The 242,167-nt window shown below is 38.1% G+C and overlaps 3 protein-coding genes, 1 long non-coding RNA gene and 1 pseudogene across 8 annotated transcripts; 3 read left to right on the top strand and 2 right to left on the bottom strand.

The window, feature by feature from the left end:
• Positions 1-2,718: 2,718 nt before the first annotated feature.
• Positions 2,719-56,575, bottom strand: AP4S1 (adaptor related protein complex 4 subunit sigma 1). Its single transcript, XM_027521404.1, has 6 exons — positions 56,287-56,575; positions 20,879-21,088; positions 18,119-18,205; positions 17,079-17,147; positions 13,377-13,388; positions 2,719-3,308 (listed from the first exon to the last, which is right to left on the bottom strand). Exons 2-6 carry the CDS (start codon positions 21,014-21,016, stop codon positions 3,180-3,182), a joined length of 435 nt encoding a protein of 144 aa, XP_027377205.1. The 5' UTR covers positions 21,017-21,088; positions 56,287-56,575; the 3' UTR covers positions 2,719-3,179.
• Positions 55,515-162,974, top strand: STRN3 (striatin 3). Of its 4 annotated transcripts, XM_027521396.1 has the most exons (18): positions 55,683-56,161; positions 102,456-102,559; positions 103,048-103,121; positions 110,434-110,515; positions 113,808-113,981; positions 123,957-124,086; positions 125,274-125,415; positions 130,757-130,867; positions 140,833-140,973; positions 145,016-145,149; positions 146,453-146,628; positions 146,810-146,857; positions 147,159-147,280; positions 150,454-150,621; positions 152,490-152,630; positions 155,553-155,660; positions 161,088-161,174; positions 161,257-162,974. In XM_027521396.1, the coding sequence occupies exons 1-18, from the start codon at positions 55,880-55,882 to the stop codon at positions 161,424-161,426; spliced, it is 2,394 nt and encodes a 797-aa protein (XP_027377197.1). In that variant the 5' UTR covers positions 55,683-55,879; the 3' UTR covers positions 161,427-162,974. The 4 variants fall into 4 exon arrangements, with proteins under 4 accessions (XP_027377201.1, XP_027377200.1, XP_027377199.1 ...); XM_027521399.1 differs by lacking the exon at positions 140,833-140,973 and having other exon boundaries at positions 55,669-56,161; positions 161,257-162,745; XM_027521398.1 differs by lacking the exon at positions 130,757-130,867 and having other exon boundaries at positions 55,674-56,161; positions 161,257-162,907.
• A 1,713-nt stretch (positions 162,975-164,687) lies between these two features.
• Positions 164,688-178,923, bottom strand: COCH (cochlin). Of its 2 annotated transcripts, none has more exons than XM_027521402.1 (12): positions 178,870-178,909; positions 178,449-178,509; positions 178,311-178,358; positions 176,009-176,165; positions 174,796-174,929; positions 174,233-174,295; positions 173,532-173,576; positions 173,286-173,433; positions 170,502-170,605; positions 169,567-169,793; positions 168,873-169,389; positions 164,688-166,136 (listed from the first exon to the last, which is right to left on the bottom strand). In XM_027521402.1, the coding sequence occupies exons 2-12, from the start codon at positions 178,480-178,482 to the stop codon at positions 165,961-165,963; spliced, it is 1,653 nt and encodes a 550-aa protein (XP_027377203.1). In that variant the 5' UTR covers positions 178,483-178,509; positions 178,870-178,909; the 3' UTR covers positions 164,688-165,960. The 2 variants fall into 2 exon arrangements, with proteins under 2 accessions (XP_027377203.1, XP_027377202.1); XM_027521401.1 differs by having other exon boundaries at positions 165,174-166,136; positions 178,817-178,923.
• A 2,775-nt stretch (positions 178,924-181,698) lies between these two features.
• LOC113879926 lies at positions 181,699-233,489 on the top strand. Its single transcript, XR_003507523.1, has 3 exons — positions 181,699-181,745; positions 182,514-182,642; positions 233,233-233,489. It is a non-coding gene; the product is annotated as an uncharacterized LOC113879926 (long non-coding RNA).
• A 6,410-nt stretch (positions 233,490-239,899) lies between these two features.
• Positions 239,900-240,820, top strand: LOC113879596 (annotated as a pseudogene).
• Positions 240,821-242,167: the final 1,347 nt, after the last annotated feature.

Genomic DNA, 242,167 nt, shown 5'->3' with positions numbered 1-242,167 from the left:
TAAAAGGGGGGCTCTATTTCCATTTTCCAAATTGTTTTGATTTATCATATCTATGCATTTAGTTAAAAGTACAGTCACTAGGCCTGATTTTTTAGCCAGATGGCTTTTATAGGAGTAAAAAGCATTTTGGGGAATCACCCACTATTTACCTGTTTAAAAGGTACACTGCCTTTCTACATTAGAGATTTCTCCCACTGAAGTCAATCATTTGAGTAGTGTTTCTATTCTCTGCATGAGAATATTGTGACTGTGTAATCAGAGGCAGCATCTAAATAATTCACCTTATTGTTAGCCTCACAGTTCTCTGTGAGAATAAAAGTTAATAAAGCATAACAGCAATATTTAAACATATGACCTAGGCTTTAATCCAAAAGCAGTAGTGGTGATGTCTCAAAAAAGTCATGGATGTGTGACTAGACCTTTACACTAGCAGTAGAATTAAAATCCAGTTTATGTGTGTAGTATTGCCATTATTTAAGTCTCTAAAACATCTGTCAGCCAACTTTTATCAAGACTAAGTCTAGTAAGTACATGCGTGCTCAGTGGCTCAGTCATATCTTAACTCTTTGCAACCCCATGGACTGTAGCCCCCCGCCCCCCCAACCTCCTCCCGCACTCCTGCTCCCCTGTCCATGGGATTCTCCAGGCAAGAATACTGGAGATGGCTGCCATTTCCTGCTTTAGGGGATCTTCCCAACCCAGGAATTGAGCCCGTGTCTCCTGTGGCTTCTGCGTTGGCAGGTAGATTCTTTACCACTAGCCACCTAGGAAGCCTCTAGTCTAGCACAGGGGTCAGCAAACTCTGGCCTGCCATTTGCTTTTGTGTGGGCCATGAACTAAATATGGTTTTGAATTTTTTTAAGTAGTTGAAAAAAATCAAAAGACTAAAAATATAATGTGAAAACTTTATGAAATTCAGATTTCAGTGTCCCTAAATAAATGGTTTTACTAGAACATAGCCATGCTGATTTATTTATGTATTATCTATGGATCTTTTTGCATTACAATGGCAGAACTGACTGGTTACAGCAGAGACCGTGTGGCCCACAAAGCCTTAAATACTTATTTGATCTGGCCCTTTGCAGAAAAGGTTTGCGAATCCTGGTCTAGCACATTGCTACAGCAGGTAAAATTGATGAGTCTTGTTATACAGAGAGTAACTCTGAAATGCCAGGAATCCTTCTGTAGAATGAAAAGTCCAAGGACAAGGTAAAGCTGCCCAATCTGAGACATAAATTTCATGAGTGTGGAAATCATTTAGCTGGCAGTCACAGTTGAACAAGAAACCTGAAATTAGATGACACAGGCTGTCACAGACGGAGAGTCACATTATAGTTCACTTTGTATGAGTCAAGTATTATGAGACATCTACTTGGGTCTCCACATGGAGTATTTTTTCCAGTGGTATCTACCTAGTATTTTTTTGTTGTTCTCTCAAGGTACTAAAATCTGTGCCAACATGTTATTTAAATGCTATTTTGGTATGACCCAAAAATTAATTTTATGCACTCCCTCGTTACTTCTGGTGTACCAGTTTCAGCAGTTACCTGAATGTGCTACTGATTAAGTGCCTATCAACTAGGACAGTGTTTTCCAACTAATGTCTCAGAAAGACCTCCAAAGCACTTTGATCTAGACTGGGCTTTCCCCAAACCTTGGTTTCTCGATGCATACCATTACTGTTCTGGCAGGTCAGAAGCCTTTCCTCTGCCTTCCTGAACTGAGTCCAGAACAAGATCTGGTTTTGGAATTCATTACTGACTGGTTGCCTTGGTCTTCATAGATGCAAACTTTTGAAGTATATAAGTGAACTTTTAGAAACAAAGAATTTTAACAAAACTTCTCCTACACATACATGAGAGAGTGAGAAATTAATAGTGAATGAGTTAGTACCTAGAATGTCCATTTATGTCCTCTTTTGGAGGGCAGAGTGTTGTAGGTAAGGTAACTTTTGGGATTCCATAGGACGGCACGATATCTTCATGTATCAAGACAATATATTTCTACTTCCTCCATTGTACCTGCCCTCCTATCCCTAACGTGAACATGCTGTTAGCTAAGGCAGTTCTGCATCTTCTACTGTTGATGAAGCAGCAAAAGCACAACTATAGAAAGGTTTGGGAGGATCAGGGCATTGCTCTTCTATAGTAGCTTAGCGGTCTTCTTTGCTTTAGGACATTCCAGGAGAAGAGGTTGAAGGAATAAGAGAGGGGTAGATGCATTTCACAGTAACCTGAACTGATATTCTCTTGTATTCCAGTTTTAGACTTTGAACTAAATTTCATTTACCAATAAATTTACTAATAAGATAAACCCTTTACAGTATGGCACACAGGATAGTCAGTTCTCTGCTCAGTCGCTCAGTTGTGTCTGACTCTTTGCAGCTCCAAGGACTGTAGCCCACGAGGTGGCTCTGTCCATGGAATTATCCAGGCAAGAATACTGGAGCAGGTTGCCATTTCCTCCTCCAGGGGATCTTCTGACCTAGGGATTGAACCTATGTCTTCCTGCATTGGCAGGATTCTTTACCAATGAATGACCTGGGAAGCCTTCAAGATAGCAGTAAGGGCTGTCTTAATGTTTGGCCACTCATTATAGTAACATTCTTTGTAGAGTTAATTACATTATGGCATTGTAATTGTTAAGTACCTATAAAATGTGTATCAGGTTTTTAGAAACTGGAAAGAATTTTTCATTAGGTGCACACATTTGGTAAACTTTTGACTTTTTAAAGAAAGACAGCATTCAGAAAACTTTTATTCAAAGTGCTATGCATGTTCACGTGAATTTTAACAGCTTATTGGCCAACGGAGAGCTCTCATTTTCTTCCCACCCGGTGGTGCTATTCCTGAATTTATCTCTTCACAAAGTCAAGCAGATTCCGAAAAGTTGCCCTTAGTACTACACAAAATCTAAACAAGTGAGGAAAAAAAAAATGCTATGGTCAGAAAATAAAACTTGTCTCTGTTTAGAGAAACTTTTTCTTTGTACATCATATTTTAAAGCACACTTTTGTTTTCCGTTGGGGACTGTGGAGAACACGTGTTTAAAGTCTTTGGAAGGATAGCCATTTTGCAGTGTTGGTCTTCCAGGTCCTTGTGGGCCAGCGATGTTGAGAGGCGCTCCATGGTATTCTCGTTTCCTTTGAGCCGACGTTGTCTGGCAGAGCCTCTCTGTTTTCAGCTGTCTGACATTTTATCAAGAATTAGTAGAGGGGCAAGAATTCTTGCCCTGTTCGTTTCCACAATGCAGCCATTTAATACCATCTCATCCAAAATGATGTGTACTTTATCCAAGTTAAACATGATCTAGGGTTATTATTAAGGAAATTAGTTATAGAAATGTTAACATTCAGTAAACAGTAACTTATGACTTGGAATTTTTCTAGTGTAAATTAGTCTAAACATGAAGTTTTTTTTTAAACAGATTTCCTAAAATTAAAATTGGTGTTTATACTAGAAATTATTACCTTCATGTACACAAATACACTTAGTTTCCCCCTGGTTAGGCTCACTGGACAATAGACATAGAAATGGAGCAGCTATATACCCTTTAGCCAGAGGGAGAGGGGATGTACTAAGAGCTGGAGAATAAAGCAAGTAAATTTTGGTAAGAGTGTATGTATGACCTGACCTCAAGAACAGTGTCTTCCCAGATAGCAATAACAACAGTAAATAGCCATGACTTACTGAATACTTATTATGTTCCAGGCATTGTGTTGAGCGTTTTACATATATTATTTCAGTCTTCTCTTTGTTTCTGTGATGTACGTGCTAACAGTATTCTCATTTTACACAGGAACAAAGAGGCTCAAAGCTATTGTCCATGGTCACATGGCTAGTAATTGTAACTTTGGAATTTACATCCAGAGTTTTGGCTCAGCTGCTCTGCTTCCAGACTTCTCAGGAGAGGCCCAAGGCTGCTGAGTATACACCCTCCCTCTACCCTCAAACTTCCACCCCAAAAAATGCCTTTTCAACACAGCACCCTTAGCATGAGACAGGCTAAAGGAAAAAACAGTCACTAGGAGAAATGAATGAAGAAAAGCAAGGCAATGTTGACTTAATTCCCAAGGAGATAAAAGTTCCAGTTTTCAAGGGAGTACTTATAAATGGAGCATTCTCAAAATACTCATTTGAGAATTATGGAGCCACTTTAGCTTCCTGATGTTCCTGGTGGAAAGTCAGGACAGGGCATAGGGGAAGAAAAAAATATTGTTAGACTATGATATCTAGCTAATTAGAAAGAGCCAAATTCTTCCCTCAGGAGCCCCTTCATTTGAGTACCTAACTTTTCCTTTGTGAAACTGAACTGGAAGAGAGAATTAAACTCTGAGGGCGATGACAACAATGGCTGAAGATTTCTAAAGTCTACACTTTACTGTCTTAGGTTTTCATTACCAAAGAGCAGGATCTTGGTCTGTTTAAAAAACAAAACAACAACTGATAGATTATTTCAAATAGACAAACTTCATTCAACAGGGAGTGATTAAATGTACAAGGAGAGTTCATAATTAGCAAATCTTTGTAAAATGAGTCACTAGTAATTCCAGATGTTCAAAGCTATTGTACTTGTTTGGTGAAGTACATCTGTAGAGAATGAGACAATCCTGTGAATGACTTTTAAGTTTCTATTAGGCTCTGTGTTAATACCTCATTAAGCTCTGTGAAAATAGTCCTTCCGCAGAATAAACTGTTTTTCAGGAGCCCATGGGAACTGTCCTTAAGTGACCCAGAAAAGAAAAAAGAAAAAAAAAAAAAAAAGCTTTATTACACCTATTAATAATATCTTCCAATTAGATGGATGATTGCTTTATCCATGGCCAACCTGGGACTGGAATATTAGGCCTTTGACTTAATCCTATTCACTGGACCCAGAAGCCAGAACTTAGAAGCCACAACAAGGCAGGAATGACAGTGAAGTATAAAAAAAGGCAGAAGCACAGCTGGCTGCATGAAAAAATGCCCTACAGAATCGCCCTGTTGTATTTTTTTGGTGGCAAGGTGGTGTTTTTTTAACTATAGTTGACTTACAATGTGTTAATTACTGCTGTACAGCAAAGTGATTCAGTTATCATACACATTCATATATACGTAACACTGATATTCTTTTTTAAATGTTCTTTTCCAAAAAAAAATATTCTTTTCCATGTTTTATCATAGCACACTCAATATTTCTCTGCTATACAGTAGGACCTTGTTGTTTTAAGGCCTAGTGCCTTTGAAAATGTCAGTCCATCCAGGGTGATGCTCAGATAGAAGGAGATCTCATTTTAATGTAGTCTATTTGAATTGATGCAAACTGCTCTGAAAGACTGCTCCATCTCTGGCAAGAAGATGATCAGCAATTCAGATATCCCCTTGAACAATCAGCCCAATGTTTTGAAATTCAGATTAAAATTTACTGCTGAATCTTATCGACCACTGACATCTTTATATTACAAGGTCAAGATCCTTCAGTAAGTTCTGAATTTCCCAACATCCTGGAAACATGAGTTGCTTAATGAGGTCATTCTGTACTGTGGGCATGTGACGGCCTGTCTATCTGACTATGTGGCTCAAACCCCTAATAATCATGCAAGTTTCTGGCACGCTACAGGGAAACCACAGACCAAATCCAATGTGAGGCAAAAGCCTGAAAGCTGATTTCCTCTTAGAATCATGTGACGCCTTTAAAATAAGAATCCAGCTGTTGTTCATATCTTGATTTGGTTCATAAGCAACTTGTACACAATGGCAAAGCCAAGAGTAATGGCATTTGTGCTACTAGCCAGGTGAGCAGGGACCAAGAAATGCCCTATATGCCAAGGCCCATGGCAATAAACAGGCAAACACACCTCAGCCCTGACATTTGGAATAGGAGGAAGCAAGAAAAGCATAGGCTGATGGTCTATTAATGTGATGAGCTATAATGACTATTTTAAGAGGATCCAACTGCAGATGGTGATTGCAGCCATGAAATTAAAAGACGCTTACTCCTTGGAAGAAAAGTTATGACCAACCTAGATAGCATATTCAAAAGCAGTGACGTTACTTTGCCAACAAAGGTCCGTCTAGTCAAGGCTATGGTTTTTCCAGTGGTCATGTATGGATGTGAGAGTTGGACTGTGAAGAAAGCTGAGCGCCGAAGAATTGATGCTTTTGAACTGTGGTGTTGGAGAAGACTCTTGAGAGTCCCTTGGACTGCAAGGAGATCCAACCAGTCCATCCTAAAGGAGATCAGTCCTGGGTGTTCTTTGGAAGGACTGATGCTAAAGCTGAAACTCCAGTACTTTGGCCACCTCATGTGAAGAGTTGACTCATTGGAAAAGACTCTGATCCTGGGAGGGATTGGGGGCAGGAGGAGGAGGGGACAACAGAGGATGAGATGGCTGGATGGCATCACTGACTCGATGGACGTGAGTCTGAGTGAACTCCGGGAGGTGGTGATGGACAGGGAGGCCTGGCGTGCTGCAATTCATGGGGTCGCAAAGAGTCGGACACAACTGAGCGACTGAACTAATTGAACTGAACCTTCAGGTTATACTGAACTCATCTGACTTAGAAATCCTTGAGGAAATTTGTTTCCTCTCATGGGCACCCTAAGGTTGGAGCTGACAAGAACTAAAAATAGCTTCTCAGAGAACAGATTCATAAAGCCCGATCTTTTCTCAACCCAGAAACCTAAGAGCCTTTCTGAATTCTGGGTAATGTGGATTGGAGTTAAATACTGTAGGGCCCCAGTAATATTTGTGCCACTTGAAATCAATTTTTTAATTAAAGTGATTGAAATGTTTCTGGCTTATATATTGGAATTTTGATCTCTGGATCATGAAACACTTCTTGAACATAGTATTTTAATACCAGTCTGGTGGTCTAGTCCTCCTTTAGGAAGAGAAAACTGAGGAGCATACATTCAAAGAGGACCTCAAAAGCAATTCCTGTCAAGAACCCTGCCTAGGAACTAAACTTTCTGATTCTGTATTTTGCTCTCAGGTCCCTTGTCTTCTTATTTTTCTTTCCTTTTTTTTTTTTTTTTTAAATAAGATCATAGCTAAGCAAAGTTCTTTAAGTAGGGTGGGGGGAAAACATATTCTCACTTTTATACTTTAACTCAATTTCTCATATAATTAGATTAAGTTGCAAAGAGCTAAGTTGTTCACATTTCCCACAGAAAATCAAATACTACTGTAAAGAAGATTATCATCTTGAGGATTCTGCATAGTTTTGGATATATTCTCCCTGTAATAGTCTTCTGTCCACTTTTACGCTTTGTATGGTCTCAGGTCACTGAAAAGGAGTGTTGTCTTTTTTTGTTAAATAGGTTTCCCATAAAGACCCACTCCCATTCTGAGAGCAACAAAGACATTTGTGTATTTTTGTTTGTTTTAGTTTACATAGGCTTATGTAAAATAACACATATATCAAAGTCAGAATTGGGGTCAACGAACCTGTCATTTCTTGTGGTCCGCCCCGCCCCCCTCGCCTCCACCCCCACACACACACACAACTCTGTTGCTTCTCATAACTTGCTTCCACTGTTCTTGAGTAAACAGAACCAGAAGCATGGAACCAAAGGAGTTGGGGTAAGACAGACAGACCTGGTGAGGAGGGAGAGGGGGGATAGGAATAGCAGGGGGTGAATATGCTATCTATAGGACTCAGAAACACATGTAAAGGAAACAGAGATGGCGAAGGCTAGGGAGAGCCAAAACAGTCTCGAAGGCAGAATTGTTTAATCTGGAACTTTCATATCCCTTTCCCAGGTGAATGGCTTGGAACAGTCCCTTGGGGACCGTTCCTAATTCTGCTAACTAACTGCTCCTAACCTGACTGGAACTCATGCTGGAGAGGCCCATGACCCTTACCCCTCCATGCCTGCTCTTCCCAAAGACTGAATTAGCTGCACAAATTCCCTTGGGCCCATGGGCCAGCTTTCTTCTCTTGCAGCCCTGACTCTAATGGATATAGTTTTAAAAGGGGGAAAAAAAAAAAGATGTTTAGAAATCTCTGAGGTGAACTTCACTTTTGGAAAGCAAGCTCTTATCAAGACATTCAGGTACTCTCTTCAAAATGTTTCGTGGTTTCCGACTCCTCCAAGCAAACAAAGCCCAGTGTTTCTCTAAAACTTCTCTAATTCAGAAAACACCAAGACAGCAAATGGTGACAGACACTTTATGCAAGTTTTCTTAGATCATTATGAATTTTCAAAAACTGTGTCAAATTTAACCTATCAAATGTATAGCCCTAGAATCAAAGGCCCTGGAAGCCCAGAGACCAACAGCAGCCCTGTCACAAAGCAGCACTATGGGTTAACAATCCACACAACAGCTTTGGGGCAGAGCAGGTACCATCCCTGAGCCTCAGCCTCCTCGTCTAAAAAGTAAGACTTTACCTCATTTTCTTCCAGCTTCAAAGTAGGCAAACCCTCTGACTCTAAAAGTAACCCTCAGGGAGAGGAAAGCTAGTTTACTCCTTTCTGATATTTTCAAACCATTCCTGATGTAATCACATGCTTCACCATACCTCAAAAGAAATTCTTTTGTAAGAACAATTACTGTAAATTTCTGAGAGAACATTTCAGTTCCTTACAAGCTGCCGCTTCAGTGTTGGATGACTTCCCTGGAGAATTTCTTTGGTCTTCTTGCCAATATTTCTGTAGCCCCAAGTTGAACAAGTACTTTTGTGATTTCTCATTAAGTCAGGCTCGAGTTATCTCCTATTTGGAGAAGCCCTATTCTGGTTTCTGGACCTCTAAAGGTATTTGGGATTTTAGGAAAGTAATGGAGGAACGGCAGACACGGGCCTGACAGGGCCTGACGGGAAATCTTGGCAGTACTGCTCACTGCTGACAGGGTCCCTTTGTTCCTCCTGGGGTACACCCTGCAACCAGCTGAGTCACAGTGCAGACAGGATGGAGGCCTTCCCTGCTCCCCACCCTAGCTACAGTAAAGAAGGCATGTTCCGCATCACCCATATGAGCTTTAAGGTTCTGGAATTAATTGCTCAGGCTTTGGGGCTTTAAGCACTTGTGAAATAAAAATATAAGTGTTCTAAAGATTTTTTTTTAAGATATTTTTGAATGAAGAAGACATTTCTGGATTCTAGACCTAGCCTGTATTTGTGGGCACAAGAATATAAATAGGGACCCCAGCCTATTCCTGACTTCTCTTCACATGCCTGTGTGTGGAATACCCCTGTTGCCATCCCAGCCTCTCCATCATTCCTGCCCTCAGTCCTGGGTTACGAATGGAGAGAGGCTGCAGAGGCCCTGGCGGAAGGCACTGGGATGTCCAGGTACCCACTAGATTTTGGGGATCCAGGTAGCTCAAGGGTGGTCAAGGAGTGGATGCGGGAGCCTGCAGGCTCTGGGTGAGCACCCTTATCCCACAGAGAGGGATGCTGCTGAAGGAGAGCTAGAGGGGGTCCTCTAAAGCACGGGGCCCTGGTTGTCCAGGTCTAAAGGCAGCACTACTGCATTCCACACGACCCCAGATAAACAAAGTTTTTAAGCCTCTTCAAAGGCACCAGATACCAAAAGGGGTCTCAAGGTTTCTGGTGCCTTCACACACAGCAGGTGTGCACCGAGCTGGGGAGGAACTGGGCTTTTCCCACACAGCGCTGTTCATTGGTGCCACCCTCTGACAGTTTAGCAGAAGGGGGCTCGAACTGCTCCTTCGAATTATGAATTGTCTGGAGAGTTCAGCAAACCCGGGGCTCTGGAGCTGAACACATTTTGAGAGGCTCATCAGTTGGTTTCTAAGAACTATCTTGATTCATGGAATTTGAAGTCTTTAATCAATCTACCAAATATCAGGTAGGGCAGACTTTCCTGAGAGCAGCCCTCAGGCACCAACCAGCCCCACAGGCGGGCGGAGTGGAATGCGAAGAGGGAACAGGAGCTGCTGCAGCGCAACACGAATGATTTAGGTCACCGTCTTGCCTGGTCCCTGGGGTGCAGGCTGCCCTACCCGACACTACTCTGCAACAGAGAGGTCCCACTCAGTAGAAGGGTTTTCAACAAGCCAGAATCTCTGTCCTGATTTCTGGAGCTTAGGTCGTTTCTTTTTAACATTCCATCTGCCTTGTTCTATGACGTTAGTCTTACCAGAAGTAGAACAAGCCCGTACTAGGGAGATATGTAAATGGTACTTTGAATTTCCTAGTGTCTAACCCTGCAGGCTCTAGAAAACCGCCCCTCCTTTAAAAGCTACAGGGTGGTAACGTCTCTGGAGTGAGACTGTGAGTAAAGAGCTTCTTGGGAATTCCGTGAGGTTAAATCATGTCTGTGCCTGTATGGACTGACACGGAGGGCTTTCCTAATCTAAGCAAACACAAAGGTCATGACCTGTTCCGGGTAGCTGGCTCCAGGTTGCAACTGGGTCAGCTGCTGGTTCAACGTTTTAAGGCCCAAGGAAGCTACTTTCTGGGCACAATGTTGGTTGCTCTGGCAGGTTCCCAGGTACAAGCTACCACAGCGCTGATGCAAGATGTCTATGGGTGGCACCTCTAAAGGGCTCCCTTGTCTTCCTGTTAAAACCTGGTGTGAAGAAGTCTTCCCTGGATATCTTTGATGCAACAGTTTAAACAGAACTATGTATGAGGCAGAATAGAGTTGTGGATTGGTAATGTGACTTTTTTTCAGATGGCTGAGGGTAGAAACCCTTTAAGAAGGTCAGTAGAAGACCGATGCCCCTGCCCTGCCAGCTGCTGTGCTTTTAGACCACGGGAGGGCCATGTGAATTTCACCTCAAGTTCAGACAGACACTTCCAGATCTGCAGACTTAGCTCCCTTCTCTAAGTGATGAAAAATTCCTCATCTGTCAAGTGGATGTGCCTAAGTAACTGCTGAGGGACAGTAAATAGGTTAAGTAGGTCAGAGAGGAAGAGAAGGCAAAAATGAAGCTAACTAAAATGATAGGAAGAGACAGAAATCGTGTGCTTTAGTGTGAAAATTAAATTCAAACAAGAATGCTGGAGCTCTATTACATTGACCGGAAGCTCAGATGGTAAAGTGTCTGCCTTCAACGTGGGAGACCTGGGTTCGATCCCTGGGTCAGGAAGATCCCCTGGAGAAGGAAATGGCAACCCACTCCAGTACTCTTGCCTGGAAAATCCCATGGACCGAGGAGCCTGGTAGGCTGCAGTCCATGGGGTTGCAAAGAGCTGGACACGACTGAGCGACTTCACTTCTTCACTTCAGACAGATACAAAGACAAACCCATCTCTACTTCTAATAAACACCTAGTCAGTATATAAGACACATCAACACAATGAATCCAAATATAATACATGCCCTACTACATGTGACTCACTTGAATTCTGCATATCTAGACTTGAAAGACTCTCCCATCCTGCTCTAGGTGTAAGGCAACTCAGCTCAGTTACCTAGAGTCATGGCAACATCAAACACTAAAGCTGAGAGGGTATTAAAGCTCTTCCAGTTTAATTCCATCATTCTGAGATGAGGAGTTTGTGTGTTTTGTCTGATACACACACCCAATTGGTGGCAGGACTGAAAGCAGAACCTGGGTGTATTTCTGGCAAAATATCTATTAAATGCTTTTGCTAACTTACTGTGCGTGCATGCTAAGTGGCTTCAGTCATGTCTAACTCTTTGTGACGCTATGGACTGTAGACCACTAGGCTCCTCTGTCCGTGGGATTCTCCAGGCAAGAATACTGGAGTGCACTGCCATGCCCTCCTCCAGGGGATCTTCCCAACCCAGGGATCAAACCTGTGTCTCTCAAGTCTCCTGCATTGGCAGGTGGATTCTTTATCATCAGTGCCATTACTTCTTAAATCAAAAGGCATTTTTATTATTCCCCTATATAAGGAGAAAGAGATTTATTTTGAATGGCTTTAAAAGATTTAGTTAAAATGGAATATTACATGCTGAATAAAAATACACCCAAATATGCAGCCTGGTCTTGGGTCTCCTAGGTCAAAAGGACCACAGATTTAGGTCACTCACCACTAGAGGGCACTCAGATTTCCCTGGTTAACTTACAGAGGCTTCCAAACACAGCCTGCAAATAAACTTTATCAACATGCCAATTTCTATCAAGAGTAAAAGGTAAATGGCCATTTCCCCAGAATATACTGGCATACTGGTGCTGGACATAGGTTTCTAATGTGTGTGTGTGTGTGTGTGTGTGTGTGTGTGTGTGTATCGGAGAAGGTGATGGCACCCCACTCCAGTACTCTTGCCTGGAAAATCCCATGGACGGAGGAGCCCGGTAGGCTGCAGTCCATGGGGTCGCAAAGAGTAGGACACGACTGAGTGACTTCACTTTCACGCATTGGAGAAGGAAATGGCAACCCACTCCAGTGTTCTTGCCTGGAGAATCCCAGGGAGGGGGGAGCCTGGTGGGCTGCCATCTATGGGATCGCACAGAGTTGGACACCACTGAAGCAACTTAGCAGCAGCAGCATATGTATATATGGGCTTCCCTGGTGGCTCAGAAGATAAAGAATCTACTTGCAATGGGGGAGACCTGAGTTCAATCCCTGAGTGGGGAAGATCCCCTGGAAGATGGCATGGCAACCCATTCCAGTATTCTTTCCTGGAAAATCCCCATGGACAGAGGAGCCTGGCGGGCTACAGTCTATGGGGTTGCAAAGAGTTGGACACAATTGAGCGACTAAGCACAGCACATATGTACATATACATACATAACTGCTATAATTAATATATATTTATTATAATTAATATTACTATTTTAGATTCAAGCCTAATGTTTTCTCAAAGAACTATTCCATTTATTGCTTTTAAGTGGTAAGCGGATTTCTTAAGTAAAAATTAAAAGACAACTTGCCTCCAGAGCACTCACACAAAGGTCGGTGGGCTCCTGCCAAAATCAGCAGTATTCTAAGCAAATCATGCTGTTCTTGGGCCCCTTGGATACTTTGATTTAAAAGGGAGAAGAGAAGAAAAGGAGAATTTCCTCTGCTATAAAAGGAAATGAACACAAGCCAGGCAATTTCTTTAACCTTCCAGTTTATCATCCCTGGAAGCCTTCTTGATCATGTGGGGAATTTCTGGAGATTTATACCTGGAGCCATGAAAATCCATTCTCTGTAGGCAGACCAAGCCCTTTCTGGCTGTTTTATTTGAATTCTGAAAAAGTCTATTCCATATATGTAAGTTAAATTAGTATATAACAGTGATCATTAAACACCATCATAGCATTGCCCTGTATGAAAAACACAAGAATTGTCGTGCAAAAGGGTAGAGGGTTTCTGCAAATAGCCCGTACCTCTATGTCCTGTCAGAGCTATTGATGGTGAGTCTTCCGGATACTGGATTCCCGGCCTTTGGCACTTACCTGATCAGGACTAGCCTGTCCTTTGCCAACTAGTGTGGAAAACTTGGCTCACAGCACTGAAAAAGGATACATCTAGTTCACTCTGGAAAAGAGAAAAGAGTCCAAGGATGAGAAGGAGACACTGGGCCACAATGCAGAGACCCTGTCGCTTAGCAGAGACAGCGCCTGCTCTGGCCACCAGCCTGGAAGCAGCGGGGAGAGGCTGCTCTATAAGCAGAAGCTGGAGCCCACAGAGGCCCTGAGTTTGGGATGGTGATTCAAAAAAAAAATAGGCTGCCGTTTGGAGGACATTTATAGGCCAGGACAATTCACTTTTAGAGTGTAGAGGGAATACACTAATTCAACCTTTAGAGAACACAGGTAATTTGATATGTATATCAAAAAATGTAATAATGTGCACAGTTTGAATCCATCAGTCTTACTTCTAGAAGTTTATCCTACGGAAACAATTAGATAATGGCACAGTGATGTGTGCTAGGATATCCAGGGTAATGTTATTTATAGTAGCAAATTACTGAAAACAAGCTAGGTGTCTATCAAAGGAAGGACTAGTTCACAAATTATGGCAAATCCACAAATGATGACACAGATACATTAAGTCCTGCCTCTTTTGAAGCTAACTGGGCTGGCTCTGTATTGAAACATGATGCTAAGATGCTTCTTTCAACCCAGACAGCATGAGACTGATCTCCAAATTTAAGATCTGGAAACTCCGAAGATTAAAAATAGACCAAAAAGAAAGTTTAAAACTCACAAACCTAAAAATAAATCTTAGATGACAAGGCATTCTCCAGGAGTGGTGTAGATTTTCTTTTATTTCCCATGGCACTCTTCTCTCTTCTCTTCTTTTTGCTACTGTCATCCTAAACCGGGTCATCCCTTAGTACTATCCAAGTCCTGTATAATCACCTGGCTTAAATTAAATTCTAACCTTCACTTCTGTGGTTTATGTGGTCACTGACTCTCTCCCAAAAATAAAAGCTATCATCCAGCAACCTGCTATTTATTCTCAGTTACTGAATATCATAATTTTACAAACCTTAGCAATGATAGTGCTTGGACCAACTCTTCATTCTCCCAGGTTTAAAATATTGCTATTTGGGGAAATTATATTCTACTTGATAGGTGTTCTCTCAAAGTGGCTAACCATGGCCAGCTCTGAATCACAGACCCTGACTTGCAACCAGTCTGTCTTAACAGAGTGGTTGTCAAGAGATAAGCATCTCTTTCAGCTCTGGAGGGCACCAGCGCCTTCCTAGCTGGATGCACTACCGTGTCACACGCCACTCAACCGCTTCCCAGCTCCAACCGTTGAATTAGGAAACGGCTGACAACAAGCCTCATGCATTAAGACAGTGGCTCTCAAACTGAAGCAGGCTTCAGAATCACCTGGAAGGCTTGTTAAAACACAGTTTGCAGCACCTCAACCCAGACTGATTCAATAGTCTGGGGTAGGCCAAGAGTTTATCTTTCTAAGAGATTCCCACATAATACCTATGTTACTGGTCTAGGAACCATATTTTTCAAACTGAGAACAAACTGCATAAAGGCAATGAAAACTGGCTAGGTGATTGCCCCACAAAGAAGGGGTTTGCCAAACTTTACTTGTGGCGTTAGGAGTTAGGCTGAAGATACAACTTTCAATGTTTTGCCCTATAGTGCACTCAAGATTACTAATTATGGAGCAGATTCCACTCACTGCCTCAAGAGGAAGCAGCTTGGAAACAGTTCCTTCCTAATCTCTTTATTTAACAGCAAAATGAAATAAACAAAAGAGTTTTGAAAAATTAGCCTGTGTCACTACTGCTTCTTAAAAATGTCTAAGCAAGTCTCAGGAAAGCCTATGGTAGCAGAATAAAACATTTTCACTGATTCTTTTTTAAAAGACTGTTGGATTTCAAACTAACCATGAAGCTATAGTCATCAAGATATAGTGGTCCTGGCAGAAGGATAAACATACAGATCTGTATACAGAAACATACAGAAGACCAGAACGGAAAATCCAGAAATAAAGCCTTACATTTATGGTCAATTGATTTTTTTGACAAGGGTGCCAAGACAATTAAATGGAGGTGGGGTGGGGAGAATAGTCTTATCAACAAATGGCACACAGACAACTGGATATAACATGAAGTGAGACCCCCCACTTCAAACCATATACACAAATTACTCAATATGGCTCAAAGACCTAAAAGTAGAAGCTAAAACTATTATATAAATGAAACAAATATAACATTGAAATCAATAAGGTATGAGTTGGGGAAAAAAGAAAAGAACCCATAAAGAATAAATCTTTATGACCTTAGGTCAGGCAAAAGCCTTTTTAGACATGACACCAAAACATAAGCAGCAGAATAATTTAACTTCTTCAAAATTAAGAACTATTGTGTTTCAAAAGACAGCATCAAGAAAGTGAAAAGAAAACCACTGAATGGAGACAGCATTTTCAAGTTATGTCTGATAAGAGATTTATACTCAGACTACATCAAGAACTTTCACAACTCAACAATAAAAAAGACAAATAATGACTGAAAAATGGGCAAAGGGTGTGAACAAACATTTCTCCAAAGAAGATACACAGATGGCCAATAAACACATGAAAAGATGCTCAACACTGTTATCCATTAGTGAAAAGCAAATAAAACTCACAATTTATTTATACCATTTCATACCCCCTGGGATGACTATAATCAAAACACAGATAATAACAAGGTTTGGTGAGGATGTGGAGAATTAGAACTCTCATATACTGCTGGTGAGAATTTAAATCATGGAACCATTTTTGAAAACAGTTTCATCAAAATGATAAACATGGCGTTACCATATCACCCCCCAATTCTACTCCTAGGTAGAGGCCCAAGAGACCTGAAAACATGATTCCACACAAGAATGCATATACAAGCGTTCATAGAGGTATTACTCATAATGGACAAAAAGCATAAATAACTAATGTCCATCAACTGAAGAATGAATTAACAAAATGTTGTATATCCATAGAATAGAATATTATTCAGCAATAAAAAGGAAAGGTGTACTGACAGACATTACAACGTGATCAATGTCTTGAAAACATTATGCTAAAGTAAAAAATTCAGTCATAAAAACCACATATTATTGAACTTCATATAATTCTATTTATATAAAATGTCTAGAATAGGCAAACCTATAGCGACAGAAAGTAGATTAGAGATTATCTGGGGCTTGGAGCAAGTGGAGTAGATAAGTGGGAGAGAAATGCTAATGGGTACGGTGTTTCTTTTTGGCGAAATATTTTAAAACTTTGTGGTGATGGTTTCACAACTCTGGGTACATACTAAAAAGGGGAATTTTGAAGGGGAATTGTGTATCATTGTGTATCATTAAGTTACATTTCAGTACAACTGTTAAAATAAGGGGCAGTTGGAAAGGAACTCATGTTTTCCTTAAGGGGAGCTGGTTCTGATGGAAATGAACCCTAAACTACAAGGGTCTTGGTGTCCTAGGAAGGGACGCAGAAGAAAGAAGAAGGGATCGATGTATATAGCAAAATATCTTAACAGAGAAAGACACAAGAGGTTCTTAGTCTTATACAACTGGCTCTGTATAGAGATCTAGACACAGCATAGTTTCTAACACTTTGGATGAGCCAGAAGGAAAGGTAAAGAAAATCTGGCATCATTTGATTTTTTAACTTTTACACATTAAAGCTCTATATTAACACATGTTTTTTATACAGGCCTATTTCTTGGAAATTGGGCAAAGGATGAAAACCGTTTTAAGTCATTAAACTTACCACTCGGCTGAAGTAGTCATCTAAAACTTCCACAAAGTTATGGATGAATTCATAAATTGCCATCTCGTTCTGAAATAGAAAAGGAATGGTGTAAATAATTTCACTGTGACGTATGGGAAAAAGAGACATGGAGCCGCCCTGTCAGCAGCCAGGTTTTAGAGCATTGGCTTGGTAAACAGACAATGTGAGCAAAGTAGCTTCCTATGGACAAATATTTAGAATAATTCTAGGACTTATTTGTTTAAAAGAAGCTTATCAACAAGGGAAATGTAGAAAACCTTAACCTCTAAGATTTTTTGAAAAGTCCGTGATGACTCTGGCTGCATTGAAACTAGATTGAGTCTAGTGATTAGAACTTGGAGGTTTACTCCCTGACTTCAAGACCAATGAATGGCTAAAGCCAGTTGGTTTTTTCCTTCAGGGTCTTCATGTTGTCACTTTTCTATCTGTAGAAGATGGGGAACTGTTTCGAAGTTTGGTGCGTGGGTGAAAAACAATCAACTGAGCTTTCCAAGTATTTTAGATCTTAAACACCCTTTTCAGGCATTCCATGGCCACAGGGGCTATTGATCTGAGACTGACATTTCTGAAAAGGCGAACTACATCTGATGAGACGTAATCGCAGCGTGTTCATGTTCACAGTCTGCTCTGGCTTCTGTCATGTCAGCCGAGGTTGAACACCACAACTGTCTGGCCTCTACCCTTGGCTTGGTGGCCCCCCTGTGCCACACGGAACGAGGGCAGGAAACTGGCACTGCTTACGGTCCAGGAAGGCATTCTGTGGTCTCATGCTTCTTCACAAGCTGCTCATCTAATCCAAGAAAAATCCTAGTTTCTCTCTTCCACATAGCTTTCCCAGCCTTGACAAAAACCCAATACCCTTAAAACAAAGAACAAACAAACAAAACAATATCCTTCCAGAGTCAAGATGATGCTCATGGAGGTAAGTGGGGCAGAACATGTCAATTTAAAGCAGAATAAAAAGCAGACTGTTATTCCTAATTTTCTTATATTTTCCATAAGCTCTTCTATTATCTTACCTCTGTGTCATTAACTCCAACCACAATGAAGAGAGCTGCATACTGCCGGTATATCAGCTTAAAGTCTTTATATTCAATGAAAGAACACTAGACAAAAACACAATTAGATATTAATTCCTAAGGTTGACAGGGATGTCTTCAAAATGGCGTGCATAATTCTAGGTTCTGATCTGAGTATCTGTCAACACATTCCTAGAAATATACAACACTGTGATGTTACACGGGGCTTCCAGGTAGCACCAGTGCTGAAGAACCTGCCTGCCGGTGCAGGAGACGTAAGTGACAGGAGTTAGGTCCCTGGGTTGGAAATAGCCCCTGGAGGAGGGCATGGCAACCCATTCTAGGAATCTTGTCTGGATAATCTCCATGGAGAGAGAAGCCTAGCGACCTACAGTCCATGGGTTTGCAAAGAGTCAGAACATGGCTGAGCGACTAAGCACAGCACAGCACAGGCTCTTTTTAAAAATTATTTAAAGGTGGTTTTTATGTGACAGATACGAAACAAAAATCATCCATTGTAAATAGTGCTTTGTAAGAATTAATAAATAACTTACCACTATTGACTAGTGGAGAAAACAACTCACTTCCCATTCATCTCTCCCCTCATGTCATTATATAAAGAGGGAGAGGAAGATGCTGGGTGGATAGGAATTCAACCAGCAGGATGAAGGTACAGTGTTGCCCTTCCTTTAGACTTTTGGGTTTGCTTGACCAAACGTGATTAAGAACTGTATCACTTTTTGCACTGGGATATGTTGCTCTATGACATTCAGATATACTTGGGAATGAAGCTTCAAGGTTTTTTTTTTTTTTGACCACACTGTGTGGCATGCAGGATCTTAGTTCCCTGACCATGGATCAAAACCATGGGCATGGCAATGAAAGGGAAGAGTACTAACCACTGCTGCTGCTGCTGCTAAGTCGCATCATTTGTGTCTGACTCTGTGTGACCCCATAAACGACAGCCTACCAGGCTCCGCCATCCCTGGGATTCTCCAGGCAAGAACACTGCAGTGGGGTGCCATTTCCTTCTCCAATGCATGAAAGTGAAAAGTGAAAGTGAAGTCGCTCAGTCATGTCTGACTCAGCGACCCCATGGACTGCAGCCTACCAGGCTCCTCCATCCATGGGATTTTCCAGGCAAGAGTACTGGAGTGGGGTGCCGTTACCTTCTCTGCCTAACCACCGCACTGCCAGGGAATTCCTGAAGCTGCAAGCTTTGATTATGGCGTTTTTTCCATGGGAAGCCATTCGACAATCTATATAATGGAAGGGTTTGAGGCTTTTATTTGCAATTAGGATAAAAACCATTAAATCCAGGACCATTCTACAGCTTTAGGTTCACTGCAGAGCCAGTATAATTCTGCTCAGACAGATCTTTCAAGGAATCACTTACTATTTGAAAGAACTGAGAAACATTTTTCAAAGCCTCTCAGGAGTTTCCGACATTCAAAAAAAAGTATCAAAGCACCTTTGTGGATAAAATAAAAATGAAGCTGAGACTGTGTTACTTTTGGGTTCCCTTTAAGATCTAAGATAATTTAGAATGCTTCAAAAGTATCTAACGGTATACTCATTCCAAAGCATATATTTCAGAGGGTAACCTATCAGTGAAAATGATGTTTGAAATTGTGGAGTGCCTGCATTGTATAGAAAGATTCAAACAGAAATGCTTCTTCAGTCTGTTTACCCTTACTTAAAGTCTATGGCTATTAACACAGTTCTTTAATAGTTTCAGTTTCCTTTTGACAACTACATAAAGCAGTGTGTGCCATGGCAGGCCAAAGCAGTAATTCAAAGAGGACTCTGAGATGTTCCAACTGGAAAATCAATTTAGAAGCCAAGGGAAACACAGTGTCTATGCGTCACTTTTAAGTACTGATGTACCTTAATATTTTATGACTTACCAGTGGTTCCTACAAGCAGCCTTTCTACATAGTCAGTGAAATGGAGAAATGGCAAATTAATGGGTGATTTATATAGGCTTTCTGATTTTGCCTTAGTTTGCTCCATGACTTCCAAAGGATTCCAAGTTTAGGGCATGGACTAAGTAATTCTCCAATTAAAATCCCTTGTAAAAGTAGGCTCTGTTTTTTAAATTTCCATTTAGTATTATTTTAATGATTCAATTTAACCTCAATTTTGGCAGAATGGATCGATTAGTTATTTTACATGCATTTGCCCACTTTCATTTCTCTCATCTATATAATAAGACAAGTTCAAATCAAGTTTGTTTTGTTTTTAAATTACTTGTTCCAGTTTTATGTTGGTGGTAAATTTATAAAAATGATAAGCAGAATAAAAAACACCCCACTCCACGCGAGAATCATGTTATTATCCTCTGGCACAAAGTGGGTCTTGAGTGTCTCCCTCTATCCTGGTCATTTGACATCATCTTTTGGCTTAAAGAAAGCCATCTGCTACAGGCACTCCTGAGAGTTCCAAGGGCTCAGTTCTCATGAACAAAAAAAGAAGGTATGTCTATTAGCAGGAGTAAATTTGCCACTTCCATAGTGCAATGAGACAAATATGCTGACCTAAATACGAACCCAAGACTTTCCCTGGTTTTCTTTGCTTTTATTTTCCTTAAGGGGATGTAAAGAGAGCTGTGCGCCAGTCTTCATTTCACTTCATTTGTTATTTTCTCTAATAGCTATTGAAAGAATGGGGTTCAAAGAAAACGATGGCCCTTGAGACTCAGTAATAACAAATCTGCCACACTGAGTTGGATGCAGAGATGAAAGAGAGAATCAGACTTACTTGTTCATTGGATCGAGAGAGACAGCTCTTGATGACTTCTGTTTCCAGAAGCGTACGCTTATTAATCTCCACATGTTCATAGTACTTAGAAAGTCGGGTCTGCCCTTGTTTATTCACCATGAGGAAAAACTTTATCATTTTTTTTCCTCTAGCCACTATTTTTCCAAGTATAATTCAAAAGATATGGCGAGGGGTGGCTGTAACCAGAACCTGAAGGACAAAAAGAACAACAGAAAGACAAGATCCAATTCCTCAAGAATAATATTAAATGTGTTCCACAGATAAACCAGAAGTAAAATGTCTTCTGATAACATTGGTCTTCACTCCTGTGAACTAAGTGAGGTTTTAATAAATAAATTTTCATTAGTTATCCTCCAAAAACATTTTTGAGTATCCACAGTGCTTCTACTCATATTCATTCCATTGTTTCACCAATCTTCTCGGGTGCCAACTACGTGTCAAACACCAGAAAGAGATTATGGAGATGAAGAAGTAATGATTTCTGATTCCGATCGTGACACCTAGCGAAGGTGCTGGGCAGGTAAGTAAGTAACAGCATCACAAAGTGGTAAGTTTTACTGGGACAGGCAAACTTCTCTGGTGCACAAAAGGGAGGGGCAAGGAGCATCACCGGAGAGTTGGGAACGGCTTCCCAGAGACGGGCATTTAAGCAAGACCTTGAAGAATGACCCAGAGGGAGTGACTCTGGGGCACAGAAATTAGGGGAATGAAAGCTCTGGGAAAGTTCACTTTGGTTGCAGGTCAAGGGGCAGGAAGAATGGTCATAGGAAGCTGAGCTGCTCACATAAGATAAAATTGGCTTTAGAAGTGATGCTAAGGAATATGAACTTTATTCTATGGACAGTGGAGATAGGATCTGTACTGAAGTTCTTCTTTTGTTAGTGCTGGGAGCCACAGTAACATCAATTATTTGTCAAAGTCCTCAAACAAGGTCCTACAACAAGTCCTACAAGGTCCTGTACTGAGCAGTTTACATACATTATTTAGTTCTCACAGTTTTCTGCAGCAGGGACTTCTGTCATTCCCATTTCAAAGACAAGCAAATTGAATTCTGTGGATGTTATGGCGCCCAGCGTCCCTGGATGACTGTGTGTCAGGGATGAGACACAGCTCAGAGGACAAGACAGACCCCTAACACTCCTACTCCTAGGGGTTCATGCTCGCGGTTTTATTTCCAACTCAGCTATAATGCAGCTCATGTTCATTGTTCTTATACTTAACTAGTTTTCCAAATAATCAGCGCAGAAGCACACAATATTGACCGATGGCCAGTTCCTTCATCACGAGCATCAGAGCTGTCTCATCTAAAGCCAATACCATAATATCATATTCACATTTTGCAATATCTTTGAAAATCAGTGCAAAAGACTAAGGTTAAGCATAGTTAGTACTTAAGTGAAATTTTAAAAACTGGAATAATTTTACAGAAGAGTTGCAACAGATTATAATACTTGAACTAAGTTTTATATTATATTTTTGCCCTCCCAGCTCATCTCTCGTATCCTGAACCCTGACACACAGGTGGTTATCTCAAAACAATTCCAAACATTAAGAGCAGGTTAGAACCGGATCCAGGTTGGCAAAGCTTGGGGCTGCTGCATTCACATAGAACAGGATGCCATCTAGACCGGCTCAGCTGGGGACTTGACAGCAGGGCCACGGCGGGTGGGGTGGGTGGGTGGGGGAGCGGGGGGGCCTGCGGTCATTCACTCTCTGTTCCAGGAAGATAAACTCACTATTGCAGGTGGGATTGCAACATCCTCTGTGTTATTTAATCATCTGGCAGTAAGTGCTGCTTTTATTCTCCTTACAAATGACTGCCAGTAAATTATGGCAGATGACTAATAAATTACGATTACCATCCTTTCTTTTACTCCCTTTCAGCAAAGTTATTTTAAAACCATCTTTAAAAAAGTTAGAAATATACCCTGGATTCCAACTGCTGGGTAAATGACAAAAAAAAAAAAAATATTGTCTCAAAGGTACTCATGACCAAACCTTTGACTTTAAATGCCCTAGCTGCATTAAGTGGTAAAATGAGATGTAAAATGACCCCACTAAGATGCTACACCAAAGGATCAAATTGGTTTCTACCTTGTAAGCACACCATTTCTTCCCACTGACTTCAAGAGAAAGGGTGACCAACAAGGACGCGCTGAACTGACACTCATTAGCACGCAAGATTTGAAAATAGTAGCCGAAGGCATCTAAAGACTGAAATACATCATTTTTTTTTTTGCATGCTCATAAACAATTACACAATTTACAACTGTAGGATTACACAGTGGTAATAAAGTAGACAAGCAAAACTGTAAACTATTTGTATTATAACACCAAATGTATACATTTGGTACAACACCAAAATATACATTGCAGAGACTCGGAGACAGGTACATGTTTGAGAACTTAAGATGAATGACTTAAGCACCTTCCCTGGTTACTGATTATGAGGGAGGAGGGAGATTAAATAACTATGAAACCAGGGTAGGGCAATAAGAAGGAATATGCTTAGACAAGTGCTGGGAGTGGTCAGGGGGCAGGGATGAACTTCCTCTCTTAATAATCTTTGCCTTCAACAACACACAGGCTGGGGAAGAGGTTCTGACTGCCAAGAAGTTACGAGATGCTACACCCAAGAACCTGTGTGAATGTACATGAAAAATCAAGGAAGAATAAAGAAAGGAAACTTTACTGGGAAAGACATTACCCAGAGGGTGCTAGCATGCCTACAGGCCAAGTTTAGGGGAGGCTGGTAGAGTCACAGCAGAATACGAGCCCCCTACATGACGTAAACAATGCTTAGAGAGAAGAGAGATTGGAAGGATGGAAGTAAATATTGAATTGAGCACAGTTTTTATATTTCTGATGATGTATTTCTGGGAGCTAGAACTGGAAGAATCTTTATAGTTGCCATCTCCAAAGACGATAAACACATTTCAACTTGGGTGCCAACTGTGATTAACTGTACTAAGTGCTTCGAGCACTGTGCTGGGAAGGATTCTGAAGCTGTTTTCAGGTTCTGAACAAAACGATGTCATGAATAATTAGTAATGTCAGCTTCGGGTTAGGAAGCAGGGTGTGGCAACATACGTACCTTGTATCTGTCATCTCTGATGTGCCCTCCCTTTATGGGAAAACCAGTAACCTGAGATGTAGAGTGAAGTCCTGAATTCTGCTCTCTTGACTCATAATATAATGCTGCCTTTAATTTATCATGTTGCCTCTATCTCACTTGGTGTATTAGTGTCATTAAATGTTCATTTAAGCTTAATAAGCATCAACTTCAGGTAGCTGTGGGAATGATCAACTCAACATTATCTTTTCTAAAGCTGCTGCACAATTAATTTGGAAAATACCAAACAATTCACTACTTGAAAACAGTAGAGCAGGAATTTTCTAGAAACAAAGATGATATTTGATGATGGCTCTCCTGGAGAAGGAAATGGCAACCCAGTCCAGTATTCTTACCTGGAGAACCCCATGGACAGAGGAGTCTGGCAGGCTACAGCCATGGGGTTGCAAAGAGTCAGACATGAAACTTCACAACTGAACAATAACATCCTTTCGAGCTCTAAATGCTTTCTATGTACCCCAGAATCACAATATTGTAAAACACACACATACACTCAGGTAATATCAGACAAAAACTTTTTTCTGGCCCCATGAAAGTGACTGAAATAAAATCTCTCAAGTTAAAAAGCCAATTTCCACCCCCCAAAATGATATAGTATTCACAGAGTGTAATAGTCAAAAGCATGAACTAACTAGACAGAACTTGACTGGCTCTACTACTTATTAGCCTTGTGATTCTGGGCAAATTACTTAATCTTCCCGTACTCAATCTGAAGTACAATGGGAATAATGTTAACACTATTAGACCTTCTAGGCTGTGAGCAGTAGTTAGTACATGTAACATTCTTGGAACAGTGTTTGGCAGTTGGCATCAAGTGAACGCTACGTAAGTTTGGGCCCACATCATTATGATAATATATCACCTTTTCCTGAGACAAGCCTTTCCTGGCTATCCCAATCTCTCTTGCTAACCACAAAATGTTGGCTATCTTTTCTTTTAAACCATCACTGCATTTTACAAAATCTGTCACCCTAAATAGTCACTATTCAATTACATTCTGAGTTCCCCTACCAGACCAATGAGTTTCACTTTCTTGTGATATATTTTACATTGTGACATATTTTACATATACGGGTACATACATATTCGAGCAGAAGTTCGTAAAACAATACTTGCTCACATTTTGTGGACTGTACTCTATCTTCCATGACATTTCATTGTGTAAAAAAAAAAAATGCAGTTGTGGGGAGTTTGGATTACACAGACATGGATTTTTTTCAAAACTCACCAAATGTAAAGATTTACTGTTTATTATATACAAATTTTACATAAAAAGAAACTAATACTCTAGTTAATGATACATATGCTGAGGTATTTGGGGGAAATGTATTGATGTCTATAATTTACTTTATTTGGGGGGGCATGCTGTGTGGCTTGAGGGATCTCAGTTCCCTGACCAGGGATTGAACCCGGAGCTACTGCAGAGAAAGCCCACAACCCTAACCACGAGGCCACCAGGAAACTCCCTATAATTTACACCAAAAAACTAAGATAAATTAATGGATAGGTAGATAGATAGATAGACAGTTAGGTGTATGATAAAGTAAGTATAGTTGGCCCTCTAGATCTGTGGTTTCTGTATCTACATATTCAACCAACCACAGATTGAAAGTATTTGGGAAAAAAATTCTAGTAAGTTACAAAAAACAAAACTTGAATATGCTGTGCAATGGCAACTATTTACGTAGCATTTACATTGTATCAGGTATTATAAGTAATTTAGAGCTATTTCTAGATTACTTTAAATTATTTTATTTTATTTTTTTTTTTTGGCCAAATAATATTCCCTTTATTTTTTTTTTCTCCAATTTTATTTTATTTTTGAACTTTACATAATTGTATTAGTTTTGCCAAATATCAAAATGAATCCGCCACAGGTATACATGTGTTCCCCATCCCGAACCCTCCTCCCTCCTCCCTCCCCATACCATCCCTCTGGGCCGTCCCAGTGCACCAGCCCCAAGCATCCAGCATCATGCATCGAACCTGGACTGGCAACTCGTTTCCCACATGATACTTTATATGTTTCATTGCCATTCTCCCAAATCTTCCCACCCTCTCCCTCTCCCACAGAATCCATAAGACCGTTCTATACATCAGTGTCTCTTTTGCTGTCTCGTACACCGGGTTATTGTTACCATCTTTCTAAATTCCATATATATGCGTTAGTATACTGTATTTATGTTTTTCCTTCTGGCTTACTTCACTCTGTATAATAGGCTCCAGTTTCATCCACCTCATTAGAACTGATTCAAATGTATTCTTTTTAATGGCTGAGTAATACTCCATTGTGTATATGTACCACAGCTTTCTTATCCATTCATCTGCTGATGGACATCTAGGTTGCTTCCATGTCTTGGCTATTATAAACAGTGCTGCGATGAACATTGGGGTACACATGTCTCTTTCCCTTCTGGTTTTCTCAGTGTGTATGCCCAGCAGTGGGGTTGCTGGATCATAAGGCAGTTCTATTTCCAGTTTTTTAAGGAATCTCCACACTGTTCTCCATAGTGGCTGTACTAGTTTGCATTCCCACCAACAGTGTAAGAGGGTTCCCTTTTCTCCACATCCTCTCCAGCATTTATTATTTGTAGACTTTTGGATCGCAGCCATTCTGACTGGTGTGAAATGGTACCTCATAGTGGTTTTGATTTGCATTTCTCTGATAATGAGTGATGTTGAGCATCTTTTCATGTGTTTGTTAGCCATCTGTATGTCTTTTTTGGAGAAATGTCTATTTAGTTCTTTGGCCCATTTTTTGATTGGGTCGTTTATTTTTCTGGAGTTGAGCTGTAGGAGTTGCTTGTATATTTTTGAGATTAGTTGTTTGTCGGTTGCTTCATTTGCTATTATTTTCTCCCATTCTGAAGGCTGTCTTTTCACCTTGCTAATAGTTTCCTTTGATGTGCAGAAGCTTTTAAGGTTAATTAGGTCCCATTTGTTTATTTTTGCTTTTATTTCCAATATTCTGGGAGGTGGGTCATAGAGGATCCTGCTGTGATGTATGTCGGAGAGTGTTTTGCCTATGTTCTCCTCTAGGAGTTTTATAGTTTCTGGTCTTACATTTAGATCTTTAATCCATTTTGAGTTTATTTTTGTGTATGGTGTTAGAAAGTGGTCCAGTTTCATTCTTTTACAAGTGGTTGACCAGATTTCCCAGCACCACTTGTTAAAGAGATTGTCTTTAATCCATTGTATATTCTTGCCTCCTTTGTCGAAGATAAGGTGTCCATATGTACGTGGATTTATCTCTGGGCTTTCTATTTTATTCCATTGATCAATATTTCTGTCTTTGTGCCAGTACCATACTGTCTTGATAACTGTGGCTTTGTAGTAGAGCCTGAAGTCAGGTAGGTTGATTCCTCCAGTTCCATTCTTCTTTCTCAAGATCGCTTTGGCTATTCGAGGTTTTTTGTATTTCCATACAAATTGTGAAATTATTTGTTCTAGCTCTGTGAAGAATACTGTTGGTAGCTTGATAGGGATTGCGTTGAATCTATAAATTGCTTTGGGTAGTATACTCATTTTCACTATATTGATTCTTCCAATCCATGAACATGGTATATTTCTCCATCTATTAGTGTCCTCTTTGATTTCTTTCACCAGAGTTTTATAGTTTTCTATATATAGGTCTTTAGTTTCTTTAGGTAGATATATTCCTAAGTATTTTATTCTTTTCGTTGCAATGGTGAATGGAATTGTTTCCTTAATTTCTCTTTCTGTTTTCTCATTATTAGTGTATAGGAATGCAAGGGATTTCTGTGTGTTGATTTTATATCCTGCAACTTTACTGTAGTCATTGATTATTTCTAGTAATTTTCTGGTGGACTCTTTAGGGTTTTCTATGTAGAGGATCATGTCATCTGCAAATAGTGAGAGTTTTACTTCTTCTTTTCCAATTTGGATTCCTTTTATTTCTTTTTCTGCTCTGATTGCTGTGGCCAAAACTTCCAAAACTATGTTGAATAGTAATGGTGAAAGTGGGCACCCTTGTCTTGTTCCTGACTTTAGAGGAAATGCTTTCAATTTTTCACCATTGAGGATAATGTTTGCTGTGGGTTTGTCATATATAGCTTTTATTATGTTGAGGTATGTTCCTTCTATTCCTGCTTTCTGGAGAGTTTTTATCATAAATGGATGTTGAATTTTGTCAAAGGCTTTCTCTGCATCTATTGAGATAATCATATGGTTTTTATTTTTCAATTTGTTAATGTGGTGTATTACATTGATTGATTTGCGGATATTGAAGAATCCTTGCATCCCTGGGATAAAGCCCACTTGATCATGGTGTATGATCTTTTTAATGTGTTGTTGGATTCTGATCGCTAGAATTTTGTTAAGGATTTTTGCATCTATGTTCATCAGTGATATTGGCCTGTAGTTTTCTTTTTTTGTGGGATCTTTGTCAGGTTTTGGTATTAGGGTGATGGTGGCCTCATAGAATGAGTTTGGAAGTTTACCTTCCTCTGCAATTTTCTGGAAGAGTTTGAGCAGGATAGGTGTTAGCTCTTCTCTAAATTTTTGGTAGAATTCAGCTGTGAAGCCGTCTGGACCGGGGCTTTTGTTTGCTGGAAGATTTTTGATTACAGTTTCAATTTCCATGCTTGTGATGGGTCTGTTAAGATTTTCTATTTCTTCCTGGTCCAGTTTTGGAAAGTTGTACTTTTCTAAGAATTTGTCCATTTCTTCCATGTTGTCCATTTTATTGGCATATAATTGTTGATAGTAGTCTCTTATGATCCTTTGTATTTCTGTGTTGTCTGTTGTGATCTCTCCATTTTCGTTTCTAATTTTGTTGATTTGATTTTTCTCCCTTTGTTTCTTGATGAGTCTGGCTAATGGTTTGTCAATTTTATTTATCCTTTCAAAGAACCAGCTTTTGGTTTTGTTGATTTTTGCTATGGTCTCTTTTGTTTCTTTTGCATTTATTTCTGCTCTAATTTTTAAGATTTCTTTCCTTCTACTAACCCTGGGGTTCTTCATTTCTTCCTTTTCTAGTTGCTTTAGGTGTAGAGTTAGGTTATTTATTTGACTTTTTTCTTGTTTCTTGAGGTGTGCCTGTATTGCTATGAACTTTCCCCTTAACACTGCTTTTACCGTGTCCCACAGGTTTTGGGTTGTTGTGTTTTCATTTTCATTCGTTTCTATGCAAATTTTGAGTTCTTTTTTGATTTCTTCTGTGATTTGTTGGTTATTCAGCAGCGTGTTGTTCAGCCTCCATATGTTGGAATTTTTAATAGTTTTTCTCCTGTAATTGAGATCTAATCTTACTGCATTGTGGTCAGAAAAAAAGCTTGGAATGATTTCTATTTTTTTGAATTTACCAAGGCTAGCTTTATGGCCCAGGATGTGATCTATCCTGGAGAAGGTTCCATGTGCGCTTGAGAAAAAGGTGAAATTCATTGTTTTGGGGTGAAATGACCTATAGATATCAATTAGGTCTAACTGGTCTATTGTATCGTTTAAAGTTTGTGTTTCCTTGTTAATTTTCTGTTTAGTTGATCTATCCATAGGTGTAAGTGGGGTATTAAAGTCTCCCACTATTATTGTGTTATTGTTAATTTCTCCTTTCATACTTGTTAGCATTTGTCTTACGTACTGTGGTGCTCCCGTGTTGGGTGCATATATATTTATAATTGTTATATCTTCTTCTTGGATTGATCCTTTGATCATTATGTAGTGACCTTCTTTGTCTCTTTTCACAGCCTTTGTTTTAAAGTCTATTTTATCTGATATGAGTATTGCTACTCCTGCTTTCTTTTGGTCCCTATTTGCATGGAAAATCTTTTTCCAGCCCTTCACTTTCAGTCTGTATGTGTCCCCTGTTTTGAGGTGGGTCTCTTGTAGACAACATATGTAGGGGTCTTGTTTTTGTATCCATTCAGCCAGTCTTTGTCTTTTGGTTGGGGCATTCAACCCATTTACATTTAAGGTAATTACTGATAAGTATGTTCCCGTTGCCATTTACTTTATTGTTTTGGGTTCGAGTTTATACACCGTTTTTGTGTTTCTTGTCTAGAGAATATCCTTTAGTATTTGTTGGAGAGCTGGTTTGGTGGTGCAGAATTCTCTCAGCTTTTGCTTGTCTGAAAAGCTTTTGATTTCTCCTTCATACTTGAATGAGATCCTTGCTGGGTACAATAATCTGGGCTGTAGGTTATTTTCTTTCATCATTTTAAGTATGTCTTGCCATTCCCTCCTGGCTTGAAGAGTTTCTATTGAAAGATCAGCTGTTATCCTTATGGGAATTCCCTTGTGTGTTATTTGTTGTTTTTCCCTTGCTGCTTTTAATATTTGTTCTTTGTGTTTGATCTTTGTTAATTTGATTAATATGTGTCTTGGGGTGTTTCTCCTTGGGTTTATCCTGTTTGGTACTCTCTGGGTTTCTTGGACTTGGGTGATTATTTCCTTCCCCATTTTAGGGAAGTTTTCCACTATTATCTCCTCAAGTATTTTCTCATGGTCTTTCTTTTTGTCTTCTTCTTCTGGAACCCCTATGATTCGAATGTTGTAGCGTTTAATATTGTCCTGGAGGTCTCTGAGATTGTCCTCATTTCTTTTAATTCGTTTTTCTTTTATCCTCTCTGATTCATTTATTTCTACCATTCTATCTTCTAATTCACTAATCCTGTCTTCTGCCTCTGTTATTCTACTATTTGTTGCCTCCAGAGTGTTTTTAATTTCACTTATTGCATTATTCATTATATATTGACTCTTTTTTATTTCTTCTAGGTCCTTGTTAAACCTTTCTTGCATCTTCTCAATCCTTGTCTCCAGGCTATTTATCTGTGATTCCATTTTAGTTTCAAGATTTTGGATCAATTTCACTATCATTATTCGGAATTCTTTATCAGGTAGATTCCCTATCTCTTCCTCTTTTGTTTGGTTTGGTGGGCATTTATCCTGTTCCTTTATCTGCTGAGTATTCCTCTGTCTCTTCATCTTGTTTAAATTGCTGAGTTTGGGGTGTCCTTTCTGTATTCTGGCAGTTTGTGGAGTTCTCTTTATTGTGGCGTTTCCTCACTGTGTGTGGGTTTGTACAGGTGGCTTGTCAAGGTTTCCTGCTTAGGGAAGCTTGTGTCGGTGTTCTGGTGGGTGGAGCTGTATTTCTTCTCTCTCCTTTCGAAGAGTTGGGTTGCTTTTCTGGGTGCCTGATGTCCTCTGCCGGCATTCAGAAGTTGTTTTGTGGAATTTACTCGACGTTTAAATGCTCTTTTGATGAATTTGTGGGGGAGAAAGTGTTCTCCCCGTCCTACTCCTCCGCCATCTTGGCTCCTCCTCCCTACTTTAAATTATTTTAAAGTATACGAAGGATGTGTGTAGGTTGTATGCAAACATGACACCATTTTACATAAGGAACCTGAGCATTCACAGATTTTGGTATGTGTGGGAGCCCTGGAACCAATCCCCCATAGATACTGAGGTATGAATGAAATAGTAAAAGATTAATGGTAGAATGGAGTGGCAAGTATATGAGAAATCACTGTGAAATTCTTTTCAACTTTGCAGTATATTTGAATATCATTATAATAAAATATTGAGGAAAAAATGCTAGCTGTGGCCCACTGATGTCTTTCAGTTAAATAGATTTTATTTTTTAGAACAGTTTTAGATTCGCACAAAAAATTTCAACATATAGAGTGTTCTCATATACTCCATAAAGAGTTTCCCCTATTATCAACATTTTAGTTAGTACGGTACATCAGTTCAGTTCAGTCGCTCAGTCGTGTCTGACTCTTTGCGACCCCATGGTCTTCAGCACGCCAAGCCTCTCTGTCCATCACCAACTCTCAGAGTCTACCCAAACTCATATCCATTGAGTCGGTGATGCCATCCAACCTTCTCATCCTTTGTCATCTCCTTCTCCTCCCGCCTTCAATCTTTGCTAGCATCAGGATCTTTTCAAATGAGTCAGCTCTTCACATCAAGTGGCCAAAGTATTGGAGTTTCAGCTTCAACATCAGTCCTTCCAATGAACACCCAGGACTGATCTTTAGGATGGACTGGTTGGATCTCCTTGCAGTCCAAGGGACTCTCAAGAGTCTTCTCCAACACCACAGTTCAAAAGCATCAATTCTTCGGCGCTCAGCTTTCTTTATAGTCCATCCATACATGACGGGGGAGTCTATTGGGCTGCCGTCTATGGGGTCGCACAGAGTCGGACACAACTGAAGTGTCTTAGCAGCAGCAGCAGCATACATGACTACTGGAAAAACCTTGATGAGACGGACCTTTGTTGGCAAAGTAATGTCTCTGCCTTTTAATATGCTGTCTAGATTGGTCGTAATTTTATGTTACAATTAATGAAATTGATACGTTATTATTAACTGAAGTTTATACTTCAGATTTCCCCATGGCGTGTGGGAAGTTCCTAGATCAGGGATTGAACCCGTGTCCCCTGCACTGGCAGGCAGACTCTTAACTACTGGACCGCAGGGAAGTCCAAGAGATGTATTTTTGAATGCATCAAAAGGACTTCCTGTTGAACTTTCCTGTAGGTACAGTGGATAAGAATCTGCCCGTCAATGCAAGGGACATGGGTTGGATCCCAGGTCCATGAAGATCCCACATGCCATGGAGCAACTAAGCCCTCGCGCCACAACTACTGAGTCCACGCTCCAGAGCCCACCAGCTGCGACTAGTGAAGCCCACGCATCTAGAGCTCATGCTCCACAAGAGAAGGCACTGTGATGAGAAACCGGTGCACTGCAACAAAGAGCAGCCCTCACTCACCGCAGTTAGAGCCTGTGCACAGCAAGGAAGACCCAGCACTGGCAAAAAAAGAGAGAGACCTCCTGTTGAACCAATCCAGCTTAGGCCTTCCTGGGTCTTTGTCCCATTGGCCCAGTGACTTGGCTCCCTTTCCCGCTCTGGGCTCAGTTCTTAATGAAATGGTTTGAATGTCTATAATCTTCTACCACTTGATCTCTGGTATCTGCCCTTTGGCTATAACTCCAAGGGCATTTGGCACTCAGTCCTTGCACTGTCAACTGAGAATAATAACTAACTTACAAATTGGTGGCAAGGATTAAATGAAGTAATAATACAGTTCTTGTAAAATATTTAGCACGCTGACTTCTTTTATTTCCTTCCTTTATGTGTGTTAAATTAGAAAAAAGTGCTGATAAGGTTATATAAGGAGACAGATATGTATGTGTGTGTGTGTGTGTGTGTGTGTGTGTATATATATATATATAATAAGTGATCTCTTAATTTGTTATTAATTGGAAAACACCCTGATGCTGGTAAAGATTACAGGAAGGAAGAGAAGGGGGCAGCAGAGGATGAGATGGTTGGATGGCATCACCGACTCAATGGACTACTCCGGGAGTAGTGAAGGACAAGGAAGCCTGGCCTGCTGCAGTCCATGGTGTCGCAAAGAGTTAGCCATGACTTGGCATAAACACCACCACAATTAACTTGTAAGTGTTCTATATTGTAACCTGGTAGAATGCAACAAAAAGAATCATGAAAATGATTCTACTTTTCAACTCAAGCATTTTAGTCTTAGGGATCTATCCTAAGGTATAATTAAAAATCCATATGCATGAAAAAGTTTAAAGCAATATCATTTACAGTAGTGAAAAATGAAACAAGCCCAGACACTACAAACTAAGAATCATGTTAAATGAATACTAACTAGGTGTCCTTTTACTATTAAAATATGCAGATTATGAGATGAGTGAGAAAATATGGACAACATAATGTTAAGTCACAAAAGCAGAACACCAAATTTATACCCATATGATTAAAAATATGTAGAAGGAACATTTGAATAAAGATTAAAAAGGCCAGACAGAAACCATGCAAAAACAAGAAATAAAACAAACAACAACAACAACAAAAAAAACAAAAATAAAAAGATACCAAACAGATGAACGTTAAAAACACCATGCTAAACTGAAAGAAGCTGTCACAAAGAGGACACAGTCTATTTATATGAAATGTCCAGAGCAGGCAAATCTACAGAGACAGAAAGTAGATAAAGGGTTGCCAGGGGATGCAGGCTTGAAGGGTGAGTTCTGAGAAATGTGGGGTCATGGTGATGGTTGCACAAATATATGAGTACACTAAAAGAATTGAATAATATACTGTAAATGGATGATCTTTATGCTATGTGAATTATATCACAATAAACGTGCTAAGAAGAGCCAGACTGATACATCAGACAATGTGGAAGAGCTTCCAATAGCCAAAACTAGAAAGATGTGACTAGCAAATAACAGTACTGGATTATAACTCAAAGTATAAAATAAGTATACACGAGTGCCTGCATGCGAGTTCAGTCACTTAGTCGTAGCCATCCAACTCTTTGTGACCCCATGGACTGTAGCCCGCCAGGCTCTCCTGTCTATGCAATTTTCCAGGCAAGAATACCGGAGTGGGTTGCCATTTCCTTCTTCAGGGGATCTTTCTGACCTAGGAACTGAACCCACATCTCCTGCATTGGCAGGAGCATTCTTTACCACTATGCCACCTAGGAAGCCCCATACATGAGTACAGACCGATTTAAATAAATAAATGGGACAGAAGAATCCCAAACATACATTTTGATACTGAGCTATGGAATGAGGTTCGTGACATTGTACAGGATACAGGGATCAAGACCATCCCCATGGAAAAGAAATGCAAAAAAGCAAAATGGCTATCTGGGGAGGCCTTACAAATAGCTGTGAAAAGAAGAGAAGTGAAAAGCAAAGGAGAAAAGGAAAGATATAAACATCTGAATGCAGAGTTTCAAAGAATAGCAAGAAGAGATTAAGAAAGCCTTCTTCAGCAATCAATGCAAAGAAATAGAGGAAAACAACAGAATGGGAAAGACTAGAGATCTCTTCAAGAAAATCAGAGATACCAAAGGAACATTTCATGCAAAGATGGGCTCGATAAAGGACAGAAATAGTATGGACCTAACAGAAGCAGAAGATATTAAGAAGAGATGGCAAGAATACACAGAAGAATTGTACAAAAAAGATCTTCATGACCCAGATAATCACGATGGTGTGATCACTGACCTAGAGCCAGGCAACCTGGAATGTGAAGTCAAGTGGGCCTTAGAAAGCATCACTATGAAGAAAGCTAGTGGAGGTGATGGAATTCCAGTTGAGCTATTCCAAATCCTGAACGATGATGCTGTGAAAGTGCTGCACTCAATATGCCAGCAAATTTGGAAAACTCAGCAGTGGCCACAGGACTGGAAAAGGGCAGTTTTCATTCCAATCCCAAAGAAAGGCAATGCCAAAGAATGCTCAAACTACTGCACAATTGCACTCATCTCACACGCTAGTAAAGTAATGCTCAAAATTCTCCAAGCCAGGCTTCAGCACTATGTGAACCGTGAACTTCCTGATGTTCAAGCTGGTTTTAGAAAAGGCAGAGGAACCAGAGATCAAATTGCCAACATCCGCTGGATCATGGAAAAAGCAAGAGAGTTCCAGAAAAACATCTATTTCTGCTTTATTGACTATGCCAAAGCCTTTGACTGTGTGGATCACAAGAAACTGTGGAAAATTCTGAAAGAGATGGGAATACCAGACCACCTGACCTGCCTCTTGAGAAATTTGTATGCAGGTCAGGAAGCAACAGTTAGAACTGGACATGGAACCACAGAGTGGTTCCAAATAGGAAAAGGAGTACATCAAGGCTGTATATTGTCACCCAGTTTATTTAACTTATATGCAGAGTACATCATGAGAAATGCTGGACTGGAAGAAACACAAGCTGGAATCAAGATTGCCAAGAGAAATATCAATAATCTCAGATATGCAGATGACACCACCCTTATGGCAGAAAGTGAAGAGGAACTAAAAAGCCTCTTGATGAAGGTGAAAGTCGAGAGTAAAAAAGTTGGCTTAAAGCTCAACATTCAGAAAACGAAGATCATGGCATCCGGTCCCATCACTTTATGGGAAATGGATGAGGAAACAGTGGAAACAGTGTCAGACTTTATTTTTCTGGGCTCCAAAATCACTGCAGATGGTGACTGCAGCCTGAAATTAAAAGACGCTTACTCCTTGGAAGGAAAGTTATGACCAACCTAGATAGCATATTCAAAAGCAGAGACATTACTTTGGCAACAAAGGTTCATCTAGTCAAGGCTATGGTTTTTCCTGTGGTCATGTATGGATGTGAGAGTTGGACTGTGAAGAAGGCTGAGCGCTGAAGAATGGATGCTTTTGAACTGTGGTGTTGGAGAAGACTCTTGAGAGTCCCTTGGACTGCGAGGAGATCCAACCAGTCCATTCTGAAGGAGATCAGCCCTGGGATTTCTTTGGAAGGAATGATGCTAAAGCTGAAACTCCAGTACTTTGGCCACCTCATGGGAAGAGTTGACTCATTGGAAAAGACTCTGATGCTGGGAGGGATTGGGAGCAGTAGGAGAAGGGGACAACAGAGGATGAGATGGCTGGATGGCATCACTGACTCGATGGACATGAGTCTGAGTGAACTCCGGGAGTTGGTGATGGACAGGGAGGCCTGGCGTGCTGCGGTTCATGGGGTCGCAAAGAGTCAGACAGGACTGAACGATTGATCTGATCTGATTGCAGGAGGTGGAGCTTAATTCCCCACCCCATCTCCCATCCATTTGAGTGAGCTGAACCCAGTGATTCACTTTCAAAAAACAGAAGATGGGAATGGAAACTAGTAACTTTAGGAACTTCCCTGGCCGTCCAGTGGTTAAGACTTCACCTTCTAATCCAGGGGGTGTGGGTTCAATCCCTGGTTGGGGAGCTAAGATCCCACATGCCTTGCAGTCAAAACACCAAAACATAAAATAGAAGCTATATTGTAACAAATTCACTAAAAGCCTTAAAAGAAAAAAAAGTATCTTTACAGTTGAAAACCTGGCACACACTGCAAGTAATGAAGGCTAAATCATCAATGATGGCATATCCCTCCACCATATGACATGGTGAGAATGCTTCATCTCTGTGATATTCTTTCCTAAACCCATAACCCATTCTAATGATGAGAAAATACAACAAATCCACATTAGAGGACGTTTTAAAAAATATCTGAGTTATACTCCTCCAAACAGTCAAGATCATGAAGGACAAAGAAGGCAGGAGGACCTGTCACAGGTCAGAGAAGATTAAGGAGATAATGACTACAATGCAATATGGTATCCTGCAGGGGCTCACAGAACAGAGAAGGACATTGATGAAAAACATTGATGAAAAAAGGACACTGATGAACAGCCTGAGTCTGGTTAATAATAATGCTACCTATGTTGTTTTTTTATGACAAATGTACCACAGTAACACAAGAATATAACACTGGGGAAGATAGGTGAGGCTATACAGAAATTCTCTGTAATATCTTTGCAACTCTCATAAATTAAAATTTATTGTAAATATAGGAGGTTCCCTTGTAGCCTAGTGGCTAGGCTATCCAGGATCTTCTGTGTTTCCATACACATTTTTAAATTATTTGTTCCAGTTCTGTGAAAAATGCCACAGGTATTTTGATAGGAATGGCACTGAATCAGTAGATTGCCTTGGGTAGTATGGTCATTTTAACAATATCGATTCCTCCCATCCAAGAACACAATGTATCTTTCTATCTCTTTGTGTCATCTTCAGTTCCTTTGGTCAGTGTCCCCTGGTTTTCCAAGTACAAGTCTTTTACCTCTTAGGTAGGTTTATGCCTACGTATTTTATTCTTTTTGTGCCTTGTGGCTTGTGGGATCTTAGTTCCCCAACCGAGGATGGAACCCACATTCACCCCCAGTGCAAGGGCAGTGGACTGACAGGGAATTTTCATGTGACGATTAATGGGACTGTTTCCTTAATTTCTCCTTCTTATAGTTCACTGTCAGTGTTTAGGAATGTAACCGATTTCTGTGTACTAATTTTGTATCATGCATAAATACTATAACTCCTATGGAAAACAACTTGGCAGTTTCTTTAAAAAAGTTAAACATGAACTTACCACATTATCCAGAAATTCTACTTCTCAATATATACTGAAGAGAAATGAAAACATATATCCATAAAAATTACTTGTACATGAATGTTCATAAAAGCATCACACTTAATAGACAAAAAATAGAAACAAACCAAATGTCCACCAGCTAATGAATGGATTAAAAGAAATGTGGTGTATCTACAGACAGGGGAAACCTATTCGATAACAATACTGCTGTGCTATTAATACAAAATGGATGAACCTTTAAAACATTACATTAAATGAAAGAAGCCAGATGCAAAATACTATTGCACAAAGTCTATTAATACTAAATGCCCAGAAAATGCTAATCTATAGAGATAGAAAGCATATTAGTAGTTACCTAGGGCCAGGAGAGAAAGTTTTGGGGGAAAACAAGGGTGGGGTTCCTTTTCAGGATGATGAAATCTTCAAAATCTGGATTTAATTGCATGGTAATATCTACACAGCTTTGTAAATTTACTAAACTTATATATGCACATGTATATTATACAAAGTTCAGGGCTACTATAATAAGCATGAAAGGAAGCAGTTAAATTAAATCTGGATGGTAGAATTAGGGGCAATTTTAGTTTTCCATCCTTACTTTGCTTTCTTCCCTAAGTTTTAAGACGTATCTTACTTAATGTGTTACACATAAAAAGAGTTTGTTTAAAAAATGTTGAGCTACATTATATATTTTTACAAAATTAGCCAACTCAAAACTAAAAGTTTAATAATGAAGCTATTGTTCCATTTACTGTGGCATTTCTAAATGCCATACTTCTTTAAAATACATACTGTTTTTCAAAATCGATGTGCTGACAGCATCTAATCAGTATGGCCTAACCCAGGAAAAACATACATAGAGAGTGCTCGATACTATTTGCCACACCATGTTTTTCATTCCATAGGCCTCCAAGTTATTTAGCTGTTGCTGAATTTCTCCATCCATAAATGAGAGGAAACAATACTGGTCAGTAGCAGATTTCCATCTAATTTGGAGCACCTCCCTTGGAATTCATATGTTATATATTCTTTTTTAATACACTGAAACAGCTTGTTTCTTTGCTTACTGGAATTTTATGATAATTCAGTTTTCTCATCTACCAACTGGGTAATAAAGACAGCTGCTTCAGAGGCTTTTCTGTAAGGACTTAAAGAGATGAAGGAAACGTAAAGCACAGAATCCCCCTTTTTCCTCCTCAAGACTTCTTCCCCAGTGTAGGTTGCATAGTCTTCCTCCTGAAGTTCTAAGACTATGGAAATCTGCCTTCAAGAAATCCATCACCATCTGCTTTTCTTTCCATCCATTCTCCTCCTTGTTCCCTATCTCTCTCTAAACCTCTCCTTTATGATTTAGAATGCATGTTCCAGCAGCTTCAGCTGAAACTTTCACTTTCTGCTAAATCCATGGGTCACTCAAGAAATATTTCAACCACATTTGACTTATTTTGCTTGCAGGCTGCTATTTTACTTAAGTAGTTTTAAAATTATTAAAATATTTTAAAGTGTTAAATTTCAATCAAATTCAGGATTTGTGGGAACCCTGAAGCTGACAATTTTGCAGAAAAATTATGAAAGTACTTTGAGAATAAACCTTAATAGTCTGGTCTACCATTTTCCTGGTAGTATATCTGAAAATTTTCTAAAGCTTCATGTGACTCTCAAATCTTGATCTAAAGCCATATTGGTAAATTGATCAAAAAGTCTTACCAGAATTTCCCTGGTGGTCCAGTGGTTAAGACTCTGCACTTCCACTGCAGTGGGCACAGGCTCAATCCCTATTAGGGGAACTAAGATCCTGCATGCCCTGGAGCATGGCCAAAAAAAAAAAAAAAGGTCTCACTGAATTCTGGTTTAAGAATTTAAAATCCAAATAAGCATGTTTTTTTGTACATAAACATGATTAATCCTTAGGAAAACGCAAATTAAAACCACAACAAGAGACCACTTCACACGCATTTAAAACACATACATAAATAAAAGCTGAGACAAGCTGAAAGTTTCACTAAAAAGGACAGATGTTGTATTTTTGGAGATGTTCAAGTATCAGACTTTCTATCCTAAATCAAGGGGTATCTGTACAGCAATGTGATTAAAGCAAGGGAGAAAAGCCATATTTCAAAAACTAAGGATGAAGACTTTATATACTATAAATAGACCATTACATTGTCCGTTTGAAAGTACTTGTTTTATTTTTATTCATTAGTCATGTGTGTGTGTGTGGAGTGGGGGATGGAGGAACTGAGAACAGACTGTTAGTCATTTGCCAGGGAGGTGCTATCGGATCTGGTGGTAGTGGGAGTTGCGAAGTTTAAGGAAACAAAATGTTAAAGGCTGGAGATCATAGTCTGTTCTTGTGGTTGTTATCTTACCTTCCACTCTTCTTAGAATAGAAAAGTTGCTTTCAGGTAAGTAACCGGACTCAACTTTCCCATTACTACACAAAATGGAGTAACAACAGGCATCCTTCAAAATCAAAATAAAAATTTTTCTTCTAAAATTATATTCTTTTTGGCTTTAATGTTAAGGGTAACTTATTCTGAAATTTAAAATAACTTTAAAAAAGGGAAATAGATGTTTACTTCGACAAAACATGGGCGTGGGCTAGAAATAGTGAAGAGGTACTTCTGGTAGTTAATCTTATTCCAAATTGTTTGGTTAAAATCAGCCACTCAAATTAAGTATTTGTGCTTAGCAACTAAAAATCTTCATAGAATTTTTTCATTAATAAATACATTTAATATCTTAATTTTAGAGAGGAGGCAAAGGTCTAGGGGTCTTACAGATAGGCTCCTTCCAGGATTTGATACTGTAATGTAACAACGTGTCAGTAAGGAGGAACTCCAGCAGGCTGAAGTAGGATTCAGATCAGATCAGATCAGATCAGTCGCGTCCAACTCTTTGCGACCCCATGAATCGCAGCACACCAGGCCTCCCTGTCCATCACCAACTCCCAGAATTCACTCAGACTCACATCCATCGAGTCAGTGATGCCATCCAGCCATCTCATCCTCTGTCGTCCCCTTCTCCTACTGCTCCCAATCCCTCCCAGCATCAGAGTCTTTTCCAATGAGTCAACTCTTCACATGAGGTGGCCAAAGTACTGGAGTTTCAGCTTTAGCATCATTTCTTCCAAAGAAATCCCAGGGCTGATCTCCTTCAGAATGGACTGGTTGGATCTCCTTGCAGCCCAAGGGACTCTCAAGAGTCTTCTCCAACACCACAGTTCAAAAGCATCAATTCTTCAGCGCTCAGCCTTCTTCACAGTCCAACTCTCACATCCACACATGACCACAGGAAAAACCATAGCCTTGACTAGACGAACCTTTGTTGGCAAAGGAATGTCTCTGCTTTTCAATATGCTATCTAGGTTGGTCATAACTTTTCTTCCAAGGAGTAAGCGTCTTTTAATTTCATGGCTGCAGTCGCCATCCGCAGTGATTTTGGAGCCCAGAAAAATAAAGTCTGACACTGTTTCCACTGTTTCCCCATCTATTTCCCATGAAGTGGTGGGACCGGATGCCATGATCTTCGTTTTCTGAATGTTGAGTTTTAAGCCAACTTTCTCACTCTCCACTTTCACTTTCATCAAGAGGCTTTTGAGTTCCTCTTCACTTTCTGCCATAAGGGTGGTGTCATCTGCATATCTGAGGTTATTGAGATTTCTCCCGGCAATCTTGATTCCAGCTTGTGCTTCTTCCAGTCCAGCGTTTCTCATGATGTACTCTGCATATAAGTTAAATAAACTGGGTGACAATATACAGCCTTGACGAACTCCTTTTCCTATTTGGAACCAGTCTGTTGTTCCATGTCCAGTTCTAACTGTTGCTTCCTGACCTGCATACAGATTTCTCAAGAGGCAGGTCAGGTGGTCTGGTATGCCCATCTCTTTCAGAATTGTCCACAGTTTATTGTGATCCACACAGTCAAAGGCTTTGGCATAGTCAATAAAGCAGAAATAGATGTTTTTCTGGAACTCTCTTGCTTTTTCCATGATCCAGCGGATGTTGGCAATTTGATCTCTGGTTCCTCTGCCTTTTCTGAAACCAGCTTGAACATCAGGAAGTTCATGGTTCACATATTGCTGAAGCCTGGCTTGGAGAATTTTGAGCATTACTTTACTAGGGTGTGAGATGAGTGCAATTGTGCGGTAGTTTGAGCATTCTTTGGCATTGCCTTTCTTTGGGATTGGAATGAAAACTGCCCTTTTCCAGTCCTGTGGCCACTGCTGAGTTTTCCAAATTTGCTGGCATATTGAGTGCAGCACTTTCACAGCATCATCTTTCAGGATTTGGAATACTATGTATTATTTTCCACTCCCATAAAATGGTGTATCAAGTTATTTCTCAGATTGGAAATACTTCTAACAAGATGTTCTGCATTTTGATAAACTTAACTCTGCATTTCTTAAATTAGGTTTGTTAAACCTTGTTAAACATCTGATTTCCAATGAAAACTGTGAAAGACATACGCAGATAGATTATTCTTGCACATTTTTCCCTCAAATATTCTGTGTTAGGGTTCAAGTGATAAGTGTGTAAGTACCCTTACAAGGTCAAATACAATGTTACATATTTTAAATTCAGATCAAACTAAAGGACTTGAGAATTAAATTTTGATTTGCTGATGGCTCCTACAGTTTTATGTCAAAAAAGAAACAAACAAATAAACAAAACCCCACTGGGACACCGAGGAATCTTACTTTATACAAATGTCTATCAACTTTCCTGGCAGTCATAAGTTCAATGTGCCCTACGGGGACCCAGGTTCAATTCCTGATTAGGGAAATAGGATCCTACATGCCATGCAGCCAAAAAAAAAAGGAAAGAAAAAGAAAAATGTCTATTAATAGTTCTTAATAGAACTTAATACAACTTATTAAGTCTATAGAAAAGACAATTATAAATTAAAGTGCAAAACTCAAATTATGGAAAATGTTTCTATAAAATCATCACTCCATTAATTTATCTGCAATTAATTTGTTTCAACATTATAAAGTCTTTTACTCTAATGTTCACATTACATGGGGGGAGCAAATTCGTAACGATGTGGATATTTTCCTTAAAAATATGTAAGAAAACAATACTATAAAACTACATTTGTACACTCACATTATTAAGATCTTAATTAAAGTGTGTCCTAAGTTAAAATGAAGCACTATTAAAAGTTACATGAACATTTTTTAGTCCTAAGGATATCGCTAGAGAATTATGGCTCCATTTTGCAGATAATCACTTTGAAAGAAACAATGAAACATAAAAATGGCTGTATTAAACTTAAATTTGGGGATCAGTTTACTCAACCAACAGAATCCATCTTTTTTGTTAGTTACATGGCCACAACTAACTCTAATTCAAGTAAGTAATTAATGATCCCAATATTTGATGGTGGTCATGAAAGAACTCCACTGCTATAACCTGAGAGGCATTATTCACCCTTTCTGATAAAATGTGCTAATAACCCAATAAAACTACTCTTGAAGACAGATAATAATAATAGAAAACACTTACACAGTGTTTACCAATCAGACAAGTGCTATTTTGAATACTTTACCTATATTCATTTAATGCGCATAATAGCTTTATGAGTTAGGGAATGTTTTTATCTCCACTTCACAGACGTGAAAACTTAGTCACTCGCCAAAGGTCACAAAGTAAAATGGCTGAGGAAGAACCCAATCATGTTAGCTGGGCTCCAGCATCTGTGTTCTCACTCACTGTTCTGTATCTCCAGGTTTGCCTCAAGACTCCAGTGATTCAGTGACAGCTATTATTGTGACCATGGACGCGCAATTTCACTCCCCATTCACCACCGTAAATCAAGTTCTACCCAGCTGTATCTTCTATTCAAAAGCTTTCACTTGTTAATATGCATATCTTGGCAGTTTTCATCTTGACTCCAGAGCATATCACAAAAGGTAATTGTAATTCTAACAGACAATTTGTTCTTAGTTGATCTCAACATGCAGCTTAAAGTCTGAGAAGTGGCTCAATCAGATAATGTACAACTTTAAGACAATAAAGCTCCTGCTGCTGCATTTGTAACAGTGTGTTTAACATTTGTGATTAGACCTCAACTTCCAAAATTCTTCTGACTTATTCTCCTAGTGAGTTCAGCTAACCTCCCTTTCTACTTCCAATAAATAAAATAAACCTCGCAAATGCTGTCCAGGATAAGTTTGCAGACATGTATTTGAATTTAGTATCATTCTTGTTCAGATCAGATGTCAGGGTAAACAGAGAGCCTTTCAGGTGGCCTGCCTGGTGGCCCTTTACCCAGCGTCACTTTTTGCTTTTCTGAACTTCACAACAAAGTAGAGCAACATGGTATACTCCTGGCCAAAAATGTAAACAAGAGATTAAAGCTGTCAGATGAGAGCCTCCCAACCGTTTCCAGTGGATATTCACACTTAAATTTATACTGGCTTATATCGCACATCTAAGACTTGGAAAAGTCACAGTTATTTTAACAGAAGTCAAATGAGCTATTTCAATAGCAGGAATCTGATAAATAAATGTAGGTCAACTAGAAGGCAACTTAAACTTTGAAACACCAAGAGTGCAGAGAAGTGAGGGAGAGCAAACAGTAGCAGAGCAGTTTTGGAAGTTCCTAGGATCTTCTCACAGAAAACAGTAAGAGCCAAGAAGAATGCAAAAAAAGAAAAACCTGTACAGCAATATCTTTACCAAAAACCAAGTGAAAAACATCCCCTGGACCTCTGGAACACTATCTACTCTTAACACTAGAATGAGGAGACCACAGCTGTGCTATTTTAATGGCAGAAGTGGAGGTCTGAAAATGTGGTCTTGTTAAGGGTCAAAAGAGGCTTCCCAGGTGGCTAAGTGGTAAAGAATCCATCTGCCAATGCAGGAGATGGGGTTTCAATTCCTGGGTGGGGAAGATCAAGGAAATGGCAACCCACTATAGTATTTTTGCCTGGACAGAGAAACCTGGACACTTTTTCCTTGGACAGAGGACCCTGGTGGGGCTACAAGTCCATGGGGTCACAAAGGAGTCAGACACAACTTAGCAACTAAACAATAACAACAGTCAAAATAGCCAAGGAGCCCAGTACCAAGTCACCATTGAAAGGAAGGGTGACCCCCTCCCCTGCTTGAAGTGAGAACCCCAGGAGAGAATCTGAGTACCACACTGAGAACTTGGAGGATCTCTCTTGCCAATGGTGGTGGTGGTGGTTTAGTGCTAAGTCAAGTCCAACTCTTTGCAACCCCATGGACTGTAGCCTGCCAGGCCCCTCTCTCTATGGGATTTCCCAGGAAAGAATACTGAAGTGGGCCGCGTTCCCTTTTCCAGGGGATCTTCCTGACCCAGGGATCAAACCTATACCTCCTGCATTGCAGGCAGACTATCACTGAGCCACCAGGGAAGCCCCTCTTTTGCCAATGAGTTCAAGGAAAGGTCCCATCCAGGATCCTGGAGGCTCAGCAACATCCAGGGGAAGCTCTTTTATAGAAAGACAGACACCATACTGAGCAGAAACCGTTGGAGTAGAACACGATAAAATGTTTCAAAAGACAGTTAGCTAGTTCAGCTAACACTGACAATAGCTAGATCAGGCTGATCAAGTTTAGTACATTACAGTAGTAAAATTGAGACAACTGGGCATTCTGTGCTGCCTGCTACGGTGCAACAGAAAGTACACTGCAGCCCCAGTAGAGAAGTACTTTCATCCCCAAATATTAAAACCTGAACCAAACCCAGTCTCTAGACCTAACTTCCAGCTTACGGACAATATGGAGGAGAAAGGAATATGCTAAATAATACAATAAAAATGCAATCAGCCAAATGTGGGAAATTCTACAGGATAAATAATCTCATCCCTTCAACAAATAAATGATACGATGATGTGGGGCTGAGAGGAAGACAAATCCAAAAAAAAAAAACAAAAAACCCCTAAAGATACAGTAAATAAAGGAAATATGTAGGTTTTGTTTGGATCCTAGTTTGAAACCACCAACTTAAAAAAAAATTTTTTTTAAGATAAAACGGGGAAACTATAGACTAGGGATTAGACTGTATAATGGAATCACAATTTTAAAGATGTGATAATGGTATTGTGGCATGTTGAAAAAAACAAAGGTCCTACTGTGTTAAAAATACTTGGAGAAATATATGCCAATGAAATAAAATGATGCTTGGCATTTACTTTAAAACATTCCCAGGGCTGGGCATGGGAAGGAGTGTGAGGGAGGCCGTGAATTCCGTTTCAGGGTATCTTTGAGCTTGCTGAGTATACACCATTAGCAAGGCTCACCCTCTTGAGTTGAAAAAAATTTATGGACAAGAAGTTATCACTGAAATTAAATGGTGATGGACATGTCCAAGAAGTCTTTGGGGATTTGATTCCTTTATGAATCATGCAATATATGCATGTGTGGAGATGGCAACTGGCAAGTGACAGAACCATAGTGGAATGGCAGTAATGTAAGAAACTTGTCTCATCATTTTTAGAAACCTTGGAATGAGTATAATTCACATATATAACACTGTATAACTCTGTATAACACACAGAGGTTGTGTGTATCAAGGAAATCAACTGCTTCCACATGTCCTGTCTCTAAAGGGCTGGACTTACTACCATATAAAAATCAAGCAGTGTATATTTTCACAGTAAACTTTTTTGTTAAACTTTTCTAATAGTCAAAAAAATTTCTCACTCAGAAAAAAAAAAGTGGAATAGGTGAAATACAAATGGCAAAATATTGCTAATTGTTGAAAATGGCATTTTATTAGACTTTTTTCTATTTTTGCATGACTGAATCCAAAATTAAAAAGTTAAATAAAAAAGTCTACACACAATACAATTTATAATATCCAATTACTATATTGAAAGCTGTAATACAAAAGGAGGAAGAGGAGTTATTTTAATATGCTCAAAGGAATTCTTGAATCTTTTTTTGTAGGATAATTGTCATGTACTTTAGGTTGGTCTATTAATAGACAAAACTAGAGGTTACCATCTTTTAAAATGTGTTGTTATAAAAAAAAACCAGTTTCTGTGAATGTTTGCCAAATTTAAAATATTTTCCAAAGAAAACACTATCTTCAGCAGAGATTGCCCAGGCAAGGTGTCCGTGTCTGGTACTATTCTTCTGAACCTTCTCCCCGCTGCCGCCACAGGAGACACACCACATTTCCAAGACTGTTAAATTATTACTGAGGAAAGTTTTGGCAATGTCCTATTGTCACATTTTCCTGTCATTTGGTTCTCATGTTTACAGACCTGGTCGTTCATTTTAAGCCAACGTTTAGGAGGAACTGGGTTCTTGGCAATCCTTTTTTTTCCCTGCAGTTTTGACATCTCTGTGAGTTAGCTATTATACAGTATTATCACAGCCTACTGCCTTCTGACTCATATTACCCGGGAGACAATTCAGGGATGAACCTGAATTGGAATTTTATATGGCATGCTGAATTTCCTCATTTTGATGCCTATCTTTCTATAATCTGCGAAGATGCTTTGCCTTTTCTTTTCCACACAATACACTATTTGAATAGTTCAAGTACTGTACATATATTTTTATACTTTTCCTAGCCACAGGCAGCAGCTTTAATGAGAAGTAGGTATCTGATCTTATTCTGCAGGTTAAACCACGGTGCAGGTCAAAGCTGCCTTCTTTTCTGTTACTTCTGCATTGCAGTTTGCTCTTTTGCTTTTGGAACACATGTCAACTTTTTTCTCAAAGATCTTTCTCTAGGCTCTAATACTAGTTTGTTGTCTATATTTATAGATGTAAATACTATACAATTTTCCCAAGTGACTGAATCACCCCCAAACTACCTTAAAAGTGATTTCAAAAGTGCAAATAATTTGTGAGCCAGAAATAGTAAATATTGAATCCACTGACAAGACAGGAGGAGGCAGAACTGTGAAAGAAAACTTTATTTTTTTCAAATAAACATGTACACTCACTGATCTAAGAGTAGAAACACTTCCTATTCTACCAAGAGCTGCGGAAGTGACCCAGAACTCTGATTTCCGCTTTCTCTCTTCATGGAGATAAGAATATTGTCACAATCTTTTCAGATGATGGAAAAAGATGACTAGACCAGTGACTGTGAACCAGTCTGAGCTCTTTGTTAGAGGGATGTCAGGTACATAGTCAGCAAGGCATGAAACTGGATGTTAAGGTCAGTAACTACAGGAGGTTATACAGTTCTCCAAGTCAGGGACAAAATACTTTGTATATCAGGTATTGCAGTAATTAGGGAGAAGGTATCTGAGTGTAAGCCACTATGACTTTTTTAAAAGCCAGAATTCCTTAACATACTTTTGCTGATATATGCACATGAAATATTAATATGACAAATCTCTTTTGGGTCAGATGTAATAAGCACACAGGTGTCTAAGATTAGCTAGTGGGGAAAAAAGACCCTTAAAATTCAAAATTGACTAAAGACATAAATAGGCAGCCATTCTTGAAAATCAGCAGCTGTATACTGAAACTGGGAGAATCAATGGGAGTGGAGGAGGGATGATCAAGACTGATGAAATGATACAACATATAGCAAGTTTCAAAGGTTGATACTGAAGACAGGAAATGACTCAGCCACAGTTTAGGGAGAACATTCCAGTCAGGTGAGTTGTAGGTGAATTTGGGAAAGCTTATTACCTACAGAGGCCAAGATTCTAGGAGCTTGCTGCAGTGTCAACAGGAGTCATGTACACAAAGCACAATCAGATCAGATCAGATCAGATCAGTCGCTCAGTCGTGTCCGACTCTTTGCAACCCCATGAATCGCAGCACGCCAGGCCTCCCTGTCCATCACCAACTCCCGGAGTTCACTCAGACTCACGTCCATCGAGTCAGTGATGCCATCCAGCCATCTCATCCTCTGTCGTCCCCTTCTCCTACTGCTCCCAATCCCTCCCAGCATCAGAGTCTTTACCAATGAGTCAACTCTTCCCATGAGGTGGCCAAAGTACTGGAGTTTCAGCTTTAGCATCATTCCTTCCAAAGAAATCCCAGGGCTGATCTCCTTCAGAATGGACTGGTTGGATCTCCTTGCAGTCCAAGGGACTCTCAAGAGTCTTCTCCAACACCACAGTTCAAAAGCATTAATTCTTCAGCGCTCAGCCTTCTTCACAGTCCAACTCTCACATCCACACATGACCACAGGAAAAACCATAGCCTTGACTAGACGGACCTTTGTTGGCAAAGTAATGTCTCTGCTTTTGAATATGCTATCTAGGTTGGTCATAACTTTCCTTCCAAGGAGCAAGCGTCTTTTAATTTCATGGCTGCAGTCGCCATCTGTAGTTTTTTTGGAGCCCAGAAAAATAAAGTCTGACACTGTTTCCACTGTTTCCTCATCCATTTCCCATGAAGTGGTGGGACCTGATGCCATGATCTTCGTTTTCTGAATGTTGAGCTTTAAGCCAACTTTCTCACTCTCCACTTTCACTTTCATCAAGAGGCTTTTGAGTTCCTCTTCACTTTCTGCCATAAGGGTGGTGTCATCTGCATATCTGAGGTTATCGAGATTTCTCCCGGCAATCTTGATTCCAGTTTGTGTTTCTTTCAGTCCAGCGTTTCTCATGATGTACTCTGCATATAAGTTAAATAAACTGGGTGACAATATACAGCCTTGACGAACTCCTTTTCCTATTTGGAACCAGTCTGTTGTTCCATGTCCAGTTCTAACTGTTGCTTCCTGACCTGCATACAGATTTCTCAAGAGGCAGGTCAGGTGGTCTGGTATTCCCACCTCTTTCAGAATTTTCCACAGTTTCTTGTGATCCACACAGTCAAAGGCTTTGGCATAGTCAATAAAGCAGAAATAGATGTTTTTCTGGAACTCTCTTGCTTTTTCCATGATCCAGCGGATGTTGGCAATTTGATCTCTGGTTCCTCTGCCTTTTCTAAAACCAGCTTGAACATCAGGAAGTTCACGGTTCACATATTGCTGAAGCCTGGCTTGGAGAATTTTGAGCATTACTTAATGGTGTAAAATATATTTTCCCAAAAGAGGAGATGATTTTGGTGCCTTTTACTACTAGTACTCAGGACGGTTCTGGTCATTGAACCTCAAGAGACAATTGGTAGAATGGTAGCAAAACTGATTAAAATGATTGAGGTGAAGAAAAAATATTTACATAAGTCCAGTCTGAATTTACGTTATTCGTCAAACATTTATTGGGGATTTCACTGTGCCAGGTACTGAGGGTACCATTATCAACAACCTAAAACTAGACTGGAAAGTCTGTGAAGGCAGAGATTATGTCTGTCTGATTCTCAGTGATCACCAAGGACTAACAAAAGTATCTAAAAAATAGCAGCCAATTCAGAAATTAAAAAAAAAAAAAATATATATATATATAAAAGTAAAGATTTATAGTACCTGGTATGTGCAGGTCTTCCTTTCACAGTGTTTAGTATGAGTGTTACTGAGGAATACATATATAGACAACTTAAACACAACGTACACTAACAAATTGAAGGATAAAAACCATATGATTATCTCAATAGATGCAGAGAAAGCCTTTGGCAAAATTCAACACCCATTTATGATAAAAACTCCCCAGAAAGCAGGCATAGAAGGAACATACCTCAACATAATAAAAGCCATATGTGATAAACCCACAGCAAACATTATCCTCAATTGCGAAAAATTGAAAGTATTTCCCCCAAAGTCAGGAACAAGACAAGGGTGCTCACTCTCACCACTACTATTCAACATATTTTTGGAAGTTCTAGCCACAGCAATCAGAGAAGAAAAAGAATAAAAGGAATCCAGATAGGAAAAGAAGAGTAAAACTCTCACTGTTTGCAGATGACATGATCCTCTACAAAGAAAACCCTAAAGATACCACCAGAAAATTACTAGAGATAGTCAATGAATATGGTAAAGTTGCAGGATATAAAATTAATACAGAAATTGCTTGCATTCCTATACACTAACAATGGGAAAATAGAAATTAAGGAAACAATCCCATTCACCATTGCAATGAAAAGAATAAAATACTTAGGAATAAATCTACCTAAAGACACAAAAGATCTATATATAGAAAACTATAAAACACTGATGAAAGAAATCAAAGATGACACAAATAGATGGAGAAATGTACCATGTTCATGGATTGGAAAAATCAATATAGTGAAAATGAATATACTACCCAAAGCAATCTATAGATTTAATGCAATCCCGATCAAGTTACCAATGGTATTTTTCACAGAACTAGAACAAATACCTTCACAATTTGTATGGAAATACAAACAACTTCAAATAGCCAAAGCAATCTTGAGAAAGAAGAATGGAACTGGAGGAATCAACCTGCCTGATTTCAGACTATACTACAAAGCTACAGTCATCAAGACAGTATGGTACTGGCACAAAGACAGAAATATAGATCAATGGAACAAACTAGAGAGCCCAGAGATAAATCCATGCACCTATGGACACCTTATCTTTGACAAAAGAGGCAAAAATATAAAATGGAGAAAAGACAATCTCTTTAACAAGTGGTGCTGGGAAAACTGGTCAACCATCTATAAAATAATAAAACTAGAACACTTTCTAACACAATACACAAAAATAAACTCAAAATGGATTAACAATTTAAATGCAAGACCAGAAACTATAAAACTCCTAGAGGAAAACATAGGCAAAACACTCTGTGACATAAATCACAGCAAGATCCTCTATGACCCATCTTCCAGAGTAATGGAAATAAAAGTAAAAATAAACAAATGGGATCTAATTAAACATAAAAGCTTTTGCACTACGAAGGAAACTATAAGCAAGGTGAAAAGACAGCCTTCAGAGTGGGAGAAAATAATAGCAAATGAAGCAACTGACAAAGAATTAATTTCAAAAATATACAAGCAGCTCATGCAACTCAATACCAGAAAAATAAACGATCTAGTCAAAAAATGGGCCAAAGAACTAAACAGACATTTCTCCAAAGAAGACATACAGATAGCTAACACATGAAAAGATGCTCAACATCACTCATTATCAGAGAAATGTAAATCAAAACCACAATGAGGTACCATCTCACACCAGTCAGAATGACTGCTATCAAAAAGTCTACAAACAATAAAGGCTGGAGAGGGTGTGGAGAAAAGGGAACCCTCTTACACTGTTGATGGGAATGCAAACTAGTACAGCCACTATGGAGAACAGTGTGGAGATTCCTTAAAAAACTGGAAATAGAACTGCCATATGACCCAGTAATCCCACTGCTGGGCATATACACTGAGGAAACCGGAATTGAAAGAGACACATGTACCCCAAGGTTCATCAAAGCACTGTTTACAATAGCTAGGACATGGAAGCAACTTAGATGTCCATCGGCAGACGAATGGGTAAGAAAGCTGTGGTACATATACACAATGGAATATTACTCAGCTATTTAAAAGAATGCATTTGAATCAGTTCTAATCAGGTGGATGAAACTGGAGCCTATTATACACAGTGAAGTAAAAATGAAAAACATCAATACAGTATATTAATGCATATATATATGGAATTTAGAAAGATGGTAACGACGACCCTATATGCAAGACTTCAAAAGAGACACAAAGAACAGACTTTTGGACTCTGAGGGAGAAGGCAAGGGTGGGATGATTTGAGAGAATAGCATTGAAACACGTATATTATAATATGTAAAACATATGACCAGTCCAACTTCCATGCTTGAAACAGGGGACTCAAAGCCAGTGCACTGGCACAACCCAGAGGAATGGGATGAGGAGGGAGATGGGAGGGATGTTCAGGATGGGGGACACATGTACACCCACGGCTGATTCACGTCAGTGTATAGCAAAAATCACCACAATATTGTAAAGTAATTAGCTTCCAATTAAAATAAATTAATTTAAAAAATAAAAAATAAATAAATGTAGTGAGTATTAGGAGTTCAGCATGGGATACTATTACTAAGATAGGGTCTCTAAATAATAAGCTTCTTGGAGGAGGAAATATTTGAGTTTTGAAGGAAGACAGGAAGGTAAGCCAGTTGGGTACAGCATGTATTAAATTCTTGGAAATGAAACAGTGTAATACATTTTCAGAACTCAAAATGGTGCAGTTTAGCTGGAGAGAAGAATGGGGTACCATGATGATGTGATGGTAGATTAGGCAATAAGATGGACTTTTATATGCTATGCTAAAATTTGGGCTTTATTCTAAATTTGGTCATCATTAATGCAGTGTAACCAGGGAATGACAGGATCAGACCTACCTTTTGAAGATCACTCAGACATCAGTGGTAGTGGAAAGCGGGTAAAGAGTAGAGGTGGAAAGGTTTAAATTAAGGCAATGTATGAAGATAATGGGAGAGATATAAGATAATACTGAGAAAGGGATTGGAAGGTACTAGAATGAAGGACTGCCAGGCCTCAGGTTTGAATGCAGTGCCACTTAACAGGATGGGTAATAGAAGTAAGTTTGTTGTTTTGAAGGTGGGTGAGGAGGAAAAATATAAACCCAGTCTTTATTTGAGCTTGATGTAAATCAGGAAATGTTAGTGGGTATATTCCTCGTTTTTTGATGCCAATGTAAGAGAGGTCAGCCACATCTTCTCACAAATTCCTTTTGTTGTATAATAGGTCTTGAGGCAGTATAATGTTTGTAAACTTTTTACCTTCTATGAGGCCCCTTGAAAAAGAACAAGATTGAATAAGCAGGTTGTATGTTAGTTGCTATAAAATGGAGAGATAGTTCTCAATACTGTGATCTCAGACCTTATTTCATATATAAATAAAATATGGCAGCAAGGGTAAGAAGTCCAATCTGCTTTCCATTAAACAATAATAGCAGTAAAGCAGACATGACAAAACAAGATGTATCACTTTATCTCTCTGAATTACACTCTAAATGGTCGTGAAAATTTTATTGACAGTAGAGAAGAAAAAAAATTAATGCAGTGAATTTTATACGTGATTTCCTGGCACAGCTGTAATTAATGAATCTTTTCTCTTAGATTGTTAAATATTTTTGTCCTATTTTTTAACCAAATGATTATTAGCTACATTAACTTTTAGAAGCTTACTAGTTCATTAAGAATGTTTCCTGGCAACCTAAGCACATAAAAACACATATTATGGTACTTAAAAAGATTAACCTTGTCTTTTATGTGTATATTATATTCACTCAAACAACCAAGAAAAACATTTTTAGCCACTCATCTAGGATTTTGTCTTCACAATGCTCTTATTTTCGATTTCCATCCAAAGATTCTGCTATGAACTGTTTATAATAGCCTGGACATGGAAGCAACCTAGATGTCCATCAGCAGAGGAATGGATAAGAAAGCCCTGGTACATATACACAATAGAATATTACTCAGCCATTAAAAAGAATACATTTGAATCAATTCTAATGAGGTGGATGAAACTGGAGCCTATTATACAGAGTGAAGTAAGCCAGAAAGAAAAACACCAATACAGTATACTAACGCATATATATGAAATTTAGAAAGATGGCAACGACAACCCTATATGCAAGACAGCAAAAGAGACACAGATGTATAGAACAGTCTTTTGGACTCTGTGGGAGAAGGCGAGGGTGGGATGATTTGAGAGAATAGCATTGAAACATCTATATTATCATATGTGAAACAGATCACCAGTCCAGGTTCAATGCATGAGACAGGGTGCTTGGGGCTGGTGAACTGGGATGACCCAGAGGGATGGGATGGGGAGGGTGGTGGGAAGGGGGCTCAGGATGGGGAACATATGTACACCCATGGCTGATTCATGTCAATGTATGGCAAAACCACTACAATATTGTAAAGTAATTAGCCTCCAATTAAAATAAATAAATAAATAAAAAGATTCTGCTATGTATGACAGTATTTGTGAGCCCATTCACTTCTAAAATGTCTGTTAATCAGCCTCCTTTAAGTTTTCTTTCTCCCTCTACCCATTATCAAGATCTAAAGTTTTTCACCTTCCCTTCTCCCAAGAGAAAAATGAAAACAATCGCTCCTGCTCCTCTCTCAAACGCCCCAAACGCAACCCACCCCAGAATTGGAAACCAGGGAGGCAAAGTGGTACATGTTGCAACTTGCGACTGGGAGCACAGACTTTGGAACCAGAGCCCGGAGACAGGGAATCAATCTTCACTTCCTGGAGGATCTGGGCTATTTGTCAAAAGAGAACGTTCCCAAAGCCCCAGGAACTGACTGGTGCTAGGAAACCAGAGAAAGAGCGGGTGACAAGCAGAGAAAGAGGCCCGATCCTCTGGGACTGCCAGAAACACGCAAGGAATGCAAAAGAAACGTCAAGAATCCGGGACCGGCTGCGGCCGGCTAGAAGGACCACTCAGGTTAAAACCCAACTCCGAAGGCAGGAGCGCCGCTGAGACTCGAGTGGGAAACGGCGCTGAGGGGGTTGACTGAACGAGGGAAACCCACTCCTGGGAAGGCAGAAACCGACTCCCTCCCAAATGTCTGAGTCGGTGACCCACAATCCGGTCCCGGCCACCAGACACCTCCGGCGAGCCTGGGGGCTGGCCTAGGGGCGGGGCCAAGCTCTTTCTCCGCCTCTAACGGCAGGCCGACTGCGTCCTCAGTACGCCTGCGTAGGGTGAGGCCGGACTCTATTTGGCTAGTAGGCGAGCGGCGGCATCGGCGTTCTCTACCCAGCATGCTGCGCGGGAGCGGCGGTCCTACGTCTATCCCCTTCCCAACCCTGCCCCCGCTTCCCACTCCCGTCGCGGCCCCCCCTTCCCCTAAAGTGAGTGAGTGAGACGGGCAGATGGAGGAGGGACTGTAATGGCGGCGGCCGGCAGCTCCCTGCTCTGACCCACGGCAGGCATACAGCAACGACCCCCTCCCTGCCCCTCTCTCTGCCGGCCTCCGCCCCGCCGCTAGCGCGGGGCCACCCTCTCCGGCCCTTCCCCCAGCCGTCGGCGTCTCGCCCTGCACCCCGGCCGGGGCCCCACACACAATGGACGAGCTCGCCGGAGGCGGTGGTGGCGGCCCGGCGATGGCGTCCCCTCCACGGCAGCAGCAAGGACCCGGGGGGAACATGAGCCTTTCGCCAGGGGGGAATGGAGCGGCGGGCGGCGGGGGTCCTCCGGCCACCGAGGGAGCGGGTCCCGCGGCAGGCCCCGAGCTGTCCCGGCCGCAGCAATACACTATCCCAGGGATCCTGCACTACATCCAGCACGAGTGGGCTCGGTTCGAGATGGAGCGGGCGCACTGGGAGGTGGAGCGGGCCGAACTACAGGTACCTCGCTGGGGTCGGTATGCGGGACGGCTGCGGCGGCTGGGTTCCCGGCCGGGGGTGGGGGGGTGGGGCCGGGACTCCCCTCATTCGGAACTCGAGGCCTTGGGAGACCGAGAGGAACCTACCTGTGCGGCTCGGGGGGCGATAGTCCTGGAGACGGCTCTTCCTAGAACCCCCCCTCCCCCTTTCCCGCAGAAGCTTGTTACCCAGACCTCACTGGCTGCGCGGTGCGGGCTTCCTTGGGGCAGCCATTTTGGCTTTTAGTATGGCGTCTGCGGGGGCTCCTCCGGAGGCGTTCTGCGCGGGCCTCCGGGGTTTGGGGCCGAGTTTCTCTCTGTGGGAGAATCCGGCGTGGGGCTGTCGGGCACTGCGCTGGCTCCTGTTTATGCCTCTTAAGATGGAGAACCCGAGGAGAGGGACTGGGTTGGGGATTTTACCACCTTTTCCCGAATCACCCCCCTGTTTCCGATTTGGCGTGACTGCCCCCCTCCCCCGGAGTTGGGAGCCCTTACTCTTTGACAGCCACGCTTCTTTCCAGGGCTGCTGCCGCTCACAATGGCTTGCGGCTGACCGATGAAGTTTTCATTTCCTACCGCCAACTTTTAAGTACCTTTTTACCTGGGATGCTGCCTTATTCACTTCGATTCTCTTTGAGTTCGTCCTTAGTGACTGACTCATCAACGCTGCTCTGTACTTTTAGAGTACTCTTCAGCAGGTCTTCCCCTCCTCAATTCCCGTCTTTACACACGAAAAGCCAAACCAGACTATCTGTGCCGTCTTCAGGAAACGATTGAGAAAAGATTTAATGTTAGTTTGGAGTAAAACGTTTTTGTTTCATATTACCAGCTCGCACAGGGGAAGCAGAGTTAAATATCCTTAGGAACCTTCATAATTGAGCCGGACCCGGTCTTAAGGTGAAACTTTTGAGATACTGGTTCACCTAACTTTTGGAAGATGTTGGTAGTTTAAGGGCTTATGTCTTGGATTTCAGAAGAGCTACATTTAAAAGGATTGTTCACCTCTTTCGCATGTTTGTGTTTATTTTAAAATCACTTTCCAAGGCAAATTTAGGCTTAGAAGGAAAAAAGCATGCATGTAAATAGTGCTGCACCTGTTCTTCAGACTGCTGTATATTTAGAGTGTATGTGGTATTGTTCGCTGATATACATGTCATATATGTCTGGGGTGAATGATTAGGGAAATGTAGTGTTGAAAGAAGATTGAATTAGCTTAAAAGGGTTGTCCTCAAACAAATACATCTTCAGTTTGATATTGAACCAGTCGACTTTTTGTCTCTACAAAGTGGGGAAAGTCAAACTTTTAAAAAGTAAAAAAGCAGATATTTTGACACTTATCAAAAAGTGAATTCACTTTATCAGGTTGGCAATTCAGTGTTTTAGTGCTTTGATATACTATTGGGCTTTTAAAAAATATTAACATGTCAAGTGTTGTTCCTTTTGTGTGTGCTCTGCTTTAAAATATCTGGGACATACAAAGTTCTCTTGATGAACAACTTTGTATTACACCATGTGCAAACTTAATATTCAGTGTGAGGCATTTATTTTTGAAAACTGCATTTACAAATGCATTGAAGCCTAGGCTCACTAAATAATACTTCACCAGTCCCTAATACAGTGTTTATAACCTTTGTACTGTTGTGGAAAAGGTTTAATTTAAACACTTTCTAAGTTAGTAAATGTATTAGTCATTGGTAAGCTTCACAAAATGTCTTACTTGTGTCTGAATTAGTAAAATCTATGCCACTTGAGATCTATATTGTTTACCTTAGCTTTTGGTTTGCCTTCTAATTCTCCTCTCGACAGAAGTCTTTTAAGGAAAATTTGTTTTGCTTGCTTGCTTTCAGCCTATCTACTGTTGTTGGCACATTAGTTCGGATATAGCCATTTTAAACTTTTTGTTTACTTACTTCGAAGAAGTTCTTCGGTGTTTATCTAGACTCTTTGTTTTTTTTTTCCCCTTTAGAAATTTTTATTATTTCACACTGATTCTTTTGGAACAAAATGTTCATGATTGTGTGTTTTTGTTCTATATATTTCTCTATGTTTTATTGGGCTACGTAGTTAATTTAGAATATTGAATTTGTTTTACATGTCTAAAGTCTTTAGTAAGAATGCTTGTGAGATGTCCATTTTAAAATGTATGAAAAATGTATTGGGAGAGTTTACGTGAAGCATGAATACATTTAAACTGTAAACTTAGACTTAATTTAAGAAAGATAACATAGAAGTAAAATAACTTGCATATCATTTGGTATACAGCCTTGAGTATACTGTTCATCTATACATTACTTAAAGTGTTTAGTACTAAAACTGTTCAATAATGACTACAAAGAGGCTAAGGTATACTTCCTTTTGATGTAAATTTTCAATGTGGATTTTATTTTTCCTGGCTTTGGAAAGGTTTTTAAACTAAAACTTTGCAGTATGGTTCTCTTTTCTGTAAAAGGAATTTTGGATAAAGTTCTTTCTTAGAAGATTGGAACTAAAGCAAAGAATGTCTTAAAACTCTTATTTTTGTGACGGTTCCTTACCTGGGACTCAGGTAAAAACTTTGTTACGTTAATAAGGCTCCAGGACAGTGATTTCTTTTCTTTTTTTTTTTAATTTTATTTTATTTAACTTTACAATATTGTATTTGTTTTGCCATATATCAAAATGAATCTGCCACAGGTATACATGTGTTCCCCATCCTGAACCCTCCTCCCTCCTCCCTTCCCATACCATCTCTCTGGGTCGTCCCAGTGCACCAGCCCCAAGCATCCAGTATCATGCATCGAACCTGGACTGGCAACTCGTTTCATATATGATATTATACATATTTCAATGCCATTCTCCCAAATCATCCCACCCTCTCCCTCTCCCAGAGTCCAAAAGACTGTTCTGCACATCAGTGTCTCTTTTGCTGTCTTGTATACAGGGTTATTGTTACCATCTTTCTAAATTCCATATATATGCGTTAGTATACTGTATTGGTATTTTTCTTTCTGGCTTACTTCACTCTGTATAATAGGCTCCAGTTATTTCTAAGTGAGAGTGCTACTGACAATCACTGGTAATCCCCCCTGCCCCAACCCCCCTAATATGCAGGGCTCTGTTTCATCTTCCAGAGATTTGGATTGAATTGGCCTAGGACTTGAAAAAAATGGACTGTTTTTAGGATTCAGCCAGTTCATATTATATAGAATGGAATTGCCCTTTCATCAGTATTTTAAACTGATGAGGTCGATATCATTCCTGTTTTACAGATTAGGAGACACACTTCAACAATGTAAGTAACTGTTTGCTAGCCGTAAGTATTGTAGCTCAGATTTGAATCTGGGTTCATCTGAATCCAAAGACTTTGGTCTTCTCACCACTCTTGAAACCGCTCTTATTGTCTTGGTATTTTTTGTAGAAATAGAATCTGACTTACAATTTACTATAGAGACGTGGGTTCAATCCCTGGGTGGGGAAGATCATCTGGAGAAGGAAATAGCAACTTACTCCAGTATTCTTGCCTGGGAAATCCCATGGACAGAGGAGCCTAGTGGGAAACTGTCCGCGGGGTTACAAAGAGTCACACGTGACTTAGCAACTAAACAACAACATACAGCACCACTGCAGTATGTTTCAAGAGTTTATTAAGCCCCCATGACATGGGTAGGTCTAGTTACGACACAAGTGATAGGTAGAAAATACAGTCCTGGTATTTGTCTTCTAAAATTACTAATTCTCTAGCAAATGTAAACTTTTAGCGTTTGTGTTTGCATACTCTGGCATACAGATTTGTGATAACTAGACAGATATTGCCACTTAAAGATCTTAATAGGAGATATTTCTCTCAGACATAACTTGATTTCTTCCTTTTGAATTGGGGGCAGTAGGTGTTTCTCTTCTAATCTATTATTGTCAGAGTTTCCTTTGGTTAGTCTATCCAAATCAAGTCTAGTCAAATCCTGTTCCTTTTTTATTACAAAATTTTTGTCAATCTATGAAATTACAAAAAAATAATATAGAGATTTTTCATTAAAGTACTCTTTTTATTGAGAGTTTCAGCCTTCATAAAGTCTTGCTGTTATGCACTTTTTCTATTTCAAATGATGGTGACAGTAAAAAAAAAATTATTTGGTAGAATTAAAAGTCCATAATCTTATGTCATATTCTCCCTGTTTTTTAAGTCTTGGAAACAAAAAGTTTGGGGACCATTAATATATAATTCTTTTTCTCTATTTACTTTTTAATCCTGTATAATCTTTTTGCTCTATTGTCTCATTACTCCAGACTGAGCTTAATAGGACACTTTTTTCTGTCGGTGGTTGACCTTCAAATTGCCAAATCTTTCTGCCTTCTCACAGATCATAAGTACTTAGCCAGCACTTTCTGCTGTTGACGGTTCTTCCTCAAAATCCTTTTCTTTGGCCACTACTCTGTAATCCCTTATTTTCCTTTTGATCTACTTATCATCTTCATATGTTTCTTCTACTTTGGTTTCAGTTATTGTTACCTGGGTTTCTGGTTCTTTTTACAGAAATACACAGTGGGTTTTTTTTTGTTTGTTTGCTTGCTTGCTTGCTTTTGCTAAGTGTTATTCCAGTGCTTTAGTATTTAGTCCTTAAATCCTAAAACCCAATGAGTTGGGCACAGTTGGTTTCTCTTGTTGTTATTTTGTTTAGTTTGATGCTAGGCTATTGGGCCCAGAGGTTAAGTAATCTAAGAGTAGCAGAGCTGGAATTTAAACCTAGGCAGGCTGCCTCTGGAAGCCATGTTGTTAGTTACTACTGTATCTTTGACTTTCAGATATCTCAAAAATATTTCTAACTTTCTCTGTAAATTTTCTGCTTCAGATTCAATACATCCATTATTTATTTCATCTCAAATGCCTGCCTCTTCCCCCCCACCGAGGCGCACTTAACTTGATCATTCTCCTTTATTCCCTGTTTTTGTTAATGTTTATTATCATCCTTCCCATTGGTAGATTCTAAAGAGATCAGTAGGTTCTTCTAAAAATGTTGAGTCTTTGGGTTTATTGATTCTAGTATGACTGTTCAGTGAATATATTTGAGTGTTACTTTGTGCTATATACTGGATATATAATGATGTATGAAGCAAGGAACTTGGCTGCTGTTGGAGATTGTACTCTAGATATAATAAAATGTGATAAATCAGAAATTAACAGGATGTTGAGAAAATAAATATAATGGGAAACCGTTGTAGATAGTGAGCTTTCACTAAGCAATTATTGAGCAGTTTTTATATGCCAGCCAAGAATTATTTTAAGTTAATGCATAGGTTGTTGTTTGTTTTCACTCACTAAGTTGTGTCCGACTCTGCAACCCCATGAACTGCAGCACGCCAGGCTTCTGTGTCCTTCACTATCTCCCAAGGTTTGCTCAAACTCATGTCCATTGAGTCAGTGATGCCATCCAGCCATTTCATCCTCTGTTACCTCCTTCTCTTGCCCTCAATCTTGCCCAGTATTAGGGTTTTTCCAGTGAGTCAGCTGTTTGTATTAGGTGGCTGAAGTATCGGAGCTTCAGCATTAGTCCTTACAGTGAATATTTCAGGGTTGATTTCCTTGCTGTCCTAGGGACTCCCAAGTTTTCTCCGGTACCACAGTTGGAAAGCATTAATTCTTTAGTGTTCAGCCTTCTTTATGGTCCAACTCTCACATCCATACATGACTACTGGAAAAACCAAAGCTTTCACTATATGGACCTTTGTTGGCAGAGTGATATCTCTGCTTTTTAATACACAGTCTAGGTTTGTCATAGGTTTTCTTCCAAGGAGCAAGTCTTTTAATTTTGTGGCTGCAGTCACTGTCCATGTTAATTTTGGAGCCCAGTAATATGAAATTTGTCACTGTTTCCAATTTTCCCCCATCTATTTGCCATGAAATGATATGACCAGATAACCATGATCTTCATTTTTTGAATGTTGAGTTTTAAGCCAAAATTTTCACTCTCCTCTTTCATTAAGAGACTCTTTAGTTCTTCACTTTCTGCCATTAAAGTGATATCATCTGTATATCTGAGATTGTTGATATTTTTCCCAACAATCTTGATTCCAGCTTGTGAGTCATCCAGCCCAGCATTTCGTATGATGTACCCATAACTCATTTAATTTTTGTGAAGCCTCTATGGGGATATGGATACTTTTACATCTCAAGTATGAGTACCTAACCATAGGTATTTCAGAGGAAAACAGCAGCATTAGAAGAAGTTCTGAAGCAGGAAAGGTCTTCACTGGACGTGTGAATTTTACTATAGTGATTCAAGGGACTATTTAATATAGATAGTCTCAGTAGCCTAATACATGTATTTTAATTTAGTGATTGTTAATTTTTTGGAAATAGTCTCCTTTGCATATAGACTGAAAGCTTTGGAGCTTTTTTCTAGTTAAAAAACAAATTTTTTTGGCTTTTAATGTCTTTGAAGCCTAGCTACTGACCTGAGGAAATAACCCTGATTTAATCCGTGCTTATAATTCCTTTACTACCATTGTTTTAGTTCAGAGTGTTTCTCCTGCGTGATTTCTCTGGAGAAATCTAGCACTTTTCCTCCATATATGCTCCTCTCTTAAAGAGTTTGTCCTTTATATTGTAAGTATGATTGGATTATATATACTCTTACTTTAATTTTTAAAGATGATGGAGAGTTTTAAACAAATTCAAAAATAACAGTTATCAGGACTTCCCTAGTGGTGCAGTGGATAAGACTCTGCCTGCCAATGCAGCGAACGTGGGTTCGATCCCTGGTCTGGGAAGATTCAGCCGTGCTGCAGAGCAGTTGAGCCTGTGCACCACAACTACTGAAGCCCTCGCTCCTGGAGACCGTGCTCTGGAACAAGAGAAACCACCGCAGTGAGAAGCCCAGAAGCTGGCAATGAAGAGGTGCCCCCGTTCACCACTAGAGAAAGTCAAAGCAAATCAGTGAAGACCCAGCATAGTGAAAAATAAATACCAAAAAACATATATATAGTTATCTGTGACCACCCATAAACTTGTCACTCATCACTCAGTAACAACTCAGGACTAGTTTTATTTTACTTATACTTCTGTCCACTACCCTATCCCAAATTATTTGGAAGCAAATCCCAGAAACATGCAATTTCATCTGTGCATATTTCAGTATATATCTAAAAGATAAGGACTTTAAAAGAGAATTGTAGTTGCATCACCAAATTATTAAGAAAAATAAGTAATTTCTTAATATTATCAAATACCTGCTGTTTGAATACTAGTTTTCACACGTCTTTGAACAGTTTGTTTGAATCAGGATCCAAATAACACATTGTGATTGGAACCACCCCCTCCATCTTTCTTCCTTTTCCTTGCTACTTTCTGTTGAAGAAATCAGTCTTTGGTCCTGTAAAGATTCCCAGAATCTGTGTTTTGCTGCATGCTTCCCTAATACAGTTTAACACATTCCATTGTCGTGTTTGTTTTCCCCTGTAATTCAGTTAGTTGGATATAGGGGCTTGATCCAAACTGGCTTATTTTCTTCTTCTTTGGTGGGGTGTTGGAGGATGAGGATATGTCACAGCTGGTGATGAGGTCTTCTGTCAGTAAAGCACAAAACATCTTTCCTGATGTTAGCTCTTGATGTTAAGTAACTTGGTAACATTCATCCATTAGGGCCACCCTAAGTTCTTAAAAAACGAATTTGCGATATAATTCACACTTGTCCCACAGTATCTATGAAGTGAGTGGTTCCAGGACTCCCACACCCACCTTGCCCCTCTATCTCTGGATTCTGAAGTCCTTTATAAAAAATAGTGTATTTGCATATTCTTCCTATAACTTTAAATTACTTCTAAATTACTTAGAATACCTAATACAATGTAAGTAGTTGTAAATACAATGTAAATAGTTGCCTGAAGTTGCAAATTTAAGTTTTGATTTTTGGAACTTTCTGAAGTTTTTTTTTTCTGACTATATTCCATGCACAATTGGTTGAATCGACTGGATGCAGAACCTGTGGATACAGAAGATTGACTACATTTCTGAGGTTTTTAGTATATGACTATGTTGTGTCCTCATCATCACTCTGTAACCTCAAAACATTTTTATCACATGCAAATGAACGCAGTTTAGCAGTTAGTCCCTATTAGCAATTAGTCCCAATTTCCCCTTTCCGTTGGCAATCACTAATTTCTGTCTCTATAAGAATGGTTTTTATATCTCAAGGATTTGCCTATTCTGGACACTGTATATAAAAGGGATCACAGTATATAGCTTGTGAATAGATTCTTTCACTTAAGGAAATGTTTTTAAGGTTCAACCACGTGTAGCAGATAACAGTACAGTATTTCTTATTATGGCTGAATAATATTCTATTGCATGGATATACTACATTATGTCTGTCAGTTGGTGGATATTTGAGTGTTTCTGTTACACTTTTTACTAATATATATGCACAAGTTTTTGTGTCAATGTATGTTTTCAGTCCTCCTATTATATACCTAGGAATGGAATTGCTAGGTCATGTTCAACTTTTTTGAGGAACCTGCCAAAATGTTTTCCAGTGTGACTGCCTCATTTACTTGCCCACCAGCAACACACGAGGATTCCAGGGCCTCTCTTACTTTTTTTCAACTTTAAATATATTTTTCTTATTAAAAAAGCATTTTTTTAAAAAATGCCTTTTAACTGTTTTTTTTTTTTTTTTTGCAAGTTGTGTTTTCTTTCTCTCTCATAGTTTTTAGATCAATTTTGTTTAGTTGTTTAGACTTTTTTTTTGTTTGTTTGTTTAGACTTTACTTTTTAGGGCAATTTTGGCTTTATAGCAAAATTTAGCTGAAAGTACAGTTTCCATATAACACCTTGCCCATCAAAACCTCTAATATTAGAAGCTTTACTGGTGTGGTGCATTTGTTAAAATTGATGAACCCAGCATTATCAACTAAAGTCCGTAGATTACATTAGGGTTTACTTTCTGTCCTGTGTGTTCTTTGGGATTTGACAAATATATAATCACATGCATCCATTTTTATGGTAAACAGTGATTTTTCACTGCCCTAGAAAAGGCAGAGGAATCAGAGATCAAATTGCCAATATCCGCTGGATCATGGAAAAAGCAAGAGAGTTCCAGAAAAACATCTATTTCTGCTTTATTGACTATGCCCAAAGCCTTTGACTGTGTGGATCACAATAAACTGTGGACAATTCTGAAAGAGTTGAGAATACCAGACCACCTGACCTGCCTCTTGAGAAATCTGTATGCAGGTCAGGAAGCAACAGTTAGAACTGGATATGGAACAACAGACTGGTTCCAAATAGGAAAAGGAGTTTGTCAAGGCTGTATGTTATCATCCTGCTTATTTAACTTATATGCAGAGTACATCATGAGAAACGCTGGACTGGAAGAAGCACAAGCTGGAATCAAGATTGCCGGGAGAAATCTCAATAACCTCAGATATGCAGATGACACCACCCTTATGGCAGAAAGTGAAGAGGAACTCAAAAGCCTCTTGATGAAAGTGAAAGTGGAGAGTGAGAAAGTTGGCTTAAAGCTCAACATTCAGAAAACGAAGATCATGGCATCCGGTCCCATCACTTCATGGGAAATAGATGGGGAAACAGTGTCAGACTTTATTTTTGGGGGCTCCAAAATCACTGCAGATGGTGATTGCAGCCATGAAATTAAAAGACGCTTACTCCTTGGAAGGAAAGTTATGTCCAACCTAGATAGTATATTCAAAAGCAGAGACATTACTTTGCCAACAAACGTCCAGCTAGTCCAGGCTATGGTTTTTCCAGTGTTTATGTATAGATGTGAGAGTTGGACTGTGAGGAAGGCTGAGCGCCGAAGAATGGATGCTTTTGAACTGTGGTGTTGGAGAGTCCCTTGGACTGCAAGGAGATCCAACCAGTCCATTCTGAAGGAGATCAGCCTTGGGATTTCTTTGGAGGGAATGATGCTGAAGCTGAAACTCCAGTACTTTGGCCACGTCATGTGTAGAGTTGACTCATTGGAAAAGACTCTGATGCTGGGAAGGATTGGGGGCAGGAAGAGAAGGGGACAACAGAGGATGAGATGGCTGGATGGCATCACTGACTCGATGAACGTGAGTCTGAGTGAACTCCGGGAGTTGGTGATGGACAAGGAGGCCTGGCGTGCTGCGATTCATGGGGTCGCAAAGAGTCGGACATGACTGAGCGGCTGAGCTGAGCTGAGCTAAAAAATCCCCTATAGTCCATCTATTCCTTCCTCCCTAACCCAAATGCATGACAAATACTGCTCTTTTTATTGTTGTTTTGTTGTTTGGTTTTGGTTGCACCAACCAAAATCACAGTTGTGACTTGCAACTCCCAGTTCCCCAAACAGGGATCGAACCTGTGCCCTCCTGCAGTAGAAGTGTGGAGTGTCAACCACTGAACTGCCAGGGAAATCACAACTAGTGCTCTTTTTAACTGTCTTCCATACTTCTGCTTTTTCCAAAAGATCACATAATCAGAATCATACAGTATGTAGTTTTTTCACATGGACTTCTTTGACTTGGTGGTGTGCATTTAAGGTTCCTCCTTAATTGTTTTTTTGTGGCCTGATCTTTATAGTCCTGAATTGATATTTCGTTGTACATTTGTACCACAGATTATCTCTCTCCTCACCTTATTGAAGGACATCTTCGTTGCTTCTAAGTTTTGGCAATTATGAGTAATTGCACATCAACATTTACTCGTAATTTAGGTATATAGCAAGGAGCTTGATTGCTCCAGTGTATGGTAAGAATATGTTTAGTTTTCTAAGAAACTGCCAAACAGTTTTCCAAAGTGGCTGTACCTGTTTTGTACCTTTTGTTGCTCCGTATTTCGTCAGCATTTGATGTCAGTATTTTGAATTTTAGCTATTCTAATAGGTGTGTAGTGATACCTTGTTTTAATTTGAAATTCCCCTAATGACATATGGTGTTGAGCACCTAATTTGCCATCTGTGTGTCGTCTTTGGTGAGGTATCTGTTCAGAGCTTTTGCCTTTTTAAAAATTGAATTGTCTGTATCTCCTCCTCTTGACATTCATGGGATGGAATGGTGTTGGGCATTGTTTCCAGTCATTGATGAGTAATTGTTCAGTAAGTGGTAGTCATTACTTATAACACCTATTAATCTTAAAAGGTGCTTTAATGACATAATTTAAAGGAACAAGTAATTATAATATCACCTTCCCTTTACTTCCTTCCAGTGAAGCTACCAAAGGCAATGATTAAATTTATTTTATCTGAAGATAAAATCAGATCAGATCAGTCGCTCAGTCGTGTCCGACTCTTTGCGACCCCATGAATCGCAGCACGCCAGGCCTCCCTGTCAATCACCAACTCCCAGAGTTCACTCAGACTCACGTCCATCGAGTCAGTGATGCCATCCAGCCATCTCATCCTCTGTCGTCCCCTTCTCCTGCCCCCAACCCCTCCCAGCATCAGAGTCTTTTCCAATGAGTCAACTCTTCGCATGAGGTGGTCAAAGTACTGGAGTTTCAGCTTCAGCATCATTCCTTCTAAAGAAATCCCAGGGCTGATCTCCTTCAGAATGGACTGGTTGGATCTTCTTGCAGTCCAGGGGACTCTCAAGAGTCTTCTCCAAGACCACAGTTCAAAAGCATCAATTCTTTGGCGCTCAGCCTTCCTCACAGTCCAACTCTCACATCCATACATGACCACTGGAAAAACCATAGCCTGGACTAGATGGACCTTTGTTGGCAAAGTAACGTCTCTGCTTTTCAATATACTATCTAGATTGGTCATAACTTTTCTTCCAAGGAGTAAGCGTCTTTTAATTTCATGGCGGCAGTCACCATCTATAGTGATTTTGGAGCCCAGAAAAATAAAGTCTGACACTGTTTCCACTGTTTCCCCATCTATTTCCCATGAAGTGGTGGGACCGGATGCCATGATCTTCATTTTCTGAATGTTGAGCTTTAAGCCAACTTTCTCACTCTCCACTTTCACTTTCATCAAGAGGCTTTTTAGTTCCTCTTCGCTTTCTGCCATAAGGGTGGTGTCATCTGCATATCTGAGGTTATTGAGATTTCTCCCGGCAATCTTGATTCCAGCTTATGCTTCTTCCAGCCCAGCGTTTCTCATGATGTACTCTGCATATAACTTAAATAGACAGGGTGACAATATACAGCCTTGATGAACTCCTTTTCCTATTTGGAACGAGTCTGTTTTTCCATATCCAGTTCTAACTGTTGCTTCCTGACCTGCATACAGATTTCTCAAGAGGCAGGTCAGGTGGTCTGGTATTCTCATCTCTTTCAGAATTTTCCACAGTTTCTTGTGATCCACACAGTCAAAGGCTTTGGCATAGTCAATAAAGCAGAAATAGATGTTTTTTTGGAATTCTCTTGCTTTTTCCATGATCCAGCGGATGTTGGCAATTTGATCTCTGGTTCCTCTGCTTTTCTAAAACCAGCTTGAACATCAGGAAGTTCACTGTTCACATACTCCTGAATAGTAGTCTCTAATTGTAAGTGAGTAAGATCTGTGGTGTTTCCAATACCTAGTTAATAATCATGATACAGATTCTCACAGTCGTTCACTGGTCTATGTGATTCAGTAGTCTGGAGGTGGAGTCTGTGTTTTTAAAACATATAGCTGGTGATTCTGATACTCAGCCACATCTGAGAACCTGCAAGATAAAAGTCACTTAAGGATTTTGGTAGAACCCAGTTCTCTAACCTTTTTCCCTGTTAGATTGTCATTGGTTCTACTGATAGGTTAAGTGAGCAGTATATCACCGCTTCTCTGCACTCACAGTGGCTTGCACTGTGTATGTTTACATTATTGTGCTTTTCTTTTTTTTGTTTTCACTTCCTGCTTTCTAGTACATTGAAACTACTTGTTAACAAGAACTTACTGGATTTTGAGTATGCTGCAAATTTTTGTTGGATTGATTTGAAACACTATGGTTTTGATTACATAGATGAAAGCAGTATGTGTCCATAAAAAGAACTGTTTAAGAATAACACTTGTTAATGTTTTTTAAACTATTTGTTTATTTTTATTTGGCTGCTCCAAGTCGTAGTTGTGAGTTGTGGGCTGCAAACTCTTAGTTTCAGCACGTGGGGTCTAGTTCCCTGACAGAGATAGAACTTGGGCTGTCTGCATTGGGAGGATGGAGTCTTAGCCACAGGACCACCAGCAAGTCCCACATCTGTTAACATTTAAAGAGTGTCTTCTGTACGTTGGGAATCATTCTAATTTTTATGCCCTCCCTAAGTCATAGGAACAAGTATTTCTGTTTTAGAAGGAAAAATGGGCAAGAGTTTAAATGACTTGTTCAACATAAAACAGTAAACAGGTAATGAATCCAGGTGCTGCTGAGTTGCTTTTGACCAGTATGTTTGCCATCTTAAGGTAATTCTGGGACTACCTCAGTAGTAAAGAATTGTAAACAAATGACTAAATGAATAGGCTCAGTGTCACAAGATTTAAAAGGCTGTATGTAACTGAGCAATTATAAATGTGTAGTGAAATTTTGGATCATCTTTAGATAGACTTTATAAAGGTTTTTAAAAACGTTTCAGACTCTTTATTTTTTGAATAGTTAATACATGGTTCAGAATTAAATCTGTGCGTACCATGAGCCTGTCCACCCTTAGTTCTGCATTAGTAACCACTTTCATTAGTACTAGATGTATCCTTCCAGCGTATTTTTTCTCTTAAAAAATATTTTTATTTATTTACTTATTTTTGGCTGTGCTGGGTCTTTGTTGCTGTGAGGGCTTTCTCTAGTTGTGGTGAGTGGGGGCTACTCTTCGATGTGGTACGCAGACTTCTTATTGCAGTGGCTTCTCTTGTTGCAGAGCACAGGTTCTAGACATATGGGCTTCAGTAGCTGCTGCTCCTGGTCTCAGTAGTTGTAGCTTGTGGGCTGTGGATGGAGGACTCAGTCGTGTTGAAAAGGCTTCGTTGCTCCACAGCATGTGGAATCTTCCCAGATCAGGAATCGAACTTGTGTCTCCTGCATTGGCAGGTGAATTCTTAACCACTAGCCCACCAGGGAAGTCCCGCCTCCAGTTTCTGTGTCAGATAGATGTGAACAAATAGGTATACTGATTTTCTTCTCTTTCTGATACAATAGTTCATAAACTATATACCTATTTTTCACTTTGCATTTTCATTTAACGTTTCCTGGAATTTGAAGTCTGTTACTGGTGGGCTGCCATCTGTGGGGTTGCACAGAGTCAGACATGACTGAAGTGACTTAGCAGCAGCAGCAGCAGTGGAGAATATTCTTGACTTTTTTTTTGTTTTGTTTTAATAGCAGCTGCATAGTAGTCTACTTTGTGTACATGCCATAGTTGATTTAATTACCCCACTATTGTTGAATGGTTGTGTTGGAAGTTTCAGAAAACATTTGTATCTGGTTGTTGTTGTTTTAGTATTTATTTATTTATTTGTCTGTGCTGGGTCTTAGTTGCGTTGTGTGGGATCTAGTTCCCTAAGGATTGAGCCCTGTCCCCCAGGCCACCAGGGAAGTCCCTGCACTGTGTTCTTAAATGTGTGAGCAACCAGCCTTCTGCCTCAAAATAAACTATTATATTGCTTTTTTGTTTTGTAATAGTTAAACTAAATTTTGTATGATCTTTGTTGGCTTGCATTTAAGTCTGAATTTTAAGTTAGGGATCACGAATGTTTTAGCTTTGAAAGCCATTAAATAACCAGTTCTATTTAAGTTGTAAGTCTGTTACTGAAGTCCTGAGGAAATAAGGAGTGAGAAAGACAAAACAAAGAAAGATGAAATAGGAAAAAAGGGGGTGGGTGGATGAGAAGAGGAATAAACACAGTGATAGAGAAACAATGGATGGGTGTGTATAACATGCCACCAACAGTTGTCTCAGACGGTAAAACTAGTTCAGTTCAGTTCAGTTGCTCAGTTGTGTCCAACTCTTTGCGACCCCATGAATCGCAGCACGCCAGGCCTCCCTGTCCATCACCAACTCCCGGAGTTCACTCAAACTCACGTCCATCGAGTCAGTGATGCCATCCAGCCATCTCATCCTCTGTCGTCCCCTTCTTCTCCTGCCCCCAATCCCTCCCAGCATCAGAGTCTTTTCCAATGAGTCCACTCTTCGCATGAGGTGGCTAAAGTACTGGAGTTTCAGCTTCAGCATCATTCCTTCCAAAGATCACCCAGGACCAGTCTCCTTTAGAATGGAATGTTTGGATCTCCTTGCAGTCCAAGGGACTCTCAAGAGTCTACTCCAACACCACAGTTCAAAAGCATCAATTCTTCGGCGCTCAGCTTTCTTCACAGTCCAACTCTCACATCCATACATGACCACAGGAAAAACCATAGCCTTGACTAGACGAACCTTTGTTGGCAAAGTAATGTCTCTGCTTTTGAATATGCTCTCTAGGTTGGTCATAACTTTCCTTCCAAGGAGTAAGCGTCTTTTAATTTCATGGCTGCAATCACCGTCTGCAGTGATTTTTGGAGCCCAAGAAAATAAAGTCTGACACTGTTTCCCCATCTATTTCCCATGAAGTGATGGGACCAGATGCCATGATCTTCGTTTTCTGAATGTTGAGCTTTAAGCCAACTTTTTCACTCTCCTCTTCCGCTTTCATCAAGAGGCTTTTTAGTTCCTCTTCACTTGCTTCCATGAGGGTGGTGTCATCTGCATATCTGAGGTTATTGATATTTCTCCCATGGCCTAAGTTAACCTTTGTTGGTTTTTTTCCCCAGAGTTTTAAGAAGTAGACCAGACTTTCATAAGCTTATATTAAAAAAGAGAGGGTGGGGTGCATTTGAGATTCTAAAAAGTATATAATTACACATCTTTATACTTTGCATATATCAGCATACCCTGGTCATTTTGTTCTTAATATTTACTGTAACTTGTAATTCTAAAAATACTCCCCTCCCTCTTTAAGACTGATTGTAAACTTTTTGAAAGGAGGGCTCTTATCTTTTTTTTTAGAAAAGTCAAGTATACCTAATGTGACAGTAAAGGGTCTGGCACATAATGGTGGTAGTGGTTGTGGTTTCGTTGCTAAGTTGTGTCTAACTCTTGCAACACCATGGACTATACCCCATCAGGCTCCTCTGTTCATGGGATTTCCCAGGCAAGAATACTCTCTCCAAGGGGTTGCCATTTCCTTCTCCAGGGGATCTTCCAGACCCAGGGATTGAACCTGTGTCTTCGGCATTGCAGAGGGATTCTTTACCACTGAGCCACCAGGGAAGCCTCATAATAGGTGTTTGCTAAATATTTGTTAAATGAGTGAAGTTGCTGAGGACATTCCACTTAAGTTGTTAGATACGAGAAACTGAATTGTAATTTTTGTAGTACGTAATAGGGAAAAAAGCTCACCAGATAGAGATAACACCAGTAGTAAATGACTACTCTTCCCTTTTCTTCTCATTTGATATTGGGATGAAACCAAACTTTGTTTTTTATTATAAGATATTCAAAATACTTTTTATTATAAGGTATTTAAAAAAAATTCTGTCTCCCCCTTGTGGGAGATAGAGTGTAAGAGAGATCACAACTTCAGTTAAAATGAATCTGTGCTTGGGATTAATGCATGGGAGTGGGGGTTACTATTTTCTCAAAAATAGTGATGATTTTTATGAACAATATTTAATGACTAGACAGTGCTTATGAAAGCTAAAAAGCAGAGGTTCATGTTACATGTCAAATCAGCTATGTTAAAAAATATATTGAACAACGCAGTACAAATGTTTTAAAATAACCTTTGTGATCTTTGGGTCGTAGGATTATTTTAAAAAAAAAAAAGGCCCAACAAACATTATAAGGTAGGTATTTTCTTTTATTGAAACAAATATTTCAGAAATGAATGGTTTCTTTATGCATATGTATAAAGAGAGGAGAGGAAGAGAGGGAGACACAGACACTGTTGAAGGATGCTTTATCATCAAACAGCAAGTTGAACTTGGTACTTATAATGAGTTATCTTTTCCCCATTTTCTTTTTTGATTGATTTCTTTGAAAGCTTAACAAATACCATTATTTATTCATGAAGATCTTATTTTATGATGTTTTGAATTTTTGTTGTGTGGTTGGACTTAGTTGGTTTTATTTATTTTGTACATTTTTTACATTAGTTTTTAATTTTTAGTTATTGTTAAAGTAATATATGAAAGTAAGGCTACAGAAATGTCAAATATAGTGACTTTTTTGATAATCTTAGTTTTCTACGAACAACACTGCTTTTGGGTGTATATCTTTTCAGAACTTTTTCTCTAAGTAGTCCCCTTTTATCAGCAAAAGGTATATTCCAAGACCCCCAGTGGATGCCTGACTCCATGGATAACGGACCTAACCCTGTATATGCTGTGAGGGTTTTTCACACTTCTCAAGTCTCCTTTTACCATATTTCAATATAGGTAATAAAGTTAGTTAAATCATTAGCTTTTATGTTATTATGACCATACAAATAATGAGTCTTGTATAATAATTTATATATAACTTGTGGGTCAAAAATTGTACTATGAATCCTGTTTCTTTTCTGTAAAGTTTTTGTTTTTCTTGGAGTTACTTGCCGCCCACCACCCCCACCCCACCCTCAGCTTTTTAAAAATTTGCTTAGTTTCCTGTGTACCTATTGCTGTTTTTCTAAAAGCTTTTACTAATCTGTCAGGGTTTTCAGACTCTAGTACATCACATTGTCTGTAAGTTCTGCCTCTTTTTTGTGGAGGAGTTGGAGTGGGGAGAACTTACTTCAGAACTGTTATTCTCCTTGCTCTGATCTAGACTTTTGTGTATAGTTTTGTGTATAGTTACTATTGTGTCTGCCCTCTTCTTAAAGGGGAATCCCCTGCACCACCACCACCCTTCCCACCCCTCCCCCCTACCTTTTTATGTTGGCTCCCTTTCTGCCTCCTGTTTGGCTTATTTAGTCCTTTATTTGGCTGAAATATGTTATCTGGTTGTTTCTTGAGAAAAGTTGCACAGGAGGTAAATTTTAGAGACTTGTATCTTTTTTAAGAAAAAAAAATGTTTTATTTTCATACTTGATTGGTAGTTTGACTGGAAATAAGTTTCCATCAACATTTCGAAGACATAAGAAATAAGTTTCGAAGACATAAGAAATAAGTTTCCATCAACATTTGGAAGACAAGAGAATGTCTTCGAAATTTCTCTTGTCTTTGAACTTTCAGTACAGCTTTTGAAAAGTCTGATGCTGTTCAGATTCTGGTTTTTCATTTGCTTGGTTGCTCCAGGCCTTGGCTGTGGCATGCAGAATCTTCGGTCTCCATTGGGGCATGAATGATCTTTTAGTTGGGCGCGTGGAATCTTCAGTTGCTGCCTGTGAACTCTTAGTTGCGTCCAGTGGGATCTAGTTTCCTGACCAGGGAGGGAGCCTGGGCCCTGTGCATTGGGAGTGTGGAGTCTAAGCCACTGGACACCAGAGAAGTCTCTGTTCAGATTCTTGATCCTTTTTTTTCTTGTATGTGTTATTTGGATTTTTCTAGGTATCTTTTGTTTGTACTGGTGGTGATAAATTTTATGAAAATACATACCGTGTCAGGCATTGAGAGAATTCTTTTTGTCCATCGTCCAATATTTCTCATGGGCGTTTAGGTAGTACCATTTTTATCTTGGGCTGTATTGAGTTGTGAGGGGGTTGAGTACTGTGGCTCCCAGGAACTAAATGCCAAAATAACTCACTAGAAATGTCCCCAGATGTTTCCAAACACCCCCTTTAGGGGAGGTAGTACTAATCTTTTTGAGAAGGGTTATTGCAGTTCAGTCCTTAGGATGATTTTTTGTTGTTGTTCAATTGATGATGGACCTACTGATTTCAGGTTTTTCTTCTGTTTTCCTGAATTTCTCATTTTGGTCTTTTTTCTGAGATACTTTCTTCAACTAATATTTTTCAGTCCTATTATCTTGAAATTGGAAAGGCATTTTCTTATTTTTGGCTGTGCTGGGTCTTCATTGTTGCACAGACTTTCTCTAGTTGTGGTGTGAGAACTTTCATAACGATGACTTCTTGTTGCAAAGAGTGTGCAGGCACAGTAGTTGTGGCTTATGGGCTCTAGGGAGCAGTCTCAATGTTTGTGGCCCATGGGCCTCGTTGCCCTGTGACATCATGTGGAATTTTCTCAAGCCAGGGATTAAATGTGTCCCGTACATTGACAGGAGAATTCTTATCCGTGGGATCGCCAGGGAAGTCCTGGCCCTTTTCTTAAAATTCATTTTCATTTCCATTTTTTCCCAGAACGGCCTTCCTAATACTGGTTTTTAAAAGTCATTGTAATTTTAATCTTTGGCCTTTCCATAAATTTGTTTTCTTAAATCTTTAACTGTTTGTAATTGGTCTCTCAGTTGTTCTTCTCTGAGTTATTCAGATAACTTCCTATATAGACTGCTGTCGGTCTCAAATGTCCGTCATTGTCATTTTTTCAAATTTCACGTGTATAGAAATAATTTACTGTATTTGTGTTGCATTTTGTTTAGAGCCTACCTGCAGGATAGTGTTCTATCTCTGCTGAACTTTTTGGACTCTAGTTTTCTTCAAGTCTTCTTGCTCCTTCCAGAATCTTACTTATTTCTTCTGTCTTCTGTTATGGTCATCCCTAGATTCTTTTTTTTCGCTGTGCTGAATCTTAGTTGAAGTGTGCAAGCTTCTCTTTAGTTGTGTTGCACACAGACTTAGTTGCTCTGTGATATGTGGGATCTTATTTCCCATAAAAGGGATTTAATCCACATCCCCTGCATTAGAAGGCAGATTCTTAATCCTGGACCACCAGAAAAGTCTCTCTCCCTAGATTCTTACCATTTTCCAGTTTGCCAGCCTTAAATAAACTTTAGGTACTTGACTGTTCTTTAGTTACTCCTGGAGCCATGCTGTATCTTTCTGGTTGTAGTGCCCTTGTGTTCTTTGCTGCTGTTTTCATTGTTTCTGGTGTTTGTAAATACTAGTTTTTCTAAACTAGGTGTTTTTGGTTTTTTTTTAAGTCCCCTTCTCTAAGTCGGTATCTCAAACCTTTAGTGTCTGTTGTGTTATCTGATATAAACAAATATATGACACGTGGTATAAATATGTTTTATTTACATCAGTCTCTAAAGAAATTTTTTTTTCTTTTAAAATAACTATGTTATTTATGCTGCCCTTTAATATATGGGCTTCCCTTGTGGCCCAACTGGTAAAGAACCCACCTGCAATGCGGGAGACCTCGGTTCGGTCCCTGGGTTGGGAGGATCCCCTGAAGAAGGAAAAGGCTACCCACTCCAATATTCTGGCCTGGAGAGTTCCATGGGCTGTATAGTCCATGGGGACACGAAGAGCTGGACACGACTGAGCAACTTTCACTTTAATACATATTCAAATAACTGACTTCCCCCCCAGTTTTTTATTGTGGTAAAATACACAACGTCACTTGGCTGACAAAGGTCCATATAGTCAAAGCTATGGTTTTTCCAGTAGTCATGTATGGATGTAGGAGTTGGACCGTAAAGAAGGCTGAACACCAAAGAACTGATGCTCTCAAACTGTGGTGCTACAGAAGGTTCTTGAGAGTCCCTTTAACAGCAGGGAGATCAAACCAGTCCATCCTAAGGAAATCAACCCTGAATATTCACTGGAAGGACTGATGGTGAAGCTGAAGCTCTAATACTTTGGCCACCTGTTGCGAAGAACCGACTCATTGGAAAAGACCCTGATGCTGGGAGAGATCTGAGGGCAAGAGGAGAAGGGGGCGACAGATGATAAGATGTCTGGATGGCATCACTGACACAATGTACATGATTTTGAGCAAAGTCAGGGAGATAGTGAAAGACAGGGAAGCCTGTTGGGCTGCAGTTCATGGGGTTTGCAAGGAGTCGGACATGGCTTAGTGACTGAGTAACACAACAAAAACACAACAGTTTACTGTCTTGATCATTTTTAAGTACATCAGTGGTATTAAGTACATTCATATTGTGCAACCGTCACCATAGTTCATCCCTGGAATCCTTGTAATCCTGTAAAACTGAAGTCCTATACCTGTTAAATGGTAACGATTCATTCCTCTGTCCCCCTACTCCTGGCAGCCATCATTCTATTTTCTGTCTATAAATTTAATTCTTCTAGATACATCATGTAAGTGGAATACATCAGTATTTGTCTTTTTCTGGCTGGTTTATTTCACTCACCGTTAGGTCCTCAAGGTTCATCCATATTGTAGCTTGTGTCAAAATTTCCTCCGTTTTTAAGGATGAATAATATTCTATTATATACATTACCACATTACCATAATTTGCTTATCCATTTGTCAGCTGGTGGAAATTTGGGTTGCTTCCACTTTTTCGCTGTTGTGATAACACTGCTAAAACATGGGTGTACAGATATCTCTTCAAGACTTTGCTTTCACATCTATGGATATAACTGACTTTTACTTAATAATAAAACTGGTACATTCAGTACCTAAAGGTTATAGACTGGTATGATGCTTTTTTCAAACTCTATTCAAGGCATTCATTTCTTTTTACTGATCCTTCTGATTCTTTTTACTGAGCACTTTTTAAGTTACAAGAATGCGTGAAATTTTGGTATACAGTTTACGTGAAATCACATGACTCTGTTTTAAGGCAGTAGTGCTCAGAATTCAGAATTTGAATCTGACTTATATATTAATTTCAATAGACATGAGCAAGGCAGGTAGCTACTCTCCATAAATTTTCAACCCTACTGTCTCCCCCTACGACTCACCAGTTGTTTTTACCTCCTACTTAACAGAGAGCATAGAAAACTTACAAAGTTCCTCCTTCTCAGTCTACAAATTGTACATGTGCACATATTTCCTTTCTCTTAGGCTACTCTTAATGGGAAACATTTCTTATAAGGCTTAGCTGTACTGACTGTTCATTTCTTTGTTTATTTTTGGGGTGTTTACCTTACTCAGTAGATGTGTGTGAGGCACTGAGGAGCCTGGCATGCTACAGTCCGTGGGGTTGTAAAGAGTTGGAGATGACTGAACGACTAAGCACAGATATCTTTTAGTGTACCACTGTAACTTCCTTGTTTTTTTTTTTACTGTATTGTTGTTGTTACTTTTTTAGTGGTTCTGGGACTTACAATTACCATTTTATCTAGTTGGAATGCTAGTTCAGTTACAAGAGCATATAAAGACTTTGTTTCTATAGAGCTCCATTCCCTTCTCCCTCTGTTGTGTTGTCATTATCCTACAAGTTACATCTTTGTCCATTTTATAGTCATAAACCATCCTTCTAATTATCACTTGATGTTTTTGTCTTTTAAGTTAGATAGGAAAAAAGGAGTTACTTATGAAGTTACTTGTACTAGTGCTTTGTATTTTCATAATGGATTTGAATTACTATTTAGTGTCATTTCATTTCAGCTAAAGTGCTTCTATTAGTATTTCTTTTAGGGCAAGTCTGCTGGTAACAGCTTATTCAGTTTTTATTGATTAGGAATGCCTTCTACGATTCTAAGGGAAGTCTTGTTGGATATAAAATAACTGATTGACTTTTTTCTACACCACTTTGAATTTATTGTGCCACTGTCTGACCCGTGATTTCTGATAAAGTAGCTGTTAGTCTTGGGAGGAGCCTTTATTTGTGATAAATTGCTTTCTTCTCTTTCAACAGTTTGATTATACATGTTGGTGTGGGTCTTTTTTGAGTTTATCCTGTTTGAAACTTTTTGAGCCTCTTGAATGTGTGGTGTTTTTTTTTTTTTCCAAATTTGAGAAATTTTTTGCCGTAATTTCTTCAGATACTCTGTCCTTTTGTTTGTCTCCTGTCTGTTATATGTAGGTCAGTATTCTTAATGGTGTCTCACAGGTTTCTGAGTCTCTGATCTGTTTTTTTTTTTTTTTCCTTTTCCATTCTGTTTCTCAAACTGACTGATGCCAGTTGATCTGTTTTCAAGTTTGCTGGTTTCTTTCTTCTGCCAGCTCATATCTACTATTGAGCTGCTGTGTCGACTTTTTCATTTGATTATATATTACTCAAACCTATAATTTCTATTTGATCTTTTTTAGAAAATATTTTTTGTATATTAAGATTGTCAATTTGGTTGAGACGTTGTTCTCATACTCTCCTTTAGTTGTTTTAACATATTTAAAATAAATGATTTAAAGTCTTACTCTAGTTAAGTTCAATGTCCGGGCTTCCTCAGGAATAGTGTATATTGCCACGTGTGTTCCCCCCCCCCCATTGTGTGTGTGTGTGTAGAATATACTTTCTTGTTTCTTTGCATGCTTTTAATTTTTTGTCAAAACTGGACATTTTAAATAATGAGGCAGCTGTAGAAATCATATTCTCTCCCCATGATTGATTGATTATTTATGCATGTATGTGAGTGACATACACTTTTTGGTATTAATACTATAAAGTCTGTTCTGTGTGGTCACTAAAGTGTCTGCATAGTTTGCTTAGTGGTTAAAGTAATGAACAGGCATAGGTTTCCTTGGATGCCTGTGTGATGTAAATCTTCTAGTCTTTGCTAAAGGCCTCAATGTGTATGTTGAGACATGCCTTCAACACTCAGCTAAGCAATTTATGGATTTGTTTTTTCTTGCTTTACAGAGCCTAAGTGTTCTCCGGCAGTGAGCGTTTAGGGCTTTCATAGCTCTTTCCTGAGAATGTGCACAGGTTATGTGTGAGTGTGGCCTTCTAGAGTCCCAAGAATATGCTGGAGCTTTCCGAAGCCCCCATGGATATCTCATTCCCCAGCTTTTTGATCATGCTGTTGTTTGCCTCAAAAATTGTCCATAATCTCAGCTGCAGTGTTTGATTGTTGCCTCTGATTGATTGTTTTTGACCGGAAAGAAGGTTGTTTACTACTCTGGATGAGCTCTGAGTCAGGTCACATAAAGACAGCTTTGATAGTAGTGTCTTCTAGGAACTATCAGACATGTCAAATAATGACAGGTCTCTGAGAGTAGGACTCCGTTTTGCTGCTTCTAGTGTTTGTTGATATTCAGTATGATTGCAGGTGTTCACGAAACTGTGAAGGGGTTAGAATGGAAACAGCCACAAAGGTTGCTCTTCTTACCAACATTCAGCCATACTGCTGAATACACATTCCCCAGATTTCTTCAGTTTTTTGTAATTTTCATAGTTTGAAAAAGATCATTCTTCCAGCTTTTGCCACTATTCTCACTGCTTTTATGAAGAAGATAATTTTATATGTCTTTACTTGGTAATTCTTGCTGATGGGAATATCACCTGCATTTAAGAATGTGTGGATTCCGTCTCCAAGTTCAGAGGACTCAAGGAACCTGAGGATTGAGAACTTTCAGGTTCATCAGTCCATGTCTCTGTATCATTTTTTCAGGGTTCCAATTTGTTCTTGTTTCGTATGCAGGCCTTAACCTTGGCATAGCAGACACAGAGTTTAACTTTCTTTGAAGCCCTGCTACTTTACAGTAAGTCTTGGCCCTTAGCCTTTTGTAGAGATTTTATGCTACCAAAGAACCTTCTGGCTTTTTGACATTTAGTTTTTAATTCCCTATTACTCATTTTTACCTCCCGCTATGTTTTTCTGAAGAGTCAGTTGCCTTTAGCAACAACAACCCATTTTCATGGTCTTGATATAATTACTGTTTTCTTTCTATTTCTCAAATATCTGATACATTGCACTTTCTAAGTTCAGGGATTGGCAAACTATGACTTGCAGGCCAGACCCACTCTGGGGCCTGCCTATTTTCGTCATGCCCTATTTTTAAAGAGTTGTAAAACAGGAACAACAAAGAAGAATATGAACTACTATCCAGTCCTATTTAAAAAAAAAAAAAGGAAAAGTTTGCCAAAATCTACATTCTCTCCACAGGAAAATGCCCAGTTTACCACCAGTTGAAGCTTCCCGGGAGGACGCTTTGCACTGCCACTTGGTGCTCGGGTTCTGTGTATTCATCACCAGTGATAGTGTCCTTTGCCAGCTGGGTGGCTGTGTGTATTGTGACCCAACACCAAGGCTTTATTTTAGCCTATTTTCTTCACCAGGCTTTATTTTAGCCTGTTTTCCTCACCAGTGGCTGCAAGTTGGGTTCCTAGGTATGTTAACTATGATAAACATACAGAAGTTTATTAAGGAATGTTCTTAGGATCAACATCTGTAGAAGGAATGGAAAGGAAGCAGAAAGGATAAATTGTGCTGAATTGTATTATCAACAAAAGTCACTGTTGCCCCCTTGAGAAACTCTGAAGCTGGGATAACCTGCTGAGTTGTCCAAAATTGTGACAAGGTGCTAGGCCCTTAAACCCCTGTTTTGATCAGCTGCTCCATGAAGGCCTCTCAGGCATGCAGCTGTCTTTAGCTGGGGCACTTCCTGAAAAGACCTGACAGGTGAAGGCTGTTTTCTAGCAGCTGGACAAGAAATCCTTCACTTGAAAGGAGATCTGCATAGCACTTCAGTATCTGTTCCATATAGCTTCATGTGAGTTCTTTTCATTATAATTTTTTTTATAAAATGTTTTAAAATTGTTTTCTTTAATAAGTTTTTTTTATGAGAGAGCTGTAAGATATAATTCAAGAACTATGTACATTTTTATTCATAATAGATGGACAGTTTTTCCTAAGGCATTTTTGAAAAACTGAGCTAGTTTACTTTTGATTTGTGTAATTAGTTACCATTTTAAATAACTAGAATGTCATTATAAAATCCTAAAATGCTAATATTGGAAATTGAAAGTTACAACTAGCTAGTCTTGGTTCAGTTCAGTCCAGTCAATCTGTCGTGTCTGACTGCAACCTCGTGGACTGCAGCACACCAGGCCTCCCTGTCCATCACCAACTCCCAGAGTTGACTCAAACTCATGTCCATTGAGTCATGATGCCATTGAACCATCTCATCCCCTGTTGTACCCTTCTCCTCCCGCCTTCCATCTTTCCCAGCATCAGGGTCTTCTCATATGAGTCAGCTCTTCGCATCAGGTGACCAGAGTATTGGAGTTTCAGCTTTAGCATCAGTCCTTCCAATGAATATTCAGGACTGATTTCCTTTAGGATGGACTGATTGGATCTCCTTGCAGTCCAAGGGACTCTCAAGAGTCTTCTCCAACAACACAGTTCAAAAGCATCAATTCTTCAGCGCTCAGCCTTCTTCACAGTCCAACTCTCACATCCATACACGACCACTGGAAAAACTGTAGCTTTGACTAGATGGACCTTTGTTGGCAGAGTAATGTCTCTGCTTTTTAATACGCTGTCTAGGTTGGTCATAAGTTTTCCAAGGAGCAAGCGTCTTTTAATTTCATATCTGCAGGTCAACATCTGCAGTGATTTTGGAGCCCAAGAAAATGAAGTCTGTCACTGTTTCCATTGTTTCCCCATCTATTTCCTATGAAGTGATGCGACCAGATGCCATGTTCTTCGTTTTCTGAATGTTGATTTTTAAGCCAACTTTTTCACTCTCCTCTTTCACTTCCTTCAAGAGACTTTTTAATTCCTCTTCACTTTCTGCCATAAGGGTGGTGTCATCTGCATATCTGAGGTTATTGATATTTCTCCCGGCAGTCTTGATTCCAGCTTGTGCTTCCAGTCCAGCGTTTCTCATGATGCACTCTGCATAGAAGTTAAGTAAGCAGGGTGACAATATACAGCCTTGACGTACTCCTTTCCCAATTTAGAGCCAGTCTGTTGTTACATGTTCAGTTCTAACTGTTGCTTCTTGACCTGCATACAGATTTCTCAAGAGGCAGGTCAAGTGGTCTGGTATGCCCATATCTTTCAGAATTGTCCACAGTTTGTTGTGATCACACAGTCAAAGGCTTTGGTGTAGTCAATAAAGCAGATATAGATATTTTTCTGGAACTCTTGCTTTTTCCATGATCCAAAGGATGTTGGCAATTTGATCTCTGGTTCCTGTGCCTTTTCTAAAACCAGCTTGAACATCTAGAAGTTGACGGTTCACGTATTGCTGAAGCCTGGCTTGAGAACTTTGAGCATGAGTTTACTAGTGTGTGAGATGAGTGCAATTGTGTGGTAGTTTGAGCATTCTTTTGGCATTGCCTTTCTTTGGGATTGGAATGAAAACTGCCCTTTTCCAGTCCTGTGGCCACTGCTGAGTTTTCCAAATTTGCTGGCATATTGAGTGCAGCACTTTCACAGCATCATCGTTCAGGATTTGGAATAGCTCAACTGGAATTCCATCACCTCCACTAGCTTTGTTCGTAGTGATGCTTCCTAAGGCCCACTTGACTTCACATTCCAGGATGTCTGGCTCTAGGTGAGTGATCACACCATCGTGATTGTCTAGGTTGTAAAGATCTTTTTTGTACAGTTCTTCTGTGTATTCTTGCCACCTCTTCTTAATATCTTCTGCTTCTGTTAGGTCCATACCATTTCTGTCTTAAGATATCTAATTCTGCCCTCTCGTTTGACAGATGAGGAAGCTGGGAATAAGTGAGCCTAAGGGGTTTTGAAGCTAGTTAGTGACAAGTAAGGATTAGAACATAAGTCTCCAAACTCCTAGACTAGTATCCTTTTATCAGTACTCCTTACCTTAATTAGTTTCGTATAGTAATTTCTAAGAAGAGACTATCAGGATTCTGAAACTGAGCAAGAGGTTTTTATGGCCTTTAAAAGTCATTTTGTTGCTCCTGGGAATAATGGCAAATAGTACGTAAATGCTTCAGTGACAACAGCATTAATAATAAAATCAGCTTTTAGAGTATATAGTTTTCATCAGTCTTGAATTCATTTTGGACAAATGAATCTGATTTATTTTTAAATTTTCTGGAAGATGATTCCACAGTTAGGTTTGGAAACTTCTTCATGATGGCTGTGGGTTACCAGATAGTGGAAACTCTTCACTTGATTTGCTGCTAGGATCATACAGTGAACATATGATTACCAAATGAAGTCTGAAAGTTCTATAGAATTTTTAAATTTACCAATTTTATTTTCTGTGGTGGATTGTCCTAAGCATGTTCTGGATCATCTGACTCACAATTAAATGCTTTCATTTGATGCTGTGGTTAGAATGTGCATTTGTATTTGTTTTTGGTGGTGCCAGGTGTTACTGTTTTGATTGTTAGTTGGTAATATTAAGGAAAAGAATAGAAGTACCAGCCTTAATGAGTAAGATGCCTTTGAGTTTTTAGTGGAGACCAAATGCTTTTTTAGCATGTTGAATTAATGTTTTATTATAATGTGAAATTGAGAAAATTTTACATGCCTTATTATCATGAGACATTTAGTACAAGCATTACACTCTAAAAGGAGGCTTATGGTAATGCATGCCATTTTTGTGTTATGAGCAGAGATTTATTCAGCAAAACCATGCCATTTATTTTTAAGTGTTTGTGTTCAGTTGAATTTTGTTAGACACTTTGTATTTAGTTTTTGGTTTATTTGGCTTTATATTTATGTAAGATTTGTATGTGTAAAGAGTTTACCTAAATATTTATGTTTATAAACTCTATTCCAATAAAACTTATTTTAAAAGGTTTATGTTTGTGTAGGTTTAAATAACAGTAGAACTATAATTTTTACAAACTGAAGAAACTTTTTTCCTTTTTTAAGAGGTCTGTATATTGCTGTAGTTTGAGAATCTCTCTCTTCAGAGTTGTAAGTTAAAGAGGTTGATGTTAGATTACTTAGAAGTACCTACTTAAACTTTATGAACGTTTTAATGAAGGTGCAGTTGTAGTGTGTGTGTGCACACGCAAGCAAGCGAGGAAGAAAGAGGAGATTTTGTGTAGAAGAAAAATATTATCAGTTATAATGGTAGGAATTACATTTCTTGTGAATAAAGTGTTTGATACCATCAACCCTTGGGAGGAAATTTTGATCACTTCAATCTTCAAAGATTCACTTTGCTTTTCATGTTATATTGAATTCCTGTGAATGCATTTATTAACTTAAAAAAAACAAGTTCCATAGTGAGTCTTGTAATGAAAAACCTCCTAATTTGTTTTGTAAGTTGCAGTTTTGACAGATTGCTGTTTAGTGTAAGTATTTGTGATGGACTAGTCATGATCTACCTGGTGAGATCTAGTCAGTGTAAATCTGTTAGTAGATAAATACTTGTTTTGGGGTCAGGCACAGCTTGTAGTTCACTCACATTATTGTATAATAGAGAAATACAAATGTGTATGAAGATAATTGTGATGAAAGCAGCTGAGTATAGAAGTTTTGAATCCTTACTTTTGAGAAGATATTTCAGTAATTTTATAATCTTAATAAGATGCTGTTCGTCACCATAATTTTCCTTCTAATTCTCATCCGTCTCTCTCTGTCATTGAACTTTGCACAGGCCTTTTTTTTTTTCTTTCCTTCTCTTCCACCTGTCCCATCCCCTTTCTTTCTGGCCTGCTAGTTGCCCCACACTTTCCTAATGCTTGGGATACAACCATGAACTAAGCAATCAAAGATTCCTGCTCTCATGGAACTAAAGGGAGGAGACAAGCAATAATATGTAAATAAATTAATTGAAAAACTGTATGAATAAATAAGAAATTATTGTTAGAAAGTGAATAAGTGTTGTGGTAAGGAAAAAAGTAGAGGAGGGTTAGAGCAATTGAGAATATATGGAAATGTGGGACAGTTTGTAATTTTTAAAGGATTAATTAGGCTAGGTCTCACTGACAAGGTGATATTTGAGCAGAGTTTTGGTAAGAGAGTTATTTATGTGAAGGACTGCTCACACTGTGTGTGTGTGTGTGTGGTGTATCTTGCATGCTTAGACAGGTGCATTCCACATACACCAGTGTATGGCATATAGTCTGCTACATATTATGCAAAATGCACATATAAACTCTATATCTCTGTTTAGCCAGAGAACAAAAGTTTGATTTTAATATTCATTTGTTTCAATTAGCAACAGAGCTATTCAAAACCTGAAATTCAGCAGGAGGACAAATTGTGTGGGAGGAAAAAATTATGTATATTTTTATCAGTGTGAGCAGAGAAAAGATAAATGAATGTTTAGAGAAAATGTTAAAATTGATGGCAGTTTTTTTTTTTTGGCTGCGCCAAGACTTACATGATCTTAGTTCCTGGAAAGGGATTGAACCCCAGGCCACCTCAGTGAAAGCCCCAAGTCCTAAGCACTATTGGAAGTTCCCCAAAGCAACATTCTTTGTGTGTGTGTGTGTGTGTGTGTGTGTGTGTGTGTGTGTGTGAAATATTACTTTGTCATTTATTTCGCAAGCCTTGGAGCGTGCTGGCTACTCAGGCTGGGTAGTTGCAGTGCACATGCTTAGTTGCTCTGTGGCATGTGGAATCTTCCCCGACCAGGCATCAAACCCATGTCCCCTGCAGAGGCAGGCATATTCTTACTCACTGTGCCACCAGGAAAGTCCTAGTGGCATTCTTGATTTTAAAATATTTTTCTTTTAATTGTGGAGGACTGACTATAGAAACGTCTAGAAAAGAAAACAAAAATTGCTTATCCAGGCACCCAGAGATAATATTTTGGCATTGAGGTATTTGTTGAGTGATATTTTTAACGTATTTCTGCCTGTACTTGTAAATTGAAGTATAAATAACATTCGTTTAGTAAAATACTTCCGTCTTAAACATACAAATTGATGAATTTTCACAAACTGTGCACCAGTGTAACTACCACTCAAGATAATATTGCCAGTGCCCTAGATGTGTCTCTCTCCTTTTCACTTAGTCAGTCTGCACCAGCATCCCCCCACCCACACTGGCCCCTAAAAGTAACTACTCTTCTGCCTTCTATCATCCCAAATTATTTTGTGTTTTTACGTTTTAACTTTGTAATTTTATAGTAAGTGTCTAGATTTTTTTTCACTCTGCATTGTATTTCTATTCCTGTGTTCCTTTTTTCACTTGAAAACAATTCTCCATGCTATTTAAGATTCCCCCTCCTTAAGACATAACAGATTACAACATGTGGACATGATCTGACCAAAAAAGCCTATAAAAATATATTTTTTTGTTTAGTCTCTTTCTTCCCCAAAGTATAGTTGATTTACAATGTGTTGATTTCAAGTGTACAACAAAAGATTCATTTTTAAGTATGTATATGCGTATACATGTATATATGTATATTCTTTTTCAGATTCTTTTCCATTATAGGTTATTGTAAGACATTGAATGTAGTTCCCTGTGCTCTACAGTAGGTCCTTCTTGTTTATATATTTTATATATAGTAGTTTGTATCTCTTAATCCTAAACTCCTGATTTATCCCCCCCACTTCCCACTTGGTAACCTTAAATTTGTTTTCTGTCTCTGAGTCTGTTTCTGTTTTGTAAATAAGTTTATTTGTATAATTTTTTAGATTCCACATATGAGTGATATGTAGTATTTATCTTTCTCTGAACTTAGTATGATATTCTCTAGGTCGATCCATGTTGTTGCAAATAGCGTATATATTTATGTAATATTTCAGTGTGTATTCACTATATATAAACACATACACACAATACATCTTAAATCAGTTGTCTGGTGATGGGCACTTAATTACTCTTAATAATGTTGCTGTGAACTTTGGGGTGCACGTATGTTTTCAAGTTAAGAGTTTTCATCTTTTCCAGATATATTACCGGGAGTGGGATTCCTGGATCATATGGTAATTCTGTTTTTAGACTTTTAAAAAATATAATTTAAATTAATTAATTAATTGTTGGCCGTGCGAGTCTTCTTTGCTTTGTGGGCTTTTCTCTAGTCCTGGTGAGCAGGGGCTAATCTCTAGTTACTGTGTTGGGCTTCTCATTGCCTTTACTTCTTTTGTTGCAGAGCATGGGCTCTATGCACAGACTTCAGCAGTTGCAGGGTCTTTTAATATGCTCAATTCATTACAGGGTTCTTCAATCCTTGTTACTACCCCTGACACAAACTCCTTACCTAAAAGAATACATGTACAAAATTTTTGTTTTTATTTTGGAAATTCTGTTCTTTAACGTTACCCACTGCCCAGTAAACAGTCCGGTTCATGTCATAATCAGCTGTGACAGAAACACCAATATGGGTCTACCTTCCATCTTCAAGGATGTGCCTTTTAAGCAAGTGAAAGTCGCTCAGTCGTGTCCGATTCTTTGCGACCCCATGTACTGTACAGTCCATGAAATTCTCTAGGCCAGAATACTGGACTGGGTAGCCTTCTTCTCCAGGGGATCTTCCCAACCCAGGGATCAAACCCAGGTCTCCTACACTGCAGGCAGATTCTTTGCCAGCTGAGCCACAAGGGAAGCCCGAGAACACTGAAGTGGGTACATATCCCTTCTCCAGCAGATCTTCCTGACCCAGGAATCGAACCAGGGACATGGCTCAGTAGTTGCGGATCCCAGGGCTCTCGACTGCAGGCTCTAGTAATTGTGGCACATGGGCTTAGTTGCTCCGTGGCATCATGTGGGATCTTCCCAGTTCTGGGATAAACCCGTGTCTCCTATATTGGCTGGTGGATTCTTTACCACTGAGTCATCAGGGAAGTCACTGTTTTTAGTTTTTTAAGGGACCTCCATACTGTTCTCCATGGTGGCTGTGCACAGTTTATATTCCCACCAACATGTTGGAGGGTTCCCTTTTCTTTGCACCCTCTCCAGCATTTATTATTTGTAGACTTTTTGATGGCCATTCTGACTGGTTATTGATTTGCATTCCTGATTAGTATAACCATAATTGATTATTAGAAGTAGTTTAAGAGGAAGGATAATAAATTAAGCTATTCTTGACAACTCACTTATAAAATTATTATTTGTAATTATTTTCATTAAAATGTTAGAAATATCTCTTAGGGGGTTAAAAAAATAATTTCAAGAAACATAACAGTCTTGAGAACAAAAGTTTGCCCTCCAGTAGTAACAAGAAAAATGTTCCCTTCCCAATTGTAGTCATGTAAAAGCCATTTTTTTCTTTTATAGTAGTACAGTAATCTTCCTTTTAAGTCAACATTCTTTTGTTACTGGTTTCCCCAAAGAATCAGTCTTGTCAGCACAGATATGAAGCAAATAATAAAATCTGGAAGTGGCTTATATAGAAGCTTTTCCCATTTCGTTTTTTAAAAATTTATACCAAGCCATATTCTTAAAAGAATTTCATTCTCTTTTCAAAGATACATAAGTAGCAATAAAGTATGTTAGACAAGTAGTGTACACTTATTCTTATCTCTTCCTAGCCTGGTACAAAATAGGATAAGCTGATACAGTTATAAGCTAATAAGGAATGGTTCTGTGCAGCTAAGGGGATGTGTCAGTGTATTGTTATTCTGCAGATTCTAAATCACTGCCATTTACGTTACTGGCTTTTGCAGTATTTTGCTGCTAAGTCACTTCAGTCGTGTCTGACTCTGTGCGACCCCATACACGGCAGCCCACCAGGCTTCCCCGTCCCTGGGATTCTCCAGACAAGAACACTGGAGTGGGTTGCCATTTGCAATATTTTAGTCTCTATGAATTTGTATTGATATCATTTGTAACATACCTGTTTTTGGAAAGGTAATACTAATTTTACTTTTTTTTTTTTTTCAATTAAACTATTTATTTTGTATTGGAGTATAGCCTATTAACAGTGTTGTGACAGTTTCAGGTGGACAGCAAAGGAATTCAGCCATACGTGTAGATGTATCCATTCTTTTAAATTTTTAAAGCTCTACCATGTTTGTTTCTAGTGGGTGCCAATGGTCACCTGCCAAACTCGCAACAGGTTTTACATTCAGCCTATGGGGTTGCACAGAGTCGGACACGACTGACGTGACTTGGCAGCAGCGAGTAGAATCTGGCCATCAGCATACCAGACCAGAGGTACACTGGGGAGGCTCTGCCTTGCTACTCGTATTGATAACTTCTTGCTTCAGTTCATCCAGAATGATTTTGCCCTCCAAGTCCCACTTGTTGATGCTAGGGCCAGTAGGAGTTGGGACTGAAGCACAGGGCATTCACTGATCATGTCACCACCATCTAGTGTGTAAAGGTGCTTGCCTTCATTGATGTCTCACAACATGGTTATCCATTTTAAATGCAGCATTGTATACGTGCCCATCCTAAACTCCCTAACTATTCCTTTCACCTGCCATTCCTCAACCCACCCCTCCAACCCCCAGCAGGCGTTAAGTTCATTCTCTAAAGTCTGTGAGTCTGTTTCTGGGTTTTGTTTATATTTTTTTGATATCGCTGTGAAGATTTTTTTTTTAATTTGATTTGTTTTTGTCTGTGCTGGGTCTCTTGTCTCTCTTGTTGTGGAGCATGGGCTCTAGAGCACATGGGGTTCAGTGGTTGTGATGCATGGGCTTAGTTGCCCATGGTATGTGGAGTCTTCCTGGACCATGGGCTGAACCCATGTCCCCTGCGTTGGCAGGTAGATGCTTAACCTCTGGACCACCAGGGAAGTCCCAGCTCTGTTTCTGTTTTGTGAATAAGTAAATTTGTACAGTGTCTTTGTAGATTCTGCATTTAAGGGATGTCATACGATGTTTTTGCTTCTCTGACTTACTTCACTCAGTATGACAATCTCTAGGTCCATCCATTGTTGCTGCAAATGGCATTATTTCATTCTTTTTAAAGTCTGAGAAATGCTTCATTGTAAGTATGTACCACATCTTTATCTATCCTCCGTCAGTGGACATTTAGGTTGCTTCCATGTCTTGGCTCAGAGAAGGCGATGGCACCCCACTCCAGTACTCTTGCCTGTAAAATCTTATGGACGGAGGAGCCTGGTGGGCTGCAGTCCATGGGGTCGCTGGGAGTCGGACACGACTGGGTGACTTCACTTTCACTTTTCACTTTCCTGCATTGGAGAAGGAAATGGCAACCCACTCCAGTGTTCCTGCCTGGAGAATCCCAGGGACGGGGGAGCCTGGTGGGCTGCCGTCTATGGGGTCGCACAGAGTTGGACACGACTGAAGCGACTTAGCAGCAGCAGCAGCATGTCTTGGCTGTTGTAAACAGTGCGTAATAGACAGTGGAGCGCATGTGTCCTTTCAGATCATGTTTTCCCTGAATGTATGCTCAGGAGTGGGCTTGCAGGCTCATATGGTAGCAGCTCTCTTTCTAGTTTTTTAAGGAACCTCCATACTGTTCTCCATAATTGTTGTACCAATTTATATTAGGAGGGTTCCCTTCTCTTCACACCCTGTAGCATTTATTGTTTGTGGATTTTTCTGCTGGTGTGAGAGGTAATATCTCATTGTAGTTTTGATTTGCATTTCTCTAATAGTGATGTTGAATATCTTTTTATGTGCATCTTGGCTATCCTTGGAGAAATGTCTTTTTAGGTCTTCTACCCATTTTTTGATTGAGTTGTTAGTTTTGATCATATTAAGCTTCATGAGCTATCTGTAGACTTCGGAGATTTATCCCTTGTCAGTTACATCATTTGCAAATATTTTCTCCCAGTCTGTGGTTTTCTGGTTTATTTCCTTTGCTGTGCAAAAGCTTTTGAGTTTAAGTAGATCCCATTTATTAAAAGTTTTTAAATTGGTCAAGATGTCACTAAACATGTGCTTTTATTTTTTCTATGTAAAAAAAAATTTTTTTTTAACTTTACTTATTTATGAATTTATTTATTTGTCCATGATGCACAGCTTGCAGGATCTTAGTTCCCAGACCAGGTATTGAACCTGGGCAATGACAGTGAAAATGCATAGCCTTTAACCATTGTACTGCCAGTATGGTGGTGGTTTAGTGGCTAAATCATACCCGACTCTTTGACCCCATGGGCTGTATGTAGCCTGCCAGGCTTCTCTGTCCGTGGGATTTTCCAGGCAAGGATACTGGAGTGGGTTGCTGTTTCCTACTCCAGAGGATCTTCCCGACCCAGGGATGAAACCCTGGTCTCCTACGCTGCAGGCAGATTCATTACTGACTGAGTGAGCCACCAGGGAAGCCCAAGGAGTTCTGTAAACATGTGTTTTTTTAAAAAAAAGTCCATTAAAATGGTTTATGGTTTTACACCTTGAAGGGGTAAATTCTTCTGCTTATAGAAAATCCGCTTATACCTGGAGCTTTATGCTTTCAGATGTCAGATAAATGAGAATTTAATGAAATACAGATTTGATTGTTTAAAATTTGAAGTCTCTTATGCTTTAAACCAACTATTACCGTGTAAAATTACTTTGGAATTTTAGAGGATGATTGTAGTATTTCTGTTAAATTTTGTATTAGGCTCATTTATAAATAGCAGAGATTAAAAAAGTACAAGTTTTATTTGCCCCTGGAAATCTTAGTATTTTGTGTTTCTCATTTCCTTGTAATTTTTAGCTATATATAAAATTGGAAAAGGTTATTTTTACAAAAAATCTTAGAGGCTATTGCAGGCACGCTTTTTTGTTCATTCTTTTTGAAAAGATAATATACTTTTTTAGTATCCTGTACAGTATACTTTTTGAGTGTACTGTACCTTGTTAAGTGGGGACTGAGTGCTTGAATTTCAAGATGGTTATACAAAAATTTCTGTGTAGTTCCATTTCCTCAACACACTGAATCATGAATCTAAGTGTGTTTGTGTGTGTAAAATCTAGCCTCCTTGATATTTCTAATTAGCTGGTTTTTGAAACTTCTGTAAATTACTAACTTTTCTGTTTTCTGCATTCATATAAAATTCCATGGGTCACCTGACTCTATACTTGTACCTTGAATTATTTACAGCTGAACACAGATTAACCCCAAATATTTAAGTGCTTAGAACAGAATCACCTGTATAATCTGAGGTGCCCCTTAAGGGAAGAAGGTACTAACATTTGTTGAGAGCATACTATTTTAAATATTAATATTATGAATTTATTAGTTGCTATAACCTGACTTTGTGTTCAGTTTTCTTCCATATCTAAGGTATTTAACACTTTTCAGTTCCTTATCTGTTAATTTGAGCTTAATGATGTTGTAGTTTCTAAATATTTCTGTTTTTTAATGAATTCTAAAGAATGTTTTTAAATCATTAGATAAAATCACCTATATCCAGTGTTTGCATTCAGTTTAAATATTGCTTAAAGTAAGAAAAATCTTACAATAAAATGTTTTGTCAAGTTTTTAAGTAAAACACTCTTATTTTAGAAATGTTGGAAACTACACTAACAAAAATACTTCAGGTTGATGGTATTTTAGCTGAGTCAGTGCTGGATGTTTTGCACTAGTGACCTCTAGCGGTCTTGTGCTGTCAGTGTCAAAAATTTTTTTAGATTGATATGTGATAATCATATACTGATTGTTGGATAGCTCAGATGATAACACATAGACCCAGTGAGTACCTTGGGATTTAATAAAGATTTCACTGAATCTGTAGATCAGTTGGGTAGTATTGACATTTTAGTAATAGTCTTCTAATTCACAAATGTGGAATGTGTTTACACTTATTTCCGTCTTTAATTTCATTCAGCGATACTTTTAGTTTTTATTTTAGCGGTCTTTCACCTTTTATAAGTGTTACATTAAGTGTTTTGTTCTTTTTGGTGCTTTTGTAAATGGAATTGTTTTCATAATTTTCTTTTCCTGTTGTTCATTGGTAGTGTATGGGAATGCTGTTGATTTTTGTGTGTTGACTGTGTCCTGATACTTTGCTTAATTTGTAGTAACAGACTTGTGGAATCTGTTGGATTTGTTTTACATATAACATCATCTGTACAGAGATAATTTTTCTTTTTCCTTTTTAACTTAGGTCCCTTTTATTTTCCTTGCTTCATTGTTCTGTGTATGACTTCTAGTACTAAGTTGAACAAGAGTGTTATAAGCAGACATCCTTGTTCTGATTTTTGAGTAGAGGCTACAATCTTGGTATGATGTTCATTGTAGTTTTTCATAAATGGCTTTTATTATGTTGTGAGAGTTTCCTTTTTGTTCCTAGTTTTATTGACATTTTTTTTTTTTAATCAAGAAAATGATGTTCATTTGCATCAAATTCTTTTTCTGTATCCGTTGAAATGGTCATTCTTTTTCCTCCTTTATTCTTTTCATGTAGTATTTTATATTCGTTGGTTTCCTTGTGTTGAACCATCCTTGCGTTCCAAGGATAAATGTCTCTTGGTCATGATTTATAATCTTTGTAATATGCTGCTGAATTTGATATACTGGTATTTTCTTGAGAATTTTTGCATCGGTATTTATACTGATCAGTATTTGTTGTTTTCTTGCAGTGTTTTTTAACTTTGCCTTTGGGGGCAATACTGGCCTCATTGAACTAAGGAATGCCCCTTTAAAATTTTTGGAAATGTTTTAAAGATTCATGTTAAATTTTCAAATGTTTTGTAGAATTCACTAGTAATGCAATCAGTCCAGAGACTTTCTTTGTAGGGAAATTTTTAATTATCAATTTAATCTTTTTATTATAGGCTTTTTCAGATTTTTTCTTTTTTTCATTATTCATTCTTGGTGGATTTTGTGTTTCTAGATTATCCAGTTTGTTGGTTGGTGTACAGTTGTTCGTGGTACTTGGATAGTCCGTTTTATTTCTGTAGAATTGGTTGTAATGTCCCCCCACCTTTCATTTCTGAGTTTAGTTGTGTGGGTGTGTGGTTTTTCCTTAGTCAACCCAGCTAATGGTTTGTGGATTTTGTTGACTTTTTTTTTCTATTTTTCTCTTCTCCATTTTCTTTCTATGCTTTAATCCTTATTTTTTCCTTCTGCTAGCTTTGGGTTTAGTACATTTTTTGATATTTCTTAAAGTTTTATAGTTAGTTGTTGATTTGAGTTCTTTTTTGCTTCTTAATGTAGGCCTTTAAGCTGTAAATTTTTCACTTAGCACTGCTTTTGCAGTGTCTCATAAGTTTTGGTAAGTTTTGTGTTTTTTATGTTCATTCTTAAGTATTTTTTAATTTTCCCGATGATTTCTTTGTTTTATTAGTTATTTAAGAGTGTGTTGTTTAGTTTCCAAGGGTTTGTGGCTTTTTCAAGTTTTTTTTTTCTGTTATTGATTTCTAGCTTCATCTACTGTGATCATAAGAATTTTAAAAACTATACTGATTTATTTGGCTCTGCTGGGTCTTCGTTGGTGCCTGAACTGTAGTTACGGCAGATGGGGGCTGCTTGCTAGTTGCGGTGTGCCGGCTTCTCATCGCAGTGGCCTCTGTTATTTTAGAGCACCGGCTCTAGGGCATGTGAGCTTCAGTAGATGGGGCACGTGGGCTTTAGTTGCCCTGTGACATGTGGAATCACCCTGGACCACGTATTGAAACTGTGTCCCTTGCAGTGGCAGGTGGATTCCTAACCACTGGGCCACCGAGGAAGTCCCACTGGAAATATTTTTAATGCTATTTGTGTTTTTAAATTGATTAGACTTGATTTGGTATTCTGTCTTTGAGAATATCCCATGTATATTTGAGAAGCATGTATTCTGCTGTTGTTGGATAGAGTATTTCCTATATATTTGTTAGATCTAGTTGGTTTATTGAGTTGTTCAGGTCCTCTATTTCCTTATTTTCGGTCTCATACTACTATATGTTACTGAAGTGGAATATTGAAGACTCCAGCTATTATTATCAAACTTTTTCTCCCTTTAATTCTGTCAGTTTTTGCATTATATATACTGATGGAATCATTGGGTATGTAAATATAATTGTGTATTTTCTTATTGTCAGTTTAGTCACTCAGTTATGTCTGACTCCTTGCAACCCTGTGGACTGCAGCACGCCAGGCCTCCCTGTCCCTCACCAACTCCTGGAGCTTCCTCAAACTCACATCCACCGTGTCGGTGATGCCATCCAACCATCTCATCCTCCATCTCCCCTTCTCCTCCCGCCTTCAATCTTTCCCAGCATCAGGGTCTTTTCAAATGAATCAGTTCTTTGCATCAGGTGGCCAGAGTATTGGAGTTTCAGCTTCAGCATCAGTCCTTCCAATGAGTATTGAGGACCGATTTCCTTTAGGATGGACTGGTTGGATATCCTTGCAGTCCAAGGGACTCTCAAGAGTCTTCTCCAACACCACAGTTCAAAAGCATCAATTCTTCGGCGCTCAGCTTTCTTTATAGTCCAACTCTCATTCATACATGACTACTGAAAAACCATAGCTTTGACTAGACGGACCTTTGTTGGCAAAGTATTTCTCGGCTTTGTAATATGTTGTCTGGTTTGTCATAGCTTTTCTTCCAAGGAGCAAGCATCTTTTAATTTCATGGCTGCAGTCACCATCTGCAGTGATTTTGGAGCCCAAGAAAATAAAGTCTGTCACTGTTTCCATTGTTTCCCCATCTATTTGCCATGAAGTGATGGGACCAGATGCCATGAACTTAGTTTTCTTGCTGTATTGAACCTCTTATTAGTATACAGTGTTCTCTGTCTTTTGCAGCCTTTTATCGTTTAAAGTCTGTTTTGTCTAATATCGGAAGGTTTGCAGACTTTAGTAGTAAATATACTAGGCTTTGCAAGTCACATTGGGTATGTGTTGCCTCTTGTAATTTTTTTTTTTTTAAATCATTTTTCACTTTGGATTGTCCAAAAGGTTGCCTGCCAGTCCCTGCTTTATCTGGAACAGAAGACCTTTAATTATAGTGGATTTATCTGTCCTTTTCTTTATTGTTTATGTTGGATCTTTGTTGTGGCAGACAGGGTCTTCATTGAGGCGTGTGGGATTTTTTAGTTGTGACATGTGGGATCTAGTTCTCTGACCAGAAGTTGAACCCAGGACCACCAGAGAAGGCCCTAGTGTCTTTATCTCATTCAAGAAATCTTTCCTTAATCTGAGATTATGAAGACATATATCATAAAACATTTGCTGGCACACCTCATTTTATTGCACTTTGCAGATATTGCATTTTTTACATACTGGAGATTTATGGCTACCCTTCTGTCAAGCAAATCTGTTGACACCGTTTTCCCAACTCATCGCTCCTTTTATGTTTCTGAATATCACATTTTGGTAATTCTTGCAACCTTTCAAAGACTTCATTATCAGCTTTTCTAGTTCTGCACACACACTTTGGGAGTATATTGGAATTACATTAATTGTTTTGAATTACGTTAATTGTTTTGGTTAATGTGTGTGTGAAAATTTATATTTTCCAGTAGTGAGTTTGCTAGTCCATTTATCTTTTATGTCTCCGTTAAAGTTTTAAACTTTTTGTGCAGAGATTTGTATATCTTTGGTTTATTAGTAGGAACTTTTGGTTTTTGATGCTATTGTAAAGATGGTTTTTGCTGTTAGTTTTTAAAAGGTTATTTGCAAAGATGATTCTATCAATGGTGCATCATGATATGTAAAAACAATTGAAAAATCTGTTGTCCTTGATCCTTTATTGCTGTTGTTATTGAGTTGCCAAGTCATGTCCCACTCTTCACAACCTCATGGACTCCAGCACACCAGGCTTCCCTGTCCCTCATAATCTCCTGGAGTTTGTCCAAGTTCATGTCCATTGAATCAGTGATGCTAATCCAACCATCTTATCCTCTGTTGCCCTCTTCTCCTTCTGCCTTCAATCTTTCCAGCATCAGAGTTTTTTCCAGTGAGTCAGCTAGCTATTTGTATCAGGTGGCCAAAGTATTGGAGCTTCAGCATCAGACCTTCCGATGAATATTCAGCACTGATCTCCTTTAGGATGGACTGGTTCAATCTCCTTGCAGTCCAAGGGACTCTCAAGAGTCTTCTCCAACACCACAGTACAAAAGCATCAATTCTTTGGCACTCTGCCTTCTTTATTGTCCAGCTCTCACATCCGTACGTGACTCTCACATCCATACATGACCACTGGAAAGACCATAGCATTGACTATACAGACCTTTGTTGGCAAAGTGATGTGTATGCTTTTAAACACACTGTCTAGGTTTTTCATAGCTTTCCATGATCCTCTCAGTTCATTTCAGTTGCTCAATCGTATCCAACTCTTGGCAACCCCATGAATTGCAGCACGCCAGGCTTCCCTGTCCATCACCAACTCCCGGAGTTCACTCAAATTCATGTCCATCGAGTCGGTGATGCCATCCATCTCATCCTCTGTCATCCCCTTCTCCTCTTGACCCCAGTCCCTCCCAGCATCAGAGTTTTTTCCAATGAGTCAACTCTTCGCATGAGGTGGCCAAAGTACTGGAGTTTCAGCTTTAGCATCAGTCCTTCCAATGAACACCCAGGACTGATCTCCTTTAGAATGAACTGGTTGGATCTCCTTGCAGTCCAAGGGACTCTCAAGAGTCTTCTCCAACACCAGAGTTCAAAAGCATCAATTCTTCGGCGCTCAGCTTTCTTCACAGTCCAACTCTCAGATCCATACATGACCACTGGAAAAACCACAGCCTTGAGTAGACTGGACCTTTGTTGACAAAGTAAATCTCTGCTTTTTAATATGTTATCTAAGTTGGTCATAACTTTCCTTCCAAGGAGTAAGGGTCTTTTAATTTCATGGCTGCAGTCACCATCTGCAGTGATTTTGGAGCCCCCAAAATAAAGTCTGCCATTGTTTCCACTGTTTCCCCATCTATTTGCCATGAAGTGATGGGACTGGATGCCATGATCTTCGTTTTCTGAATGTTGAGCTTTAAGCCAACTTTTTCACTCTCCTCTTTCACTTTCATCAGGAGGGTTTTTAGTTCCTCTTCACTTTGTGCCATAAGGGTGGTGTCATCTGCATATCTGAGGTTATTGAGATTTCTCCCGGCAGTCTTGATTCCAGCTTATGCTTCTTCCAGCCCAGCGTTTCTCATGATGTACTCTGCATAGAAGTTAAATAAGCAGGGTGACAATATGCTGCCTTGATGTACTCCTTTTCCTATTTGGAACCAGTCTGTTGTTCCATGTCCAGTTCTAACTGTTGCTTCCTGACCTGCATGTAGGTTTCTCAAGAGGCAGGTCAGGTGGTCTGGTATGCCCATCTCTTTCAGAATTTTCCACAGTTTCTTGTGATCCACACAGTCAAAGGCTTTGGCTAAGTCAGTAAAGCAGAAATAGATGTTTTTCTGGAACTCTCTTGCTTTTTCCATGATCCAGCGGATGTTGGCAATTTGATCTCTGGTTCCTCTGCCTTTTCTAAAACCAGCTTGAACATCTGGAAGTTCACGGTTCATGTACTGCTGAAGCCTGGCTTGGAGAATTTTGAGCATTACTTTACTAGCGTGTGAGATGAGTGCAATTGTGCAGTAGTTTGGGCATTCTTTTGGCATTGCCTTTCTTTGGGATTGGAATGAAAACTGCCCTTTTCCAGTCCTGTGGCCACTGCTGAGTTTTCCAAATTTGCTGGCATTTTGAGTGCAGCACTTTCACAGCATCATCTTTCAGGATTTGAAATAGCTCAACTGGAATTCCATCACCTCCACTAGCTTTGTTTGTAGTGATGCTGTCTAAGGCCCACTTGACTTCACATTCCAGGATGTCTGGCTGTAGGTGAGTGAGTGATGATCACACGATCGTGATTATCTTGGTTGTGAAGATTTTTTTTGTACAGTTTTTCTGTGTATTCTTGCCACCTCTTAATATCTTCTGCTTCTGTTAGGTCCATACCATTTCTGTCCTTTATCAAGCCCATCTTTGCATGAAATGTCCCCTTGGTATCTCTAATTTTCTTGAAGAGATCTCTAGCCTTTACCATTCTATTGTTTTCCTCTATTTCTTTGCATTGATCCTTTACCAAATGCCAAATCTGTTATTTAATTGGTCCTTATTATCACTATAAGACATAATATTTACCTTTTTAGTCTGTTAAAATTGTAAGGTCAGTTCCAATAGTGATGTCTTTTCCATTGTTAATCTGTTTTTTTACCCCCCTCTTCAGGTTTTTTGAATTAAACTGTGTCCTTTAAGGTTTCTAAATTTTAATGAATTCTTACCATTTTGTTGTCTTATGTCTTTGTAAATTATCCCCTTTTAGCTCCTGTCCAGAAACTGCTTCTGTGTTCCTGTTTTTTTACATAATTTGTGCTTCTTTGTTTCATTTATTAGATTCTCTAGGTTTGAATGTTTTTTTAATACCAAAATTCCAAAAAAGATTTTTTAAAGTTTGCAGTGCCTTTTTCAACCTGAAAATCTCCAGTAACTCCTTATTAAGAAGCAGAATAAATTTATTATGAACTCTTTCATCATCTTCTGGTGCTAACTGTAAAATACTTCTGAGATCTAGAATTTGGAGTCACGTATAGTACGTGATTCATGGTTTTGGTTTTTTTTTTTTGTCTTAAGCCAATTCAGAAGAAAACCCTCAATCAGAAATTCTTGATTCTGTATAATGAAATTGACATATTTTACCTTTGCTTCACAGCTTAAGAGAGTCAGAAGTTCTTCTTTTCTCTTATGGATCTTAGACTATTATTAGGTTTTGAATCTTTATCATTCTCCTAGATCTTTATTTTTGTTTTGAAACTTGCATTTAGACTATGTTATATAGCTGTGTATCATTTTCAGGTCTTCTGGAGTTGTGGATGATTTTACTTAATTTTCCCAAACTTAATGTGTTAAATCATCCAGATGAATTCATTTGTTCTGATTCCATGTTCACTGAAACTTAAAAAAAACTTTTTAAATTAACCATAATTTAGGTTATTGAGTAGCTTACTTTCTCTTAATGAAGAAATACATCTATGGGTCATCTCAGCAAAATGATGAAAATTAATTTTATTGCACACATGTTTATAACAGGAAATACCTCATTCAGATGCCAGTCTTCTAAAACATATCACTCTTTAACGTGGGTAAATAAAGGAGGTTGACATTCTGGGAACGGCCAGAAAAAGATGGAGATTTGTCTAAGGAAATAAGGCAATTAAAAGGAAAAAAAAATTCACTGTAGACAAATGACAGTAGAATGTAATGATGTTGTTGAACATATGACTTCAGTTGTTAGATTGGTGCGAGAAGTAATTGCAGAAAATAATTGCTGTTTTGCATTCTTGAACTATACCATTGATATTGGAATACATTCTTAAATGTGATTATATTAGACATCATTTTAATGCACATTTTTTTCTTATTAATGACTCATTACTTGTTATATGTATTTTAGACTAGGGAATTGATGTTAGACAAAAAGCAAATTTGAATAATTTTCTTATTCACGTTCACAATGAGTTGTAACGCAGTGGAGACAGCTCACATCATCATCATTGCATTTGGCCCAGAAACTGCTGATGAAGGTATAGTGCAGGGGTGGGACAAGAAGCTTTGCAAAGGAGACTAGAGCCTTGAAAATAAGGGGTGCAGTGGCTGGCCATTGAAAGTTGACAAGACCTACTGAGAGGATCATCAAAGCTGATTCTTTTACAACTACGCAAGATGTTGTTGAAGAACTCAGTGTCAACCATTCTACAGTCATTCAAAATTTGAAGCAAATTGGAAAAGTGAAAAACCTTGATAAATGGCTTCCTCATCTGTTAACCAGAAATTTTAAAAATTGTCCTTTTGAAGTGTTGTCTTCTCTTCTTCTACTCAACAACAGCAAACCATTTCTTAATTGGATTATGACCTGTGATGAAAAGTGATTTTGTACAACAGCTGCCAACAGTCACCTCAGTGGCTGAATCAAGAAGCAGCTCCAAAGCACTTCCCAGAGCCAAACTTGAACCAAAAAAAAGATCATGTCACTGTTGGTGGTCTGCTGACCGTCTGGTCCACAACAGCTTTCTGAATCCCAGTGAAACCATTACATTTGAGAAATACGCTCAGCAAATTGATGAGCTGCCTAGAAATCTGCATCACCTACAGCCAGCATTGGTCAGGAGAAAGGGCCCGGTTCTTCTCCACAACAATGCCTGATCACATGTCACACAGCCCACGCTTCAAAAGTTCAATGTGAAGTTTTGGCTCATTCACCTGATCTCTTGCCAACCAACTACCACTTCTTAAAGCATCTTGACAACTTTTTGTAGAAAAAATGCTTCTACAACCAGCAGGATGCAAATTGCTTTCCAAGAGTTTGTTGAATCTTGAAGCTCAGGATTTTATGGTACAGGAATAAACAAACATCTGTCATTTGCAAAAATGTGTTGATTGTAATGGTTCCTATTTTGGTTAATGAAGATGTGTTTGAGCCTAGTTGTAATGATTTTAAATTCTGGGTCCAAAGCTGCAATTACTTGTTCACCAACCTAATACTTGTGATACTTTGGATAATTGTTTCAAGAGTTGAAACCTTTTGAAGTGTGGTGGTCAGAAAGGGGAAGATTATAAATTTTTAAATGTTTCATGAAAGAAATGTTTTTGAGATAATATGACTTTTTAAAACAACCAATATATAATTTGAGGAAAAACGTGACTATGATAACTTTGTTCTTTGTAACTTGTTTGTTAGGAATTAGGTGTAATTTTTACATATAAAATTTCCTTTTAAAATTATGTGAAAATTGTTAGTAGTAGAGACCATAAGGATTATATGTAAATAGCTAATTTGTAGTTATCTTTATTTTAAAGTGACTATTTTCTAACACAGAAAGTTTGATCAACTACTATGAGTTTTAAGTCTTGCTATAATGAATAAAAGTGCAGAATTTTATGTTTATTGCTTTCCTTTTTTCAATTTCCTGTATAGTTAAAAAGTAAAAATAAATGAACTTTTTATATTTTTAGGCTCGGATAGCATTTTTGCAAGGAGAAAGAAAAGGTCAAGAAAACTTGAAGAAGGATTTAGTAAGAAGAATAAAGATGTTAGAGTATGCATTAAAACAAGAAAGGTAGGTGTCCCTTATTTTCTTGTATGAATAAAATAAAAGTAGAACAATATTATTCTCACATGTTATTGTACAGTGTATTTGAAAACTGTCTGAAAGACACAAAGATTTGCCCAAAATACAGGATGATATTTTGATTCGATCCTTATATGGCAAAAGAAAAAAGATTAAAATCTTTAAATTGAAGTAATATTTTTTATTGTAGAGTCTAAGTTTCGGGGGTTTTTTGCTTTTTTTGGTAAACAAATTAGGAAAAATTTATCTTTACTTGGGTGTGTATCTTATTTGGATAATTTATCTTTTTTTTTTTTCTTGTACATGCAGTATATTTTTTCCCTCTAACTTCTTTTGCAACTAAAGTTTAAAGAAACTGACATCCATATGCTTTTTTAAATTTGTCATTTAAGAAATATATACCAGTAGTTATTAAACTGTGTAGAAAGGAAAATAAAACTTTTTTTTCTTTAAATAATTTATTATTAAATTTTCAGGGCAAAATATCACAAATTAAAATATGGCACAGAACTGAACCAAGGTGACTTGAAAATGCCAACCTTTGAATCAGGTAAACTTGATTCTTCTGTTAATCTCTGCCCTTCATCCCCTCCATTCTAGAAAAACTGGTTTAAGCTCACTTTTGGTAACAGACATGTTCTCTTTACCTCCATTTTGCTTTGATAGCATTGGTTACTTAGATAACTATTATAATGCTTTCTAGAATTTGAGGGAAAATAATAGTAAAAGTTAGTTTCATCTACCTCCTCATCAATCCTGAGGTTGTCTTATTTTTCTTGTTTTGAAACCTGTGTAAAACTAGGTGTATTTTTGGTCACAATTAGAAGTGAAAGGGAATGCGTAACTCTCTGTACACCTATAGGCAATTTTTGTTTGATTCTACTTAAGCTTGTGTATGTTAGTTGCTCAGTTGTGTCCGACTCTTTGAGACCCCATGGACTGTGGCCCACCACATTCCTCTGTCCATAGAATTTTCTAGGCAAGAATACCGGAGTGGATTGCTCTTCCCTTCTCCAGGGGATGATCCCAACCCAGGAATCGAACTCTCATCTCCTGCATTGTAGGCAGATTCTTCACTGTCTGAGCCATCAGGAAACCCCTACATAAACTTAATTTTGTACTATTAAAAAGTTAACTTTTTTTTTCCTAGAGATGCTATGATTAACTCAGTTTAGTCCTAAAGAAATTGGAAATTTGAATTTGGGAACTATGGAGGCAGCCAGATAAAGATAACGGGAAGGAAAACGTTTTCTCCAGTTGACCTTGCTCTTTACTAAAATAGTGTAAGAGTAGAATGTGATGAACAATTATGCAGGGAAGAGAAAAGCTGGATATAAGAAAAGGCTAACAGTTCAGTGTTAATTTTAGGGTTCCCTATGATTACAATTTGAGTAGACTAAAAGTTTAATAAGGAACAAATATTTTGATTTATATAATATTGGGGAATACTTTCTGATATATATAGAGAGAGCCCATTTATATATGCATTTTGCTAGTGCAAGCAAACTGAATTCTATACTGTTCTTGGCTGCTGGTTACTAAGATAAGGAAAAAATATGTCTTCATTTGAATATACAAATTTTCTTCTTCTGTAGCTGCCTTGTTGTTGTTTAGTCACTCAGTCATATCCAAGTCTTTTGTGACACCGTGGATTGAGCCCACCAGGCTCTTCTGCCCGTGGGATTTCCCAGGCAAGAATATTGGAGTGGGTTGCCATTTCCTACTCCAGAGGATCTTCCTGACCCAGAGGTCAGACCTGCATATTCTGTAAGTCTCCTGCATTGTAGGTGGATTCTTTATCACTGAGCCACCAGGAAAATTATAGTTGCTTTCATACCTAATGAAGTTAAAGCATATTTAATAAGGAAAATAAGAAAAGTATGAATTTTTATTTTTACAGTTAAATGTTAGATTTGTAAAAATTTAGCTTATTATCTTTTACTTTAATATTAAGTACTTAAAAAAACTTGGCTGAAACACCCTATATGTATAATCTGTAGTTGATTTATTTTTAGGTCTTCTCCACTTACAAGTTTTAGCACCACACTGTATCTTCCTGTCTTCCCTGATGGCTCAGATAGTAAAGAACTTGCCTGCAGTGCAGTCAACCCAAGTTCAGTCCCTGGGTTGGGAAGATCCCCTGGAGAAGGGAATGGCAACCTAGTCCAGTACTGTTGGAGAATTCCATGGACAGAGGAGCCTGGCAGGCTATATATAGTTCATGGGGTCACAGAATCAGACACAATTGAGTGACTAACAGAGACACACACACTCATTTTCCTAGTTGTTGTCATATATAAAATTAAGAGAGCAAGATAGTAGTGGCATGGATTTCCTTTGATCTAGCTTTTAAGTGGTTATGAAGACTCACTGATGAGTCAGGGACAAGATTACGTCTTCCTTGGAAAAGCAACAGTAAGTGATATAAGATGTAAAACCTGTATATTTTCAGTAATACTTTCTTTACTATAGCAGTCCTCCATAGTTTGAGGGAGTATAGTGGTTCAGGACAGAGGAAACCTGATGCCTTCATAGCTTTCCTTTAATTCATTTTTTTTCTAATATGGCTAGAGTAGTCAGAAAATAAGCAGTCACTTTGTTTTGTTTTGCCTGTTCTGTGTTGTGTGGCTTGCAGGATTAGTTCCCCAACCAGGTATTGATCCTGGGCCCTGGCAGTGGAAGCGCTGAGTCCTAGCCAATTCCCTGGACTGCCAGGAAATCCCCTGCTTCCTATAACTTGGGGCCTGTTCTCCTCACTTGGTCTGTGTAAATGTGAAGAGGCTAGTTGCAGCCCCATTGTTCCTAGAGCTAGAATCACAGTTGGCTAACTGGTTTTGGTGCAAGTTTGTATGAAGTCAAGTCATTAGCAGATAATCTCTCCTGCCCACAGCAGATATAGGATAAAGACACATCTGTTTTTATCTGTATAAAGTGAAAGTGGCTCAGTCGTGTCTGACTCTCTGCAACCCCATGGACTATACAGTCCATAGAATTCTCCCGGCCAGAATACTAGAGTGGGTAGCCTTTCCCTTCTGTAGGGGACCTCCCAATGTAAACTTAACTATTAAAGCTTCCTTAAATTGAAGAATAAAATAGCATCCAAGTATTTTATTTATAGGAGCCACAATGATAACGAATTATTTTTACTGATGTAGAAAAGCTACTCGGGATGTTTAGTGGAAGACAGACAAAGGAATGGGCAAAAATACACCATGCCAACAACAGGACAAAATTCTTTATGTCAAAGTATATAGATAGAGATAAACATTGAATCAGTATTGCCTTTTTTATACTTAAAGTGTTAAAGGAAGATGTACAAAATATTGTTTTGAAAGAAGTACAAGATGTGTGTGTTTTTATACACTTGTCCAAGTAATACCAATACATATATCCTAAACTTAACCCTATAAAAGAATGTATCCAGTTCTGTAAAGAACTCCTATTTCCCTCCATTTTGGGGAAAAATCTACAACAGTAGAAATAGGGACAAAATACTTGAAAAGTCACTAGTAAAAGAAATGGCCAGTAAGTATATGAAATGATGCTCAAATGTATTAGTTATTGAGGAAATGCAACTTAAAACCACAATACATTACCTATCACAATGGTGAAAGGAGAAAAAATGTCTTTTTTTTTTTCAGTGTTGCTGAGGGTGTGGATCAGCCAGGAATTTTGCACCTACGGGTATTGGAATTCTAAATTGATAAAACTGCTCTGAAAGTGATGTCAATACAAATTGCCCCCACTATCCAAAAGTAGAACATTCCCATTCATAAGCCAAGGTGACACAAGGCAAAGGTGTAATTTGCCTTTGGACACATCTTGCTAATGGTGCACAAAATAAATGAAGATAAAGCACAGATGTGGGGCTCAATATGGAGCTTGGTGGTGCCTCTCTTGCTGCTTGGGTGCGTGCTGCCATTTTACAACAGCTCACTGCAAAACAAATGCTGAAGAGGCTGTTTTTCTTTCTAACCTTTTTTCATAAAAAGTGAAAAAGGTCTCTGAATTTTTTTTTTTTTTTTCAGTTAGGCTAGTGAAAACAGGTATTACATGCAGGTCTTTCAAAAAAGTGATGTGAGAGCTTTGCTGGTGGTCTAGTTGGTTGAGAATCTGCCTGCCAATGCGCAGGGGTCATGGGTTCCATCCCTGGTCTGGGAAATTAGCACGTGCTGCACAGCCACTGAGCCCGTGTGCCACAATTACTGAGCCCCCACACTGCAACTACTGAAACCCATGCGCCTGTGGCCTGTGTTCTGCAACAAGAGAAGCCCGAGCACCACAGTGAAGAGTAGCCCCCACTCGCTGCAACTGGAGAGAGCCTGTCCATGTACAGTGATGAAGACCCCCGCACAACCAGAAGTAAATCTTTAAACAAGAAAAAAGTGAAGTGACATAAAGCTTTGAAAAGTGGAAGATAAAACTATTGCTAAAGGGAACACAAGCATGTCCTGTGGTACAGTAATTCCACTCCTTGAAATATTCATCACAAGGCTTGTGTAAGAATGTTCGTAGTATTATTACTTTTAATAGTAAAAAGCTAGAAACAACTCATGTTCTCTATTGATAGGATAGATAAGTATATTGTGGTATTTTATTGTAAGAAAATGTTATTTAGCAAGAAAAGTAAATAAATTATAATCAAACTGATGGTTAAATAGTATCACTGACTCAGTGGACATGAATTTGAGCAAATTCCGGGAGATAATAAAGGATAGGGAAGCCTGCGGTGCTGCAGTCCTTGGAGTTGCAGAGTTGGCCACAACTTAGCTACTGAACAACAACAACAAACCTGACAGCTTCCGCTTTTTCCCCTTCTGTTGGCCATGAAGTGAAGGGACCAGATGCCATGATCTTAGTGTTTTAATGCTGAGTTTCAAGCCAGTTTTTTCACTCTGTTCTTTGACTCTTTAGACCATGTAGTCAAGGCTGTGGTTTTTCCAGTAGTCGTGTACGGATGTGAGAGTTGGACCATAAAGAAGGCTGAGTACTAAAGAATTGATGCTTTTGTGCTGGAGAAGACTCTTGGGCATCTCCCTTGGGTTGCAAGGAGATTAAACCAGTCAGTCCTTGAAGGAAATCAACCCTGAATATTCACTGGAAGAACTGATGCTAAAGCTATAATACTTCGGCCACCTGATGTGAAGAGCTGACTCATTGTAAAAGATCTGACTCATTGTAAAAGACCCTGATGCTAGGAAAGATTGAAGTTAAAAGACGAAAGGGGAGTATGAGATGGTTAGATAGCATCACTGACGCAGTGGACATGAATTTGAGCAAATTCTGGGAGATAGTGGAGAATGGAGGCGTGCTGCAGTCAATGGAGTTGCAAAGAGTTGGACAGGACTTAGCAAATGAACAGCAAACTTGACAACATGAGTGGGTCACATAAAATTTTGAAAATTGATATAAATGGTTTCATATATATCAAATTCAAAAGTTAACCTGTGCTGAGAAACCAGGGTAGTGTTGATACTTTCTAAGGAGTATATAGTGAGTTGGAAAAGGGCATGATGAAAGTTTTCTAGGGTGCTGAGGCTGTATATTGTCACCCTGCTTATTTAACTTATATGCAGAGTACATCATGAGAAACGCTGGACTGGAAGAAGCACAAGCTGGAATCAAGATTGCCAGGAGAAATATCAATAACCTCAGATATGCAGATGACACCACCCTTATGGCAGAAAGTGAAGAGGAACTCAAAAGCCTCTTGATGAAAGTGAAAGAGGACAGTGAAAAAGTTGGCTTAAAGCTCAACATTCAGAAAAGAAAGATCATGGCATCTGGTCCCATCACTTCATGGGAAATAGATGGGGAAACAGTGGAAACAGTGTCAGACTTTATTTTTCTGGGCTCCAAAATCACTGCAGATGGTGACTGCAGCCATGAAATTAAAAGACGCTTACTCCTTGGAAGGAAAGTTATGACCAACGTAGATGACATATTAAAAAGCAGAGACTTTACTTTGCCAACAAAGGTCCATCTAGTCAAGGCTATGGTTTTTCCAGTGGTCATGTATGGATGTGAGAACTCTTGAGAGTCCCTTGGACTGCAAGGAGATCCAACCAGTCCATTCTAAACGAGATCAGTCCTGGGATTTCTTTGGAAGGAGTGATGCTGAAGCTGAAACTCCAGTACTTTGGCCACCTCATGCAAAGAGTTGACTCATTGGAAAAGACTCTGATGCTGGGAGGGATTGGGGTCAGGAGGAGAAGAGGACACCAGAGGATGAGATGGCTGAATGGCATCACCGACTCGATGGACATGAGTTTGAGTGAACTCTGGGAGTTGGTGATGGACAGGGAGGCCTGGCGTGCTGTGATTCATGGGGTCACAAAGACATGACTGGACTGAACTGAACTGATGGTGTTTGTTTTTTAATCGCCATACTGGTTACATGGGTGTGTTCAAAATTCATTGAACTGTATATGCTTAAGTGTACTTCAAGAATATCCTTTAGCAACAGTGAAAACTGGAGCCAAATTTCAACATCAAGGGACTGGTTAAATAGGTATATACTTTCTATAGAATATTATATAATTATGTGGTGTTAATCTATATTTATTGGGATACAGTGTTGAAGTCTATTAAGTGTTAAAAGCAGCTTGTAGTGCAGTTCAGGTCACACTTTTTTTTTAATTTAAGGAGAGGAGAAGCTCACCTATGTTATCTTCAGATGGAAAATATGGAATAAGAAAATCTCAAATATTAACACTCTCAGTGCTGGGATTTGGGTCAATTACATTCTTTTTTAAAATGTATTCTTTTGGCCAATGATTTTATGTTATACGTGATTTAAAAATAAAATGGTATAAGTAGGAAAAAGTCATAAAAAATGGGGGCTATAATAAGGAGATAATTCTAGAAATTATAGATATTTCTGCATATAGGGGAAGAATGAGAAGATACTAATAATGAATTGTTAGGGCTAGAGAAGTTATGCCTTCAAAGAATATTTGAATTCCTGCCAATAGCTATTTGTTCACATGACTCTGAGGAGTCGAGGAGACTAATGACAGTAAGCCATGGTAAGATTTTTTAACATTCACTGTGAGTGCTTGTCGTGTATGGCCCTATTTTCTTGCTTTATCTTCATTTTTATAATGGGAAATTACAGGAAAATATTTCTATATCATTAGTGCCAATGAAGTTTTAAGAACCACTCTGGAGATACTTGTTGAGAAGTTAACTCATCTGAAGTTAAACTGTTCATTAAACTCTTTTTTAATGTATACACTTGGTTACCTGAGAATAAAATATGACTTTTTACATATAGTAAAAATGTTTTCTGGTTTAACTTTTAGTTCTAAAAATGAAATTGACTGTATTGAGTCTTGTATATAGACTTAGCATCTACTGATACAAACTCTAAGTTATTCATTTTATATATATATATGTATATACACACACACACACACACATATACATACACATATACACACACACACACACACACACACACGCCCCTAATTTCTTAACAGTGTTGATTTATGTAAATAGTAAATATTTTTAATTTCAGAAGCATTCAAATCAGAATTCTGGTAGTTAAAAAATTGATTTTAATAATATTTCAAATCCTGGGCTTTTGTTTTTTTAATTTCTTATAGTAATAGTTAATATACACTTGGCTTTTCCCAATTTTAAAACAACGAGAATGGTGCTTAAGTGTTTGGGCTGTCAGGATAAACACTTAAAACGAATAACCCACAGTAGACACTCAAGAAAAGTTAATTTTCTTATATCCTTTGTAAAATATTTTGCTATATTTTTGTGGGACTTTATGATAACTTCGGCAGCATTATCAGGAGTTGAAGTAACATGTATGAAACTTGTCTTGTTTTGTTGTTGTTATTAATTTTTAGAAGAAACCAAAGACACAGAGGCTCCCACAGCACCTCAAAATAGCCAGTTAACGTGGAAGCAAGGCAGACAACTGTTAAGACAGTGAGTAATGGTTCATTTTTAGCTTTAAGGATTTAGGTATGAAAGTGTTTACTTAGTCACTTGGCAAGTGAAAATTATTTAATGATAGTGAGACAATGTGTATAGCTCTCATATTTTTTCTTTTTTGTTTTGTTAGATTTTGAATCTTTTTTAAAGTTTGCATCCTCTGAATGTTTCTTTAAACAATTCTCAGAATGATCTTATTTTCTTATTTGTGGAATAGAATGTCAGAAACAATAGGGGATTCATACTCACACAACTCATTCCTGTCACTGCAAAATTCACATATTTGGTTTTAAGTGAGATTGTGACTGGTTTAGAGAAGGAATTTAACTTGTTGTCAGAAACTTTTCAGCACTGGCTTGCTTACTAAATTTACTTGAATTTTTGAGGAACATTATTGATGTTTTAATTCTTTGCTCTATTAGAAGTACTTCTGTGGCAAATCTTTTTACTATTTATTAATTAGAATAAATAAAACAAAGATTTATTTGATCTTTTCCCTTGTGTTTTGAAAACTTTGGTACTTGAATGCAACTGAAATCTTAGGTAATTTGTAATTATTCACCCTTCTCAACCCTAGGTATCTTTACCTTTGCTTCAGTAACCCAGTAAAGTGTGGTTAGACCCTTGGTCTTATTATAACCTATAACTGTTTTACCTCTGGAATGATCTGACAGTTCATATTCCACTTCTCTTAATCTGGTTCCCCTGTTATTTGCTCTCTGATCTGATCTTGACTGCTTCATTTTCCATATCTCCTCTACCAGTCGTTGGTTTGATTTTGTTTTTTTCTTGTGGTAGGGTTTTTTGTTTCTTTTTGTTACTTCGTTAGCTCCTACTTTGACCCCATGATCCTTTACCCTTTTGCCAGTACCCTTAGCTTTCTTGCTGTCCACTCATTACCCCTCTTCATCCCACCAGTCATTTTACTATACCTACCTGCAGGATTTCAGCCCTAGTTCAGTCATACTATCTGTTGGATCTGTTTCTAATTAATTCTTGGAGAAAAATCATAGAATTGTGTGAATGCCATTACACATGCATGGTTTTCTGTCCACACATTTCATAGAGCCTTTTTCCATATCCCTTGTCATCTCTTGCTCCTGTTGCCCTCAGTTTGCCCTCCTAAACTTGCACTGCATCTCAACCCATTGTTCCTTACTCTCATTAGAGCACCTTAGGTTCTACTTCATTGAAAGTATGAAGGCTATCAGGTGAGAACTCTTCACTTCTTGCTTTTCTTTCTGTAAATGTATTTAAATCTCATATTTATAATCTCAGTTTCTAATGTTCTATTCAAAGAAATTTTTATCAATCTGAACTCTTGGTGACTAAAATTCAAGTTTTAATAAAAACAGATTATTGCTTGGAAGGATGCTAGGATAAGCTAGCTGAGTTAATGGAAGTGCTGATTAACTAACTAAGAGTCAGGAACACAAGAGCTGGAGCATCACTTGAGGATTTCTCAGGGAGTAGGGCACCCAGGATACTTATCTTAAATTCTTTGGTGTTCTAAAGAATTTGATATCTTAAATTCTTTGGAGCACCCAGGATAATATATCTTAAATTCTTTGGTGTTCTACTCCTCTGTGTATTAGTTTTATTCTTTTCTCCTGAAAACCACTTCTCTCCAGATGACAGAGGATCCCTTGTTTTATTCAGAATACTTTCTGAGGATTAAATTTGTCTTCACTTGATTGAATAACTACCAAGTCAGTTGTTTTTACCTGGTTTGCTTAGGATTTTGATGGCCTCTTAAGACCACATGGTTAGCATGTGGAGGGTTTTTTTTCCCCCAAAGGTGATCACATTTTTTAGAAGAGTTTGACGGCTCTAGGGAAAACAGGTACACAGAATTTCTCTCATAAATGCCTAATCCCATTGTCTGGCTTTATAGTCTATCTCTTCTTAACCTTTCTCTAAAAATAGTTTATGTGAATAGTCTGCCTTGTTCATTTCTCAGCTAGTTTACCATTTTCGAATTTCCCTGAAGCTTCTATCACAAACATATTTATGAGACCCTTTTGTTCATTTGATCCTTTGGAAATACTTGACATAAACTCCTCATTTCTTTTTGAAACTTGGTTTTTCTTACTTTCATGAAATTACTCTTTGCTGTTTTTTTTTAACCCTAATTTCTCATATTCTTTGCTTTAATTTTTCTTTGTGGTTTTCTTACTTTTCCAGTACTTTAGCTGTTTTTGTCCCCAAGCTTTCTGTTTTTATTTGTGCTTTTTCTCTGGGTAACTTCATTTAAATTCATGGCTTCAAATATCACCAAACACTAATGACTCCCAAATCTTTACACCCAGTCCATTCTTTTCTGAGCTTTTGACCTTATCACGGTACCTAATAAATGTTATCACTTTGATAGATACTACATGATTATTTGATGGGTACCCTGTAAAACCAGATTCTGGCCCTTTATTATTCATTTTATTGAATAGAATCACCATTCAGTCATCTTAGCTAGAAACCTGAAAAATTTCCAAAATTCTCATCTTAATTTACTGCTATATTTACTTTTGTAGCAGGTTACTTGGATTTTATCTTATTTTTCTCACATTTTTTTCTCTCTCCAGTTTTAGTTCTTGCTCTGGTAGTGTCCTAACCAGTCTCCCTGTCTTTAACTTTAACTTAAAAATGTTTTGTTATTTTGTCAGTAATATATAAGGCTTCTTTTTAACATCTTCCTTTAGCCTGTCAAATATCAGTACTTTGGTAAGAAATTTTAAAATTTGTCACACAAGCTCATTCATTACCCATTATCTATATTTTAGGTCTCATAGTAGGTCCTTGTTAGGTAACCTGGTTTAGCTAAGAAGGAAAATTTGAAAACCACAGGTCTATAGGACTGCAATGAGATCTTAGATCTTAGAAGGAGAACTGAACCATCCATTAACCTCTCACTAAGAGCTGAGCTTTCAAGGTGGCCTATCATTGTTCAGAGGTTTAGTTCTATTCATCTTTTACAACTTTCTGGATTTTTTTTTTTCTTTTTGGAGTAATATATATAATCGGCTTCTAAAAGGTTTAGAGCTTTTTAGGCCTCAGGATGATTGGCTCTTAATTAGTATTAGCCATCTATATGCTTTCTCAATTAAATTTTGGTTTGTAATCAGCCCTTTTAGAAAAAAAAAAAAAATGAAACTAGCCTATAGAGAAGAAAGGAAAAGTATATTTTAGAGTATTATGGATTTTTCTAAAACCCTTTGATGTAATTTTCATTTAACAAGTTTGCAGGTATTAACAAATTATGGGATTTAATATTTTTATTTTTCTCTTACAGATATCTTCAGGAAGTAGGTTATACAGATACAATATTAGATGTACGATCTCAGCGGGTAAGATCATTACTTGGACTGTCCAATTCAGAACCAAATGGATCAGTAGAGACAAAGAATTTAGAACAGATCCTGAATGGAGGTGAATCTCCTAAGCAAAAAGGACAAGAAATCAAAAGGTATGAACTATACTTATTTGTTGTTGCTCAGTCGCTGAGTTGTGTCCAACTTTTTGCAACTCCATGGATTGCGCTACACCAGGCTTCCCTGTCCTTCACTGTCTCCTGGAGCTTGCTCAAACTCATGTTCTTTGTGTCATTGATGCCATCTGCATTCTCATCCTCTGTTGCCCCCTTCTCCTCCTGCCCTCAATCTTTCCCAGCATCAGAATGTTTTCCACTGAGTCGACTCTTGGCATCAGGTGGCCAAAGTATTGGAGCTTCAGCATCAGTTCTTCCATTGAATATGCAGGGTTGGTTTCCTTTAGGAAAGACTGTTTTGATCTCCTTGCTATCCAAGGGACTCTCAAGAGTCTTCTCCAGCACCGTAATTCGAAAGCATCAATTCTTCAGTGCATAGGTTAACATTATTTGTATAACAGGTATTATGAATCTCTTTAGCTTGTTGTTACTACTGTTAACAATTTTTAAAGCATGCAGAGGCTCATCCTTGGTGATCCAGTAGCTAAATCTCCATGATCCCAATGCAGGAAGCCTTGGGATTGATCCCTAGTCAGGGAACTAGATCCCACATGCCACAACAAAAAGTTTGCATGCTGCAACTAAGACCTGGCACAGCCAAATAAATAAATAGATGTTTTTAAAAGAAATGTGTAAAAATTTAAAAAAGTTCTGTAAAAAAGTTCAGATTTAAAATGTTTTTTCCTAAATGGCATCATGGACAAATAAACTTTTTATTTAGGCACTTTTAAAATTTATGTATCTTGAAGTTTTGATGCCAAGAGAATGACTGAAATATCTCTGAAATAGGTGAGAAATTAAAACTTGAGAGTGATTTCATATAGTTTGGAGTTATTTTGAACATCTTGATTTTTAGATTTTTGTTGGAGTGTTTTCAATAAATTTTAATACTACTCTGTGATTAGAATAGTAATGATTGTTCAGTCACTGTTTTGAAAGAAACAAGGCTTTGCATTGTGTTTGGGCTCAGAAAGCTACCAGATCTAGTTTAAATTTTTAGTTATTAAGATAGAATTCACCTGCTATAAATTTCACCCATTAAAGGATATAGTTCTTAGAGTATTCACAAAGTTATTCAGCCATCACCATAATCTAAGTTTTGAAAATTTTCATTGCTCCATAAAGAAACCTTGTACTCATTAGCTGCCACTCCCCATCTTTCCTGTATACCTCTCACTCACCAGTCCTAGGCAACCATTAATCTACCTTGTCTCTCTAGATTTGCCTATTCTAGATATTTTATGTAAATAGTTATTTTGTGAGTAGCTACTTTCCGTTAGTATAGTGTTTTTAAAATCCATGCTACAGCGTGTGTCAGTAATTCATTTCTTTCATTGCCAATACTCTTCTGTGGATATATCACATTTTGTTTATCTATTCTTTGTCCAACTGATGGACTTGCCTGTTGATTCCACATTTTGGAATAATGAATAATGCTGCTTTGAACATCAGTCTGGAAATGTGGACATACGTTTTCAGGTCTCTTGGGTTTATACCTAGGAGTTGAATTGCTAAGTCATACAATAACTCTGTTTACCTTTTTGGTGAATTTCCAAATTCTTTTCCAAAGTGGCTGGACTACATTACCACCAGAAATGTATAAGAATTCCGGTTTCTCTACATTCTCATCAACACGTCTACCAGATATACTTTTGATTATAGTACAGATATAATAAATGCAAGTAGTCAAGCAAGTGGAACTTTTTTCATTTTCTACCATTAGATATTACCTTGAATTTAATAGGTCAGAAGGACAAAGAAAAGGAGAATGGAAAAAATAAAACTAGTTCATGTAGAGCTTAAGAAAACAGTATGTACAGTTTATAAACTAGCATTACTTCATACCTTAGATATATACGTGGTATTATGTTGATAACTTTTAGGTTAACATAAGCCTTTAGTTTTGGGATTTTATTTCTGAGAAGTAAGGTCTGTAATAAAAACAATTTGACATCTAATAGAGTCCTTATTTTCTTTACTCTGGATTTCAGGAATCAAGAGTTTTCATAGCATATGAGAAAAAGCAAGGATATTACTATGCGTTTTAAAAACTAAGTAGTTAATAGGATTTATAAATACTTGGGAGTGCTGTTTAGTTTATCACACCTGAATCTGAGTTAAAGATCCATAGCAGACTATATCTTCTCCTTGTAAAGCTTCTTACCTTTACAAGATTAATAGTTTTTTGTTTTCTGTTGTGGAAAAAAGCACATAACATGGGAGCTACCTTAAAAATTTTTAAGTGCACAGTGCAGTGTTGTTAACTATGTAAGCACAGTATTGTAGAGCACTTCTCTAGAAGCTTTTCATCTTGCGTGACTAAAACTCCATACTCATTAAATAGCGACTCCCTATTTCCTCCTCCCCCTAGTACCTGGGAACCACGATTTGACTTTTTCTGTGAGTGACTACTTTAAGTATGTAAGTGGAAACACACAGTATTTATCTTGCTGTGTCTGGCTTATTTCACTTAGCATGATGTCCTAAAGGTTCATTCATGTAGCATATGACAAGATTTTCTTCTTTTTTTAAATTGTTCTGCTGTCAGTAAGGATTTTATTTATTTATTTTTAAAAATCATTTATTTATTTGCAAAATTTTCTTTAATTGATGGATAATTGTTTTACAATGTTGGTTTCATTTCTGCCAAGGATTTTCTTTTTTATATCTAAATAATAATTTGTTAACTGATTTTACCACATTTTTCTTATCCTTTTATCTGTCCACAGACTTTTAGGTAATAATTGTTGTTAATCAAGGCCAGTTTCCTTCTTAATGAGTATACTTGTATTCAGCTCAGTTCAGTTCAGTTGCTTAGCTGTGTCCGACTCTCTGCGACCCCATGAACTGCAGCACGCCAGGCCTCCCTGTCCATCACCAAATCTCGGAGTCCACCCAAACCCATGTCCATCGAGTCAGTGATGCCATCCAACCATCTCATCCTCTTGTCGTCCCCTTCTCCTCCTGCCCTCAATCTTTCCCAGCATCAGGATCTTTTCCAATGAGTCAGCTCTTCGCATGAGGTGGCCAAAGTATTGGAGTTTCAGCTTCAACTTCAGTCCTTTCCAGCGAACACCCAGGACTGATCTCCTTTAGGATGGACTGGTTGAATCTCCTTGCAGTCCAAGGGACTCTCAAGAGTCTTTTTGGTGCAAAAATAATTGTAATTTTGGACCGTGAATTTTAAATTACTATAACTAGGCTCAAACACATCTTTATTAATCAAAAAGGAACCATTACACTAAACACATTTTTGTCAACGAGAAATAAGGTTGTTTACTCCTATAGCTTAAACATCTGTGTATGGGGATTCAACAAACTATTGGAAAGCAATTTTCTACATCCTGCTGGTTGTGGAAGTGTTTTCCCTCAAAAAGTTGTCAAGATGCTTGAAGTAGTAGTGGTACGTGGTAGTCGGTAGTGGTAGTCAAGAGGTCAAGTGAATGTGGCAAATGAGGCAAAACTTCGTAGCCCAGTTTGTTGCACTTTTGAGACTCTGGTTGTGCAGTGTGCAGTAAGGTGTTGTGGAGAAGAATTGGGCCCTTTCTGTTGACCAGTGTCAGCTGCAGACATTGAAGTTTACTGTATTGCATCAATTTGCTGAGCAGACTTCTCAGATGTAATGATTTCGCCAGGATTCAGAAAGCTGTAGTGGATCAGACCTGTAGCAGACCACCAGAGAGTGGCCATGACCCTTTTTTGGTACAAGTTTGGCTTTGGTAAGCGGTTAAGAGCTTCTTCTCAGTCCACCTACTTTAGCTGGTTGTTGCCTGTTGTCGTATAAAATCCGCTTTTGTCACGTCACAGTCTGATCAGGAAATGGTTCGTTGTTGAGTAGAATAAGAGAAGACAACACTTTTAAAAGGATGATTTTTAAAAATTTCTAGTCAGCTCATGAGGCACCCATTTAATCGAGTTCTTCTACCTTTCCAATTTGCTTCAAGTGCCGAACGACCATAGAATGGTTGACGTTGCTTTCTTTAGCAGGTTCTTGTGTAGTTTAAGAGGGTCAGCTCTGATGCTCTCAGTTGGTCACTGTCAACTTCTGATGGCTGGCCACTACTCCTCTCATCTTCAAGGCTGTCATCTCCCTGCAAAACTTCTTGAACCACTGCTGCACTGGACATGTTATCAGTTCCTGGGCCAAATGCATTGTTGTTGTGAGTTGTCTCCACTGTTTTATGGCCTATTTGAATAAGAAAATTGCTCAAATTTGCTTTTTTGTCTTAACGTTATTCCCATAGTCTAAAATAAATAAAAAACAGCATTTTATGTCATTAGCAAAAATGCACATTAAAATGACGTAAAACGTAACCTCATTCATTTAAGGATGTATTCCAGTATCAGATGGCAAATTTCAATAGTGCAAAAACTGCAGTTATGTTTGTACCAGCCTAATATATTGCAAGTCTGTATTAATGTAGGTGTGTATGGTTCAGCTAGCATCAGGGCCTTTGAAAATTCTAAGAAACATGATCTAATATATTGATAGAGATACCAACAAAAACATATCTATCATATTCTTACTTATAACAGTAAAAATTTGAACCAGTCTTCATGTTCAACAGTAGAAAAATGATAAATTGTAGGCCATATTGTTAGAAATAGTATGCTCTGATTTACCTTTCAACCTCTAGTAGTTGCTCTCTTTCTATTTATTCTGACTGCATCTTGCCATACTTGTGGGGTTCCTTCATTTCTAGAAAATGCACTGACTCCTTTTTACCCTTTTAGTTACCAGCCTTACTCTTGACTTCACTCTATTTTCCCTTCATCTGGATATATAATTTTAAAAATTTTGTTGATGATCTTTTTAGAATGAAAAAGGATAGTAAGCAGATAGTTGGCAAAGAAAAAACTATAAAATTCCAGATGTAGATGTCCACTTAAGCATGGTGAATTAAAGAGACATTTTACTTTCGTGCCTTATCAATCCTCTAAGATGTTTGTTAAAGACTTTTTAAAGATACATTAACATATAAGAGCAGTAAATTGAGTACATAGGAAGAATGAGAAGGATATACTGTCCATCAGATAGGGAGAACTTAATAATTTTGGAATCTGGAAAGAAAAGAAAAAAGCCAATTCACGTCGCAAAATGCCAGTAAAGTTACAAAAGCTAAGGAATTAGCAGTATTAGGTACGTCTGGAGTCAGATGTAGAGGGAGTTATTAATAATTAGTTTCAAGTTTAGGTAAGAGTCAAGTTTCAAATTTATGAAAGAATTTCAAACTCCCTCTTTTTTTAATTTTTATATATATATATTTAAATTAATTTGTATTTTAATTGAAGGATAATTGTGTTCCAGAATTTTGTTGTTTTCTGTCACACCTCAACATGAATCAGCCATAGGTATACATATACTCCTTCCCTCCTGCACCTGCCTCCCATCTCCCACTCCATCCCACCCCTATAGGTTGACACAGAGTTTGAGTTTCCTGAGACATACAGCAAATTCCCATCCAACTCCCTCTTTTGTCCTGTGTAGCCATTTGAAAACCCCTCCCCTATCCCAAAGAATGGTGATATGTTTTCTGGTGAATTCTGATTTCTGACAAATTCCAGTGATTTCTGATTTCTTAAGAAGTAAGGCACCTGTAGGGTGAGCCACTATGTTGAGAACAGGAGGATGATCTGAAAATACCTAGCTGAGCAGTGAGATCTCTTATTTTCTTCTCCTTGGCTTCTGGTATGTTGGCAGCTGATCTTAAATCCTTTCCAAGCAGAAATGTGGTCTATTAATGGTAGAGAAGACTTTCTGATACTGACAGTTGGGATCCGCCAATGAAATGTTTGGGTTTCTGCCCTTTTACACAGATGTGAAGCTAGCTACTTGACAAGCCTCACCCATGTACACAGTATATCCAGTTAGCTTTTCTATGCTTCACTGTTAAATGCTAACGGTTAAGGAAAGACTTTGATGTGAAAATTGGAGACCGAAGGAACCAAATCAAAAAAAGGAGCTCAGAGAAGACTTTGAAAAGTTTACTCTTCTGTAAGCACTGAGAAAACTAATACATCCATAAAACAGTAAGATGTTATTTTGTAAGGTTTGATGAGAAGTCAAAAAAGAGCTAATAGAAATTTTAAAGTGTGGTTTAAATAATTTTTATGTAGAACTTGGATGATAAGGGTAAAAGACTTTCCCAGAAAAGAGCAAAGGGGAAAAAAAGAAAATAGGAGTGAAAAGATAGGAAAATATAAAGATGGGTCCCAGAGGGCTAACATCTGAATAGGAGTGTCAGAGAGAACAGGTAAAATGGTGTTGAAAGGATTATTAAAGTAGTAATTAAAAAAAAATTATGTAATATATTTACAGAATGTATTTCCAAGCATTTTTGTTTCCACATTGAAAGGGTTTTTTCCTGGTTACACTATAAAATTAATTTAAAAAAATCCATACAGGGTCATCATCATGAATGCTAAAAAGAAACATCTCAAGAGTAACAGCATATTAACTTGCAAGTGGGGCAAAGTTTCAGACCCTTCACAATCCCTGGTTGCTTTAATTTCCATTTTCCTAAAGACTAATGATGATAAGCATCTGTGTATACCATACACGTGTCTTTTTTTACTGAAATTTTTTGAATAATCTCTCCATGCTCATTGTTTTTTTGATACTAAGATTTAAGTGTTCTGTATATAGTCCTTCATTAAATGTGTGATTTGCAAATACATTTTCCCAATCTGTAGACTTTTCTTTAAATTATCTTAGCAGTGTCTTTCAAAGAGCAAGGGTTTTTAATTTTGGAACGATTCATCAGTTATTTCTTTTATTGATTGTGCTCTCTTTGACTTTTTAAAATCTTGTGCATGTATTGCTGTGATCAAACACAATTTTAAAAACCTAAAACATGAGTTCTCATTTTCGAGACAGGAATTCATATCCAAGAAATGACAGTACTTAGTTTATTAAGGTTCAGAACAAAACTGTCATGTCTTAAATTTATGATTCTTAAATTTTTCTGTCAATAATGTGCTGATTTTGTCAAATATTTTCTTTGCCTTTTATTTAATCCCCCAATATTGAGACATATTATTGATGTTGAGCTGAAAATTATGTGTTTTGTTGTTATGGTAGTTTTGTTTGTTCTTACTGATTTGCACTTGGAAAAAAAAGTATCTTTCTACATTCAGTTTTTATACAGGTCCTTGAACCATGTACTGCATTAGGCACAGTATAGTAGACCTATTAAGACCCTATATCAAAGTGCTATTAAAAACTAGTCTGAATTGTATGATAGCCTTAATTTAGACTAATAGAACCAGTCAGGGAGAGGGGGAGAAACCTAACTTTTAGACTGTTATTCTTTCGTGACCATGTACTGATCGTATTGGTCAGAATATTTGAGATCATCTAGTTTAATTCCCTTTCTTTGGGATTGGAATGAAAACTGACCTTTTCCAGTCCTGTGGCCACTGCTGAGTTTTCCAAATTTGCTGGCATTTTGGCAGTTTTTCTTCCAATCCCAAAGAAAGGCAATGCCAAAGAATGCTCAAACTACCACACAATTGCACTTATCTCACATGCTAGTAAAGTAATGCTCAAAATTCTCCAAGCCAGGCTTCAGCACTATGTGAACCGTGAACTTCCTGATGTTCAAGCTGGTTTTAGAAAAGGCAGAGGAACCAGAGATCAAATTGCCAACATCTGCTGGATCATGGAAAAAGCAAGAAAGTTCCAGAAAAACATCTATTTCTGCTTTATTGACTCTGCCAAAGCCTTTGACTGTGTGGATCACTATAAATTGTGGAAAATTCTGAAAGAGATGGGAATACCAGACCACCTCATCTGCCTCTTGAGAAACCTATATGCAGGTCAGGAAGCAACAGTTAGAACTGGACATGGAACCACAGAGTGGTTCCAAATAGGAAAAGGAGTACGTCAAGGCTGTTTATTGTCACCCTGCTTATTTAACTTCTGTGCAGAATACATCATGAGAAACGCTGGGCTGGAAGAAGCATAAGCTGGAATCAAGATTGCCGGGAGAAATCTCAATAACCTCAGATATGCAGAAGACACCACCCTTAAGGCAGAAAGTGAAGAGGAACTAAAAAGCCTCTTGATGAAAATGAAAGAGGAGAGTGAAAAAGGGCTTAAAGCTCAACATTCAGAAAACGAAGATCATGGCATCTGGTCCCATCACTTCATGGGAAATAGATGGGGAAACAGTGGAAACGGTGTCAGACTTTATTTTGGGGGGCTCCAAAATCACTGCAGATGGTGATTGCAGCCATGAAATTAAAAGACGCTTACTCCTTAGAAGGAAAGTTATGACCAACCTAGATAGCATATTCAGAAGCAGAGACATTACTGCCAAGAAAGGTCCATCTAGTCAAGGCTATGGTTTTTCCAGTGGTCATGTATGGATGTGAGAGTTGGACTGTGAAGAAAGCTGAGCGCCGAAGAATTGATGCTTTTGAACTGTGGTGTAGGAGAAGACTCTTGAGAGTCCCAAGGAGATCCAAGCAGTTCCTTCTAAAGATCAGTCCTGGGTGTTCATTAGGAGGGACTGATGCTCAAGCTCCAATGCTTTGGCCACCTCATGCAAAGAGTTGACTGATTGGAAAAGACTCTGATGCTGGGAGGGATTGGGGTCAGGAGGAGAAGGGGATGACAGAGGATGAGATGGCTGGATGCCATCACTGACTCGATGGACATGAGTTTGAGTAAACTCCGGGAGTTGGTGATGGACAGGGAGTCCTGGTGTGTTGCAATTCATGGGGTCCCAAAGAGTCGGACACGACTGAGTGACAGAACTGAATTGAGTTTAATTCCCACTGGTAAAGAAATTGAAGCCACAGTGTTTAAATGACATGGCCAAATTCAGGCAGCTAGTCAGTGGAAGAATTGAGACTTCCATTGTGAGAGGAGACTATGTTCAGCAGAAGCTTTCACTGTTCTGTTGCAGCCTCTGTTTTTAGACATTTAAATAACTATTTGAAAACTGTTTTTTGTACATAGATGAGGAATTCAGAGTATAGTTTTAAAATGACTTAATAGTATGGATGTGGGAGTTGGACTGTGAAGAAAGCTGAGTGCTGAAGAATTGATGCTTTTGAATTGTGGTGTTGGAGAAGATTCTTGAGAGTCCCTTGGACTGCAGGGAGATCCAACCAGTCCATTCTGAAGGAGATCAGCCCTGGGATTTCTTTGGAGGGAATGATGCTGAAGCTGAAACTCCAGTACTTTGGCCACCTCATGCGAAGAGTTGACTCATTGGAAAAGAGTCTGATGCTGGGAGGGATTGAGGGCAGGAGGAGAAGGGGACGCCAGAGGATGAGATGGCTGAATGGCATCACCGACTCGATGGACTTGAATCTGAGTGCACTCTAGGAATTGATGATGGACAGGGAGGCCTGGCGTACTGCGATTCATGGGGTCACAAAGAGTCGGACATGACTGAGGCTACTGAACTGAACTGAAAAGATTAAAATACATTATGACTGTTAATCAATTGTAAGAGTGGTTTTGAAACACTTGAATGTGTTTCTTTAGTATATTAATAATCCTGTTTTGTAGGTAAGAAAAATCTGTGAAAAGGTTTGGAATGTTCTATGTCTGATTTGCCATTACTTTAAATCTTAGTAGCCTGATAAATTAAACTTCAGTTTTAGTCCTTAAACAAATGTAGAGCTAAAAGAAATGCTGAGTTCAAGTTGCTTAATTACAATAACTTTTATTTTGAGAAATAATACTACATTTGCCTAGTAACTATAGGGTTTTTACTTTGATGCTGTAATTACTTAAAGTATTACTGTTATAGAGACTTAACATCTTTAACTGTAGAACATAAATGATCTTTCATTTTGGGGTAGAATATTTAGGTAATACATTATAAGTAAGTTTTAATTTGAATTTGTCTACTACCTTCAAGTACTGTTTAAAAATAGGAGACAGAAAGAAATATTTATCACTGGGATATTTTGATTCATCTTTTTCCTCTCTTACAGGACTTCTGGTGATGTTCTTGAGACATTCAATTTCTTAGAAAATGCTGATGACAGCGACGAAGAAGAGGAAAATGATATGATTGAAGGCATCCCAGAAGGAAAAGACAAACATCGGATAAATAAACACAAAGTAAGAATTCTTTTTTCTTATTAACTACAATGTATTTAGTCAGTGTGTTTGGAATAGAAAATTTCAAGATGTCTTAAGTTACATTGGAAGTTATTGATGATTTTTTATTATGTCATTTGAAAGTTTTTTATATAGTTCTTACTAAATTACCCTACATATAGTAGAAATTATTATCTACTGTATTATTAACTAATTGGCGAAAAAAGGGTCTGTTTTTGTGGGACTAGTCCAGTGTTTTGAAACTTTTTTTGGGGAAAAAAAAAAACTGTCCTATCACAGTTAAGAATCACTGCTGTAGAGTATCTCTTGAGGTACAGTAAACACGTGATAAGTTGTAACTGATATGGGCTGATATTCCCACCCTGGGTGAGGGAATAAACTAAGAATTGTAAATGTTTGTGTCAACACTCTTCACTCTTTGTTAAGGATTAATGAGTTTTCTTTTGCGTATAACCTGGGAAACACATTGATGTATTTTAGTGTTGATACAGAGTATTTATAAGAGCAAAAATAGATTAGATGATCCATGTGTGAATTATCATAGTAGTGTACAGTATTTCAACTGTGGTTTTGAATTCCATTGTAGTTCTTTGCGATTTTACAGTAATGTGGGGAAAATTCCAGTTTTCCTCAAAAGCTTCCAGTCTGTAAAAGCAGTTTTCAGCCTGTATGCCACATACTCATGTGAAACATGGGTGAACAGACGTTCTGATTTTTTTTTTTGGTTGTTGTTTTTCTGAGAATCATTACTATAAATTCCACAGCTATTGACTTGCATTACTGTCCTTATTAACTATTGCCGTATCTTTATGAGTTATGGACGATAGGTGCAGTTCTCAGTGAATGAGGTCAATTCAATACAACATACTGGAATGTAAGTGACTGCACAGGTCTTTAATAGAGTTACCTCTAAATCTTTTGTAATTAGAGACGTTCTTTGTGAGGATAATCATATTTGAAGATCAAGATTTTAACCATTCTTACTGCCACATTACTTGCATCACACTGCAGACCACTATTGACAAACCATTTTTTGAGATTGTTGAACTCTCTGGAAAATCTTAAGATTTTTGTTTCTAAATAACCTAAAAATGGGAGTGCAAAAGTAAAGATAATTGTGTGAAAACATAAAGGATACCTTTACAGTTTATCATAAAGGTAATTCTTGGCTTGTGTTCCCTTTATAGATAGGTAATGAAGGCTTAGCTGCTGACCTAACTGATGATCCTGATACTGAGGAAGCACTGAAAGAATTTGATTTTTTAGTAACTGCTGAAGATGGTGAAGGAGCTGGAGAAGCACGAAGTTCAGGGGATGGCACAGAATGGGGTAAGGTGATAAAGAAATACGGGGGTGGGAAAACATCTAGGCCTTAAAGATGTATTTTACTAAATATTGTATGTGGAATGTGTGTATCTGAATGTATGCCGGCAGTTAAACTGAGAGCAAGGAGAAAAGTGGTATTCAATAATTTCAGAGTATTTTGCATCAGTTTATTTAGATTTGGTGGCTAAACTGTTTAATATATGGCTTTTGTTGAATTTTGATTTTTGAAATTTGTCTTGATTTAAAGTTGAAACGTTCAGTTAATTTAGAAATTCAGTTCCTTTCTTCTTAGCAGATTTTTTTTTTAAGCGTGTACACAGTTTTAAACATTCCCATGATTTAATTTGGTAATAGATGTGGGTTTCAAGAAGGTGACTCTCTTCGGTATGCCTGTATGGTATACCTGATCAGATAATACCATACAGGCATACTAAAGAGAGTCATCTTCTTGAAACCCACATCCATTGGGTTGCCAATAGTCAGACATGACTGAGCTCGCATACACACAGTAAAGCTATTAATTCTGAATAATAGCTCTATAATGAACAAGATTTATTGACACTATTAAACTTTATTACATATAACATTCACTGTACAAACGTGTTAAGAGCCTAGCCTTTGGAAGTGATCTACTGCTAATAATAATCCAGCTATAACTAAAAGGGTTAAAACAATTCTATTTATACAGGGTTTAAAAGGCCCATTAGAAAGTAAAATAAAAAGTGTACAAAGAATTTTAAGATAATAGCTGAGGTCCAGTGTGATGTTTCAATTAAAAATGTTCATTCTGTACTTATGGCTGATTTCATATTGTATGGCAGAAATCACAACATGGTTCAACAATTATCCTCAGTTAAAAATAAATTTTAAAAACATGTTAATAATAGACACACCAAAAAAAGTTCATTCAGTCAACATTTAATACCAACATATTCCTGGTAGGGAGAACTCAGCTTTATTGGAGAAGGGTACTAAGTATTTTAATGCATATTTCACATGAATACCAAAATTGCTTAGTTACTAGCACGAGGAATTATCACTAGATTTTTAAAAACTACTTTGGTGATAAGGAGACACACTTCAGTTTATAAAAATGCCTCATGTATATATTTAAGCTGAATATTGCTAATAGCCGGAGAGACAGAACCTGAGAGAGAACGTTTATTGACTGTCCTGATACAAATTGATTACTTAAAAGGTCTGGATTTTATTATCAGCATTCTCTTTGTTTATGATTGTCAAGCCTGATTTTTCAGATCTTAACTTCTCCTAAGTGGAGGGAGAGGAGGCCTATTAATTGAAAATTAAAAAAAAATAATTGCTACAATTGTCTTCTAGACTTTGAATATACATTTTTGTGCTTACTCTTTGAAAATTGCTAAGTTACAGAAGTTTACCCTTCTTAAGAATTAGTCTTGCTCAAGAGGACAGTAAAAATATCTAATTTTCTTCTTTCTTTACTGTGCAACCTATCAATGTTGGAAATACCTTATTTTTCCCAATAGTTTCTAAAGTACTATTTATTTTTTTCTAGATTTAAAAATAATTATAGAAATATATTTAAATTATATAAATATTTAACTATCTTATAATTCATTTGGTTTTTTTGGAGGTTTAGAACCCACAGATAGATACATGTATAGAAGAAAATTAAAAATCATCAGTAACAATGCTATGTAGAGAGAACCATGATTAACATTTATATCTGTGTGTATTTAGCAGGATTTTGCTGTGTGCTGGTTTATAACCCACACTTCCACTTATTATTCTTCTATGACATCATTTTTAATAAGTGCATAATATTCTGTCATTATGTTCGATTATTTATTTATCTGGGCACTAATGATGCTCGTTTAGATTATGAAAGGGAGAAAAAAAGATCGAAAGCAGTTTTCAAACATTTGTGTAGCTAAATCTTGGCACATTTCCATTCTTACTCTCTTCACCTAAAATTGCTGGAAGTTTAACTCTCCATCAGAAGAATATATAAAAATTTCAGGAATTTAATTTGTATAAAATGGCATTACTTCTGTCATAAAAAGTGTGCAGTTGATTAGTCCTTCTGTCCAAAAACTTTTGACTGCAGAGCAGTTTCAAGAGAGGACCTAATTATGACTGTCGATACTTTTATTTACTTCTGCTTATTAATATTTGAGAATGACCTGAATCTTTTTGTGTAATGGAAGTAACCAACAAAGTCTCTTCCTTCCAGATAAGTCTAAAGTATCTTTAAAGCATTTTAAGTTCTTAAGACAGAAAGGACTCTGTTAAGAACAAAATAGTTCAAATAATTTCTTTCCCTAAGAAATGAAAACTATCACAAAATCTATGCAGGGTTTTTTTTATAAGGGATCTATGCAGTGATTTTGAATTTTTCATTTTTACTCAATAGGTATCAGGTTTTTTTTTCCAAAGCAAAGAGGCTGAATATTCAAATATCCCTTTATATTTATTTACTTAAAAGTTGAGTTTACTTACAAATGGGAAAGTGATTTTCAGATTTAAGTTACTGGGTAAAGACAGATTTTTTTTTTCTTTCTAAATAGTGTGTCATAATAAAACATCCCTGTATTCACCCACTTGGGATAATCTGTGTTATTTTTATTTTGTATACTAGCATAGTACACACATAATCTCTGATTTTGAATTCTTTTGTTCTATGAAACCACTCCTTTTTAGAAAGCTTTTAAATCTTTTTTGTCTGTCAGGGTAGTTTGGGTTTAATTTTAATAGTTCTTAATTCTTGGCATAATCAGAAATATTGGTGAGCATTTCTAATTTTGCTAAACATTTTAAAGATGTTTAGTTATTGTCTGCTACACTTTGAAACTGTGGTCTGTAGAATTTATAGGGCTACAAAATACTATTTAAATGGATAAAGTACTAAATATTTGAATAAAATTAGTTTCAAGTTTATGGTAGATTTAATTCCTTTGCTTTGGTAGTTAGAATCACCACAATAGAATTTTAGGCTTTTGTGGTTTTGAGTTGTCAAGGATCAATTTTTTTGTGTATATTTGTGTTTTCTTATTAAAAAAAGTTCCCCTAACTTATTCAACCTCATTTCTTGGTATTTTTTCCCCCTAGATTTTTTTAAAACAGCATTAGTATGTAGAAGATTATGCTGCCTCTTCCTTTTTGCTCGTAACTATTTCTTATAAGCAATATCAAATCAGCTGTTACTTACCAGGCAAGTTTCAGGATGTTTGTGCACATATGCATTCACCAACCTGTTCTCTGCACTGCCTTAAGTTTACCTTTGTTTCCTAGATTCAAGTTTATCTTGCAAGTAATATTTCTGTTTTTCATAAGCTTATCGTTTTTTACTCCCTTTGCTTTCTCACTTCACTACCCTTTGCTACTCCAGTTAGAGCATTCACAGCTTTACTTTTTATACAGAGGACTTTTAAAAAACTCCTGTTTGATTTCATGTGTAAAGTTTATACCACTGAAGGTCTTTGTTGTTGTTTCTATGAGGTTAGCAAAATTTGCTCCAAATGTGTCAGTTTGTCCCTTTTAAAAATAAGAATTACTAGCTTTATTAAAATGAGCATAAAGCAATTAATTCTTTAGATCACATTTTTCTTAGCATATTAGATAAATTGACAGAACTATTCTTGATATAAATAGTTTTCAGGAAATTCATGAGTAGAGTACAGGAAAAGTGAAATTTCTCTTTAAATCAGTGTTACGACAGTATTACAGTTTGCAGATTTGAAAATCATATGTGTAGATTTTAGGCTTTGATAACCTAGTTTCAACTAATTCAAGTTAGCATATTAAAGTTTTGAGTTTAACTTTTTACACACTGACTACCTAAGATCATAGTACCATAAGGTAGAAAATGATGGCTGTTTTAGTAGGTACAGAAAACTGTACCCCAAGGTACAGAAAACTGAATTTCTGGGTACCCTTTTTCTTTTTCCGCCTAAGAGGCTTGCAGAATCTTAATTCTGACCAGGAATCAAACTTTACAGGCAGTGAAAGCGCCAAGTCCTAACCACTGAACGGCCAAGGAATTACCCTGTGTACCATTTAAATATGAGGATCTTTTATGTTTGCTACAAATAACTGTCTATAAGGAAAAAAGATGTTTTTTGTGTCCACCGTACATTGAGGCCTATGGAGTTTATAAGTCTTATAAGCCAGAAATATAATAAGTTATCAAAAATTGTGAAAGTGTATTTTCTCTAAAATCTCCCTTTTATATCAGTCTTCTTGATTGACTTAGCTTACGTGTTTTGGCATAATTTTTATTTAGTAACAGGGTTATGTAAACTGACTCTTCGTTGATCTTTAACAGAATGTTAAACTTCCAAATAACAGCTTTAAACTTAAGAAGTAACAGTTTAAAACTTAAAAGATGGAAAAGCCCTTAATATCTAAAATAATTCAAATAGACATATTTTTGTTTTGCTTTATTTTTAATGCTGTTTTCCTCTAGTATTCTATAGGGTAAATTTTTTATAGGTACAGGTATTTACTTAAAACAAATATGGATTTGTTTATTCAGCTAAAATAGCTGAAGTACCATCTGTAACAGATGTACAGCGATGTATGTTTTCACTTCTCCATGCTTGTCACTGCTTTTATCTTACCCTAAAAATATCAACTCTTAAAAAGTTCTTCAGTGGAATTTGAGTTTTTTTTGTTTGTTTTTTTTTTTTTTTTTGCTAATCTTAGTTGTAGACCAATGGAAGAAGGTAATGAGATGTTGAACTGTTTGGATGGGGTCGGGGCAGAGGTGGGATTCTCTGAATGCTTTGTATGGATTATTTGAGACATATTTTCGAATTACATGTATGTATTATATTGGACTAGAATGCCTCTCCATTAGTACAGTTATCTTGTGCATGCAGAATCAATGTGACAGAAGGTGCATGAATATTTTCATCAATAAAACAGCACTGACCTTTCCAGCTTGCACTTTTTTGAGTAGTTCGCATGTAATTCATTCATTTGCTTTTATGATGCTGGCTGAATAATTTTTTATTAACATTTTTATAAAGATGCAGTGATCTAATTTTTGTAACATTAGATTTCTAATGTCAGTCCATTGTAAAAATATCAGTTACCACAAGAATAATAACCTTCAAATTTGTAATTCATAGAAGTGAAGCACCATTTAACTATTGTTTGTAGTACTAATGTTTAGAAACTTATGAGATGGGCTTTCAGAGTTTGACTTGTGAATACCAAAACTGAGACTGCACCTTTAAAGTATTTTGAGTATATACTGTCAGTACATTTTTATTATGATTATATAAAGCTATAACAGTTTATTGCCAACAGCTTGCATTGCCAACTGCTGATTTTTTTTCTTTTAATAATATGCTGCATGTAGATAAAGATGACCTCTCCCCAACTACTGAGGTTTGGGATGTAGACCAGGGACTAATAAGTAAACTGAAGGAACAGTACAAGAAGGAACGAAAGGGGAAGAAAGGGGTGAAGAGTAAGTGCAGATTCTATTATAATTTTTGTGTTCCAACCTTTGAGAAAAAAAAATTTTTCAATTCTGATTTTTTGTCTTCTTTATGTTTCATACAAGGGGCAACTAACTTTAAACTTTGTCTGTTGTATATTTGAAATTTATTTGAATATAATTTAGGAGGTATTATGGGAAAATCAAGTGGGATATTATTTTAAATATATGGATAAGGATGAAGCAAAGATTTTAAGGTTTTTGTCTGTATTTTAAACTTTAAAAAGTTTGCAGAACTCTAAGGAATATTGGCCTTCAGATGAAAAATAATAGAAATTTGTTTAAAAGGAAGAAAGTATAAATTTCTCTATTTTTGATAGAGTATTACTGCTGTAACTAGGTCTTATCCAGGTTACATTTCTTAGTTTCTTAGAATTCTGAAATACAGTGAATGGGAAAGCCCTTTCCATAGTTTGTACTGTCTGCTTTTAAGCCAACCACAAACAATAACAGTAGCAAAAGAAAAAAAGCTCTCCTAGGTAGTATTTTTGGTAGAGTAAGGTCTGGGGAGTAAGCTAGTGGTGGCAGTAGGGTTTGTTTGGTTAATAGCTAAGTAGCTTTGGGTGCCTTGTTATATTTTTCACAATTAATATCTTGACCAATGTATTTTGAAAGTATATATTTAGCTACAGCACCTCTCAACGAAGTAATTCATTTCCATTTTATGAATCAGGCTTAAGAACAGCCACGTGAAAATCGTCTTCAGACCTAAAAATATTGAATGAAGAAACTGAAATTATTTTGAACTGGCTGGCCATTGATTCCTCTAGTCTAACTTTTTCGACTGTGTCTAGGAGAAAACAGTAGATGACAATGGCAAAAACCATATAGACATTCTTTTGCGTTCCTTTCTCTGGTGACAGAAATATTAGTGTATGAAATGGCAGTTGCAGTGGAAAAGGGTATAAATTTCCTCCAGTAAAGCAGTTTTTGAGTGGTTTAATGTCTTGTAGAGGAAAATAAGGAGTTTTGGAAATTTTACCTGTTATGCACTTTTCTTTTATAACCCTATGCTAATTTATGTTGTTGCATGTGAATACAAACTGTTCTCTAAGAAATTTCTTACTGTACATTGAATTGCTTAGTGTATTTAAAGATGTTTAATGCTGGGCAGGGACTGTGTTTCAGCTTTAACATCTCTTCCCTATATAATTAATGCATGTTGAGTATAAAAATACTTTTGCATGATTGAGCATTGTAATATAGATGCCATGACATTAGAATTTTAGGGTTTAGATTTTTTTTTTAAAGAAATGAAGTAATTTACTTAAATATTAGGTTACTTATTTTGTGTATGTTATTCATAAACTGACTTACATGCTGAAGATTTCTTTAGAAAATGTTAGGTAGTGTTGCTTTTAATTTCAAATATAGACACCCCATTTTTTTCCTGATAGAATGTTTAGATCTCTATCTGTTGCTGCTGTTTAGTTGCTAAGTCGTGTCCAACACTTTTGTGACCCCATGGACTGTAGCCTGCCAGGCTCCTCTGTCCACAGGACGTCCTAGGCAAGAATGCTGGAATGGGTTGCCGTGTCCTTCTCCAGGGGATCTTCCCGACTCAGGGATCGAATCTGTGTCTCCTGCATTGGCAGGAGGATTTTTTACTACTGAACCACCCGGGTTTTTGGTTTTGTTTTGTTTTTTACATAAATTGAAGGTTTCTGGCAACCCTGCTTTTTTTTAATGAGTAGAGTATTTTTAATTAAGACATGTACTTTTTTTTAAAGGTGTAATGCTATTGCATACTTGGTACATTATAGTGTACACATAACTTTTTTTTAAGTATTTATTTGTTTTTGGCTGCACCAGGTCTTACATGTGCGATGTTCATTCTTCCTTGCGGTATGTGGGATTTTTAGTTCCAGCATGCAGGATCTAGTTCCCTGATCAGGGATCAAACCCAGGCCCTCTGCCTTGGGAGCGAAGAGTTTCAGCCACTAGACCACCAGGGAAGTCCCAACACATAACTTTTATATGCATTAGGAAACCAAAAAAATTTGTGTGACTCGTTTTATTGTGACTGAACCCTCAACATCTCCAAGGTATGTCCATTTCTTTTTGAGGTTTAGAAAGAAGATATAAGTCAACTTAAGGTTTTTTTTCTTTTAGGTTTTACATTTTTCTAAAATTGTTTTTTATTGAAAAAAATACCTGTTTAAGAACTGTTAGAAACTGATAAACTGAAACTAAAGTCTAAAATTCTCATACAATTTTAATTAATTTTATTTAGTAGGATCATAATATACAGTTTTGTTATTTGCCTACTCAGCTAACAATTCACAGAAAATATCCTTTCATGTCAATAAATATTTTGCCATACAACATTTTCAATTGTTCAACTTTAACATTTTAAACATTAACTTTAACATTAACATTGTTAAACAATAACTTGTTTAACATTTTCATTTGTTTAACTTTCTTTAAACAAATCTACCCTGTTGTCAAACAGAATATTTCAGAACCTGATATGAGAAATGGGTAAAAGGGAACTACTGTGATTAAATCAGGAGCTGGCGACCTCAGATTCATGCCCTGAGGTTTTCTTATCAAAATGTGCACCGTGTTATTCAACCAATCCCCTTTAATTTTTATTTTGTGTCTGTTTTAAAATGAGCTGCTGCTGCTGCTGCTAAGTCACTTCAGTCGTGTCCGACTCTGTGTGACCCCATAGATGGCAGCCCACCAGGCTCCCCCATCCCTGGGATTCTCCAGGCAAGAACACCGGAGTGGGTTGCCATTTCCTTCTCCAGTGCATGAAAGTGAAAAGTGAAAGTGAAGTCGCTTAGTCGTGTCTGACTCTTAGCAACCCCATGGACTGCAGCCTACCAGGCTCCTCCATCCATGGGATTTTCCAGGCAAGAGTACTGGAGTAGGGTGCCATTGCCTTCTCCGTAAAATGAGCTAACTTTGTTTAAATAGCCATAACTTTGTTTAAATAGCCATAGAAGTAATATATGCTTAATGTAAGTATTATATAGAGACACAAAAAAGTAAAAATCACTTGCAGTTCAATAACTCAGAAATTATATTTGGCATATATTCTTCCAGCTTTTTCTGAATGTTTTTATACATAAACCTCCTTTAACAATTTGCAACAAGAATATCATTGTTTTTAACTCATTTTTCCTTAATATTCATTAGATTAGATGACAAGTTTGACTGGTTAGATAGTATTGCATTTTGTGGATTTATTCTAGCCTCCATTAGTTAATCCATTAGATTGTTTCTCATTTTTAGTGTTTCTGTGAACACCAGTGCTTTTAAGGTTACCCATTTATGTAGATAAAAAGATGAGATTTCCAACAGTGTCTCAGGAATGAATAATTTTGAAATAATTGTTTCTTTTTACACTTCTTTGTGAATTAGTTAAAAACTTTCTACTCTTAAACATAGAGTTCACTGTAAAAATGTTGGCTTTGAATCCCTGCTGAGGATTTTTCTTTTAAATTTTTCTTTAAATTTGTGGGTAGTAAATTTAGGTCTTAATCTAGGTGGAATACCATATTAGTGCTAAGATACAGTTTTTCATGAAAAGATTGAATTCATGAAATTTACTTAGCATTTTTATTATCTGTTTTCATTGGATTTTCTGATGTTTTCCCAGATGTGGCTTTGTATAATAAGTTAGACTGATTTATAAACTGTAGCCTTTTCTTTTTTTCCTTTATTCCAAAGTGTGAGTTAGTCATACCTTTTGGATCATAGCACTCAGTTTCTACAGATTTTTCCAGCTTCTTAGAAGAAAATTATTTGCTTAACTTTAGCACGTGAATTCAGCAGATGTAATCCAATCTAAATGCCTTTTTTTTTTTTTTTAAATGGGGAAAAGTGGCAAGAATGCCAGCCTTTTAACTTTGTAAAGTCTCAACCATGATTTGACTCTTAAATGGAAAGGGTTCTGAAATCAGAATCCAGGTACGTAATGTTTATCTGTCTTCCAGCTTGTTCACTGAGCTACTTCACTTTCACTTTTCACTTTCATGCATTGGAGAAGGAAATGGCAACCCACTCCAGTGTTCTTGCCTGGAGAATCCCAGGGATGGGGGAGCCTGGTGGGCTGCCATCTATGGGGTCACACAGAAGAGTCAGACACGACTGAAGCGACTTAACAGCAGCTTGTTCACTCCATTTCACCCTTCTTTTTTCCTACCTTAGGCAAAAGGAATGACTTAACAGTGAACAGCCTTGCCTTGGACTGTAAACACAATTCAGTATTAATTTCTTTCTGACATACGCTTTTTCAATTAGTATTTCTAAAGATGAAGACCATGAAACTAAAGAGACTTGTTACAGTTATTTTGGTCTCAAGCTTCAGAAGAGTTAAGCTTCCTTTTCCTTGTAACATTTTCTTTTGACATAACTTCAAACTTAAGGAAAAGTTATAAGAATTTCATGCACTTTCACACAATTTCTTTAAATGTTAAAATTTTACTACATTTGCTTCATCCTCTTGTCTCTTTAAATATGTACTTTTATTATTTTGAACACTTCAGAAAACTGAGTAAGTAGTAGACATGTTGTTCCTTAGATACTTCAGTGTGAGTTTGGTCAGTTCAGTCACTCAGTCTTGTCCGACTCTTTGCAACCCCATGAACTGCAGCACACCAGGCCTCCCTGTCCATCACCAACTCCAGGAGTTCACCCAGACTCACATCCATCGAGTCGGTGATGCCATCCAGCCATCTCATCCTCTGTCCTCCCCTTCTCCTCCTGCCCCCAATCCCTCCCAGCATCAGAGTCTTTTCCAATGAGTCAACTCTTCGCATGAGGTGGCCACAGTACTGGAGTTTCAGCTTTAGCATCATTCCCTCCAAAGAAATCCCAGGGTTGATATCCTTTAGAATGGACTGGTTGGATCTCCTTGCAGTCCAAGGGACTCTCAAGAGTCTTCTCCAACACCACAGTTCAAAAGCATCAGTTACCTTACCACAAATGCATTCTCTTATGTGACCACAGTACAATGGTGGAAATGAGGGAATTAACTGATACAATACTATTATCAAATCTAAAACTTTGTTTTCTGTCATCTTTAAATATGTTCTAAGCTTTCTGTAATTGGGGAAGAAAGTGAAGGGGAGTTCTGAGTTAATCTTTTGTTAAAATCTTTGATAGGACTTTTCTAGCTTTCTGTGGTGTCTCTTTTTTTGCTGTATTTCATGTATAAGTAAAAGCATGTAAATCAGTAACAAATCACAGTGTGTATAGCAGCTGAAATAAGGGTAAAACATCTGAAGTTTGGAACCTTTATTTAGAATATGAAGGAGGAGGTAATAATCTTTTTAAGACTTCGATATTTGTTTCAGTTTTTTCAACGTGGAAGGTTTAAATTATGGATTATAATATGTTTTCCTTTGATAAATGCTCTTATTCTTGCTTTTTGTTACTCCTATACTATTTTGTACTTATAAAATTGTAGCTTATAAAGATTAGATTATTTCATATCCTTTCTTCAAAAGATTTATATGCTTTTCCCATTTCAAAGATAGGGAAAGATCTCCATTTCAAAGGTTCACATTCTGAAATATGTATGTTTACAGATCTGAGTCTTGGTCCATGAATTTGTCTTAATTGTTCTTATTTATCTTAAGTTTCCTGTCTTCCATGTGTAGAATAAGATTTGTCATTCCCCTTCTTTACTTTATTCTTGTTACTGAATAGCTGTACATCTTCTGACTTGGTTATCATACATTGGAAAACTTTTTCATTATTTCTTTTAATACAAATTATAAGTATCCCTGGATAATTTTCTAGTTTTCCTTTTTTTTCTTCTTCTTCTTTTTTTAGTTTGATATTAGTATTTGTCTTTTGCTACTCCAGGTTCAGGATTAACAGACTTTCAAGAGGGAATGAAATTTTTGTAGAGTATGACTTAAGTACAAATATCTTTATATTAGGCATTTTAGAACATTTAAAGAGAAATTATTTTGTATCAGTAACTTTCAATAGGCCTATAAAAGCACCTTGACACATATTATAAGGTGACTATGATGATTAAGCTGCCTCTATTTTGGAGAGAGTATAAGGAGTTCATAAAACCATTCAGTATCCTGTGTCAAATCAAAGACAAACAGTTGTTTCATATTAAGGAATATTACTTTCAGGTAAGAGATGCAGTTGTTTCCTATTTCTGGCTCCAGTTTCACACTGTTAAAACAGACCATTCAGTTCTTCAACTTGGTTTCTCTTTTTTTTTTCCTCCCCCAAGAAAATAATTGAAGCATTTTGACAAGGGGAAGAAAGTATCAATTTGACACTGTTTTCAGTCAGTACACATTTTTAAGCTGCAGAATCACTTTGCAGCTAACCTAGTTTTTCCTTAATACTGTGATGTCATTTTTTTTTTAAGATGACAGTTGTCATATAAAAACTTTCTTTCAATTAGGTGATAGAACATATAACAAATCTAGCAAACATGATATAACTAAACCCTTTTATTCTAAAATAAACCTAAACCTTTGCCAGATTGCCTGCTTCATTTCAGAATATAAGGCAGATTAACAAAGGGAGGCATATTTGAGAAGGGAAAATGTTAGATTCCATTTAAAAAAAATCCTGTTTATTTATAATAACAGAGTAATGGAAAGATAAATTTCATGTCAAGAGTGTGTATATTTGTGAGTGTGAATTTAAAAACGCTAACAGCAGCAGTTGTCAGTCTATCCACAGTTTGGCTTTTACACAGCATACTGTTTTTCATTCTCCTAGAATCTATTCAGAGGATTGTGCATTGGTATAGATTTGATGGCTGTGGTTACGAGGTAGATGGGTTATTGTATAATTCATAGTGGTAGAAGAACAGCTTTTCTTGCTGTTAAAATTAGGAAGAGTATTTCCTCTATAGATTATAGAGTAGTAATTGAGAATCAATTTTTGTTTAATCCTTAGTGAGTTGTCTTCAGTTATGCCATTGAACATTTTGATAACATTATGTATGATTTATTACACTAATACCATTACAGTTTTCTTGTTGCAAATCAGACTTCGAAACTTTTATCTGAAATTGCATTTGTTAGAATTATTGTATTTAGAATATTAGATTTAGAAAGAAAAAAGGAGCATTAAATGTGCTGTTAGTTGAAAGATGTTCTACATGACAGGGGCTAGATAAGACTGTTAACTTCTGGTTAAGAAATCTGCTTTCATCTTTTAGCAATTTTTGAGAAACTAGAATTAAAGCAGGGATAATTCCATCTTTTTCCTAAACTTGCCACTGTGCCACACAGAAACTAATGTTTGGTTATAGTATACAAAACAAAAAAAGTAATAATAATTATATGATTTGGGAACCTTTGTTGGAATGTTGCAGGAAGGGTGATCCCTTCCTCAGGCCCAAGAGTGGACTCTTGTCTAGTACTTAGGATGAATTGTCAGAAGAGACACACATGCTCACAGAGCATGAGATGTTATTGGAAAGGGGCCCCTGGCTGGAGCACAGAAAGGCATGGGAACCCAGGAGGACTGCTCTGCCACATGGCTGATAGTCCCGGGTTTTTTAGTGGTGGAATTAGTTTTCGGGTTGTCTCTGGCCAGTCTCTGACACAAGGTCATTTCTGATGGCCTGAGCATCACTCAGCCAAGATGGATTTCAGCAAGGAAGATTCTAGAAGGTTGGTAGGACATAAGGACTGGCGTCTCCTTTTGATCTTTTCCAAGTTCTTCCAGTTGGTGGTGGCTTGTTAGTTCCATGTTCCCTACAGGGCCTCCTGTTGTAAAATAACTCATACAAGTGGTTACTGTGCTGCCTGGCCAGGGTGCTCTGTTTGGGTCAGTGTTTCCTCTAACGTGAACATTAAATTTCATGTTGCTTCCTGTTTTCCTTTTCTTCCATATTTCCTACTCCATGTGTTCAGGAAGATGTGACTTGATGGTATCTGTAATGATAAAACTTTTTCTTGTCTTTATTATATTTATCATGTGAAATTATTTATAAGTAGTATCTAATGAAGTAAAAGTTTATGGTTTACATAAGTATAATTAGAGTGAGCAGAGTAAGATCAACAAAAGCCTCATGGAGGAGATGGAAGTAGGTTCAGAAAGTATTCTCACCTTTCTGGGGAATAGGTAAAGACAGATATGATAAAAATACGGTAGAAGAAACCCTGGTGAATATACTATAGGGAAACTGCTCTGACTTGAAAATTAGGGAGATCTGTATTATGTAGCACTAAAAGATGAGATTGGATAGGACCATCATGAAGCACATGCAGGGTTAAGTACAGGATTTTAGTTAGCTTTGATTCAAAGAGTGTTGACGTGCTGCTTGTGATTTCAGAGTAAGGAGTGATAAGATCAATGTGATGATTTTGGAAAACTAATCTACCCAAAGTATTCAAATATGATGGAAAGAAAAAGGAGTTGGGAGATACGAAAACCAATTAGGAACCCTCTGCAGTAATTTGTAAGAATGAAAGCATTGCGTAGAATAAAGTCAACAGCAAGAAAGAGACTGATCTGAAGAATCTGAAGAGCAGATAAAAGGAGGGTTTTTTTTTTTTTCAAAACAGATTCTCCTTCATCTCCACTTAATAAGCTGAAAAGGAATTCTTAGGATGTAGTTACAGAATTTGAAGAACAGAAATCAAATCAGTGGTGTTGGTACTCATAAGTGAGAAAGTTATAAAGGAAAGCTATTTTGTGAGAAAGGATAACATTTATTTTCTTTCATGTTGACTTTCACTGATGGTTAGACATCCAGTTAGCAGTTTTTCATTTACTAGAGAATTTATTTAGTAACTTTGTCAGGGAGAAAATCCTCAGGTAGTAACTGAGTTTCTCCATTATATACTTTAGAAAATTCAGACTACTTGACACATTGTATCCAGAAAGAGTTACTTAAGCATTTCTAAAAAGTTAGGGATTGCTGTGAAATAGTTAATAAATGAAAAGAAAAAATAAAGGTAATAAATGTGTAAGATTCCACCTATTTCATTAAGTCTTACCATTGTACTACCTGGCATTCTGCTAGGGATACATAGATGAATGGTAGTTCCTTTGGAATTGCTAATATTCTAATAGCTGTAGTAAAATTTAGTGATTATATAGTCTTAATTAGTCCATCAGTATTAATGTTAGTAAATACAGTCTTATTGTGTGGCCTTGGATTTGCCTAATTGTTTCACTTATATGTTGACTATAAAGCATTTTCTTTTAAAAACTATTTTCTTTCAAAATACATAAGAGAAATGATTCTCTTGTCATTTCTGACATTCATAGTTAAAGAGATCCCATGATACTAGATGGTCCTGAGCTTTGCATATTTTGGCCTAAATTATCCATGTACCAGTTGAAATTCTCTCCTTAAGCTTATGGCCTGCGATTAACTTTTCATACTGTGATGAGAAACTGAGAACTCATGGGTAAATCAGATTTTTCAAATTTGGGAAAAGAGAAAAAACATTTGAGGAAAATTGGAGTTGATTTGTTAATGACAGGTTTGTGTGACTATAGCAGGAAAATATCCACATAAACACAGGGAAAGTTAAATGTTTGTTGCACCCTCATAAAAATCATTTTTACTTATTTCTTTGTTAACATTTTTAAATAGTGGATTAAGTTGGAAAACCTGTTTTATTCTTTACACTGTTAAATGTTAACTTAAATACCAAAATTTTTTGTTTTAATGATATCTTCTGTGTCTGAGCTTACAGAACTTTGAGTAATAAAAAGCTCAATTTTGTGTGTGTATCTCTTATTTATATATATATATATATATATATCTCCTCAGAAATAGGAAATATTTTAAATATAAAAATTATTTCCATATTTTCGTGGGGGGGTTGATATGGAAAATTGAAGACATCTTTGATTAGATGAGGTCTTTAATAACTGCAACTTAAAAATAGCCTGTTTTGGTAATAAGTTGGTTTTTAAGGGTGCTAGCAAGTCAAGCGGTAGCTGTTAAATGAACCTCTACTGCTGACATTAATTTACAGGGGTCAACAGGACAAAACTCTACGACACGATAGCTGATCTGGGAGATGATGAGCTGCCCCTCATCCCTTCAGGAATCATAAATCAGTCTAGGTCAGCCTCTACTAGAATGACTGATCATGAAGGTGCAAGAGCAGAGGAAGGTACAAAATTTAGCTACCATGTTTATTTACATTGCAGATGACATTAATTCCAAATCACATCTCCTTAATATTATAAATTTGCTGCTGTTTTAAAATGCTGAAGATCAGCTTATATGATCTTCAGAGAAGGTTTTGGGCAAGTTCTTGGTGTAATTGTCTTAGAAATTTTGAAATTTTTGACTTTTGCTTCCTTATGATTTTTTTTGCTTTTGATGTTAGGTGGAATTGTTTTTATTATGTATGATTTCAAAGTACCTTTCTGAACTGTGACTTTAGTTTACAGATCTAGTATTAGGAAATTAGTATTTTAAAAAAGACTTAAAATAGTACGTACGGAAAAGAATTGTTTAGTTATTTGTCATATTGGTTAAATTTAGCAACTCATGGTAACTTTCACTTGTTAGGAGACAGCTAAGTGCCAAACATTGTGCTTGAAACTTGATATATATATTATTTCTAAAAATGTATATAATGATTGCCTAATTTAATCATTTTATAGAATAAGGTGACATCATTATTCTTTAACCCGGTACCAAACATGTACAACTTGGTAATGAATTTTTTAAAATTTGCCTAAATTAGAAATGGGCAGGAATTGAAACTACTGTTTAGGCTTTTTTTCCCATAACTGATTTTAGCTGAAGATAACATAGATATACTTGAGTACTTTATAAATCTAGGTTGAGAAAGTTATAATTCTAAGTTATGAAACTGAATTTTAAGGTCCATTGTGACATATACATACATACATAAAGGATAATCCATTATCTAATAATTTGACATATATATTGAATTTTATTGATATTTCTACTTTGCTTTGTAAGGTAATTTCATGCCCCAGTCAAAAAATTTTGAATACATCTTATTCTCTTCTGAGTTCTCTACTGGCACATATGGCTTAAAGCTAAATAATATTACATTTCCCTTTAAAGTTGTCTCTGCATGTATTTACCACTCATCATAATCTAAGAATATTTGGAAAGGTGAAGAAAAATCGGTAAAATAATAAAACCAAAACAAAAGATATTAAAACATGAAAAACACTAGGACAAGTAAAATAGTTTGTTGATTTTCCCTAGATCTCTTTACCACTGTTACACTATTTTCCTGTTTTACCTTAGAGAGTATTTTCTAAAATACACATACCGACTCCATTATTCTTCATCTTATGCATTTAGTAATGGTTCAGCTTCTTTAGCTTTTGATATATTTTACCAAATACTGTATAATTTTGCTAAAATTTTTGTAGTAACACTATACATTTAAACTGTAGATTTTATACCTTAAGGCAATACCATATTAGCAGAACTTAGGGACCCTTTTAAATGTTTCAAACCAATGACCTATAGAGGGGGAAAAAAACAGTTAAGACCCGTACTACTCAAAAACCAATGTAGAACTTGTATGTATATGTCTAGTTGTGCTTTTTAAAGAAAAAATATAAGTGATCTGACTCTGTTTATAGTGGAAGGATAAAGAGGTGGACAGATAAGCATGAGCCTTATTACACTATTTAAAGGGTGGATACTATTAGAATTTGTTACTACAAAAGATTAAGTTCAGTTTTGACTTAGAACTAAGAGGGGAGCATTAGCATTCATAATCTCTTATTTTCAGGGGCCATCTCCAATTATGCATTCTTATTAAAGGCAGTGTCATACTTCATTTTGTAAAGGACGAAAGTTTGTTTTCAGGGAGAGAAACTTACACATTAGGAACTTTCAGACTATATTTGGTAAAGACTTAAGGTGTATATATACCATGTTGCCACTGGCATGAATGGAATCAGGTATGGAGCTGTGTTCTTTAGATTTTATAAAAATTGAAGGAGATAGGAAGAACTTGATATGTTAGCTACAGGTTTCCTTTGTCATTGTTGTCCATAAAAAGAACAATTAAAGAAGTACAAAAAGGACCTTGCTGTAAGACCTCATTATGTAGACCCTAAGATTTCCATAAAGGGAAATGCTAATATGATAATAGTCTTAAATTGCTTGATGAAATCTTTTAGGCTCTCTAATAAAAGGTATCATAGTGTCCCTCATTAAAAATTACTTATTTTAGTAATTTTATTTCTCTTTGAATTCTAATATTTCAATGCTATGTAATCATGTGCTGTAGGTAATTATGTTAACATTAATAACATGAATTTATAGAATAAAAATTAATTTCTTCTGCAAAAAAACAAGGGCAGAGTATTTACTGTGCTTACTGTGTGCCACAGTAATGCGTGATTGTGGAAAGCAGAAATATAGCTTAAAAGATTTTATTCACTGAGATGTATATGCAGTATGCCGAGTGAGCAGGATAGTTTGCTATATATAAATAAATATAGATAGAGAAATGTAGTTAGGTGATTCATTAGAAATTGGTATAATACTTTTGCTTAATATAATTAATATAAAACTAGTAAAACTACCTAATATTGGTTAGACATTTCCCTTCACATGCTCTTAAATTGGTCAATAACTGATCAGAAATATCTCCGCATAAAGAATGTATAATGCATTATTATGTTAAAGTTATTTTATTGGGCTTTTATCAAAAGTTCTTTTATTGAGTATTTGTGAGTGGGAGGAATTTTGGCATTTTATTCTAACTTGTTTTACAAACAAATTATGTGCATAAAAGAAAAACATGTACTGGCTAAAAATGCTTTGAGAAAGTATTACCTTAATGAATTTTATGTAACTGTTCTTAAACATAATTTTAAACTATTGGTTTTATAATTCTCAGCATCTCATATTACCAATAACTGCATACTAGATACTAGTAGGAAGGATCCATGCTACAGATTATTTAGATTCAGTAGGTTTAACTTATAAAATTAAATACTATTATCCCTACGTATATTTTCTGTCAGATTTACTCTGTGTCAGTTGCTGACACATAGCTTCATTTTACAAATGTCATTCAGGACCCTATTTGAATCAAATTATGTAGTTTACTTTGATATTACAGATTAATAAGTAATAAAATAAGATACTGTAAATAAGGATGAATTTTACTTTTACCATGGTATATATCTAAAAGAAGCAGACTTGTATCTTCTCAGAATGTTTTCAGTAGTGTTAGTGATGACTGATATTTCATTACATCTGTTTCCTTTAGTGTTTTAAATTTATATCATTTTTCATGAAAAATTTTCAGAATTGACAATTAGCTTGAATTTTTGTTTCCCTTTTAAAATTGCTCATGGATTTTAAATGTGTTTCAATATGTTTTGTATTACAGTGATTGATGTACTTTCCCCCTTGCATCTTAGGATTAAAATTTTGCTTTCAAAGCATGTTTGAAATGATATGGAGAATTGTTGCTTATACTATAACTATAATAACAATACATAGTAGTATTTGATTTTAATGGGTCAAAGTATCAGAAGTTTAAAGTGCTATAGTCAGTATAGATTATTTATTTTAGGAGTATATTCAGTAAAGAAGAAGTCAAAATAAAAAAGCATAGACAGAGCTTGAAAACTGGAAGGCATCTGAAGATCAGATGGATTAACCATTTAGGGGAAAGAAACTGACACTAAAGATAGAACTGCCCTTTTCCTAGACCACTGAGAAATCTGAGCAACTTAAGGCTTTACTTCAATAAGCTAATACACTGTATAAGAGACTGGAAACTATTAACATGTGAATACTTGTATTAAATTTTTATCAGGGATGAGAATATCAAGCACTTTCAAACAAATATGATGGAAAGCGAAAGGACTTAGCAACAACCTATTACGTTTAAAAAATACTATAATTATAGTTGTACCAAAGGGATATAAATAGACAAAGCTTCCACCCTGAAATAATATATCAAGTGCATATTTTATTTGTGGGAAATGATGCTCAGTTCTGAAATAAATAAAACACTTGTTTATTACTACACAGTAATAGGATTTTTTGAGTAGAAGAAATAAGGAGGGAAGTGGGAAGATAAAAAATTAATTATATTACTGAATATTATAACTGTTAAGTGCATTTCCCCACAATATTGTCTTGTACTGTATGATTTTTCAGCATTTAAGAAGCGGTTTTGTTCTTTATAGCTGAACCAATAACGTTTCCATCTGGAGGAGGCAAGTCATTTATTATGGGTTCTGATGATGTTTTGTTAAGTGTACTGGGCCTTGGAGACCTTGCAGACTTGACGGTAACAAATGATGCAGACTATAGTTATGATGTAAGTGCAGTTTTATTTTTAATTTTTTAATGATTTAATAGAAGGCTCCTTATTTTTTGGAAACACTTATAAAGCAGAATTAATGTCAAGGTGCATGGAAAAGATAAAGTGTGACATTGTGTTTATTTGAAGCGATATATAGTTTTTTCTTACAACTACGTTCTTTGTGGTATTTAAATTTTTCTTGGGTATTGTGGTGTATTAGGAGTTTGGGGTGATTGATTACCTAAAATATTGGTTGATAAATACCTACCCTTAGTAGTCAACTCTCAATTACCTACTCAAATTAAGCCATACTTTGCTGTTAACAAGAGAAAAATAGGTAACCTGAATCATTTATCTGCTTTCAGGATAAATCTTAAAACACATTTTAGTTTTGAACTTTTTTTTTAAAAGGATAATGTTAAAGTTAGTTTGTCATTTCCTAAATACTTCATCTTTAATTTGAGGGATGAGGAGAGGATGAGGAGGGGATGGAAAAGACAGTGTTAGAGGTGAAACTAGTCTTGGATTAAATTTTTTATAGACAATAAACACTCAATTGAGAGTTAACTATACTTACTTAGATTATATTGGTGAATTTGCAGATTTTCAGCAAATTAATTTTTCCTTTTATAAACATATTTTTTCCTACATTTTATACTTTATGTTAGAATGGTTTTTAGAGACATCGGCCTTGGTGGGCTGGATTATTCTCATTAATACTTTTAAAGTATGTAAGCAAATAAAGTCTATAATAACCTTTTGACTGCTGTAGAAGTGGTTTCACAGCCTATCTTTACAGATGGAGAAACAAAGGTAAAAAGATTAACCTCTTATCAATATCAACAAAGTGTCTTTAGTTCAGACTTTTGAAAAGTACTTTAACTTGCTGCCTTGAAAAATGTCACATGCTGATTTTCTAAATGACAACTGTATTGTTAATATTGTACCCTTGGATTTTTGGTAATGATTTATTTAATTTTTGTTTTCATGTAAAATGTTGCAACATGGTAGTTTCTTTGTGTGTTTTGTTTTTCCCCTCATTTTAATGTTTAGTAGGACTTTGGGTTTACCTTGATGATTAGGTAAAACAGATTAAAGGACTCATTTGATCTAAGTATTTGAAAGCTAATGAAATGATTCTTCTTAGTTCTTATTAAATGATAAAGATATAAAGTTTTTAAGGTGTGCTAAATTTCCACTGGACATTTTAGCAAAGCACTTTTGAATGTATGTTTTAAACACACCAAAACAAACAAAAACTCCATATGCCTATCAGTTCACTACTTTTACCACTAAATATCGTGCCGTTTCTTTTTAGTTGCCTGCCAATAAAGATGCCTTTCGAAAGACATGGAATCCCAAGTATACACTACGTAGCCATTTTGATGGAGTTCGAGCATTAGCTTTTCATCCTGTAGAACCTGTGCTGGTTACTGCCTCTGAGGACCATACTCTGAAACTTTGGAACTTGCAAAAAACAGTTCCTGCCAAAAAGCAAGTATTTTAATGTTAGCCTATGTTTTTTTCTTCCAGTTTGGTAATTATAAGTAATTATTCTTCTTTATGGTCTGTATCTTTTATGCACTTATTTGATCTTTCCTAATGATCATGTATATCAACCAGTGATTTACCATTATTTATCTTCTCTCCTCCCCTTTTTTCTCCCCTCTTTTAGGAGTGCCTCTTTAGATGTAGAGCCTATCTACACATTTAGGGCCCACATGTAAGTTTTACTGAATTAGTACTTAATTAACAACCATAATTATTGTTAACTATTATTTATCACTCCTAAAGCCTTGTAATTTTTTCATAATGTTTGTTTTACATTAAGAAAGACATTAGCTGAATAATACTACATTTGATTAATAATTGTACTAATGAGAATATAATTAGTACTGTTCAATGTACATGTTACTTAAACAGTTTTAGATACCACATAAATTTAGAGAGAGGTTGGGAGGGGTGCAAATGTAAGTTTCTTTGTAGGCTTTCTCAGTAATGTTTTCCCTCTTTTCCTGTGATAGTGGCCCTGTTCTGTCACTAGCTATAAGTTCTAATGGAGAGCAGTGCTTTAGTGGTGGTACCGACGCGACTATCCAGTGGTGGAATATGCCTAGTCCTAATGTGGATCCATATGATACATATGGTGAGTAAAAGGCTCAAGATGTATCTTTTTAAGTGAATGGCGCTGACAGAAATAATCACCTCGAATATTAAAGATTATTTAAATATGTATTAAACTTGTCATTTAGTCTTTCCATTTACTAGTAATTTGCCTTATTAAAGAGAAAAGAAATATCATGCCATAAATATTTTAGCCTGCAAGTTGGTATTTCCTATATTGTGTTCAAAAAGTTTTTTAAAACTATATTAATTAAAGCATTAATTTCAGTACCAGAAAAGAGAAATTTAACGTAAGGAATAATTTTTACAACTTAGCTACTTTACATAGTTCAAAAATAATTAGTGCAAGATACAGAAACAAATGGGAATTCTCAGATGATTCAGTGGTAGGGTGTCCACCTGCCATTGCAGGAGACTCAGGTTCAATCCTTAGGCTGGGAAGATCCCCTGGAAGAGGAAATGGCAACCCACTCCAGTATTCTTGCCTGGAAAATTCCATGGACAGAGGAGCCTGGCATGCTACAGTCCATGGGGTTGCAAAGAGTTAGACATGACTTTGTGACTGAGCATGCATGTAGAAACAAATAAGGACATAAGGGTATAAATCAGTGAACTTGAGGGACAAAAAATTTCTTAATTAAAAAAAACTGAAACTTTCATTCATGAATCCCATTTTTAGAATCTGGCCAACAGAAATACCTGTTCATGTATTTAAATATAATTATAAGAGCATTGTTTGTAACAATAAAAAAATTAAATGTTTATTAGTATGAGAATGGTTAAATAAAAAATGGTTTACTTAATGGTTCATTTTAAAAGAATTTAAGAACTCTTTGGTCTTTTGTTTAACAAACTGAGCACCTAAATTTGCCAGATATTAAAGCATACATCAAGAAATGAGAATTAGTCTAATACAAAAAAAAAAAACAGAGTTTAAACACATAAGCAAGGGAATGGATAGGTACAAATTGTGATAAATGATATGAAGATACAGTAATGTAAAAGAGTAACAGCCGAAGTCTTCTTTAGATATAGGCTAAAATAATCACATTCAAGCCAAACTCTATATAAAAGTTAACTGTCAGTGAACAATTTTAAGCCAGTAAGTGACCTAAAAAGATAACTCTGGCTTTTGCAAGGGGAATAGATTGGGAATGAGAAGAGAGTGGGGAAAGGAATACCAAGGTAATGTTGTAAAGTTGTAATGTGGTGATCTGGTAGATAGGTGAGAAGATGATGTTGCCAAGAGTAGAGTGGAAATAGAGCTGTTAGAGAGAAGTGGATTTAAGACATACTGGGGAGATAGAGTAGAATAAACAGAATCTCTTGATAAATTGGACTGAGTGGATAAAGTGATGGATTAGTCATCTTTTTTAACAGCTTTATTGTGGTATAATTCCCGTATGATAAAATTCACCCTTTTGAAGTGTACTGTTCAGTAGTTTTTACCATATTCACAGGGGTATGTAACCATTACCACTAATTCAGAACTTTTTTCCATCACCACTTCTGCATTTTTGACATGGAAAACTGAGTATATCATGGTAGCTTATTGAAATGGGAATGTGAGAAGATAAAGGATACTGAGTTTGGTTTTTAAGCATGTTAAGAGGAAGGCAATATCAAGTACATAACCATCAGTTGTGAGAAGGCAGACTCCTAAGGGACTGTGACATGTGGGGGTGGGGTGACTAAAGCAAGAGAGTTAACCAAAAAAAAAAAACTAAGAAGGCATGCCTGTGGGGCAGGAGGACATTCAGGAAAGTGAAATCATGACGTATATCAAAAGAAGAAGCCATTTTGAGAAGAAAGAAGCAGTCTGCACTTTCAAATGTTGCTGAGAGGTCTAATAATATTAAGTATAGAAAGGTAATTGATCACCCAGGTTTTGGCTCTACAGAGGTTGGATGTTGGGTCTGAGACCACAAGGTAAAGGGACCTGTGGATGACCTTCCAAGGTATACTCTATGGATGTAAAGCAAAGGGATGAAGGAAAGAAGGAGGGGAAATTTTATTAGATTTGATAGAACTCATCATTGATGATTTTAGCAAGGGTTGTTTTGTTGTGGTGATGGTATCAGAATGATTTAGAAAGTAAATGGAAGGTAAGAAAGCATATTTACTGAATATGCTTTTATGCTCTTTGGTTGGAGGTTGATGTAAGTTTTGTTTGTTAGATTTAGAGATTTTGAAGCATATTTGTTTGCTGTGGTAATGATCCCAAGGAGGAGGATAATCTGTATAGTAGAAAAACATGAAAGCAAATTAGTGTGGGAAATGGAATCCAGAATACCTGGTGGAATTGTCCTTTCAGGAATGGAGGATAATTCCTTACTTGTATTTGGAAACATGGAGAATATGGATTTAGACACCAGTCGATTTATAGGTTGGGTGACAGAAAGGTAGAGGAAAGGTTCCTCTTTCAATGCTATATTTCCACAGTGAATTTATTATGAAAGGTAATTAATCATGTGAAAGGGAGGTTGTGAACCGTGAGAAACATCTGTGGAAAGTGGGAATTCAGTAGAGAAACAAAATTGTAGGACAAATGATGTTTAATGTTATTAGCCCCCACTGTCCATCAAATGATGAATGGATAAATAAAATGTAGTGTATCCATACACTGGAATATTATTTGGTAGTAAAAGGAAATGGAGCACTGATACATGCTGCAACACAAGTGAACCTTGAAAACATTATGCTGAGTGAAAGAAGGCAGTCAGAAAGGGCCATTTATATAAAATGTCTGGAATAAGCAAATTTATAGAAACAAAATATGTAGTGGTTGCCTAGGGCTGCAGAAAGGCAGAGAGGAAAATTGGGGAGAAATAGCTAATAAGTGATGAAGATGCCCTAAAATTGATATGGTGATGACTGTGCAACTTGTTGAATATATTAAAAATCATTGAATTGACACTTTAAACTGGTGAGTTCCATGGTGTGGGAGTAAAGCTGTTTATTTAAAAGTTGATGTTCCTTTTTTAGAAAATTGCAGAAATACAGGAAAGTATTAGAAGGTAGCATATAAATATCCCATAACTCCACAACTTAAGAGATGGCCACTGTGTACACATTGGTTTATCTTATGACCTTTATGTGTAGTCTTTGTACTTAATTATGTAGTTATCTTTATATACAAAAGCATTTCTTTTAAATTTCTTTTAGCTAATTTTTGTTTTGTTTCTTTCGTTACAGAGCCAAATGTTCTAGCTGGCACTTTAATTGCTCATACAGATGCTGTCTGGGGTCTTGCTTATAGTGGCATAAAAAACCAATTACTGTCTTGTTCAGCAGATGGCACTGTTAGATTATGGAATCCACAAGAAAAATTGCCATGTATTTGCACTTACAATGGAGACAAAGGTAAGTAAATTTTGCCTCTTTGAAAAATCTCTCTTTTTTTTTTAAATTTAGAAGATAAAAAGAACAAAGTAGTTTCACTACTTCCTGACTGCTCAAAAGAGATACTGAAAGAATTCTACAAATCTGTGATAATCTTTTTATTCCTAGTCATATTTTTATAAACAAGATGCTTTGCAGGGATATCCTGTAGCTCAGTGCCTTTTTAAAATAAATAAATAAATTTATTTTTGGATGCACTGAGTCTTCATTGCTGCGTGTGGGCTTTCTCTTAAGTTGCAGCAAGCAGGGGCTACTGTAGTTGCCATACTAGGGCTTCTCATTGTAGTGGCTTCTCTTGTTTCGGAGCACAGGCTCTAGGGCACATAGGCTTCAATAGTTATGGTGCTTGGGTTTAACCCCAAGACATGTGGGATCTTCCCACATGTGGGATCTTCCCAGATGAGGGATTGAACCCACGTCCCCTGCATTAGCAGGCAGATTCTTAACACTGGACCACCAGGGATGCTTTGCAAGTATATCCTGTAGCTCAATGGTTTTTTGACCTTTTTCAGGACATGTCCTATTTAAAGAATAGAACTATTTGTATGTTATAATAGAGTAGGCAAATGAGGCTACTCATAGGAACAGCAGAAGGCCCTCTAGCAACTCCAGGTAGATACTCACAAAGACAGAAAGGCTCATGGTCTCAGGTAAACCTGTAAACTACATATGAGCACACTGGTTGAGAAGTCTAGCTATAATCATTGAAATAGCACCCTTAAATGGAAGGTGCAACCTGAGTTAGTTTCAGGCTTGATTTCAAATCTTTTCCTGTCAAAGAAGGATTTAATATACCTCATGACAATATTTATGTCCATCTGTTTATATTATTTTTATATTGGCATTATTTTCCAAGTTATTTTTAAAAATCATACCTTTTACTATAAATAATTGTTTTAAAACATTTTAGATGAACATTTGAACATTTATGCTTAATTTTGTTGAATCTCTAGATACTTCCGTGATTCTACTAATTTTTTAATTTACCTAAGCTTTTGAGGTGAAAATTCATTTAGGTGATTTGTTTCTTGCTTACTCCAGAATTCACATAATTGTGCATTGATCTAGACAGTTGAATTTATTAACATGTTAACGAGAGAAATTGATGCTTGATCTACTTAAGGATATTACTGCATCAGTGAATTCCAGAGTCCATAGCTTCATTTTCACAGATCCAAAAATATTATTTGCATTTTCTACTTGAAGCTAATCAGTGTCAGACAGGTGACAGTCTCCCAAGGTAGAGGTGTACAAATGCTATTTTATCATTTTACAGTCAGAAATAGAATGGCAGGACTTCCCTGGCAGTCCGGTGGTTAAATCTTAGCCTTCCAGTGTCGGGGGTGCAGGTTTGATCCCTAATCAGGGACCTAAGATTCCACATGGCTTGTGGCAAAAAGCAAAACAAAACATAAAAAACAACAGAAGCAATATTGTAACAAATTCAATAAAAGAGTTATTAAATGATCCACATAAAAACTTAAAAAAAATTGCAGGTGGGCCAATAAACTCACCTAGGATTTTTGTCTCTTGGAAAAAAATGCATAGAGCAATAGCTTTTGTCTGCCTGTCTTTCCTTAAGGGTTCCCTAGATGTATTATTATTTATATATGTAAATATATATATATATTTATTTATCTGTAACATTTTATAATGTTACAAAAACTAATAAATGAGAATAAGTTACCTATTATATCTCACCATCCTAACACAATTGCTTTTTCATTATTAACATTATTTCAAGAATACTCAAATTCTTTTTTCTTATTAGAAAAGCAGAGATTTCTAAATTATTATTTTTACCTTATATCTCTTTGGACTCCTTTCAGAGCATGGAATACCTACATCAGTTGACTTTATAGGCTGTGATCCAGCTCATATGGTGACCTCTTTCAACACTGGTAGTACAGTAATTTATGATTTAGAAACATCACAGTCATTGGTGATGCTTTCATCACAGATGGATTCTGGTAAGTTTTCTGGTAAGGTTGAAACCTTAAAAAGGATTGTTTTACAATAGAGGATAACCTTTTTACTTTTATATTTTGACAATATGAATTTAGAATGAGAAAAGAATAGCTTTCAATGTGTACTTATTTACTTTATTTCTACTATTTCCTCAAATTATGTTTAAAAACTTGGATAAGTATGTGGGGACAGGTAAGTGAGTAGAGCAAATGTAAAAGAAAACAAGTCAAATAATTTTAGGTTTTTAATGAAAACACATGTGGAAGTGGAGAAATATATAATGAACCTATCCTCCAGCTCCAGTAGTTCTGTGTAAATGCCCAAGGTTGTTAAGTATAGAATGTGGTGTATATATTTTCAAATAGGGACCCAGATAAGGCCCATGCACTGATTGGTTGGTAGGTCTCCCACGTTTGTTTTCATGTAGATTCCCCCTCTATCTCTTATATTTCCCTTGCATTTTTTTTAACTGAAGAAATTGGGTTGAGTTTCCCATAGTTTGAATTTTACCAGTTGCATCCTTGTGGTATCATTTAATGTGCTCCTCCTGTTCATTTTATTTCCTGTAAATTGTTTGTAGATCTAGAGGCTTATTCAAATTCAGGATCAAATTTTTATTTGTCTTTTTAAAGTTTTTAAATGTTTCTGGCAGGACTATTTCATATAATTTGTGAATTTTTATCAGAAGTAAATATTCTTTGGTCTGTCTTTCTCTTAGTTTCTAATCACTGCTTGGATCCATTAATTCATTACCTGTTCAAAAATAATTTTCTAATTTTATCATTTCTTTTACACATATTAGCTAGACTGCTTCTGTAAGAAAGAACAATCCTCATCAGTAATTTGGTTAGCTGGAGTTAGCAGTTATAAAGGAAAGGCAAGATAAATGATTACTTCACACTCCTCCCCTTTATATACTAGTTTTTAAAATGATGAAGTGATTCCCTGCTGCTGCTGCTGCTGCTGCTGCTTGCTGCTAAGTCGCTCAGTGGTGTCTGACTCTTAGCGACCCCATGGACTGCAGCCTACCAGGCTCCTCCGTCCATGGGATTTTCCAGGCAAGAGTACTGGAGTGGGGTGCCATTGCCTTCTCCGAAGTGATTTCCCTAGTGTCCTCCAAAGGTGACCAGTGAAGTGAGTCTTTGGGGTGTTGTTTTTTATATCATTATAATCTATCTTGGAATAAGTGCATTTTATGTATTTCAGTCTGTTACATATTATCCTTATTGCTACTCATATTATTTCATCTTTGGCCAGTGGGAGCTTATTCAGGTTGGCTCCTAAGTCTCCCCTTTTGATATAACCCTGTTAGTTGTAGATGCTTTTCTTGTATGACAAGATGTTTTAGGTTCATCTTGTTCATTTTGTACCCCAGATCTGAAATGGGCCATTTCTCTAAGGAGCCATGGTTTTTTTTTTATTGGAAAATGACATTTAGAGACTACAAGATAGGTGCTCTGCTATTGAGTCAGTCCTCATGGCTTTCATGGCTCTTGAGTTGGCCATTGGTTTAGACTTTTTCAGTAGACAAAGCTGAAGAGTACATTTTTAGTAAATAAAAAGACTGATAAATTTTATTCAGATGCTTCCAATAATGATTCAGATTTATCTCATTGCTTTTATATTTTTATCTTATTTTAAAAATGTCAAACTCTTGATTCTCTGCAAAATGATCACGATTTCTCATTTATCTAACAGTACAGATAAAGTCGTCTCAGAATAATAATTGCAATACCACCAAAAAGAATTTTGTTACTAATAGAGGGTATATTCTACTAAATACAGACAATCTAATTACTGTGCTTTAAAAAGTCACTTGTGTTTATAATACCGATTGACTATACAGTTAAGTTCATTTGTTTAGTTTTACTTCTGATTTTTCATGATTGCTCTTTTAAAAGTCATTTTATAATTATAAAAAAATATTTAAATGGTTCTGTGATCAAATCTAAAAACAAATTATGTGTAGTGTCTTTTTTCAACCCTAGTTTCTTCCTCTTACACAGATTATTTTTTTCAGTGTGTTTAAGTTCAGTGAAGAGTTCTTGTATACATATAGAATGATCGATTTACTTAGTCTAATAAATGCTGACAATATTTTCCCATTAGTTGTGATCTCTCTTTTCTCCCTCATCTTTAATCTGAACAAAAATTAAGAACTTGGTAGTAAAGAAAAGATCTCATTCCTAAGAACATCAATTCCAGTTCTTTGGTATTTTTGGTCATTGTAGGAGGGATAGGGTTTGTTCTTGCCAACACCTAATTATCACTTACGAATTTTTTTCCTTCATTAATTGACTCTTAATTCTTTTATGGACTATTTATTAAAAGCAATGATTTGTGGATTTGGGATAATTTAAAAATTCTGAACCACCCTATATTGACAGTCTGCATTAAAATACTTTCAGTTTTTTCCCTAAACTTGAGCATAGTGCTCTCCATCCACATTATAAGACATACTAGCTTATACATTTTTTGAGAAATTGTATCTTTAGAATCTTAGTTTTATTTCTCATATTTTTTGTTTTATATATAAAAGCTTTAGTGATTCTTATGTTTTGGTAAGACTGCAAAGGCCGTCATTTAACTTCTAATTGAAGTTTTTGTTTCTTTTTTATTTGAAATATAGTTAATGGATAATATTAAACTAGGTATACTACGTAATGTTTCTCATTGAAATATTATTGACCATATTCCTTATACTGTATATATTACCTTGGGTTATTTATTGTGTGATTGGAGGTTTGTACCTCTTAATCCTCTTCACCTCTTGCCCTGCCGCTCACTCCCCTCCTGTCTGGCAGCTACCTATGTGTTTCCTGTGTCTGTGAATCTGGTTTTGTTTTGTTTATATTTTTTTTCTTTAGATTCCACATTACATTGAAGGTTTGAATTTTGGTGTGTTTTCCTCCTTTGTTTTTTAGGTTTACAATCCAGTAATCACATTAACAGAGTAGTAAGTCATCCCACACTTCCTGTTACAATAACTGCTCATGAAGATAGACACATCAAATTTTTTGACAATAAAACGGGTAAGTAGGTTATCTTATTTTCTGTATTGACTTCCTAGCTTGAAAATTGCCAAGTTAAACTGTCTTAACTCAGATTTTTGTTTTAGTTAATGTAGCACACTTACAATGTTTGTTAATTTTTAGCCTTGTTAACAAGTGCAAGTTGCTCAGTCGTGTCTGACTCTTTGCAACTGCATGGACTGTACCTGCCAGGTTCCTCTGTCCATGGAATTCGCTAGGCAAGAATACTGGAGTGGGTTGCCATTTCCTTCTCCAGAGCATCTTTCTGACCCAAGGATCAAACCCCAGTCTCCTACATTGCAGGCAGATTCTTTACTGTCTGGGCCACCAGGGAAGCCCAAAATATCTTGCTGCCTATTACGATTTCTTTATGTGATGACAGTTATAAACCCTTCTGTTTGAATTTTTTATCTTTATATTCTGTTGTGAATTATTATAACATAGAAGATCACTTTCTGGTTTGGGCATTTTAAATATGTTCTTAAAATTATCAGTGGATGAAATGATATAGTGACAGTTGTTTATTGTCATCTTTCCTGTACTTTTTGGTTGTAAGGAAGCATACCAATTATATAGAAATCATAAATTTTAATTTGGCCATAGAATCATTTGTTTAAGGATATCTGTATCATTTGTCGTTACCCAAAATACTTTGTAAAGTATTATTGTTTGCTCTCTGATAGCAAAAGTCTGATAGCAAAGAGAGACTTCTTTGATAAGCTAAAACAAGTAGAGAAGTATTGAAAGACTTCCAAATAAGAAACTAAAGTGTAATTGAAACATTATTGCAGGACAACAAATTATCAAGCAAGACAACAAATCAGAACTACAGATTTTTATTTGTAGTTACATAGGACATGGTTGTAATTTTTAGTCTGAGTTTTAGATAAATATCTTTCTTCAAATAACACTTTTCTTGGACAGATTCCTGAACTCAGTAGAACAAATTGAGATGAGAATGGAGACTCATAGGTCTATATGTTGCACAGGAAAGAAGATTCATATTCATGTGAATGTCTCAATTTAACACCATATCAAATGAATTCTTTAAACATTTTTATGAAGCTTAAAGATCTTCCTTTGCTGCAAGAGCAGAGAGATAATTTGCTTTACATTTCTAAAAAGATTCTTTGTATTAATTATTGCAAGTTTACATTTGTAAGGAAAGGTTCAGGAATTTTAGTAGTAATAATAAAAGGAAAAAGTGATTCTTGAGAGCTTTTTGTCTGGCAGAAATCAAAAATACGGTGCCTGTAGACTTTTGGATTGTTTACGAATTCTACCAATTAATTCTCTGTGTTAACCAGCTAGTACCTTATCTGTAATGCGAAGATAATCAAAGCACTAGGCTCTAAACAATGGAAATTTTTCGCTCTCATTTTCTCTCTCTTATACACAGAGATACACATATATACAACCCTTGAGTGTAACTGTAAATTGAGTTCATATGTATTCTTTTTAATGAAATTCATCTTGAAAACTGGCAATTCATTTAAATATGATACACTCAAATATCCCTATAACTGGTGTTGATGGTTAGCTAAATCTTTAATAGGATACTGTTCTATCAAATAAATAGTAATTTATTGGATTTCTTATCTGAAACATTATAGAAATTGTGTGAATGGACTCAATGAGTATTTAGATTTTAACAATAAAAGTACATTTAGTATTTTGCACTGCACTGGCTACTACTATCACGTAGAAGTTATTTCTGCTTTCTGAGGTATTATTGTTGCCTGGGGAGAATAGTGTGAGTGAGTGCATATGCACTCTCATACATACATACACATGCTCAGGCATAATGCAGTAAGATAAAGGAGTCTTCATAGAGTGAAGGTTTGAGTTTTTCCTTGCAAGAATAAGGTTTTTGTTTGTTTTTAAGTGAAGAAGTTAGTAGGAAATTCCAGATAAGGGTATATTTTGAGTAGAAGCACAGAAGTGGGAATTTGGGCTGGAAACAGAAGTTTCTTATAGGTAAAGCCAAAGAGGTAAGTAAGTTTGGAGAAGGAAAGCAGAAACTACTGAGCCAGATTTTTCAGAGCCAAGCTAAGAATAATGGATTTTTGTTTACACTATGCACTATGAAAACCACTTGAATATTTGACCAGGGATTTGCAATATTGGTTTAGAAAGATGCTCAAGTCACACTGTATGGTAGATCCTTGACTACAGAGGATTTAGAAGTTTCAGTTTATACTGTTTGTTTCAGAGAGATCTTTAGGGCTTGTGATTTTTGAAATTTTGGTAGAGACACAAATCTGAATTGCGTATGCTGTGACCAAGACTTAGCTAATGGGTTCACCTCCGAGGAATGCGGGGGAGTTGGAGGAAGAGGGTCCTGAATTGGTTAAGGCCTCATTCATTCAGCAAAACTTACAAGTATCTGCCATATCCTCAGCACATTTCTTGATCTTTGGTGAATAAAACAAAGTGTCCTGTCTTCTCAAATCTTACAGACAAGTGGTATATTGCTTTCTGTAAGTGAGACACTGGTATCAGTCTGTTTCTTAATTTCATAGATTGTACAAGTCAAAGGGCTTAAGGTGCTGGGGAGGAGAGAATCAGTGCCTGCATGTGTCCTTTTTTCCCTAAGTTATAGGAAGAAAGAATTTTGGTGGGGGAAGAGAGGTGGTGGCAGAGCCGTGGAGCAAAGGTGAATTCGGTTAAATGTGAGAAGCTCCGTATATATGCTGGTGAAGGAAGGGTCAGAAACTTTGACTTCTGTGGTCACTAGTGGAAACCCAACATCCAGCTTGATTCAGAATTGCACCTCCTTATAATTGGTCCAATCTGAAGGGTCACTCACATTTTGAAGTCACTTCAGGACTATGTAGAGGAGGGTTACCTCTAAATTGACTTAACATGTCATAGTTAGGGATGAAAGAATTCTTTGGTTTAAGACATGATAAACATAGGAGATGTACAGTCATTCTCACAAGAGAAGTCAGAACTAGATCTGTGAGTTAAGAGTCAACATCACAGAGTTAATGTTTTAAGGGAAGCTAATGATACTTCATAGTTATCCTCCTGATGTTTTGAGATCATTGGGCTGGAGGCCAGTTCTTCATACTCTGAATTTTTTTTTTTTAATATTGAGAAGAATAGAGTCTTGAACCAGTAGATGAATTATGTTGGACTAATAGTATGTTGTGATGTTTCCCAGGTGGCGCTAGGGGTAAAGAACCTGCCTGACTATGCAGGAGACGAAAGTGACACGGGTTCGCTCCCTGGGTCAGGAAGATTCCCTGGAGTAGGAAATGGCAACCCACTCCAGTATTCTTGCCTGGAGAATCCCATGGACAGAGGAGCCTGGTGGGCTGCTTTCCATAGGGTCGCAAAGAGTTGGACACAGCCGAAGCAACTTAGCACAATAGTGTGTTGAATGATTTTTCTGTTTCTCAGGATAGTAGAGAGAAATTGTTATGGTTACTCTGCTAATATTGATGAAAAACAGACAAATGTGGCCTAAATGATGAGAGACTAATTTTGTCTTTAATTGATAAGCATTTAGTATTGCCAGAAAGTTACAGACTTTTTATGTTCTTCAGAGTAACTTTTTGCACATTTGATTATGTTGTGGGTTTGTGTTCCGGTCAGTGACCAAAGCCCCATGGCAGATAACAAAAGTAGGTCTGTTTCATGTCTCAGTGTGGAATGTTTCAGGGGACAAGCAGCATATCAAATGACTGTAAATAGAATTCTGGAGAAAGACCTCCATCTGTCATTAGGAGAAGCCCAGGCACTTGAGTAATAAAGACTCGTTGCTGAATGAAAGGAGAAGAAGTTTTTTTTAACTTTTTATTTTATATTGGAGAATAGCCAGTTAACAGCGTTGGGATAGTTTCAGCAAAGGGAGTCAGCCATCTGTATACATGTACCCATTCTCCAAAAGGAAGGAAATTTTTTTAAGATACTAGTATTTGCCATTTTATTGTTTCTTGAGTGAATCAACTTAAATCGCCTTTCAACCATCGCAAGTGTATGTTGCCAGTGCAGAGGCTGAGGCCCTTGCCCCAAAGTATGCAACACAGTTTATATTCACAACTTGTTTTTATTTATTTTTTTTATTTTTTTCAGTTGCAGTGAGATTTTTATTTTTTTTATTTTTTTATTTTTTTATATAAGCCATACCCAACTCAGGAGTATCAAGACCTTGCATATTCTTTACCTGTCATAATGGAAAAATGTCATACGGCTTCTTTTGTTGTTGTTGTTGTTCTTTTTTTTTTTTTAATTTTATTTTATTTTTAAACTTTACATAATTGTATTAGTTTTGCCAAATATCAAAATGAATCCACCACAGGTATACATGTGTTCCCCATCCTGAACCCTCCTCCCTCCTCCCTCCCCATACCATCCCTCTGGGTCGTCCCAGTGCACCAGCCCCAAGCATCCAGTATCGTGCATCGAACCTGGACTGGCATCTCGTTTCATACATATTTTACATGTTTCAATGCTATTCTCCCAAATCTTCCCACCCTCTCCCTCTCCCTCAGAGTCCATAAGACTGTTCTATACACCAGTGTCTCTTTTGCTGTCTTGTACACAGAGTTATTGTTACCATCTTTCTAAATTCCATACACAACTTGTTTTTAAATTTCAACTCAGTATTGAATCTGTTTGCTTGCCAAGAATTCAGTGAAGTTAAATTACATTTTCTAGAATAGTGCTTTTGTTACTATCTGGGGAAATCCAGAGTAATTTCTCTGATGTACTCCCACCCTTCTCCCCTTTCTTTCTTATATATAAGATGATTGACATTTCAAAAGATAAATGATGCTATTAGAATCTTTAGATAGGAATGTATTCTCTGGTGATTTAACATTAACTCTGTGTATAAAAGAGTCTCTTAAATAAAGCATCTCTTAATGAGAAAGATTCTGTTTTCACTCTTAATTCCCCTTTATATGACCTTAAGCTTTTAATGCAGCTCTATAATCATTGTTTTCCACTATCAAATACCATCAGTTTAATGTTACACAAATATCTTTTGAAGTAATTGGAAAAGTTCTGCATTAGAATTAAAATTCTCTTTAGAATATTATTGTAGTGGAGGAACTAAATGACAGAAGGCAGACCCAAAAAGCCACAGGTTATTGTATGATTTCATTTGTATGAAGCATTCAGAATACGCCAGTCCATAGAGAAGACATTAGTGCTTACGGGGACTTGGAAGGAGGAATGGGGAGTGACTTTCCTTTTGCAGAGATGAAAATGTTCTAAACTAGATAATGGTGATGATTGTACATCATGATGAAAGTTCTAAAAGCCACTGAATTGTACCCTCTCCAATGTTTAAAATGGTAAATTATATGTTGTTTATTGTTGCTGAGATTGTTTTATGTTGATGTTGTATTATGGTTTCTGATTGCCCAAGTTAGTAACTATTTGAAAACTTAATCTTCTCTGCTATGTTTTATTTAGGTAAAATGATCCATTCTATGGTAGCTCATTTGGATGCTGTTACAAGCCTAGCAGTAGATCCTAATGGAATCTATTTGATGTCTGGAAGTAAGTCTGAACTTCCTGTCCTGCCCACAAATTTTATAATAGAATTATTACTAAGTAACATTTTTTATTTATTCTTTTACAGGCCATGACTGTTCTATTAGATTGTGGAATTTGGACAGCAAGACATGTGTGCAGGAAATAACAGCACATAGGAAGAAACTAGATGAATCAATTTATGATGTTGCTTTCCATCCATCAAAAGCATACATTGCTAGTGCAGGGGCTGATGCCCTTGCCAAAGTATTTGTGTGAATCAACAGAAACTCTCACCATAACAGCAGATTTGCTTGGACACAAAGGGTCTGCATCACTGCCATCAAAAAAGTTAATGATATGACACTACATATGATCTGCCTGGTGAAGGCTATTTGGGCAGGCATAAATTGGTGGAAATCACATCTTAACGTCAGGCTCATTAATTTAATTGTAATTACTGTATTTCGTGGGACAAAAAAAGGACTCCATTATTTGTGGCCTGTACTGGATATGAACTGAGCGTATGTCTGTCTTTTAGGTATCTTTAAGCCAATGTGGAGTCTGATCTGATAAAAAGACTTTTGTTTTGGACTCTGTGTGCTGCCTTAGGGTTAGGAATGTGGTGCTCTTGTTGGGGGGAAGTGAGCTCCAAGAGTAGCTTTTTTCATCTCTTAGTGATCTTCTGTTTATCGGTTGAATGCCACAGATTCCCTTTTAAACTTATTTTGCTTTAAAAAAAAAAAGAAAGAAAATTTAACTTAAGATATTTTAGCATTAGTTGCACAAAATGTTTGGATAAAATTCTAGTTTTTATAAGTCTTTTTATATATTTAGCCTGTCACAACAGTGCTCAAGATTGTATTGAAGTTTTTCTGCATTATACAACCCTGAAACACAGAGATCTCACTGACCCGCTGCCGCGTAACCACACTCTTTCCTTCTTTTGCATAATATGGCTCAGCTAAGTCTTTCCATAAAGATGCTAAATCACCATCATCATCACCGTAACTGTCTTCTTAAACCAAGGACTATTAAGTGTATTAAAATGAAACGGTGGGGTTTAGTACTCCAAATGAACTCTTAAAAAATAAAAAAATAAAAAAACTAATCTTGGCATCCTATCACTATGTGATATTTTGTACATCTTACTGTATTTACAAGTTTATTTATCAAGGATTATCCATCTTGCTAATAGCCTATTATTTATTTCACTTTTTGTTGGTCTTTATATCCTTTTATTAATGTGCTAAAGGAACCTGTATATCTATTTTGGAACTCTTTGATAGTCTAAAATAGACTAAAAATGGAATATTTTATAGTTTAAGCTACAAACCAAGGTGACTCCCCCTAGATACATATCTTGGTTTACCATGATTCCAGACAAAACTATCTTGTTTTAAAATATTTGGAGTAAAATTTGAAATACAAATAGGATACAAAAATAGTTGAATCAGGATACAGAAATCTGCTGTGTTTGGACTAGTTATCCCTGTTTTATTTTTTCAGATGTGCTTAATTTTATGGTGTAACTAAAGATTTTGTTTGTGTAATGCATGATTAAGACAATAAAGTATTTTTTCTAGTCTTCCAAAAAACTTTTCTGATCAGTTTGCGAGTTTTGATGAGTTTTGTAAGGTTTTTGTTTTACAAACTATGAATCAGCAAATTTTTAAGATTGTACCACATAGCAAACGTACCGCTGTTGAAAAATAATGTATATAAAATGCATATAATAAATATTAAATTGTGTACCTGTATGTTACTGTTGGCTACATTATTTTGTGTTAAATAATAAAGTGCAATACTTTATTCTCCATTGTTAAACTAGGTAATGGAGATGATTTCTCAGTGAGTCCTTCATTTTTATGCTCTTCTTTTAAATTTTGTACTGTTTATTGATAATCTTCAACAAAATTAGAACAGTTAATACTACTAAGAATGTTTTTTTAAAGTATTTCACCTCATTTGGGGATTTAAAAAAAAAATTATTGACATTTAGATAATTCAAAATAACCCCCCCAATAAAAACAAGTTGCAAAGACACAATTTTATATCATATCCTTAAGATATCCTACTGCTTTATTAAAGTCTGAATTTCAGTTAATATTGTTGTTTTTCCTATCTAGCCAAACCTATTTCCCACAGAAGAGTTCAGCAGAGAATAAACTGTATTACTCATTAATTAAAATTTATCCTCATAAGTGATGTTAAGTATTAGTATCTTCAGACTTTTCCTTCAACAAGTAATATCCTTTTTCTTTGAAGGGAATTACAAATGGACTTAGAAGGTAACATTAGAAAACTTTGAAAACATTAGAAAAACTTGGCAAAATCTATTCTAATATGCTTAATGGTAGGCATTCTATGCCTACTGCAAAAAAAAATAAATAAATACATTATACATACTTTGAGATATTTTGCCACCTACCATAAAAATTCAAGTGGCAATTTTAGTCATGGCTGGTGAAACACTAAAACTTTTCAAAAGTTTTCCTTAAAATACTGGGGTTTTGGTTTTCTCAGTTGAAGATTCAACTTAGAGATGCATTTTGTTTTCCTCTCCCCTCCACCCCTTTGTTTTTAAAATAATTTAAGAGCAAGCTTTCCAAAGCTTAATATTGTTTCTGGCAGCTGTTCCAAGGCAATGATTACTGTTTTAACTGAAATACGATTATCGTTATGGCAATGCATAAACACCATTTTTGGAATGTGTTAAAACTGAAATGCATAAAAACAGTATCAGTATATGTTTTTCTCTTATCTACTTTGGTTGTATTTTCTCTACAATATTAAACATTTGGAAGAGACTAAAAGGATGCAAAAGAATATCATTTTCATTTTGTGTGCTTTCATTTGTGACTTACAGGAAATTATGTAGATTCATTTGACTAGTAAATGATTTATATGTAAAGTTTAAGAATATTTTTATATACAGACTTTCACATGTTAACTTTTTCAGTATTTAATATTCTTTTCATATTATTCATGTACTTTTTTCATGTTCTCTAAGTTATCCACTGAATACCAAAGTCTCATTTAATATATTAAAGGTGATAAATGGGCTAGCATAATTGATATTAGGCATACCTGCAAAGTTTAATTATATCGTTTTAAAAATCCTCTTTTTAGTTGTTAACCCTTTGACTATGTTTACCTCAAAAAAGTTGATAGTAACTTAAAATGTTCATTTATGCTCTATTCTTGCTCTTCAAGTCAAAATATAAGCTTCCCTGGTTACCTCAAAACTTTTGTTCCTTGTAAAATTTTTAAAAGAGCTAATGACTAGAGGATGGGGATTTGTTTAAATATTTTAAAGAGTGGTCTTCTCAGCTGAAAGTTGTCTATTGTGGAAAAAAATGTTAAACCTGTTTTTCTGTTGCTAAATGAAAGTTCTTGTTACATGAATTGGTCATATTTGTGGCTTATAAGGGGCAGGGGGTGGTGGTCAGGGGAGTCATTGACATAGTGTCAAAGACGATTTCACTTCTGCCTTTGATACATAGCCCTTTCATTCCTTTTACACAGACTATAAAATTGTTAAATTCAAAACATTTATTGGAGTGATATTCCAACCAGTTAACATCTTTGCCAGGTTGACTGGTTTGGGTGGTTGTAAACCATTTCATATAAGATCAGTGTATGTGTGAGAGGAAATAGAAAACTTGGTCTTAGAGAAGATGGGATAGGATATGACAGCACGTCTATCTGGGGAGAGTTCTTGGTGGGGTAATGATAGTTACATTAAGGGAGTTTGGATCGCTGTTCTTAGGAACCAACTTCACAACAGTAAAAATACTGTTCATAACAAAACAACTTTGTTGAACAAAGTACTCAAAAGTATTTCCTACTGTTTAACCTGGTACTGGCCATGAATAATGCCTAGAACAGAAGGCATTCAATAAGTAATTGAAAAAAAGTCTTAATATGTGATTTTAAGAAAAAACTCAGTTGGTCTTTCCACATGAAGTAAAGAAATTTTACCATGCCCTAGGGAGAGACACGTAGAATGGTAAGTCAGGCACCTGAAGTCACTAGCAGTTTTATTGCTTAAATAGTCTTTGCTGCAGTTCAGCTGTTTGGAAGATGTGCTTTTCTTTAAAGCTAAATGCTTCTAAGTGGTAAGTAAAATTTTACCAACTTAATTGTTTTTCAATACATTGGTGACTTGTAGAGTACAAGCCAAATACATCAATACACTATAAAACTAAGGATATAAATAGAAAAATACCAGGCAAATGCTGCCATCTTGTTCAGTGTGATATTTGCTATAAGTTTTGAAAATACACTGCAAAAGAGGCTTGATGACCTAAATCGCTTCTATTTCATCTGTAATTACAACTTTAGGGTATTAAGTAACATCTATATTGTTGATTGACTTTTAAGACATCTACTTGGGTCAAAATATATTTTAAGGAGCTTTTTTCTATTTGTCTTTCATTTTCCTTATATATGTAATAATTAGAGAAGGAATGTTGCTTTGGGTCTAAATATCAAGTTCTTTTATTGAGCTGTATAGAATTTGCATATTTATACATTTAATATGCATGTTAAAATAGAACTCTTAATAATCTACACTGTCTCTTTCCTGAGATTCTAAGGATCATGATGATGAAGCGTTCTGAACAATCAAGCCTAAATTGTAATTAGAAGGTATCTTTAAATGAATGCTTATTTGCTTACATTTTTGGCATCTTTAATATAATAGTTTTCTCTGATTTTAGTATGCTATGTAGTATTTCAATATTATTAGAATACAACTTATACATTATATCCCCTTGCACTTTTTCTTTCAGTTGTCAAAATGTCACCATTATTGCTGGGATTCTAAGAAATCTCTACAGATGCCTCTGATCACATCAGAAACAATTGGTTCTAATCCTGTGAACTCTCTTGTGAAGAAAGCATGCGACTCCTTTGGTTTAGAGGCCATATCTTTCAGGTCATCCAGAGGTGCCCAAGCCACACCAACAGAGAAGATGGTGATACCTACAATGGAAATATTTTTAAGTGAATTAAAACCAAGTTACAGTTGCATAAAATTACAACATGAGTTGCTCAGTCTTGTCCAACTCTTTGCAACCCCATGGACTGTAGGCCACCAGGCTCCTCTGTCCATGGGGATTCTCCAAGCAAGAATCCTAGAGTGGGTTGCCATTCCCTTCTCCAGGGGATCTTCCTAACCAAAGGAAGCATAAAATTACATGTATATATTTTTCACACATAAGTACACAGTTGCACACGAAACTGCCTTAAAATGCCTGAAGTAAATCCCCTGTACCAAATTATTGGGGTAGGTTTTTAATAGTCATTGTGATGGGACTGGCTAACCAATTTAGTCAGAACCAGAAGTTTTGCCATCAATGTAATTTACCATCTTAACAGATACATGATCACTGAAAGGAAAAAGTAATTTGATAACAAAATTCAACATCCATTCATGACAGTACACAGCTAGCAAGAGAAGGAAGCTTTCTTTACCTGATAATCTAAAAATAAGAACCAACGTATTTAGTGAAATGGTGAAAACTTCCCCTCTGAGTTTGGCAAGAGAAAGGACTACCTGGTGTCTTCACTTCAGTTATTCATCATACTGGAGTCATGGCCAGTATAATATAGCAAGAAAGACACAGAACATGTGGCATACAAATGAGGTAAGTCTTAAAGCTCTTATCTGGGGAATGATGACTAGTCCGCTGTTGAATGATAACTTTCTCCCATTTCATTCTGTATGTGTTACATTAGCAAACGGGCCAATATTAAAAAAAAAAAAGTCTTGAACCTCAAAGCAAAAGTTTTCTGGTAAAAACAGCCAGGGACTCCCCTGGCTGTCCAGTGGTTAAAGACCACGCTTCCACTACAAGAGGTGAAGGTTCAGTTCCTGGTTGGGGAACCTGCATGCAATGTAACATGGCCAAAATATTAACATGAAAACATCCATAAATAATATGAAATGGAGACTACCATCTGTATCTACCGAGTGAAATCCCCATAAAGTTTTGAGGGTTTCTAAAATAGCTACTCCCCTCCTATCTAAAGCTTCAGCCTCCTCCTAGTTATGTAAAGTACTCAGAGTTGTGAATACTTAAGATATAAATAAAGCAGGTTTAGATGATGTAAGAGTTACTTGAGATAATTCTGATTTATCAGCAGCGCTAATGTTTCCCCTCTCCCTGGCAAAAAAAGTCAAAATTTTTCCCCTTCAGTTTTCGTCACTCTTCATTGTGTGTTCAAGTTCAGATTGTTTAGGTCCGGCCCAGTATATAATTGAAGTTAAACCAAAACAACTGTGACCTAGCCCTGAAAGCCCATCTTATTTTTCTGACTTTTTTTAACTCTCACTTCACTATCACTAAACAACAACTTTCATGAAAACAGTGTGGCCCAACTTCCTTAAGTTCAATTAATCATATAGGGAGGATATATTTGAATTTAGCCTAAATCCAGTCCTGTTAGCATAAATTGAGTAAGCTATACTTTTAAGGAGTATGATAGCAAACAGATCTTCAACATAAGTTAGTTGAGAAATACATTAAGCCAGATGTATAGAAATAAGCCAATGTATATATAAAATTTCATGTATCCATTCTCTGTCCTACTTAATAAACTTCCATCAATACCTGTATAAGTACACAAGTGCATTAGCAGAGGTGCTAATAAATATGTAAAATGAAGTGAAAGTTGGTCAGTTGTGTCCAACTCTGTGGCCCCATGGACTGAATTCTCCAGGCCAGAATACTGGCGTGGGTAGCCTTTCCCTTCTCCAGGGGATCTTCCCAACTCAGGGATCGAAACGAGGTCTCCGGCATTGCAGGCGGATTCTTTACCAGTTGAGCCACCAGGGAAGTAGGAGATGTCATTAGGAATTAAGTAGAGAAAAGGAAGCACAAGAGGAGTATAGAAAAATGTAAGATTCTTCATTCCCTCCTCCAAAGTTAGCGTTTTTGTATTTTAAATATTTTTGGACTCCCAATCACTCAGTTTTTGTTCCGGGAAAGGGAATCTCAGCTTTTTGTTGGCCTGTTTGATCTCAGCAACACACATGCTTAATGTTTTCATGAAATAGTGGTCTTTGCCAACAGTAATGTTAAGGTTAGGTTAAGAAAAAGAAACTTTTTATATCCTTTTATAATAGAATTTAATTATCTCAAAGTGGGGGGTTGGGGAGCAGAGACTCTCAAAAGGAAATCTAAATAGAATAGGATTAGTCTTTATTGGTGATCTTAGAAAATCCATGCCAGATTGAAAACTAAAAGGATAAATGATCAAATAGATTTGTAGTAAGCTATGATAAACTGTAATTGCCTGGGTTTTTTGTTTTGGTTTGGTTTTTTTAGAGGATTACAAAATCTTTTATTTTTTTCTTTAATTTTTTTGGGTCACATCACACAACATGTGGGATCCCCAACCAGGGATCAGAACTGTGCTCCTTGTGGAAGCACAGAGCCTTAACCACCCAGTCCCTTGGGGTTTTAATACTCTGCCTGGGTTTTAATATTGGCCTCACCACTTACTAGGTGAGATTTGTGTATGTTTCCTTATCTATAGAATGAGATTTAGTAGGGCTGCTCTGACAATGCAATCAGTTAATACTGGGTAAAACTCTAGATGAGTGACTGCCATCCTGTAGATGTTCAATACAACAAATATTTAAGTTTATATTTACCCCTCAATTTGACTGAAGCCCTCCCAGTTCCCTTCCCATACAAAGGACATGGACCTTACCTGCATCATGTGCAGCAGCAGCAGGCCCTCGCACGTCGTCATAGGACTGCCCATCTGTGACTATTACCAGGAAGTTCTTGTTGGGGCTGTCTCTCACTGGGCCAAACACATTTCTAACAGTAAAGGAAATGGCATCCCCAGTAGCTGTCCCACCACTCATGTAGCTGATGTTTCTGATAACAGCTAGGACATTCTCTTTGGTGCTATAGTCAGTGAAACTGAACTCTGTGCGCTGATCATAGGTGAACTGTACTGCTGCTATCTTGGCACCAATGTCTGAGATTTCAAAAGTCTTAGCTATGTTGGAAACAAATTCAAGCATGAGGCGGAAATTACTTTCTCCAACACTACTGGAGCCATCGATCAGAAAGGCAATGTTCACTGAGTTATAACAGGTCTTGCTGCACATCATTTGCTCGTGAGTGCAGAGCTTCTGTACCAGAGGCTTTACGTATTTTGTGGTGCCAAACCAATTGGGCATGTGGTAAGAGAAGAAGCCGTTATTCCGACAGACAGCCTGATGGGAGAGAGACATAAAAGATATCCAAAGGAATTACAAGTTGTTTCTTTAAAATTATGAAAATGTTAAATCTTGAGTGTTCAAAGTTAATCCAGATCTGGGCCAGTCAGCACTACCCCTTGAGGTCCCAAACTGAGTCACTACTATATTAGAAGACATCTCTCAACTCTTTACCTTGTCAACAAATGCAACATCCTGAACCATTCCCAGTTCCTCAGGGATAGGCTTAGCCACAGAAACTATAAATACATTGACGCCAAACTCTCTGGCCACAATGCCTGCTTCCTCGATGTCGTCAGAAGGCCAGCCATCAATAAACACCACCACCACTTTGGGAATCCCTTTCCTCGCTCCAGTGTCCGCTGTGAAGAATTTCTGGGCGGTATGCTTCAAGGCTTTTCCTAGGTTTGAAAAAGAAGCAAACTGGAACAGCACCACTGCTCAAATGACATTTCTATGTCCCTGTACCAACTTCATGCTTTGAAGTTTAAGAATTTAACTTGAATGGAGTTCACTTCTTTAACAGATGCAGCAGATGGGAAAGTTTAATTATCCATCAGCCCTATTTTTTGTCTTCACAACCCACACATCCCCCATCACCTCCCAGAAGCCTATTTCCTTTCTTTACATCAATCACCAGTCAGAAACACAGAACTGACTCCCACTTCTGTCCCTGTTCTCTCCATCTAGCCCCTTAGTGACTGATTAGTAGCACTACAGACTCAGAACAGGAAATCTCCCCTCAGAAGGTCCAGAGTTCTTTTCTCGTTCTTCCTGTCACATCTGCGTCCATTAGATGAGTCTGTTGATCTTCATTTCTTTTAAACATTCTAAACAGGTACTTCTCTAATGTGACATCTGCCCTATCCAATATGAGGATTATAAGTCATGATGTCATGTTTTTGTTTTTCTAATGAGCAATATCAGTAAACCCTTTGGTACCTTTTCCATTAAAAATTAAATAGATGATCAAGTGCAGAGCTAACCAAGACCAATTCCAGGGGGAAGAGGTTCACATCTGCTTATATAAAATAGCATAACACTGTCTTATGTGTCTGATCATTTATAACCACCTCTGTGTCACTTCTCAGATACCAAAGTCTACTTACCTGTATTGGAATTACCCCCTCTGAAAGCTACTTCCTTTATAGCAAACAAAACATCTTTGGCTGATGTAAAGTTTTTCAAGTAAAATTCTATTTTAGGATGTTCACTAGGTTAAAAAAAAGAAAAAAAAAAAGTTATCCAGAGAGAATTGGAAAGACAAACAAGGAACATTATATACCTTTTTTAAAGTCCTTACATTGGACAATGCCTAAGTTTCTTAATTCCACAGCATACAGGCAACTAACGTATGGCATTTTACTTGAAGTTTTAGGGTTCTTTCAGAAATGTAACAAAAACAATTGCTACCTTGAGGGTTTATTGTATTCTGAGTAATATGCTAAATACCTGCTACAAGTCTAATCTCACTTCATCATAACTCTACAAGGTAGGAATTATTGTCCCAATTAATAAATGAAAAAATGGAGGCCCAAAACATTTAGGTAACTTACCCCCCTACCCCCCCCCCCAAAAAAAACACACACACACACACCACATTTAAAATTCAGGTTTGCCTGACTCCTCAACTATATGAAGTACCTGGACCAAGTGGCTCAGGGCACTGAGCTCAATGAAACTCTGCAGAGTTGGGCACCGGATAATTGAATCACAGGTGGGTGTGAGGCTAAGTCTGCTTCAGGGAGGGACCTTGGAAGCTCTGAACAGTCTGGGTCTATTAACCCAGTTTTCTGATCAGACAAGGCAATTTCAGTGACACTAAGGCCAACATTTTTTAAAGGTAACTTACAAGCAAATTATAAAGTATTATAATACTGAATTTTTTTTAGATGATATTGACATTTGCCAATCTTAGAATTACATATATTTTAACAGATTTGAGATTTTTTAGATTTAATAGTAAATTTTACTATTTACATAGCATAAATTGCAGCTTTTATAACCACTCTGTTCATTAGAACCCATGTTGAGTAAAAACAGCATAATTTATTATGTTTAGTTTTTAGAGATGTCAAAATTTCATCAGTGCAATATTTTAAGATCTTAGCATTATCAATTGCCATTAAATCAAGATTTCTGAAGGACAAGTATTGCACTCATTGTATTCCTGCATTTCTGGTGGCATGATTTCTGCATACCTGGTATTATAATGTTGGGTCACAAAATCAGATGTCATGAATAACTTTTTCATTTTTATGGTCACTTTGCCACTATCCAAATAATTTACGTGGTTTAGTCTTATTTGTGCATCCTTAATGAGACATTCTTTTATTCTACTTAAACTTGACATAGTTTATCTATTTAATGTTCTTCGTAAAATAGAAAAATTATAAAGCAGAAAGTTTAGAGAAGAGTTGGACATGACTGAAGCGACTGAGCAGCAACAGCAGCAGCAGTCTTTGTATGAGTCTACAAAGTAGTGTAGACTTTCATCTTGAAAAACCAATTGGATAAAAACAGCAAAGAAAAAAATTAGAAGAAAAAATTGAGGGGAATTTGCCCTATGAGATGTTAAAATGTACACTAAAGCTACTATAATCCAAGCATTGTAGAAAAGATGTTAGAATTAGCATACATATCAAAGAAACATGTGTCTAAAGTTATAAATTGATATTGAATAGAATAAGCTCAATTTTGGGGGGGGGACAGTGGTTAAATTATGTATTAAAAACAACAAAGGTAAAGATTCTCACACTGAAAGAATTCTATCTAGGGGACTCCCCTGGTGATCCAGCAATTAAGACTCTCAGCTTCCACTTCAGGGGCTGTAGGTTCAGTCACTGGTTGAGGAACTAAGATCCCACATGCCACGTAGCATGGCCAAAAAAACACCAAAAGTTAAAAAAATTCTATCTAAATTAAGAACCAACTGTAAAAAATAACATAAGAACAAATGAAATATAAATATTTGTAATACTACTAGTGACACCCTTACACACTGCTGAGAGTAGTTTAAACTGAATCAACTTTTTAGAAAACAATTTAACTGTTTATATCAGAAGCCTTAAAAATGTCACAACCCTTTGACCCAATTTCACTTCTGGGACTCTAGCCTAATGAACTCATCAGAGATGGCACAAAGATGACAGGATGTTCAGCACAGGGCAAGTGTGAAAAAACAATAGAATGGTTAAATAAATCATGCTAAGGAACATATTCAATTTTTCGAAGCATATTTGTGATATGAGATGTTCAAAATACTGAATGATAAAAAAGCAGGTTTATAATCTGAACTTTTGAAAAAGAAACATAGGTATAATCAAATGTTTTCTTAAAATATTGAAAGGAAATACAACATTTTATATTGATTATCTCTGAGGGGTATATTTAGGAAATTTGTGTGTTTTATATGTTGTTCAAGCTTTCTCTGATAAGCATATTATAATCCTAAAAGACATCAGTATATAGTATTATAAAATAAAAGATTAAGCTTCAGATTGCCAATCAATGGAATATGGAAAGAGCTAAAAAGAGTAACAATAGGATAGGAAAGAGAAATAAACATCACAGCTTCCTCCTTCAGTGAAGAGAACCTAGGAACTGAGCAAAGTAGATGTGCAGAGGTAATCTGTATAAGCAATAAGACTTTAGCCTGCCTTCTGGTCCTCAAATGGTAGCATGTAATTCTCAAAATCCTTTTATTCCAAAAGAGGAAGCACTTCCCAGTCTGCTTAAGCAGTCTTAGATTCTGACTTTACAGTTTGAGAATCCAGACTGTCTGCAACTCAGTATGTTTATACCAAACTGAAATTAATGTACCCACTAAAAGGATCATTTGTTGTCATTCAAGACATCATTCAAGTCTCCTTCCATTTTCTCAAGGGTTGTACCTGGCTTGAACAAGGCCCACGTGTGGTCCTTCGGTTCCAATTCCCAACATTAGAGCCACTTTCCCAACAAAATTCTTCTGTAGATTAAATCGGCGTTGCCCAATATTAAAACTTCCATCGATCAGAAATGCAATGTCTGCTTTACAGTCTGTGAACACCAAAACAAATCTTTCCATTAGCAGTTTCAAGAAGAAGAGAAGAGAGAGAAAAAATGTTATATTCCCAAGTGGATATCCAGATACTTACCCTTATTGCCAGTTTTCTTCTCTGGTGTTTTCTTTAGTCGTTTGCCTAAAACAAAAGAAGTACTTGGCATTATCAACAGGAAGACAGTTCCACAGAAAGAAACCCACATGGAAAAAGCTCATGATAAGGAGTGGCATTCTTGAAAAAACTTTTAAAAAAAAATCAATTTCCTCATGATTTTCTGGAATAGGGAAGTAATGCCTCCAAAAAGAAGTCAGGACTGTAGACCTACATATTTAAAGTGCCCCCAATCCATGACTTTGATATCCCAAACCCACAACTGAGGCAGGATTGGAAACTCAGAGTTAGATTTTAATGTTCTTAGCTTCTTTGACTTTAAATTGCCAGTCTTTGAAAGGATGATCCCTGGCTATTTTTAAGATAGACATGCACTCATTTATTTTTTATATGACAAATGGAACGAGAAGTTCAAGATACTTAGACCAGTTTATCAAATCAGGGAGAAACACTAGGACTTTAAGAAAACATTTGGTACCAGAGTTTACCAATGAAAACAAAGGATAAGGAATTTGAAATTTAATACTGAAAGTTTCCCTACTCAATATACCAGTAAAGACACTTGCTTTGTGTTTATTTATTATCAGTATTTTAAAAAGAGGGAGAGCTTCTATCAATAACACTTATTTATAACTTCCCAGTGCTGTGTCAGGCAACTAGGAGACAGGTTCTGTATTTCATACCTGTTGCTGGATGTGCTGTGGACACTGCTTGTCCTGTGGCTTCCTGGGTACCACTTTTGCCTTCTGTTAAAATAAAAAGAAGACTATGTTTTCCCTCTTCCTTCTTTACCATCAAAGAATAATGAATAATTTAGAGTTCTATGGGATGATAAATGTAATAGAGTGGTGGCAATTGCAGGAGTAGTTGCTGAATCTAGTTTCAAAGAACCAAAATGAATCTACTGTATCATATTTTTAAGAGGTATTCATAAAATGAATTCACACTCATTCTATTTTTAGGGTTATTTGTTAAATGTCAGGGCATCCTGACTGCAGGCAATTCAAGTTTCTATTGCCATCTTCTGGCAGCAAGATGATTTTTCCCTCTATTAGCCCAACTTTGGTTTGAGTGTGTCCCTGACCCATCATATCCCCTGACCTTAACCTGCAGTTGACCTCTCCAGGCTTGATCACAAGTTTTTCCATCAGAGTCAAAAAGTTTGAGCTAAGAAAAGCAGAAAACGTTCTTGGGGTTTAGGGAGAAAATATTCATGCAAAAGTAAGAACAACTTAATTGTACCTACTTGTCACTGTGAAAGAAGCAGACCATCTGGAAAGCATCTGAGACTGGATGCCATTGGCAACTACTGAGGAATAGTTTTCCCGACCTGGCAGGCTATAGATTCTCACGGGTCCCCCTGAGTGGCCAATTACCCCCCTGCAACACAAGAAGAGCAGCTGAGATTCTATCCACACTTTTGCAGGGGCACTGGACTGACTTTATACTGCTATGTTGCATCTACTGCTCTGACTAATCAAGAAAACAGTTCAGCAGAGAAGCCATCAACCTTTTCAAAAACTGTCAACCTTTTTAAAAACGTGCAGAGGTACAAAATCTGCCCAAGAAAATGGTTTTCTGCTGTTAAACTTCTTTAGTGTTAGTAAGGACACACTTGCAGTATCCTGTTCCTACATATAGCTCAGAGGATCAGAGTTAAGAGTGTCAAATGATTTTCTTAGTTTTCCAAAATACTTAACTACCTGTCCTCGGACTTCATTGAAAAGAAGTGTCATCCTGGCCATTCTCTTGCAGGATAGCAGAGTGGTGATGAATATGGGCTCTGGAGGCAGACCTGGGCTTTCAGTCCCAGTTCTGGCACTTGCTAACAATGGTAACCAACCCTGGGCTAGATACTTGACAACTCTCTAAATCCAATTTCTTCATCTATAAAATGGGGTGAAATTGTACCTACCTTGTTCACTGTACCATTGTCTTGGAAGTTAAAATAATGACTGCTGTATAGTAAAAACTCAGTAATAGAGTACATGGTTAGGACTCTTTCCTGTGCTTAGCCGCTCAGTCGCGTCTGACTCTTTGTGACCCCATGAACTGTAGCCCACCAGGCTCCTCTGTCAATGGGATTCTCCAGGCAAGAATACTGGAGTGGGTTGCCATTTCCTCCTCCATGGGGATCTTCCCAACCCAAGGACTGAACCCAGATTTCCTGCATTGGAGGCAGATTCTTTACCATCTGAGCCACCAGGGAAGCCCTAGTGTTTTAGAATCACAGGAAGCAAGCTATCAAAAAATAATGCAATTTGCCTTTATTTAGAAAGCGTCCCTTATGTAGTTGGTGATTCAAGGAGATCCAGGAAAATCTTAAAAATGTATCCATCTTCTATGGCCAAGATTGGTACCAAAAGAAAGACTAGGTGGGAGGGGGTGTCCAGATGGCTAGTGAGGGAAAGGAAATAATCACACTTGTTCTCCTCTCCCTTTGGTGTATCCGGGCTTACCTGTGGACAGCGGCGCCACATATGCTCGACACAGACGCATACACTATGTGCCCAAACACGGAGAACTCCTCTAGAGGGCAGCCGCCTGGGCAGAGGACATCTGCTTTTTCTTTCCTGATGTCCAGGCCTCTGGTAGAGCATGTGATAGGGATGGGAACTGAAGAGAAAGGAGAGAATGTAATAACCATTCTTAGGACTTTTAGGTGAGTAGTGGTGGGGGAACTAGGATGTGAGATTAAAATTTTACTTTCCCAATTTCTACACTTTTTGTTAAGAATATTGACTTAGGTACAATTTCTACCATTCCAGATTTTAGCAAGCCAAAAATAAGTTTTCCAATTAATCTAGTCCTCAGTCACTATAAAGTCTAATGGGAGAATTTTCTCAGTTCTTATTAGTTTGGGAATATATGAGAACTAGAAAATACTGTTAGTCATTGGCCATTTATTAATTCATTCCAGAATCTCAACTCTGATTTTAATTGTGTACATAGTTGCCTGAGGTGAAGATATTAAATCTGGGTTGAACCTCTGAGGAATATTTTCATGACACACACAAATTGAAGTCATCCTTTACTTCGGAGGGCCATTTATGTCAGTTTTTGTCAAGTGCTGTGCATTAAAATTATATTTTAATTTAAGCAAATCAGTCAAAAGATGCTTCACTTTAAAGAATACCATTTAGCTCAACCATTCATTTTAGCTGAAATAAATAAAGCCATGAGGTTAATTTGCCCAAGGTCACACAGCTCAAGGAAAATTCTACCTCTCCTGCAGGGCAGGAAACAGAGAAGTTAGTCCCCTTCAGAACAGAGCATTTTTATCTGAATTGAACCAGCTTATTTCCGCTCCAGATCTGTGCAGGGAGAGAGATCAGGCAGTGAATGCAGTTTTAGAAGGCACATATTGAGGGCTTCCCCGGCAGCTCAGACAGCACAGAATCTGCCTGCGTTAATACTGAAGGCTTCCCTGGCTGCTCAGACAGTAAAGAATCTGCCTGCGCTAATACTGAGGTTTTACATGATCAACTTGATGAATAATAACAGTTACTACTACAAAAGATGTTAGAGACAAGCCCTTGGCTACATGTAACAAGATACCTTAATAAACATATTAATTCATCAATCTGCTGTGAATATTAAAGTGAATTATTAAATATTGTTATTAAATACTATTTTCCAAACACTGGAAATTGTGGTTATCCAAACCTTTTTGAAACAGATGTTAATAATTTTTAAAAAATTTGGTTTTTTTTCCCCAAGATAGCATTACTATCTGGTCACACTGCCCAACTGAGTATCCTGTCTCTAACAAGGAGCCTCTTCTAAGAGCTCTCTGTGCCAAGCTGTACCCTGGACTGTATACATCCATGGAAGGGAAGGCAGGACTCCACGAAAAGTACAATGCTGACTATGAATGCTCTGAAACATTCTAGATTGCTGGGCCAGTTAAAATCCTTACCCAAACCAGCAGCCTCATACTACGTGCTTCATGCCTGTTACCAAACAGCCTCAATCCTACCTCCCAGTTTCAGACGCACCAGAGAGGCTCAGCCTTTAGCTGCCAGCTCTGGCGGGCGCGCGCGTGCGTGTGTGTGTGTGTGTGTGTGTGTGTGTGTGAGTGTGTGGGTGTGTCAGGGGGCGCTGAATACAGTCCTCTGCAATACTTACCTTCATTTCTCCTTTCAAGGAAAATAAAGGATAGATTTTGAAAAGAGTCTGCTTTTTACATTTTATAAAATACACCGAACCACACACCCTTACTCAGACTACTAGATGGGGAACAAACTATTTTTAGATTCTCTCGAATGTGAAATGAGCCCATAGATGCTTTTATAGGGTCATTCCTAAAAACACAAAAAGAGGGTCACACGAGATGGGACAACGATGTAAGTATCTCTCTCTCTCTCTCTCTCTCTCTCTGTCTCCTCTGACAGTCTGAAGGCTTCTCCCTGATCCCAAACGCTGCGGAACACCCGGGACTAGTGTTTCCCTCGGTGGGGCTCAACGAACACCCCTAGCCTTGACAGTCTGCTCGGCTTGCTGGGGGGAGGGGAATATGGGAGGTTTCCTTCTCCGCACCTTGGGAAGACTGTCCCGGTCGGACCCCAGGAGCTCCTTTGCAAGGGACAAACGGGGAAGCTGGAGTAGACAGACTGTGGGTATGAATGGGGTGAGCCAGGCAGCAGTGCCAGCCCTCGCGTCCTCACGCTCCGGTACCCGGCCTTGGCCCAGAGGCTCCATCTGAGCGCTATTCCACAAGCCGGCCCGCAGCCCCTCCCACTACCTGGATCCGCAACTCACCGGCTCCCTCGCTGCCTACCGGCTCCGGCGGCAACAGCAGACAGACACCTGCGGAGAGAGGACAGCGCGAGGGCTGACTCCAGCTTCCACCTCGCTCGGTGCGAGGGGAAAGGGGCGGGGAGAGGCGCGCGTACCCACCGAGGCAGAGAACCGGAATCCAGGATGCCCACATGGTTGGTGGAAGAGGGGCTACTCGGACCTGGGAGAGACGGAGAATGCAACAGAGACCCCTGCGTCCCCACCCCCACCGCGCCCGCCCTCGCCTGCGGGATACCCCCCCCCCTTCCCCGCCTCCCACCCCACTCCTCGGAAACCCAGGGGCGGCCAAGGAAAGGGGGAGCCCGGAGAGGCCGCTGCCCGGGAGCTCGTGCCCCGTTCTCTAGCTGGAGGCGACGCTCGGGCTGCAAACCGAGCCAAACGCAGAATCGAGGTGCAACCCCGGACCAGGAGGAGCGTGCGCTGTGAAGACAGACAGACACGCTGCGAGCGACAGAGTGGAGAGAGACCTGGTTGGCGGCAGGGACCCTCTAGCCCACGCCGGACGCCGGGGGCTCTGCACCTGAGTCGGAACCGCCCGGCTGCGCCCGAGTGCGGAAAGCGCGGCTCCCGCGCGGCTATAAAGGCTGCGCTGCGCGCATGAGCACTGTGCGGGGGGCGCGCGGGGAGCGGGTGCGAGCGGGTCCCCGGGGGCCGGGTGGCGGCCATCCAGCTCCGCCCGCACCCCCGCCTCTTCCCTGCCCCGCCCCGGGGTGAAGCAGCGCCAAGGCGCCACCCCCGCGGCGCGGGGCTCGGCCACCTGGACGCCGCGTCCATCCCCGGGGGTGGGCGGGGAGGCCCGGGGACCTCGTGGGAGCAGGGGGAGGCCCGGGGACCTCGTGGGAGCAGGCGTCAGGCCCTTCCGAACGCGTGTGAGACGGCGGCGGCACCGCGCTCCGGCAGGGAGGTTGCGCGACGTGTGGCGACCCCACCAGGGCTAGAGAGAGCCGGCCTCTCTCTCGGTCCTGGGGAGGAGTGGGCCCCACGCACGGTCCCCGCGGCGGGAGCGGCGGCGCCGCGAACGCGGAGGCCTTGGGCCCCAGGAGAGCCAGGTACACACGCGGCCTCGGAAACAAACTTCCCAACTTCGTGCTCCCGGTGGCAGCAAAGTTCCTACTTTGTTCCTACGGTGTACTTCTAAAGTCAGGCCAACCTGGGTGTGATCACGCGTGCCCCGTATTCGTGAGGAGCCCCGTCCACGGACTGGTTATCTTTCGGATCTTAGGGATCCAGCCTCCCGAGTTGGTTTCCCGACTTGGCTTCTGCCGGAGTCGGTTTTTCTTCGGCGGCTCCATCTACTGTCCCGTGGAGCCCGGACTCTGCATCACATTTGCTTTTTCTTCTTTACCAGAATAGGAAGCGTTTGTGTCTGACTGCCTTTCAAATTCCCAGACCTGGTGTCTGCTGTGGTTGCATACATTTAAGATTTGGGAACGTGCTTAACACCCTGTATTTCTCTCACCCTGCTGACTTTTTACGTGAGGAAACGGGAGAAAGTAGAATTCACGGGGAGTGTAAGTGACGGACAGATGACTTGCATGACCCCTGGGGAACCCACTCCCAGATCCAAGAGAGGAGGCACGGTTTCGTTTAAGTTTTTTTTTTTTTTTTAATCCAAAGAATAGGACTTTATTTAGGTTTAAAGAATAACCAGTAATTTTTGTATCATAAAATCCATCCCTTTTCAGTAATTCCCACCATTTTTAATAAGTTTACATACAGAGTTATAGACCACTCCCAGCACCCCCAAAAGGGCCCCTTCAGACTGTTGGCCACCAATCCTCTCCCACCCTCAGCCCTAGGCAACACCAACCTACTTCCTGTCTCTAAAGATTTGTCTTTTATTGGGGTGTTTCATATAAATGGAATGATACAATACGTGGCTTCTTTTACTAAGCAGAATGTTCTTGAGTTTCATTCATGTATAGCATGTATGCCTATTTCCTTCCTTTTTATTGCTGAATAGTATTCCTACACCTCGGAAACAAACATACCACCAACCACCTGAAAGCCAAGTGCTGTAGTGGTTTTACAGCTGTCCTTCCCATCTGAAGTGAGTCAGAATTGAATCAGGTGAGGGGTGAGGGAAAGTTAATTTCATTCCCCTTTACTATCTAAATGCCTTTTGGAGAAAAAGAGGCTGCCTTAAAGATTTAATCCCTCTCATGGTAGAAAGAGCTATGCTTTTCTTAGAAACCCAGCTGTCTAGCCACTGCCACTGATACTTTCCTTGGGAGGAATTTTAAGCCTTCAGGACAATTAAAGCTGTCTTTATCTTGTTTGTTGAGCATCCTCAGTCAGGTTTGGATAACCTCCTCCAATTAGGCTGGGCAAATTGTTATGATGCTGTTTTATCTATTTAGGAAGAGTTCACATCTTGGAAAAAGGCTACCACGCCACAGCTCAGTAGGCAGTACGCATGTGGCTGATAGGTGCATGCTATTCAGAACTCCCACAGGGCGCAGCCCTCCTCTGATGTAATGTCACTGAGCCATTTGGCAGAGTCAGAACTATGCAACTATTTTTGTGACTGATCCTGAGTCTGTGACTACTACAAAATAAAGGAAATACCTCATTGGGTTTCATGGGTTATTTACCCAAAGATACATCTTAATTATTTTGTTTTGAAACATTTAAGAGAAGTCTTTATTTTTCTATTTTGAAAGGCCAACCACTGAGGGTGGGGGAATGGGGATGAGATTTCTTATTCTCCTTAAGTATACTGAGTGGGGGGGGAAAGATCTGAACTTAAGAGGTAATTGTTTCTGCTGTGGAAACATCTGAAGAAGAGGGAAAGTCAAATCTGCGTACGTTTGACTTAAAAAGACAAATTGTTAAAATTATAGTTTTATATTCAACTGAGTAATATCTCAGGGTTTTGTACTCCTAGGATGCCTGGTTTAATCCAGCTTTTTAAGAGTATTTGATACTCAAAGTTTAGACTAACTCCGTGTAGAGCAGAGGATTCCTAACTGGGTTGCACAATGCAATCACCTGGGGAGCTTTAAAAAGTACTAAAGCCTGGGCCCCACCCCAGAGATTCTAATTGATTTGAGCCAGGGCCAGGGCATGATGAGTTTTTAAAGTTCTCCAGGTGATTCTAATGTACTACTCAAAGGGCATAATGCTTAGGTCAATGTTAGAGGTTAAGTTACTAGTTCTAATTTTTCATTCTTCTTTCATTGTCTTTTCATTACAGTTGAGTTCAGTTCCTCAGTCGTGTCCGACTCTCTGCGACCCCAAGGACTGCAGCACGCCAGGCCTCCCTGTACCTCACCAACTCCCGCAGTTTACTCAAACTGATGTTCATTGAGTCAGTGATGCCATCCAACCATCTCATCCTCTGTTGTCCCCTTCTCCTCCCGCCTTCAATCTTTCCCAGTATCAGGGTCTTTTCCAGTGAGTCAGCTCTTTGTATCAGATGGCCAAAGTATTGGAGTTTCAGCTTCAGCATCAGTCCTTCCAATGAATATTCAGGACTGATTTCCTTTAGGATCTCATTACAATTCCACCTTAAATGTGCCTACTATGTTCCCCTAATAAAACATGAAAGCATCTTCTGGCCTGATGGTTGTTTGAAAACAACCCTTAACAGAAAGGTTGAAAACTCATTTTCAAAAGCAGTTTTTCCTGCATATGCTGTCCGATCACAGAATGGGTTGGCATTGAGAAGGAAGTGGGCTGCCTCTGAAACTGATATCCTAGGTGGCATCTTCAAGCTTTAGGATGCTGCTGATAGCCCTAAGAGAGTTTCTGAAGATGAGCATCAGATGTATCTCTGAGTGGATTTGGCTCATTGTCTACATAGATAACCTCTAGCTTATAGGTCTGCTCTGTTTTGTTTTTAGCTAAGTATGAATCTGCTCTTACCCTGAAGTTTTTATGTTCTTCTTGTTGGTATTTTGTTTCCATTTTTAAAAGGGATATCATTCAGTCCTGACCAACACCCTATACATTTAGGCTTTTGAACAGCTTTAGGTTTATAGAAAAATTGATAAGATAGTAGAGTTCCTATATGCCACACACTCAGTTTCTCCTGTTATTATAACATTAGTATGGTACAGTTGTCAGAATTCGTGAACCAATGCTAATGCATTAATGTTAATTGAAATCGCTGTTTTATACAGATTTCCTTAGTTTTTATCTAATGTTCTTTTTCTCTTCCAGGATCCTATCCAGCATTCCACCTTGCATTTAGTCAGCTTGTCTTAGACTCCTCTGCACTGTGACACCTTCTCAGTGTTCTTTATTTTGATGACCTCGATGACCTCGACATCTTTGAAAAGTACTGGTCAGGTATTTTGTACAGTGTTCCTCAATTGGGATTTGTCTGATGTGTTTCTCACCATTAGACTGGGGTTATGTATTTCAGAAAGGAGGACCACAGAGGTGAGGTAATACATTACATCATATTAAGGTTTCATAGTATCAGCATGACTTCTCACTGTTGATGTTGACCTTGGTCATCTGGCTGAGGCAGTGTTTGTCAGGTTTCTCCATGGTAAAGCTACTCTTTGTTTCCCCTTTCCATATTGTCCTCTTTGGGAGGCTGTGTATCCTTAAGTAGTAAGGAGTTATCAGCCTCCTTGAGGGCAGAGTAGCTACGTCAATTATTGGGAATTTTCCTGCAAGGGAGATTTGTCTCTTCTCCCCTTTTTATTTCTATACTGCTTTGCTTTTTATTTGTGGCATTTCATGTCTAAAAGACTGTCGGCTCCTTAAAGGCAGTGACCATTCCCTGTGCTCCTGTATGTCCCTAACTACTTGCATGATGCTTTGTAGCCCTGACTAGATGCTCAGTCACCAGGGTAGAAGATGGTCCATAACTTCCAGTCCTGGGAATTTTCTGCTGATGGCTTATCCTTCTTTCTCACTGCACAGTTTGGGCCAGAAAGTTGCATATTTGGTTCTCAGCAAAAGTGTAACCAAAATGCTGAAATAATAGTCATCCTGACACTGTATCAAGCTCTTCATACATATTACCATAGAATCTTTGTAATATGCCTGCAAGGTGGGTATCATCCTAATTTCATAAATGAAAATACTAATGCCCAGGTTTCTTAGAAGCCATGTACCACATCACACAGGTAGAGAGCAGAACCCATCTGGGTTTCTAAAGCCCTTATCCTTAACCATCAGATTATATTGTCTTTTCCCTCACAATAGCCAAGTAAAGCCACATGGAAAGGTTTGAATAAATGCTAGGAAGTGAGGGAAATGACAAGGGCTCTAGGAAGATGGAAAAAGAAGAAATAAATCCATCAGGGGGAAATGCCTGGTAATATCTTCCAGGAATGTATGGCCCTTGAAATCTGCTATAAAATTAGTACATCCTCCAGAGAAACACAGTATTCATAGGTTAGCATAACAAGATAATTTGAAAATATTATTATGCCTTTCAAATACAACACAAAAGGTTCTGCTCATATTATTAACATTCAGCTCAAATAGTAATTTCTAAAATACATTTTTATGAAGAAAAAGCCTGATGAGATTCAATTAACTTGTAAGGTAGATGGGCATTAGTGCTGATTCCAAACTTTGCTCCGGAGGTCCACTCTAGAAATGATTTTTATAATATACGTATTGTGGGACTGTTTATTCTCCTCCTCCCCAGGAGATGTGGTTGATTAATGGTATGGTAGTCAAATGATACTGACAGTAGTGGTTGTGTGAAGTCATTGATCCAATACGCTTTGTTGAATAATTAGGATCTGAAAGAAAATGTTTATACACATGGTTCTGGGAAATTTTATATTAAGGTTGAAATATGAAGCCTGCATAACTTTTTCTGTTGGAACAAAGAGTATAAGCTGAATATAAGATGTTTTCAAATAATTATGTATAGCAAAGACCAATTCCTTCAACACATATTAATTTTTAAAAGGTAAGACGTGAGAAATAGCTCTTTGAAATATGGTAGATAAGTTGAAATATTTAATAAGGCTTAACTCCATACCTAGCTTTTCTAATTTTAATGTTCTTCTACACTAGTATTTTCCTATTACATTTATTGTTGTTGAAGACATTTTCACATTTTGTCAAATCTAAGCTCCAATAAGATATAAGATACCATTATTAGTGTTATATTAAATAAAAAGAACATGCTTCTGGGAAAACTATAAGATGTAGGCCTGTTTTGGAGATGTGTGCATCAATGACATGTTTTTACTAATTCTGAAGGGTACATTTTTATAATCATTAAGTCGCTCAGTCGTGTCCGACTCTCTGCGACCCCATGAATCGCAGCATGGCAGGTCTCTGTATAAAGATTTATAAATCATGTAAAATGGATGCAGGGGACTCTTAAAAAATAGAGTAGTAATGAGATTTATCTTTGAGTTTCCTGGAAGGCTAGAACAACAACAACAAAAAGGCAGGAAATTCATTATACTATTTACTGAATGATTAAAAAGATTTATACCACCTTAAAAGAAAAACTTTTTCTGGAAGTGAGGTATAAAAAAACTTTTGATTTGGAACATGTATAAAGAGCTCCCTTGGAGAAGGAAATGGCAACCCGCTCCAGTGTTCTTGCCTAGAGAATCCCAGGGACAGGGGAGCCTGGTGGGCTGCCGTCTATGGGGTCGCACAGAGTTGGACACGACTGAAGCGACTTAGCAGCAGCAGCAGCAACATAAATTGAGTAGGCATGTGCTTCTATCAATTTATTACAGACTTATTGATCTCCTTTAAACTTAATATTACATATAGCTTTATTTGTCATGTAGTTTTTGCTGGGTTTTTGTTTGTTCACAACTTATTCAAAACTTCCATAGTGCCTGAGATAATGACAGCACCAATCAAAAAAAAAAAAATAAGGAGTTGTATATTTTAAGTATTTAGAAACTGCTTTCAGGTACTGTGAGATATATCAAATTAGTAATTAGAGTACTATCACTGAGAATTGAGTTTTTTAATTGAAATATAGTTGATTTACAGTATTATATTAGTTTCAGGTATTCAGCATAGTGATTCAGTATGTTTACAGATAACACTCCATTAAAAGTTATTACAAGATAAAGGCTATAATTCCCTGTGCTATACAATATATCCTTATTGTTTATCTATTTATACATAGTAGTTTTGATAGTTAAAATAAAAAAACACAATAGAAAGAATGGATAGCAGACTAATACAGAAGAACCCTTAAGTGATCTAGAAGATAGAATAATGAAAACCACTCAATCACAACAGCAAATTTTTTTAAAATGAGCAATCTTGGAGATCTCTGGAATAACACTAGGCATTTCAATATTCATATTGTAGAGGTTCCAGAAGGAGAAGGAAGAAAGGGATTTAAATTATATTTTAAAAAATTATGACTGAAAATCCCCTTCATGGATTATACCTTGTTGTGGTGAAGGGGCTTGTTAACTCAATGAAGCCCAAACAGACCCACACCCAGACATATCATAATTAAAATGGCATAAGTTGATAAAGAGAGATTTCTAAAGGCAGCAGGAGAAAAACAGAGAGTCTTATATAAGGGAATCCCCATAAGGCTATTAATTGATTTCTCGGGAGAACTGAGATTTTTAAGTATATTTGAAAAAAGGAGGTAAAAATTAACAAGTAAACACCCTATAGTTCTGAGTTGGAATTGGAAGTACCCACGTGAACCCGTGATGTAGTTTATAGAAAAAAAAGTTCTCTCTATCTTTGTCCACTAAAAAAGGCCAAAGAAACAAAGACCAACTCAGTATCAATGGGCATGTTTAGCACCTACATTACAGTCTCTAAATACCATTTCCCATTAAAATGAATCAGAGTTCCTTGGTGAACTAGCCAGTTCTATATGTTGGGCAGGAAATTTTCATGATGAGCCAGGAACATCTTGTTATACAAAAGAGGAGGGAGCTGTTATCAAAGACTACTAGAATCAATGTCAAAAGGACTCAGGAGTAAACCAGGAAAGGCATCACAGATCACAAATGGGCCAATTTGAAGATGAACTAGGACAACCACACGAAGACTGAAATACACCAAATGTGCTAAAATTCATGAGTTCTTACTAACACTTTAAAAAAGGCAAGAATAAACAAACGGTCACTTTTGGAAAGTGAATGAAAACCAACTTTTGTTGTTGTTTTTAATTTATTATGGTAAAATATACATAACATAAAAGTACCACTTAAACATTTTAAAATGTACTGTTCAGTGGCATTAAGTACATTCACACTGTTGAACAACCATTAGCACCATCCATCTCCAGAACTTTCTCACCTTCCCAAATTGAAACTCTGTGCCCATTAAACACTAACTCCTCATTCCTTCTTCCCCTTAGTCTCTGTCAATCCATTATTTTGAACTGGAAAATAAAGGTTAAAAATGAATCATTTATCCTGCTTTTCCCATAAGATCTGCATCTCAGGGTTAAAAAAAAAAAGGAAAAGAGAGGTTACTTTTTTTTAGAAGTACTCCAGATAATAAATAAAGAAGACATGTTAAAATTAAGTGTCACTGGGACTCCCCTGGTGGTCCAATATTTGGGAATTCACTTGCCAATGCAGGGGATACAGGTTTAATCCCTGGTCAGGGAAGACCTTACATGCTGCAGAGCAACTAAAGCCATGCATTGCAGCTACTTAGCCTATGTTCCCCAACAAGAGAAGCCACTGCAATGAGAAGCCCACACACCACAACGAAGAATAACCCTGCTTGCTGCAACTAGAGAAAGCCCACGTGCAGCAATGAAGACTCAGTGCAGCCAAAAATAATAAAAAAATAATTTAAAAATAAAGTTCTTTAAAAAAAAGTATCATTTTGAAAGCTCCAATAAATTAATAAATTAAGACAATGGCTACTTAATGGCTGATGACATCACAAAAGAAAACATTTTACTTCTGACACTTTCAAGTACAAACTGTGGGATTTTCCTCATGGTCTAGTGGCTAAGACTCCACGCTCCCAATGCAGGGGGCTGAGTTCGATCCCTGGTCAACGAACTAGATCCCACATGCTATAACTAAGCGTTCACACGCCATTGCCACAACTAAAAGATTCCGCATGCAGCAACTAAGACCCACTGTAGGCAAATGAACAAATGAAAACAAATAAATATATTTTAAAAATAAAGTACAAAAAAAAATAAAGTACAAAATGCCTGTCCTAGAGAATCTAAATGATACTCTTGCCCATTTGACCACTGTTTATTAAATATAATCACTAAAATCCTAAGAGATTTTGCTATTTTTTAAAGAGTTCTATGGGTAGATAAGTTTGGCAATCATTGATTTATATAAACTTAATCTGATTCCCTTGGTGTAAATACAAACTGAAACTGCCATGTGTAAGTATCACACAAACATGTACCACAACAAGAACAACAAAATGACCTGCCTGGATCAAGACTAGAGCTAATTCCTAAATGTATAAGAAATGAAGGGCCAGCAGAACATGTTTAATGACACCATGGAGATACAATCAGCAAAATACAAACCATGAGGAAAGCTAGGGGAAATGATCTGATTTTTCAATAAAAAGCAAACAGATAAAGAAAGAAAATTTTAAAAGAAAGCTAGAAAACCTAAATATCAGAAGAGGCTCAATATCAAACAATTATAATGTATAAATCTTATTTTGACCTTCATTCAGCAAATGATCCACTTAAATATAAAACTTGTAAGAAAACTGAAGTAATATAACCCTAAGTGGTTATGATATTAAGGAATTAATTATTTTTGCTGCTGCTGCTGCTAAGTCGCTTCAGTTGTGTCCGACTCTGTGCGACCCCATAGACGGCAGCCCACCAGGCTCCCCTGTCCCTGGGATTCTCCAGGCAAGAACACTGGAGTGGGGTGCCATTTCCCTCTCCAGTGCATGAAAGTTAGTATGGCATATTTCTGTGGCTTGTAAGAACCGCAAACGACTGTAAAGAGATGAAGTGCAAAGAGTGCTGAGTATTAAGTCTGTTAAGTCAGCCTTTCTGAATTGGAGTTTTAAAATATGATTTGACTATTTTCTCAGTTCTCTCATGGATGGTACATAGGAAGTTCCTATCTAGATGCAAAGGAGAGAAGTCAGTTCTTCGAATACAATGGATGCCTTAGGTTATTAGGGCTCGGGAATGGATTGGGAAGGGCTACTCTAGATTATTCTAGGAAATTTGAATCCCTTGGCAGAAGTTGCTTAAGATGTCATGCGTGCTAAATCGCTTCAGTTGCGTCTGACTCTTTGTGACCCCATGGACTGTAGCCCACCAGGCTCCTCTGTCCATGGGATTCTCTAGGCAAGAATACTGGAGTGGGTTGCCATTTCCTTCTCCAGGGGATCTTCCTGACCCAGGGACTGAACCTGAGTCTCCTTGTAGCTCCTGCATTGCAGGCAGATTCTTTACTCCTGAGCCACCAGTGAAGCCCTGTTTAAAGGGACCTTTGTTAGCCTAACTTATTCCTACAAAGGCTAAAGAAATTTCTGATCTGTTCCTGTTTGTTCTTTTGAAGCAACAAGTTTTTCCCTTTGTTCAGAGATTTGTTTTGGATTGTGGCATAATTGGGATGATGATTTCTGTACTGGATGACGTTTGTTTGCTTGGGCCTGCTAGTTACTGAGTTTAAATAATTCAACTGTGGAGTGTTAATCACACATAACTGTATTTGACAGACTGAAATTTTGCTGTTTGGCATTTGCTTGTGTTTTTTTTTCATGGGCTTCTTTTTTTCAATCATTTTGGTAGTAAAGTTTTTTTTTTAATTTAAAAATTTGTTTTGGTGTTTCCACTTTTGCTTCCCTCGTGATGGGGATGAAGAAGATGGACACGATCTCCTCAGACATGAAAACATGTTACCTCAGACATTAAATAAGATTTAGACTTTAAATGTACTCAGAAAATATGGGATTAAAACATGTGAGAAATACTGTGCTTTCTTTCACCTCGCCTTTGAGAAGTAACTTTTTCTAGGAACAGTAGCTCTTTAAGACTCTGGAGCCCTGTCTGGAACACAGAGTAATGGAACTGATGCATTAGAGAATACCTACTACCTAAATTTTAGTACCTAAAAATGTCCTCATTTTACAAATTAGGAAGCAGACCAGGAGAAGCCGACTGAGATACCTAAGACCGGATAACCAGTTACTGACAAGTGTGTTAGTCACTCAGACGTGTCCGACTCTTTGCAGCCCTATGGACTTTCCAGGCTCCTCTGTCGGTGGAATTCTCCAGGCAAGAATACTGAAGGAGATTGCCATCCCCTTCTCTCAACCCAGGGATCAAACCTGGGTCTCTTGCACTTCAGGCAGATTCTTTACAGTCTGAGCTTCTGTCAGCTCCCTGTCCTCCAGGGAGGCTTCCCTGTCCTTCACTATCTCCCAAAGTTTGCTCAAATTCATGTCCATTGAGTCAGTGATGCCATCCAATCATCTCATCCTCTTTCATCCCCTTCTCCTCCTGCCTTCAATCTTGAACCAGCATCATGGTTCAAAAGCATGAGTTCTTCAGCACTCAGCCTTCTTTATGGTCCAACTCTCATAGCCTTTGTAGTGCTCCTCTTTCATGTCTGCTGTGCATGTAGCTATGTATGTGCTCTATAACTTGTAAAACACTCTTCTGCACAGTTAGTGGTAGATATAAGGTCTGTGTCCAGCGAGGAGAACTAACCCCAAATGGTTATTTTGATGAATAATCCTTGAACTCGTAAGTATTTCCATGGAAACAGTAGGGTTTCAGTTAGAATTCAGAAGAGATGCATGATAGTGTGCAGAGTGTAAATAACATCATTTTAATGATTTAAAGTACTTTCACATCAATTATTTCTTTATCCTTTCTCCAGTCCTATGAGTTACAAGGATGAGTGTCTGTACGTGGCAGGTAGCAAAAATGCAGAACTAAGAAATTGTGCTGTTTACAGGATACATAAAAATGTAGAATGGCAGAGACTCTGATCTGCCCATCAGAAATCCCTGCTGAGAGGTTAGTTATCTAGACTTAGTCCATGTTCCTTTACTGGTTTCGATTTCTCTGGTGTTTTTATGAAATCACGTGATGCTGACTGTACTGTAATAGAAAAGGAAAGGACTGACACATCTAACATGTGTCGGTTACTTTAACTCTTCTGCTCACTCCCCTTCTCAGAGTCTGCTGACATAGCTCCTCCAAAGTGTGCAGCAGAACTAACCTGGTGATCATGCCCTCCCCAACCATCGCTTATGCCAAAGACAGATACCTGACCCTAAATGTAGAAGCGGCTCTTGAATAAGGACTACATAAAACCAAGGCTGACCCATGAACAAGCTGACCCAGGAAAGCTGACTGTGACAGAGAGGAGACTAAAGCAAGTCAACATTCACTTCCTGGTCAAGTGAATCCAGTCCCTTTTGAGGCCAGCTTTAATTTCTGGCTGGGAAATACTTGGTTTTCATCCAATAAATTCCTTTTTTCACTTACATACCTTGAGTGGATCTCAATATCTTACAGTCAAATGAGCCCTTAGACCTAGGAAATGCATTATTTAGGCAAAAGGAAATCACCTTAAGAGGCTGGTTCTGGGACTTTTACTTTGTTTCTAAGTAGAGATCACGTTTGTGTCAGTGCTTCTGCCTTTCCAGTGGTATTGACTGAGTCCCAATGGTATTGACCAAGTATTCATGGATTTCCTGTGGAAAAGCAAGGAGAGGAGCTTTCATTGTTAAAAACCACATCCCAATTCTGGAAAAGTTTTATCCTTCAGTTTCTCCATTTGATTTCAGATTTGTAGGAATTGGAGTGTTACAGTCTGGGATTTCTGTTGGTCAGATCAGAGTCCCTGCCAGCTCCTTACCTGCTCCTGAAAGTGAAAGTGTTAGTTGCTCAGTCATGTCCTACTCTTTGTGACCGTAGGGACTGTAGCCCACCAGGGCAGACCTAGGGATCTCCAGGGAGATCCCTGAGTCAGGGATTGAAACAATGTCATCTGCATTGACAGGAGGATTCTTTAATGTCTCAGCCACCATGGAAGCCCAAAAAGTCTCTTATTGAATTTGTTACAATATTGCTTCTGTTTTATGTTTTGGTTTTTTGGCCATGAGACATGTGAGGTCTTAGCTCCCTGACCAGGGGTGAACCTATACCCCCTGCATTGGAAGGCCAACTCGTAACCATGAGACCCCCAGGGAAGTCCCTATCTATTGGTACCCCCTGCCATTTGTGACCCCATGAACTGTGTAATCTGCCAGGCTCTTCTGTGCATGGAATTCTCCAGGCAAGAATACTGGAGTAGGTGCCCATTCCCTTCTCCAGGGGATCTTCCTGACTCAGGAATTGAACCTGGGTCTCCCACATTGTGGGCAGATTCTTTACCATCTGAGCCACAAGGAAGCCCTGGGCTTATTAGGATCCTAGAAACCTCAGAATCCAATGTTTCTTCATAGATGCCTTTTTTTCCCTTAAAAACAAAACTCCTTGGCATACACTGTCATCCACTAAGCATGTATTGTGTTAATGTAGTGGACATCCTGGTTGTCTCTGTGACATTCATGACATCTTTCCCCACTGTGTGACACCTCTCCACTCAGCCTGCCCACTCCTGCACAACAGGACATGGCATTGACCTGGTCACAACGACTAGTGCAAGGGCCTCCTGAGGACTCTTGTTCATTGTGAGAAGTCACTTTCTCTCTTCCCTGGATGTGAAGGAGAAAGTGTGTTGCCTCGGTAGCTGCTAGTGGGCATAATACAGCAGTGGGGGGAGCCAGCCTGCAGGAGAGGCCTCCAGTGGAGGTGGGCAGAACCAGGAGGACTGCAGAGAGGTCGAGCTGGACCTTACGTAAACAATGCCTGATGCTGGCGTCTTCTATGGACCTTTCAGTCACATGTACCAGTGAAACCCCATGAGCATTTAACCAGTTCCAGTTCGGTTTTCTGCTATTTTCATCAAAAAAATATTCTGTTAGGTGCAGAGCTGTTAAATTCAATTACGTCTTTCAAACTTTTGGATTTCTGGTTTCAGATTCAAATACTAGCACCTTCACTGTGCTGACAACAGCAGTAGGAATACTACCCATATTAACATCTGCCCTCACAGCAGTCTTTTGAAATAGGTACTGCTGTTATTGAATTTCCACTTTTCAGGTGAAGATAGGTTCTGGGAGAATGTGTTATTGTTGTTCAGTTGCTCAGTCGTGTCCGACTCTTTGTGACCCCATGAACTGCAGCATACCAGGCTTCCCTGTCAGTCACTGTCTCCTGGAGTTTGCTCGAACTCATGTCCTTTGAGATGATGAGTCATGCAAACATCTCATCCTCTGCTGCCCACTTCTCCTCCTGCCCTCAATCTTTCCCAGCATCAGGGTCTTTTCCAGTGGTTCAGCTCTTCGCATCAGGTGGCCAAAGTTTTGGAGCTTCAGCTTCAGGGTTGGTTTCCTTTAGAATTGACTGGTTTGATCTCCTTGCTCTCCAAGGGACTCTCAAGAGTCTTCTCTAGCATCACAGTTGGAAAACATCAATTCTTCAGTGCTCAGCCTTCTTTTGGTCCAACTGTCACGTCTGTACAGGACTACTGGAAAAATTGTAGCTTTGACTATATGGACCTTTGTGGTTATCTGGGTCATTAAGACCTTTTTTGTACAGTTCTTCTGTGTGTTCTTGCCACCGGTTCTTAATATCTTATGTTTCTGTTAGGTCCATATTATTTCTATCCTTTATTGTGCTCATCTTTGCATGAAGTGTTCCCTTGGGATCACTAATTTTCTTGAAGAGATATCTAGTCTTTCCCATTCTATTGTTTTCCTCTGTTTATTGGCATTGTTCACTTAGAAAAGCTTTCTTATCTCTGCTTGCTATTTTTTGGAACTCTGCATTCATTTGGGTATATCTTTCCTTTTCTCCTTTGCCTTTCACTTATTTGCTCAGTTTTTTGTAAAGCCTCCTTGCATTTTGCCTCATTGCATTTCTTTTTCTTGGGGATGGTTTTGGTCACTGTCTCCTATACAATGTTATGAACCTCCATCCATAGTCCTTCAGGCACTTTTGTCTATCACATCTAATCCCTTGAATCTATTTCTCACTTCCACTGTATAATCATAAGGGATTTGATTTAGGTCATACCTGAATGGTCTAGTGGTTTTCCCTACTTTCTTGAATTTAAGTCTGAATTTTGCAAGAAGGAGTTCATGATCTGAGCCATAGTCAGCTCCCATTCTTGTTTTTGCTGACTGTATAGAGCTTCTCCATCTTCAGCTGCAAAGAATATAATCAATCTGATTTAAGTATTGACCAGCTAGTGATGTCCATATGTAAAGTCTTCTCTTGTGTTGTTGGAAGAGGGTGTTTGCTTTGACCAGTGTGTTCCCTTGGCAAAACTCCGTTAGCCTTTGCCCTGCTCATTTCATACTCTAAGACCATACTTGCCTATTACTCCAAATATCTCTTGACTTCCTACTTTGCATTCCAGTCCTGTGACTTTTCTAAAGTCACAAAATCTGTAAGTGGTAGAAGAGGCTGAAATGGAGCCTCTGTGGCACCCCAGTCCAGTACTCTTGCCTGGAAAATCCCATGGATGGAGGAGCCTGGAAGGCTGCAGTCCATGGGGTCGCTAAGAGTCAGACACAACTGAGCGACTTCACTTTCACTTTCATGCATTGGAGAAGGAAATGGCAACCCACTCCAGTGTTCTTGCTTGGAGAATCCCAGGGACGGGGGAGCCTGGTGGGCTGTCGTCTATGGGGTCACATAGAGTTGGACACGACTGCAGCGACTTAGTAGTAGTAGTAGTAGTAGTAGCAGCAAATACTATATCATATCTATTTTTTATAGAAAAGATATTGGAGCTCAAAACATTCAGCTTTGTAGGCAGCTGGCCATAGTCACCCATATTTATGAAGTACTTTTTTATTTTTCCAAAGCCCCTTGGAACCTATGTTACCACTATGTTGACAAGTATCAACAGTTAACAGGTATCAACAGTCAACAAGTATCAACAGGTTCTGACTGATGAAGAGTCCAGAAGCAGATGCTCTCTAGGAAATGAATCAAGGTGTTTTTATCTAAAGGATTCACATGAAAGAAAGTGCTCTCAGGATACACAGTAGAGATGTCAACAATATTCTTCAGTGACAGACACAATGTATAAGCCTGTGGACCTTCCAAAGAGGGCTGTAGCATCATTGTATGTGATTGAGTCTGAATGAGGGTTACCCTGGGACTTGTGGGAAGTGTCACTGAGCGATGGCAAGTGACATTTGCCCCACTGGCAAGCCCAGCTGGATCTTTAGGATCAGTTCATCCATCCTGGTATTATATGATATGGCCATAGACTGGCATAATACAGTGTACACAGGCTTCTTATTTTTCTAGTTTTCAAAATATGGAATACTTCACAAATTTGTGTGTCATCCTTGTCCAGGGGCCAAGAATGACACACAAGGATATATATGTGTGTGTTTGTATGTGAGAGAGAGAGATTTAAATGAGGGTTTAATATTCTTAAATAACTGCCAAAGGTGGATTACAGCACGTGCTGCTGCTGCTGCTAAGTCGCTTCAGTCGTGTCCGACTCTGTGTGACCCCATAGACAGCAACCCACCAGGCTCCCCTATCCCTGGGATTCTCCAAGCAAGAGTACTGGAGTGGGGTGAGGGAACATCCCATAAAATGAACTTCACATTTTAGCATCACAAGCATTTGGAATACGAAATATCCAGGGATGGATGTTATAAGAAAGGTGAAAAGAAGTTTGCTTAAGAAATTTAAAACTTAAAAATTGATTATTCCCCCAAAGTCCAAATAATTGTGGTCCAGGTAACCATCAGGTTAAGACTTCATATGTTGATTTCTTTGATAAGAATCTTCTTCCCTGTATAGTCCCAGTTTTAGTCTATGGGCTGCAGGAGTGAGCACCACACTCTGTTTCAACACATTCACTTTCCCCAGGTTAGCACAGTCTAGTTTAGGATCTTTTCTGATCTTCGAGCTGCAGAGTGACACCAAAGGTCAATCACTCAGATATCTCTGAGAATCTCAAAAGCACTCAGACCAGCTATGCATCCGTCAGAAAGATGATTAAAATTTTACAGATAGGAGAATTAAAGTCGTTAAATTACAGGGGTAATTAGACTTAAAACCATTTGGCCTCCCAAGTACATGTAGTTGGATAGTAACAGAACTGAATAGAAAACTGAGGTAATTTGCTTTTGTGTTTCATCTTTGCTTAACTAGAATGCATTAGCTTTTTAATCATAGGAAGTTACCTAAGCAAATTTTATTTTGACTGAAGCCTAGAATAAAAACCAGGAACATCATTGGAAGGCCAGGCTTGTGTCTTTAAGTATAAAGCCTTAAAGGATTAAGCCTAGATTAGTTTTTAGTAATTAATGTTGAAGAGTTGGTAATGAGACTGTGCATGTGGTTTAATCAGACTGTCTTTTTGGAACCTAGATCAGCCATGCTATGATGACTGTGATGCTAATAAGAAAAAACGTGGCTTCTTGATCAAGGGAGTGACAATCAGTCCTCAGGGCAATGATGATTTCCCAGTGTGGTGAGGGGCTGCAGGGTCAGGGGGTTTTTCATGGCTTTCTCATGTATATGCTGATCAATGAGTTTTTGATAAAGTAGATAGTAGTCTCTTCTCATGGTTAATATCCCATTTTGGCACCCTAGTAATAGCCTAAGAAATCCTCTACCACCATAAATTCTAAATGCTCTTGGCTAACTTAACCTTGACAGTTCCTTGGACAGCAAGGGAATCAAACCGGTCAATCCTAAAGGAAATCAACCATGAATATTTATTGGAAGAACTGATGCTGAAGCTCCAGTATTTTGGCCACTTGATGCAAAGAACTGACTCACTGGAAAAGACCCTGATGCTGGGAAAGACTCAGGGCAAGAGGAGAAGGGTGAGACAGGATAAGATGGTTGGATGTCATCATCTACTCAGTGGACATGAGTCTGAGCAATTGCTGGGATGAACAGGGAAGCTTGGTGAGCTGTCATCCATAGGGTCACAAAGAATCAGACATGACTTAGCGACTGAACAACAACAACTTAGCCTTATTAGATAGACTAGAATTAGAGACAGTGATGCCATCCAGCCATCTCATCCTCTGTTGTCCCCTTCTCCTTCTGCCCCCAATCCCTCCCAGCACCAGAGTCTTTTCCAATGAGTCAACTCTTCGCATGAGGTGGCCAAAGTACTGGAGTTTCAGCTTTAGCATCATTCCTTCCAAAGAAATCCCAGGGCTGATCGCCTTCAGAATGGACTGGTTGGATCTCCTTGCAGTCCAAGGGACTCTCAAGAGTCTCCACTAACCTCACAGGAATGTTGTAGAGGTTAAACTAGATGCCATTTGTAACATACTTGAGAGTGGGTAATAGTCATTCAACAAATCTGACTAAATGGAAAGAACCAGAGAGTTCTTTCCCAGTCTGGTCCAGGTGTATTATCTTATTTGATACTTGTAACAACCCTACAAAGTAGTCAGGACATTTTATGTATAACCATAAAACTAGACAAACTGTAGGTAATATATGATAAAGATTGTTTTAATTCACTTTTTATACTTCTCTAAATAATTCAAATCTACAGCTACTCAATAACTCATTTTGATTTCTATCAGTCTGTTCTGTCAGAGCTTCTTTTCCTTGTATAAGCCTCTAAGCCTTTCATTCTTCACCTTATGCCTTCTTCCATTTTTAGCAAATTGTAAAATAGTTTTCAAAGACTTAAACACAGTCATTTATATTTGTAGCCTTCTCTTTTTCGTCATAGTTATATCTTGTGTACAGGTTGGTCTCTATTCATTTGAAGTTCTAAGTTTTATAGTTTCCTTCCAAATGTCCTGAACTTTTCTTCCTAGGTCTGTTTTCTTTCTTATTGTCTTCGTAGCTTTCTCTCTTTTCTCCGTGAAGGAGTCTTTCCTTCACAGAAAGCTATGCTGATCTTTTACACCGATGAGTTGTAATCTGTTAACTTTTCCAGCATAATTAGCTGAACACCACTAGGTTGCTTTGGGGAGGGCCTCGTGTTGCCTGATGGAAAACTACCAGTTACTTAAAATGCTGGAGGCTGGCAACCCTCCTGCCTCACCAGCCTACCCCTTCTCTCAGCTGGAACACCTTACTGTGGGAGGCCTTCCTTTTACTAGGTCTTAGTGGAAAAAGGCCAGGGCATATCAACTGAGTTCTACCCAAGGGGCTTTACTGCTTCCCTCTTAACATTGGCTGAGGATACAATTTAGACGGGCAGGAGAGAGCTCAGGCAGCCTGGGTTGCTGTCTGCTTTTCCTGGCAGGACTGTGGGGGCATGCTGTTCCTGTCTGTTCTCAGAAGCTGATCATTCTCCTCCTGGGGCAGCCTGGAGGGTTCCACACAGCACTGTGACCTCACCAGCAAGATGATAAAGAGGAGAGCTCCAAGGGGATGTCCACACCTGGCAAAACGAATGACAATCTCAAGTCTCACACTTTTCTTCAAGTCCAAATCCCGATAGAGATTCTCTGAATCACACCCTTCATCCTTAGATTATTCATCCTTAGACCTTTTGTTGTAATGGAGAAACAGAAAGAGAAAAAGAGAAGAGATGAAGGAAGAGGAACATTCAAAGAAAACTTGGAAACTTGACTCCTAGATGATTCAAATATATGTGTTTAAACAATGCTGAGAATGATTTCGCTGAAGGGAGCATGAAGGCAGTGCACCTGGTTTTACTAACTGTGAAGTGACTGGTATTTGAACATAAAAACCATATAAATTAGTGTCTTTCAGATATGACAGAAGGATGGAGTGCTTTATGGGGCAAAAAGTTATTTGCTATGTAATTTTAAGAGTAAGCAGAATAGTCTAAACACTAAAATTCTTTAAAAATAGAAGCTGTCTTAATTAGTGACAAATATAAAATCTAAATGATTTGTAAGAGTAAAATACTAGTTCTGGTTTTTATAATGAAGTACTTTTTATTAAAATTTAGTTTTTGAGAAACAGTACAAAATATAAAACTTGGCTCTAAAAATAAAACACTCTAACTTATCATTTGAGACCTACCCAATTTTAATGAGTTTCTTTGACAGGCTCTGTTTCCCTTGTGACAGACCGTCTCTTTTCAGTTTGAGTCATCATTGCACATTTATGAAATCTGACAATGCTGTTTTTATACAGCTTTAGACATTTGGGTCAACGTGATGGGTGAAACATTGCAAAAGTGGAGTTATTTGACTGATTGAAGGTGGGTGGCAAAGAAGGTTTACCTGGGGGTGGAAGAGGGTTACAGAAAGAAGTGGGGAGGGTAATGGGGCACCAAAGGTGAATTTCACTGCCTTTTCCATTTTCCCCATCAGTTAAGTACACAGCTGCCTGAAGCTGTAGAATCCAATTCTTTGTAATTTTTGGAATTAGCCTAGAAAGGGATTCTTCTTGTAGCTAAATCTAAAGTTCTAAAATTGGGGCCCTAGGTGTGTTTGATTGTTAGTTCTGTATTTCTCTGCCGTGTACATCACCCATTCTTTTTTGTTTAATATTGTTGGTTATCTTGGAGAGTGCAATTGTGCGGTAGTTTGAGCATTCTTTGGCATTGCCTTTCTTTGGGATTGGAATGAAAACTGACCTTTTCCAGTCCTGTGGCCACTGCTGAGTTTTCCAAATTTGCTGGCATATTGAGTGCAGCACTTTCACAGCATTATCTTTCAGGATTTGAAATAGCTCAACTGGAATTCCATCACCTCCACTAGCTTTGTTCCTAGTAATGCTTTCTAAGGCCCACTTGACTTCACATTCCAGGATATCTGGCTCTAGGTGAGCGATCATACCATCGTGATCATCTTGGTCATGAAGATCTTTTCTGTACAGTTCTTCTGTGTATTCTTGCCACCTCTTCTTAATATCTTCTGCTTCTGTTAGGTCCATACCATTTCTGTCCTTTATTGAGCCCATCTTTGCACGAAATGTTCCTTTGGTATCTCTTAATTTTCTTGAAGAGATCTCTAGTCTTCCCCATTCTGTTGTTTTCCTCTATTTTTTTTGCATTGATTGCTGAGGAAGGCCTTCTTATCTCTTTTTGCTATTCTTTGGAATTCTCAGATATGCAGATGACACCACCCTTATGGCAGAAAGTGAAGAGGAACTCAAAAGCCTCTTGATGAAAGTGAAAGTGGAGAGTGAAAAAGTTGGCTTAAAGCTCAACATTCAGAAAACGAAGATCATGGCATACGGTCCCATCACTTCATAGGAAATAGATGGGGAAACAGTGGAAACAGTGTCAGACTTTATTTTTCTGGGCTCCAAAATCACTGCAGATGGTGACTCCAGCCATGAAATTAAAAGACACTTACTCCTTGGAAGGAAAGTTATGACCAACCTAGATAGCATATTCAAAAGCAGAGACATTACTTTGCCAACGAAGGTCGGTCTAGTCAAGGCTATGGTTTTTCCTGTGGTCATGTATGGATGTGAGAGTTGGACTGTGAAGAAGGCTGAGCGCTGAAGAATTGATGCTTTTGAACTGTGGTGTTGGAGAAGACTCTTCAGAGTCCCTTGGTCTGCAAGGAGATCCAACCAGTCCATTCTAAAGGAGATCAGCCCTGGGATTTCTTTGGAAGGAATGATGCTAAAGCTGAAACTCCAGTACTTTGGCCACCTCATGCAAAGATTGACTCATTGGGAAAGACTCTGGTGCTGGGAGGGATTGGGGGCTGGAGGAGAAGGGGACGACAGAAGATGAGATGGCTGAATGGCATCACCGACTCAATGCACGTGAGTCTCAGTGAACTCCGGGAGTTGGTGATGGACAGGGAGGCCTGGTGTGCTGCGATTCATGGGGTTGCAAAGACCTGGACATGACTGAGCGACTGAACTGAACTGGTCGTGGAGAGTGTGATTTCTTGCTTTTTGTTTGTTATTTATTGACAAAATTCCAAGGGAACAGATTTCCTGTGCTGCTGGAGTATGAGAACGCATAGGAGCCACTAAATAAAGAGGGAAGAAAGGAGGCTTTTCCCCTTGGCTCTCACAGAGAATGCATTACGGGCAGCTTAATATACTCTAGCAGAGGGAAGGCCACAGCTGTGAATGCAGTTAATGGCCCTTGCATTTACAAAAAACACAGATTCATAAACATCAATGACGTCTTTTAAAATGTGTACCTTATTTAGGGGGTAAAATTTTTTTTTACAGACAGGGTAGGAATGTATTTAGAGCAGATGGATATGTTTTCAATGTACCATGATATGCAGTGGAGCATGAGAATGACCAGTTCTACCATAAAATATTAAATCTGATGTGTTCTGGAACTTTTTTTGGTGGTTGCTTCTTAGACCTTTTTAATACCCCTGCTTTCTGTCCAGATCTGGACCCAAATTGTGGCCAACTACTAAGACCAGAGAACTAAGTGGTTCCATGTGTTCCTGGCACCCAGTTCTTAGAAAACAAACATAGACGTGTTTATTGATTACTTTTTCCATCAATGTGCCATATTCTTGGAATTTTTTGATGTGTGGTCTACCAGATTGTTTACTACTATGCTGCTTCTTGGTAATGCTGACAAAGTCTTTTCAGGATGCCTTTGGTCTGTGCTGTGCTTAGTGGCTCAGTTGTGTCCGACTCTTTGTGACCCCATGGAGTGGGGCCCACCAGGCTCCCCTCTCCATGGGGATTTTTCAGGCAAGAATACTGGAGTGGGTTGCCATGCCCTCCTCCAGGGGATCTTCCCCACCCAGGGATCAAACCCAGGTCTCCTGCATTGCGGGTGGCTTCTTTACTGTCTGAACCACAAGGGAAGCCCAAGAATACTGGTGTGGGTACCCTCTCCCTTCTCCAGGGGATCTTCCCAACCCAGGAATCGAACTGGGGTCTTGTTCATTGCAGGTGGATTCTTTACCAGCTGAACTACTGGGAAAGTCCTGCCTTTGATCAGTGGTTCTTAAACCTTATTGTACATCAGAATTACCTGAAAGTCTTGTTAAATACAGATTGTTGAGCCTCATCCCCGTAATTTCTGATTCATTGTGTGGAGGGTAGGACCCCATAATTTGCGTTTCTAACAAGTTCTCAGATGATGCTGATGCTGTTGGGAATCACATTGTGTGAAACATTTCTTTAGATAGAAGTTTATTAGCTATTAGTCCCAGTCTTCTAATTGGATTTAATTGACCCCTACAATTAGCCACTAGTCCTAATAAGGGTTTCCAGAAAGTACAATACAGTAAGTTAGAAGAACTCTTACCTGTTCATAAACTGCCTGAACCTATGAATGTTCCAGTGGAAGACTTTCAGGAGCCTATGTTGATCATGTGATATCTACTGTCTGTTGGAATTTGTCAGTATCTTTTGGGGTTTGTTAGTGTCCTGGTAGGATCTGGAGGTGCCAGGGTCGGAAATGTTAGACTTGAATATCTTAACACACTCTTTTGACTAGTCCTACAGACTGGATCCCCAGATCTCAACCACTGTTGAATCTGGTGAGATGAGACCTCATGGCATAGCCAGAGATATTGCTGATTCAGTTCCATGCACTCAAGTAAAGTCAATGTTGCAATAAAGAAAGTCACACTAATTTTTGGCTTCCCAGTGTATATAAAAGTTATGTTTATCTGTAGTCCATTAAGTGTGCAATAAAATTATGTCTAAAAAGACAGTATATACCTTTAAATTTTTTTCTATTTTATTGAAATATAGTTGATTTACAATGTTATGTTAATTTCTTTTCACTTTCTTTTCCATTATGGCTTATCACAGGATATTGAATATAATTCCCTGTGTTATACAATAGGACCTTGTTGTTTATTTTGTATATGATAGCTTCATGTGCTGATCCCCAAATCCCAATTCATCCCTCCACCAGCCCCCTCCTCCTTGGCAACCACAGGTCTATTCTCTATATTTGTGGGTTTGTTTCTGTTTCATAGATAAGTTTGTTTGTGTCATATTTTAGATTCTACATATAGGTGATACCATATGTATTTGTCTTTCTGTTCTGACATACTTCGCTTAGTGTGGCAATTTCTAGGTCCATCCATGTTGCAAATAGCATTATTCCGTTCATTTTTATGGCTGAGTAATATTCTGTTGTGTATATTTACCACATCTGCTTTATCCATTGGAGAAGGAAATGGCAACCTACTCCAGTATTCTTGCCTGGAGAATCCCAGGACAGAGGAGCCTGGCAGGCTATGGTTAGTCAACGGGATCGCAAGAGTTGCAAGAGTAGCGCTATCTTTCTTTCTTTATCCATTCATCTGTTGATGGGTACTTAGATTGTTTCCATGTCCTAGCTATTGTAAATAGTACTACTGTGAACTTAGGGGTGCATGTATCTTTTCAAATTATACTTTTGTCTGGGTATATACCTAGGAGTGGGATTTCAGGATCATACAGCAATTGTGTTTAGCTTTTTAAGGACCCTCCCAACTGTTTTCTGTCGTGGCTGTACCAATTTACATTCCCACCAACAGTAGAGGAGGGTTCCCTTTTCTCCACAATCTCTTCAATGTTCACTATTTGTAGACTTTTTGATGATGGCCATTCTGACTGGCGGGCTACAGTCCATGGGGTTGCAAAGAGTTGAACGCAATTGAATATGACGACTATGATGATTCTGACTGGTGTGAGGTGGTACCTCATGATAGTTTGATTTGCATTTTTCTAAAGATGTTGAGGATCTTTTCATGTGCCTATTGGCAATCTGTATGTCTTCTTTGGAGAAATACCTATGTAGATCTTCTGCCCATTTTTTGATTTATTTGTTTTTTTATTTTTGAGTTGTATTATCTGTTTATTTTGGAACTTAAGCCCTTGTCAGTTGCATCATTTGCAAATATTTTCTCCCAGTCTGTAGGTTGTCTTTTCATTGGCAATATATACCTTAATTAAAAAATGCTTAAAAAAAAAAAAGAACCGTATGGAAAAAAAATGCGTTATTGCTAAAAAATGCTAGTTATCATCTGACAATTTAAGAGTTTCCATGAACCTTTAACTTGTAAAAAACACTCTACAAAGTGCACAAAGCAATGCATAATAAAACAAAGTATGCCTGTACTTAGGACCTTATTTTATTTATTTTTTATTGAGCTATAACTGACATATTACATTAATTTCAGATGTACAGCATTATAATTTAATATATGTATATATTACAAAATGCTCACTGTAATAAGTCTAGTTAAAATCACCATACATAGTTGCATTTTCTTTCCTGTGTTGAGAATTTTAAAGATCTACTCCCTTACTGACTTTAATTATATAATACAGTGTTATCAACTGTAGTCACCATGCTGTAGTCACATTACATCCCCAGAATTTATTTATTTTATAAACTTATTCTTGTAAGTTCGTACATTTTGACCCCCTTCACCCCTTTCCTGATCCTCCACCTCTGTATCTATGACTTTGGCTTTTTTATTGCTTATTTTTTAGATTCGACATATAAGTGAGGTCAAACAGTATTTGTGCCTTTTTTTCACCTAGCATAATGCCCTCAAGGTCCATCCATGTTGTTGCAAATGGCAAGATTTCAAGTTTTATGGCTTGAAATATTTGAGACCATATTTTATTTGCTCAGCATAATAGCCCTGTTGTTATGGGATGGTTTTTAGTAATGAATAAAACAAAAGAGTCCTTGAGTTTCCTTCTGTTTAAATGATAGGTTATTGTATGATGAGAAAGAACCAACAAGGAAGAGTGGGAATAAGAATTTTCTAAGCAAAAGACAGACAGATTAGTTGTGATGATGAAGGAAAGAACTTGTGCTGCTAGGGTAACTGAAGCTGGAGTATGTGAGCAAGGAGGGAGGGGGATTAGCTCGGGGAGGTGGATAGGCATGAGCTCCTGTCCTCTGGCCATTTGAGCTCCGGAGGAGAATGAGGAACAGCAGACCTTTTGAAAGCTTTGTCTGAGTTATTGGCATTCCTTATAATTACTGTCAAAACTTAGTAAAATTAATATAATGTCTCACTCTTTTTTGCCCTATATAGTTTCTTGAGTTAATTCTCTTACTTTGGGGTTAAGTCACATCTAATAATTACCTTAGTAGGCAATATTATTGGCTATTAACACTTTTAAACTTTTAACTGACGATCCCTTATTCAAGGATATAGCCTAGGTTGGGAGCTACTGTGCCATGCATTGTGTGGGCCTTACTCAACAGGGTGGAGTGGATTGTTCATAACAACAATTTAAACATTGTTTTTGTTGTTGTTGTTGATAATTTTTAAAAAAAATGTAATGTAGACATATTCTAGGTCATCAGGTTGATCATCTTATAACTTGCCATTATATTTCATTCCCCACAAAGGCATGTGTGTTTATGATGGTTGTGTTGGGATCATGCATTTATGATAAGCTGTCATACATATATATATGAGAAAAAAACAGGGGCAGGTTGATATATAATGACACACTTGTACCAAGTGAAAATCAGAACACAGTGCAGAGACCCCATGTGAAGGAGCGTGCATCTGATGCTATAGATCCTGTGATAAAAAACCATTGTGGGGACTCAGAAAAGGTAGCGGCAATGAAGATGGAGTGGGGAAGAAGAAAGGTTCATGATGTTAAATCACTGTGACTCCGTGATTGTCTCCTGGGGGAGGAGGGTTAGGATGGTAAAGGCGAGGAAGTACTTAAAGATGATTCCTCATGGTTCTTAAGCCTGAGCAATGGAGAGGTTTCTCCTAAAGAAAATAACTCTTATAGCATCTAGTGTCAACTTGAATTAAGTAAATGATGTTACTTAAATATGTATATGCATAAATTAGGTATAAGCTTATTAGTCTTAGAAAACCAAAACATATTTACAAATTTAATATAAAGATCTATAAAACCAGTTAATTTTAAATTAGCATTTTGAATTTTATATGACAAATGATATTGGCTTGAAAAAAAACTTAATCACTACTCACAAACTAAATACAGTGCAGACTGCTACTGCACAGATATTTTGAGTTAGGATAGGGAAAAGTGGTGAAGAATTGTGAATACACAGCTCACAAACAGATCAAACTCTCTTAAAGAAGAGGCCTTATTTTTCTCAAGCTTGAGAAACTTATTGAAGACTCCATTCAATGGTTACTTCATTTGAAAGTCTTCTCTGACAAAACCAGCTGAACTGGCTGCCGCTCATCTGAGTCTGGGTTGAGTTCTGTAATTTATTTCAGAGCATAGTGATTCTTATGTATTTATCTTTCCCTAAAAGCAGTTTTTTCTAATGTCCTCAGAGACTGAAACATGGCATATAGTAGACGCACAGTAAAGATTTGTAGGTTTAATAAAAGCTTCAAATAGATATTCTGGACTTTTTTCCCCCCTCAAATAATTGATTTGTTGTTGTTCAGTCGCTAAGTTGTGTCTGACTCTTTGCAACCCCATGGACTGAAGCTCTCCAGACCTCCCTGTCCCTCACTGTCTCCCAGAGTCCGTCCAAGTTCATGTCCATTGAATTGGTGATGCCATTCAACCATGTCATCCTCTGAGGCCCCCTTCTCCTACTGCCCTCAGTCTTTCCAGCATCAGAGTCTTTTCCAATGAGTTGGCTCTTCACATTAGGTGGACAAAGTATTGGAGCTTTGGCTTCAGTATTACTCCTTCCAATGAATATTCAGGGTTTATTTCTCTTAGGATTGACTGGTTTGATCTCCTTGCTGTCCAAGGGACTCTCAAGAGCCTTCTCCAGCACCACAATTCAAAGACATCAGTTCTTTGGCACTCAGCCTTCTGTATGGTTCAACTTTCACATCCATATGTGACTACTGAAAAACCATAGCTTTGACTATACAGAGTGATTAAGCTAAATTAAAAGCCTTGAGGGGATATTAGGCAGAATGCAGTCTTGAGAGAAGGTACATTATGAATGCTATGGGATAAATGATTTTTATCAGAATTAGATCTTTTGCAGTTGAGAAGGTGCTTGAAAGGTGATGGTCTGGGAGGGGAATCATGGTTGGAGAAAGGTTTACCAAGGCAGGCATCAAAGGAGCCAAGCACATCTAGTAATGGTGTCCCTCATGGGCATGTCTGTGGGAAGCGGTTTGATATTATTTATGTGTATGGTCCACACAGTCAAAGGCTTTGGCATAGTCAATAAAGCAGAAATAGATGTTTTTCTGCAACTCTCTTGCTTTTTCCATGATCCAGCGGATGTTGGCAATTTGTACTCTGGTTCAAGTCAGGAAGCAACAGTTAGAACTGGACATGGAACAACAGACTGGTGCCAAATAGGAAAAGGAGTATGTCAAGGCTGTATATTGTCACCCTGTTTATTTAACTTATATGCAGAGTACATCATGAGAAACGCTGGACTGGAAGAAGCACAAGCTGCAATCAAGATTGCCAGGAGAAATATCAATAACCTCAGATATGCAGATGACACCACCCTTATGGCAGAAAGTGAAGAGGAACTCAAAAGCCTCTTGATGAAAGTGAAAGTGGAGAGTGAAAAAGTTGGCTTAAAGCTCAACATTCAGAAAACGAAGATCATGGCATCTGGTCCCATCACTTCATGGGAAATAGATGGGGAAACAGTGGAAACAGTGTCCGATTTTATTTTTCTGGGCTCCAAAATCACTGCAGATGGTGACTGCAGCCATGAAATTAAAAGATGCTTACTCCTTGGAAGGAAAGTTATGACCAACCTAGATAGCATATTGAAAAGCGGAGACATTACTTTGCCAACAAAGGTCCGTCTAGTCAAGGCTATGGTTTTTCCAGTGGTCACATATGGATGTGAGAGTTGGACTGTGAAGAAGGCTGAGCGCCGAAGAATTGATGCTTTTGACCTGTGGTGTTGGAGAAGACTCTTGAGAGTCCCTTGGACTGCAAGGAGATCCAACCAGTCCATTCTAAAGGAGATCAGCCCTGGGATTTCTTTGGAAGGAATGATGCTAAAGCTGAAACTCCAGTACTTTGGCCACCTCATGCGAAGAGTTGACTCACTGGAAAAGACTCTGATGCTGGGAGGGATTGGGGGCAGGAGGAAAAGGGGACGACAGAGGATGAGATGGCTGGATGGCATCACTGACTCGATGGACGTGAGTCTGAGTGAACTCTGGGAGTTGGTGATGGACAGGGAGGCCTGGCGTGCTGTGATTCATGGGGTTGCAAAGAGTCGGACATGACTGAGCGACTGATCTGATCTGATCTGATCTGATGTGTCTGGTCATAGGTGTGAGGCTGCTGTGGGCCAACAGTGTGAGCAGTGGGAAGAACTGGAAATGGAACAGTGGGGAGCAAGGACACGCTCCATCCTGAAAGCACCTTTGCATACTTCTGTCACCGTGTCTGACTGCAACACCTTTCAGAGAGTAATGGCCATGGCTTCATTCTGCCTTGTAAACCTTACACAAGTTTATTTCAACCCACAGCCACAGAAAGAGAGGATTTGGGGGTAATAGAGTTCCAGCTTAACTGAGTTCAGTTCAGTTTAGTCTCTCAGTCATGTCCAATTCTTTGCGACCCCATGAATCACAGCACACCAGGCCTCCCTGTCCATCACCAACTCCCAGAGTTCACTCAGACTCACGTTCATCGAGTCGGTGATGCCATCCAGCCATCTCATTCTCTGTCGACCCCTTCTCCTCCTGCCCCCAATCCCTCCCAGCACCAAAGTCTTTTCCAGTGAGTCAACTCTTCACATGAGGTGGTCAAAGTACTGGAGTTTCAGCTTTAGCATCATTCCTTCCAAAGAAATCCCAGGGCTGATCTCCTTTAGAATGGACTGGTTGGATCTCCTTGCAGTCCAAGGGACTCTCAAGAGTCTTCTCCAACACCACAGGTCAAAAGCATCAATTCTTCGGCGCTCAGCCTTCTTCACAGTCCAACTCTCACATCCGTACATGACCACTGGAAAAACCATAGCCTTGACTAGACGGACCTTTGTTGGCAAAGTAATGTCTCTACTTTTGAATATGCTATCTAGGTTGGTCATAAGTTTCCTTCCAAGGAGTAAGGGTCTTTTAATTTCATGGCTGGAGTCACCATCTGCAGTGATTTTGGAGCCCAGAAAAATAAAGTCTGACACTGTTTCCACTGCTTCCCCATCTATTTCCCATGAAGTGATGGGACCGGATGCCATGATCTTCGTTTTCTGAATGTTGAGCTTTAAGCCAACTTTTTCACTCTCCACTTTCACTTTCATCAAGAGGCTTTTGAGTTCCTCTTCACTTTCTGCCATAAGGGTGGTGTCATCTGCATATCTGAGGTTATTGATATTTCTCCTGGCAATCTTGATTGCAGCTTGTGCTTCTTCCAGTCCAGTGTTTCTCATGATGTACTCTGCATATAAGTTAAATAAACAGGGTGACAATATACAGCCTTGACATACTCCTTTTCTTATTTGGCATCAGTCTGTTGTTCCATGTCCAGTTCTAACTGTTGCTTCCTGACCTGCATACAGATTTCTCAAGAGGCAGGTCAGGTGGTCTGGTATTCCCATCTCTTTCAGAATTTTCCACAGTTTATTGTGATCTACACAGTCAAAGGCTTTGGCATAGTCAGTAAAGCAGAAATAGATGTTTTTCTGGAACTCTTGCTTTTTCCATGATCAAGCAGATGTTGGCAATTTGATCTCTGGTTTCTCTGCCTTTTCTAAAACCAGCTTGAACATCAGGAAGTTCACGGTGCAGGTATTGCTAAAGCCTGGCTTGGAGAATTTTGAGCATTACTTTACTAGCGTGTGAGATGAGTGCAATTGTGCGGTAGTTTGAGCATTCTTTTGGCATTGCCTTTCTTTGGGATTGGAATGAAAACTGCCCTTTTCCAGTCCTGTGGCCACTGCTGAGTTTTCCAAATTTGCTGGCATATTGAGTGCAGCACTTTCACAGCATCATCTTTCAGGATTTGAAATAGCTCAACTGGAATTCCATCACCTCCACTAGCTTTGTTTGTAGTGATGCTTTCTAAGGCCCACTTGACTTCACATTCCAGGATGTCTGGCTCTAGGTCAGTGATCACACCATCGTGATTATCTGGGTCATGAAGATCTTTTTTGTACAGTTATTCTGTGTATTCTTGCCACCTCTTAATGTCTTCTGCTTCTGTTAGGTCCATACCATTTCTGTCCTTTATCCAGCCCATCTTTGCATGAAATGTTCCCTTGGTATCTCTTAATTTTCTTGAAGAGATCTCTAGTCTTTCCCATTCTGTTGTTTTCCTCTGTTTCTTTTCATTGATCACTGAGGAAGGCTTTCTTATCTCTTGCTATTCTTTGGAACTCTGCATTCAGATGCTTATATCTTTCCTTTTCTCCTTTGCTTTTCACTTCTCTTCTTTTCACAGCTATTTGTAAGCCCTCCCCAGACAGCCATTTTGCTTTTTTGCATTTCTTTTCCACGGGGATGGTCCTGACCCCTGTCTCCTGTACAATGTCACGAACCTCATTCCATAGTTCATCCGGCACTGTATCAGATCTAGTCCCTTAAATCTATTTCTCACTTCCACTGTATAATCTTAAGGGATTTGATTTAAGTCATACCTGAATGGTCTAGTGGTTTTCCCTACTTTCTTCAGTTTAAGTCTGAATTTGGTAATAAGGAGTTCATGATCTGAGCCACAGTCAGCTCCTGGTCTTGTTTTTGTTGACTGTATAGAGCTTCTCCATCTTTGGCTGCAAAGAATATAATCAATCTGATTTCAGTGTTGACCATCTGGTGATGTCCATGTATAGAGTCTTCTCTTGTGTTGTTGGAAGAGGGTGTTTGCTATGACCAGTGCATTTTCTTGGCAAAACTCTATTAGTCTTTGCCCTGCTTCATTCTGTACTCCAAGGCCAAATTTGCCTGTTACTCCAGGTGTTTCTTGACTTCCTACTTTTGCATTCCAGTCCCCTATAATGAAAAGGACATCTTTTTTGGGTGTTAGTTCTAAAAGGTCTTGTAGGTCTTCATAGAACCGTTCAACTTCAGCTTCTTCAGCATTACTAGTTGGGGCATAGACTTGGATTACTGTGATATTGAATGGTTTGCCTTGGAAACAGAGATCCTTCTGTCATTTTTGAGATTGCATCCAAGTACTGCATTTCGGACTCTTTTGTTGACCATGATGGCTACTCCATTTCTTCTGAGGGATTCCTGCCCGCAGTAGTAGATATAATGGTCATCTGAGTTAAATTCACCCATTCCAGTCCATTTGAATTTGCTGATTCCTAAAATGTCGACATTCACTCTTGCCATCTCTTGTTTGACCACTTCCAATTTGCCTTGATTCATGGACCTGACATTCCAGGTTCCTATGCAATATTGCTCTTTACAGCATCAGACCTTGCTTCTATCACCAGTCACATCCACAGCTGGGTATTGTTTTTGCTTTGGCTCCATCCCTTCATTCTTTCTGGAGTTATTTCTCCACTGATCTCCAATAGCATATTGGGCACCTACTGACCTGGGGAGTTCCTCTTTCAGTATCCTATCATTTTGCCTTTTCATACTGTTCATGGGGTTCTCAAGGCAAGAATACTGAAGTGGTTTGCCATTCCCTTATCCAGTGGACCACATTCTGTCAGATCTCTCCACCATGACCTTCCCGTCTTGGGTTGCCCCACGGGCATGGTTTAGTTTCATTGAGTTAGACAAGGCCGTGGTCTTAGTGTGATTAGATTGACTAGTTTCCTATGAGTATGGTTTCAGTGTGTCTGCCCTCTGATGCCCTCTTGCATCACCTACCGTCTTACTTGGGTTTCTCTTACCTTGGACGTGGGGTATCTCTTCACGGCTGCTCCAGCAAAGTGCAGCCACTGCTCCTTACCTTGGACAGGGGGTATCTCCTGGTGTTAACTGAGTTAACACCAGGCAAACCATCACAGTCAGATTTCTGCTTCTGGTAGTTTGACTCTCTGGGATACACTCTTGGGGGCATGTCTGGTCTCATAAGAGGTAATAGAAGTTTCAAAGGACCCTCTCTCCACAAATGTAGCAAGCAATAGATCAGGGACAGTGAAAGCACAAGGCAAATAAAAGTATAAATCACAGTGCTATCAAGATATTGGGCCTTGGCCTAGTGGCCAGGTGAGGAATCTGAACCTGGGACATATAGCATGAGCAGAAGAAGAAGCAATTGTCTCTGGAGGAAATCTTCTATGATTCAGTTTGCAGGTAAAGCAATCATTTCACAATTAAAGATCATTTTGCACATTGGAAGGTAAGCCATTTTGAATGAGAGGCAGCAGAAATAATGAACAGATTTAGATCTCTATAGTCATAGCTCAGTCAATAAAGAATCTGCATGCAATGCAGGAGACCTGGGTTCAATTCCTGGGTCGGGAAGATCCCCTGGAGAAGGAAATGGCAACCCACTCCAGTATTATTGCCTGGAGAATCCCATGGACAGAGGAGCCTGGCAAAGTACAGTCCATAGGGTCACAAAAGAGTCAGATACGACTTAGCGACTAAAGAGAGAGAGAGTCTTAAAGCTGTCAGAATTGTCACTTATAGAATATAGGACAACCATGTTACAAATGTTTAAAGAAATACTGTAAGCAGTTGCAAAGATGAGTAAGCAACAAAATACTATCAGAAATGAATAGGTAGACTTGAAAATAAAAGGGAATTTCTGGAAATGGAAAATATAATTGCTTAAAATTTTAAACCTCAATAAATGTGTTTAACACTAGATATGGTACAGCCTGGAGAAGGAAATGGCAACCCACTCCTGTGTTCTTGCCTGGAGAATCCCAGGGACGGAGGAGCCTGGTGGGCTGCCGTCTCTGGGGTCACACAGAGTCGGACACGACTGAAGTGACGCAGCAGCAACAGCATGGTACAGCCATTATCACCCCAACAAAGGGAGAAAAGGAATTGGAAAATATGAAAAAGAAATAGATGTATGAGGAAATCTAATATATATGTAATTGGGAGTCCCAATTAGAGTGAGAGTGGTTAGGTAATATTGAAAGAAGTATAGGCTTTAAGTTTTCCAGAATTAACTTCTTCCATAGACCCTAGAAACAAATTGTTTGAAAAAGAATGGAAAGCCCCAGTAGTTCTAAAACTATTAAAAAATTCAACTGGCAATTAGTATTTTCACATGAAGAAAACTCCAGACCCAGATTGTTCTACAGGTGAGTCCTACCAAATTTTCAAGAAGTAAACTTGCACAAATTATTTCAGAGAATGGAAAACTTATTCTATGAGGCCACTTTGGCCTTGGTACCAAATCCAGCCAAATTTTAATATGGAAGAGAAAATTACAGGTCGGTCTTACTCATTAAAATATCTACTGATAGAATCCATCAGTCAATAATGAATACCCAGGCACTTCCCTGGTGGTCCAGTGGCTAAGACTCCACACTCCTAATGCAGGGGGCCAAGTTCAATCCCAGGCTGGGGAACTAGAAACCATGTGCTGCAACTGAAGTGTTTGCCTGCTGCAACTGAGACCCAGTGCAGCCAAAGAAATAAATAAATATTAAAAGAGAATGAATACCCAAGCCCGAAGGAGATGGTTAAAGGAAGTAAAAACAAGGAATGGAGCTCACTAGCATGGAAATCAGAAGATACTGCCAGGTATATTCTGTGCACTTCTGCACACTCCACCATAGCGATAGCACACGTAAGTGGGTACACATTTTTAGCCATGTTCTGTTTTTTAGATTGTCAGTCATACAGGGAGATCTTTATCTTATTTTGCTTAATACTTATGTATATCCTTTTGAATATATGTAGAATTATGTATATCTTTGTGTGTATGTATATGTGCCTATATATGAATTTCAATGAAAAGGTGATGGCATTAAAAATAAGCTCATAATGGAGTGAAATGGCCAAAAAGAAGTAAAAAGAACAAAGCAGAATTGGGTCTGAAACTAATGCTAAGCATAAGCCATGCAGTTTGGGAAATTTCAGCCAGTTAAAATAGAGTTTGGACTCAAATGATGAAGTGAAAGTGAAGGTTGCTCAGTGGTGTCCGACTCTTTGCGACCCCATGGGCTGTGTGCATGGAATTCTCCAGGTCAGAATACTGGAGTGGGTAACCTTTCCCTTCTCCAGGGAATTTTCCCAACCCAGGGATCAAACCCAGGTCTCCTGCATTGTAGCGGATTCTTTACCAGCTGAGCCACAAGGGAAGCCCAAGAATACTGTAGTGGGTAGCCTATCCCTTCTCAGTGGATCTTTCTGACCCAGGAATTGAACTGGGGTCTCCTGCATTGCAGACAGATTCTCTACCATCTGAGCTATGAGGGAAGCCCCAAATGATGAAAAGTTGCAGCAAATGAGCCAATACCCAACCGTCTATTGAGGAGATAGATGCAGAAAATAGGTGGAAGAAAATTCTCTAGTCTTCTAACATTTCTTCAACGATCCTCAGCTTTGGGTCAGGACCCCAGGGTATCAGAATCTCTTGATAACTTTTCCAAAATATATACGTATCTTCATTGATTTTTGGTATCTGCTCTTTTCTATGAGATTCACACCTCTAATTCACACTGATCAAGGCTGAGCATGGGTGGTTTATGGCAGAGAGTATCATGGTGGAAGTACCTCTGTCTATGTGGAAGCCATGGAAGTATGGCTAATTTCCCTTACATTTTCTTTTTTTTATTTTATTTTCTTTTTTTTTTCCCTTATAATATTGTATTGGTTTTGCCATACATCAACATGTATCCGCCACAGGTGTACATGTGTTCTCCATCCTGAACCCCCCTCCCACCTCCCTCCCCATACCATCCCTCTGGGTCATCCCAGGGCACCAGCCCCAAACTTCCTGTATCCTGCATTGAACCTGAATCGCCAGTCCCTTCCATTTTCTACTGATTTGACAGCTTATGTCTGTTCAGGTTTGTGTCCATGAGGGGAGAACAGCTAACCTGTAATAGTGGGTCAGGAGTCTAGATCAACTACATATTATCCATGTGACCCTGAGCAAATCAAATTTGTCTCTTAGCATTAATTTCTTGACTGTAAAATGGGAGAAAATAATGCTTACTTAGCAGAGTTTCTGTGGATGAAGTAGGAAGTATGTAAAGCCCTCAATGTATCAATAGAACGTGGTACATAGTAAACCCTCAATAAATTGAGTTTACATTTTATAACAACAGAAGCATGAGTTTCCTAAATCATTATACATAACATGTTTGTGTGTTTGTGTATGTATAAATATTTAAAGGAGAAATATTTGTCAATGGACTTGGGTTGTTTTATATGTTCAGCAATTATTAGCAACTGTAGTAGGGAACCATTCAGATGTATTAGCTGAGGAACTTGCTCAAGGAACTTTCAAACCACTTTATTAGAATTTTGGTACTGCCAGCAAACTGAGAAATGATACTGATAACTGATCCTTGAATTCCTTTTTTATATTTCTGGAGTGGAACCAAGGGGTTCTGTGGCTCAGATCTGACTGACTTTAAAGACAAAATCCTGCAGCCTAAATATTGGTACCAAATGGTTGAATTTTCTTCCCTCATGGGTTTCCTTCTAGCAAAACTTTTATTTTTCTTTTCGCTGAGTAGTCACAGAGGTGCCAGTCTAATTATTGCTTTCTTCTTGAAGATTTTATAAGAACTGCAGAAACTTAAAGAGAGCTTGTTGAGTTCAAATATCCACTGTAATTTTTTTTTTACAAATATATCATTTGTGGCCATAGAATTAATCAAGTACAGAACCTAAAACACACAAAACGAAAACAAAGGCAAGCTTCACCACCCTTATGGAAGAAGATGGTTGCCCTTTGTCTAGTGGAAGAATAATTAGACCCCAAAGTATTGAGATTCTCGTTTTGATCTCCACTTGAAGTTAATGTAGCTTCTGAGTTTTAGCCTCACTGATATTTATGGTTCTTAAAATTATGTTGTAATTATTGCTGAACTGTTAATATTGTTGAAGTCATTGGAACAAAATTATAGTGCTTTAGTCCTTAGAAATTAAATACTTTTAATTTGGTAATTAATATACTCTTACATTTCTTTATTCCAGGAAAAGTTATTGCAAAGTCATAAAACTCATAAGAGAAATACATTAAAACAATTAAACATTTTTGAAGACATTTTCTTTGAAACTTTTGTTAGAAAGTTTACGTTAAGATTTTGCTAGTTTATGATTAAATGTAAGCAATTTCGAATATTGCACATATTTTTGGGCCTCTGCCATCCAACTCTTTCCTTGGCATGGTCAAAAAATTGCAGAAATATATTCACCTATGCATGAATAACATTGGATACCTTTTGTATCCAGTAATCACTCTTGGCTTTTACTTGCTGAATTTTTCCAAGCACGTTCTCTATTACTATGATATTGAAATGTTTTAAAACTGTTTTTATTGTAATAAAACAGATACAGAAATTTGCATGAAACAAATATAAAACATAGTGAATTATTATTAGTTGAATATACTTGTAACCATACTAAAAATTTTAAAAAGTGAATACATTAGAGTCTCATGGGTTGTTGAGATGGTAAATTGGTGCAGTGATTTTGGAGGGATATTGGCAATTTAAAATTCACATGCATGCTTTTGTCCAAGTTTTCACTTCTAGAAATTTACACTAAAATATACATGAGTATATATACACAAGGATTTTTTTTTGCAACATCTGTTCATTCAGCAAACATAACCTGTCCGCTGTGGTCCACTGTTTCAGGCACTGAAAATATAGTAAAGAATAGACAAAAAAAAAAAAAAAAAAGACCAATAAAGTCTCATAGAGTTTACATTTTAGCAGAATAGGCAATAATCAAATAAAAACATGAGACACGGGGTAGTAATAATTGTCATAATAAAAATAAAATAGAGGGAAGAGATAGAAAATGGCTGGGTTGGGGATCAGGCACTTTATATTTGTTTGGGAAAGAACATGTGTGAATTGATACTTGAATAAGATGAAGGAGTCAGCCTTGTGGAGAACAGGGCAAAGTGTTATAGTGGGGGAGCAGCCGTGATGAAGACCCTAAGGTGGAACTTGTGTATGTGAAGAGAAGCAGGAAGGCTGATGGAACTGAATTCTAGTGACCTGGGGGCAGTGGTGGAAAATACAGGCAGAGTAATTAGATCATAAGGATCTGGGTCATGACAGAAAATCATTAGAAGAATTTGAGAGGGGAAAAAATATGATTTGATGTACACTTTCAAGCTTTTATTTTCAAATATTTCAAAGTTTCAAGAATAGTACAAAGAAATACCCTAGTCCTTTATTCAGATTTACCAATTTTTAACCTTTTGCTACATTTGCAGTCTCATTCTCTCTCTCTTTATATATATATATATAAGATATAAATATGTATTTCAGTCTTAACATACTCATGTGTAATTACTGTATAGCTACAGTGCAGTTATCAAATTCAGGAAGTTTAGCGTTGATAAGATATTTTTTTATCAGTCCATGTTCCAGTTTTGTCAGTTGTTCCATAGTGTCCAAATATGTCATTTGTTCCGTAAGGTAGCAAATTTCCTGCACCTTTCTTTAGAATAGGATCCAATCTAGGATGACTTAGTGCATTTAGTTGTCATGTCTTTTTGTTTTCTTTTCTTTGTCCTTGTGGTGTGTGACATCTTAGTTTCCTGACCAGGGACCAAACCCATTCCCCCTCTCCGCCTACACTGGAAGCATGGAGTCTCAACCGCTGGATGCCAGGGACATCCTGTCATGACTTTTTAATCTCCTTTATGGTACAGTTCCTTAACCTTTCTTTGTCTTTCATGACATTGACGGTTTTGAAGAAAGCAGGCAAGTTATCTTAACAAATGTTCTTTACTTAGGTTGGTTTTTCTCATGATTAGATTCAGGGTATTTATTTCCAGTTGGAATTCCACATAAAAATGCTGCATCTTCCTCATGGTGTCATATTTTCCTGTTTATAATTGTTGATGTTAATTTTGATCACCTGGTTAGGGGATTCTGTGGTTTCTCCACTGTATAGTTAGTAAAACTTTTCCTCCCTTGGTATTTTTTAGGTATTATGTAGTATCATTCTAAAGAAAAGTTTAAAATTTAATTTTATTAAATTTTTAAAGTAAAATTTCCTGTATACAATGTGCAATGTCAGTTTAAAAATACAAATATAAGAACATATGTGGAATCATATGATATTACACAATCTGTATTTTATAGCTTTTATATGCATATTTGTTTCATTTTTACAGGACATTGGAAACACTGCACACAATGAACGCAGCTATTTTAATTTTGCTTCTCAGTATGCTTACATTTCACCAACACTACTTTCGGCTTACTGATGAGTAAGACTGCAAGCAAAAGCAGTATGGGTTGCCCTATTTTTCCTTTCCTTCTCTGTCTGTCACCACTTTCAGTTTAAGTGGTTGGGAAACACAAGGAAGTAACACAAATGAAAAAGGATGCGATAAGTTTCCTAGGTCCTTCTTGTTTCTTTTAATGCCATTTCCTTCTTTCTGTGCTGGAAGTAAGTACCAGTTCAAACAGCACGGCCTTTAGGACCGTCAGTGCCCCCACTGAGGCGTGGGCCAACCACGCTTACCTCGTCCTCGTTCTGAGGCTCACCGACCTCCCGCAGGTGGCGGCCCCCGGAATTCTGTGCTCACGGGACACGAGGGACGTTGGAAGCCAGTGGGGTGGCAAGGAGGGCCAGACACACATATTGAGTACATCTCCTCTGCTTGCCCACATGATCCTCTATCCCATAGGACTTCACTTAAAAAATACAAGTTCAAAGACAGAAGTATTAAGAAATTCAAGGTGGCAGTAGCAGAGCGTGAAACCAAGCTTGGAGCCTTTCTAAGTGGGGCCCTGTGGAGCTGACCCTGCCCCTCATTTATCAGTCATCCCTCTTTTCCAGGAAAGACCCACCGCCTTCTTTGTTTACCTACATAGGTGTGTATTTATTATTAATATGGACTCATAAAGGGCAATGCCAAAGAATGTTCAAACATTCTTTGAATGGTGTTTTAGGAGTGTCTCTTTTATATAGCCAACAAAGAGTCGGACAACGATTTAGCAGCTGAACAACAACAATTTATACGGCATAGAGTTGTGTTTCAATTTATGAGCCAATTTTAAATTTTTTCTTTTAATGGACAAGCTAAGCCCATTAAGTGTTCTTGCCTGGAGAATCCCAGGGACGGGGGAGCCTGGTGGGCTGCCGTCTATGGGGTCGCACAGAGTCAGACATGACTGAAGTGACTTAGCAGCAGCAAGCCCATTAAAGTTTACTGATATGTTTTATTAATATTGTAATGTACATCTGATATAATTTATATCTGTATCTTATATATGTTTTATCTTAACTTTGTTATATAATTTAATGTTACAACAGCTGTTAGCTGCTAAGTTGTGTTTGACTCTCTTCAACCCTATGAACGGTAGCCCCCCAGGTGCCTCTGTCCATGGAATTTTCCAGGCAAGAATAATGTAGTGGGTTGCCATTTCCTTCTCCACTGGATCTTCCCGACCTAGGGATCAAACCAGCATCCCCTCTTTGGCAGGCAGATAGATTCTTTACCACTGAGCCACCTGGGAAGCCCAGCATTACAATTACCGGATGCAGTTATATTCACTGTGTAAGTCTATGTAATATGTCTTCTTTGCTTTAAAATTTTTACATTTGATATTGAGCAAGATTTGTATTGTTATCCTTGTGGTTATCTTTGTATTTATCCTTGGAAGAGTGCCCTTAATCCCCCTTTTCTTACTTTCTACTAGCTGGTCTGTCAGTTTTAAATGATGTCCCTGACTCCTGCCTATTACCATTATAATACTCATTGATCTTTTCCTACTGTTTCCACATCTCTCTCTTCTACTTCCCTTTTTTGGAAGTTGCACTCTTTCTGCTTTGTCAGAACGTATAACGTTCACATACTGTTCTCACAACCCTGTCCCTGCCTTTGTTTTTTTCTTTAATTCTACCATTAGATACAAGAACTGCTCACCATGTCTGTTTACTGCTGTTTAGCCATTCGTTTCCTGCTGTGATAAAGTTATCCTCTGGGAAAGGGGTCAACAGTCTTTTCTCTGTAAAAGGACAAGAGAATGTATATTTTAGGCTTTACATTCTTTTTAAAAATTGAAGTATAGTTTATTTTATTAGTTTCAGGTATGTGGCACAGTGATTCAATATTTTTCTATCACATGCACTCTTTTTTTTTTTTTTTTTTAATGTCAAGTATAGCTCTGGTTATCTGAGTCTGGAGTTGAAGAGAGATTCATGCAAGAAATATCGATTTGAAAATAATTAGCATGTAGATGGCATTTTAAGGTGAGAGCTTAGATGAGATCATCTGGGGCCATGGTGTCCAACATGATAGCCATTAGCCACATGTGACTACTGAGCATATGAAACATGGCTTGTCTGAACTAAGGTATGCTATAAGTGTAACACATTGATATTATTTTATTTTTTAAATTTTTTTATTTTTAATTTCAATTTGTTTATTTTAATTGGAGGCTAATTCAGTTCAGTTCAAATCAGTCGCTCATTCATGTCCGACTCTTAACACATTGATTTTTTTTTTTTTTTTAAGCCCAGGAAACATGTTTATTTTCTTTTTTTTTTTTTGGTCTCTTTTGCTGTCTCGTATACAGGGTTATCGTTACCATCTTTCTAAATTCCATATATATGCGTTAGTATACTGTATTTATGTTTTTCCTTCTGGCTTACTTCACTCTGTATAATAGGCTCCAGTTTCATCCACCTCATTAGAACTGATTCAAATGTATTCTTTTTAATGGCTGAGTAATACTCCATTGTGTATATATACCACAGCTTTCTTATCCATTCATCTGCTGATGGACATCTAGGTTGCTTCCATGTCCTGGCTATTATAAACAGTGCTGCGATGAACATTGGGGTACACGTGTCTCTTTCCCTTCTGGTTTCCTCAGTGTGTATGCCCAGCAGTGGGATTGCTGGATCATAAGGCAGTTCTATTTCCAGTTTTTTAAGGAATCTCCACACTGTTCTCCATAGTGGCTGTACTAGTTTGCATTCCCACCAACAGTGTAAGAGGGTTCCCTTTTCTCCACACCCTCTCCAGCATTTATTATTTGTAGACTTTTGGATCGCAGCCATTCTGACTGGTGTGAAATGGTACCTCATAGTGGTTTTGATTTGCATTTCTCTGATAATGAGTGATGTTGAGCATCTTTTCATGTGTTTGTTAGCCATCTGTATGTCTTCTTTGGAGAAATGTCTATTTAGTTCTTTGGCCCATTTTTTGATTGGGTCGTTTATTTTTCTGGAGTTGAGCTATAGGAGTTGCTTGTATATTTTTGAGATTAGTTGTTTGTCGGTTGCTTCATTTGCTATTATTTTCTCCCATTCTGAAGGCTGTCTTTTCACCTTGCTAATAGTTTGCTTTGATGTGCAGAAGCTTTTAAGTTTAATTAGGTCCCATTTGTTTATTTTTGCTTTTATTTCCAATATTCTGGGAGGTGGGTGATAGAGGATCCTGCTGTGATGTATGTCAGGGAGTGTTTTGCCTATGTTCTCCTCTAGGAGTTTTATAGTTTCTGGTCTTACGTTGAGATCTTTAATCCATTTTGAGTTTATTTTTGTACATGGTGTTAGAAAGTGTTCTAGTTTCATTCTTTTACAAGTGGTTGACCAGATTTCCCAGCACCACTTGTTAAAGAGATTGTCTTTAATCCACTGTATATTCTTGCCTCCTTTGTCAAAGATAAGGTGTCCATATGTGCGTGGATTTATCTCTGGGCTTTCTATTTTGTTCCATTGATCTATATTTCTGTCTTTGTGCCAGTACCATACTGTCTTGATAACTGTGGCTTTGTAGTAGAGCCTGAAGTCAGGTAGGTTGATTCCTCCAGTTCCATTTTTCTTTCTCAAGATCGCTTAGGCTATTCGAGGTTTTTTGTATTTCCATACAAATTGTGAAATTATTTGTTCTAGCTCTGTGAAGAATACTGTTGGTAGCTTGATAGGGATTGCATTGAATCTATAAATTGCTTTGGGTAGTATACTCATTTTCACTATATTGATTCTTCCAATCCATGAACATGGTATATTTCTCCATCTATTAGTGTCCTCTTTGATTTCTTTCACCAGTGTTTTATAGTTTTCTATATATAGGTTTTTAGTTTCTTTAGGTAGATATATTCCTAAGTATTTTATTCTTTTCGTTGCAATGGTGAATGGAATTGTTTCCTTAATTTCTCTTTCTGTTTTCTCATTATTAGTGTATAGGAATGCAAGGGATTTCTGTGTGTTGATTTTATATCCTGCAACTTTACTATAATCATTGATTAGTTCTAGTAATTTTCTGGTGGAGTCTTTAGGGTTTTCTATGTAGTGGATCATGTCGTCTGCAAATAGTGAGAGTTTTACTTCTTCTTTTCCAATGTGGATTCCTTTTATTTCTTTTTCTGCTCTGATTGCTGTGGCCAAACTTCCAAAACTATGTTGAATAGTAATGGTGAAAGTGGGCACCCTTGTCTTGTTCCTGACTTTAGAGGAAATGCTTTCAATTTTTCACCATTGAGGATAATGTTTGTTGTGGGTTTGTCATATATAGCTTTTATTATGTTGAGGTATGTTCCTTCTGTTCCTGCTTTCTGGAGAGTTTTTATCATAAATGGGTATTGAATTTTGTCAAAGGCTTTCTCTGCATCTATTGAGATAATCGTAGAATAACAGAGACAGAAGATAGGATTAGTGAATTAGAAGATAGAATGGTAGAAATAAATGAATCAGAGAGAATAAAAGAAAAACGAATTAAAAGAAATGAGGACAATCTCAAGAGACCTCCAGGACAATATTAAACGCTACAACATTCGAATCATAGGGGTTCCAGAAGAAGAAGACAGAAAGACCATGAGAAAATACTTGAGGAGATAATAGTTGAAAACTTCCCTAAACTGGGGAAGGAAATAATCACCCAAGTCCAAGAAACCCAGAGAATCCCAAACAGGATAAACCCAAGGCGAAACACCCCAAGACACATATTAATCAAATTAACAAAGATCAAACACAAAGAACAAATATTAAAAGCAGCAAGGGAAAAACAACAAATAACACACAAGGGAATTCCCATAAGGATAACAGCTGATCTTTCAATAGAAACTCTTCAAGCCAGGAGGGAATGGCAAGACATACTTAAAATGATGAAAGAAAATAACCTACAGCCCAGATTATTGTACCCAGCAAGGATTTCATTCAAGTATGAAGGAGAAATCAAAGGCTTCTCAGACAAGCAAAAGCTGAGAGAATTCTGCACCACCAAACCAGCTCTCCAACAAATACTAAAGGATATTCTCTAGACAGGAAACACAAAAATGGTGTATAAATTCGAACCCCAAACAATAAAGTAAATGGCAATGGGATCATACTTATCAGTAATTACCTTAAACGTAAATGGGTTGAATGCCCCAACCAAAAGACAAAGACTGGCTGAATGGATACAAAAACAAGACCCCTACATATGTTGTCTACAGGAGACCCACTTCAAAACAGGGGACACATACAGACTGAAAGTGAAGGGCTGGAAAAAGATTTTCCATGCAAATAGGGACCAAAAGAAAGCAGGAGTAGCAATACTCATATCAGATAAAATAGACTTTAAAACAAAGGCTGTGAAAAGAGACAAAGAAGGTCACTACATAATGATCAAAGGATCAATCCAAGAAGAAGATATAACAATTATAAATATATATGCACCCAACACGGGAGCACCGCAGTATGTAAGACAAATGCTAACAAGTATGAAAGGAGAAATTAACAATAACACAATAATAGTGGGAGACTTTAATACCCCACTCACACCTATGGATAGATCAACTAAACAGAAAATTAACAAGGAAACACAAACTTTAAACGATACAATAGACCAGTTAGACCTAATTGATATCTATAGGACATTTCATCCCAAAACAATGAATTTCACCTTTTTCTCAAGCGCACATGGAACCTTCTCCAGGATAGATCACATCCTGGGCCATAAAGCTAGCCTTGGTAAATTCAAAAAAATAGAAATCATTCCAAGCATCTTTTCTGACCACAATGCAGTAAGATTAGATCTCAATTACAGGAGAAAAACTATTAAAAATTCCAACATATGGAGGCTGAACAACACGCTGCTGAATAACCAACAAATCACAGAAGAAATCAAAAAAGAAATCAAAATTTGCATAGAAATGAATGAAAATGAAAACACAACAACCCAAAACCTGTGGGACACAGTAAAAGCAGTCCTAAGGGGGAAAGTTCATAGCAATACAGGCACACCTCAAGAAACAAGAAAAAAGTCAAATAAATAACCTAACTCTACACCTAAAGCAACTAGAAAAGGAAGAAATGAAGAACCCCAGGGTTAGTAGAAGGAAAGAAATCTTAAAAATTAGAGCAGAAATAAATGCAAAAGAAACAAAAGAGACCATAGCAAAAATCAACAAAGCCAAAAGCTGGTTCTTTGAAAGGATAAATAAAATTGACAAACCATTAGCCAGACTCACCAAGAAACAAAGGGAGAAAAATCAAATCAATAAAATTAGAAACGAAAATGGAGAGATCACAACAGACAACACAGAAATACAAAGGATCATAAGAGACTATTATCAACAATTATATGCCAATAAAATGGACAACGAGGAAGAAATGGACAAATTCTTAGAAAAGTACAACTTTCCAAAACTCGACCAGGAAGAAATAGAAAACCTTAACAGACCCATCACAAGCACGGAAATTGAAACTGTAATCAAAAATCTTCCAGCAAACAAAAACCCAGGTCCAGACGGCTTCACAGCTGAATTCTACCAAAAATTTAGAGAAGAGCTAACACCTATCCTGCTCAAACTCTTCCAGAAAATTGCAGAGGAAGGTAAACTTCCAAACTCATTCTATGAGGCCACCATCACCCTAATACCAAAACCTGACAAAGATGCCACAAAAAAAGAAAACTACAGGCCAATATCACTGATGAACATAGATGCAAAAATCCTAAACAAAATTCTAGCAATCAGAATCCAACAACACATTAAAAAGATCATACACCATGACCAAGTGGGCTTTATCCCAGGGATGCAAGGATTCTTCAATATCTGTAAATCAATGTAATACACCACATTAACAAATTGAAAAACACATGCACTCTTTACTGCTGCAATTTGCCTGCTTCCTCTCCCTCCCTCTCCTCCTCTTCCTATTCTTCTTCCTTCCCCTTCTTTCTCCTCTTTCTTATCCACCTTCATCTCCTCCTCCATCTTCTACAATCCTTTAAAATATAAAGCATTCTTCATTCATAGGCCATACAAAAATACGTCACGGGCCAGAGTAGACCCGTGGACTGTAGTCTCCCACCTCCTGCTTTAATAGACTCTTTCAAGAGGTTTTTTGAGCATTCTATTTCTTGAGTTCCTATACATTCATAACCATTTTTTAAAATATATTTGATGCTTGAAGGACATTATGCTATACAATTATTGGTTTATGATTTCTTTCCTTGAGTTTCTTGAAAATGCTGGCCCTTTGCTTTATATGTTGCCCTTATGAAACTTTATCCCAATCTAAAGTTTCTTACTCCTGTAAGTAATTTGATGTTCTTTTGGCCTTAAAATGTTGAGGAATATTTTTAGCCTTTAAATTTTGATATTATAGGTCAATAGTCTCAGGCAAATGAAGGGCTCTTTCAGTAGGTTTAAGTTTTCTCTTATTTCCAGAAAGTTTTATTGAGTTATAGTATTAAATATTAGTTATGCTCACTGTTTTTTTTTTCCCTTGGTACTGGATGGAAGACAATTGGCATGTTTTATTTCTGAAGAATGCTTATGTATTTTCACTTTTTATTTCCTATTCCCCTTTGCTATCACTTTCCAAGTGTCCCTACCTCTTCTTTATTTATCTCTTTCTCTTCCAGAATTAACATTTCCTCTTCTCTCACTTCTGGTTCTTTTTACTTTTAAGGCCCTTTCTTCTATCAGGTGCCATGTACAACTAAATTCTTGGACTTGTGTTCAGTATTTTGGCACTTACACTGGACTTTTTCTTTCTGGGGGTAATGTTATTTGTGTTTTGTTTGAATCCTCTGCTGTCTTCTCCTCTTTTTTACAGAGTGTCTTAAGGCTCCTGTGTCACTGTTCTCTACATTCATAGACTTGCATTGTTGGTGGGAGCTATGGTGGAATTTAAGTTTATTTCTCTACTTTTAGGTGATTTGAAATTCATGACATTCTCTATTTCATTGTGATGTTAAAGGCATGTATCACATTTGGTTTTATTTGTACTCCTTGTTGGTATACCAGCCTCCAAAATGATAAAAAAATAAATGTCTGTTGTTTATAAGCTGTGGTATTTTGTTAGAAATAAAAGCAGTATTTCTAACAAAATATTTTGTTAGAAAGCAGCCATAACAGACTAACACAATGATCAGTCTATTTATTTATCAATTTACAGAATGAGTTGGCATACTAGCAGCCTTCATAATGACCAGTGAGTTGTTTATTTTTATCATTATTTTGTTTTATTATGGATTCATGGGTTTTATTTTGAATAGAGAAAGAAATAATCTGTACTTTCTCTAACATATCTACTTACTACTTTATTTTTGCATATTCTCTTCTGATTCTGTCCATTGGCTTATGTATTTTTCCCTAGCTATAATTAACAAGTCTATTTGGTTTTATATTCTACCTAATATTATGAAATGTGAACTCATTGCAAATAGAAATTTTATTTTATTTTGTTCACTAATATGTTCCTAGTGTCTCAAATAGTGACTGGAACATAGTAGATGCTCAAAAAAATTTGTTGAGTGAATAAATGAATTACTGCACTTCGAAACTGTTTCTTCTAAATATGTGTTTAAATTCATCAAACACATTAAAATGTTGTAGCATGGGTAAAGAGTACTGTTTGTTTTCCTCGTAGTAAAACTCTATTTATTCTTCTGAAACTACTATTTATTAGTCTTTGGAAAGTGACATCCTGGAGGGGAAAATGCTCTATTACGTTTCCTGGAAATAATTAAGAAAGTTATTATTTGTGTTATGTCAGTCTGGGAGGAACATAACAAGTGTTTCAGAGGTCTTATTTTGAAGTTATGATCCTTAATCTTTTTCTGGAATGGTATAATGGAGAGAACAACATAAGCTGAGTCAGTTGGAAAGTACCTGGAAGATATTATTAGACTCTAACATGGATCTAGTAATTGAAAGAGTTTTAAATATGGCATATGGCCGGATAAAATTCAGTACAGTTAATTACTGCTGAGAGGAAACAGAAAATAATATGTAACGGGGACTTAAAACAGACAAATATGGCTAAAATTTTGAATTTTAAGGTAGGGTAAACATGTCTTGAATCAGTAATGTTAGTGGGATGTGTTAAAAGGATAAGTACATGGCATTAAAGGGCACAATGGCAGAATGTTATATAAGTGTTGGGATCAGAGTAGCTTACTAGGGACTGGAGTTAAATTCTAGGACAGAAGTTACAAGTTCAGTCGCTCAGTAGTGTCCGACTCTTTGCGACCCCATGAACTGCAGCATGCCAGGCCTCCCTGTCCTGGAGGGAGGACAACTCCTGGAGTTTACCCAAACTCATGTCCATTGAGTTGGTGATGCCATTCAACCATCTCATCCTCTGTTGTCCCCTTCTCCTCCTGCCCTCAATCTTTCCCAGCATCTGGGTCTTTTCAAATGAGTCAGCTCTTCACATCACGTGGCCAAAGTACTGGAGTTTCAGCTTCAACATCAGTCCTTCCAATGAACACCCAGGACTGATCTGCTTTAGGATGGACTGGTTGGATCTCCTTGCAATCCAAGGGACTCTCAAGAGTCTTCGCCAACACCACAGTTCAAAAACATCAATTCTTTGGTGCTCAGCTTTCTTTATAGTCCAACTCTCACATCCATACATGACCACTGGAAAAACCATAGCATTGACTAGATGGACCTTTGTTGAAAAAGTAATGTCTTTGCTTTTTAATATGCTGTCTAGGTTGGTTATAACTTTCCTTCCAAGGAATAAGGGTCTTTTAATTTCATGGCTGCAATCACCATCTGCAGTGATTTGGAGCCCCCAAAAAATAAAGTCAGCAAGCTGGGGCTCCACAAAACCCCTTCACATAGGTTTTGTTTGAGTGAAAGAAAGACCTTTAAAAAGTGGGAGATGTGGACATACAAATCTGTATTCCCTGTGTCTCTTGAAAACTTGCAAATTTGGCAGTTCTGGGTCTTCATTCCTACCTATAAGCAGTAGACTAGTGCTGACTTACTGTTGCTGTTGTTGTTCAATCGCTGTGTCTGACTCTCTGTGACCCCATGGACCATAGCACTCCAGGCTTCTCTGTGCATCAGTATCTCCCAGAGTTTCCTGACTAGTAGCTGCCTGTTTAAATTGGGACTTGTCCCATCCTTTCCTCCACACACCCCCACTCCCTAGCTCTAAGACAGTAGAGGTATTGTTACATGTCTTCCTCTGGCAGCTGTTTTTCCTATACCAGGCCCATGGCCTGTTTTAATGGTCTCCTAGAGCCTTGGTGGCTCAGTGGTAAAGAATCCACTTGCAATACAGAAGACTTGAGGAGATGCAGGTTTGATCCCTGGGTCAGGAAGATCCCCTGGAGAAGGAAATGGCGACCCAGTCCAGTATTCTTGCCTGGAAAATCCTGTGGAGAGAGGAGCCAGGCAGACTACAGTCCATGGGGTTACAAAAGAGTCAGACAAAACTAAATGACTAAGCAACAACAAATTTCACCACACTGGTAAGGAAAGGATTCCCACTATAGGGTCGTGATGGCGGCTGTACACATGACACTCGACAGTGGACAGATGATGTTGTTCAGTCGCTAAGTCACATCTGACTCTTTGCAACCTCATGGATTATAGCACGCCAAACTTCCCTATCCTTCACTATCTCCCAGAGTTTGCTCAAACCCATGTCCATTGAGTCGGTGGTGCTGTCTAACCATCTCATCCTCTGCTGCCCCCTTCTCCTTTTGCCTTCAATCTTTCCCAGCGTCAAGGTGAGTTGGATCTTCATATCAAGTGGCCAAAATATTGGATCTTCAGTAGAAATATTGGTTTCCCTGGTGGCTCAGATGGTAAAGCATCTGCTTATAATGTGGGAAACCTGGGTTCAATCCCTGGGTTGGGAAGATCCCCTGGAGAAGGAAATGGCAACCCACTCCAGTACTCTTGCCTGGAAAATCCCATGGACAGAGGAGCTTAGGCTACATACAGTCCATGGGGTCGCAAAGAGTTGGACATGACTGAGTGACTTCACTTTCACTTTTTAGCATCAATCCTTCCAGTGAATATTCAGGACTGATTTCCTTAAGGATTGACTGGTTTGATCTTCTTGCAGTCCAGGAGACTCTCAAGGATCTTCTCCAGCATCACAATTCAAAAGCATCAATTCTTCAATGCTTAGCCTACTTTATGGTCCAACTTTCACATCTGTACTTGACTACTGGAAAAACCATAGCTTTAACTATGTGGAGCTTTGTTGGCAAACTGATGTCTCTGCTTTTTAATATGCTGTCTAAGTTTGTCATAGCATTTCCTCCAAGGAGCAAGTGCCTTTAATTGCATGGCTGTAGTCACTGTCCACAGTGATTTTGGACCCCAACAAAATAAAATCTGTCACTGTTTCCCCTTTTTCTCCATCTATTTGCCATGCAGTGATGAAACTGTATGCTATGACCTTAGTTTTTGAATGTTGAGTTTTAAGCCAGCTTTTTTACTCTCATCTTTCATGCTCATCAAGAGGTTCTTTAGTTCCTCTTCATTTTCTGCCTTTAGAGTGATATCATCTGCTTATCTGAGGTTGTTGATATCTCTCCTGGCAATCTTAATTCTACCTTGTGATTCATCCACTCCAGTATTTTGCATGATGTACTCTGCATATAAGCTAAATAAGCAGGGTGACAACATACAGCCTTGTTGTACTCCTTTCCCAATTTTGAACCAGTCTGTTGTTCCATATCTGGTCCTATCTGTTGCTTCTTGACCCGCATACAGGTTTCTCAGGAGGCAGATAAGGTGGTCTGGTATTCCCATTTCTTGAAGAATTTTCCAGTTTGTTGTGATCCACACAGTCTAAGGCTTTAGCGTAGTCAGTGAAGTAGAAGTAGATGTTTTTCTGGAAATCCCTTGCTTTCTCTGTGATCCAGTGAATGTTGGCAATTGCCTTTTCTAAGTGCAATTTTTACATCTGGAAGTTCTCAGTTCATGTACTGCTGAAACCTAGCTTGAAGGATTTTGAGCATTATCTTGCTAGCATGTGAAATGAGTTCAGTTGTGTGGTAGTTTGAACATTCTTTGGCATTGCCCTTCTTTGGAATTGTAATGAAGACAGATCTTTTCTGGTCCTGTGGCCACTGCTGAGTTTTCCAAATTTCTGGCATATTGAGTGCAGCACTTTAATAGCATCGTCTTTTAGGATTTAAAATAGCTCAGCTGCAGTTCCATCACCTCCACTAGCTTTGTTCATAGTAATGCTTCCTAAGACCCACTTGACTTCACACTCCACGGCGTGTGTGTGAAGTCTAGGTGTGTCATGCTCTAGGTGTGTAACCATACTGTTGTGGTTATCCAGGCCATTATGGTTGTTTTTTTTTTTTTTTTTTGGTATAGTTCTTCTGTGTATTCTTGACACCTCTTCTTAATCTCTTCTGCTTCTGTTAGATCCATACCATTTCTGTCTGGATACTCGAGATGACAACAATTTATGAATCACATATACCATCAGCCCTCCTGCCATGGAAGGCAACATAGGGATACATTCAAGAAGAGAGTGAACAAGCAGACACTTAAATATCTAAAGGGTGAGGCAACTTCTGGTTCCTATAGGAAGGTGTGATTGGCTAGTTTGAATAATTTAGGGATGAGAAGGACCTGGATCAGGTGGCCTTAATAAGAACGGTTGCTTGTCTAGGAGACCTTATCCATGGGGCAGAGTGGGAAAGAGAACTTTCAGTTAGGCCATATGAGGCCCTCTTGATTTCTCCAGATATCTAGGCAGCACATATTGCTGGGCCTTCATTTTAGGTCTCACACCAAAATACCTTGCTTCACTCATTTACTTGGCTTGCTTAGCCCTGTATCTAGGAGGAGGAATTTTTTTAAACTCTACAGTTTGTGGGATTGAAATACATTGGCAAGAATAGTTGTATAGTTTTCTTCTGTGAAAATTAAAAAGAAATACAATGAACAAAAGCAAAACAAAAATCTTATTGTTATTTTTTTTATCGTACTTCTGTCCAGAGTGGTTAGCTTTTAGTATCTTTTAGGAATTCTTCTAATCACAAGATGGCATTTGAGTTGGTATTAAGAAAAACTTCAGGGATCTCCCTGGTGGTCCAGTGATTAAGATTTGGCCTTCCAGTGCAGGGGGTGAGGGTTTGATCCCTGGTTGGGGAGCTAAGATCCCACATGCCTTTCAGCCCAAAAAACCAAAACATAAAGCTGAAACAATATTGTAACAACTTTAATAAAGGCTTTTAAAATGGTCCACATTAAAAAAAAATCTTAAGGGAAAGTTTATAACAGGGTTGATGGTGAAATAGGTTACCAAGGAAACATTCATTCAGCCAATATTTTTCCACTTGCTCGAAAATGTTTATTAAGCACAAGCTGTGTCAAATGTGAAGGCTTTAAAAACTGCAGGGTTCATTTTCTTTCCTCTGAGAGCCCACATCGCTTTATGAGACAGAGTTAAGCTAACAATTATGATGCAGGGTGGTAGGCACTATCAGGATGGATCAGAGAGAACAAAGACAGGAAAGGTGGGAACAAAGAACAAAGACGGCAACACTATCTTCTTGGAGGTTAAATTCTTTGAAAATTACTGACATCTGGGCTGATTCAAGTATAGTTTTGAAGTTGAGAAAGCTTGTCTTTCAGGGTTTTTCCAAGGTGAGTGTTTCTGAAATCCTCAATTGGAAAATTAGTAACTTCTGTATAAAGGTGTCACAGGTACAGTTCATTAAATGAAATGATTCCACCAATTCTGTAGATTCCATGCCCTTTCTCTGTGATAAAATTTCTCTACAGTCTGTTGTTCCCTAATCCATTGGGTCTCTTATAAGCCATAGTGGTTCAAGAACGCATATGTCTGAGGACAGACTTCCTTGGTCGGTTCTCTCCAAGGTCCTACACCTGACTCTGAAGTCTGAGAGGTGAGTCCTGGCCTCTTAGCAGTGGACTCAGCCCAGGTGCAGAGGGTGTAGGTGTGTCTATGTGTGTGTACACACACACATACACAGCATGCCATCATCAAGTGAGTGAGTGGCTATATTTTAAAGCCAGAATGTAAACAACTTGAGCATTCTTAGTCATTGTATCGGAGAAGGCAATGGCAACCCACTCCAGTATTTTTGCCTGTAAAATCCCATGGGCAGAGGAGCCTGGTGGGCTGCGGTCCATGGGATCACTATGAGTCGGGCACGACTGAGTGACTTCATTTTCACTTTTCACTTTCCTGCATTGGAGAAGGAAATGGCAACCCACTCCAGTGTTCTTGCCTGGAGAATCCCAGGGATGGGGGAGCCTGGTGGGCTGCCGTCTACGCCTGAAGCGACTTAGCAGCAGCAGCAGCCGTTGTATAGTAATTATATATGTGTCTTTCTTCTCTCATTTCTATTGGCATAAATCAGAATTTCCTAGATACATTCTTTAGAATACCGATTCCCTCAGATGCTCTCAAAATAAATTCCATGATCAAAAAGGATCATGGAGAAATTCCATGATCAAAAAGGTCTAAGAAATGCAGCATATATGTAAATAGCCTATTTTTTTTTGTTGCTTCTACTGTTTACAAACCTTTTTGCTAGGTGCTTTAAAAATTTATTTTACCTAAAGTGTATATTTTTAAAACATTTTCATTGAGGATATGGAAAGTTACATTACCATATGTAAAATAGATAGCCAGTGGGAATTTGCTATATGGCTCAGGAAACTCAAAGAGTGTCTCTGTATCAATCTAGAGGGATGGGATGGGGAGGGAAATAAGAGGGAGGTTCAAAAGGGAGGGGATATATGTATACCTATGGCTGATTCATATTGAGGTTTGACAGAAAACAAAAAAATTCTGTAAAGCAATTATCCTTCAATTAAAAAATAAAATATTTTAATTAGAGGATAATTGCTTTACAATGTTGGTTTCTGCCATACATCAGCATGAATCAGACATAGGTGTACACATGTCCCCTCCCTTTTAAACCTCCCACCCACCCCATCCCACCCGTCTGGGTTGTCACAGAGCACTCCTAATGTATATTTTAACTTCAGAGTTAGGATACTATGGGACCACTTTGAGAAATCATGGTCCCAGCAGAAAACAGATGAGTGAGTGGAGGAGATTTTAATGAAGAAATGGTTTACAAAGCATGGGTAGGATCTAGAGAAATCAGGAGAGATACTGGAATACGCTGGGGCTGGCCAACAAGGAGACACTTCCTCTGGTCCTAAATGGACAGGACAGAAAGCCCTTATTAGTCCTTGCAGAGGGAGAATTCCTGGGGAAGACCTCCTAATAGGAGCTGCGGCCAGTCTGTGGTGACACTTCTTTCTTTGATCCCCTGTTGATTTTCTTTAGCTAAACCACAAGGGATGCCAGAAGGTAAGGGAGGCATTTGATTTAGTCCATACAGTTAGCCTTCTGAGGCACAGAAAAGGGTGGAGGATAAATCTGGAGGGGCAAACGGGTGATAATCCAGCCTATAAATAATTAAGAACTGATTAGATTGAAAGAGTCAATCAGCTTTTAGTCCTAATAACACTTAAACGGTCACTGGGAGAGATCATGCGAATTATCTGTGAATAAGTAGTGTTCTAGGTATGTTTCTCTCAATGTTTCCTTTTTCTTTTCTTACTTTGAAGAGCACAGAATGAGATAAGACTTTCCACAACGAAATTATCATGGAACAGCTTGGGGTGCTATTGCCAATAGGAAACAGTAAGAGAAAGTTTTCATTGCCATTTGGTCTGACCTGATTCTAACCCATAATGTTGTTAATACTTGTATTTGCCACCTGTTCAAAAAGCACAGCAAAGCTAAAACAATAAGAGATCTTGAATTGAGGTGGTGGTGGCAGAGACCACCACCAGCTGCCTGCAGAATCAGTTCTTTCCTTCTTCCATAGTAACAGCGTTATAGTCAGTTACCTGATGAGTAGACGTGATGTTTGCCACTTCTGGATGAAGCCTTTCGAAGAATAAGAATTCTTCCTCCATTCTCTGTTCGACCAGCTGGATGCAGATGATAAGAAGGCCACAGAGAAGCCACAGGATGGAAGGAACTTTGGTTCCTGAATCAGTGCATGTAGAAAAGCTGCCTGCTGACCTGAACAGCTGTTCTGAACTGTTACATAAACAAGAAATAAACTTCTGTTGTATTTAAGCCACTACATATTTGCATCTGTTTGATTCAGCAGTTTATTTAGCCTACCCAAAGTAATACAGATGCCATTAGAATTTTAATCTCAAATACTTAAATTATTTATTATATGTTTACAACCCTTATGTGGTAAGCAGGGCAGGCACCTATTTTATAGGCAAAACAGTGAGGAATATGGAGATTCGTAAATTCTTTCAACAAATACTTATTGACCATTAGGGAAATTTGTTGCAAACAATTTATTAAATCATTATTTTATGAGAGCATTCATTCTTTCATTCATTTTATAAATATTTACTCAGGGCTTTCAATGTGTCCTTCAGGAGCTCACAGTCTAGTATAAAAGACAAATACTAAATTTAAAAATTAAGGACATAAATTGCTACAGTGTTTAGTACTCATGAGAATAATGTGTATCAGGAAAGCATATAATAGGGGGTTTGACCTAGTCAGATAAGTAGGCGAAGGGAATCCCTGAAGAAGTGATGATTAAACTAAGATATGAGAGAAATATATATATTTAGGCTGGTGAGAAAGAGGAGGGAACTTTCCTAAAAGAGAACAATGTGTATAAAAGCCCTGAGTTGGATGGAAAGGGCTGGTGACTATGGGGGTAGGAGAGAGGCCGTCTACATTTTTCTTCTATTTTTCTTTTTATTTACATATTTTTATAAAATATACATATACCCCCTCCCTTTTGAGCCTCCCTCTGGGAGCTCTGCATTTAAAGATGAAGTCAAGGAGGATAAAGCTGTAGAGGAGGTGGGAAAGTGGGCAGAGAGGTGTCTTAGTCAGCTTGGGCTGCTGTAACGAAATGCTGTGGACTGGGTGACTTAAACAACTGACACTTATTTTCAGTTCTAGAGACAGGGGAGTCCAGTAGCAAGATGCCAGCAAATTTGGTTGTTGCTGAGGACTCTCTCTGGCTTGCAGATGACCACCTTCTCGCTGTACCCTCACACAGCAGAGAGAAGACACTAGGCTGTCTCTTCCTCTTCTTCAGTTCAGTTCAGTTCAGTCGCTCAGTCATGTCCGACTCTTTGCGACCCCATGAATCGCAGCACGTCAGGCCTCCCTGTCCATCACCAACTCCCAGAGTTCACTCAGACTCACATCCATCGAGTCAGTGATGCCATCCAGCCATCTCATCCTCTGTCGCCCCATTCTCCTCCTGCCCCCAATCCCTCTCAGCATCAGAGTCTTTTCCAATGAGTCAACTCTTCGCATGAGGTGGCCAAAGTACTGGAGTTTCACTAATTCCTTCTTGGGAGCACAGCACAGCTCTCTGGCTGATGTAACTAGAGATTTCCTCAGCTCCCGCGTTTGTTCAGCTCTTTGTGACTGTTCTTTTCCCAGAAGCTGCTCTTTTGTTGGTGCTTCCTCTCAGCCCAGCCTTGTCAGGTTTTACCCTGTGCATGAGCTCATTATTTGGCCCCAACTTAAGGGATCCTGTTTAAGTTTCTGAGCTCCTTCTCTACTCAAGCCCCTTTTCTCTGAGATCTTATCCTGAAGATTTTAGGAGATTTAGTTGCTTTGAATTCTACCATCTTTTTCCTCAGCTTGGCAAAATGGCTCTATTTGGGCATCTACCACTAATTATTATACATATATTAGCCTTGTTTGATATTGATTTTCTCATGTGTAATATGTGTATTGTTGAAGTAGATTAGATAATCTCTAAAGCTGGAAAAGGAAATGGCAACCCACTCCAATATTCTTGCTTGGGAAATCCCATGGATAGAGGAACCTGGTGGGCTACAGTCCATGGGGATCACAAAAGTCAGACATGACTTGGTGACTAAACACAGTTCAGAAATTCAGTGATTTGCCTCTAGAATGATCAGTCTTAAGGAGTTTTCATTACAAATAGTTAATGACATTCTACTTTTGATATTTTATGCTGTAAACCCACACAGATGGGGAATAATGGTTAGTTCTGAGTAATAAAATATTCTGGTTAGTAGCTTATCATCAAACATGCCAGACACAATTTGAAAACCAAAAGTCTTCAAAGTTAATAACATATTCAAAATACTATATTGAACAGGTTTTGTTAGGTGACTCAGAAGATGTTTCAGGATTACAGCTCCTCATAGGAACCATCATGGACATGAATCATCATTGTACCTTGGGTTTATAGGAGTACGAATTGGTAGAAACTTCTAGTTGCTACAATCTTGTATAAATCACCCTTTATATTCCTTGTTTTCAATAATTTCAATATGCTACCAATCGTGAAGAACAACTATTGTAAAAAACCAACCTCTTGCAGAATCTTTATCTAAATTATCAATTACCACTTACTTTTTAACATTTAAGTTATCATTCTCAAAGGAAAAAGCTATTTTTTCTCTTTATTTTTTAAAGATAATTTTATTTACGTATTTATCTATTTATTTTTGGCTATGCTGGGTCTTCATTGCTGCACGTGCTTTTCTCCAGTTGTGGCGAGGGGGCACTACTCTAGTTGCGATGCACAGGCTTCTCATTGAAGTGGCTTTTTTGTTTCGGAGCATGGACACTCGGGCACATGGGCTGCAGTGGTGGCAGCACTTGGGCCCAGTAGTTGTGTTCATGTGCTCTAGAGCGCAGGCTCAGTAGTTGGGTGCGTGGGCTCCGTTGCTCTACAGCATGTGCAATCTTCCTAGACCAAGGATGGAACCCATATCTCTTGCCTTGGCAGGCGGATTCTTTACCACTGAGCCACCAGGGAAGCCCCTGTTTTCTCTTTATTACTTTATTTTTAACTATACCATCAGATGCTTACTGATTCTCCAGTTGTCAAATTCAGGAGATATTACTAAAACATGAAAAGCAAAAAAAAATTAATAAAAGTGATTTGGGAAATAGAAGAAACATACTGTTTTTTCAGAGGAACGTTTTCCCATGGTAACTTCTTGGAGCTACTCTCCTTTTGTAGAATCTAAATACTGATGGAATAAAAAAAAAATTTAAGCAAAGCTTCATGGGAGGAGTTCATGCGCGAAAGTCAGATTGAATTATTTTGTCATCTGATGGGTTAGGAAAACTTCTATGAAACTATTTCTTGTGAATCTGAGAAAACTCCCTGAGTCAGTGAATTAAGAATGCATAGACAGAGGTATTTTACCTTGGCGTCTGAGTGATTTGAAAGAATGCTATGCATGTTTTGATACTGTAGTTCATTCTTTGGTTTCTACTGTCTAATATTAACACAGAGACCAGAATAACACTAATAAAACCAGATACGCCGCTCCTCTGCCCAGAACCATCTGGTTGCTTTCCCCCTCATTCAGAGTAAAAGCCAGATTCTGTAAAGTGGCCTCTCCCCTTAGCTTGCTCTTTCTGTCCCTTGTTTCTAGCCACCCCTGTTGACAGCAGCTTCTGGAACCCTACAGGCCAGCTTTGTCTGGTTCCTGTGGTCCCTCTGACTGGAGCAGTCTCACTCCATGTCTTGCTGTTTCACCAATTTCTGGTCTTAGCTCTCTGTTATCTGTTCAGTAAACCCTAATCCGATCACTCTTCAGTAGTGGACCTTCCAGTTAAAAATTTTAATGGAAATTTTTACTGAGATAATTGTAGACTCACACACAATGGTAAGAAATAAAACAGAGATCCCATGTACCTTTTGCCTCATTTCCCCCAAAGATAACTATACAACATCATAACCAAGATACTGACATTGAAACCATCTACCAACCTTGTTTGGATTTCCTATATTCATTTTAAAGTATAATTTATTTTTTTTGCAGCACTTCTTACTGTCCAAAATATTTTATATTTTACATATTCTGTTTATTGACTTACCCTACCTCACTAGAATGTGAGCTCCAGGAAAGTAGTAATTTTTGTTTGTTTTGTTCATATCCTTATCTCAGGACCTGGAATAGAGTCTGGCAGAGTGGATACTTACTTTTTGTTGAGCTAATGGATGAACTGTATAGTGTCTCACACTGGATTCTGTGTGCGGGATGATTCAGTGCAGTGACACTGTACTGTACGTAAAAAGGGAGAAGCGAGACTCTTCACACTGAGAAATGCCTCTGATTTGTGATAAGTTCTGTTGGCAGCAGCCATCGTCTCTGAAGTGCTACAGAACTTAAGATCTATAGTCTGGAAAGAGCCAAAAGCCTTTGATTTTCTGCCCTAGAACCTTTATCGTCTTAAGTCATTAAAGAGTAGCTAAAGCTAGTAACAAATCTGAAAATTCACTCTTCATTTTTATTAACTACATTACAACCTAGAGACAGTAAACAAATCAGATCCAAATGGTTAAATAAAGCCGGTTCATCATTAGAAGAATGAACTGATGATACTGCATAGCAGGGCCACCTTTAGTTTAAATTCCCAGGTCTTCCTGTTGTTCACTGGTAGCCATCCAGGATCTGACGAGTCAATTCAGAATGTCAGTAAAAAAGGATTCTGATGGAACTGCGTTTTTCTCAAAGACCTGTCTGGCTAAAAACAGTACAGAGAACAATTCTTGATTTATCTCTCAGAATGTCAAGGATACAGATAGAAAACTGTATGCTCATGGTCAAATTTTGACCATAAGGTAAAATTTGCTGGTAATGAACAGGGTGATGAGAAACATGAGGAAGTCAAGTACTTTGTACAACCTGTTTGGGGCACAGTTTGACTGTACTCTTCGATTCGTGTATTCTTTGCATCAGCTTTTATATTTCCAAGACTTTAACAAATATTATTCACAGATTTGCTATAATGGAGATGATGACCTTAAGTTTCTTTGTTTGACAACTCTAAATATGGAACTTATTTGTCACTGACAGAAATAGTTTGCTAAGGAGAAGAAATATTTATATCATTTTTTTTTCTCATCTCATTGGCTCTGCAGAATTCTATAATCTGCTGGAAGCTTTGTTTAGACAACTCTAATATATCCTATATCCTCAAAGGTTAGAATTACAATGAATCAGAATGACATTTCTTATGACATCTGAATTATTAAGGATGATATTCATTTTTTTATATGTAACAGGAGAACTGAAAGTAAGTTTCTAAAACTTCCAAAATATAAGATATGTGGAAAAGGAAGACTACAAAATTATTTATGCAGTTTTGTTATTTATATACTATATAAACTATATATATTATGTGTTCAACTTAAGAATGTGAAATTCACTCAGTCATATCCAACTCTTTGTGACCCCATGAACTATACAGTCCATGGAATTCTCCAGGCCAGAATACTGGAGTGGGTAGCCTTTCCCTTCTCCAGGGGATCTTCCCAACCCAAGGATTGAACACAGTCTCCCGCAGGAGAGATTCGTTAATCTGCCTGCAGTGCAGGAGACCCAGTTCTATTCCTGGGAAATCAGTAGGAGAAGGGATAGGCTACCCACTCTAGTATTCTTGGGCTTCCCATGTGGTTCAGCTGGTAAAGAATCCACCTGCAACGCAGGAGGCCTGGGTTTGATCACTGGTTTGGGAAGATACCCTGGAGAAGGGAAAGGCTACCCACATCAGTATTCTGGCCTTGAGAATTCCATGGACTACAGTCCATGGGGTCGCAAAGAGTTGGACACGACTGAGCCACTTTCACTTTCAAACTGTATATATAATACATTAAAGACATTTTTTCCAAAATGTTTGTAATAACATAAGAATAGAAATGTCCCAAATGAACATTGATATGGGACTGGTGAAAAAATTAGGATTTATCCATATTTAGGAAATTACACAGCTGTAGAAAAAAAGAAATGTTTTTTGTGCTGATAAGAAACAAGCTCCAAGGTATACTTCTGAGTAAAAAGCGACTTGTAGGGCAGGGTGTATGGTCTGATGCAGTTGGGGTTTAAAATGGGATATGTACACACATGTATATGTATGCAAATATAATGTGCGTCAAAATGCATAGAGTATTTCCAGAGAATACACAAAACCCATAACAATGTTTGCCTCTGGGAGAAGAGGGAGTGACTTGCTTTTTATTTTTTTATTCATTTGTATACCATTTGTGTCTTTTTTTTTTGGTTTAGAAGAATAAAAAGCTACATGTTAAGGACATATAGGATATCCTTATATATGTTAAGGATATCCTCACCTCAATTAAGGATAGCCAGAGAGGATGAAGGCCAGAATCATTCCATGTGAACCTCAACCTGTAGGAATACATGTTTGGAAAAGTTCATTAAAAAGATGGGCATGATTCTGTGACATGAAACTCTTTGAGGAAAATATGATTCAAGTAGGAGAGGATTCTTTTACATAAAATAATTCTTATGTTGTCATCACAGATGATCCAGTGAAAAAAAACAAGGAAAAGAAGAAGGTATCATTTCCAGAGAGCTGTCTAGTAAACTCAGATTTTAAGAAGATATGAATAAAAGATGAAAAGAAGGACGTATGCCAGGAGAAGTTTAGAGAGTGGCCCAGAACTGCATAAATGGTGTCAGGAATAGTTGTACCCCACCATGAGTCAAGCGTAAGAACAATAAATAGTTACTGGTGATTGAGAGCATAGGCCAGACTTGGCCTGGATCATCACATTGCATCTTTATGACAACCCCATGAATTGTCATCACAATTGGAATTCAATATTCAGTTGGAAATATTACCACAATTATTGTCACCTTACTCTACTGACAAGCAAGTGAAGTACAGAGAGGATAAGTGATTCATCCAAGATAATAGAACCAGAAGGAGGAAGACAGGCCCTACTCATTTTTTTTTAATTTATTTGGTTGTGCTGGGTCTTACATGTGGCACCCAGGATCTTCCATCTTCTTGTGGCATGTGGAATCTTTAGTTGTTGCATGCGGGATCTGGTTCCCTGACCTGGAATTGAACCCTGGCCCCCTGGATTGGGAGTATGGAGTCTGAACCACTAGACTAAGTTATTAATAATAATGTAATAACTCTTAATTATTACATTATTATTTTTCCAGTAGCCAAAAATATGCCAGCAGAAGTGATAGGCTTTTTGTCCAACAGCTTAGTGAGGCTAAGCGGTAGCAGTTGCTCTCCGAACTTCACTGATGCTGCCCAAGGACAAGAAGAAGAAAGAAGAAAGATGCCAGAAAGTCGGCCAAGAAAAACAAAGATCCAATGAACAAATCTGGGGGCAAGGCCAAAAAGAAGTGATCCAAAGACAGAGTTTGAGACCAGCTCAATAACCTAGACTTGTTTGACAAACTCTGTAAGGAAGTTTCCAACCAGAAGCTCACAGCCTCACTGTCATCTCTGAGAGACTAAGGATTCACAGTTTTCTGGCCAGGGCAGCCTTTCAGGAGCTCCTTAGTAAAGGACTTATTAAGCTGGTTTCAAAGCACAGAGATCAAGTATCTTACAACACCAAGGGTGGAGATGCCCCAGCCACTGGCAAAGATGCATGAACAGGTCCTTCCAGCTGTACCTTTTGAAAAATAAAACTTTATTAAATAAAAGAAGTAGTAGAGATGGCACTGCTAGTGAAGAAAAGTTTAGTGAAGTTAAAGGAAATGTTCTGTATTAAAATGTTTTTGATCATAGAGTGTAAGATGAGATATTTTGTCTCTGTCACTAAGTTCAGTGGGGCTTCCCAGGTGGCGCTAGTGGTAAAGAACCCACCTGCGGAAGACCTCCTGGAGGAGGGTGTGGCAACCCACTGCAGTATACTGGAGAATCCAATGGATGGAGGAGTCTGGCAGGCAATGGGAGTCTATGGGGTCCATGGGGTCGCAAAGACCAGGACATGACTAAAGTGACTTAGCAGGCACACATTCAAGGAGAGTAGCATGAAACAGTTCTTGTGGTCTTGGGTTGTGTTAATTGTAACAAAGTATGAAGAACAAAGATGGTAGACTTAATTCAGCAACCACACCCAGGCACTGTGAAACACCAAACTTTGAACAATTAGAAGAAGACCCACTGATATCATTAGAGAAAAATTTGAAAAGAAAAATACGCCAGAATTGCAGTCCCCACTGCAATTACTAAAATTTTTTCATGTTACTCCCAAGTAACATTCCACAAGCAGATGCATTTTAATGCAATTGTGTGTGTAAACTGTTTTGCATTTTCTTTTCCCACATATCACGTATAATCATTTTAATTATCATTTTTGGAAATTGAAAAATTTTCTGTCATGTTGATGCACCATAATCAACTAAACCAAATTGTTGAGTACTTAGCCTGTTTGCATTTTCTTTCCATTATAGGGAAATGTCCTTTTGATCAATTGGAATTTTAACTTTTCTGAGTGGGTTGTATTATGGTTGTCTAAACATAGCTCCAGGCTGGATATAGAATTTTTCAGAGCCAATGGAATAGAAAAGGAATGATAGAATGTTTCTACATTTATTCTTCATTAGCCAATGGTTTTTCTGTCAGTAATTTGTACTATCCTGAGTAAAGGAGGGAGTGACAGTTATCCCAAAGGTTGTCTTAATACATGAAAATCAAACCACAGCAATATCTCTGGGGGAAAGAGATGAGTACATATTTCTTTAGATCAGAGTAACTGCAACAAAGAGGACGCTGATCCTGGGAAAGATTGAGGGCAGGAGGAGAAGGGGGTGACAGAGGATGAGATGGTTAGATGTAATCACAGACTCAATAGACATGAGTTTGCACAAACTCCGGCAGAAGATGAAGGACAGGGAAGCCTGGGATGCTTCAGTCCCTGGGGTCACAAAGAGTCAGACGTAACTTGGCAACTGAACAGCAGTAACAACTGCAGCAGTAATGTTGGAAATGAGTGA

Source organism: Bos indicus x Bos taurus, chromosome 21 (assembly GCF_003369695.1).
Source record: "Bos indicus x Bos taurus breed Angus x Brahman F1 hybrid chromosome 21, Bos_hybrid_MaternalHap_v2.0, whole genome shotgun sequence".
NCBI classification, from domain to species: Eukaryota; Metazoa; Chordata; class Mammalia; order Artiodactyla; family Bovidae; genus Bos; species Bos indicus x Bos taurus.
Note: the sequence above shows the minus strand (reverse complement) of the source record. Positions and strands in the feature narration are given on the sequence as shown.

Coding starts and splice junctions, on each gene's coding strand:
- AP4S1 (XM_027521404.1), bottom strand. CDS start 21,016: ATGATAAAGTTTTTCCTCATGGTGAATAAACAAGGGCAGACCCGACTT. Junction 18,206..20,878: donor TCTCTCGATCCAATGAACAA/GTAAGTCTGATT, acceptor GTTTTTGTCTAG/TGTTCTTTCATTGAATATAA. Junction 17,148..18,118: donor TTGGAGTTAATGACACAGAG/GTAAGATAATAG, acceptor TTTCTATTTCAG/AACGAGATGGCAATTTATGA.
- STRN3 (XM_027521396.1), top strand. CDS start 55,880: ATGGACGAGCTCGCCGGAGGCGGTGGTGGCGGCCCGGCGATGGCGTCC. Junction 146,858..147,158: donor TACACATTTAGGGCCCACAT/GTAAGTTTTACT, acceptor TTCCTGTGATAG/TGGCCCTGTTCTGTCACTAG. Junction 150,622..152,489: donor CACTTACAATGGAGACAAAG/GTAAGTAAATTT, acceptor GACTCCTTTCAG/AGCATGGAATACCTACATCA.
- COCH (XM_027521401.1), bottom strand. CDS start 178,482: ATGTGGGCATCCTGGATTCCGGTTCTCTGCCTCG. Junction 173,577..174,232: donor CACAGCACATCCAGCAACAG/GTATGAAATACA, acceptor CTTTTGTTTTAG/GCAAACGACTAAAGAAAACA. Junction 170,606..173,285: donor GTGGGCCTTGTTCAAGCCAG/GTACAACCCTTG, acceptor TTTTTAACCTAG/TGAACATCCTAAAATAGAAT.